The sequence below is a fragment of the Phalacrocorax carbo genome, chromosome 1 (assembly GCF_963921805.1).
Source record: "Phalacrocorax carbo chromosome 1, bPhaCar2.1, whole genome shotgun sequence".
In the NCBI taxonomy this organism is placed as follows: Eukaryota; Metazoa; Chordata; class Aves; order Suliformes; family Phalacrocoracidae; genus Phalacrocorax; species Phalacrocorax carbo.
Genome location: NC_087513.1, coordinates 141,792,096 through 142,080,453, shown reverse-complemented (window position 1 = coordinate 142,080,453; position 288,358 = coordinate 141,792,096). Strand labels below are relative to the sequence as shown.

General features: G+C 41.8%; 2 protein-coding genes and 2 long non-coding RNA genes across 8 annotated transcripts; 2 read left to right on the top strand and 2 right to left on the bottom strand.

Annotated features, from left to right (window-relative positions):
• Positions 1–51,177: 51,177 nt before the first annotated feature.
• DHRSX (dehydrogenase/reductase X-linked) lies at positions 51,178–221,070 on the bottom strand. Its single transcript, XM_064437600.1, has 7 exons — positions 220,656–221,070; positions 183,141–183,248; positions 170,079–170,147; positions 115,299–115,400; positions 100,545–100,752; positions 83,561–83,768; positions 51,178–51,639 (listed from the first exon to the last, which is right to left on the bottom strand). Exons 1-7 carry the CDS (start codon positions 220,996–220,998, stop codon positions 51,442–51,444), a joined length of 1,236 nt encoding a protein of 411 aa, XP_064293670.1. The 5' UTR covers positions 220,999–221,070; the 3' UTR covers positions 51,178–51,441.
• On the bottom strand, positions 208,342–266,885 carry ZBED1 (zinc finger BED-type containing 1). 4 transcript variants are annotated; one of them, XR_010370436.1, is made up of 4 exons: positions 265,872–266,885; positions 263,055–263,182; positions 262,563–262,636; positions 259,429–262,461 (listed from the first exon to the last, which is right to left on the bottom strand). XR_010370436.1 is itself a non-coding variant. In XM_064437589.1 (3 exons), exon 3 carries the CDS (start codon positions 213,258–213,260, stop codon positions 211,173–211,175), a length of 2,088 nt encoding a protein of 695 aa, XP_064293659.1. In that variant the 5' UTR covers positions 213,261–213,311; positions 219,943–219,997; positions 220,656–220,739; the 3' UTR covers positions 208,342–211,172. The 4 variants fall into 4 exon arrangements, 3 of the variants coding, with proteins under 3 accessions (XP_064293659.1, XP_064293665.1, XP_064293652.1); XM_064437589.1 differs by lacking the exons at positions 259,429–262,461; positions 262,563–262,636; positions 263,055–263,182; positions 265,872–266,885 and adding exons at positions 208,342–213,311; positions 219,943–219,997; positions 220,656–220,739; XM_064437595.1 differs by lacking the exons at positions 259,429–262,461; positions 262,563–262,636; positions 263,055–263,182 and adding an exon at positions 208,342–213,311.
• LOC135310356 (uncharacterized) lies at positions 220,862–245,388 on the top strand. Of its 2 annotated transcripts, XR_010370443.1 has the most exons (6): positions 220,862–221,733; positions 223,034–223,179; positions 230,589–230,732; positions 231,483–231,754; positions 233,311–233,411; positions 245,098–245,388. It is a non-coding gene; the product is annotated as an uncharacterized LOC135310356 (long non-coding RNA). The 2 variants fall into 2 exon arrangements; XR_010370442.1 differs by lacking the exon at positions 233,311–233,411.
• On the top strand, positions 266,706–273,326 carry LOC135310367 (uncharacterized). The gene is made up of 3 exons (XR_010370445.1): positions 266,706–267,992; positions 270,639–270,745; positions 272,309–273,326. It is a non-coding gene; the product is annotated as an uncharacterized LOC135310367 (long non-coding RNA).
• Positions 273,327–288,358: the final 15,032 nt, after the last annotated feature.

Here is a 288,358-nt window from a genome sequence, read left to right as displayed (position 1 = left end):
GTCTTAATGCTGATGTACCTTTCTTTAAGTACATACAAAATCAAAGCCAAAGGACAAAATGTACAGTAAACAGGGAACTCTGTAACTCTGCTAACTGCAGAACAGAAAATTAAACAGACCGAAATTACACAAGGTGTTGACATATTTAGATTTCTGTAAGGCATCTGAAATGTTACACTGCACTAAATCATTTAGGAGAGTGAATGATATGAAAGAAATATGCCTTTCATTAGAAGGTTGATTGGTATGTCTCTACCTATAATAATAAGGAGTAAATCACTTTAAAGGGACATTTTTAAAATTAGACCCTTCTAGCCTTTGGAAGACAACATAAAACCAATTTTCTTATATTATTATACAGCTTTCTGATATTCAAAGACTGAGAAAATTGGAATCATAATGAGAACATGGTTTGGGGGTATTCTAATTTGCTCAGTAAAGTGGAAATTTCAGCACCAACTGAAGTGTACAACCAAAGCCAAGAAAAAGAACAAGACTGTAGGACAAGCAGGATAACAGCTGCTAGCCTAGGAAGAAATTACTCTAGAAAAAATGGAGATAAATATTTAGATTAATGTAATTTCTCATGCAATGTTATGATCGAGAGATTAACATGACAGAGTGGATATATGCATTACACATTTGGGGTATTGTGTCCAGTTCTGGGCCCCCCTGTTTAAGAAGGACAGGGAACTGCTTGAGCAAGTCCAGCGGAGAGCTACCGAGATGGTCAGGGGACTGGAGTATCTCCCTTAAGAGGAAAGGCTGAGAGACCTGGGTTTGTTCAGCCTGGAGAAGAGAAGGCTGAGGGGGGGTTTCATCAATACCTGTAAATATCCAAAGGGAGGGTGTCAGGATGATGGGACTGGACTCTTTTCAGTGGTGCCCAATGACAGGACCAGAGGCTGTGCTGGTTTTGGCTGAGAAGGGGTTAATTCTCCTCACTGTGGGGGTCGGCTGCCTTTTCCAGCTTCCCACGCTCTGCTGCGTGGCGGGGGGGGGGGGGAGGGGGCTGAGAGGGGCGGGGCCATGGTGGGGGCGGCTGATCCCGACTGGCCAATGGCAGGTTCATTCCAAACCATGTGACACCGTGACCAGTATGTTAAGGGTGGGGGGAAGGGGCAGGTTGCGGCTCGGGAGCGGTGCGGCGGCAGGCGGCTGCGGTGTGTGCGGTTTCTTTTGGCGGTTTGATCCCCTTCCTTCCCCCGGGGCTTTGCGCCTCTTGTTGTTCTCCTTTACATTGTATTTCTGTTGTTTCTTTTAATTTTAATTATTAAACTGTTCTTATCCCAACCCACGGGCGTTACCCTTCTGATTCTCTCCCCCATCTACCGGTGGGGGAGTGAGCGAGTGACTGTGTGGGGCGGAGCTGCCGCTAAACCACGACAAGGCAATGGGCACAAGCTGGAACACAGGAAGTTCCACTTAAACATGAGACGAAACTTCTTCCCTGTGAGGGTGCCAGCGCAGTGGCACAGGCTGCCCAAGGAGGGTGTGGAGCCTCCCTCTCTGGAGACATTCAAACCCCGCCTGGAGGCGTTCCTGTGCCCCCTGCTCTGGGTGTGCCTGCTCAAGCAGGGGGTTGGACAAGATGATCTCCAAAGGTCCCTTCCAACTCCTACCATTCTGTGATTAATAGATGAACTGTGTGTAGGGACAATGTGGGTAAAACTCAGCTGCCTGAACAGGTGTCCAGTTCCATATAAAGGGCTGTTCAGTACCCAAAACACCTGAACACATTGCACAGATATGACAAAGGACCTACCAGAGATGAAAACCCATTTGGGGTGGCAGCTGGAAACTAGGCAAGATACACTTCTGCATCTAAATTTTCACTAGACACCTAAATTTAGGCAAACAAACCCTACCTCTTTTATTACTGTATTTTAGTACCAGTGTAACTACTACGAGGACATGGTATTGTGTTCTACTTTCAACAGCTCGAGAGAGAGTATAAAGACAACTCAGAGACACTTGAGAATGATGCAATGGGTATCATGTATGCTACAGGTGTCATGCTACAGGGAACTCACCAAATTTTTAGTAGAGTTAAAGAAAAGTACCATTGACTAGGGTTTTCACATGAGAAATTCAAATCTGAGAATACACAGTTTTTCAAACTAAAAGATGATATTCTTCTAACTGCAAGTCAAAGTTAGATATATTCTTAGATGAGATGGAAGTTTTCACACAGATGTCAAGGGTTATAGCCTAGGGGGAACAAAAGGGTTTTGTTAATTTGTTTTCACTTATTACTGGAAAATGACAATTACATTTGAATACTTCCCTAAAAGTGCAACTCCAGTTCAAACAAAAATTAAGTTTTAGTCTTTGTAATGAATATGGATTGGTTTTTTAATCTCAGTTCATGAATTTGCTTCACTATATATTAAAATTACTTGAAAAGCAAATTATAAACCTGGGTTGACACTGACCTTGAGAGGCTGGAGAAATGGGTTGATCAGAATCTTATGAAATTCAAAAACATCAAACACAAAGCCCTTCACCTGGAGAGGAATAACCTTGTTTACCAGCACAGGCTGGGGACACACCAGCTGGAAAGAAGCTTTGCAGAAAAGGCCCTGAGGGTTCTGGTGGGCAATAAATCAACCTCAGCCAGGAATGTGCCTTTGTGGCAAAGGACAACGGTCTGCTGGCCTTCATTTGGAGAAGTGTTGCCAGCAGGTTGAGGGAGGTGATCCTCGCCCTCTGATCAGCACTGGCAAGACACACCTGGAGTGATGGGTCCAGTTCTGGGCTCCCCAGTACAGGAGAGACATGGAGATACTGGAGTGAGTAGAGCGAAGAGCCACAAAGGTAGGAGGGGAAGGAGGTCTTTGGAGGAAAATACAGCATTTGTCAAATACAAATGACTTAATTTAAGGTATTCACAAAATCAAGCAGTGGCTTAAAAGCTTTACTTGAAAAACCTTACACACCTCTATTCTTTTGCTAAATAACCTGCCAATAAATAAGAAATCAGGTTTTGAACATAAAGCACATGCCAGCCATTCTTTCACAGAAGAATGCACTGCCACTTGAAATTGCTTTCAATTAGCCCAAAAGTGAGACTTCGAAAGCAAAGAAATGATATCGGAAAGTAACCAAATGAGTAAGTATGTTCCTATAACTTCTTTCAGAGAAGTACATTGTTTTGAAGAGTTGTTTGAAAAAGAGAACGTATACAAATGAAGCGGCAGGGGGAAGACACAACAAAGCTTTTCTCATTATTTGGACTACTGCTAGCACTTTTGACCATTCTGTCATCATTGAACTTTCAGAAGATTAAAGGAAAGAACCGGTTCCTTGGAGAGCTCCAACCAAGTAGAAGTATTTTAGAGGTAACAAGCTATTTGTGGACAATACTTTTTATAGATAGATAGATTGAATTATTCTTAGAACAGAGCAATTTACAGAAAATAATTGCAGGGATGAACACATCAGGCTAGCAGGAAGGAGAAATGGGCTAAGAACCAGCCTCTCCATCTCAGGTATCTAGCTTGCACCACCTCGCATTTTGCAGTCTGGTGATTTCTTACCTGCCTATGAAGACGTGATTGAAGGCCTCCAGAGGGATAGCTGGGCTGACTTACTTAGGTGCCTCAACCAAGGATGTGAGGCCTTCAGAGGTGCTTCTTTCTCCCTTGCACCAAAGGAACTGAAGTACTTCAGAAGGTTACTTCCCTCTGAGCCCGAGATTTCTATCCTTATGTGCCTGAACAACATACCATGGATCCCACCATTTTTAGTATTGTCTTATCACCATGGAGTGGATCCTATATTCAAAGTCCTATCCTGGATTACTAAATAGCTTTTTAACTTTTGTTTTTTAAAAAGTTTGTCTACAATTACTGATCCAGGAAATCAATGACTCTTGCATCCCAAAAGGCTTTTTATCCAGCATGAAAGTAAAGCACACACTCAGATACTCCACAGCTCTCAAGATCTCCCCTCTGCTATAAAGTCCAAAAAAAATTCACAGCTCCTTTACACAGTGGTCAGTATCACCATCCTTGCATAATGAGAACTGGACTCAAACTGCCAAACCTTTTTACATTATCACTAGCAGTATCGGTCTCATACTACTCATTTATGACAAATATTAATTAACAGTTTTGGAGGTCAAAAACCTAAATGTTGGTAATTCCAGTTACAAGTCATTTGCTATGCAAGAGAGATACCTGGAAACAGCTGTAAAATTTAAAATTAACTCTCTGCTCAGTCAGGAAGAAGATCATTTCATCGGTACTTTTGGAGTAAAGCAGGGAGAGCATATAATCACTGAGATGTTTCGCATGTTGGGAGGGGAAGAAAATTGTATTATGAATGAAGCAATGTAATCAACCCAGCTGTCCTTTTCCCACCATCTTCATCCTCTGTGGAATAAATTAGGGATGCTCAACTGGTTTGGATAAAATAAAAATAAATATGCACAAATTTTTCATTATATTTCAGATCAACCAATTCAGAAATTAAAAAATATGAAGAGTTTTTGATTTAGAATTCCTTTTTAGTTCTGTGAATTTTCTTCAGGCTGTATAATTCTGTGGGAGGTATATTTTTAGACCTTTATACTGTAGGGAGCCCTCATTCAGATGAGACTGAATCCACAAATACATAAGTACTTATCAAATTATTCTGAGGTTTGCCCTTATTATTGTGAAAGCTGTGGAGGAGGAGAAGTTGAAGTTAAGAGAGGAAAATCTGAAAAACAGCACAGATTTTGGAGTCAGGTTTGTATATTTGGTGGCTGGTTTTCACCCCTGTGATAATTTTTCCAACCCCTGGAATAACAGGAAGAAATGTACTCTGAAATAGGGTTTGTTGCTGTCCTCGCTGTCTGCCTCTGGCAGAAAATCTTGGGTTCATCAACATGTGATTGTCAACTTTGTGAAGTTTCAGGGAAAGGTTCTCTATTAAAAGATTTTCTACTAGAAAAATGTCAAGGGAGTAAAAGGTGTCAAAGGTGTTAAATTGAGTGCATGGGGTTCATTATTTCGGTAATATACTATACGGAATATAAGCTGAACTTGTGGGTAAAGTTGATGCATACACATGGCCTTCACAGACTGCACTTACTCATAAAATGCCATTTTTAATATATGGTAATACTGGTTGCCACTACAGTTATATAGTTGTACCATTTTGGTTTAGGAGAAGACTGAAACCCCTTTATCTTTCAATGTATTTGACTTTTACGCTCAGCCATTAAGGTGACAAATGATTCCGCAACAGACATGCTGCCTCTAACAATTAAAAATATTGGATTTATAATTAGGCTGCTGTATGTTATTTTTTTACTTCTCTAAAACAAGGAACTAACATGCTGTAGAGGGTTAACGTTAACCCTGGCCAGCAACTAAGCACCAACCAGCCACTTGCTCACTCTCCCCTAGAGGGACTGGGAAGAGAATCAGAAAAGCAAAAGCAAAAAAAATCCTTGAGGTTTGAGATAAAGACAGTTTAATAACTGAAGCAAAGAGGGAAAAGAAAAAAAAACAACCAACCACAAACAAGTGATGCAAAGACCATAATTCAACACCTCCTACTAGCAGACCAATGCCCAGCTGGAGTCTGAGCATCAGCTACCTTAGAAAAGCTACACCCCCTTCCCAGCTTTCACTGCTGAGCACAATGCCATATGGTGTAGGATATCCCTTTGGTCAGTTGTCCCATCTGTGTTCCTTCCCAGCCTCTTGCCCACCCTCAGCCTACTCGCTGTGGGAGCAGAGTGAGAAAAGAGAAAGTGCTGACACTGTGCAAGCACTGCTCAGCCATAGCTAAAACATTTGTGTGTTATCAACGCTGGTTTGGCCACAAATCCAAAACAGCACTCTATGGGTTGCCAAGAAGAAAATTAACTCCATCCCAGCCAGACGTAGTCACTTGTATGAATTACTACCTGAGTCACATCCTGCTTTGTTTAGGTTTTCAGCCACTGCTGCCCTTTCACATGTTAAAATACACAAACCAAGTACAAAGTCAGACTGCAGTGTAGAGTAAAACCATTTTCAGAGTTATTGATTGCCCCCACTTGCATTAGTCAGTTAAGCTCTTATGCTGCTTGCTGTTTACCAAGACTTGACTTTCTTGTCCACTCTATAGTCTAGTGGTGCTGTGCATATTTGCCTAACAATGGAAAATTACATTTCATGTTCTATCTTCCATTCCAGTTGTCAGGCACATCACTCAAGTCACAACTACATCATCTAGAAACTGAACCTCTTCCGTAAAGAGGCTAAGGATTGGGTAGGCACAGACAACCCTCTTATTTTTAAGGTTGTGGCCATGCCAGAACTTAAAAGGTAAATTGCATCTCATGAGGGCTGTTAAACTTGCCAACTTAAATTCTTATCTGAGGTGTACAGATAATCAAGGTTTGGGGAGTTGTATCTAGGAAAAATGCTGGAGAATCCATGAGCACAGAGGATCTAAGAAGATACTTTTGAGATGTTGTACTTGATGGATGTCTCCAAAGCCTTGAAACCAAGCAGAACAGGAATGGTGGGACATGCAAATGTTTAACAGAACATTCTCACAATAAAGCCTGTTGTGAAATCCAATATCAAATATCTGGAGAACCCAATTAACTTTCCAGTCTTTTAATTAATTATTTCTGAGAATTCCCACAAACAGAAAGGACACTGCATTATCTAATTGCATTGAGAATCCTTGCATTTTATTGGGTTCACTTAATGACTGGTGCTTGATCTGTTGACATTTCATCCAGAACACATACACTACAGGAGCTATCAGTGGCATGGGAAACCCACGTGCACGTCACACATTGTATTCTAAGGGTGCACGTTTGGTACCCACTACATACTACTGCTAATACAAATTTGGCTTGTAAGGAGAGCTTTTCTGGTAAAGGCATATTTTGGGGTAAGGGGTCCTATTAATGTCAGATACGTTATATTTCACTTAATTACACTTTTCACAAAAAAACAGAGCTGCTGAGCTTTGGAGAAAGGATACCTCAGCATTTGCAGTCACCAAAATGTCAGACTGGACTGTTAGGCCTCCAGTAACTGCTGAAACTTGTTGTACCTAATGGAGAAACACAGCTGATAGGTACTAGGCAGATGCTGAGACAGGAGAACAGAACTAGAGCTCGGTTCCTGCCTTCAAAAATGGGCTAACACCAAAGATAAATGACTACCAGCAGATCCTCTCATTGATACTTCCGCTTACTATCTTGAAGTTTCTTTCACAGAAGATGGAAATACAAAATCCATTGATTTCAAGGGTGGAAAAGACTCCTGAAATGTCTGGTATCATGAGGGGATCACGTCTGGAGTTGCTTACTCTACACGATGTTTGGGTTTGTCCTGCCCTCCAAACCACTAGGGAGGGACTGCCATGACACCTGTAAAGATCCACACCTAGATGACCTCTGTGTATTATCCTGCAGTTGAAGAAAAGTTATTCAGGCAAATAAGTGTATATTTCCTTCTTCTATGCACTAAGAGCCATGTCTTGCAAAAAGAAATTGAGTGGCAATTTATTGGGTGGACAAGGGCAATACACCAAAACTTCTCCCTTGCTATTCATATCTCAGCTCACTGACTGTCCTTTTGTACCTCCATGCCAATTGTCCTAGGACTATTTTTATTTCCACCAGCCTATGTTGCTGAAAAAGTTGGACATCTCCTCTAGAAGTTTCGATCAGGCTCCTTCTGTTATCAGCTGACACAGTAGGCATCCCCTGATCTGGTACCTACCTTCAGTTATATCCAATACACTTAATGAGGAGTTAGACTACATGCAATAGACGAGATGTCTTCACTGTGTGTCGCATAGCAACATTACAAGTCATGTCAAAGACATTGTTCCTCCCAGTCCCAACACAGCACATCAGTGACACAAAAAAAAAAAAAAATGCATTTCACTGACTTGAGTCTTGGCTAGCAGGAGTCGAGGGTCAGACAGTATAAAGGATCTTAGATGTTTCTGAGGGAGAAATGGGCTTTGGATACCTGAAACAAAACACTGAGTCTTCACTGTTAAAAGTAAAAAAAGAAAAATCCTCTTGCTTTCTTGTGTTCTGTTTTTCTTCTGCTGCTTAAGGAGACTTTTTCCAGTTCTGGTTACAAGAAATGTTCTAATGAAGATATCTTTAAAATCTATTTTGCTACTTGTCAGCTCCCTTTGGAACTAACTGTAATGTCTCTAATTATGGCATGCCTCACTTCCAAATTTGAAAACATACTTTGATTTGTAGTGAATGAGGGAAATAGTTCAAAACACTGCAAGTTTCACAGTCCTTTATTTTAACTAAGGAGATATTTTTGCTTGAAAGGAAGATCAGCTCTAATTCGCTGAGTATTCAAAGGATACTGTTGCACAAATAGTGAAAAAAAACCCCTCCATTATGATCAGGCTCTTTAGTTTTGCTTCATGCTCTACAGAAAATAATCTGAACACTCCTTTAAATGTTGACACACAGTTTCTTTGGAGACACAAGAAGCAATCTGTATATACACAATGTTAAATATTTGCTGTATATGGATCTCTTAATGAGGGCTGTTTAAGATTTGTAAAGCTTAAAGGCCAACCAAAACAAACCTTAGTATGGCATTTGTGTAGCTTTCCTAGCCATCGTTGCTAAAATTGTTATGAAACTCAGGGGAGTAAATTAGAGCAGGTATGAACCTGCAGTCTTCCCTGGCACTCTGCCTTTCCTCTGCTTGTCTCCAGGTCCATCCAAGTCAGCGCAGGGATACCAGCTGCCAGAGCCTGTTGTTTACTGATTGTGCAGACAGAGCCAATGGAAAAAAATCCGCTGCTTTCCACTGGAGCAAGAAAATGTGTGCGTGTGTCTTTGGTTGGCAGGGTGACTTCTTTAAGCTGCCTGTTTTGTCATTCGTCTGTGAACCAACTAAGGGTAAGGACATAAAAAGCTTAGGTTGCCAGGCTGCCTTGGAAAAACTCCCATTTGGAGCAGCAGCAGCAGGAGGTCTCTGAGGACGAGGTTTTGCAGCTCACATGCTAGGAAAGTAGATGTGGACCACTGACTACTCTCATTAATTTCTTTTTAGTTTTGGTAGGATGCAATGTCAACAATACGAAAATGTACCCCTTAGATACTGTCCTTGAGTCCTTGAGACTTTGCATGTAGAATCACTAAAATCAGGACAGATTTAATAAAGTATACACTGACAACAACTTACATATCGTACTGTGAATATCCAGTGTCAGGATAGTTTTCTCCCTCTAGCCAATGAGAAAAAGAGGCTCCTTCAAAACCTTCTAGCAACCGTTGTAGTTTGTGTGGTGGGCTGACCCTGGCTGGACACCAGGTGCCCACCAAAGCCACTCTATCACTCCCCTCCTCAGCTGGACAGGGGAGAGAAAATATAATGAAAAGCTCATGGGTTGAGATAAGGACAGGGAGAGATCACTCAGCAGTTATCATCACAGGCAAAACAGACTTGACTCGGGGAAGTTAGTTTAATTTATTACCAACCAAATCAGAATAAGGTAATGAGAAAATAAAAACTAAATCTTAAAGCACCTTCTCCCCACCCTCCCTTCTTCCCAGGATTAACTTCAGTCCTGATTTCTCTACCACCTCTCCTGCAGCAGTGCAGGGGGATGGGGAATGGTGATTGTGGTAAGTTCATCACATGTTGTGTCTGCTGCTCCTTCCTCCTCATGGGGAGGACTCCTCACACTCTTCCCCTGCTCCAGAGTGGGGTCCCTCCCATAGGAGACAGTCCTCCACCAACTTCTCCAATGTGGGTCCTTCCCACAGGCTGCAGTTCTTCACAAACTGCTCCAGCGTGGGTCCCTTCCCCAGGGTGCAGCCCTTCAGGAACAGACTGCTCCAGCATGGGTCCCTCACAGGGTCACAGGTCCTGCCAGCAAACCTGCTCCAGCGTGGGCTCGTCTCTCCATGGGTCCACAGGTCCTGCCAAGAGCCTGCTCCAACATGGGCTTCCATGCTGGATCACAGGATCACAGCCTCCTTCACACATCTACCTGCTCTGGCGTGGGGTCCTCCACGGGCTGCAGGTGGATATCTGCTTCATCACTAACCTCCATGGGCTGCAGGGGAACAGCCTGACTCGCCATGGTCTTCACCACAGGCTGCAGGGGAATCTCTGCTCTGGTGCCTCCTGCCCCTCCTTCTTCACTGACCTTGGTGTCTACAGGGTTGTTTCTGTCACATATTCTCACTCCTCTCTCCGGCTGCAGTTGCACAGGGTTTTCTCCCCTTTCTTAAGTTCCTTATCCCAGAGGTGCTACCACTGTTACTGATGGGCTTGGCCTTGGCCAGCAGTGGGTCCATCTTGGAGCTGGCTGGCACTGGATCTGTCAGACATAGGGGAAGCTTCTAGCAGCTTCTGACAGAAGCCACCCCTGTAGCCCCTGCACTACCAAAACCTTGCCACTCAAAGTCAGTACAGTTTGATGGCCTGAATTTCCATACAACTGCTCTCTGTAGCTAAGAAGGGAGGGTGGCTTAGATGCCTAAAATAGGGATCTAAGTACCCTCTTTCTAGCTACAAAAAAAAAAAAAAAAAAAAAAAAACCAAACAAGAGGAAAGATCTACGTGGCTGCCGTGGCTATTCTGTAAAAAGTCATTCAGTTTTTTGCAGCCATTTCCCAGCAGTGACCCTGGAACTCAACATTCAAGAAATTTTCTGTAAGTGTTTAGCACTAAAACAAAACTGCCAAGAAAATCCGTATTTCACATTTGTGCAACATGCAGCACAAGACATGTTTTCCTGGCACTCATTAGCTTAATGTGCAATTAAAAAAAACCCCAAACTACTCTTTATTGGATATATAAAATAGAGCAGAGAAAATGAAGACACATTCTAAAAATTCTGGAATAAAGCATCTGTCTCAGAGCTCATCTACTTCTTTAATATATCATCAAAATCCACTGGTCTTAGTGGATTCCTCTAGAATTAAAATTCACTAGTCTTTGCTCAGATCATTTCACATGAACAGCTTCAAACCTTTCTTTAATCCCAGCCATCTTCAGCAGCTTGCTATATTGCTCTTGCATTGTCCTAGTGAAATCCATTTGACACACACACAAAAAAGGGGGTTTGCCCTGTAGAATTCTTTTAATTTTTACTGAACCAATTTAAATTTCATTTTTTGTCATTTGAATTCAGGAAACATTCACCGCCCACAAAATCAGACACATTCCATCTTTTGGAAACTGCAGAAGGCTGCACATGAGCACTTTCAGTGGGGACTATCAGCAAGGCATCAGGATGTGATGAAACGGGATTAACCTTTTTGAGATTAGGACACAGTTGCTAGAGCTACCAGCACAACAGACCCTTTCTTATTGTTGCACTCTTATCAGAGTATAAATATCAAAGAAATATTGTTAATTCTGCAATATGTTGTTGTGGGATTCAAAATATTCTAGAAGGATTTAAAACCAACATGAATGCGACCACTCTAGAGGTAACAGGGACTTCGTACTGAAGTACGTTAATCTCTCCAGCATGATGAAATATTTTGTATACAATTATCTGAGGTGATAAAAAAATAGAAAGGCATGTGTGATTCTAAGTCAAAGTGAAGTACTATAAAATTGTAATGAGTTTATTTTTTAGTTTTATATTTTACTATCACTCTCTTCGTGTTCATACCCTCATTCCATTTTTTTATGCCTGTGTATGAACCCAGTTACAAGTATTTATGTGTTTAAGCATATAGTTATCTTTCTACACTCCTATATCATTCTCTTCGCCAGAACAAAACGAGCTCTTTGCAGAACATTAGGCATCTGCATAAATGGCTGGCGGCTGTCAGCCTAGGTGTGAAGTCCTCTGTGGAGAGTGAGCTTCTTTGTATGAAGGTGAAGCCGCTAAGTGCCAGGATGAAAGAATGGCCAAATGAGCTACAAAATGTTTCCAGTAATATCATTACGGAGCGAGCAGCTAAACATTTCCACATGATTATCATAAAATGTTTCACCAATCAATATTTGCAAGTTTAAGTGCCAAACTGTAATTGGAGGCTAAAGGCCAGGAGCCAGGTGCCGTGCGGTAGCTGCGATTAGTTCCGTGTCCAGCTGCAGCTATCAGCCGTACGCCTGAGACAGCCCTTGCCCTGCCAGTCCGTGTTTATTCAAATGGCTGGGGGAGCTCCGGGAAGAAAAGGAAAGGGTTGCTGAGTGCTTAAAATCTTACAAAATATTTGACTGATGCAGTGCAGGTCTGAATCACCAGTAATACTCGGTAACTTTATATTCACTCACAGGAGAAATGTCATACCCAGTAAAAGGAAAACAAATGTCACTAAGCCATTCTGTTTAGGTGTTGCTGGGGCTTCTTTCTGTTTGTCTTCTAGAGCTTAGGAGGAATGGGACTGGAAATGTGAACTAATATCACAAAATGAACATCCCAGAGTTCTGTGGTATAAATACAAGCACATATTCAGACACTGCTGCTGACCAAACCCTACTTTTCCAGCTCAGGATTCTAAAAACAGGGAAAGTCCCCAAATTATGTAAGTATTTATTTCCTGGAAGGAGCCTTAGATGCCTCTAGTAGCAAAGGACCTATGGGCAACTCTGAAGATGTTGGTAGGATTAAAGGACCAATTTTCTTTGAGTGGTAAAGAGCTTCTTCCTCTTTTTTGCTGTCTCTGTCAGTTAACCCATCCTCCTTGGTACACTGCACTTGCCGCTTGCCCTGCCCGGTAGGGTAGCAGGCATAAGATAATGAGCACTAATGAGTTTCTGCAGTGAATACTATGACTTGGCTAACCCATTTAAATATTACAAGCAGCCACTTGAATACGAACAATAAAGAAAATGAAGGCAGGCTGTTCTTAGCACTTTAGTGTTTGAATGTCTTAAGTTGCTTGCCATTAGTTTTGTCATTTAGCAAAGATATAGCACACAGACAGCAGAAATCACCAAACAGTAAAAATGACAAAAGTTGTTTCGATGCACAATGTATTACATACTTTGAAAACCGTCTGTTCTCCATTGGTTTTGCAGTATTTTTATCCTAACACTGTTATGTTTTGACTATTTAAGTATATAGACTTGTGGGAAGAGCACTTCAAAATGAACTTGTCAGGGCTATTTTTGTTCTGTTCCCCTTCAGGAACAGCTGTGAAATTTTTGGATGTGAAATTGAAAATAACATAAGTAACAAAAGTGAGTTGTCATAAGCAGAACTGTGTTATTTTAAAAATTGCCATGAAAGTACTGGTTAGGATGATTCAAAGCTATTTTAAAATTCTAGTCATATTTCCCAAATAGTTTTGAATAAATGAAATGAAATGAAATATCAGAAATTTTGAAAGAAACCTTCCAGATTGTTTTCAGAATATACCTCAAAAAAAAAAATTCAGTGCTAGTTAGATAAACTTGGAGGCAAAATGGAGGAAGAAATAGTAAATATTTATTGGCCAAAGAACAAACTGAAATGTTTTCTAAAATGTTGAAGTGCTTGCCTGGGAAGTAAGAGGTTTGTGTTTCAGTTCATTCTCCCTTTGCTATTAAATTTTTAATGAAAACTGAAAAAAGCTCCAGCAGAAAAGAATGAGAAAGCCTTAACACATAATATCATATAGTGCAACAAAGAGGTTGTTCGGTGATATACAATATAAGAGACCCAGTTCTTTGTTTTTATTGAAATAGTTCTTAGTTAAATATTTTGCTTATCCACATTGGTTTGATTTGATAACTGTATTGACAAAATTGTTTGAGGTCAGTTTGGGAAAAAACCCAAACCTTTTTATCTAAGTACCAACCAAAAGCCAACCACAGTCATATCCATAGCTATAAGTATAAAGTATTCTTAATAAGGAAGGAACTCTTTATACTTCCATCAAGAAAGAAGCAAAGCAAACTGTTAGATGGAACAGGCTTTTTACATCCAAGTGTCTACCATCTAAATATCCTGCTGCTTACCAGAACTCATGAAAACTTGATTTCTTTGGTTTGCTATGAGTTCAGAAGCATAGAAACTATAACCAAGGGACATTGCTTTCATGGGCAGCACTAGAAAGGTTTATCTCTTTTAATACACTCTTTTTTAGTTTAGGGTTGGTGGGAGTGGTTGTTTGGGTTTTTTAATATTGGATTTTGTTATGCTGGGTTTTTTCCTCATAACATTTCAAAATTATTAATGGACTTTTATCTATCAGAATCATATCATAGAATCATAGAATCATAGAATCATTAAGGTTGGAAAAGACCCTTAAGATCATCGAGTCCATCCGCTAACCTATCACTGCCAAGTCCACCAATAAACCATATCCTCAAGCACCACATATGAATTTGAAAAGGAAAAATGTTTCTATAAATACATTAGCAACAAAAGGAGGGCTAAGGAGAATCTCCATCCATTGGATGGAAGGGCAAGCATAGTGACAAAGGATGAGAAAAAGGCTGAGGTACTTAATTCCTTCTTTGCCTCAGACTTTAATAGTAAGACCAGTTGTTCTCCAGGTACCCAGGTCCCTGAGCTGGAAGACATGGATGGGAAGCAGCAGGAAGTCCCCATAATCAAAGGAGAAATGGTTGGTGACCTGCTACACCACCTAGACACAACTCTGTGGGGCCGGATGGGACCCATGCAAGTGTACTGGGGGAGCTGGCGGAAGTGCTCACCAAGCCACTTTCAGCCATTATCAGCAGTCCTGGCTAACCAGGGAGGCCCCAGTTGACTGGAGGTTAGCAAATGTGACACCCACCTACAAGAAGGGCCAGAAAAAGGATTTGGGGAGCTACAAGCCTGTCAGTCTGACCTCAGTGCTAGGGAATATTATGGAGTGGTTCATCTTGAGTGCCATCATGTGGCACATACAGGATAACCAAGTCATCAGGTCCAGTCAGCATGGGTTTATGTAAGGCAGGTCCTGCTTGACTAACCTGATCTTCTATGACAAGGTGACCCACTTAGTGGATGAGGGAAAGGCTTTGGATTTTGTCTACCTAGACTTTAGTAAAGCCTTTGACACCATTTCCCACAGCATTCTTGTGGAGAAACTGGCTGCTCATGGCTTGGATGGGTGTACTCTTTGCTGGGTGAAAAACTGGCTGGATGGACGGGCGCAGAGTGGTGGTGAACTGAGCTAAATCCAGTTGGCAGCCAGTCCCAAGTGGTGTTCCCCAGGACTCAGTTTTGGGGCCAGTCTTCTTTAATATCTTTATCAATGATCTGGATGAGGGTATTGAGGGCACCCTCAGTAGGTTTGCATATTACACCAAATTGGGCAGGATCGTTGGTCTGCTTGAGGGTGGGAAGGCTCTACAGAGGGATCTGGACATAATTGTATGAGATTCAACAAGACCAAGTGCCAGGTCCTGCACTTTGGTCACAACAACCCAATGCAACACTACAGGCTTGGGGAGGAGTGGCTGGAGAGCTGCCTGGCAGAGAAGGACCTGGGGGTGTTGGTTGACAGCCGGCTGAACATGAGCCAGCAGTGTGCCCAGGTGGCCAAGAAGGCCAGCAGCATCCTGGCTTGTATCAGGACTAGTGTGGCCAGCAGGAGTAGGGAAGGGATCGTGCCCCTGTACTCGACACTGGTGAGGCCACACCTCAAATATTGTGTTCAGTTTTGGGGCCCTCAGTACAAGAAGGACATTGAGGTGCTGGAGTGTGTCCAGAGAAGGGCAACGAAGCTGGTGAAGGGTCTGGAGAGCAGGTCTTATGAGGAGGGGCTGAGGGAACTGGGGTTGTTTAGCCTGGAGAAGAGGAGGCTGAGGGGAGACCTTATCGCTCTCTACAACTACCTGAAAGGAGGTTGTAGTGAAGTGGGTGTTGGTGTCTTCTCCCAAGTAATGAGTGGTAGGAGAAGAGGAAGTGGCCTCAAGTTGTGTCAGGGGAGGTTTACTTCACTGAAATGGTTATCAATCACTGGAAGAGGCTGCCCAGGGAAGTGGTTGAGTCACCATGCCTGGAGGTATTTAAAAGACACGTCAATGTGGTGCTTGAGGACATGGTTTAGTGGTGGACTTGGCAGTGTTAGGTTAATGGTTGGATTTGATGATCTTAAAGATCTTTTCCAATCTAAGCAGTTCTATGGTTCTATGATTTTGTTTAGGCATTTTTAGACAAAAATATTTCCAATGTACTTTGCTTTTATTGGGTGTTGTATTTTTGGAGAGGAGTGGTTATTTGGTTATAATTTCTTCAGGTGGAAATATTGGTTCTATTAGCTGGGGGGGGGGGTGGTAGGGGACATTAAATTTACTTTTTTGACTATTCATGTTTCTCATACAAGTCTGATTGATATCCATGCCTTCCTGCTGTGTTTTCTGCCTGCCTTCTCAATGTTTGTCTGTGGTAGTATGGACTATTTTCTTTCTCTGCATCTCACTCCCATGCCAACACTGAAGGAAGCATTTCTGTATGGCTTGGTCTCTGTCTTCTCTTTAGATATAAAGCCCCTAAAGCTTGTTATTATCCATAAACGAAATGTTTCTTACCCATATCCTGAATGTAGGGTGGTATTTATACTCTCTCTGCTTCTGACTTATCAATACATTAGAATTAACTCCACACTTTTGTTATTTATCTCTTTGTTGTGCACACTAGTGTTAAAGAGTTACCTTGAAGTGTTTCCATAATATAACTATTTAAGTTTCCTTAATTATTACTTAATACATGTACTACTATCATTATATAATATTATTAATAATATTTATTTCTGGGCAGGGAATTATTGTTATTACTGCAATATTTAGTACAATATTTGCACATTGGCTTGTAGTGGAAAGAAGTAATAATAATAATAATGCTGGAAAGGGCCAAAATGCTTGGTTCTTAGAGGTACGCCAAGGAAAATAAATGCATGGTTACCTTTCTCTGCCAGGTAATCTCGCTGGTGCTGATTGGGACATAGAAGAAATTATTCCAATCAAGTTCCTTTCAGTTCAGATGTTTGTGCTGGCAAAGAAACAGTCTCAAATGCATATTTATCCCCAGAACTAGTATCATGAAGTTTTGCTCTTCTGTTTATTTTTAGTGTGCTTTACATGCGAGAGACACAGAAGAAATAGAATTCAACTTGCCTTACATAGCCTCTGATGTTCATATACAGTCTTAGACACACGTTTGCAAAGCTGGCTTGTTACCTGTCTGCCCAAGCTTCTTCTGATGCGGAGATAACAGCTCTTGGAAGTGGTTTAGCTTAACACTGAAAGTTGTATTGCTAAGTAACTTTGTCATCAATTTATTATTTTTCCAGCTAACAAAGATCTTCTGTGAGAAACATGAAAGAAATCAGGTTTCAGACATGCTCCCTGGACAAGACAAGGAAATGCACTTAGCAGTTTACTTGCTTTCTTTAAAATATTCCTATCCACTCTTCTGGGTTGAAACAAATCACGCTAATTTCCTTCTTCTTCCTTGCTTCTTATGGATGAAGAACTTATTCTACTTGTATGAGTATCTTTCATGATGTGTAATTCAGCTCAGCTTTCAGCAGTTCTCACCTCTCATTAAGGGCATAACTTTTAGTATTTATTCATGTCTACAGTCTCATTACAGAGAACCTTGATCCATATATACATTTAACCCTCAAGGTTTATCACTGATTCATCAAATTGTCTCAGGAGAATTTTTTTAACATTCTTTCCTATGGACCCTCTAACATCTAATCTTCTTCTAAATCTTTGTTCACCTTATCCCTCTTTTAACACTATGGGGATTCAGAAGTGTCTCCAGATCACTTCACTTCTGCTCTCTTCCATTTCTCACTTTTAAGTCATCCACATCATGCCTCAGTATCCCAGACATCTGCATGGTGTCAATCCTTCAAGAAAAACTGTTTCTACTCAATTGCATATCTGTGACTGGAAGTCAAATCTTTCTTTTTATAACCTATCCCCGTTGGGGCTTTTTTTTTTTTTTCTTGCTATGCACTTACATTCCTCTCTTGGCAACATGATGAATTCCAGAGAGATAACTTAAACCTTCTCTTCTTTGATCATTCTAGCCTAGTGGAGACAACCTTGACCCACTCCAGTGTAAGTTCTTGTCCTGATGCCAAGAACAGTCGGTAGGGTCCTCCCTCCTATTTTCAAGATCCTTTTAGTTACAGTCAGTTTCTCAGTTCTTGTTTTTTCTACCTCAGCTCCTCTGATGGGATTTTAATTTTCTTTTTCCTAATCAGGTCTTCTTCCTGGTACCAGTTCTAGTTCTCTCTATACCAGCTACCAAGGGCTCCTTGCTTGTGAATTCCTTTTGTTAGACTAAATGTGCTGTCTTCTCACCAACTTATTTTGTGCTCCCATTAATTCTTTTTCTTCTTCTCTGAAGCAAACCAGTTCTTCAGCTCTGAGTTCTCTCTCTGAGTCCCCACACAGGCTGCACAAGCATGTGTTTCCAGGTTCACTTTCTTGTACTGGAGTTTGCTCTGTAGTTCTGCTATGCAGTACACTTGCTGAACATCACTATGCCCAAATGTCAAGAGATCTGTAACTCAAGCATATTGCCAAGTGTAACATCTTCCCTCTTGCACATCCTCAGATCCTGAAGTAATGTCTACCACCAACTCTGGTTACACCACTTGTTTATTTGCCTCCTTTTTAATGAGTTCCCACCTGATGACTCTTCAACCAAAAACAGTTTCCAGCTTGTGTACTGCTGGCAGGGGAAGGGAAGAAGGTATACCGCTGGAGGTTTTAGTAAAGGAAGAGTAATTCAGCTGACTTGGGCTTTTCTTATAGGCTTTTCTTTTTTTCTTGATGAAGGCTTTGTCAAGCTCACAAATTCACGTGGTCTGGAGTACTGAAGCAACTTGAATCATTATAGCACAAATGCATAAAGTTTTATCTATAGCTTTAATTTTCATTCATCTAATTTTCATTTTAATTTTCATTAATTTTCATTTCAGTACACTAATTTATATTTTTTGGGGGGTGGTGGTGTTAAAAATAACTCTGGGATTTCTTTTTTTCTTGCTTAATTTTCTTTCCTTTTTTTCTGCTGCAGAAAAACTAGTATCAGGTTAAGATCTATGAGCAATAAACCTTTGCCACTGGCAGGAATCTAGCAGTCACAAACAATTAGTTCTTTCTATGAACGGTCCAAGGTTAATTTTAGCCTCCTAAACTGTCTCCTGCCAGATCTGATAAGCTTTCTTCTTTAGCTCCAGCTGTCTGGTCCCTGATGGGATTTGGCTACAAGGAGGATGGCATTATCAGCCCATTATCCATCACTAGCAGGAGAACTGTGATGCTGATGAATATTGATCATCTGTTCCACTGGGTTATCAGATGATGGTGAGTGAACCTGATGCTTGGTTGTTTCTATGGGCAGCTTTTATTTTTCACTGGCTGATGGCACTTCTCTCCCTGGCTCTGCCCGTGGAGGAGAGGGCAGTGCAGCAGGGTATCTCTGCTTTTGCCATCAACAGGTTATGTTTGACTGCAGGAAGGGATTGGAGCAAACGCTTTGCCCTGTCTGGGTCACAGTCCGGATACGACCCGTGCAGCTGCCTGTCTCCCTTATCACACAGCTTTGCAAAATGTTTTCTTTGTGAAGCAGGGGAAGCCCCAGCAGGTTAGAAAGGGTTGGGAATGGACTTCCGGGCACTGGAGGGATCTGCGTAGCACGGTCTGAACTGTGGATGGCTTGCACCGGAGCTGTGACTTAGCAGCGTCTGTGAGGGGTAGGTATAAAAGACATGGAAGGTCTATCCCAATAGGACAGAAGTGTGCAACCCGGCTCCCTGCAGACACCTGAAATCAGAGGGTGCACTTGGTTGTTTTGTTTTTCAGTGCAGACAATTGTGAAAGAAATCTATATAACGCCAGTGTTTTCTACCTAGTTAAAGTAGTACTACTCAGGGCTCTGGAGGCTAAACAATACTTGTTTGGTTGGTTTGGTTTTTTTTCTAAAACAAACAGTCGGGAAAAAATAAATATTATGTTTCCTTTCATGATGTAGCAACAGAAATTCTGGGACTAAAACCAGGACTAGCACAGTATTTATTAATACATAAAATATGTAGTGAATTAATCAAGGTAAAATTTGATAAATCCTTTATTTTGGATATTATTTACCCATTTATTTCATTACTTCATATATATATATATTTATTTCATTTGGCAGTTGCAATTCATTCAAGTAACCTTTTGGGAGGGGAAAACCAAAACATGATCATCACATTAAGGCAGATATTGAACAGATATTTCCTAGGAGTAAGTGGTACCTTGGAATAAAGATGAAAGATGAAAGTGTGGTTTAATATTACCTTATGGAAAAAAGGAAAAAAGAAAAGGTGGTTTAAAATATTCCACTGGTTTTTTTGTTTGTTTGTTTCATCTTGCCCTCATCAGAGAACAGGAGTAGATTTTCTGTTTAAGATAACTGTTTCCCTTTTTAATTCTAAAGTAAATGCCCAATGGATTTTTAAAATTTTAGTAAGATCTGTTGTCATTTAATGCTATGGTTTAGGGGGATTAGAATAAAGTTCTCTTTTATTCTTTTTTCCTTATGCTTTTTCACACAAGCATTTAAAAGTTATTGTCTCAGTGTATAAATATAATTTCTAATCACAAAAAACCATGACATCAATCAGCATTTCTTCAACTCTTTTTTTTCCAGCTTGATTAGTGAAGTGGGCATCAGATCTACCACAGGAACATACAGGCATAAATGGTAGAGGAAAAGGAGAGTGCAGTGTCTGAAATGGAGGTGATTTAAGTGTTGAATTCTTACTATGGATAAAAAAATGAAAAAATCTGAAAAAAAAAAAGTTTTTCTAATTTAGAAAGAAAAGTTAAATTTTTGGACCTTTCAGCAGAAGAAAGATTTGGAAAGCATACGAGCTCCTGCTGCAGCGACTTGTACGAAAGGCTTCCCCTGTGTCATGGGGGAAGCCTGGCCTCCCCACAATGCAGAGAATCAAGGAGCAAAGCCTGCCCATCAAACTTATACCCCCTGCTCCACTCAGAGCTCATCACAGCCAACAAGTTTCTGCAAGTGCATTTGTTTTGACACATTAGCTACTTTCGTAAACACTTGGTTTTCTTTGAGAAAACGTCTTGTCAAGTGTCTCAGGTACTTCAGTGTTTAACCTCAGTAACATTAGAAGAATGCAGAATGGTAGATGAGAAATGGGATAGGAAGAGAAACAAACAAAAGGAAAGAAAAGAGAAGAAATAAGCGTTGGTTTGGTTTTTTTAAAGTTAGAGATCAATATCACTGTGATGGTCTTGGTTATTCAGTGGAGATACTTTGAAGAAAGCATAGAAGTGTAAATTGAAATGTTCAGCCACCATTCACGAATGTGTTTCTCTTGACTGCAGATTATTTTCATACCTATAAATTTGCAAACACTGAGACTTTATACCTCCCTGATTTTGTCTTTTAGCTAGCAAAACAAAAAGAATACAGAATCAACGGCACAAAAATGCTAAAACTATTAAATAATTCAAAACTAATTTTTCTGACTTCCATCTGAAACTCTGTTCCCTGCCATCTACAGAGTGATTTTTCCCAGTTTGTAGAGTCTGCAATTTATTATAAGATCTAGTCATGAAGCCTAAAAGCCAGAAAACCACAAAAAACCTGTTTTGATCAGGTAACACCCATCATAACAGAAGGAATTAGGAAGAAAACAGGAAAATATATTTTTGACAGAAATGTAATGGGTGAAAGGTAATCTTCCTTGCACTTCTTGATTTTTGACAGCTGATTCCTGAAGGTATATTGTAGTAAATCTGGTAGGATCTTGTCACTCTCCATGCAACGTTTGTGGAACTTACATACCTGTGTCCCCGTGTAAGTTTCAAAAAAGCCATACAATCTTTCCAGGATTGCCTAATGTTAGAAAAACGTAATTCAATTAATACTTCCTTTTTTATGCTAGAATTTTCTTGGATGTTGACTTTAATCACCAAATTTTGATGCCTGCTCTGGTGGTGTGTCCATTTGTTTCATGTCAGATTTTTCTGGTAATCTACATTTAGACCAAAGAGTACCTGGACTTCACATAAAACCCATGAGAAAAAGCTGAAATGCTAAATGCTGTTGTTAGTGTCAGTAATTTTGGTAGCCAGCAGCAGTGCATCTCCTTGACTAATGGGATGTTCTAGGTTTTACTCTACTCAAAGAGTAGTAGAGGCCCACTTCTCCAATATATCCAGCCAGTGGGCCACAGGCACACTGTTCAGACCTTCATCAGAAGCCAATCCACCATGCAGATGGAGATTGAAGAGTCCCAGAGGAAGAAAAACAAAAACAAAACCAAAAAAATTTGAGGTCCTGGCTGAGTGGTTAAGGCTGGACATAGGCTGTGCTTCCAGACCCAACATTTTTGAGGGTGCATGTATTTGACCATCAGGGATTAAGAAGTATCAGTTCTTGGAGGCAGGACTAGGGCACCAGATATGCCTGTGTCCTAACACTATAGTTGTGGCCTACTGTTCAGGATCATCTCAGAGGATGGGATGTAACACGCATGGGCTGTTCAAAAAAAAAAAAAAAAAAGAGAAAAAAACCAAACCAACCCCAAACCAAAGAAGCAAGGAAGCAAACAAAACCAAAAATACCTTACTCTCATTCTTGTTATGCATTACTTTTCCCCCTCCATCTCAGAACAGGACTAGGCAGAACAAATGCTGGGTATATGGGCACACTCAGTGTTACCTACTGGTTCTTGTAAACTTTTTGCGGATGCCACTGGAGTCCAATAGACTAGATCACCCTCTGACTGCATCTCTTTATGCAGTCCAGAGGAACACTAAGTGACGCAGACTGGAGCGCTCTCTCTGGAGAACACAAAGGTGCCTTCCTCGTCTTGTTAATTGTGAGACTGTGGCCAGTAAGGGACCTCAGGGACCTAAACTATGGAGAGAGAATTCCCAGCCCTCAACTGTTTTTCCATAGCATAGCTAAAAGAGAGACAAAGGTGTCATAGTTTTGTTGGTTTCTGAAACAAACAGAATGCAACTTTCCTTTGCCTGACTGCACACATTCAAGCCTGTTCCTATACAAAAAAATGGAAGCTGTGGCTATACTCATAAAAACATTCATATCTTCTGGAGTGCTTTACTCTATCTGGGCTCAGTTCAGCTTCCAACTGAGCAGGATCAATCCAGTCACTCTGGAACAGCAGCATCCACCTATGGCTGATTCAGATTTAGTAACTGTGCTTTGAATGCATAACTGTTTGAATGCGATTTTGCTTTCAAGCGCAAAGAAGCACTAAGGTACATGAAGTCACAGGAAAAAAAGACAAATTCCAGAGAAATGTGGTGAAGGGTTATTGTGCTGATTTTGCTCTTTTGTGGATATTGCCCTGCTTCAGAAGATTCAGCAGAAGTGCTTGATCAGAAGTTTGTTTTCAGGAAAAACCTTTCTTGAGCCTTTTGAATTTTGTGTTTGGAAGCTTTGAAGTTGTCTCACAGTCTCATGCTAGGCCTATTAGGGGATGGATGTGCATACTGGCTTTCTTGCCTGTGAATCTTCTTATATCTTACATATGTTTAATGTTTTTGAAAAGCCACCAGAAAGCTTATTAAACACAATAGTTCAAGGCATAGCTATAGAATATATACTTCAATGATGCATTACACATCAGAGGGCTCTGATAAAGTAGGTCTTTGAAAACATTGATGCTGGGCCAAGTAAAATACAGTTATAAAGTAGGACTGTGGTTCTCTGTGACCTCAAAAGTCCTTGTTCAACAGGAAAAAGGAATGTGCAGTGAAGTGATGTTTGTAAATTAAAGGCTGGGGCATCCATCAGCATCAATGCACTTTTTAACCTCTTGAAATGTTTTCTGGAGTTTGCAGCATTGGCTCCCATTTTTGTTTCTGATAAAATCATTCATTCTGGCTATGCCAGTGGTGGACATCTTGGAAGAAAGGCCACGCCTTTCAAACATACATATTGATACGCTAGTGCAGAAAAAGGCAGCTGCACGCAACTTCTTTAGATTTTAATTCTGCTACCTGTCATGATCCATTTCCCTTTGATGGTGGTTAAACTCAGCACAATCAATTTTGCACATAAATCAGGGATCAAAGTCACAAGTGAAGCGGGCAAAGGGCCATGGGCATGTCTCTCATTAATTTCTATTCATTGATGCTAGCATAGTGAAGTGACATTGATTTCAGAGTTGGATATTTTGCCTGTTTAATGCAGCCAATGTTTCCTAGCCCTCTCTCCCCACTGCCTGTTACTGCTTCCTTCCCCTTCACCATGAATGTTTGCAGCACAATGTTTAAATTTGGACACAGCAGCCAACCCTCCAGTGGGGAAGAAGCTGCTTAAGAGTTAGCTGTTCAGTATCATCCTCTGCCTTTTGATTTGGTGGGGATTAGTGGGCATAAGTTATGAAGAAGGTATTGGGAACCACAGGAATGATTTTGCACTGACCACTTAGTGAAGAACATTTCTGAACAGCTGAAATAAAAGCTACCCTGCCCAATGTGTGATTAAAAAAGGCTCTTTTGAGAAATTAGGAAAGAGCGAAGACAAAAGAACTCCTAATAGTATCAAAAACATTGACAAACTGCCACAGAAAGATATAGCTCTAAATAACAATTCATGCCTTAGACATTTGAGAGAAATCACTGACAAATTACAGTACTCTTTGAAGTGCTGGGAGATTTGGACAGAGAGTGATTCTGCTGCATATAGTGCCATCAGCTCATACAGATCCACTCTGAGATTTTTTCAAGCTTTGAAGGTGGAGAAAGCTTCACCTTCCTCCAGGTTATACAACAGGAGAAAGCTTTAGTGCACATGCACCCACCAGATCAGACCAGGTCCTTGCCTGGCAGGCAGAAATTTTGAGTTCTGCCCCATGCATAAAGCAGTGTGGGGCCTTGGACCCTCAGTTTCCCTACCTCAAGTAAGTACCCTAACCATTTGTCACAGTCTTTTAGCAGAAGTCTATGCTGCCCTAAGGAATCCTTGTGAAAACCTTTAATTGAACCACGTGTTCCCATTGGAAGCTTGAACAAGTCAGCATTTCCTTTGATTGTCGTGAAAACTTTATCACCCAGCTCTAACTCCCAAATCTATCAGAAGTGTTTGTAGAGACAGCTAAAGATGTGCATTGCTCATCCCCAGTTAAACCTTTGCCTCAGCACCAGTTGCAGGCACTGATAATCTGACCAAAGTAGCTGCGAGTCCTTCCTACTCAAAGCAACCTCAACAGCAGGCAACATTTGTAGGTTCCTTAGAAAAGCTGAATTAATCAGATACGTAATGAAGTGTTTGCTGACAAATGACTACAATGCCAGAGTTGTAGCTGACTGTTCAAGGAGAGCTCCTGATAAGAGACGACAGAGCTGGAAGACATCTTGGGGGGTGGCAGCCTTAGACAAGGCTAAGGGGAATGACAGCTGAAGGCTAGGAAACTTAAGATGCAAATAAACCTTTGTTACCTATTACGAATTTCTGCTTCTTCTCAGAACATCGGCTCCAAATGGTGGGATTATTCTGCTCATCAACTCCTACTACCATTGTTTCTTTACCCAAATTTACTTAATTTCTATGAAAAGCAGATGAATGTGTTTTTCCCTTGTTCATTAGATTTGTCCTGTGTGATCTAATATTGGATTTACAGTAGCTGAAATAATAAATACTTATTGATTCTTTGGCCTCATTTCTGACCATTAATGGTAGCTGCTTTTCATATCCATGAATATATGTAAGAGTTACCCTAACAAAGGCCCCCGGCTATAGTTGTGCTTTCAGGGTGTAATTCCATCTGCTTTATTCATTTTGCAGACTTCAAAATTGTCACACCTTAGTAATCTACCAACCCCATAAAAGCTGTCCATTACCTGTGTCTGCAGCCATAGAAGTGCAGCTCTTCCTTCTGCATTAATGATGACCTGCTTGCTTCGCTTTAAGCACCAATAAGCGACAACCTTGTTAAATGGTACTCCACTAATGAAATGTGTGATGCTTACAAAATGAGAACAAAAAGGAACTACAGTATCTGACATAATGAAAACATTGGAATATGGACATTTTAGTAGTATATAACATCCTTTTTCTTTCAGATGACCTTTGATTTATTAATACCAGGACTTCAGAGAAAGAACAATGCCTTGGCAGGGGGTTGAATGTCACCTACTTCAACGAGGGCTTCTAGGCACCACAGCTATCAGCTTAACAGATATTCATAAAAGCGGATCATGAGTACATCACTTCACATACAGTTTTATAAGAAGCAATGTACCTGTTTTAAGGGCTGCATGCATTTCTGTTATCCTGTTGCAGATTGCTTTGAAGTTAATTCAGATATTTCTACCTGTACAAGATACTGCTAGGCACTGACATAGGAACCAGAGCTCTACTGTGAATTTTATGTGTAAATAGGCAGCAACTGTCCCATGATCAATTACAAGAAAACCAAAGGTAGTTACAAGCAACAGATGGAGAAAACGCATAAGAGGCAGTCTGGCAGGTAATGAAAAGCACCGGTTGCAGCTGTCTGACTGTCAGACTTTTGGCATTGCAATTGAGACAAGTTTTGAGGGGAAACTTGCATATGGACAATGAAGTCCCTTTGCAGGTAGTTTTCTGTCATGCATAGGGAGCAACGTGGAAAAAACTTCAGGGGAAATACGAATTGGTAAATCACAAGTATCATGGAAGGCCTACACTTGCTCCTTTTAAACTTGAACTTTTCCACAGAGAAAAGGAAAGTGCACGACTGAGGATTCCTGCTGACTTCATCTAAGCTGATGGTATAGACTAAAATAATTAAACCATAAATAGTGTTTTTCATATCTTCATACCTCCCTTTCCCACCTGAATAACAAAAGAGCTGGATTTTTGGTATGGTTACTAATAAGAAAGTAGAAATGTTAACTAAGGAAATGGCGAATAAGATGAATTAATCTTTGTCTCCTTGTAGGGGAAACAAAGAATAGATAGAATTATCTGTTATTTGACTTACAAGTCTAGAATAGTACATAGGTTTCATTTATATCTTATGTTTCCATGAGCAGTAATTTGTCACAGAAGAATGTCCCCGTGGGAATCAAAAGGAAGGGCAAATGCTTAAGAAGGAGCTACTTTGCACCAGGGAGTCTGAAAAAAATGACCTTCAGTAAACACACGGATTTAACACTATGCACAGGAGAGCATAGGCACTAACCCAACCAACTATGAACTCTCTGAACCTTTCTCAGATGCTGCCTATCTCTAGGTTTTTCATTCCCCAGGAACACAAGGGCATGTCTACACTTAGGTACAGACATCTTGGCTGGCTCCACTGCACTCCCCTGAACAGAGGAATGCGGAGATGCACAGTGCCATCCAAACTTGTGATCTTGAAAAACACCAGTTAACCCTGGAGGCACCTTGTGTTTTTCAGAGTTATGCCTTGTTACATGTCCAGAAATGCCCCAGTTTTGATGGGACTGGGCATCTCAACACCATATTCATGCCTAAACTTAATTGCAATACAGAAAGCAGGCATTCCTCCATCCCATAATCCTGGAGGGATTGGTCCCATAAGTGTTCCCAAAACATGTCCCCACAGTAGGTCTGCATCCAGTGCAGATACAAGTATGCCTTTTGATGCAAAGGGAAAGAGAATGACTCATGCCCCACCTGTTCTCTGCCATAACACAATGGTTGGAGCAGTTCTCATCCCATCCAGGGTGGTTTCCAGGCAATACTGACCTCCTCCCAGGAGAACATCCATGTCAGAAGGCTGTGCACTCTTCTGGGTTGCTTCATCCTGCCGAGAAGGATCCAAGGTTCCTCCAATCAAACAAGACAGCAATGGCTCCCAGCCTACCTGTTTGGGCACTTGCTTACTCTCTACTCCAAGCCCTCCAGCAGATTTTTTTTTTCTTGTGACTGTTCATTGTAAAACAGAGAAGCAATGCTGGAAGTGGGAAGTGGGGTATCTGCATGTCCTTGTTCTACCTCTCCGAGTCTGGGCAGTGTAAAACATTTCCAAGATCTGCATCTCTCATCTCATCTGCTCATGGATACCTGGCTCCTGCATCTTTCTCTCTGTTTGGTTCTGTAGAATAAATATCTCCAAGCATTTTAAAAGAACTCCATCTTTATAGATAGATACTGCAAAGACAGCTGTGGGTCAGGGTGACTTTACTTCAAATTGTTCCTGTCGTTGTCAAGTATGCAATCAGGTACTTGAATGATGATGCTTCAGATGAATTGGTGATGACTTGCTATCAGTCAAATTATGGTCTATGCTATTTGATTGCAAAATTAAAAAATGCAATCTTCAAGACATATTACAATGGCTTTCAATTTTTTTTTTTACATTACTGCAGCAGTGCAGTTAAAACTAAAGCAGGAGCATACATCAGGTTTTATTTCTCAGAAGTAATTTTTTTGTGAGATCTCCCATTATGCCCTCTAGGATTCTTGCTTTGCAGATCAACAGCAGTGAGAAGACAGGATACGACTTGTTAGCTGCATAATTTCCATTTAAAATTAAAATAGTGTCGGTACTGACTAAGTTGTTCCTGGAATTTATATACATTTCCCAACCCATCTGACAACAAACTTCAGGTCTGTTATGCTTCTATGATCTTTCCCTCATTAAAATGTGTAAATAAATGATGTGGTAAATTATCTCATGTCTAACTCTTGTCTTGTTATTAATCTAGAGGGAGATGAAGTTCTTAGAAGAAGGCAGGAAAGACAGAGAATACAAGTTGATTAACTTATCTTCAATTCCACTCACAACAGGATTTTTTTAAATATATGTTTACTCCTTAAAATATGTTTTTCTAATTGCAGAGGAGAGATCCCTATATGACAATAATCTTTTTTTTCTCTTGAAGTGGTAAAGAAAAACACCCTTTATTAGAGGTTTCCACAAATAGAAATTAATCCTGAAGGAACTCTCCAGAGGCATTACAGGAAGCACAGGAGGTTTATTTTACCTGATTGTTTGTATTCTGAAGAAAAAGAAAAAAAACTTCATTGTTCACTCTTAAATTAAACAAAAAGTAATTATTATTTATTCATTCCTCATGCAGAAGATTGCTGTTGCCAATAAGCAAATACAATGAAGCACTCTTTGTCCCAAAGAGTTTATAATTCAACTTTACATATGATGGATGGAAGAGGGATAAGGAAAATGGAAGAATAATAGCTACAGAAAAAGGTTCCTGAGGGCCCTTTGGTTTATTTTGCATATGTCAAAGTAATATGACAAATAAACTTACATCTGTGTGTATGTTGCATTAAATATGTGTAATATAAGATCTTAGCTATGGTCTGACTAAAGCTAGGTGTAGATGCTACGACTGTCAGTTATGTTTGTGGGCAAAGGACTCAGAGTAAGAGGGGAGAAGCCATGAAAGGGGGGCAATGAAAAAACAATGGAAAAGAAGCAAAGATTGATGGGGAGGAGGAGGAGTGGGTGGGAACAGGACCACGTCCCAGGAGCTGGGCTCACAGGGCAGGAGGTTCCATCCCATGTGGCTGGAGGAAGATCTGTAGGCTGCACTAGCACACACGACTTCCCAGACGATGGTCCCCCTTCCCGCTGTTGTGGGGAAGAGGACCATATTCCTCACACTCCCCAAGAGCCCAGAGCCATTAAATGCTGCCTGCGCAGTGGGGAAACAAACTGGGGAAGCTGAGCTCAGACATGCTGAGGTACTTTACAGAAAAGGATCTCATGGAGCAATTTTTAAAAGTTCTTTCAGACAGAAAGAATAAATATGTGCTACAACTATCAATCAGACTCCAATTAAATAATACAGTAATAGTTGAGTCACATAGAGAGCACTCAGTACAAGCTTCTTTGGTGACAGGAGAATGGACAAAAATATTCACACTGATAGACCAAATGACAAATCGAAAATGAAATCCCAGCATCTCTATTCTATAGTTACACAGGCTTGGAACCTTTCATAAGGAATCTCTTTGCTGTCTTATGAAAAGAAGCCCATGAGTGCTGGGAAGCCAACCTTCGTTTCAGAAAAATATTCCTGTATCAGTGAAAAAGTATGGTTATGCACATACACACACAAAAAAAAACCAACCCTTCCTGGCCACGTTGCCTACAAGAGCAGACATCTGCCTTTGCACTTGAAAATGACCACATAGTGCCAGTTGGCATTTTAGTTTGCAAAATGTGCACAAGTAGGGCACAGACTCAGAATGGTTATTAGCCCATTGAAAATGTAATGAAAATCTGTGCGCACGGGTGGCTTAAAGATATTTAAACATGGTGATTAAATATCAAATGCCTGTAGTTTAAGAGACTGTCTCAGTGGACATATTTAACCTTGTAAAAATTCCAGAGCTGCTGGGCTGCTTCACAGCTGTAAAAGAGAGAACAGGCAGATGATTGTACAGGCAACCAAGGATCGTACAGGCAACTGAAGATCAGCCTGGTGTTACTGGAGAGAAGGTGCAGATAAAGAAAGTACTTTAACATTTTGGTGTCCAGCATGGAAATAAGCAACAAACGCTACTCATGCTAGGCCAAGGAGGAGACCTTGATGCCCCTACCCTCCTACAATAAAGTCACAGCCTCCAACAGGAGCTTAAGATGGGGATTTGTAAACAAAGTCACCCGGAGCAGAGGAAGGGGGAGGACCTGTTTTCTGGACGTTGGTGCTTCCCTTCCAACCTGAGACGGGCATCTGCGAGAAACTGCAAATTTGTGGCCTCTCCCATCAAGCAATCTCTCTGAGTACCGGGGTTTTGCTGGTGAGGTCAGGAGGGCAGAAAGCTGAATTGGTGACACCTGGCTGACTCTGTGAAAGGCTGGTTGTGGACAATAACAATGGTTGCATTTCATGCAGTAGTGTAGAGACAACAACATTTGACCAGGACATGCTATTCCCTGGGTTCCCAACCCCTGGGGCAGAGGGTGCCCTGGAGGCCCAAGGCAGGTCCTTTCCTATACCTCTGGACGGCCATGTCTCTGTACAGCTCAAAGAGACAGGAGAAAGGTGCAGCAGTAAAATATCCCCTTGCCTTCAGTCTTCACTACCCGCTTTGCTGCCCACTTTCCCCCCGGTGTTCCTGCTAGATATTTCAGGTTCAGGGAGAGTGCCCAGCGACACCATCCCCATCAGAGAGCAGCCGCTGCCCAGCGCCCTCTCGGCTTTGCTGAAAGCACGGGGCCGGCCCAGGGAGGGACGTCCAGCAGCAAAACCACAACCGCTGCTCTACCGGGCGGGGGTCATGCCACTCTCCTGGCGGCATGACACAACTGTCGAGCACTTCATAGAGCATGGACACGTCTCTGTCCCACAGACTAGATCCCAGAAGTTAATGGGCTCTCGTAGCCAGCGCTGCTGCAGTTTGCAGCCACCCAGAACGCTGCAGTCTCTTGCCGGTAAGCCAGAGACTTCTGCATCACATGAAATACTGTAGCAACATCTTTCTAAGGTACGGGAGCAAATGACTTCATTCTCTTGCTTATTCTCTTGACATAGATTTTAACAACATGAAATGGTACAATGCTAAATTAATTTAGTTTAATGATTCTGATGGTAACAAATAGGGAAAATGGTACAAGCACAGTCCTTTGTAATTAGACTGCAATCTTGTGCTTTTCTCCAAACGCTGCAGCCTGTTTCTGAGATGCAGAATAATTTCTGCTTCCAGAGGCCTGAAATTATTTTTCAAGACACAAATCAAAATAATTTTCTCTTTCAGCCTTTCTTGTGCTTACTGTTTTTCAAATCTATGCTGCATTCCTATAGAGTTATTTATAAAGCTTCTTAGCTTCAACCAGACCTGCAAAAGCATTTTCAATATTGTTCAAAACATGTTAAAACATAAAACATTATTAGAAATGCCCATCAAAGAACTGCAGTAGATGCTTAGCTGTTGTGGACAGTATTGATTTCACTGAAAACTGTGAAGCTGGTGATTTACACAAAATCAGTACGAGCAATTAAAATGGAAAACTGAAATGAGAAAGAAAAGTCATAATTAAGGGATTAAGTGATTTCTGTAAGCACCTGAAGAAGAGCAAAAGAACATTCCTGGATTGTTTCAGGTATAGCAAATGTTAATGCATAGAGCTTGCCAAAGGATAGTTCACTCCTCTCAGTGCATTTGCAAAGGAGGTGTTATTTTAAATAGAGCTGCTTTTTAAATTATTTTTGTTAAATACACAGTTTCTTTTTGTGTTTGTTTTTAAAAACTCAAATTTTAAAACATATTTGTCTTCTAGTTTTTCCCTCTTTCTACATTCACTCTTTACTCCCTTCAGGAAAGCAAAATTAAGGCAGAAGCATGAAAAAGTATAAGAAGGGTAATTTTAAAAAACTGTAAAATAAGACTCTCCCACACCAAATCCCTGCTTTATTTCCCAGTGCTTGAATTAAGAACATGCAGACCAAAAATACAAAACAGGTTTTAGATGGAAAAAATGAAATGGCTTAAAAAATAATAAGGGAGTAAAAAATGTTCACTTGATGGAATTGTTTCTACAGTATTTGAGAAGACCATTTTTTGCTGATTTTTTTTATACTATTCAAATGATGTAAGAAGCAGATTTTTAAAACTTTCTTCTTTTCTTTGTGCTGTATTGGTGAGCCCTGACACAGCCAGCTAATCAGAGCCCTATTCAGCCAGGCACTGCATGCATTGTGGCAAAGTTGTTTAATTTGTAAATTTGACAGTAAAATAAGGGGTTGTTTTTCAGATTGGACAGAAAGGACATAAGAAGGGCAAAACACAAGTCTCTAGAAAGACTCCCAGCAGGCAATTCAAGGACAACCCTTTCACTGGCAAATTTAATCATTTAACATCAATCCAATTTAGGTTCTGTTGAATATTAGGAGGGGACAGTCACTTCTATTACCTGGAGAAAAAGAACTTCTTTCAAATTAAACACTTTTACACTTGAAAACAAGAAGTAAATTATTGTGTCCATCCTGTCTGTTTCTAAAAATTCATTCACATGATTTAGCACCAGTTTATTTGAAATGGGAGATTCTGCTTTTAGGTGATATTGTGACACTTGTAAACAGGTGATGGTTCTGCCACCATTACTAACTTTATCTGAAAAAATAAACCAACCCTTCTATTAAATGAATTTGCAGCTTATTTTCCAAAAGTTTTAGGGAATCTAATGGCAATGAGGGATCTGTGGGTCTTTGACAAGTCTGTCTGTCTGAATAGACCGTCAGCGTCAGGTTTTCTGGGCAATCTCTCTACTGGCTTGAATTGATTTAGAGTTCTAATCATTATTCAGTTAATGAGGGAGGTGGGTGGTTGTTTGGATCTTTTTCCCCTTCTAAGACTTCTGTAGAAATTAAATCTGCTGTTGTGCAGACAGCCAGCATAAGGTATATTCTTTACTTTGTATTCTTGACTTCCATCTTGCTACTGATCTGCTCCAAGGATTAGCATGCAATTTTGTTGCTGCATTAGCTTTCTGCTGACCTTTTCCTTAGGGACAACCTTCCTGGGAAAAACTTTTGAAAATACAAGCAGGAATGGTCTCATTTAAAGGATCAATGATAATTCTAGAAAGACCAGTAACAAATTCTCCTGGCTGCTTGACTGCAGATACCAGAGAGTATCTGAACCACTGACTCACTTCAGGGTACTACTTTTTGCTGAATAATTTTACATGCAAGTTATTTTGAATGTGACCTACAGCCTCCCAAAGCACCACAGGCTCATCTGCTTTTATATTATAAACATCTTGTTTCTCAAAGACAACACAGTTATGCAATTTTTGAACTAGGATGAAAAAAAAGGTTGACAGAAAAAAACCTGCAAATGCACCTACTGTATCACTGGAGGGAATCTTACAAAATAGGCGGACCTTTTCATGTCAAATGCAAGGCAGTTGTTTACACATGGGGCTTAAGGACCAAAATTTGGTGGGGGTAGAAACTGGAAGTGCTGTCTTCTCTTTCCAAATATGCCTTTAAAGGGCAGCCTGTGTTTCCCTATATAGACGACATTAGCATGTTTCTAGCCTCAAGAAAATGATATAGGGGGACTCGGACATTCACTGCAAATTATTTCCTGACACTACAAAGGTCTGGGATTTTTTTGGCACCAAAGTACTGCAATGCTACCCTGTGATTTGCCTTTTCCCCTCAGTAATTCACAGTGACAGATTTTTAAACAGAATTACATCCCCCTGAGCAGTTTCCTGTGCTCTGGAGATGGGCAGGATGGCACAGGCAATAAGGAAACATGAGTGGAATACAGACGTGGTGTCCTTGTTGTTTGGCATCCACACAGAGATAGGTGTTCAGCCTTTGTTCCAACAATGAAAGAACATTCTGTGCTTTCTGTGCATTTTATTTCTGAGGCAAAAACAGTAAGTTTGTGAACATGTATAAAAGGTTTAGAAAAGTCTTGGAAAAGAAAACAGGTTTAGAAAAGAAGCCCTGAATAGACTACTGTTTCTAAAAGGCTGATGAAGGTTGCTATTCTCATGAGATCAGACCTTTAAGGCATTTCAGCTCTTTCACAAGCCTATTGTTGCTATGCAAGAATGCTTCCATTGTGGGCACATATTTCACCCAGTCTCATCCCTTACGCCTGTGTTATGAATTTATAAATGAGAAGCAATATAGCAATATGCCTTTTTAAAGAGCTTTAGAATAGAAAGTCCTGCTGTGACACATGGCTTTAATAGAACAAAAAACTGCTTTTGAGAATCAAACCTGCTGGAGAGTGAGAAGGACCTGTTGTCTTTTAGGCACAGAATGGTTAACATATAACCTGGAACATGCCATAGATGATACCTTCCTGCAAAATCAGTATGTCTATAGGGAAGATAACTGTGTATTATTGTGACAGTTATTTATACAAACACTTTCCATGGCTGTGAAAATTAAGGAAAGCGTAAGCTGCAGATGTCCAGAAGCCCATGTATGGCACTCGTAGACATTCATTAGTAAAGAACTATTACATATCATTTGGGATGTATGTTCCATGGCTTGTACATACTATAGAAGCAAAAAATAATATTGCAGTAACAGATTATGCACTGGCATAGTTCCATCCACTTCCATGGCAGGATTTACCATTTATAAATTGATAAGGCTCTACCCTTCAGTCTTTTCCTTCCTTGCTTCCTGGTCTAGGATGCTACAGTCTTTCCATGATGCTGGCCAACTATCTGAAAGAGCAGCAAGAAGTGCAACAGAGAATTCATAATTAGCCCCTGTGGCTTTATTGCCAACAATCCTTTAATCATCAAAAATTCTTTCTGAAGAAATTTGGATTTTGTCCTTGTTGCAAAAGAGGAAGGATCTGATTCTGCTCATAAAATTTACAAGACTCTGTGTTATTAATTTATTTTCCTTTTTCTTACAATTTTTCCATGCTGCAGCATAAGATTTAAAGGTGAACTTGCTTATGGCCAGACACACTATGGATTTTATTGCAATAGCATGGAAAGGTCACACATGGGAAAAAGGAGCAGGACTGGTGCTATCAGCACTGAAGCACCTTCCAGGAGGAGAGGATTAACAGAAACCTCTGAGGTAGATCTCTCGTTTTGTATGGAGGATATGAAGTCAGGCTTGCAGGTCCGGGTCTGATCAAAGACCCTGGTGCCTCATTGTAAATTTTGAGGATATTGGTCCTCCAGAGATGAATCCAGGACTCTGAGTAAGCCTCTGTCATGGAGAAAATTTGGTACCTTACAAAGGGAACCTAAAAGGCCAGTTTGTTTGAGCCAGGAGCTATCTATAAGTTTGCATGAAGGAAATGTTGACCCTCATCTCCCAGGTACCTTATTCAGCTCTGCATTGAGATACCTCTATTCCAGATATGCAGCCCAGAAGACTGTCCTGAAGGCTAAATGCTGTTACCCTTTACTTCAAAAGGCCAAGAAAGGCATACTGCTAGATTTCTTTAATGTGGTAGATGCAGTACAAGGCTAATCTTTTTATAATGTTGGAATCCTTAGAGCCTTGACACTGGACTGTCTCACCTAGACTAAAGGTTAGGCAGGACAGATGTCCTATTGTATAATTAACAAAAAGTTCAGGAACCATGTGCTAGTTTTTGACTATTCATAGCATACTTTTCCCCTCCTTGGTCCATAATTAATAACCAACTGAAGATAAGGTACAAAAAGAATTGTAGCAAGCTAGAATCTAGGATTTCTCGTCTTGAATCAGTGGACCCCAAGCCATGCTTTCCCTGACCCATAGAAGTTTGATTTCAGTTCCATGTCTTCAGCTGCACGCTCCTCTCCTCTCCAAAGGACAAACTTTCCCATCAGTGTACCCTGCAGGGACAAGTGGACTTCAGAGTTTCAGTGGACAGTCCCTTCAGACTGGAAAGGACCTCTGGAGGTCATCTGGTCCAACCCTCTGCTCAAAGCAGGGTGAAATTTTGATCAAGATACGGTTGCTCAGGCTTTGCCCAGTCCAGTAGCTCCAATCCTCCCTGGGCAGCCTGGTCCCTCTCAGAAAGTCACATGCTTCTTGGTCCTGTCAAGATACACTAGGTCTGCTCCGAGACTGCCTGCCTGCCTTTCTGGCAGGAACACCTAGAGTAAGATTCATCCTGCCTAAAAGCTGGATGTCTGCTCTTGACCTCAGAGGCCTTCAGTCTGTGACAAAGAAATAAGTGATCTTAAAAGTGAATTGTGAGCCACTTTCTGTTCCCTGATTGTAGAGTTAGTAGCCAGCAGAGTTGTTATTTAACTCTTGGAGGAAAGCTCCTTTCTCAGGTTCAGGGGTTTCAACCTAGGCCAAATGAGAGGAAGACACCAAGCGCTTTGTCTTGCTTGAAAGAAGTATGTAGGCAAAGACATAATTCAAGGTAGCTGAGGAACTTCTAAGTTATTTCAGTGGAGTAATGTGGCAGCAAATTGGAGGAGAGGATCACAGGATCATAGTTTTGAACTAAAACGGAAATTTGAAATTTGAAAAGACCCAACTGACCCAGCATTGAGCTGTAGTTTGCTTCACCGTGTTTAATTAAATAACTCTTAGTCACTGAAGCTTCATTTTTTCTCTCAGCCTCAGAGCACAGGTCCAGAGAGAATATGTTTGCTTCAGTTCTCTCTTTCAAAGATGATGCTAAGAAGATCAGGACAGTCATCTAGAAATGCATCAAGCAAACAGAACATGTGAGGAATTTACTTCCAAGACAAACAGGAGGTCAGGAATAATGGGAACCTTGCATTAAAATAGTGATAAGCAAAAGGTGTTGCTCTCCAGGCAGCAATGTCTGAAGAAGTTTTTCAAAACAAACAGAATGTTTTCACTTGTTTACCTCATTTTCATCAAGATGCTTAGCTGGCATTATATTCTGTTTTCTTCTGCAGCTGCCTTCTCCACAGTTGGTCTTCTCCCTCAAGATTTCCTTTCTCCTTCATATCTTGCATCATTTATATTTCATTATCCCACTTTCTGTTAGAAATTGCTTTGTCCTATCTCTTGTTATGTTCCTTAGATGGCTTATTTCTTTTCTAGTTTTGTTTTCTGCTCTGCCTTTTCCCACTTTCCAATTGCAGTATTGCCCTTGGTGAGCTCCTGTCTACCTAACTGCTGTACCTAAACGTGGTCAGACAAGATCTCCCTCTGGGAAACTGCAGACTTCTCCTGCTTTCCACTGACTCTATGGTAAGCAATGGGGTTATCAAAGGTCAGAGCAAAGTTCCACTACCACTAGGAGCCTAAAATTTAGAAGCCAGCTGGCTGAGTGGGACTAATTTTTTTTCTCTTACAGACTTTTTTGAAGTTTAATCCCTTCTTCCTACTCTTTTTCAGTTGTGTCCTCTGGCTTTCTCCAGATCTTTTTCTCTAACAGTTCCTCCATCCTTTTTATGTCTGTGGCTGCACAGAAAGAAAAGCCCCTCTCAAACTTGGATTGAACACCTCACATCTGAACATAACATCTTTCTTTGAAGCATTTCTGTTTCAGAGCTTCATCACTGGCCCTGCAGCACCAGTGGGACACTGCAGGAGAGCAGAGTCTCTGCACTCTGTGCTACACTTCCTGCACTGGAAAGGTAACCTGGATGCAGTAAGAGCATCTCCTAGTCTTCCTCGGTTCATGTAAAAGTCAGGTACAGAAGTGAAGCCTTTATGTAAAAAAAAGCTGCCTCATCATTTTTTCCCTCTCCCAAATGCCATCTATTTTGCCCAGGGTTATGAATGACCCAAACTCCCATGTCCACTACCAAGGCAACATTTGAGCTGATAGTCTCTACCTTTATGGCAACAGACATGATTTTTTTCCTACATCCACTCACAGCAAAAGTTAAAAAGGCAAAGGCTGTCTCCAGAAAATATCCTCTCATCTGAACTCATATGGCCTGTGCTGACAAACAGCAGCTCATCACTCACTGTCCTCATCCTTGAGCACAAACCTGATGAAGGCGAGCAGGGTCACCAGGAGCTCCCTGCCAGCCCAAGCTTCCCAGAGGCCCTGCTGGCAGCACAACTTGCTCACTGCTATCTGCGCCTCATCAGTAATTTCTGAGAACAAAATATCAAGAAAATAATCTACCACATATCAGGAAGTGTGGGAGGGGAAGAAGTGTTTTTATATAAAATTAGCAAAAAAAATAAAATCCTCAGAACTGCTTGACTGAATTCTGTAGGAAAGCTGAAGTAGTTTAACAGTGAGAGGTTTTCCCAGCTCTTGGAAGAGAGAGCCCCAGGCCTGCACACCACCACAGCAGTACGGCTCTGGGGAGCCGCTAGCCCCAAAAGAATTACCTGCAATAGGATCAGGACAAGTGTGTCAAAACCTGCGTTGTGTGGACATGGATTTAAAGCACTCAAAACCAGGATGTGAACTCAAGAGCTGCTAAACTCCATTCCTCTTACCAGACTCCATTCCTCCCCCCGCCCTTTTTTTTTTTTTTTTTTTTTTTGGAGGGGGTGGGTGGGGGTTGCACTAAGTCCATGCTGCTAGCAACACTGCAAGGGTGGTTACTCCAGACACTACCATTTAACTGTTTACAGGCTGTGTACAGGTACAAGGAATGAGAAATCACTGCAGACAGAGAAGGGCTCAATGGTCTGTTCAAGAGCACACTTTTAACATGCCAGAGACCAAGTTCCCTTGGAAAGAGAGGGATCCCCAAAGCAGCGGTAGGGGATTCCTCTGTTCCTTTGTTATACTTGGACTCTGAGCTACAGCACAAGCCTCTACTGTGGTTTAAAGCTCAAGTGTCTTAATTGCTTCCTGAATTACACTTATTATAGGAGCCTTGATTAATTTTTCCTTTCTGTTGCAGTTCTACTCAGTGCAAGTTTTTGTTATTGGTGGGCTTGCCTAGGGCTGTCATTCCTAAAAACCCTTCAACAGCTTTCATAAGTAACCGGCATTCACCAGAAAGCAACTGCACTCTCTAGAAATGCATGATGTTAAATGTGCCAGGAATTTAGGTTTGCAAGAAGCCACATAGGTCATCAAGCTCAGGTCTGCTGTTGTGTACATACCTGTCCCTGCTCTAATGGGACTCCAGTTTTAAAAATACTTCAACTTTTTTAATCCCCCTAATCCTGTTAAAATGTTGCTGAGCCACAACCCCAGAAGGTAAGAAAATTTCTATTGCTGTTCAGCCTAATTCATTCATCACTGAATTATTCCTCTTTGTGCTGCCATCACTGTCTTTTGGCTTAAACAGGCCTTTTCCCCACAGCATTTATAGATAAGAGCCAGAGTCTCTCTAGAGAGAAACAGACACTGTTTTAAAGAGAGACTTCTCTACCCACTGCGTCTGGGATGTATTTGCAGGCCTAGCATCTGGATCTCACCTAACACAGGTGCTGTTTGTAATTATAGCTGTCTCACGCTCTGTAGGAGCAAAGATGGGAGAGCACAATGGCCATCCCCTGCAACAGTTTGGCTTTCATACTAGTTGCATCTTTCTGCCAGGGATGTTTCTGTCTCTTTTGAGGAGCTCAGTTTGGTCCTTATGATCCTTTCCATGCTCTGAGAAAGGAGAATTTCAGATGCCCAGGGCAGGCAGGTGCCCTTCAGCCCTCCACCAGCCCCTGCCCTGCACTGTTTTCCCAACAGGTAAGCAAAGTATCTCAGACCTGTCTACTCCAGCACTGTGCTCCAGTAGGGCATTCCTCATTTTTCTCCCCAATGAATGTGAATTAGCAAGGTTCAGCTTTGAAAACAAACCAAACAAACAAAATCTCTAAAATAGGACAGGGATTAGCACTGTAATGTCTTAATACCCACAAAAAACTCCTGCTCTGGACTTTCCTAACCTTACAAGTACTGGTAGCCTCCCTGTCTCATCTGGAATACCCTCAGATGCACAGAAATCTGCTGCTGCAGACGACTGGGACCTTCTGCATCTTAATGCTTTGCTACTATGTCATTTCTCTTACCCACCAGCTAGGCAGAGCCACACTTAAATCTTCTCACGATCTGAACTATATTCTGTACTCTGAGTTCTTGTAAGACCTTGTAGGCCTGGGACCCCCATGACAGGCACTGGGACTGTTTTATTCATAAATTACCAAGCTCACTGCCTCTTCAGTGCTCGGGGAGTGAGTCAGGTTCCCCCCCCTCTATCCTCCCTCCCCCAATTAATCTCCCCCTTCCCAGGACTGGCAAAAGCAGTGAGGGATTAGCTGCTCTGGGTGCACAGTCTCCTTATCTGCAGCCAGGCTGCAGAGAGACACAAACCCAGGAGAAAAGCAAAGCAGTAAGCAAGAGCCTCCACAGCCTCCTGAACACGTGCTCACCTACAGCAGGGATGTTCCAGCCCTGCTGCCTCCCCCAGTCTGGTGCATCATCTCAGCCCATGTTTAATTTAGGCCTGTGCTTACTTTCATTGTTACTAAGAGCACTTGCACGCTACATTACCTACATCTTGCCCCATCAGCCTCACTGTGTTTTTAGAACACCTACAAAGCAGCCTTTTAAAATCTTTGCTTCATCTCGAGCAACATCCAGGCCACCTAAATCCTATGAAAACACCCCACCCCTCAGTTCTAGCTCCATCCACTGGGATTTAAAGCTCTTGCCTTTTTTGGCCAAGAAGACTCCCTCTGGCCCACAGCTGTCAGTCAACCTTTCTCTCAAGCTACCTAATTGGTTAGCATAAGGAACTGAGAGCAATTGCTCTCAAGATCAGGGCTTGTATGTTTTTAGACCCGCAGAAAGGCTTATGAGCAGCAAGCCTGGCTGTTTCTTCCCATAGCCATAGCAGCTGGTCTGGAGAATGATGTGGACTTCTTCTCACTCCTGTTTGTGAGCTCCTGACAGCTACTGTACAGGTTCATCTCCAACACACAAGTAATTGTCAACTGTGTTTCATAACTTAGGACGCATTTTGAGGAAGGTAGATGGAAGAGATGGCGGGGGAAGCTATCGTTTTGCCTAGCAGAGGGGAGGTGAAAGGCAGGCCAGCTGTAGGTAATCAGGGTGGAAAGCTGCTGCTGTGCCATTTTAGAATTGGCAATTTGCAATCGGGAGAAACTTTCTATCCTGCCAGCTGGAGGCTCTTGGCAAAGTGGTTATGTTTTTAGAAGCTAAACAAATTCATCTTTCTTATTTTTCCGCACAGTTTTGGATTTTACCTCAAGAGGTTTGATCTAAAGCTTTTTATCACATCTGACTAACAAAAGACTTATTAAAAATGAAAGAAGACACAAGAAAAACAGGAAGAAGTACAAGCGTTTATCTGTATTCAGCAAATCAACTGCTTTTTGAACATATGAAATCTAAGTGGTTCTGAAGTTATTTATTTTCCATTCATGAAAATAAACAATTTTACACTGACATACAGTTACCACTCCAGTTTATGTTCCTGTAAAGAAGTGCAGAGCTTTGAGTTGTCTTGTAATACTGTACATAATCAAGTACTTCCAAATAATAGTTATCATATTTATAATACTTTGACAAGGGGATCGTTCTCTTATGTCTTCTCCCCAAACTCTACACCTTTTATCCTTAGTGAGCTTTGATATACGGTTTGAACTTGTGTTATATGACTATTTTTTCAGCAATATAGGGTTAGTTTTGGTTTTCTATTTTTAAAATATATTTTAATGTCTCTATTATTTTCCTCTGGAGATTATGCAGACACAATGACTTTCTGATGTGTCGAACTGAAAGGCTTAATGTTTAAAAATATCTTTGGCTTAGTGTTGGTGCTCACCACAAATTTTCAAACATGGAGACCATTTGGCTTAGTCTTTATTACAGGAAGAAATTAGCCCTTCAGCTAGTGCTGTGTGTTATACCTACCTGGGTTTGATTTCAAAACTTTGTCACCTGTCCCACATCTGCAGGACAATGCACTGTAGCCCCAAGTAAAGCACATGCTGAAATTTGAGGACGTGCTTAAAAGCAATTTACCTATTAGAATATGCTCAAGCACACGCTTTTATACTAATGTGTTTTGCTGAACTGATGTGATGAATAGCCTAACTGAAATGTCCCAAAACATCTGCTCTGAGGAGAATTAGGTCATGTTGATTGACAGAACTTCAGGGAAAGGAAAAAACTTAGAAATTCAGTCCAACCTATTACCCAGACCTTTCTATTTGCTTTATAAGAACATGGGATAGGAAGGTATTTGCAGGATCAAAACATTAATAAAACTATTTTGCAGATATTCAGTTTTGAAGGTTGTTGTCCAAATGACCACGGTTCTTCTTCCTGACATTGGAGCCTTTAAAATAAAATCAAAATTATTTTGCATGAATTTTCAGTTAATTGAGAGGATGAAATTTTAAGAAGAGCAACACCCAGAATTTGACCTTTTCAGCTGTACTGAAAACAGCAGCCACTTTTTGTTACCAGCTATTGTGAAATTAAGGTTGAACAAGCACAGAAAGAGTCTTTCATTTTACAAGGAGGTAAGTCACAGCACCTAAGAGCTGGGACCAAATTTCCCAAGTCCCGTGACCTGAGAACTACTCTTCCTCTTCAACAGCCTATTCAAAACTGAGATATGAGCACATCAGGGATATGAAATGCTTGGTCTGATTAAGATTTGGATAACTGCTTTTTCATTTTTGCACTTTTCCAATGGAAGCGCTTTGCTGCTCGTTTCCATCTGTTTTCTTGCCACGCAGCCTTTGTAGCTGAAACAAGTGGAGGGACAGGAGATAAGAAATCAGTCATACATGCTGTATCTTCCCTTACAGGTCTTCATGGGCCCCAGCAGTGTGATGTGGAAGGAAGGTTTCTGTGCCACGAATCCTCTTCTACATTTCAAGTCGTCATCTTCATCAAAAGAAAAATCTCTTCAAAGCACAATTGCTAAAGACATAGAATTTTATTTTCAGAACAGAATGAAAAACATGTCTTTCGCTAAAGAGTTCTTCCTTGAGCTTGTTTCAAAAAAACTACTGCACTGCAAAATGCTGCACTGTCTAAAGTGAAACAGTATGAGGGACACAGCCATATGGATCCAGATAACTTCAAACTTGAATATAATTTTTTCGGTTCACAAGGTATTTAAAAAAATTAGCCTGCTGCTATATTTCATGTTCTGGAAAATTATTGTAAATTTTGAGTGTCAACAGTTCCATTGTCTTTTTAACATTATCTAAATTAAACCTTTTGATTAGGCCGGTTTGATTTTCCAAAAGAAATACTTCAGAACCGGTGTTCTGCAGTAAATACCCACATCTGGGGATTTTGTTCAGATGCAGGATGACAGCTGTACTTTTCAGTATTTCCTGGAGAATGAGCTGGTGGTAAAATGCTTTCTGCTCTACAAGAAGACCGGTGATAAATGCTGTAACAGTTATTGTGTATTAAGTAAATGTGGTATGAAATGTGGTTTAGAGTCCCATAAAACAGATGGTAATGATTCTCCCCCTAACAAGCAGAGAAGCTGTGAATTTGCAGCTTGAATTCAGTGTCCAGGATAAGACCCAGCAGGGCAAGAGGGAGTTACGATATTGCAGTCACAACTGTCACACCAAGCGGGTGCGCAGAACAAAACTCATTTCCATCAGCTTTGGGAGAAGTTTCCCACCTGCACAGAGGGTTGTATCGAGAAGCTGCTGTACGAGAGGGAAAGAGAGGTAGAAAATGAAGAGGAAGAATTAGTATAAGATTTAAAAAAACCAAAGATGCCTGAGAGTCTAATCTGCGTTTCTAAATCACTGCTAGATCCAAGGTTTGGAGCCAGGACGATGAAGCTTCAGAACAGTGCTGAAGTGCTGTGTAATTGCCGGAGATCTCTTCACCTCACAGGTGCAGAAAAATACGCATTTATACAGCTAATCCTGGCTGGGATGGGAAAGAAATATCTTCTGGGAGATTCTGTCAGAGTGATAAATAACAGAAATAATTTTTGAAATGAATGAAATTACTGATTTGGTGTAATTAGTTATGTTCCAGAGAAGGCAGGTCACTGCTTACTATTTTATCTATGGCTTTAATTGCTGAACTATGGCACATTTTCATGATGTCAGTGCTTCAACTTTTGGTCCCTGTTGCACCTCCTGACTCAACAGCTCCAAAATCATCTCAAGCACGCTTTAGTGCAGATTTAGGGCTTTAATGGTAGAAATAAATCATAATAAAAGAAACGTTCAGTGTTCTATTAGATCATACATCTTGTAAAAAATGAAGCGGGCTGTATTTATGGGATAAGACTTCGTGGGTCTGAAAAAAGTTTAGAGAGTCTCTGAATCTGAGCTCCTCTATGATGCTTCAGGGAAGAAGGTCCATATGTCCTTAGGGTGCAGGAACTGAGGAAAAATTAACAGATTAGTGGGGTTATATTACCTATGTATATCAAAATCAGCTGTTGAGATCCTGAAAGCAGGAAGGACATTGAAAAATTGGATGAGATTCATAAAGAGACAAGAAAACAATTACCAGATGTAAATCACAACTTCTAATGAAAGACTTAAAGGGCTTAATCAAGCCAGGTTATCAAAAATATGCCAAGGGATGACTTCTTCCCTGCCTGGCCATCACCACAGATCAGAACATGGGTTCTTCAGCCCAGCAGATGGAAGTGTCCTAGATCAAATAGCTGAGAGCTGAAAAGCTACCCTGATTCGGATGTGAAACAAAATTCAGGTTTTTAAGCTGAAGGCAATTTATGGCTGGAAAGAACATATCCAAGTTGCTCTATGTTTCACTGGAAAATTTTAAACAAGGATTAATGACTATCTGGAAGAGACAATCCAGTTAAAATCAGAATTAGTTGATTCTTGTTGGGCAAAAGATCAAACTGTAAGATTGCTATGGTGCCTTTTGAGCTAAGAAACTATGAAAAAAACCCCAGAAAAGAGAAGCTTTGTTCTTAGGCAGTTTGGTTGCATGCAGAGCTGTCTGAGCTGACTACAGCTCGATAATCTACGGGTCCTGGACATTTACTTTAGACTACTTATCTATTTTACCTCTCTGGCCAGTCAGAGAGATGGCATCATGACTCATTTCACACTCAGATGGGTCAGAGGAATTGTCCCATAGAAGTATTGCACTCACTGACCACAGATGGAGCCTAACTGACTGGCTTAAACTACCTGTCCTGCTTTTAGATGATTTATTTTGAGATGAATGCTACTCTCTTCTCTCAATATACCACATCCATGGAAATTTTAGATTGCACATTTTTTTAGATTTATCTCTTTGAGACAAAGAGAGGGCTTTAATATACCAATAGAAGCATGAAGGTGCTTTCACTCCAGAGATAATGTTCTGAGACATTATCAAATTTAAATGATACAAGGTTTTTATAGCTGCTTCTGCTATTAAGTTACGTGTCTTTCTACAGTGATTCTGGGATGTCTCATTAACTCCAACAGAGCTGTACAATGCAGTTACGGGAAAAGTTCTATGCATATATTTTACATTAACTTTCTTGAGCAGTCTTGCTTTTCTTGTAGAGAACCTAGATTTTCTTCAATGGACATTTTTGCTGAGAAAAGAATGCAGGATTTAGCCCTTAGCTATGCTGTAGTTCTTGAAAGGAATTTGGGATATTTTTCCTTCGGTATTTTAAAAAAAGCTTTAGATACATCGCAGATCTTGAACGTATGCAGATCAGTGTGGACTGAATAATGAATTCAATAAATGTGGGCAAGCTGGAACAAAACCTGTTACTAGTTTCAGAACAGGGAAGATAAATAATAGATGAAATGTGTTTGCTTTGTTGAGAACTTTAACAGTGATGTTACTTGAGCTCATGTTGAGAGTTCAAGCAATGCAAAGATAGAGGGGAAAGATATGCTTGTTGGTCTATGTCTTCTGGAAAGGACATAAGCCTGCTTACCATTTCAATGTGTCTTGCATTCTGTCTGTGAAGAGGTGATCAGGTCTAATAGGATTCAAAAAGTGTCACAGGTTTTGCCCGCCCCCCTCCCCCTTTTTCTTTTTTTCTCGGATTAGGAAGTCTTTCACTTTAAGGGTGTTGGTTTCAATCTAGACAGTGATTGTCTAAATAAATGATGGTCATTACTACTTTTTGACTCTTCTTGATTGCCTGTGTGAAAGAATTCTTGGCTTGAGTCTATCTCCAAAGGGGAGATGTTAACAGGGTTGATGGGTACAGTATGGAAGCCAATAACTACATGCATCTGAAAACAGCACTCTTGGCCGCTGGTCTGTTTTCTTCCTGACAATGCTCATAGAGCTGAGCTATGACATAGCATTGTCAATGTTACCACAGTGGATTGTTGAAACACAGTAGGTTTGTTTTAAAAAGGAATAAAATTACCCTAAAAAATTGTTCATGATAACAGCTTATCAGTCTCACCTGGTCTGATGTTGTACAATACACTTCACATTTTGCACTACTTCTTCAACTATTGTAGATTGGTCAGTGTCCTCAGCCTTTGCTCTCTTAAAATCATGTGTTTTTATCTTATCTGTGACAGATTTCATGTTAACTTCACTGGAATCTGATTCTGTCTGTCCATGGAGACAGCCGGAGCATAAACGATGTCATATAATAAGCAAGGACAGTCTAAGGCCAGAACTGTACAAAAGCCAAAGCTTGCATAGCTTATTTCGGATCAGGATTTAAATATCTGACACAAATTCTTATATTTAGGACTAATACTAACGTGCATTTGGAAGAGGCAGTAGCAAGCCCGATGTCAAATAATGAAGCCCTTTGTTTCTACGTTATATCACTTCTCACTGTGTACTAAAATAATTGATAGTTGTGCAAAAATTAAACTATGAAATTTAAATATCTATAAAATTTCACTGTAGAAGTGTGGCTAGAGGTTCCTCATTTAGGGTTTAAAATAAATTTTCAACTGGAAGTAAGGATACAACTACGTTACTATGTGCGAGTAACAGTGTATTCACACAGGAATTATGGCACTTATTCTTTCAGTACATGACTGATTTCCCCACAGTTTATAAATAAACTAGTTAACAAATAAAAAAGTTAATATTTTTCCTAAGAAACTTAGGGCTCTTTGTCAGCACAGTATTTATTTCCTGTGCAAGTTCATTGTTTAAAATACATCATCTTATCAAATTCCTAGATAACTACATTCATTGCAGTGAGAGCTATAATAATTATTTGAACTATCATTCAAACCAGTATTCAACTTTTTAGTCCTTTTTTAAGATTACTTTTTTATTTTTCATGGGAGCTGAAAAAGAAAAGTAATCCTTTTTAAGAAAATAATAAAATATTACTTTGAAATGGCTCCACTGCCTCACTGAGGGCAATAGAACCATGCCATGGTGGCCCTTGTAGATGCTTCTGTTGATCATGGTGGGCCTCAGCAGATGCTCCTGTTGATTCCAGACTTGAACTGGACCATAGATGATGTGTGCCCTTTTAAGACTAGGTAAAGGCACCTAGGGTTTTGAATTAAACATCAGCCTGGGTGGAGTACTGGCATGGAAATACCCATTTTAGAAGTTGTGAGCAATGGGTCACACTTACACTAATCAAAATACGTGCTGTCACTTTGGACGTGAGGGAAAAGCTGAGTATGGCTTCACTGTGACTGACCTTCTTTGCTTAGAAGCCTACCTGGCCTCATTGCCAGGTATCTTTTCAGAAGCATCTTTTCATTACCTTCAGATATCAGAGCTGCGTGTTCCAATATATAATTACTCTCACAGAGGGAGGATCTGTTTTCATGTTGGAAGGTTAATTTGAATAACTTCAGATTACAATTCTTGGAGCTTATTTGCCCTTCTTTGCAAGGTTAAAAAGCTCTCAGTATTTTTTCTACATGTATGCACCTACTGCGAAGACTCAAGCCATCTCTCAGCTGTGTCTTCAGTGAAGTGAAAGAGCAGGCTTCTCAGATCTCCAGAAATTCCATGTCCCTGAAATGTGAGAAGTAAATCAGCTCTTACCATTTCTGTGTTCAGAAGGAAAATCATTGTCCTCTTTCTACACGCTTCATATTTTTTTTTCTTTTATAGATATGCTAAGGATTATTTTGGATTTTTGCAACAGTATCACAAGTGAGTGCTCCCAGTCACACATGGCACTTTATGACAACACTGGACTTTGCTCAAGACAAGCTCACATGCTTATGTGACATTGCAGAGCTGACAGTCTTCTGCTTTTAGTTCCTGAGATAACTCTTTTGCAGCCAGCTCAACTATACCTTCATGGCATTGCACTGTTTTAGCAATCCCTGGCTTCAGGACACACGGGGGTTTTTTTCCCCTCATGCAGGCACAATCTGTGTTCTTGGTTCTCACAAACCATGTTTTGAGTGTTGTAAAAACAGATTTCATTGGACTGAGGTCCTTAACAAAGGGGTTCACAATACACTGAAAGAGTAACTAGCTCTCTCTACTGTTTGCTCTTTTACCAATCCCTATGCCATTTGATACTGGTTGTGCAAATATTGTGGAGCTTTGAGAGAGTAAAATTTGGTAGGGTAATTTGGTCCCATCTCATTTGAGTAATCCTGGACATACTTCTACCAGCAATGATGTTCCATGGGAATGCTATGGCAACATCAAAACATTGGCTGTCTAGCAGGCTTACTGCATCCTGTGCATGATCCGTGAATAAACAGAGGAATTTTGTTCCCAGAATGTCAGTCTGGCACATTTCACAAGCACTACATTAATTTACCAAAAAAAAAAATATCAGCCAGTCATACAGAGAAAGTGCTATGGTGACTGAGTGATAAATTTCCTGCTGCTAACCCTTGTATATACTAACTCTAAGAAGGTAGGAATAAACCATGCATGGCTAAATTCACAGGGCAAATATGCTCTCCTTCAGCTTTTTTATTATTTTTGTATTTGTCTGCTTTTCTTTGTTCATACTTTTTTTTTTTTTTTTTGTCTTTACATCTCCTTGCTGGTCTCTGGATATATTAGTAAGCTTCTTTCAGTTAGATGTGCTCTCTCCCGGAACCAGAGGCTGGAGATATGGGCAGTGAAGCACCAGGTTTGAGCTAAAAAGCCCAAAAGGGGTATTAGTCCGGAGTTCAGTGCATAGGAACATGTTCATATTGTTTCTAGTCTGCTGCAAATGAGAGCACATCACTGTGTTTACACTCCGTTCTGTCATGCAGTGATTTCCAGTGCCCCAATGTGTATGTAAGATTGATGTTTGCCTATCGGTTTCTTTTGCTATGTGTGTCTTAAAAAAGGAAATGCAAGGACATTTATAGGATTATGCTGCTTTTTCAGATTACACCTAAAATGAATGAGATGGGAGTAGGGTACAGCTTGCTCCATTAACAGCAAGAGGTCAGGCTCCCTAGTCACAGGGTCCACACCTGGAAAGTTTCTCTCACTAAGGACAGATCATAGAATCACAGAAGGGTTTGGATTGGAAGGGACCTTTAAAGATCATCTAGTTCCAAGCCCCCTGCCATCTGCAGGGACACCTTCCACTAGACCAGGTTGCTCAAAGCCCCGTCCAACCTGTCCCTGAACACTTTCAGTGATGGGGCATCCACAACTTCTCTGGGCAACCTGTCCCAGTGCCTCACCACCCGCATAGTAAAGAATTTCTTCCTAATATCTAAATCTACCCTCCTTCAGTTTAAAACCATTACCCCTTGTCCTATCACTACACTCCCTGATAAAGGGTCCCTCCCCATCTTTCCTGTAGGCCCCCTTTAAGTACTGGAAGGCTTCTATAAGGTCTCCCTGGAGCTTTCTAGATGTTTTGGGAGACATCTAATCTTGACTGAAACTGTCAGGGGAAGTTTCTCTGTAAACTGCTCTGATGGTTTATCTCCTTCCCCATTAAAATGTTGTGTCTATCTTCAATACAGTTTTTTCTTTTAGTTATTTGAGCTTGTAGAAACTCAGAATATCTTTATATTGCCACATACCTGTTTTGTTCTTTACTCCATGGATTTGAGCATCATTCCTGAAGCCTCACTTTGGCAGACATGAGTTCCCTGAACTGTACACGCTGGAGTGTGTTCAAAACTGATGGCATCTGAACTGATGACTGACCCATTCAGAAGAGAAACCTTAGGGTTTACCAAAAATATTTTAATAAAAAATATCAGCTCCACACTCAGAGACAGTCAAATAAAATTAAAAATAAAACAGCTGTTAGGAATTTTTAGGAGAGAAATACATAACAAAAGGGAAAATATCCTGTTGTTGCTGTGTAAGTCGGGTGAGTAGGCAGGGAGTACTCTACAGCATGGCAAAGAGACAGTTTAAGGAGGACATGCTGGAGGTCTCCAAAACCCTTAGCAACATCAAAAAAGTGGACTGGCATTAATTGGCTGCTGTCTTTTCAAAACCGTGAATGCTAGTTTTGAAACTCATATGAACTAGGTTCAAAACCAGCCAAAGGAGGTGATTCTTCATGCAACGGGCACTAGATGAGTGAATCTCCATGCCAAAGAAAATGCAAGAAGTTGCAGACGCAAGTTTACACAGATTCAGGAGAAAAAGGGACAAGCAATCTTAGCCCACTCCCGAGTCAACAGGCCAACTGCACCCTCTGCCAAATCCAGTATCTCCATCATTACATTTGATCCATTCTTCATTCTTATGGCTCACCTTTAAAGGAGATCTGAACTCGAACAGAAAACAACTGAATTCAATATCCTGTCTGAAGACCTTATTTATTTACATTTTTTTTTGGTTCTGACCTTCACTTAAAACCTCTGGATAAAAGTTGACATATAAAACTAATGTTATGATAGAAACAACATAATGATCATGAATGCCAAATGTCTGCATAAAAACAAGCTGACATCCATTGTAAAGCGACTTAAAGATCAGTGAAGCTTACAGAAAAAATCTGCAACTTTTAAAACTGATTGAAAAATACTAAGTTATATGTACAAAGGTGGCTTAAGTTCAACATGCCGCAGACAGAACGTGCTCACCAGGAAGTCTTTTTTTTTATTGAAGAAAAAATGAAAACTCAACTCTGCACAAGGTTAAAGATTGTATTTTAATCACAGACTGAAACATCATGATTTACAAAACTGATGGTTAGATTTAAAACCAACCACTACATCTCTCTGTGGGAATACTCCCCCCACACCCTAGCAGACTAGGGGTTCAAGCGAAGAACAGAGCTGTTCATGTTTGCCTTTGGGACTGAACAGTGATTTCCAGGACGATGACTGATGCTGCAAGAATTCACCTAAGATGCTTGTCAATACATTTCATTTACCCAGCTGGAAGTGGCTTCTCCTAGGGAACTCTGCTGGATTCATCAGAAATCCCAACCATCTTGCAGCTTTCTGTCCAGAGCCTTCTCTGCAGCTCCTCATCATATGCTACATCAGCTGATTTTGTCCTTTCCTCATTGTAAAGGTAGCAGCCGCCAGCTCCTTCCATCTCGGGTGATACTGCTGCATAGATGCTTGTAGAGGCTCCTTCCTCTGGAGTCTACAGAAACAAAAAAAACCACCCCAAATTCAGGCAAGGTGGGCACAATGGAAGAATTACATTAAATCGTAGGACCTTACCAGTGACAATCAGCTTCCCTAGTTTTGCATCACATTTGTGGTCTTTATGCAAACCTCAAGCTGGCAATGATAAAAATGCCACCTATCCAACTGGCAGCGTACAGTCCGTTTCTACAATGGTGCTATTTTGACATAAATTAAAGCCACTGCACGGATATATGGAAAACTCGGGTCCATTTGTTCAAGATCCAGTCAGACAGAACATATAAAATAATTGATTTAGTTTTCAAAGTTAGAGCTAATAAACCCAGAAGCAAACACAAATAATAAAATCCTAGTTTAATCATCCATTTTGCAAGGATGAAAGGGTCCGTACTCTGCCTTAAGAAGATGAAGGCTACGCTATATGCGCAATGTGCTCATTGTAACAACAATATGGCACAGGCAAAGGATCACGGAAACCACAACAGCAAATTAAGATTCCACAGTTCAATCCAAGCAGGCAGGTGAACCAGGGACTTACTTACATTTTACACAGGGCATAGTTATCAGAGTTCTGCAGTATCATAAAGCAAAATGGTGAAAGATCTATAATGTCTGATATACCATGAGTATTAAATGAAAATTAATAAATGAATAGCTTAGAGTGATAACTCCTTTCCTCCCAAGGATATGCAACACATTTCCATTTTCCGTTCAGCTGGATCACACAGTTGTCACTGAAATTATTTCAGTGGCATTTTTTTTCTTTTATTGAAGGGCATATTTAAAACACAACATTGGATATGTTTTGTCTTTATCAGTGATATAATTATGATCGATGGCTGCTAGAAAATAATGTGTCATTTTACAATCTCTGCAGCCATTCTCTGAGTCATTAACAGTACCAATGCTGCTCACAGCTTTGTCTGCTGCACCTGACAGGGTGTCTTTTTCTGAAGAACTCACTTGATGAATGAGGCGGTATTGAATAGGTTACTCAGTGCCTAATTAAAAAAATAAACGCATCTAAGTAATTTGAAGCTTTTTGTGACACGGTGCAGGTATTTTAAAGAGAAACAACTCCTCTGTTTTCTCACTGTACAATAAATACAACACAACTTATTAGAAAGAATTCATCCGATGCCTCTGGCATTTGGTCTCATTTATAAGTAAGTGAGAGCCATGTCACACAATAAGACAAGGTTACCCAAACTGCAATGTCTCCGGCTGCTGCCCGGGTAGAGCACACTCAGCATCTGCAAGGGAAACATTCCCTGCGTGACCACAGGCACGTTCCCCAAAAAGTGAATGGCTGAAGAAGAAATGCGCCCTGCTGAGGTACTTCCATGCACAGAGCTCCACTGGTTCTATGCCCAGCCCTTGGTCAAAGGTTTTTAAGCTGAAGGAAAACTACTAACGCCAACAGGCTGGAAAGAGAAGTAATACCACCATACTTTCCTTCAATGGTCACAAAATAGCTAGCTTTTACTATCAGTTACCACACAAAGAAAGCATGTCCTGTTCCAAATGCCACCTAATGAAATAAGATGGTAACTCTGCTCTCCAACAGGATATGCTCTCAGCAAAATATCAGTCAGTATGTTAAAAAAAATTCAGGTCCAGGTAACTGCTGGCATATTTTTTACTTTTTAAGATGACTGTACTGTGAGACACTATCTAGAAACACTTAAAAAGTGCTATTTACCTTAATTTAATACTCTGCTGCTACTTCTTCATTCTTCTTCATCTTATGGAAAATAGTGCTATTCACATCCAGTTGATTATTTAAACATAAAGCTATGTGAATATGTAATTCTTTGCAGGATCAGGATGACCCCCAAAAATTGGAGCCCACATGCTCACATAGTGGCTGCTATCTTGATCAGCTATGATGCAATATAAAATATCTTAATATTGTAAAGCAGCAGAACAATGCTGAATACAAGCATTCGTATTTTATGCAATTTATTCTGGATGACAGAGACAAACCAGAAGTTTTTAAGGTACTCCTGTGCTGCACTTAAAAATCCAGTGGCACAGATAAACCATTTCTTCATGTAATGGTTCACTGGATGTTATGTTCTTGTGTTCAACAGCTCTCCAGTACAAGCAAATAAAAATGTCAATGTCGATGACTCCCAAAACTTAATGACAACAGCTCAAAACTAAAATGCTTTAAAAAAATTGTCTGTGGGTGGAATTTGTGTGATTATGTTCTTATAAGAAGGGGTCTTTACAGCCTCAGAGGCTGATCTGTATGGGTCTTCCTGCAGCATCAGAAATACCATGTGCCTTTGCTCATTCAATGGGAAGGTTCTCCCAGGATATGCAGGATTTATCAAGATTTTTATTTTTTCATTACATGGCAAGTAAGTTGCCCACCAGAGGGGATCTATTCAAAATAATATCAACTACAGTAAATAAAGGCTATGACAAGTTGAAAGACAGTTATTGGTTTTACTCATGCAGCCTAGTAGGCCTTTACCAAACCATTTTATACAGTAAAATGATTCCTATTCTTCAATATAAAGAAAATATCAAGCAGGCTCAGACAATAACAAATGTGCTTACATGGCCATTCTGTGACCAGTCTAGAAGCACAGTGACATCGTCACCGTCCATTAAGGTCAGCTTGTGTAACTTTTCACAAGATTTAATTTGGTCCACCATATCTAACATGCTGAGTAGAAGGTTCTATGCAAAATTCCTATTTAGTTTCCATCACCTATTGCTAAAAACATTTATCTAAACACATAAGGAAAAAAAATACTATAATACATTAAGCAATTACTGTATAATAATTTAAGTTAAAGGAAAACAATTTTTCCAGTGCAACAGGGAGAAAAGTTGCATATGTATGATTAATTAACTGTCTTATCCCATCTTCTGAGTGCTTAATTAATGCTGAAAGCATTAATGCTCCCTCACTTGAGGATCTATTTATTGTTTTGGCATGTTTTTTGTTTTAATGAAAGTAAAAAGGAAACCCTACACCAGAAGTCCCCTGGCCTTCCAGCTGGTTGAACGTCCTACCTGTTTTGAGAGGCTGGAAGAAAAGCATATGCTGTGATTCTATCTCTGGATCATGCCCGTACCTACCGTGAAAGCACTGTACATCCACCTGCCCACACACAGTCAAAACTCTTTCCCAAAATGTTGGATCTACTACATGCTCATAGATAACTGCAACACACACAGGTGCGCACACACACGTCCTGCCTGTGTACCAGCACATGAGGAGCTCTTGGGAAGGAAGAAGCTGGCAGCAGGTTGCAATGACTGGAGCAATTCATGACTATCTGGACAAGGAGCAGGATTAATTATTCCAGCCGTGGCAGACCCACTCCTCATTGCCAACTTTCCTGGGAGACCCATAATTCGTCTTTTACCACATGACAGCCCATCAAAAGGTGAGAAGGAACCATAAAGCCCTTGGAAAAGAGAATGACCACAAGCAGGAGGCTACTGTCAAAGCAACGTATCCGACTCATCCTTTGATGCTGACAGCCTTCTAGGAAGGAGAGCACCTGATCACAGGCCAGAGAAATCACCAGCCAGTGGTTGAATACCTTGATCTATAAAACCCAAGATGTTTGTCATGATGCTCTACACAAACAAGAACAAGTTCCTGTCTTTGGGACTCTGAAGTGTTATACCAAAAGTTGCAGGTAGACAGGCAGTAATAATAAGTATCATTCAAATCACAGGGAGGATACTGTATACTTTGTCAGAATTAAAAAAAACCCAAACAAACCAAGCAGTAACAGTATAATATGCGTATATATAGGATCAGTAACATTTTGTTCATGAATTGGCTGGACTTGTGCTAAGACAAGAGGGATTCCTATAAATTGCACGATACTTCTTCACTCTTCAGTTACTGACTTATTTGTGCTGAACTTTTTCTTAAACTGGATTTTTGTTTACAAATTATTATTAGTATGCAAGCAACTGTAATTTATGCCTTTTTCACATCCAAATAAAACTGATTTCTGCTTAACTTCTTCCTAATGAAGTTCTGCATCTGCAATTCCTTTTACCTGTTAAAGTACTGATTACATCTTTTTCATTATTTTGCAATTAACTATTTGTTTGCAGTATCCCTTCAACAGTAAATAAAGGTCTGACTGAAATTACATATCTTTGTATTGTTCATTACATGGGTAGGCTGTGGAAGAAGGAGGGAAAAGATAGCATGTGATCAGCTTATTTAAGCAAAATGCAGTCTATATACACAAAATAACATTATTTTGGCACTATCTATTCCCAAAGAAAAAGACATTTTTTTACACAACTGTTGATATTTCTTTTTAAAAATATTCATCAGTAGTAAGTCATCAACATAGAATAATTTTCCCTCAGCATCAAATGGAATATTCAGTTCTATGGAAACTGGGACATATACTGAGAGGGTTTGTGCTTTAGTTTTATTTTTTTAAGACTTGCTGATTATTGCATTTTGAGTAATGAATTTTTAAGTGCCATATAATCTTGTCAATACTAGGTGCTAATGCTAACAAAATGTGTTAGCTGATGACAGTCAGTCCCTACAGGCATGTCACCATGAAATGTCCAATCCTTTTCATTTGTCTACAACAGGCGCAACAGCTTAACTCTTTGTAAATCATGTGCCTGCATCAGTTATACATGATGGCTTGGTGGTGCTTCCCTTGTTAATCCATGTACTCATCCAGTTCCACCTCCACCTGAATTCATAGCTCAGAGTCCTGGGCAGACAGTATGGTATGGCCATCAGAAACCACAGAAAACTGGACAGGAAATAAAACTAATAAGCTCCTATAATTCCTTTTCTGCAGTCCATTCATTTTTCCAGTACCATTTTCAGTAACTACCAGCAAACAGTGAGAACCTCGCTACGTGTCTTAAACACTATGATGAACAGTTTGAATGGATGGCATGCATATACTTCAAAATGTGTTGGCTGACAGAGTTGGCCATATGATTGAAAAAGCAGTAGTGACACAACCCATGGTATCAGAGAAGTACTTACTGTGGCATAGCTTCTCTTTGCCCCAGTCAATCAGCTGATTGTACTTGGTTTGTATTTTATGACTTCAGGATGCTGCCATCTTGAGAGATGGTAGAAGCGAAGGTTGGGCAATGAGGGCAGAGAGCAGGAAGCAGCTGGCAAACCCAATGACCAACATCACAGTTGTATTTTGAGGGACACAATGAGGGGCCAAACAGGCAGATGTGCACCCAGGACTGCCTGGTATGCTGGCAAATGGCCTAATGTTGAGGAAGAAAATGTCAAAACACCTTTATCCATACAATTTGTGATGCAGAATACATTAAGTATCGGTGGAATGCCCCTCATCATCAATATTAAGTAGACTGCTGTTGAAACATTCATCGACACTGGTTTCATAACGGTGTTATTACCTCATGTACTCACATTCATTGTGTCATGCACTTTTCAGTTCATATGGGAAATCTACTCATGGGCTGATGAGTTAAAGGAGGCCTCACTTTTTTAAACAGGTGAGTTTCCATTAGGCCATCCTTGGCTTGGACAACAAGAAGACATGTCTGTGGCTAGTGACACGTTTCCCAGGTCCCAGCTAGGAAGACACAGCAAGCACTGAACAGGCCATCATCTCCTGGGCCTGGGAACTCAGGCACTTTTGCCAGAGTTCCTTTACTTTTCTCAACATTAATTATTCTGGTAATATTTTGCAAATGTTAGTATTTTACTAACTCGCTTCTGGACTGAAAAACTCTGTATAGACAGACTTTTATGCCTTTTCTGTCTGTCTTCAGGAAAGACAACAATCACCTGGGATACCTGAACAGTACTATGCATATGCACAATGGGGCTTAACAACAGGAATGAGAACATGAAATTACTGTTACTTGGTACAGCAAAGTCTTTCATCTACTTGCTGGCAGCTAATGGAGGGGTGACACTCAGTCACCTTCAATGCGCTGCTTGACTCTCAAGAACAAACACAAACACAAAGCCACCACAACACAGAACAGTTTGAAAACTGTCAGAAATGGAGTAGCTGGAGTTGCATTCCCGTGAATATCAAAGCAAACTTAGGAGAAACAAATTCCCTGTGTTCCAGGGAGCACTGATTGCTATGATCTGTGAACTACCGAATCATTTCAAAACCAGGTTACTTATGGGTGCAAGACCCCAAGGTGAAATAACAACAGCTGCTCCAGTGTCAGAGCCTCCTGGTGAAGACACAGGCTACGTGCGCTCAATGCTTGCTGTGTAACTTCTGCAGTGTCTAGACCTCCTAACGTGCTTTGAAAATTTCAGCCAAAAAGTAATCAGTTGAAACACTGAGTACGGAAACAAAGGCTAGAACGGAAACCACGGCGCAGATGTAAGGACGTGTTCAGCAACCTTTGATCAATAAGGCTGTAACAGATGACTGTAAGTCCTGGTGAGACCAGTGGCCAGAACCAACTGTCAGATCCCCAGGAAGCCAAAGGCGCCAGAGATGTCTGGCAGCACAGCTTTTCAGACATCTCTGCCTTCACTCAGAAGCCATGGTTTCCATCTGCATTCTCTTTCTCCTCCTATTCTTTCCTATGTAGCTCACTATTATTCTCTTTCTATCCAATTTCTGCCTTGATTACAGACCAGAAAGAGATAGAGATGTTTTATTGAATATACAGTTCTCCCTAGAGACCTAGTCAGCACCATCAAATTAATTTCTCTTCAATCCCCATCTCACAGCAAAGAGAATTCTTTAATAAATTCACTCCATAATAAAATTCTTTAGATTTCATCTTTTAAAAAGACAGCAGCTACAAACAGAAATGGCTGAGTTAAAATGTGAAGCCTTTCTCCTGACAATGTTGTGGCTACAGAGAAATAATTTCTGAATCAAAGATATGAATATATAATAAAAGATGAAACATTGATGAATAAGAACACAAGGCAATTTTCAAACTAAAAAAAAACCAACCAAAATGTTGAAGGAAAGGAGCTTTTATAATATGAATAATTCATGCCTGTTCTGGGAAAAAGAGAAGCTTTTCCCTGAGCATCCTAGCACAAGACACTGCAAAGAACAGAAGCCGAGATAGCTGGCAAACAGGCACAAAGGGTATCAAATCCTGAATCTCTCCCTCCCTTTCTAGTAAAACAAAATTTTCTGGAGAGAGCTTTCAAAAAAACGCAGGTACACAGAGAACCTCAAAAGCCCCACCTCGCCTTCGCATCCACCCCCACGTAGGTGGCTGGGAAGCCTGTAGACAAAGTAGACCACACAAGAAAGGAAGTGTCCCCAAAAGACTGCAATGGTCAGCCTGTTGCTCAGGGAGCCCAAGGTGCAGGCAGGCACACAGGCTTGAATGCCTGATTTCCCATTAATCTTTTGATGGAGTCAATGATGGAAAGTTTCACTTTGTTTTGTGTCAGAGCAATGCCTTCTGAGAAATCAGTTTTGCTGGAAAATTGACAAGCAGCTCTACTCTGAAGCCCTGTGATGGCTCTTCTGCCAGACTCAAGAAACAAGGAAATGTTTAATGAGGAAGACAATGTCCACGGCTCTGAATCCTCCTCTTCCAAAGCAGCTGCTTCAGACTAAGCAGGAAATCACAGGTCATCTCAAATGGCATCAGATGTCTATGTTATCAGGCAGAGGAATGAAACCCCTGTTGGCTAGTCAGCTTTCTGGGCCACACTGAAGAGATCTCCATTGACTTCAAAGAGCAGTTTCAACAGTGAACTCACCTGTAGATGCCTAAATGCACAAAAATAATTATGCGTCTTAATTTCAGACTGAATCTCTCCCACTTAGAAGTACAACATAACCTCAGTGATTTGGCTGAAGTGTTTCTGGATGTATACTTTGCATTTTCTAGGGCACTGAAATGAAGGATGAGAAGAATGATGTTTTGTTTTAAGCAATTTTCAAAATGGAAACAAGAAGCCAACTTTACATGACTGAATTTGAGCAGAGACTTGAAACTTTGGGTCAAAGTCATTAATCATAACTAAGCCCTTTGTTCCTTTTGTCAAGTGCATTGAGGAAGATTACTTTGCCTGAAGGTTGATCCCTATGCTCACTTTGCAGCAGACAGCGATGTCTTCAAAGCCAGAACCAAGATATCGCTGCAGCCACTCAAATTACATTACACTTTTTACCTTGCTCAGCTCAGTAACAGTATGCAAAATTTGACAGATAGAAGCCTGCTGCCCCAGACATTGCATAAGCATCCAGCCAGAGACAGTCACTTGCTGGAAGAACATCCAGTGTCTAGGAAATAAGGCAGGCAATAACAGGAGAAGAGAGCCGAAAGAGTACACATACTTCACAAAATGCTGGAGCCTCTTCTGGGAGCATGGCGCACTGGTTAATCCGCCCTCTGGAAAACAGGTGATGTCCCGCAGCTACCTATTGCTGAGGATGCCTGACTTAAATCACTCAGAATTGTCCTGGGTAACTTCACATTTCACAAAATGTAAATTCACAACAAGGGATTTTCTGCAACACCTCTATTCACAGACAGGCAAAGTGATTTACTGTAGCAATTGTGCAAATCAGGAGAAGATATGAGGAAAGAATGAGCTTCCTAAATCCTAATCCTGATGCCTTGTGCACTAGACTGTTACTTCTTTTCTGTATTTGTAAAGGAAAATACAGAATTTATTTGTTTACTACCAATTCTATGGCCATAATTACAGTATCATGTATGCAATTCAATATAATCTTCATTCCGAGATGTAGGCTGATCTATCATTTAGTAAAACTACTTAATTACAGCTTAGCATTCATGCTAGATAAATGCTAAGGAATCATCCTGTTATTTTTAATAACTATGCAAGGCCTTAATTCTACTAAGTTTTGAACTATTACTATCTGAGAAATATGAATAAGAGCATAAGGCTGCTCCTCCCACCAACAAAGCTCTTAGAGAAGCAATGTCTTTGATAGGTAGTGGCTGGAACATCTGCATTATTTAATAATATATACCCAATTTTTCAGTTGAAAACAAAATTTAAATATGATTCAAAATATGAATGGATCAAAATTAAAGAGGACTTAAAACAACAAACAACCATGAAAGCTTTAGAAGTTTCATTCTCTAATGCATTATCTTAACCAGTATGTCGGTAATCTTTAGTTTGCCGAATTCTTTCAAATGATGCCAGATTTTGGCAACCAAAATGAACCAACTCAGAAAAACACATAGGAATGTTTATATTTGAAATGGTAGCTGCATTTTTACCAGGCCCAGAGAGTAGGAGACACAGCAAGGCTCCAAGTGCCGAAGAGGATGCTCCTGAGTGCATATATCCCTGAACAACTTATTTTATTACCTTCCCGCTCACATGAAGGAAAAATGTCTTTGCCAGCTTTTGCTGAAAACACAAGACTTCAGGCAGAAGATATATGGCCACTTCTGACTTGTAGCACCCTACCATCATCTCTACTCTTTTACTTACTGTTTAACACTTAGCAAGTCACTTTGCCCATATATCTTGTTTTCCTTTCTCAGAAAATGGATATTGACACTTATATCTCCATCTTCACAACTTCCTTATGAAGACTGTTAATTTTTTTAATGCTTATAAGCACTCAGGACAGGCATAGAACTCCTGAATATTTAAAAGTTAACCACAATATAGAAAACCTTTATGAACTATGATGAGATCAAAAAGCATAATACTGCACAGAACATAGACAAAATGAAATAACCCAAAATTATATAGGCCAGCAGCTATTTTGCAGCCTCTTCTGTTTTAAATTGCTACAACCCCCGTTTTGCACCCCAAATAGTAGTGGGGCTATTTGCACCCATGGGCTCAGCCGGCTGGGAGAGACTGGCTGCCAGCCCAGGTTTCTCACCTGCCCGCTGGAGACACTTACTGAAAGCAGATGGCTCAGGTGAGAAGGTGCAAATCTTTTCCTGGATCACCATGTAAGGTTAGGGAAAGACACTTCTCTCCAGGACTCAGGCAGGCCACATGCCTGTGCTAGCAAAGATTGGGACCAGAAATAGTAAAACACGCAAACTGGCCCAAAATGACTACAGGGTGCTACTTCTCTGCATTAATAACATGCAAGATGAAAATACGCCTGGGAAGATGGGAGAGATGAAAGCAAAAACACACTTTCCCTCAAATTTCTCACGTCTACATTGCAGTGGCATGCTAGCTGGGGTGCAACACGTCCTGCTGATGGGTCTGCTCCACACAAAGCTGCTGCATGGAAAAGAGACATCACCTTGCAGTGCTTATCCTCACCCTGGGTCTCAGCCTTCATCTCCTTTTCCCTTTTGCTGACTCCGAGCCCTTCTGCAGGACTGGAATGTGATAGTCCTACAAAGGCTGCGCTGGCTGGGAAGAAGAAATTTCAAGCAGATCGCCAAATACCACTTAGCACTGTCCAGTCCCCAACTGGTCTGGGTTTCTGTTTTGTATATAGTTATTGTGTCTAAATTATAGTTTTGCAATATTCGCCAAGCTGAGAGGAGAAAGCCCAAACTGAAAGACAGAAAAACATGGTGGGGAGTGAAGGAATCCTATTCTGCAAATTTATGTTTCCTATAATGCCAGTTGCTGGCAATTTCAGCATTTAATCTTGAACAATAAACCAAAAAGATATAAACAAGGGGGTTAATTTAGGTCTGTCCTTAGTGACATGCTCCAAAGATAGAAAACAAGAAAAGTGGACTAATTTTCTATAGTTATTTTAGTGAAAGAATAGACATAGGTGAGAGTGGCTCGGATTTTCTAATCTTTTCTTTCTGACAGATACAATAAGCAGAATTAGTCCGTTCAAGTCAGTAATTACAGATTATACATTCTTGGGTTTGATGTGAAAAATGCGTCAAATAACTTCAAGATATTTCTGTTTAAGTAATAAAACCCTTTAAAAATGACAGTTCTCTTTATTTTAATTAAAGCTATATTTCATTTGAAAGCAGCTTGTAAAAAAAGTAAAGAAAAAAATTAGGTGTCTTGTAAACAAAACTACTGTTTCCCATTTTCTATCACAACAGAATGCTAAAGTCATAAAATCACAGATAGATTCTGAAGCCATACAATTATGGAGCTGTCTGCATAGTTTATCCTTTCAGTTACCCAAGAGAAGTACTAAATTTAAAGGCAAAGGCTACATTCAGTTGCAAACTGACACATCTGAATGCTTGCTAACCCACCAGTATCAACCTGTTTTTAACAAAATAACTAAAAATGCAAATGCAAAGGAGGACTGAATCTTATTATTCAAATCAAGCTTTTTATTGGGTAAACAGAAAATGAGTTTACTGTTTACTGTAACTTAAATCCCTTTGTTTAAATCAATCAACCCCAGGACTCTTTACTGTCCACCAAGGAACATATAAATGGCTTCCATTCAGAAGAGCCCCAAAGAACATGTGTAACTTTAGACAGGCAAGTAGTGCCATTGATTTCAATGAGATTAGTCACGTTTCTAAAATCATGTCAGACAAGATCTGAGGCATCATATCTTTTACCACGGAGCTCGTTACAGAGAGAGCAAACATGTGAAATCTCAGCCACACAAATGCATCCCAAGGTCTGAAACAGAAGCAAAAAACTTCCATCTTGAAAACAGTTACTCAGGGGTTTAAACTCATCACATTTAATCAGGTCTGAAAGAAGGGCAGGTTGTTATCCTGGGGAAGGGTGATAGCGTCGTTAATTTGCAAGGGGGCAGAGAGAGAAAAACAAAGGTGGCAGTTCTTGCCAGTGGAACAGATAAAGGAAAGCAGGGACGTGTGATGCACTGAAAATCTGTAAGTACCAGAAAGTAGCAAGACCTAGATTTACCATCCGCTGAGGTTGTTCATTTTAATATCCAGGCTTATTTCTAAGGTGTTTTGTAAACCTTCATTAAGGTAGCTAATGGAGTCATTAACTTGTGAAAAATGTCTCCCCTGCAAAGGCCAGGACAGGATTTGGTGACAGATGTGGTCCTTCCCATGTTCCCGTTTCCTTTGCTGGATGACAGAAGTCACAGCAGAACTGTCATGTTGCTGTACAGGTGATATGGTATACCCCAGACATGTGTGAACGACTAAACCAACTGTCCTGGCCTGTGTTACAGGAAGAATTGGTTCCAGTTCCAAAAATGAGATCCATAGTGAGTGGGCAAATCTCATTACCTGAAGGAGGGCAATGAAACACTAGAAGGGAGAAAAACATTTAATTCCTTCCACACTCTAAGTCTTTCCCCAATCTGCTACAATCTGTTATTTAAAAAAAAAAAAAAAAAAAAAGAAGAAGAAAAAAAAAGAAGTGTGGGGAAAGAATGTTAAAAATCCTAGCAATATTCCTGAAAATCTTCATGTTCCTTTTATTTCATTCTCATATAGCTCCTGTCTCTGCACAGAGCTTCTGACTGGGATTTTGATACTGGACTGGTTAAGGACATAGGTAGCTATGACCCAGAGACTTACACTTGCAGAACTATCAATAGCCAAAATAACGCAGTGAGAATTAACCTTTTCTTTTTATTAAGTGCTGCAGGAGACTCTCTGTTGCACTTGCATTCACAGGGCTTTCTGACTAAAAGGTTAGAGCAGTTGTTTAGAATGGGAAACAAATACTGTGAGGTTTTGTGGTTCGATAAATACATGTTATGGACTCATCTGGTGCTGAAATAATTCGCTTTGTTTAGGGAACCCATATTGAACTGCAGTCTTTGGTAATGCCATTTTGCTACACATGTCCGTTTGCCTTGAAAGTCCAATCAATGAGCCCTCCCCACGCACTAGCTCACGGTGATACACTGCAAACAGCGATGCTCCAGATGATTAAACTTCTGCTTCCTGGGAAAAATTCCAGTTGAATTAATGCAGAGCTGTGCTGCGGTTTAGTAACTGCTTTTAACTCGTAAAAATACAGGCTGAGGTCTGAGCAGAAGCTTGAACGCCAGCGCAGACTGTCTGTCCCAGCCCTCCCCACTGCTTCTCCTGCGCGCCCGGCAGCTTGCTTAAAATTCTGCTCTTCACCTGCAAGTCTGCACAGCTCTGCAGCCGCCTATTGTTATTTAATATGTACTTCACAGGGGAATTGAATTGTTCCAATCAAGATTAGGACTCCACTTCTCTAGGTGGTATGCAAAGCACATCTGCAGTCTAAACTTTCACCCATTTCTCCACCTGCCCTTTCATTGTGCCCCACGACAGTCTCGCAGATAGTCCCAGCTGTTATTCATTCCCTTTTCCTCCTCCTTAATTCCTAAATGCCTCTTGCCAGTCCCTCACCGCAACCTCACTGGGCGTGGCTCCTACGTCAGCATGCCAGGCACTTGTCCCTGTTGGGTCACATCCCTTTTTGCAGCCCATGTGCCATGTAGAGGAGGGCCTCCTCAGGGGCTCCCAGCGTAGCACTGACATTTGCCCTCCTTGGGTCACCCATCCATGTCACCAACCCCCTTCAGAAACCCAGAAGAGGTGGAGGGCAGCCTTCAAAGCATGAGCTCTTGGGGCAGATGGCTCTTATCATCTCTGGAGCAAAGGGCTAACCAAGCCTTTTGACAGTAGAGAAAGAAGAAGGAAATACTAGGTGAAACCTCATCAATACACTGACCCAGCCAAATCTGAGAAGACAGGAGAAGTGGTGGGTACACAAGCAGTGCCAAGCTCTCAGAGGAGGGCAGAAAACTAGGCTCCTCTTGCAGCAAAATCGCAAGGGGCACTGAAATGCTGATGTGACAGCATGTTGCATTGCTGGATGCATGGGGCTGCAGGGAAGGAGCATGCGAGTGGGTCTGGTCTCAAGGCACGGAGGTCACCGGCATCAGCCACAATCCCTGCTGCTGCTCAGCCCTTCCTGGGCATGAGCTGCTCCTGCCGCTGGAGGGACGAGCTGCAAGGCCACATTGCTCTGCAAACATCTGCTGAGCTGATGTGGCTAGTTTTTAATCCCTGAGCTCTACAAGGGAGCTACAGTCAAGAAGCAAGAGTTTCCCAAGCAGCACACTTTTTATATAAAAATAATCTAAATGTTTGGTTTTTACCAACTATATAAACTCCTCAGTGACCAAAACATAACTGACCTTTATTTTTAAATCTGTGCTCAATAAAAGAGGATTACAATTGTTTGTGAACTTTGTAAAGTCTGTAACATGGCTGGGGGGAAAAAAAACCCCTTGATTTATATTTGTCTAATCCCTAATAGCAGCTGACAGTCAGTGAAACAAATAGTTTTAATTATTTTCTCCTTGCTGAATCTCAGGTCTCATCATTTAATCAAAAAATAGCATGTTACCGACACTTGGGATTAAAAGGAGAGTCATATAGTAGGAAAAACAGTAAATTACATTAGCACCAAACAGTGACAAATACACCCTTCTTATTGCAGCCCTGTCCTGAGACAGCAGAATATTGAAAACACCCCATCAAAAAGAAAAACAAAAAACTAAACAAACAAAAAAAAGCCCTTAAGACTTTTTCCATTTATCCTGAGACATATGGCTATGAAAATGTCAATGCGGTCTCTGCAATTAAAACATATTCTAAAGACTCCTTTCAGTTATTAATGAACAATGTATGGATCTTACACATTTATGTAAAATAAGTACTATGTATTTTTTATTGGAACTACTGATGCATGAAAATGACTATAGAGCTAATCAATAGGTAATGACTATATTTCAGGAGTAACGCTCTGTTCAGAGGAAAAAAATGGCTGCAATTCACAAGCAGTTATTGACACCATGGAGCACAGAGTCAATGCCCACAAGAGATCTGCACATTATTTAAAATTTCTTCAGCAGTATTTGTCATTGTTCCTTCGTCCCAGTCTAATTTTTTCCTGCAATACTGTGAATATATTAAAGGTTAGTGTGACTGTATTAAAGACACCAGAATGAAATGCAAAAGCTAGACTTCTGACAGATGAGTCTAACAGCCAGCAGTGGCATGACTATTACTGGAGTGCTGCAGCCATGGGACTGTGCAGAGCTCTTTCTTGCATAAGACACTGTCAGTCACAAAATGATCAAAACCTCACCTCTCATGGGCCCAGTATAACCCTGCAGGACTTCAGATTTTTAAAGTCTTCCCAGTTTCTTTTTCGGTGTGTAATCGTTTACTGCTCAGAATAACTGAGAGTACGTGAGGTGGCCGGAGCTGGAGGTGATGTGCCTCAATGCTAGCTGAAGTCTCCCAGGGAGACAGATCTATTGCTGGCTCCTAAAATGAACTGTTGAGTTCCTATTGGCCTAATTCTCTAAATATAACCCCTTGCCTTGTTTTTATCTCCATCTCTGTGTAGAGCAAGGGAAAATCATGAACTAGTCCAAGGTACAAAACTGAATTCTCCTCTGGTACCGCAGGAGAGAGAATAACTCATCCATTCTTCACCTGCATAAGCGAATACCCCAGATTTACATGGCAGTGAAGAAACCGATTATCTCCGGCTCTCACATTTTTCTTTTTGAGTCATGGGAGGTTTGAGATGTGGCTAGTTTACAGCCCGAAATGATGTATCTTTACTTTAGGTTTTAACTGCAAATCAGTCTGCCTACCCCAGAACAAACATCTGGTCTTTGCTTAGAAAATTAATAGACAACTTCACACGTGCCATCAGAGCACAGCTACTCAAACAACTGACAACAGTTACCAGCAGCATCTGATAGGAGGGACATATTTATAAAAGAATAAATTCCCAGCTGTGACTAGAAATAACCAGATTGGGGTGTCTTACTACAGGTCTACAGAAGAGAACATCAGTATTTTTTAATCACTAATATAATAAAATGGAGAAAAGCAGTTTGGTTCTTGAAAAATCAGCAGATTCCTCTTCTAGTCTAAATTAATCCTATGAAGAATTTACAAATACCTGTAGATGACCACAGCAGAAAAAGCCCCATAACCACAAAGAAATTTGAAGAGAAAATAGCACCGAGGTACACGTTCTTACAGAAAATGTTTCCCTAAGCAAAAATAGATGCCGAAGCCAAGTATGCTCTTTAACTCCTTCTCTGAAAATGTAAACTCATTTCAAAAAAGCTCACGCAGGGTTTTTTCCTTTTATTTAGGCAATTACGAGAAATTACTCAGCAAACGCCTCATCTGCAAGTAGTAGAGTTGCTCACACTCGTAGAGTTTGCTTTTGTGTAGAAAAGGAAGTAAAATCTAGACCGTCATCTGTCCTGCGGTAACAGCTGCTACATTAAATAAGCGCAAATATAACTTTTTCAAAACTATAAAGGGTGAAGGATGCTCAACAAAATGGAGATGAGAATATGGCCTAGAATATAGTGACTGGTTTTCCAGTTTAATTTAGAGAAAAGGTTACTATCATCTATCATGTTCCATGGGGTGTCAGAAAAGCCAGCCCTAAGTATTTTATCATTAAGAAGCCCCACTGAAGAGGTGTTTTAAAAGCTCACAATGGAGGTCAGCTGAATGCTTGCCAGCTGCACCGTAGCTCTGCCCTTTCTTCCAATTCAGAAGTATATTAACCGAAGGATAACTGCAGGTGTTCGCATCCATAATCTACAGTGACAATAACAAACAGCAGATCAAATGAAAAGGATCTTGCAGTCTTCAAAAATATTCAGGGGTTTGTGTTTTGTTACAGCAACTTTTAATCCTTCCTAAAAATTTTTAGGTATTGCAGGTAACTGAAATTAAGAGTGAAAGAATATTATTGAAAACTACATAATAGTATATGTTTAACTTGCAAAGCTACAGGAGGTTACATTTTTTTAGTATATGATTAAAAGGGAAATTATGTTTTATTAATGTCATTTTGTATATGAAAAAGTTCTATATTTGAAGGTAAGTTATACTTTCACATGAAAATTATCTAGCCTCTGCAGATTTTAGCAAAGGAACTCCAAAACATGAAAGGTAAAACAGGCTCCTCCATTTTAGATACATCTACTTTTCTATGATAAAGGCACTATATAATTGTAACAAGATAATACTTGCAAAAGCCTGTTAATAAATACCTACTGTCAAGAAAAGTTTTTCAGAAATCCATGCCGACAGTGAAAATATGGAAAAACAAGAAATAAAGTTACATGCCCTTACTTAACAAAAGTCCCTTCCACATACTATACATGAAAATAAGGAAAATTTTATGCAAGAAAGCTGTTTGCATGAAGAAATACCTATTCGTACAATTGGTACAAAGAGAAACTATGCACTGTTTACTAATTCCATGAAGTGGCAAAAACACATACATCTCAGTGACATGACTCATAGACACACTTCCATCATAAATATAAAAGAAACCCTACAGGCTGCTGACAGCAGTGAAAGGTGAATGAGAAATTACTGAAATGCAGCTAAATTGAAGGCAGCTTAAGAGACCTGTGTTTCAGTTCACCACACCATTTATTTCTTGACAGTTCAAATTTTCAGTATAATCTACAGGATTTATTTGTAAAACTAGGCATCCATTCATATCAGACAGCAACACTTCAACTCAGTAATTTGGAGCATCGACACATCTTAGCTATCATAATGGGTCCATGATCAGTAGTTTGCAGCAGGTCTATTGCTCTGGTTTCATAGAATCATAGAATGTCCTGAGTTGGAAGGGACCCACAGGGATCACTGAATCCAGCTCCTGCCCCTCCACAGCACAACCCCATATTCACACCATGTGTCTGAGGATGTTGTCCAGGTGCTTCTTGAATATTGTCAGGCTTGGTGCCATGACTGCCTCCCCGGGGAGCCAGTTCCAGTGCTCCACCACCCTCTGGGTGAAGAACCTTTTCCTGATAGCCAACCTAAACCTCCCCTGGCACATCTTCCTGCCATTCCCTCGGGTCCTGTCACTGGTCACCAGAGAGAAGAGATCAGTGCCTGCCCCTCCTCCTCCCCTTGTGAGGAAGCTGCAGACCACAGTTAGGTCTGCCCTCAGTCTCCTCTTCTCCAGGCTGAACAAACCAAGTTACTTTAGCTGCTCCTCATACAGTTTCTCCTCTAAACCCTTCACCAACTTTGTGGCCCTCCTCGGGACACTCTCTAGTAGCTTTATATCCTTAATGTACTGTGGAGCCCAAAACTGCACACAGCACTCAAGATGAGGCCACACCAGTGCAGAGTAGAGCGGGACAATCACCTCCCTCAACTAGCTGCAATGCAGTCCTCGACGCACCCCAGGACACGGCTGGCCCTCTTGGCTGCCAGGGCACACTGTTGGCTCACGGTCAACTTCCCATCGACCTGAACCCCCAGGTCCCTCTCTGCAGAGCTGCTCTCCAGCCCCTCATTCCCCAGGCTGTATGTACATCCAGGGTTGCCGTGCTCCAGGTGTAAAACCTGGCACTTGGCCTTGTTAAACTTCATACAGTTGGTGATTGCCCAGCTCTCCTGTCTGTCCAGATCTCTCTGCAGGGCCTCTCTGCCCTTGAGAGTGTCAACAGCTCCTCCCAATTTTGTGTCATCAGCAAAATTAATTAGTATTCCTTCCAGTCCTGCATCCAAGACATTTATGAAGACACTAAAGAGCACTGGCCCTAAGATGGATCCATGCAGAACCCCGTTAGTGACTGGCTGCCAGCCCGATGTAACCCCATTTACTATGACCCTTTGAGCCCGACCCATCAGCCAATTGCTCACCCACCGCATTACGTGTTTATCCAGCTGTGTGCTGGGCATTTTGTCCGAGAGGATACTGTGAGAGACAGTATCAAAAGCTTTACTGAAATGCAAAAAGGTCACATGGACTGGTTTCCCTTGGTCAACTACATGGGTAACCTTGTCATGGAAGGAAATCAAATTTGTTAGGCAGGACTTTCCCCTCATGAACCCGTGCTGGCTGGGACCAATGACTGTGTTGTCTTTCAGGTGTTTGTCAATAACTCCCAGAATAATCTTCTCCATAATTTTACCAGGCACAGAAGTGAGACTGAGGGTTACTGGGGTCATCCCTGTTGCCCTTCTTGAAGACAATGAAAAATCATTGAGAGAGGTCTCGCTATGACATCAGCCAGCTCTTTAAGTACCCTTGGATGAATCCCATCAGGCCCCATTGACTTACAGGTATCCAGCTGGAGCAGCAAGTCCTGCACAAGTTCAGGGTTTATTAGGGGTTTATCATTCCCACAGTCATGGTGCTCTAGCCCAGGGCTCTTGGGGTCCCTGAGCCCACCATCGGTGTTGAAGATCAAGGCAAATAAAGCATTAAACAACTGTGCCTTGTCTTGTCCCTGTTTGTGAGGTGACCATTCTCATCAAGCAATGGGCAAATGTTATTTCTGGCCTGCCTTTTGCCATTAATGTATTTGAAAAAGCCCTTCTTATTGTCCCTCACAGTACTGGCCAGCTTCAACTGTAATTGAGCTTTGGCCACATGTATTTCCTCCCTGTAGTGGTGAACAGCATCTCTGTAGTCTTCCCATGTCACCTGACCTTGCTTCCACTGGCCATATACTTTCTTTTTTCTCCTTATTTCTAGAAGAATATCCCTGGTCAGCCAAGCCAGCCTTTTGCCTCACCTGCTTGACTTCCTACACTTTGGGACTGCCTGCTCCTGTGCTCTTAGGGGGTGGTACTTCAAAAGCAACCAGTTCTGATGGACCCCAGCACCTTCAAAAGCTTTTCCCCAGGGGACCTTACTTAGTGGCTCCCTGAGCAACCTGAAGTCTGCTCTCCTCATTTCCACAGTTGAGGTCTTGCTGGCAGCTTTCCTCCTGTCACCATAGATTTTAAACTTGACTGTTTCATGGTTCACTGTGGCTAAGGTGGCGCCCGATCTCCACTTCACCCATGAGGCCCTCTCTATTAATAAGCAACAAGTCAAGGAAGGGCCCACCCAAGAAAGCCCAAGAACCCAGCTTTGCCCCCGTTAAAATATCACATCATGGTTTGAATGAAAAAGTAAAAAAACCCCACCAACCAAACCACACACACACACAAAAAAAGGAAGATCTCTTTTTTTCCCAAATATTAAAATGTGCAGTATAACTTCTTCATAAGAAAAAAATATGAAAATATGTTAAGTAGAATTGCAAACACCAATTCAGGTGAGCTGACTTACCAACACAAAAAAGGAACAGAATACCTCTTTCTCTCAGGCAAAATCCTGAACCAACTCTCTGTTAAGGATGTTCTAGGAACATGCAAACCCCCACTAGTCTACTGTGGACACTGTCAGCTGGAGCACCTCAGCTGAGTTTCAGCAGGGTTACAAGCCACCCCAAAGTCAGTCATCTCAAAGGTACTTTAGTTGCAAACCAGTCAGGAAGACACAAGGTGGTGGCCATGAACTGCTTGTGGACACAAAGGGCAAGACATGGCCTCTTGTACAAGTGTCATGCCCTACCTGCTGCTGTCCCTGCTGCCTGGCGTTTTTGCTGGAAGGGGTCTCTTGAGCACTGACAAACTTCTAGAAGAACACTGCTGTAACCCAGACTGGAAATTAACAGGGTAGCTACACCAACTGTCTCTCCAGATCCATTTTCAATCTACCTTGGCTAATTTATTTTTTTAAATCATGCACAGATTTCTTGACCAGTACAATAAAAGATCTTATTTTCATTGAAGGCTCTTCAGTCTGACCTATAGACCCACCTTCACTTTTCTTCTGTAAATGAGAGTCAGCACTGTTGGAAGCACAGTTCAACAGAGCTCATCAGCAAACAACTGGAAGAACTATTGTCTGGAAAGGCAAGGATGGAGGTGAGTGCAAGAAATGACACATCTTCACCAAAGGTTTCCCTAAAGCAGGATTTGCTGGGTACTCAACACATTCAAAATCAAAATGAATGTTTATTGGGAAATCTTCAGTTTTGGACCCTTATACTGGATTCATTTTTTCTTGTCAGCATGGGAGGAAAACAGATAAACCTGAGAGTACTGGCTTCTAAACGCAAAATGAATTCAGAAGGAACAGGGGACCACAGCGACCTCTTGGGACATCTCTGATCTCCTGTTGCAGATATCCTGTCAGCTGATCTTCTCCATAAACCTATTTAAACTCCATCTTAAAAGCAACAGTTTTCTTATAACTATCACTCTGTGGAATAGTTTTCCAGAGTCTGATTCCAATTATTAGAAACAAGTTTCTTACTCCTTTCTTCTTATTTCTTTCTCAGTTCCTCAAAGTAAATAAATTTCCAGTCAGCTTTCTTCAATTCATTCTTGTCTTGACAAAATTGTTTCCTTAAAAGCAACCTCACTCGGGTATATTTTGATTAAAGGCTATTGCTAGATGTCATGATATAACTTGACAATAAAGAGAAAAAAAAAGGTTGCTGTCTAGAGCTTCTACAGAGTCAAACTGAAATTAACACACAGAAGATGTGTTGTTTTTATGGTAACAGTGACAGCACCAGTGCCATCCTTGAGCAGGATGGTACCTGCTCACATCTAAAAGCCTGAAGACGCTAATGCTGCAGATACTTTCTTTTCAACCAGGAGAGCATAGGACAGGTTGTACATCACATCTACAAGTGCTGCTTCTGAGCACTGAAGGTGCTTTATAATACCCTTGACTTCTCGGAGTACACTGTTTTGTAGTGACCTGCAGATGACAAATCCAGGTACCTCAGCATAAACATATTTTATATTTTCACACTTTTTCAAAAAGCTGGAAATAGATGACTCATCAGCAATCTGCCTTTGACCCAGGGCTGTGATGAGTGGGTTGGAACTCTCATAGCAGAAGTTATACAGCCAAGGTGATGGATATATTTTGCAGTGAAAACAGTGCTTCATATGAAAGAGGCTTGCCCCAATATAAGGGGAAAAAACACCACCATACCATCAAAACCAAAAGTGAGCACTGAATGTATATAAAGTAGCATTAACAGAGCAATTATATTTAGAGAAGAAAAAAAGACTATGTAAAACTCCCTGCCTTCTGCCTTCCAAATCTGCTTCCTGAATGGATTTCAAGCAATTTCAGCTGAATCTAGCATTACAAATATTTGAAGTTCTGACTACCTCTAGAGACCTGCAGGCCCTCTAAAGCGATTAGGGTTCAGTGTATCTGTGCCAGCCTTAATCCACTTCCCCAGACAACAGGCATATGAAATAGGACACAGGTGCCACAAACCTAAACCAGGCAAGAAATATAAAAGGCCAGCCCCAGATCAAGAAGAACCTTTAAGGAGCAGGATCAGACATGTAAACTGCTTTATATAAATCAGTACTCTACATAGAGGATGAGAAGTCAAATCAGATAATCCTTGCTACAGGAATATCACAGCAAGATTGGGACCTGGAAGCTTTTAGGTTTGGGTCTTATTTACTTGTTTAGCAGGTTCTGATCAGCTACACTTCTGCAAAGCCACTGAAGTACCAAAACTTCATGATAACGGAAGTCATCATTTTATATGCAAAGGAAGATGGGGCCCTAAGTTGTCATCACCGGTCATGATGTATGAGAGTGGTCGTAACTGAACTCCTCTCTGAGAAATGACCAAGCTGCATTCACAGCTTGGGCATTCGTAAAAACAACCTTTGTAACTGGACAATGTACAACCCTGACAGAAAAAAAAAAAAAGGCATGCTGCCCCATAGTGCCTTTTCTACATTCACTTTTAGAACAGAAGCACCTGTCAAAATATACCCATAATGTGTAATTTTATTTTCAATGCTCTGAGCTCAGCAAAAGCACTTCAGTGTGCAAGAACAATGGGACAGCTTTTCTCTTTCTACATTTTTAATAATCTTAGGATAGTATAAGACAAGGGGCAGACGCTGTGGAAGACTGCATTTTGCATCTCAAGAGCTTGGCAGGCAAAAATATTGAATAAGTCAATCAATACCACTCTTCCTGAGACGCATTCAGCCTCAGCATACTGTTGCCTGCTGCAGGGACACAAGGCAGCTGGAGAGCCATTGCACAATGCCGCTCACAGCAAAGCCGTGGAAACACAGGGCTGCCAGGCACAGGGCACCAACTCTGGCCCTTGCTGTTCATTCAAAAAGTAACATATATACTAAACTGGATTAACTGTTAATGAGGTGGTAAATTAAGCTTGTAAGCTTGTGGTGGCTAGCCCCAAGACTTCAATGAGCAATTGAAGACATTGGGAGCAACTCATTTTTTCAGACCGTGCCTGAGCCTAGGACCAGCAGCAGCACCGCCTTCTGGTGACAGAAAAGTAGGTCAGCATGATGGGGCCAAATAAATACCACCACAAACCCCATTCCTGATAAGCTGCCCAAGTTCCTTCTTGTTTTATTGCACATTGCTCAGGTTTCATCCAAATCCTCTTCTGCATATGTTCTGTGTTCCCCACGGAGCGCATGGTGCATGGTAACAGAACTCCTGTGGTTACTTCCCCTTTCCAGCACTGACATGGCAACAACCAAATGTAGTCATTTGCCCTGAAGAGACTCACAGACGCAATTTAAAGAGAATGTTTAAATATGTAACACCGTATAGAAACCACTAACTCTGGACAGATTGTATTAATGACTTCTGTTTGTGCCACATCTAGGATCGAGTTCCTTCTAGAAAAATGGAGGCTAGAGCCACTGCACCAAGATCCCTTCTCATGTTTACCTATCAAAATCCACCAAATCCCATGTGTTTAGCTGAGAACATAATGAGAACAAAACAAACCATGTGAACTACGTCTTGCAGTATCTCAGGACCCTTTCTAAAATGCAAACACGAATCTCTGGGGATGGAAATTATAATTGTTACAGTCATTACAAAAGCCAGAGTTATTCAGGTGACTTCTGAGTTGAAACTTCAAAACTCACAAATTGGCTGCTGGATAATCCTGTTATTTTAAAAAATGTATTTGCTGTTTCCAGTTCTTCCTCAAATAGTTGATGTTGCTTGCTTTCTGTGGTTCTCTCTTGTTACATACATTACACTATTATAAATACATACAGGGAGTACACGGTTACCCATTTAAATGCATGGCAATATCTACGTGATAAATAGTGGAGGCACACGATGGATTGTAAACATATATAAGAAATACGTTTCATAAGTAACTGGGATTTCCTCACCTTTGGCCGCCCACGAGCACACTTCCCACTTATACGGGAAATGGTCTGATACTCCAAACACCTCAGAGCTTCCATTTGACAAACCAGCCTGATTACAGATTACTTGTGCCCCAGGTATGTGAACACACCCTTACAGTTCCTGCTCTTTCCTGTGCATATCCAAACCCATACTATCTTCAGTGCTTTACTAGCATCGCTGGTTTTTAAAATAACACAGATTTAATGCCCTGTACCTTGGGATGGGATCCATCTCTAACTAACTTTATATCTTTACAGAGCACAGACACCTACAGCTGAGCTAGTCACCAGAGGACCCCTTCATTGTTCACAGGATAAACTGGCACTTCATTCATCTGGCCAACTGTAGATATTTATCTTAGGATAAGAGAGATCCAGTACTAGCAGTGACCATGAGGAGATCACTGGATGAACAGCTCTGATGCAGGCATCCATACTGCAGACATTTATGAACTATGAGACCTGTCAGAGGTGGCTTCCGGGCATAGATGCCTTAGACCATTGGAAAAGGGGATGTTTTCAGCTTCTTGGCAGAACTTGGTATTTTCTGTCAACCTTTGCAAGCTGAGGATAACCATTAAAAATTGTGTCTGTGTTGTTCATGGAGGAGTTTCACTACTTCACATTAAAAGATTTTTCAGTCTCCTTGGACTACTGGTACATTAAGGACTACCACATTCAGAGAGGGGGAAAGAAATGCCTGTAAACCTCCAAAACCTCCTAAAATTATTTTTTTCTGTAGTGAGTAGGGGCTTTAGGTGATGGGACTCTACAATATAAATTTTATCAGCGTTGTTTTCTTACAAATGCATTACTCACAGGTAGCAAAACAACAAGGAATTGAGGTAGGTCATCACCAAAGAAATATTAATTGTTCTATAAAACACCACAGCTGGTGGAAAACTGTCCATGTGTGTACATATATACACACATATATATATGAATATGCACTCCCACAACCTCCTTCTCTGCATCTCTTTATTGTAGTGATCTAATGCCAAACTGCTGCTCACCAGCAAGCTTGGTAGCAGGATTTTCCAAGGCAAGCTGGTCGTCTTTCTCCTTAACTCAGTGTTATGGCTCTTTCACATGGAAGAGAGAAACTGCCTATAACTCCTGTTCCTACCCTTGCTGAATGGGTCGTTTCAATGGGACTGGGATGGTCCCTTGGTTCTCTTGCTCTTTGGCTTTCTCAAAGAGGTATCAGAGAGGTATGCTGATGAGAAAGATTAATGGCTGCCCTGTATTCTGCTGCAAGTGGGTTTAGGTTTCCAACAGCGTTGTATTAACTGACTGAAAGAAAATGGAATTTTAATTACATAGTGATGGAGGTAGAACTTCCCAGGCACGTGAGGGAGAATTACAGTAGTGTGATGCTATAACCCCTAACTATAAAGACTATGGATTGAAAGTGAAAGGCTAATGGTGTAGTTGAAATGTCAAGATTTTCTGTAATTCCCCAACGTTTCAACCTCTTTTTTTGAGACCTTTCTATCAGAGGCTATTTTCTTTTAAACTGACAGGAATCAGTACCAAGTCCCTGGCATGTATTTGGTCCACAGCAAATTACCTTCCTCTTTTGTGTTTGTTCCATTTTCAAAAAGTCTTGGAATAGATTACCATGGTATCTTGGAATAGATTACCTTGGAATAGATTACCAAAGGTATTACCCAAATACAGGGGAAAGTACTGCCGAGAAATATTAGCAAGGAATAAATTTATGGAAAATGTCTTTCCTAACTAACTCTGTGGGTTCTTAATGTGCAAATAGTTACAGATTACAAGATGATATGTCCTGATGTGCTAACACCGGTTAGGCGCATATATTTTCACAATTTCTTAACCGTTTATTTACTCTTTCCCCATCACAGCAATAGAGATACTATTATTTTACTCTTTTGGAGTTAAATTTAATTCCTTTCAGATAGAATGAATGAATCTGCCTGAGCTGTCAAGTCAAATCAATAATCCTCTACAACACAGGAACTAGGGATAAACCCTTGCTTGCACAGTACCAATGCCCACTTTCAGTATGCTTCTGCCCTGCTGGTAAAGCGATATCACAACATTTCAGTCACTTGCCACTCCAGAAGTTTCACTCCAAAACAATTTCACACAGGGCAAGCGTAGGTTTTTACATAATGCATAGTGTAGGTTTAACCTGTGTTTCTTTCGACCATTTTCTAGGCTAAAAAGGGTTAATCCTGCAGGCAGAGTTAGACATGGAGACAGTTTTCTTGCCCTGCGAACACTTTTCAAAGATGGAAGATAGTCTTCCATTTCCCACAGTCAGGAAAAAAAGGGATGCTTTTCTCTTTTTAACCAAACACCTAAAATTGTGGGACAGAGCACAAAATGGATCTCTCTGACCGTGCACAGTGTTTCATTTTTCACTTGCTACACGGCTGTGTTTTGGCCTGTTCCAACTAGCATCCTCCAAGAGGAAGCCTGGGTGTGGTTTGGGGATAGATCACACCAGCAGCTGCTAAGAATGAGAGTTATAAACAAGAACTTCAACAGCCTTGACTCCTTCTGATGCACTCCAACACCCATTTTGTGTTGTCCTGTACAGCATCCTTAACCCTTTGCATGCCATACACTAAGGTACGCAACACAAATCCTTCACTTTCGCACCATCAAAACACTCTCCTGGAACCCTCAACACATCTATTATAATAAACATTTTGGCTATATAGACCTGAGAAAACACACACAAAAATAATGATATCTTGGGACCTCGGGGGAATGCCAAGTTCAGTGGAGACCAAGGTCCAATGCTATGTAGCTGTGCACTTTGAGTCAGCCTCCTTTAGAGGGGTCTAATCCTAATTAGGACAGACACAAAACACGCCCTGCTTCAAAGCCTTCTTATTTAGGAGTTAGAATAAATAAAGCATCCAAGCTGCATCCACATACCCCATAACAGGCAGGACGTGGGTGCCTACCCAAGTCCAGGGATTCACATCCCAGAAAAATACCCAGATCACCAGGGTTTCCTAGCTCAGAGGTGGATTGCTCATTATCCTTCTCAGGCAGGTCCTTCCACCTTTCCCCCTAGAATCATCCTACGGCCGTATGAATAAGCAAATATTTATTAGATGGAAAAAAAGAAGGCCTATGGCTCTGAAGCTTAAATCCCTGTACCAATGTGTAAAAAAATGGGACCTGTTTAATGATAAGAGTTACTAGGACAAAGTAGACTGTTTCATTCTCCTCTGATTTTGACCAGAATCCCATTTTTGATCTGAAAAGCCTTTTGTAAAAGTTAACTGCAAATGACATGTTTCTGCAAGGAGTTTTCATTTTGTGAGAAAATTCCAGAACAGCTTTACATGAGGACCACACGTTCACATGGACTGAAGATGTTGATGAATTGCTGCTTTCAGCTGTAGAATTTAATTATTCTCGTTCTGTACAGCTGGCGTTATTGTGTGGTGATGTGTTTGTCTTCTGACACCTCGAGGGGGAGGGATGAAATGAATTTTCTACATTCACAGTGCCAAAGGGACAGTTTGAATAAGAAATGCTGCAGTAAGACCTGCATGACTATGTCCTCTGGCATGAATGATGAATCCAGGTTCTATAGACCTTGTTTTCTAGCAGCTAATACAGACTGAAAGCATTTCTTTAAAAATGTTAGAGGAGAATTATGCTAAAGTTAAGCCTATGGTGACAGACAAAAGAACTAGTTTATATTGGCTGATTTCTAGCCTGTATTCCTGAAGCCTTTCCCTTCACTTTTAGAGGCCGGCAGGGTCACTAATCCTACTCATTTTCAGTTTGTCAGTCAATAATCACTTACATGGCACTACGTCTTTGGAAATGACAGCTGAGACAAGATCTGATGCACAGTCTTCCTTCCACAATGCCTTCCTAAATACCAATCTAAGGCAGCTGAAAGGACTGAATACTCTATATCTGATAATGACACATTCACCCAGCTTGTCATAAAGAAGGTTTGGGGGAAGTTTACAGTGCTGCTATGCGGGAAATGTCTCTACTTTGATGGCATAATGCAGTCGCACAAAGCGGAACGGTCCCTGCCATTGGACATTAATGAGAGTCAACATTTTTTTTTGCTCTAAGGCGTTTTAATTGTATCACAAGCAGAGGCCATCTGGCTTAAGAATGAATATTCAGTATCTGTAGCAGAAGCAGAAATACTTGATAGGGAAATGGTACCTTCCCAGCTTCCAGCTTGGACAGCACCCATCACTAAAACTGGTGTGTTGCACAGTTGGCTAAATTTCAATTTGATGCCCAACCAATGTCTTTTTGGACTATTATTATCTTATTAATTAGTTATTGTTTACTAATTTGGACTTGTTGTCTTCAAAAAGAGGATCACTTTATGTTAAAAACTCCTAAGGGATAACATATTTCACTGCACTCTGCAGAGAACTGTGACAGCTCATCAGCTTTTATTTGCTGAGAAGTCATAGGGGTAGAAATCAATTTTTTTTCTTTGAGGAATAAACATAATTTCTCCTTTGCGTGTGACGGGTACGATCCCTGTTTATTAAAAATGTAGATAAAACATTTGTAAAACGGAAATTTAGAGAACAAGTATCACAGCAGACAATAACTTTTCTGAGAAAGAATCAAGCTGAGAAAAAATGAAACCATCACTCCTAAAAGGCAGGAATTAATTTCACAATTTTTATGACTGTCACTGGTTCCTTTAGTTTGGCCTATCTCATTTCTACAGGGGTGCCTCTCACCGCAGCTTGTTGGGGGAAAAAAAAACCCAAACTGATTTGGCAGAGATTTTTAATGAGCCACATATGAAGACCAGAAGACAATGTTCTACAGTTCTGAGAAAATCAAGCTGTTAAGGCTTTGAGTAAATTATATGTACATATCATGGCCTATTTATGAGACTGTAGGTTTATTTGCTTAAGTACCTAAACATCTTGAGGCAGCTCAGGCGGATGTTGAGCCGACAGCCTTGTCTGCCACACTGAGCCACCTCAAATACAAGCAGCCCAGCAAGAGTGGGGCCAGGCTGCAGTCCCTAGGAAATATTTGACTTGAATGCAACTGGGACCAGTGCTAGCGGGAACACATTTAAAGGTAGTGGAGGCTCTGCCACAATATATTGGAATTAAATCAAACAATCTGTTGACTCTTTCCCGAGTGAATGTGATGTGATAAATCTGTGATGCGTTTCCTCACCGGAGCTATCTGGGCTGTGTTGGCTCCACGAGCGCCAGGTTGCAGTGGGTGAGGCAATTTCCTGCATGCATTTAGAAACCTCTCTGGAATACTTCAGGGTGATAAAAGTTAGTTGAGCTAATATGATTAGAGAGCTGTCACCTCATTTTTACTGCATTACTGCCATAATCCTAGAAGGAAGCTTCATATATGTGCACTAGGGAATGAAATTCCAGGGGAGAAGAAATCCATAATACCATCTATCAGTTAACAGTATCAGACAACTGAATTTTCTTGTACTTGCTTTCTTATTTTTCTCAGGGGAAATTTACCCTAGTGCACAAGACCAACACAAGAGACACCCAGCCTTGAATGCTGGATGCTACAGCACTCAGTGCAGTGCTACTGAAATCGCCGGGCAGGCTTTCAACATGAGTTTGCCATGGATCTAAACATCGCCTTGTGATGCAGTTCTGCCGCAGCTGAACAGGGCGTACCTATGTGAAGTGCTCCTGAATGTGAGAAAGGAAGGCAAAGTCAATCCCAAATACATAAACATACCTTAAGCAATAAGCAATATGCAAAGAGCAGAAGTCAGAGCTGCCACTCAGAAGTCTAAGTGAGGACGGGAAGCGTGATAGTAAGCTTCCCTCTCCTTTGGCTTATAGGAAAAACACATCGAGTAAAAATGTGAAAATCTCAACCTTGGTAACTGAAGCATTCAGTTATCCAAACCTGAACTTATTCTGACTCAAAAAGTAATTGATGCATTTGCTTTTCAGGCAGTACACACACCACACTTCCATGCAAGCCAGTATGTCTATCCATTATGTGTCACAAGCCAAAATTCCTTTGGAGCGGTATCTCAGCCAAAGACCAGGAAGTGATCAGGAACTATCGGGAGCAGTACTATTAGAGCTGAAAGTATGAGACTCCCTTTTGTGATAAATCCAAACTCATTTTATGTGTCTTCAGTGACATCCCATTCAGTGTCTAAACACGGTCAGCAGAAGTGTCTCCTTTGGCACACTAATAAAACTCTATGGGACTGAGTGCTGTAAAGAGCAAATGACTCAATTCTCAGTCTCAGACACAGAAATTCTGTCAGAATTTTGTGGCTCTAGAGAAAATGCTGAGCACAACCTAAACATCTACATGAAAATGTTATGTTAGCAAGATGAATTAAGTCCAATGGAAAAACACCACCATCTGAGACTGATATTTAGAATAGCAATCACAAGAGGCAAAACAAGTTTAATATACACAGTCTGGCAAAGCTGCATTCTGCTTCTTTAAGAATGTACTACATATTATGAGCATTCCTATTACAATTTTATTGCAATATTCAAGGTGTACTCAGAAGATACTATTAAATTTTTTAAATACGGGTTTATTTGTTTGCATCTTATTTTACAGCCACTCTTCCAGCCTGCAGTTTTGTTTCTAAAATTAAAGCCAGTGATATTTCCATATCAAAGTTTAAAATTAATTTGCTTTGTGGGACATGCCCCTTCATCTAAAAGACTTCATTTTAATTAGGACATTTCATTTTCCCTAATGGAATCAGGTTCCTTCCACTTAATCCAAAACTACTTTCTGAAAGAGTTATAAGCAGTACATTTCCTCAGCAAAAGTTCTCCTAAGGCTTGTCCGCACGAGGAGATTGGACCTGTGCAGCTAAACTGATTTCAGATTGATCTACTTACATCGCTACAAAATGTTACTGAAGTTAATCATAACTGGGTCTGCCCCACTTCTGCACTGGTTTTATCAAACAGCTTTAAGTTTGCTAATGCAGACCAGGAACAGATAATGGAAAATCAGGCACCATTACAAGTATGTGTTAGACGAAAAAGCTAAATGAAAATTGTCCCACCTCCCAGCACGAGAGTCTGGACCAGCACAGCCTGGAGTATGGCCACTTCCCACCACCATTTTCATACTGTTTCCCTCTTCCCTTTTGTCTCTTCTCTATAATGTGTTGCGTACATGTAGACCATGCCAGATCATGTCTGCTTCTCATCAAGAGGACATACAAGACATTTCCAAGGAACACTTTTGTGAGAAACCATAAACTAGGGTATTGTTTATTAAGACTTATGTTGAGATTGTGAGAAACTATAAATTAGGATACTGCTTATTAAGACTCAGGTCGAGATTGTGAGAAACTATAAATTAGGGTACTGCTTATTAAGACTTAGGTTGAGGTCAAGGTAGAGGTCATGCAAAGAATACCTCCCAAACCACCAGATGTCCAGACTAACCAACAGAGATAAGGAACTGAAGCTTGCGAAGACAGAGATAAGAAACTGAAGCATGAGAAGAATACCTCCCACTATTCCTTTGAACATGGAAGTAAAGATGTATAAAAAGAGACTGTTTGAACTGCTCAGTACGGCAGTTGGCGGAGCGCAGACTCCCCTGCCGTCCAGCGCTGTATTTGCTCATATTCTACTTGCTATAATTAATAAAATTCTAATTGGATTCTGATCCATTGTGGTCTCAATTTATGACACTTTGCATATTCTGGCTCCGTGTTAGGATGACGTTCTGCCCCCATGCACACACAAAGGCTCACAGATAGATCAGGGCAGAGATAATCAGTGCATGGGCACAGACAGTGAAAGACATTCCCTTCCTTTACCGTGAGAGCTCGCTCCCTCCATTTAAAATAAGTGTTTTTTCCAGGGAAGGCCTGTCTTTGTACACCAATTTTGTACATCTCATCAGCACAGAGAAATGCAATAAATGCCATACATTATGATAAACTCTGAAACATCTGCAACTCCATGCTGACTACAACTCTCACAATGTAGGGGGACGGCAACAAAATGCTTTACAAAACTGCATACCTTGAAAAGTAGCCAGGCTGTCATCCATTTGACCACTTTTACAACCCAAAAGACATGCTTGTAGAGCTCAGTATTCACTACTCCAGGGTCTACTACATTAGCAGTCACATGGCTTCCATTTGCAGTCAGAAGATGCTGTAGTCGATAGGTAAATAACACAAGGGCAAGTTTGCTTTGGGCATAGGCTCCATGGGGTGAATACGAACATCTGTACACAGGAGAGAAAGAGAGAGGAAGACGCACATAAAATAATCAGAAGGAAAACAGAATTGCACAGGCATCAAATGTACTGCATTTTGTAATATCCAGCACACAAAGCTATACTTTGAGAAGTCAGAAGAAACAGCTTATCACTGGCAGGTATGTTGTTTGCTGGAATTCTGGTGATTGTTCCATCAGACACCAAGTCTGATTTATGGCAGGGTACCTGCTGGAACCTCTATGTCAAACTATTTAAACTAGAAATGCTGAGGCACCAATCTCCAGGATATCATCACCTAGAGGCCCTCAAACTACTCCCTCCTTCCTCATTGCCCTCTCACCACACATACATACCCTGTTCCCACCCAGTAGATCTGTGCCTGCTCATACTACTCCTGGTTATTATTATTTGTATTGCAGCAGGACCTACTAGTTTCTGACGAAGGCTCCTGTGCTGGGCACAGTACAGATGAGTAAGGCAATCGTTGCACCTGCCCCAGTGACACATCAGATTACGCACAGTTAAGACATGGATAAAAAGATGGGGCAAGGAGAACAGCTCCAAGCATAACCACAGTTATGCCATATACAGCGTTTAGAGCAAAGACGCCTGGCTGGGTCTGTGTCGAAGAGGAGGTGTGACGAAGGCACACAAATACTGGGAGTTACAGCAAAACATTACCTGTTGAGACTCCTGTGCACCTCTCTCATCTGGATGCTGAATCTGCCTTTCTTTCAGGTCAAACATTCCAGGAACTGCTGATTAGTGGGGTTTCACTCCATGCAGGCAGCAGTGGTTTCTTTTTAAATAAGCAGGCTAGCAGGTATGTCGCTTAAAATGCGCCTCCCGACTAGAACTTCAGCATCACTTCCACAAATTCCTATGCCATGACAATTCACTCTTGTAATTACTACAGCCTCTCATCTAACCTTTTTGTGCTTAGCAGAACCAAAGGGAATTCCTGGCATTACAGCCAGCTCACAGGCAAAGCAGGCAGGAGCCTGAAGCAACGTGCTCCTGGGGGCAGCAAAGCAGCTTTGGTCCCAATCCCCTTTGCCTCTGCCAGAGCGTGGGGAAGCAGCGCTGCTTGCTGCTGCCGCCAACGTGGAGCCAGGGGTTAGGGTCTGCGGGGCAGCAGCTAGTGCTGGTGGAGGGAGATAGAGGGGCACCCCCCCAGGAGCAGATCTCTCTTTCCCAGCTCTCTCCTTCCCCCTAGTTGTTGTCCTGCCTCTGTGACAGCTGCAGTTACAGCTCTATCCTCTACACCTTCACCCTTAGTGAAGAAAACACCCAGGCTGCGGATGTTCCTACTCTGCTGAAAAGCCTGCCTTCAGTTTTCTGTGGTTGCTACTATGGGCAAGGTTTTTATTTTGAATGAATAGGGAATATGACTCAGAGTTCTTTTTGTTATCTCATTCTCATTGAATACCTTCTTTATATATCCTATACAGTTCACCACAGAAAGCCCTGGATGATAGCAAACAGGCTCTCTGCAGAGGTATAAGGCTATTGAAGCAGTTTAACTGTTCATGTTATCTGAAGGGACCCAGAAACTTGGAGACACAATGGTAAATTGTGCAGCTCAGCTACAGGAAGTAAAATACAACAGATGATTGACTCTCCACTTCAACTTTTTTTTCTCCCTTGCTTTTTTCCCCTGCTCCATTCGTGTTCAAGCAAATCACAAACAAACAAGCTACAAAAACATTATATAAATTGAGAGATAATAAAAAAGGACAGCTGATCATAAACAGCCCTTGCACCAAGCAACGGCCTGAGCTGTAATGTGCTGGATAACGTAGCTCCATCATCATAAAGATATCACCTGCGCCTCAGGGTAAATGGGCTATTTTAAGAATAAAGAACAATCACTGCATGAATATAAAAGTGACTTGGCATTAGTCAGGAAATTGCAGTTATGTTTTAAATTCAGTAACGTCCATGCTCTGATCTGAGACACTCAAAATGTCACCTTATGCTTCATGCATATTTCAACCCTTTTAACTTGAAGGACCAGATCCTCAGCCGCTACGAGCTTCAATTGAGCAGCCGTGCAGGGCAGAGCTCACACCACCCATGGGAAGAAGCATTCATCCAAAGCTGCCTCCGGCAGCCAGCTGGCAGCCAACCCTGGCACTCCTCCACTGGTGCCACCATTCCTCCACCGGTGGAGAATGCAAGCTGGGGCACGGGACGAGCTTCCAGAGTTGAGTTAGAGTGATCTTGTCTGGCAAGCAGCTCACAGGGAAGCAGGGCTGGGGACTACTCTGACTTGTTTTGCCTGGGTCTAGTCTGGCCTTCCGTAACCTTCAGATGCCAGGCAGGAGGATGGTGAATGCTCCCCATGACTTCCCATTCCCACATTTTGTGCGAGTGCTGTTTTGACTTACCTTGTGGCAATGAAGCATGACTACAAGGGCCGGATCCTCAAAAGCCTTGTACTTTGCATAGATATCTATGTCAGAGAAACACGAGTGCTGAGAAGATATAAAAAGCTATCCAATCAGCAAGGATGCCTTTTATATCACAGTGCAGAGATGCAAATGATTTGCAAGGCAGCAGGGAATCAGATTTCAATAACATGCTATAGATATGAAGGATATAAAACTGGATACGCAGAGCAGACACTTTTGGCAGAACCCCTGCAATGATCACCTGCTCTCTTCCCATTTTCTGTGTGTGTGCTTTTTGCTTTCCAGGAATCTGACATCAATGGACTACGTAAGACAGAGGAATAACCTGTGACACAGAACTGACAAGGATTTTCACTGAACAACTGCTTTTTTTTGTGAGACCCTGTCTTATTAGGTTCATGTTGTTTAAATGCAATGTTGGGAAAAAAATCAGCACTGGTTACTTCACTTCATTGCATCCAGTCTTAATGTTATGCAGCAGAAAAATAAGAGCACATAGGTTCCTGTACCACAATTGCATCTCCCATGAACATACATGTAGAATCACAAATGGTTTGGATTGGAAGGGACCGTTAAAGATCATTTAGTCCTACTCCACTGCCATGAGCAGGGACATCTTTCACTAGACCAGGTTGCTCAAAGCCCCATCCGACATGGCCTTGAACACTTTCAGTGATGAGTATCCACAGCTTCTCTGGGCAACCTGTTCCAGTCTCTTACCACCCTCATCATAAAAGACCTCTTTCTTATGTCCAATCTAAGTCTATCCTCTTTCAGTTTAAAACCACAAAATGTATTCCTCTTACACATGGAATTATCTGGCTTTAAATACCATGCACCTAAATCTAACCTTTCTTGGTGCTTTATGCTCTGAATGTACATTTCCTACACTGAATGAAACTCTAATTGTATACTAAATACAATAATAATATTGACATTATGCAGTTCCACGTTGCTTTCATTTTCTGGAGGCTCTACAAGCATTCTAAGATGGAAGTACACACAAAAGGCCAACTGAAGCACAGCCCAAAGCATAGCACAGCTTACCAAGAAACTGTGCTGGAGCACGAGAGCACATGGGGTGTCTGTGTCGTTTGGACCCCAGAGGGCATATGGTATTGATGCTCCGCAGCAATGGAGACAGACCTACAAGCAGAGAAACTCTGGCTCCTAACTGGGAGGCCAGCAGGCAAAAGACTGGTAGCTCCCAGCTCCCAGTGGTACATACGCACACTGGGCAGTCAGCCAGAGAGCTAGGAGGTATGAGTGTTCGACTGCCCAGGGATCCGTCCTAATAAATGCTGCCCACCAGGCTTCAGCTATGTCAGACAGCACATGCTGTGGGTATGGCAAGCATGTGCACGGTCAGCAGCTGGGAAAAGCAGAGTGAGGAAAGGCACCGAGCATGGACTTGGTGGGAAGAAGTCTAGTGGGAAGGAGCAGCATGCCTGGCATTGGTTGCTTGGAGAAGTTCATGCCCACCCACTTTTTTGAGTTGGGCTCTCTGTGGACCACTCTTCCTGCCACAGAAAACAGTCTCCCCTGGTGGATGCCCCCCCTGGAGCATTTTGCCAAGTTGGTGCTGATAAAATAGGGCAATGCACAATTCACTAACTGGGAACTACAGGAGGAGTTAAGGCAGACGACATTTAATTAGTTGCTTTGAAATCTGGCCAAGAGAACAGCAATATACAAGACCTTCTTCCTTTTAAAATAATGCTTTACTGATTCTATACTGATGAATAAAAGATCAGCATAAAGCAGGCTATGCATTTTCTGTTCAGTTAATTTTTAGCAGAAATTCTTATTTTTTTGGCTTAAGAGTTTTTGCAACATAGACTGACAAGTTTGAATTGTCATTACAAAAATTAAGGAGGAGAAGAGAAAGGGATTGTTTTCTATTCTTCCCAAAACAAAATAAGCAAGTATTCAATTCTGGAATGAGTGAGCGCCTTGTGGATTGCTGATTTTTTTTTTAATTATTATTTATTTATTTTTATTTTTCACCAGAACCTGATTTGACCACTCAGCTCCATGGTGCTGTCTCCGGCAGTAGTCTCCCTAGCACGCTGGGGCAATGTATTTGTAAAAAGTAATGAGAAGTCCAATTTCAAACCGGACCCTGCAGTGGCTAATTAGGTTTTTAAATATGGACTCATCTGCTACTCAAGTTTGAAAACAGGATCCATGTTTGGCACTTCCCTTGGCAGCCAGCCTTACTCGGGTTTCTTTTCTGTCTGGCTTTAGTCTGTGTTCAGTACAGGTCTCCCATTTACATCCAGTGATACCACATTTAGTGAAATACATCAGGTCAGCTCAAGGTATCCACTGAGTAATAGGGGAAACAAAATTTCTGCTCAGCATAGACCACTTCCTCCCCACCCCCTGTGCACAGGCTCTCACACTGCTCTCAACTTTTTCTCTTTCATTAACGGTTGCTCTTGCATTATGCACACATGGGGAGGAAGCCGACACAGACCGACTGGAAGAAGGGTGCAGTGACAGCACCCTTTCCCTTCCCCACCACACCTTCCTTCAGCAAAAGGCTCGGAGGACCTGTGACCATACTGGATGACACACAGCTACATTTAACCTGGCCGGTGCTAGCAGGGAAGTTTTCCTGATGTGGACCTCTTTCACGGGCGCTTGTCTTGCACATGTCATCCTCCCCTCACCCACCACCACGCTCCCCAATTTCCAGCGCGTTAAGTTGCCTGGAGGGCAGAGCGCACCAAGATCAAACTGCAGAACAACCTAATTGCTGTGTGCTCCATTTGAAAACAAGGGATGTAAAACGTGGGTGACATGCGGGGTTTTTAATGAAAGGCCACACAAAATTTCAATATATGCCTTAGGATGAATCAGTGAATTAAGCAAAACACAGACTTGCTGTATTAAAATTACTGAAGTTTCCTAATGATTTATGTATTAATCTTGCAATACACCAACACCATTGCTTAGTCAAGAACATAAAAGACTATTATTAAACGCTCAGGAAGCTTTCACAGTCTTAAATTTTCTTTCTCCAGGGAATGCAGCACAAGATTTTTCAAGATCTTTGATAGATTTTGCAGTTTATTTTGAAGCAGCTACAGAAATATATTGCAGAATATAGATATGTCTTTTCTGGTTATCATAAGCAGTTTCTTTCTCTCTTTCTATGATAAACCAAAGCCTGAGTCCAAAATATTGCTTATTAGATTTAAGCAGACTTCCTGACAGTACTACATATATTTATCCCATGAACACATTTGCTGAGTCTCAAGTGTGATTTTCCCTCAATACAAAAAAAAAAAACAACCAAAAACCAAACCCAAACCCAGAAAATACAGAGATGGAGAAAAGACAGAGTTGCAGAAACAAGAATATGTGTTTTACCACTGAAAGATGCCAATTAAAAGAAATAAGCATATGCATTACTAAAACTGAACTAAAATTTAAAGTGTTAAAGTATCTAGTTACTCAGATTTTGTTACCGTTTTGTACAGCAGCTGTCCTGTTACCAACTACTAGAGGCTACCATATAGTCACCTATTTCATACACATGCCTCTGGGTGTTCACTGAGTAACTACACTTCTTCAAGTACATTTCTTTCATATACTTAATATGTAGTCTTAAAAAAAATGCCCAAGCATACAACAGTCAAGGTGGCCTTAGCACACCCCCATGTATCTGAACTTGAATGCACTGGAAGCTGTAATCTGAGTGAATAAGGACTCAAGCACTAGGGACTCCTGAAGCGACCTGTGACCCCGTGACGGACATGTTGGAAAGGGAGGCTACAAGGCTGATAAATAAAATTAGTGGTTCTACACAAGCTGAAAAGCAAATGTTGACGTGCTAGCTGGTCGCACCAGGGTTACTTAAGCAGCCAGAGGCAGGTGGCACTTTCAGAGCAGCTCACCTTGCCTTTTAGTTCTGACCCACAGACAAAGAGCGACCATGTCTAAAGCATCCCCCTGCAGTGAGCCCCTTGGTGCCCCACGCTGCTCACACACAGCTCTGGCCAAAACTGGGCTTTCTCTGAAATCTTTCAACAGTGGTAAAGTAGCATTTTTCTTCTTAAAATTAGAGGATTAGCATAAAGGTAGAGGCTCAGAGCTGGGATATTCTCTCTTTCTAAACTTCTGGTGGTGGTTTCACTAGCAGTAGCTGACTTCTCTACAAGTCAGTGACTGCAGCTTTGTGCTTAACCCACAGCTCAGTAGGAGCCATAAGCTGGAAGCTGGGTTGTGGGGGTTTTTTAAAGCCATGCTTCTCAACTTTCAGCACGTCACTGTATAAATACATAGCATTCAGTGACTAGCCCCTTGTTGGAGCTTGTAGGAAGTGCAGACTTAACAAAAATTAACTTACTGTCTTTGGAGGACTACATTTAGTGAAGGAACCTGGAAGGTCTTTAGTATAAAAATAATTATGCAAGGCAAAATAAGCAGGGGCTTGTCAGCCTGGGAATTACTGTCATTGGAATGGAATCAATGCACCATTTTTCATTTGGCTGATCCCTCCTCCTAATGGCAAAAGGTGAGAGGTCAAGAGCCCTCCTGCTCTACTGATTGCCTTGCTGTGCGCAGCTGCGTTGCTCTGTGCTCAGCACAGTTCTCAAATGTAGGAAGCATCAACTCAAAGGCTGGTCTTCTCAAAGTCTCACCAGAATCAGCATCTTTTAAAAAGTCTAATTTTTCTGTTTGTGTACAATTGGTGTTAATTTCAAATGGTTTTGATGATTTTAAACATTGATGGCAAGTTCAAGTTGTAATTACTGTAATTCCATTCTCCCAGAAAATATATCTCTTTATAAAGAATGATATAAATTGCCTCTTCTGAAGCATCATTTTTCTACAGTCGGTTCATATGATGCAATGTTAAGTACTTGCTAATATTTGAAGTGCTATTTGAGCATAATGGTATCCCTTCATTCAATTAAAAATCTCCATCAAACAAATGAATGAGTAAATAAATAGAAGCAAGCAAGGTTTTGCATTGCTGCAGCCAAGAAACAGACCAAGGCTCCACAACCTCCATTCTGTAATCTCGTGACCCTTTTGAGGGATGGGAAACATCACTGCCATATATCTTTTAATACTATCTCTTCGATAACCTGGATCTCAGGTTACTGAAGATTGTCACACATCTTTTAAGATTATCTCTGGATTATATCAAGCATAGCTCTGAGGCACTCTCCACCCACTTGTGGAAAGCTTCCTAGCTCTCCTGCAATAGACCTTTTAAGTTGAAGGAAGCAATGGGTCTTCTTATGGTTTCTTCCACAAGAATGCATGTAGGGCCATAGAGTGGCCCAGTGACAACTTGAACAGTCCCAAATCTTACTTCTGTTTTGATAAAATAGTTTTAAAACTAGTGTAGACTTTTCCAGACCATCTGCAGATTCAGGCCTTTTCATTCTGGGACTGAGAGGGAACTGTAGGGTCTGGTCATGCATAATAAAGTGCTGCCTTTTCAAATCCAGCACAGTTCACCTAACATGGTTAGCAGATTTTCAGTAGATTATGTGAATGTATTGGTGTATATGTGAAGATAACGTAAGGTTTCATTTTGTGATGGGCCGAACCCACTGCACTGCCTTGGAGTTGAGGAGGTGCTGAATGTGTTCTGCAAGTGCAGATGTTCAACACTGAACTGAAGGATTGGTTGGTCTTACCAGGAGAAACATGGTTTGAATGTACACACAGACTGCAAAATCCTTTTTCCTCCAAGGTGTCTATAAATACTGTGCAGAAAGTCCTATGCCATCACTCTCTGTCCACAGAAGCAACGCAAGACCATCATGTCTGGCACAACAAAATTACTTTGAAAATCAGTTTTTGTTTGCTGAAACAATCTAACAACTTCTGCTTTTTCAAAGGTTTCTTACATAGTGAGGATGAGAGTATCTCAGCTTCAAACTGAGAGGTAAAACTAATACCCAGAACAGGAATTAAGACAAGGAACAAAATCATAAAGAAAGTCAACTATTTGTTAAAAACAGTCATAGGAAGTCTCCCCCTCTGTTGCAGTCACGAGAAGTCTTCCCCCCTGTTGGAAGTTAAAGAAGAAATACGGCTGAAATGGCAACAGGTATGGGAGAGATTAAAATGTGAAGGTTTTCTGCACCCATGCAATGACTGATAGCCCAGACATGGCAGGAAAGGCTTTTGTTCCTGTGAGACTGTGTGTTACCAGTGGCCACTGGCCACTCTCAGAAAAGATGAGGGATTTAAATAAGTGTATGAATGGGGCCTGTGAAGAGGTGGGTCTTACTTAAGGAACATAAACAAGTCAACTTCAGCAAACAAAAAAAACCTGCTAGAAATGAATAACATACAGTGTCTTAAAGTGGTCCATAGCCAGCATTGCAAAGTGGTTATTTCAAAGTACCGCAAGGGATGGTGACAGCAATCACTTTCTCTACTGTTTAGCCTTGGAGTTGTTTTTTGGTTTTGTTTTATAAATTTCCCAATACTGTGTCACTCTGGAACACTGTAAATGCACATCCATAATGAAAAACCAAGTATTTCCTAAGAAGGGGCATGGCATGGCCTGAGGCCAGAATGCATGAGATCTCTTCCACTTGCAAACATACCAGAAGCAAGTGAAGTCAGGTTTGGCTTTCCAGCAAATGAAGAGAAGTTTCATGTCCAAACCCTGAAAAACCAACAGTCACAGAGCTGCCCCGCCCCAGCCCTCACTGAAAAAAAGAATTAAAAGATACTGCTGCTTTGGTAGGCTGATTGATATCTGGTGGTAATTCAGATACTGTATACCCACCCACCCCCCACCCCCCTTTGAGCTGAGAACCAAAAGATTTCATGCAAAACTCATAAAATTTTAACTTGCACATTTCTGCAGTGCTGTATTGTAGCTAGCATCACTGTTAGAAGCTCTTGAGTTCTCAGAAAGCTACTGTGAGCCACGGTGCTCCTCGGTTATTGTGCTTCTTGGGATGCTGAGACGGTGCTGTGTACAGCCAGCCTCCACTTCCCATGACAAGAAATGCAGGAGAACCACAGCACCAGACACATAACAAGAACAGAAGAAATGGATCAACGAAGCTGCAACTATGTAAGGCATTCTGGCAGTATTAAAACTCCTAGAGCTAAAATATTTCACTTTTACAGTGACTTATTTTAGTTAGTATATTTTTCATAAACCCCGCATTTTTCATAATTTGATTTAATGAAAAGACCAATTTTTCTTCACAGGTTTATGTACTTAAATGCCTGGTCTGCTTTTGAACAGACGAAGTTCTCCTTCACTGAAAGAAGAGGTTTAGGACAGGGAGCAAAGGAAAGGTTAAGACTTATCATTTGTAATTGCAGGGGCAGAAGTCTGCCTTTGCCTCCCTCCACTAGAGCCTGTAATCCTTAATGCATGTGGCAAGACCAGGGATATATGGTTGTGAAGAACCAGGAGCAACACCAGGGCTGAACCCAGAGGGGATCTGTGGAAGGCAAGCTGATAATTTTGAACATGTATTCCAGGGATTTACAGGCACGTGTGCATCCTTCCCCAGCTACGCTAGGCAGCTGGAAGGACGACAACACTGCAAAGGTACTGTGTGGATGGTGGTAGTTAGAGCTATTGAAAGGAATGCTAAAACTGTTTGAATATTCACCCAGGACCTGAATTCCAAAGCTTTTAAGGTTCACTCAGCCTTAATGAGTCTTTTTGCTCACAGAGAGGTGTTAAACTAACCCTCCCCTCTCAAGGGTGACAAACTATCTCCACTCCCTATTCTCTGGAAGTCCCTTTTGCCTTCTCTGTCACACGAGTGCAGTACATTAACTGTCAAATTACCAATGAACCAGCTTGCTGTTTTGGAAAGCAGAGTATCTGCAATATCCACTGTCCTGTGTGTCACAGAGAGTTGACTTCACCCACCCAACCTGCTGTGCAGGGAGAGGCTTAGCAGCAGAAACACCCATATATCACATACCTCTCAATGCATTGCAATTTTTAACTTTTCCAGAAACACCGTGTCCTATTAAATCAGTAGCCATTATTAATAATCCTTTGTTAAGACCATTAATCTCTTTTAGACAAGAAGGAATTTAACATTGTGACACACAAATTAGCTACATTTAACTTCCCTGAAAACATCGAAGTCTGGCATTACCTTGGTGAGAGTAGTGTTACACTGCGCTATTGTTCTTCAGAAACCAGTGAACTCTGAAAGTATTTTGATTAGACAGAAAGAAAATACATTGATAAATGTAAAATCAGAGCTTTGCGAAGTTGGCATCCTGACTTAAATATTTCCTCATTATTGGTTGCAGGAGTGGCTAGGGATCACCTGTGGCCTGCAACAGGGATAAAACACATGCTGCCTTTGAACTAAAACTCTGTCTTTTGGATTGATGAATTGGTCTGCTGAAATAATAGCCCATTTTTTTTAATTAATTTACAGAATTTGAGATCTGTGCCTTCACCAATATGCTCATTTTCCAGGCCAGCAAATCAATTTTTGCAATTAATGCTGATTGCTGCAAAAGCAAGAGATCATTTTGCAAAGCAGCCAATCCTTTTGCATTTACACAGAAAAAAATTTGCAGAGAAGGACTGAAATACCCTTACGTAGGTGCATTAAGCATTTGAATACTTATCATCTGACCATAGACAGGAAAACTTGGTAGCATGCTGCAGGAAGACATTTAACTGAATACATCAGCATGCTGCAGTTGGTATTTGGTCCTGTCAAGGGAATATGATTTATCTTGTAAATAGGACCAGAATAATGCAATAAAAGTCACTGTTGGGGAAGCTGTTTAAACAACACAACTCAAACAAAAACATGTATATTCCTTGAGTAAAATAAAATCTATAATAACATGTATCTAACTTGTCTAGAACGATCTGTTATGGTTACAAATTCTGCAGTTTTCACAGCATTTTATTAAGCAGCAGTCCAGTGACACAGGTCTTTATATGCAACTGTGAGAGACTTCTGTACTGAATGAAACAGTAATAAATAAAATAAATAAAACAAATAAAAGGGTAATATTTAAAATCTCTCCTACTTCCTCTTACAAATTTTTCTTTATCATTTACAAACTTGGAAATAAATCAGTAGTACTATGCTACTCCTATGCTACATCAGCTTCACGTTTGCTTTTGCTTGAATGGAAGATTTTGTTCATCACATAAGTTCTTCCAGCCAGAGAGAATTAAGAAACTACAAGTGAGAGATCAGTTGTGAAAAGGCACTGGAGAAACCAACTGGGAATTAAAAGAAAATAATAAAAACTTTGAAAAAAAAGTTGAGTCATCAAACCATTCTTAAGGAAAAAACTGTTTTAAACAAATGTTCACCTTAAAAAAAATTCTGAAACTTATGGAGATACCTTACTTCAACAGGATGACTTGGAAATTGGAGGTTTGGAGTTTCAGTTTGATCAACATTATACTTCAATTTACAAACCAATTCAAAATAAAATATTCTGAAATCACTGAAATTAATAGTTTTGATCTGAAAAATGGATTCATACTTCCCAAAAGTAATCTGACATTTTAACTTTTAATTGCACTTTGTGGACAATATTTTCAAAATCTCAGCAATGCTGATGTGACGAATTCCTCAACTTTCTGCCCAAACTTAAGACAACTTCATTTACCAACAAACATCACACGCACAGAGGAAGTGAAGAAGAAGGACACCACCCATCCAAAAACAGGTGGTCTCCAGGGACTTTGCTGGGCAGAATTTCCCAGCAGTATGTGACACCTCCTGATACAGCCCTTATGAACTATCTGGCAGAGGAGAAGAATTGGAGCTGCCGCCTCTCCCCAGCACCCTCCCAGGTCCTGGGTAGAGCTGTTTACCCTGTTTTACACCAGCTAGGAAGCACATATGGCAGCTGGGATTTTTTAAATTCCTTTCATCCAATTTCTATTTTCTCTGACATGATTCATGCACTAGGGCTACAGGGAAAAAACACATAAATTATCTGGGGAATGTACCAGCATACATGAGTTACAAAAAACATCAGCTCCTTCTTCAGTGAGAGAGCAGAGGAAAGAAAGCAGAAAAAGTGTGACTAACTGTCCCTGAATATATACAGGAGATGTGAACCAGAAAAGGAACTGTGTTACTGTGGCTGGGGAGTTCATAGGTCTGTGATTCACACGTTACAGGGTCCATTTGGTATGCAAAAAGAGAGGATGATGAAAGGCATAGTTAGTCATAGAGACAAAGCTAGACAGAACACACAAAGATGTTACCCCTGGGAAAGGGAATATATTCAGGTGTGACCCACAGCCTGGAAAAGGGAATAAGGTCATCTTTATTTTCCTAAAATTCCTTCCTACTTTGGTAGGTAGGTATTGAAGGAGTGCCATCCATCCCAGCCTTATAAGAGCCCATGAACTCCAGTGCACTGTTCAGTCCTATCTCAGCCCAGAGGACAGCACAATGTTCTTCAAACTTTTGCTAAAACCAGACAGTCATATTCTCTCACGACCGTATTTTTGAATCTCTCACTTTAGAAAATAATATTTAAGGCAGGCAAAAGAGTTTAAAAGGACAACCCAGTTATGCTGTTAGAGCGCACGGTGAACTACCCTCAGCATGTAACTGTTGAAACGCTTGCAGATAGCGTTTCTGTTAAACTTTCACCTCCTTGAAAACAGTCGTTTTCGAAGTAGGGATGAAGGAGAATGATTTGCCTTAGGGATCCCCTTGTCGACTCATGTGATTGCTGTTGAAAATGGTCTGGATCTAAAAGACCACAAAGGTGTTTGATGTTCTTCATATATCCTTCAGCAAAAGAACTGGGAGAACAGTCATTGCTCTTGTGCGTTTGCATTTTCAATAACTCACATGAAACAAGCTATGCCCTGCCAGTTTGGAACAAGCTCTGTCCTGCCTTGATGTACCCATGTTGTGTCTCTTTTACTGATCTGTGTGAAGAGGATGGGCAGGAAGCGGGAGAAATGACATTCTTAGGGGAGAAATAGGACTGGGGCTAGGGGGACAAGATAGCAGGAAGACAAATGGAGAGGAAGAAATGAACTGGTGTGCGGAAATAAGACAATCCCCCCCCTCCAAAAAAAAAAAAAAAAGGGGAAAAAAGGAAAAAAAAGAGGGAAACCATGATGAGATAGGGAGGGAAAAGGCAATGGAGACAAAAAAGCTCAGAAGACACAGGTGAAGATGAAACTGTGAATGTAGAAATCAAGTAGGCAGACATGAAGAAAGAGATAACAAAGGAAGAAAAAGAATGTAAAATGCAAGGAAAGTGAGAAAAAACTAAATTAAGCCTCCTGCCAAAAAGGACCTGAAAAGAGAAACATGGGGTAAATCAGATTGGTAAAATGGCAGACAACAAACCAAAGAGGAAATGTGGAAGAAGGTAGCACAAGCTACCTTTAATACTGTTTATGGGACAGACCTTACAACAATTATTTGTTATGCCCTGTGGTCACTGTGATATGGTTGACTTCTGGCTTCAGAGCAGAACTCTGAGCAGCAAGTACAAGCAATGGGAGCAACAGCCACAACTGTGACTGCCAGCCCAGAGCAATGGGAGAGAATGATCCCATAGGAAAATCTGTGGGAAAGCAGAGAACTGAGCCTCGATTTACTGTCTCCTGCATGGCAAGACAGTCTTCTGCCTTTCCTTCTCTGGCATGCTTGATGGACGGATCCCTCCTCTGCCACCACAACTCACCTCCAGTTTGGACACTAGCCCAAGCAAAATCCAGGAAACAATGGGACAAGAGCATGGTAAACAATTCAGTCTTCTGCCACTGGTAATTTTTCCAGCAGGGAGTACAGACCCTTTCCCCCTTGTGAATAAATTACTTCAGATTGTTTTTCTGCCTCCCTGCAAGGCTAGGACTACTAGCCAATCTGGCAACATGCACCCAAGTTGTGAAATGAATTCTGCCAGCTAGTGCAACTCAAAATAAGGAAAAAGCCAGCACAAAAATTTTAGAAGGGTTTCCCATTCATACAAACAGCAAAAATGAGGGATGGCATCACTGGGAAACGGGCAACTCATGGAACGGTATCATATCACAGTGTTCACCGTGGGTGTCTTTACCACATCCATTAAAGCTGTTAAATGCTGCTCTGAATCACAAGGCATCTCCAAGGCCCCATGGTGTAGGCAATGCCTGTGTATGGTACCCTGCAACAGTCATCCAGGGTTGCTAAACCACCCACTCATGGTGTAGGCACACACTCAAACACACAAGCAATCTCACTCTTTTTAGCAGCACCATTTATGCGATAACTATTTGTCCAAGTCGGGGCTTATCGGTAGTCAGGCTAAAAAAAAAAAAGCCATGAGTATCTTCTCCCACCTGAATCAAGAAAAGGTTTGGAACTGAATCCACAGCCCCCTCTGGGTCCCACTGGTGTGCCTGTGTGCTCAGAAAGTAGGCACCGCTGCTGCCCCCAAGCAATTCAGAGCATCCGTGTAGGAAAGAGCAGGCAGTCAGCCTGCAGTCTGTCATCCTTTATGGCTCCTTTTATACCAATAACATTGAAATGTAAAAAGCACGCTGTGGTGCAAAAGCTGAAGGTAAATATCACTGGTATATATTATTTTTTACATCAGATCAGTCATGTTCATGCTCAGCCGTAAGTTTCCTAATCAAAACATTTCTGGTTCCTTTAAAATATGAGTTAATAATGATGAATCACCGGTAAGGATGATCCTAAATTAAAGAGGCACAGTACAAGGCTTTGCTATAATCAAGGAAACTACTCTTATCTAGAGACAAAGAACAGCCACATTTAATTTTGCATTCTGCACTTTAGCCCAAAGAAATACTAATTACACTCCTCTTAGCCCCCTTGCATGGTGCCATCCAGCACATGCCCATCAGAAACAATGAATACGTACATCAAGTGAAGAGTAAGGGTAATTTCCTGTGGTTGTTTTACAAGCAAGGGATTAAACTGTGACTACCCTGCAGAGTTTAAACAATGTGCTTGTAATAAAACTGATGCCATAGTATGTAATCAGAAGTCAAACAGAAAGTTTGACATCCTTAATGCAGCATTCATATGTAAAATGTCTGCAGTGGAAACAGCCCAGCCTTCTAATTTCAGTCTTTGTTCCAAAATGAAACCTTGGGCCAGGTGCCTCTGAACATGTGTTGGAGTCCCCGTCAAAGGACGGAGACAGAATTTCTCCATGGAAATGACGCAGAACTCAGACTGGCTCTGTGCAGGCAGAAACGCTCTGGAGCCCATCAGAAGACAGGCTCTGTTTGAGCCTGTTAGTAAGCACATAATTGCCACACATGACTGCACAGGGAAATTTTGAACTGTATCTCAGTTACCCTGCCCATTCCTCAATTAACGAAACAACCCTACACGGTTCCTATGTGACACCAGAGACCTTTCCCACATCATTTGATGTCTTCCTAATGTTAGAAATATCCCGTAGACATTCACCCACAGCTTTCCTAAATGAAAGTAGTTGGACAGAACACAGCCATGCATTTTAACCCATCTTACTAGGTTAAAAACCCAGGACAGCCACGCACCTGGCTCTCAGTAAGCTCTCAGGGAAGTGCAGGGGGTGACCCAGACAAGAGCCAAGGCTTCAGCAGTTGCAGTGAATCACTGGGCTGATGTGTGAGAGCACAAGCACCATGGGGACTGGAGGGATGACACAGCCTGGGCCTGGAAGGCAGGTGGGGAAGCTGGAGAAGGGCTGTGAGGGAGGCAGAGGTGGGGGACCAGAACATCAGGAGAGGTGCAGGACAAGGCAGTGGCCAGAGGCGGAGGGAGGGGAGGATGGGGAGTCAGGAGCTACAGGCCAGTGGGCAGAGCTGCCAGGGAGGAATGAGCAGCAGACAGCTTGTGGTCTGGGCAAACCTGCGAGGCAGCTGGGCAGGTGAGGCTAGCTGCCCCCCCCGAGCCAAGTCAGCAGCCCTGCGCTCACAGGCAGGGAGCTAGCAGCCATAGGCATGTGCACGCATCTGAGGGCAGGATCAGGGCCTCTACATATGCATTCACCTGAGGACAAAGATTATTAGCATTCACCCAAGCCATTTTAAAACATCCCAGTTATTGAGAGTCTCCCTGATTAGGCAGTGAGGAGTCTGGATTCTACACTGCAACGTCACCGCAGTGTAAATATCAGAAAGGAAGCACGGCTTTCAAGGGTCAGAATAAAAGACTCAGTTTGCAAGTTTATAAACTATTTGTATCTTTGACTGAAGGCCACAATCTTTGCTCAAGTCTGACAGATATTTAGCAAATTCTTGAGAATCCCTGTTCATTAAAACAAAACAAAACAAAACAATAAAGGCAACAACCCCCCCCACATTCAGTATTCAGTAACAATTTTCTTGGAGTTTAAGGTGCACACCCTTACTGCAGATCAGTGAATACCAAAAATGGATTGGTACCTGCTTTGTAAGTCGTTCAGGTGCAATTTGCCTACATAATGGGTGGCTGATGAGACAGTGATGATCCTAGCGTTGTGACTGTGCGTTCCTGATTGCTTCAGCGTATCCAAGAGGAGGTTAGTCAACAGGAAGTGTCCCAAGTAGTTCAAGCCGAAGTGCTCCTCAAACCCATCCTCCGTCTTTCTTTCAGGGACCAGCATCACCCCAGCTAGAGGAGAAAGTAGAGGCAAAACCTGTTGATTTATTTCAGAGAAGGACCAAGCCTGAAGGAGCGTGGATCTCCTGCTGCAGAGCGTAAACACAGCACTTAGAGCAATGAGTGATTTGTGATGGCATGTGAAGTGTAAAGCCGACACCGATTGATTCCTGCCAAGAAAAATGTCAAAACCCCCACTTCAGTTCCTTTATCCTGAAAACAGGTAGACTGGCTCTCCCCCTTCCTCCCTCCCTCCCTCCCTGCAGAATTGTGAGGATAAATGAGTTTGTGAGATGGGTTTTGAAGACATTAAAAGTTGGGTCAACCCAATGTTTCATGCCAGAATTCTATGCTGCAGACCCACAAGAATAATTAATCCATGTACATTAGGTGGGAGCTGAATGATCCCAACAGCATTCCCTCCATCAAAGAGCTCAGAAGGGTAGAGACAAGACCAGGCTAAGCAGCAGACCTGCTCTCCCAGATGGCTTTCTGCTGAGTCCTGTCTGGGGTTTAAAGGTCTGTTGAGTCCTCATCTGAAATCTGCAACTTCTACCTCACTGGTGCGTGTGAGAAAAGATGTAGTAAATTTACCCAATATGTCTTAATTACTGTGCGTACAAGCAGCTGCATATTGAAATGAGTTTTTGAATCCTTATTTTGGCAATATTTTTGCATATATTTCTACAAACCACAGTTTTCAAAGTCAGTGCCTAAAATAAGTATCCACATCCCTAACACACAACATTGATTTCAGCATCTTGCAGACAATCCTGAGCTCATGCATAAACTATATCGTGTATTGAGGCTGTGGAGGGGATAGCTATCCCACTAAATTATAATGTGGACTTGAATGTTATAAATTATTCTTATTTTATTAAAATTTAATTAATTATCATGCAAGTGGACCTGACCCTTGTAATGTACATGTAGATGGACGTGGCTTGTGGAGAATAATGTTGCAGGCCATTTGTTTTCTCTCCAATACACATGGATATGATACAGCAGAAAGGCCACCTCTGCTCACAGACATGAGAGGGTGTCAGCTTCATCCTTGTGCTATTTCATGTGTCCTTTAAAAAGCCTTTAACATCCCATTTCTTGAGATCAGCCCAATGATGGCATATTAAATTACTATTTTAAATTGCACATGGTTTGCATCTGCATCATTCCTTCTTTGGGGGGGTCCCACCACCTGACAGTCCTGCTTCATTACTGCTGCTCAGACTGAGGAGGAGATATTTTCAGGATCTTTTAGCACAGCCAGTACCCATAGCAATTCACCTATGGCTGCCTACTGCTTAATGGAGCAACTGGAGAAGCAGCGTGAGTGGAAGAGGAGATGACAGAGCAAACAAAAGGTTTGGGTGTAAGACAGCATACCTGCATACAGAGACCTTGAGACTGAACATAAGCAATGCTGGCTAATGGTGTGATGGAAGAAGCACAACACAAATTACATGACCGGGCTCTACAAAAGCTCTGACTGGCATCTCTCTCTGTCATTACAGCCACTCTCCCAGATTCCTCAGAACGACGGGAAAACCCAGCTGCTGGGTGTGGTTTCTCTGCGTGTCAGATCTCAACTTTAACAATGGAAAGACACAAATTAGAGGGTGTCTGGTTGGATGTCCCGTTGTATTCTCCTTCAGCAGCAGCACTTACTCTGATGCACGGTACAACTGCTCACAGAGTTGGAAACAGATTTCCCTTTCCTCCATAACCTGCATATGTGGCATACAATGATATCCAGAACAGTGGCTGGGACTGAACACTGGCATGACAGTTACAGACAGACAGAAAGGTGAAACAAGTCCTGCTGTGACTTATTCTTTTTTTCCTGGGAAGATGGAAAGGGTGGGAAGGGCAACAAACCCCGAGCTCCCAGACCAAGCCTCAGCCTGCTACAGTGCAAGTTTTAGCAGAGACAGGGTTTAGCACAAGCTGTTGGAGGGCAGATGGGAACAGCACCACATCTCTGAGCACCTAGCCTGGTACAAGGAAACAATTTGCATCTCTCTGAGGCCCATCCTGCCTTCCAAAGCTCTGATACTTGGAAAAAGCAGGAGGAAGCAGTTTGCCAGCAGTCTATTTGCAGCATACTGGTAAAATGCAAGCCCAAGAAAAGGCAGCCAACATAAAACAACCCTGGCACAACAAAGCTGATGTGAACCCCAAACGCTGCTTCTGCATCTCCCAGGGCTGCTACAAGGCTTGCTGTAGGCACCTCCATGCGCACACACATTTCTGCCAGCTGAGTCAGATGGAGAGATGGAGGTATTTGTCTGGAGAGCAGTGCAGTAGATGACTGCTACATCACAATCAGCAGACAAACCTGGGGAGGCTGTCACCGCTCACATCAGCCCCGAGGATGCCTGTGCTAGAACAACTGCCCCCTTGACCTCTGGAGGCACATGGGATTTCAAGAGCACATAGAGCCTCTGCCCTCCACCCCAATTAGTCTCCACCATCTGTGCTGCACATCCTGGATGCAGAAAACAGATCTGAGCTCAGGTCAGGAGATGGAAAAAATTTACACTCATGCAATGCACAACGGTTAAGATACACATTCCCCAAAATTATTTTGCTCATCCTTCAGGAGCTTCCTCTGAACAGAAATTGTGGTCAAGTCCTTGAGCAGGGACAATCACCTCTGCCTGCATTTGTTGCTACTAAAATTCCCTTTTTGTCTTCAAGAGCTTGTCAATATTACTCCAAAACAGCTTTGAAAGATTTTTTTTTTTTAAAAAAAGGCTCTCATCTTTGAGGTTGTTCGTGTCAAGGCTATAAAAAAATCTTGCCCTGCAATTTGAGGGCAGTTTCTCATATTTGAGGAGAAGCCATTTTAATTCACTGAGAGCAAGTGTACAAAGGAATACCCAACAGGCAACTGAACCTGGCTGCTTCTCTGACAAAAGGGAAAACCTTATAAGTATAGCAGCAAGCTCTGTTTTTTAAATTATTAACTACCTAACATTCAGTAGATACTGAAAGTGGCATGCTATTGATTTTCATTTGTGCAGAAACACCATCAGCTTTAATAAAGAGTCCCAAATGGTAACTCAAAGAATGAAAGCTGTTTCTATTTTTAATTCTTTCACTTAATCCAATAGTATTTGAAACATTAAAAAGGCCCCTTTTTTTTTTTTTTAACCTTACCTCTTCATTGTAAAATAAGAATGATTTTCCTTATTCTTTTGGTATGGAATCCATACAACCCTGTATCTTTCTGATTTTAATTATCAAGAGTCTCCTCAGTTTTTTGGAGCACATGTGAAATTTGAAGTGGCAGCACAGAGACCATTAATGCCAAACACCTCAGTTCTGATACAACTTTCGTATACCTTTTTCCCTCTGATTTTGCCTCATTGCTTCCAGAAGATTTATTTTTAAAAATGTCACTGATATCAGCATGGCATTAGACAATGAATTAATAAGTAAACTGAATGTGAGATTTACTTTGTAATTCATTAGCTGATTTTGAAATATTCAGGCAAAAGACTAACAGTATGTATGCAGAAAACTGGTTAAATGACACATCGATGTGTGATTTTGCAAGAGTAGAAATAAATTAGAATAAGGAAAATATTTTGCTGCATAACTATGCTGAACAACTATTCTTCTTACAGATGTAGTAAAGAATTCCACTGTGTTGCAGTTATGAATTTATTGTGATATATTCAAATTATACACATTTTAATTAGCTATAATGATTAAAAAGTTCTATCCTTTTTTACTTTTATAAGTAGGCAATAGTAATTTTTTCCTCTCAAAGAAGGAATACACCTCAAAAGAACTGTCTTTGTAAACAGTCATTCATCATGATTTTCTACATAAGTTTCTAATGAAACTTGTGGTTTAGGATCCATCAATGAATTAGTCCTATGTGATTTTAAGAGCATAATGGATCTGATAGTGCACACAGCATAACCAAAAAGTTTATGAGAGTTGTAAATATTAGAGGCCAGGCATACCGTGTTTTTATTGGATTATACAGGAGAATTTGTACCATGCCTGCCTGTATGGCAGGTGATGGTAAACATTGCTGTAATTCCTGTACCTCCCACTGCAAAGTCATCCTTCAGCTCCATTATAAAATATGTTTTAAGAGCTTTAAAAATACAAGATTTTCATTCATCTAGATTTATTTACAGTGAGCTACTTGGAGGGTTTAAAGTTAGTTCTCTCAAACTTACTGCAAAAAAAAAAAGATTTAGAATCTTTTTTTCACATATAGAAAAAGATGTCTTCCTTCCCAGACAGTCTCATGGAGGAGGGTTTGGAGGCAGTGCCCCCACATGCAACTCCTTTTAACCCCAGCAACCCAAAGGCTGGGAAGCCAACACAAGACATCAGCTTACATGTAACAGCTTCACAGCAGGCACATGTGCAGGCACATGAGGCAACCCAGCTCACCTAATGGAGTGTCAAAATCATTCTGCACTGCACACCCATCCAGCAAAAGACCTATGCGTGGACCTATCTAGCTACAGAATAGTATAGCCCACTTCTCTCCTGAATAGAGACAGCTATAGTGGAGTAAACATCTCAATAATCATATAACAGCATCCCCTGGTTAGGCTGCCTACACTAGATTGCTCATTCCACCTCGTTCAGTTGGGCTATGCTATCCCAGAATATGTCTGTCCTGTGGATCTCATTGAGCTCTAGTGAGCAACGAGAAGGTGCAATGCCTTATTAGAATTGCCCCCAGAAGCACCCACTGGAGGCACAACAGTACTCACATAACTGCTTTTTACAGGTGTGACTCGTCTGGACTGCAGAAAAGTGAATTTACAGCACTGCTGCAGCACACTGCTTGCTAAGCTAGGTCCACAACCCAGATCCCAGTGCTGGTGTGCTGCACACCTATTGGTATTCCAGAAAAGCGTTATGAGTCTGTACAGAACCACACACCAGCTTAACAGTATATGAAAGCTGAAGAGGCAAAAATCCAAACAGTTAAGAAGAAAAACACAAAAATACAAATTAAGCTTGGTACAGCTCTCCAGTGCATGGTCCTATTTCCTTTCTGCCCAGAGGGACTGGTGGATGTAGTTCAGACTCTTGCACTTCCTAATACCTTCTGGACCCCTGTATAAATGAATATGCAGTTTTCTAAAGCAAACTGGGAGGAAACTGAAGCAAGCAAGGAATTTTATCCCATGGTGTAACAATGACAGCTAGATGACATCTGGTGTGGACTCTAGGTTCTCTTACATCTCCCCTCAGGGCAATAAAGGACATCTGCAGCCAGCCTGTCTGGCATCAGTGGCAGGACAGTGTCCCATGCATGGACCTTCCCTGGAGGGGACTGGACACTGTTGAAAACTGGTTTGATGAACAACTGCCAAAAGCAGGGCAGCACAGGGACAAAGCCTTGGGCTGCAGAGGAGAGCTGTCTCCAGTGGTTTCAGTCTCTCCTGCCTCTTTCCAGAACAAGGTCCACCACCAGAATCTGCTTGAGCCTCTGCTCCAGCACTGAGCAAGTTCCCACTAGCTCTCATCCGCTCCCTTGCAAGGGGCTCTGCACTACTCATTGCCATTTTGGCATGCTGGCTTCCTACCAACTCCCCCAGCCCCCCGTGCCAGCCAAAATGCACATCCCTGCTGAAGCCAAGAACAGTGTGCAACTTCCCAGCCAAAGCTCTGGGCTGTGCTACCCTCCCTCCCCTACCTAAAAAATCTGGTGACCCAACACTGATCTTATCAAGCAACAGCACGTGTGCAGGTAGGAGGGGAGAGGCTCAGCCCCAGACATGCATATCAACTTCATCTGCCTCTCTGCTCCCTAATTTTCTTACCCTGCCACTCTAGCTGCTTTGAGTCTGAATCTCATGAGATCTCACTCTGCATCCTGCAGGCATCTGCCAGTCACATGCCTGGCTCACCCTTCCCTTACTCCTGAGGCCAGTTTCCTTATGGGGCCATGATCCATGGCTCTAAGGCTCCCACCAGCTTCCCCATTCTCTCTTCAATATCAATCAGATGTGACACAGGGGTAGATGAGAATTAATTTGTACAAGTTATGTCAAAGTGGGTGGCCGGACAGAAGACAGAGGTTCCAATCACGTCCTCACCGGCTGGGGGGAATAACTCTTATCTCTGTTAACAGTAAACTCTCAAAAAAGACATTAGTGAAGAATTCCCTCACTGCAAGAAAAGGTTCAATCAGTTTGTGCACAACAGAGACTCTAGTCCTCAAGTAAGGACTCAATCCTCATGAATTGTGTGGTGTCTAAGCACTTGCAAACTCTGACTGACATGTCTCCTTATAGTACAAACACACCTAATGCCTCTCTTGGTCCTCACTACCCACCCTAGCTCCCTCCCCTCATATTTGTTCTCCTATGAATTTCCCAATATTGATCAAGAATATATGCTACACTCAAATTATGTTAAAAGTTCTTTCAATCAGCAAACACAAATGTATTGCCATCAGGTTTTCCCCCCATCCTAATGGTTCCCATCTGTCAGTCCTGTTTCCCCACATCAGCTCTTCACTCCATCTTCTGCTGTCTCTCCCTCATAACCTGCCAGCCTCAACCACCTGTCTTTTATTTCAGTTCTCCACACCAAAGCTTCTCATATAAATCTGCCCCTCTTGGAAGTTACAGTCTTGTCCCACCTGCATACAAACTGGACTCCTTCCTCTTCCATGCTACAGGTTTTGTAACTATGCCTAAAAATGGAAGAACCAGCTCTTCAAGAGAGATGTGGTCACCAGCTAGTTGAGTTCAACAGCTACATCAGCTCACCAGCCATGGCTGGTGAGACCTTTAGGTCCTGAGAGTGCTGAAATCACGTCCCAGCTCCACAGCCACATTCCAACTGAATATCAGGGTAAAACCCAGACACCCATCACCTCCCATCCACTTCTTCCCACCCCACAGTCTGCTTTTTATGGGACATAAACTTGTCACAGAGATCATGGAGGACCCAGGCCCCCAGTCTGGACAGTGGAGAGAGCAGGAGCCTGAAGTGCCCATCTACAGTGCCGATCTCCACCCCAGCTCAGAGGCAGGCACAGGGAGCAGAGGGGACGCAGGCGCCCAGCCTCCCTGCCGATGCCCTTGCCTGCACGCAGTACTTCCCACCACGGCTCAGGGTTGTGACTCCAGCAGAAAGACCTCCTCAGTCTCAACGCAGGAGATGCTTGGTACAGGCAAAATCTCTAGCACTTAAAATCTAAAAGATGGTTTTCAAACTGCAGTGCTTAGCAGGCTACTGATTCAACCCAGCATGGGAATATTCCATGGTTGGCAAAAGGTGCATCGGCCTTTGACACAAAGGCAGCATCTTGCCTGCATTCAAGTCCCCGTTCCAAACTGTGATAACACCAGAGACCTTCTAAAGAAACTTGACATAATTTTTGACATTTAAAAAAATAAAGCCACCCCAAGATGTTTTTATTATCATTCCTGGAAACAGATGAACTCTTTTATCTGGCGTTACAAAAAATTAAATAAAATAAATTAGCCTTAGGCAAATGCTTGGCATGGAAATTCTTAGCCCAAACATTAAAAGTTTGGCTAACTAGTAAAGAACTGAAAATTGAGTAACGTCTACTGCTAGTGCTCCCAGACCCACCTATAACGCTCACAAGGGAGAACTGGACTGTATTAGCTGTGCCAAAGAAGATAAAGCAATGCATCTTTCCACTGAAGGCAAGCTCTTAGTTTATGAGTAGGTTAAAGAAAAAACAAAGATAAAAATGTAGATGATCCACATTCAAAGACTATGAGAACAACAACAAAATCTTGGTAGGTTCAGCACAAAACTGAACAGGCTGCAATACCTCCTTAAGAACAGAGGCACTTTCTGATTCAATGTCACGCTGCTACACAGGGAACACACATAGCGCAGGCTAGCTCCCTGGAAAATGTGTCAGTTAAAAAAAGAAAATATGATCCACAACTGAAGTTTTGTTTTCACACTAAAATAAATCAGAGCATTCATAATTGGGTCTGGCTGGGAAAAAAAAAAAACCACCCACAAAAAAACCCAAAACAAACAAAAAAACCCCCACCAAAACCACAAAAACTTTGTTTCCTAAAAATATGCTCAGTAAGTATTTGGTTGGCACAATGGTGAGTTATCCCACTCACAATCAGAAAGTAGGAAAGTCAGTGACAGCTTTCTAATTCAATAGGAAGTTCTCTTAAAAGTAATATATCTTGTTTTGCAATGTGTAAAAAAAACCATTTCTACCTAAAAGCTATGAAAGGATTAGGTAAGAATAAAACATGGCTCGCTCACACTTCTCAGAAAAGCCAGTGGCAAATGTTCCACACACTTAAGAAGAATCAGTTGGGTTTCCTAATCCATCAATAGCTGAATTTTGTATCTGTCTTCCACTGATAAAACATTCACATTCAGGACATAAAAGCAAATGGGTCAAGAACCTGCAGCATGTGGAGCCTGAGATATCTTCCTTTTCACAGAGTGTCTGATATCACAGACGCAGGAAAAGCTTTGGAAATAATTAAGAAGACAAAGATAATATCAAACAGAAGTCAGGATTTTCATGAATGAAATCCTTACTGTTTGAAAGTCAGAAGTAGCCTAAAGTTATTCTTCTAACTTATTAGTTCTCCTAATAAAAAATAAAAAGAAATCTGATATCTTTATATAGGATACATATCATCCTGGCAGACAACAATGCTACTTAAGTATAATAAAAGCTCCAGCTGATGGCTGATGCTAAAAATCTGGGTGCTAGGTAAATGCTGGCATTGCACAATCCTTGGTTGCTCTGAACAAGCTGGGCTGGATACCATCAGCAAAATCATAGTGCTCTGACACAGGTGCCCAGACCAGTTACTTTCAGTACCCAAGGCATCTACTACCTGTAAAGAGCAGTGTGTGATCAGCCAGCCTCCCCATGCTTTCCAGTCATGTCTCTTCTAAAGATTATCTCTTCTGAAAAATCTGAGTAAATGCCATGCAATGAACTTCAAAAAATATGGCTCTGAGAATATCTTCTCATTTTAGAACACATTAAAGCTGCATGTTAGTGTCCTTACGCATCATCTAGTTTTGCCCATCATCCATGCAATATCAGTTTTAAGCCAATCCCCCCATCCCCTCAGACTACCTTTTCCAGCTCTAAACATCTCCCAAGGGCCCAGCTCTTCCGTGATGTCTAGTATCTATCATCCATTACATATAGGTAAAGGGCCACTTGCCCTTCTGCTTGTCGTCCTCTCTTGTTCTTCTTGTCCCTCTACTCCTTTTCCATCTCAGCTTTGCTTACATATTGCCCTAACTTCTCTTTGAGGAATGATAAAGATGAAGGTTGATGCTGTAATGAAGACACTGGAATGAGATTCATGAGATATCAGATCTTGAGTTCACCACAGCCTTCCTGTGTGGCTGGAGGAGAAGCGTTATTTTTGATGAAATCCAAGTTCCACTGGAGTCAACAGCAACCCTCCTCACTAACTTTCCCTCAAGGACTTCTCTAGTGAACTTCCACTTCTCTGGGGTGTCTCTCCTTTAGTCTGTAGCTGCTATAGAGAGGGGAGCTGGCCCTTATCTAATCCAGTGGGACAGGATCTTTTCATAGATCCCACTGTGATAATGCAGTGTAACTATAGTGAAACCTAATTAATCAATAATACCTGTAAATAGGTAGGTACCTATAAAATTGCTTTTATTTGATATATCCTTTTCTTCCCACCCCTCAAATCTCACACTTCTTCTGAAGATCTGATCCTGCAAATACTCAAACACAAGAATAATTTAATATGTGATCAACCATGACAGCATCCATGGGACTACTCAAATGGCTCCCTACAAAGGATTATGGCTGAACTGCACATGGCTGAACTGTGTGTAGGTAACAAAAAAAATATATATATATATTTCACATACTTACCTACTGACACAGCTTTTACTGTGCCCTAGGAACTAAAGAGGGAAGCTTACAGAGACTTATTTCTTAGATGATCCACAAAGTATGAAATATGAACATCTGAATTAGCCAGCAGTTCAGAAATATTGATTTTAAATTGGCTTAGACAGGCTTCAACCTGAAATATATTAACTGTAATCTGTCTACAACAGGCTAATAATGTCCTGAAATCTCTAAGTTCTCTTTTTGTGTTTGTGTGCATGCCAAGGAATATACTAAATGTCCTCACCATTTTCCCCCTCTCCTTTCCTAACCTGTAGCCAATATCACAAACCATTCAATGAACTGCAGCAGAGACGGTAGCTGGTATTTCATTGTTAATGAGTTAGACCGTGCATGTTTGGTATCCATAAGTATCCTGTTATCACTGAAGATGTGATTTTGATGTTAGTCCTCTTGGTTTAAAGATAATTAAGTACTGTAAACAATGTATAAGTAAAAATATTAACCACAAGGTGCTGAGAACCGTTTCTAGCGTGCAGAGAAAATGACTGACTTCAGTTTAGAAAAAACCTTTCTGGCATGAAACAGTGACTACTTCTTATGGAATTTTATGAAGTGTTTTACTATCTGTCCCTTTTGCAACCACAGGAAGATAGCAGACTTTCTAATGCATCTCAACAGCAATACCATTTTAATGAAAGTATTAAGTAATTACACTAGTCTACATGCTGTAATTTGCTAAATGCTTTTCAACTGTACACAGTTCTTTTCAAAAACAAAAAAAATGGCACCAATTGCTAATTAGCAGACTAGAAGACATATTCTTCCGACCTTCTGTCAGATTAAGTTTTCTAAACTGCTTGTACTCCATCCATCTTTCTGTGGCTCATAGTTCAGCCATTTAGCTTACTTTCTTTTTTCACAGAAAATGAATCTGTTTTCTGTTTCATAGCGTTTTTTTTCTTTTTAGCACTAGCACTAGCACATCCTTTTTTAAAAAAATGTTTATGTAATACTCTATTTGCATATTTAATATGTTTTGCTTATTTTAAAAACCAAGAGCTGAGCATGCACATTACCAATGCAGAAAGCATAGGAATGGAACAACAGGCCTTTATTTGTCAGCTGAAATAATGCGTGCATTCAACCAAATTTTTCCTTTTAAATTAGAAATTAGAAAGTTAAATGTATATGCTAAAATCAGCTATAACAAAAAGAAAGGTGACTCTAGTGCACTAATCACCATTTTGAACACCCTGAATGTTCACATAAGACTTCTTGAAGTGCCTGAATCAGTTGGATACCTAAACCTGATTGAAATTTTTGTGGGACCTGGGCCTCTAGCTCTAGGAGAATGCCTTGAACCTCAGGATTTTAGTATTAATTTAATTTCCAACCAGATCCTTGAGCTAGGCGAGTGATTTTTCTTAAAAATCACCAGTGACCTGGAAAACTGCTGAATTTCATAATGATCTTCGGTCAGACATGTAGTATTGATTATTTACCTAGCACAGTAATTCACGCCAAATCACCTGTCTTTAAAAATATTTTGATGTTAATTTCATAGTTTGCATTATTGTATAATGTTAGAACTTTTTTCAATTAATCTCAAAATGTTTGGGTTTTTGACAAGTTCACACAAGCCTGCAACAAATATCATATACCTTCACATACATACAGGATACATATTCATGGAGGTAAGATGTGGAAAGATCGTTAATGTATAGACATGTTTATATTAATTTAACAGATTTCAATTTAAAGCAATTGCATAATACTAATATGGTGTGCAAAAAAAAAAGCAATTTAGCAGTTCTTGGCATTTTTACATTAAATGTAACAAAATTGTACAGTCCTTGATAGTAAAATGCTAGATCCTATGAAGATAGAGAGAAAAAATCTTATTAGGTTGCCAATGGTCTGATTCAGAAGTCATGAGACTCACACAAAATATGATTTTCAAAACCTAATGGAGACTTTCCATTAGCCCCAACAGTCTTTGGGTCAGACTCTTAAAAGTATGTGATTGCCTACAAAACGCATTGTGCAGATACCTGTCCCACAGGCTCTTCCCTATACGCTAAAAAATAAAAACACCTCTTCATACTAAGAATGCTAGAGCTTAAAGATCTACAAGAAATAAGAAAGTAATAGGTAATACTAAGAAACCTACTATTCTAGATGCATACGCTCAGACATAAGAAAATCAGCCATGTCATTATGAGATGTCCTGCAAGACATCTTATGGTCATGCAAAATGTCCTCCTGTTGACAACAGAGTTTTCTGACAGAAAGCGTACACGCTCACTGACAACACGCCCAACAACTCATTCCCATCAGACATTTAAACATTGCAAGCATTGTCCTCTTCCAGGCACCCAAGCTTGTGTCCCAGAGATCAAGCAGTGAAGGCAGTGGAGCTGGCAACTGTGATGAGGCTTTTGAGTGAGTAGTGCCTCCAGCTCTGCAGTCCGTGATGGACTGAAAGTCTCTCCTTTGTGCATGGCATTACAGTGAAAAAAAAATTATTAAAAAAGTAAAGACGAAGGCAAAGGGAACAAGAAAAGCCTACCAGTTAGCCCAAACGTCAGCATTTATCTTGGAGGTACTCAACACTGATTGAAAGCCAAGAGAAGCTGTTCAAAGGTTTTTGCATCAGGCCATTTCTCCTCCATTAGGTATGTTCACTTTCCTCTTGTGTACCAAGAAATCACTTGGGCTTTCACTATGAAACTAGTAACAAAACTAAATGCTACAGATTATTTACAAGAGCAAACAAAAAGGACTAAAAAAAAAACATGGGAAAGACCTTTCAGAAATGGAGGCCGGTGACTTGCCAGGTAACGGTGGGAGATTAACCTAATCATATGGAAGTCTTTGCAGCAGCTTTGGATGTGATCACTTCAGTGATTCTGTTAAAGATTCAGCAAAAAGCAGAGTTGGACCCTTCATTTCATTGTAGTTTCTAACAGAATTTTCTCAAAAACAGATTTCTCTTGCCAACTGTATTTGGTAACCAAGCGTAAGTGAAATCAAATGCCCTTCTTGCAGGACACAGAAATATAGACTGATTCAAGCAAATATTAGCCTGAAGCTTCTTTCTTAAAAGAAGCTTTGGGCCTACACTCTTTGGTCTCATAACATATTAGGCACATTAGAAGTTCTATTTTCATATAACTTCGTTTCTTGATTAAGAAAACATATTTAACTGCAGTTTTCATTCATCCTGCTTCAGCAGCAGCTAGGGCAGAACAAAATCCTTTATTCAAGAGGGCTTTCCAGCTGTGCTGTTGTTTCAGACCCATCACTTCTCCCACAAGGTGCCCCCAAGCGCCTGCTGCACAGTCCTGGCTTTGCTCATGCGGGCAACAGGGGATGCCTGACATGTGCATAGATCTCAAAACCTTTTTTTCCACAAGATGCTGTTTCTTCATATAGTGTTGTTCCTGTCTGTGTAACAGTTTGTACTCTCCATCTTTAAAAGTAGGCATGTAAAACTGGAAAGATTTTGTAACCAGGATTAAATATACACTACCTTTAATTATGGCACAATTAAAATACTAATGGTAGGCTTTTTTGACTAATCAAATAAAAATGAACATTTAATTGAACATTTAATGAATGTTTCATATCAATCAGGAAATAAAATACTCTTGAATTTTTATTGCAATATTTGCTTGCGTTGCTAAGAGCTCTTTCAAGCATCAATGAATGTAACAAACTCCTTTATTTACAGCACGTTTGCCCTCATAGGACGGAAGGGTGCACAGAAAACAGAAAATGTTTCTTGGGATGTCTTAATAAAAATACATGCAAATAATTGGGAAAACAAGAACAGCGGCATATAACAGGAGAAAACTTCTAAAAGAAGCCTAAATTGTTGCTGGCGGGTTTTTCCCCTAGTTAAATAGGCAGGTGAAAATTCCCCTTTAGGAAAGTGTATGCGGAGTATGCAGCGTTTTTGGAGGAAAATTATTGTATGGGCTGGTTTCCAAAAATACTGTGGCTATAAAAAGTAATTAGATGGCAAGTATGTGAATAACAAAAGTTAAGATCCCTAAGAGTAATGAGATTCATTTGATAATTGTATGAATGCAAGATAAATGCTGTCCTTTTAATTTGTTCTCTGACCACTGAGACACAGCAATATGGACAACTTCCCAGCAGCACCTTGACCTAAACAGTGACTGCTCTGAGGTCGCTGGATAATTTGCTAGATTATATTTCAGATAGATTAATCCCTCAACCTAGCTCACCAGGCAGCCACAGTAAATGCATGTGTTCACACAGAGAAAAGTATAAGGGGAGAGAAAGTAAATGAAGGTGAAAGGACAGGCTTTCTACAGACTTAAAGTACAACTTTACTTTACTTTCCTTTTTTTTTTTTTTTTTTTATTAGGGATGCTCAGATTCTTGTGCAGTTGCATGATTTTTAGTGCTGGAGAGCTACAAAACACAGCAAAGGAACAAGACTTGCAACAACATCACGAGCAGGGGTGGCACTGAAGTGTTCAGTCTGCTCAGCTGAAAATCTCTCCAAAAATGCAATTTAACTCCTAGAAAGACATCCCTGCTACTGCAGCCATATTGTGACCTGCTGTATGGTTCAGATAATCAGTTTGAAATGTGGAGTGATAGACAAGAGCCCCATTTGTCACATCTTCCCCTGCAGATATGTGAAGAAAAAAACAGAACTCACCATTATTCACCAGGACATGGAGTGGACAATTCTTTGCTCTAAACCGCTGCACAAATTGCCGTATAGACTTCATGGAAGCCAAATCACAGTATAAAAACTCCACTGGGAGAGAAGAAGAGATGAACAAAACCAGAGTTAAGTCAGTTACAATGATATAAAACCACACTCATAGACATCAACAAGGACTCCTGTGGTAATGTCACCAGAAAAGTAAAGACTCTAAAAGTAAACCCGGCTTTTGAGGATTATGGGTGAAGCTGGTCCCAGAAGGTTCCTTCTTTCTCCTTCCTTCATTTCTATTTTGAAATGATTGATTCTTCATGGAGCAAATATGAGGAATGCTGCTGCCAGGAGGTGAAGAAGGGTAATAAACAGAGCAAATATGTCCCAGTCCTACTGTTTTTACTACTGTTACCATTTGGGAAGAGGGGCTACAGCTCTTCGGCGCTGAGATGAACAAGACGTGGGAGCTGGAAATCAAATGGGGAGAGGAGAAGCCACATTGGGCACCACAATGTCTCCCTGTGTTTCTGATGCCAAATACGCTGGCCTATGTTTTTTTCCAGATCATCTGCTGAGTGTCTGTGGCCCAAAGAGTGATGGAGTCTGACAACACGTTATCAACCAAAGCTTTTTTGAGGCAGTAGGAAAGATGAGCAACAGAATGCCCATATGACAACTCATCTGATCACTGATAGCAAACATGACATCATAAGTGATGCTGTGGCTTTACTGGACATCCAAGGACACCTGGTGTCTGGGTCACCTGGCAGCAACAACCAGTCACGTAAATGCCTTTTGAATGCGGGTAAGAGTCACGCCGCCCCTTGGCTCCAGCGGTGGCAGTGTGATTTGAGAGGATTGTACTTCACATGGATACCCTAGGCAGCATCCTGACGACGCTGCTGATGTTGGTCAAGGGGCAGGGTGGCAGGGGACAGTGGGTGGGCAGTCCGCCTACACCAGTGATGTTGGTCAAGGGGCAGGGTGTCACTGTCTCAAAATATATTTAATGCTGGTATGTTTTTGTTTCCAAGAAAACGTGCTTCTAACAACAGCATCCTTTGTTCAAAGCATTAGTCAGCCATCGACCTTCACTACATCACTACAAAATTAATTAATTAAAATAAAAAAGATTACTTAAAACCCCAAATATAAACCCACCAGGTCTGAAAATTATCCTTCTATCACAGTTCTTCAGCTTTCACCCCCTGACTCTTACAGCACTGCTTCATTGGTTGCCTTGCCTTGCATGAGGGCCATGACCAGGGTTATGAAATGAAAACAAGCGGTGTCTCCCACAACATCAGTAGCTATCCCCACACAAAAAATCCAAATTCTTTTGCAATTCTGCAAAGGGGAAAAAGAAAGAAAATTGTGACCTCCTCCACCTGTTCTAGCCTTTTAGAAAGTATACATATTGCATGCCAGGCTTTTGGTTTGTTTCTGCATTAGCTATGTTTTAAGCAAGAAAATGTGAGTCCTTACTGTCCAGTTTAATTACAACAAAATGCCAGATTTCCTGAGCTGTGGCAGCCTCTGCACAGGAGCCCAGTCCCCAGGCTGATTTCAGCCATGACAACTGAGGACTGGGGGTCTGGGCCCTCACTGAATTTTCCTTGCTCCACTCCGCCCTCCCACCTCGCGGGCTGAGGGCTGCTCCCCTGTGCTCCGTGGGAAGGAACAGCCACCCACTTCCTTTCACATGGCTTCCCCAACCTCCTCCTATGAAAGAAACAACCTTTAAAAGAAAGGAAAATTTAAAATATACAGTTCTTCGCACATGCTAAGGAAAGCCTTTCTGACAAGAACTTTAAACTATTGGGTAAACAGGCTCCTGCACAGGTTGCAGTAAAAGATCTTTCCCATTACTCTTTGCCCTGGTCCATCAGTGATGTTCACCAAACCATTTCATCCTGTCACAACTGAGGCTGTAAGCTATAATGCTTCTTTACAGTGTACAGTAAGAGTTTAGGAAGACCTGCAGGCACAACAACAAGCTAAATAACAAAAGATAATCACGGCTTTTATTAAAATCCTTTCCAGAAGAACAGTTCCTTAAGTTCCCTTCAGTTTTACACAATACAGGGCTTTAATAATCCTTATATATTTTGAACTTAGACAGGATTAATCCTCTGAAATTGTCTTAGTGAATTTATATGAACTACACAGTGGCCTTTTCCATTAAAAAAAAAAAAAAGCAAGGTTAGGTTCCAGTTTTAAGATAATGTAAATACATTTTTTTGCAAAGGCTGAAAAGTCATACTATTTAAACGACACTGGCCCATGAATAACACTGGACAATTTCTTGAGCTCCCTATATATCTTTAGGGCGTCTGCAATTTTGTTTAATTTCACTTATGTCATGCATCTGGAGGTAGTAAGGAAATGCAAAAGTTATTAAGTACTGTAAAAGAAGAGAGCTGTTCAGGTCATACCTCTTGTGGCTTAGCAGCTATATAAAGCCGCATGAACGGCACTGTAATTGCTCAGATGAACAAAACCTCGTTGAACTATCTTATTAGTAACTAGTGCAACAACAAATGGAGTAAAGACCTAGGCGAAGCTTTATGCTGACTCTGCTGTTGCTCTACTTCTCCAGGCAGCTTATCAAGAAAAGAGATTAGGGAAAGCATAATCAGCTTCTTAGGAGGCAGTTACTCATGATGCCAGTGGAGAAGTCCCTTTCAATACAACATATTCATCTTGGTAGAGAAGGCATTGGTCTTTCCTTAGCTGCAGTATTTTGTGGCGCAGTGCAAAGTCCAACCACCTCTTCACCACCCGTAAGGACGGTGGCAACATTATTGACTATCCTGGATTTTGCTAATGACACTATATGTGCAAGGAAAGCAGGCCCCTGAGGACATTCACTGAGCTAAATTTTAATCTCTCCCCTCATCTGACCTCGGAATTGTCCTTTTCTGCATTGCCAGCTACAATGGCAGCTAGATAACCAGTGTGCCAAGGTGAGTGGTTTTCAGGCTGACCGGTACAATCCCATCCTTTCTGGGAATTAACTTTTTCCTACCTCTGTCTGATCTCCCCTCCCTTAATTTTGTAGTTTTGCAGAGCAACTGCTGTCCTTCATTATGACTTGCACAGTGCCCAGAGTAATGGCATACTAGGCCAAGGCTATCATTACTAAGCTTATTTATTTGCTTACTCGGGAAGCGTGTCATCATATTCAGTATTTGTAAAGCACTTGCCATCAAAAGATCAGAACATGCTTTGGAAAGGAAAACAAACAAACATATCAAACCCCAAACTTCTTTTTGCTCACGGGGCAGAAACATTAATGGCCAAAGTCCTTGTTCATGCTTATTCGTGCGTGGCGGCTCTTTGCCAGGGAGGCGGTCTCATTGGCGCAAGCATTGTGCCAAATGAGGTGCTGTTCCACTTGAGAAAGAGTGCCAAAACATGGCTCCAAGTCATGTGCTGAGTCAGTGGCAGGGCTGTGAACAGAAACCCAGTTTGTTCTTTGTCCCATGGTCCAAGTATTTGATTTTTTTACAGCAGCGTACTGAAGAATTACACATCTAGAAGTTAAGGACAATGGTTAGCTTTTAGAATATTTCAAAGCATGCAAAAATATACTAATCAAGCCATTTTTAAAAAATGTCTTAATGAAGACCAGTGTTTAATAATGTGAGCAAATGACCAAACCTGAACTTGAACTAGCAATGTGACTTGAATCTCTTTTCAGAAACAACGATGGCAAAAGGTTTTCTCTATGGGATAGGTATAAACAAAAAGAATAAATACGTGCAATAACAACAAACAAACTGAGACGTATGCCAAAATTAATATTTAGATATGTTGCTTCTTACCTTTTTGGTTTGTCTGCCACTAGATTTCAAATTATTCAAGTACCTAATAACTGACAATAGTGATCATTATGCTTTTGAGTTTACTAGTGTGTTTTCAAAACTAACTGGTTCCTTTGATTTGCTGTATGCCGTTAAGAACAAAAAATGGTGAATAGAATCTACATATAGAATATCTGCAGCTAATGCTACTGAAGTACTCTGTTTTCTAACTCTATCCCATTTTATTTCTCCTTCTCCTATACTTCCCCTTGGTTTCATGTACTTCTAGAATGACAGGCATGGCATGGCTGTATTTCTTTCTTCTAGTGGATATGTTCTTTGTTCTTAGCTAAGTAATCTTTCTAATGAAAGCAAGTGAGTACATAATTGTCAGACACTGGCTAAAATATTCACTGTTAAAAATATTTTACTATTATTTTATTGTAATTTGATGACTCAGTTGTCAGAAAGTTATTAGCTAATAAAATACAAAAGGAGCATAATTTTCCAAAAGACAGCTAGAGTCACTTATGCTATTATTCACATATGAATAGATTTGTATATGATGGTGCTACAATTGCTGCTTTGCCTAATTGCTTTCTTTCAAACATGTTTCTGCCTGGTGCAGCATCTTTTCAGTAACAGAGACGTCGGTGTGATGTTTTTCAGGCTGCTCCTCAATAAGGCCGTACGAATCCCAGAAAGCTACACCGGCTGACCACACACATCACCACTGAGCACCTGTACAGTTCAGTGCCTGTTCCTGCACTGTGAACCCTCTGCTCACTTGGCTGTGGCAACTGCAGTCAGAGGACCTGAAGGACAGGCACCCGGTGTCTGTTGGAGAGCTTTCTGACACTGTGAGCCTCACAGGAGCCCAGAGGAGCCCCAGCATTAGGAGGGCCTGATACAGCCCCTGAGTGTTCACACTTCCCCAGGTTTTCCCCTTTGAGGTCAAATTCCCCATTTCTGTCCATCTGTTTCTTCACACCTTTCTTTTTAACATCTAGAGTTCCCCTCCTTTGCTTTCCACGCCAGCCCACTTGACTGTGGTTGCACATTTCTTCTGCGTCTGTATCACAGAGGCATAAAAAGCATGAAAAAGGAATTTTCAACTACTATGGAAGGAAAATTCAGAAGCAAAAAGAATAGAAAGGTATTGCAGAGAATGATCAGGGGCTGTAACTTCTGAGATATTCCCTGATCAGCTGAACACAGGAAAATTCACCGTTTGGGCTCCTGCAAAGACTATGTCACTTAGGTTTGATTTAGATCAGATTAAGATGAGATGGAGGCCACCTACCAACTACCACTTTTTCTGCATTCAACACTAACTTGTCACCCTGAAATTATTATGAACAGCTACAGCTCCATTTCAGCAGAAATCATAAGTCAGAGTCAACCTTTTTTTATTACTTATGCCAAAGCAGTTTTCCATCATGTTTTCACTTTCTTTTTTTGTGTGTTAGAAACACAAGCAGGGGATCCATTCCAGGAGAAGCTGCAACTCTGCCCAGTGTAGCAGGGAGCTGAGAAGTCATAGTTCATGGTGGAAAGAGGACTACAGAAAGGATTGCTTTGCCTGTTCCCATTTCCCATCTATCCAATCTCTGAAGATACCAGCAGGAAGAGTTACTTTTCCAGCAAGGCACAAAGAATGGTTCCTAGAGAAGATAATAAAAAATGGTGCTCAGTAGTCACATATTCGTGCTCAAAAACATGTTGCAAAAGCTCCACACAGGTGCACTGCTCTCTGGCTGCCGCATCTCCACACAGGGCAGTGAGGAATTTGGCCTATCATCTGCTGTTCTGCCTCACAGAGTTATACTCTGGCATCTGCACAGCAGCAAGGAGAAATGTTGTCCTGCTCATGCAAGAACGGAACATGCTTCTGACCACCTGGACAATGTAACAGAGATGTTTTTTTATCAGAAAGTGCTCTTCATGAGGCAATTATCTACCGATAGATGCTGCATTGCAGAGCTGGAGAAGCTCTGTCAGGAAGGAGGCAGGTGGAAATGAAGTGGAGCAAACCCCAGGAGGGAAAAACCATGAACTGTGAGGAGGAGAAGACATAAAGCAGTACTGACTGGAGCTTCCTTCCCTTTTGTCACTGTGCTGTCCTTGCTGACACTAATAAACAGTAGCTTTGACTGGTGCAGTCCTCAGAGACAAGCTTGGTATCTCCCTTCTCCTGTGGTCCTCTCCCCAAAGAAAGGTGTCCCAGAATCAACTAATCTTTCTCAGCAGTCTCTGCTTATCTGCTTACACATCTTCCAGCCAAAACAAAAGTTGTTCTCAATCAAAACAGGACTACCAAGGGAGGGGAATGAACTTTGGGAAATTCTGACCAGATGAGCTCAAAACTGTGGGCACCACATGACAACACTGTGAGTGGAAAATGCAAAAGTGATTCTAGGCTGTTAACACAAACCCGGGGTTTATCAGTCTACAAACTGGGTATGTGTGGAAGCACACAAGGCCCCGTTGACAGAACGTGACTCCTGTTAAGAGAATTTTCCTACATTGCCTGGGACTAAAGCAAGGGTTGGGATGCAAGTTTTGCTCAGACATGCATGATGACAGAACATTGCATGGTATTCAGGACTGTAACATGCTTACTCTGAAAGGACTTCTAGGAAAACAAAAACAAACAAAAACCCACAGGTAAATAAGGCGTGTACCAGCCAACTGCATATGGAGCTCTACAATGAGACAGTCATCATAAATGCAGCAAGCACAGCGTCTCCTATTTATGCCGTGCACTCGATGACCTCTCTGGCTTCTATGCCACAGGCACTCCAGAATCTCCCCCATTCTGCATTAACAGCCAAGATTCACAGGAATTAAATATTAAATTGATTAATGCACAGAAAATCCTAATATGTGCAATCGTACCTGCGGCACTGGTTGACCCTTAATTTCAGCTGTGAATATGGTGACAGTTTGCAGAACTTTGGCTCCTAATCCCTCAAGCTATTTTACGTATGTGATTGTGAACCAAAATTTTGGCCTCTTACAAGTCCCCCCCCGAGTCTTCTCCTCTGTCCTTCATTAGTCTGAATAATTTTGTGGCACTTTTTCAGATCACTGATCTTTCATAGACTATTAATAGAAATAATAAACCATGGCTAAATCTAGCACAGATTTACTGTTCAAGCTGATGCTTGTGATATGCCATTGAAGAAAAAGACAGATGGAACACATCCATCTGGCAAAGTATGTGAGTGCACTGCCATGGATCAAAATAGTGAGCATATTTAAAGACATATGGTTTAGGTACGGTCATTAAAAGATACACTCACAACTTTAGTTAGACTAGTTTGTCTACAGCCTTCCAGCAGGCTAGTGAGAGCACCTAAATTCAGCTGCTCCTTTTCCGAGTCATCCATTCTAGTGCCATTAGCTTTAAAGCCAGTCTAAAGAGATTAGCTTCCTGTGCCTAATGTTAGCCTTTGTGAACAGCCTCTGTGTGTCATCGTCCAGGCTATTCAGTGAGGAAAGAGCTCTCCATTGGTGTTCATGACATAAACAGAAGTTCACACTGGGTAATTTTTTTCTCTTCCCCAGGATGGTTTGAGCATTGTCTGCTCAAAGATCTGTTGTAAAAAAAGGCATTTCATGGTGCCATTTCTTAACCATGTAGCCTTAACCTATTGTACTAAGAGAAATGGGGAAAAAAGACTTCAGCTTTCTGAGAGATGATTTCTCTCTCAGAGGTGGAAGAGTAAAATAAAAAATTAATTTGCTTTCAGAAACTGAGCAGTCTGGCTTAGCTGCTTTCAACTTCTACAACACAAGCGTGTAGCATAGTCCAGTGATACTTTAACTTGTTAAATTCAACAAACACTCCAGTAGCTCTTGTGTACTGGTTAATCAAAATAAACAAATTCCAGGGTAAGAACAGTTCCATCACTACCAGCAGTTCCCATTACTGCCAAAATATCAGCTAATCGCAGGACAGCCCCCTGAATGGCTTCACAGATCAACCTGCCAGAGCACTTGGACATAACAGCAATACAAAAAGGATTAGACATGTAAAAAATATATGTAAAGTAACAGAAATGCCCATGCATGACTCTGCTAATTGCACCACCAGGTAGGATATTATTTAAATATGCTATCATTTTAGTATAGTTCATACAGACTTATAGCATGCTCTGGATTTTCCAGATATGAAAGTAGTGCTTTGCTGTATAATATTTGATGCTTTCTGTTCATTAGGCACAGGGCTTGAAAAGAACTAAGCTGCTGTCAACTTGTCAGAGTAACCTTAGGGGGAGGGTGGCAGCAGCACAAGAGCAGTGAGATCCATATCCAGCTCTCAGGGTGAGAAAGGTTATCTCAGTTTCCCATGGGTAAAATTTCCTCCAGATTATTGGCGGGGGGAGGCTTTATTTTTTTAGAATAGCAAATACAATAATAGATACACACAGAACTTCCTCATATGTTTGCTGGAAATTAGATGCCACCTCCCTCCTCCTCCTCATGAGTTTAGGTGCTCATCACCCAGGTTTCTGACTGCAGAGAGACAAAGTCCTATGGGAAGATGTTGGTTTAGCCCACTAAACAACTGCTTTGGGAAACCCTTCTGTCATAATTTCTAGCCTCTACTGGTGTGCCTTCACACAGGTTGAAAGGAACTATGATTTTGGCAGCTTCATAGGCCCATTTAAAGCCCTGTGGAGAAATGGTGGGAAAATGATATGCCTGCACCAGTTTCACTCTGGGGCTGATATTTGGCAAAAAACATATGTTGCAATGGAAAAGCTTCTCATACCTCTTTTTGAGGATTGAGGAAGGCAGCCTTGATCCCGTTCACAGCTAAGTATGTTTTCGTCCCTCCACAGGGACCAGAAACAAGAGGACAGGCCCAGGTAAAATTCCTCTGCCTCACAGGGACAGAAGAACTCATAGTGAGCATCTGAAGATTCATCATTTATGGACGTAAGAGGAGATGGTTTAGAATACCCGCATTCCTATTATATACACTGTCAGATGTATTTCCCTCTTGTTCCCTGGTGAACAGATTTTTATATTAAATTTCATCTCTATATTTTGTGAATTGCAGATATGTTTCTTTTTCTTCTTGGGTGACATTTACTCCTTACAGTGGCTTATCTCTACACTATGACTTATATTTCATTTAAAACCCCAAAATATACAGCACATATGTGACACACACATAACAGTGTCCTCATATTGACACTTTCCATCAGGAATGGAACTCAAGTAAAGAGCTTTTTGGAAGTAATACAGAGTAAAGCTAGTAAGAAGATAAAAGCAAGGCTTTACAAGATGACAAAATGAAAATGTACTTCAGAGCAAGCTAGGAGCATGAGTCTTCCTAGAAAAGATGCTGAGTCCTCAACTGATTTAAACTGGTGTAGTTCTGCAAAGTATATGGAGCTATCATTTGTTTCCAGTTCCTCAGCTCTGGGCTTGCACATTCCCAATGCATCTAGGGTTGCGCATCTTAGAAGTTAAGATATCGAATCACTTGCATAATTTGATGATCAAGGACACATACAGGCATATGAAAGAGTACCAGTGAGGACAAAAGAATGCCCAGTTATCTTTCGCTGGCAGCCTTCTCCTTCAGAATATTTTATTAGACCTGTACCCTGACTAAAGCATGCAACAGCACTCCTCTTGAGCTGTTCCCCTCTTGACTTGCAGAATTTATTTTCTATATAAACAGCTTACTGTTCACAAGCAAGTTTAATTTATTTATTCAAAACATTTTTCTCCAAGCTAGCCAAACCCTGTCAAACTCAGTTTAATTTCAAATTAGCTACCTTGCTCACATCTTTACACCCCTAAATCTTGCTTCCCTCAGCCTCACTAATTTATTTATTTTTTAATTTGAAAGTCCACTTTCTTCACCTTATAAAACAAAAAAAGGAAGCCCTCACATTCCCAATAAATTCATTTTGGAGAGAGAATCAACATGAGCTTCAGTGAAGAAGAGGCTGTTCAGAAAGTCAGGGTTTTGCTAAAACAAGGCTACCTTAACTACAGGCACTCTTAGAGCCAGAATATCAGTAGAACACACTTTTTGGTTTAGTTGCTACAGTAATGAACCTCCAAATCCAATTAGCCTGCTTTTGGACTGAAATAGCTCACAGCTGATGATACCCTAGTTCCCACAGTAGCCCAGAACTGAGCTGGGCCACTTGGTCGACATCGGTGCGGGTCTGGCTTCTCCTGTCCTCTCATGGGTGTAATTATCAAGAGATGCGAAGTGGCTTGTGACCTTCAGTCTGTTAAATTTTGCCTGCTATTAACAATTTTTAAAAATAGATTGGGCCTTCTGTGCTATTTTATGGCGAGTATCAAAAGTTTCAGTCAAAACTCAGAATGCAACCAGCATGTCCTAGTCTGCTGTGCAGGAGTTTCTTTCCATAAACCAATATCAAATACATGGAGATCTGAAAAAAAATCCCTTCCAGTAGGAATGTTTGTCAGTACAGTGTCTAGGTATCTCACATGTGACATCAACTTTCGATTCCTGGCCAGACTTTAAAACCAGAGAATCATTATGTGATGGCAAAACAACTCTCCCATTGGCTACATTTCCTGAAAAGGACATGTATTTTCTGAGTACTGCTGCTTACCATTTCAAAAGCACCAAAATAAAAACCTCCAGAGTGAAGAAGTATGTTTGTAGTAAGCTTTGGTATTACCACAAAAACACCTCAGCAAATATTCTGCTCCACGCCCTCTGAAGTAACACAGAAAGGCTGATAGTGTCTCTGCTTTGTAGTACTCCAGGGACAAAAACCTTGCAGACTCAAAGGAAATAAATATAAGAAGCAGTGAATAATATTCCCAAGTTCCAGGCAAGAATCACCCTGAGTTGCCCAGAATACATCTTTTGCTCTAGACATGAGACCTACCCGTAACACTGGGTAGTTCTGCAAACACTACCTTCCTTTTCCCCAGAAATTTTATGCTTTTGTCCCCATGTCAGTCCTAGCACCCATGCAGCAAGCTTGAGCATCTCTCAGATCCAGCTTCAGACACCTTTTTTTTTTTTTTTTCTCATTTTTCTCTTTCTTTGGGGATAGTCTTCGCATGGATCAGCAGGTCACTCGTCCCTTCTGGCAGCAGAGCTGGCAGAGGGGAGGCAGCAGGAGCAGGGAGCTGGGGTGGAGGAAACGTGAGAGGGACGTGCTGCCCCTTCCATCAGTCGTGCAGCTTTAGGGCCAGGTTAGTCACATCTAAGCTGGCTTCTGACCACCTGGTGGGAAGGCTGCTCTCCCCCCATACCCCTGCCCCTCTTCGCTCCTTCCACAAAGGTCTCCTGGTGTAATTGCTTGCCCTGGCTCATGGCAACCTATACCAGCGATGTTATCTGGGTTATGGTAAAGGAACATAAATAACCTTGGGTAGCAATGCTGTCATTCTTTCCCACTCCTCCAAGAATCAGGATGTATAGGCTTACTTTTTCCTTTTCTTCAGATCTGACGCTAGGCTGTTTCTCTTTCATGCTTAAGCAAGCTTAGGTCTGTAGAGGGCTCCTAAGATATGATTCATCTGACCTGTTTCACAAATCTAGTTTAAGATGAGATGAATCATGTCCTACAATTGTTTATTCCTCTCCACAGACTGCAAAGGGAGCTTAGGGACACTGACTCAGATTTAAACCTCTGCATTATAAACCTCAAAAATTAGGTGATTTGAATCCCAGCATTCAGTTTCAACTATTAACGAACAAACAGAGAACGAGAGAAAAATCAGAGAACTGGGCATGCGCACAGATGACTCAGTGTTATTCATCATACTCAAGATTAGGAGAAAAAAAAGAATGAGAACTTCCAGGAGGATCTTGCCAAAGGCTCACAGATAGCTGGGTAACACAAAGAAAATTCATGCTGGAAAAAGATAAGGAGTCTTGCAGGGAGTGTTTAAATTCTTTTCATATCGTGAATGCCTCTGAAATAGCTGTGACTTCTCAACACAAAAATTGCACACTGTAATTGACAAACACATCCTGAGAGTCAAAGAAGGAAAAGATAATTGTGGCGGTTGGGTTTGGTGTCGCTGTGTACGTACATGCAGAAAACTGACACCAAGCTTCAGCAAACTGCAAGACATTATAATTTCTAAAATAATGACTGTATAGCTATGCATCCCAGGTGAGAACTGGCAGTTTTGCTGTTGCTCTATAAATCACACAGCTCTCGCAGCTACTAATCTGCTGCAGATATCTTACTAGCTTGCAAAGTGATAGGAGAAAGAAGTGCAGAAGAATAAAATGCCAAGAATAGAACCAGAGTCTCTTGATTGCTGCTTCAGAGGCTGCCCTGTATGCTGGACTCCACCTCCTTTCTCTTTTTACTTCTATACAGATAGGTATTTCTTATTATTTTCAGGGTTGTATTCCTATAAGAAAGGCTTTTTTTTTTTTCTTTTGAGATCAATTCATCTTTAGATCTCCCCTCCACCCCCAATCCTCTTTTGTTACTTTCCTATTCTTCTTCTCATCTCACCTGTCTTGCTGGTCCTCCAGAACTTTCAACATGATCACTCTAATGCAGTGCCCTTATTTAGCAAGGGGCTTTAAAGCAATTATCTTTCATAACAGTTCCCTGCTAATGCTGACCTGGAATTTCAGGCAATGTAAACCAGAGCCACTGAGCAAGATGCCACGGGGTTCTTCTCCTCCATCTCAGTATTTAGTGCTTCTGGTATTTTTGTTCTTGAAGGCAGACTGACTTTTGGACATCTGAGTAATTCTTACTCCTAGGAATGTGCATCCTGTGTATTGTCCAGTCTCAGCTCATGCTGATAACTGTTTTCATTAGACAGTTTGTGGAAGTTCTTCCTTTCATCAGAAAAAATATCCCTGGGAAGGCTAGGTCCAACTAGAAAGGGTACACTCCCATTTGGGGACTATTTAGGACAGAAACAGATACTTTCAACTTCATAAAACCCCCTTTTCAGGAAAAGCGAAACAAAAAAAAATTTCTAAACATACAGCTCAGGGAAGGTACCAGGTGAACAAAAAATGGATACTTAAGCCTTTCTCCTGTTCAAAAGTCCGCTTGTGCATGACAGTCCTTGCCACTGCCCTTTACGCCAGCTCTAGAGAAAGGACTACTTGTACAGATCAGTGGTTGCATCCCCATTCAGTCTTTGGACTTTCTAGAGATACTTTCATCAGGTAAACTCATTTTAAAAAAGTGTTGGTGAGATACTCCTCCAGGTCTGAATTTCTCAGGGGCAGAAGAGGTGCAAAGTACAGAGCAATGAGTTAGTCGTGCTACAGTGATGCAGATGAGCATGTTGGATTGGTCAACAGAGATGTATAGCTAAGGTAAAAGCATAACAAGTGTATGAATCTATTTCTGTATGCATCTGCTCTCTAGGTTGCAGGGAGGAAACCAGCCGTGGGTAGACAGGTCTGCCTTTTTTGAGGCAATAGCCACAGTACTGTTTTTTCCTTTGGTGCATACCCTTCAGGGACAAGCTTTTAAGAGGGGGGAGGGAAAAAATAGATTCTCGTTAGTCTTCTTATACACAAGTATGACTCAAATATAGGTAAAAGGGATTTTTTTCCATTCTTTCACCAAAGAAAAATAAACCCAGAAAGACAAACCTCTTCTTAATTTTGCATCCTCTGCAGGGAATTAATAATGTATGGAATTATTCTTCCTACATTTCCTGACGTATTATCGGCATTTGGTTAATGAAGAAGCTAGGAATTCTTGTCACTGTAGATCACTATTTCTAATATGGTGATAGCTGTGATCCTGACACTCTGAAGAAGGGGAGCAGAGAACTGCAACTGGCAGGATACTGGACCTGAGGACTTATGAAGGTTTTTGATTTCTGCTTAATGCCAAACTAGCATTTTTGGGGAAGATAACCCCCACACACACATATTGGCAAGGAAATCAGATAATAATTTTTATGCAATTGAGCATGCTTTTCTAGCAGACTACCTTTAACAGCAGGTCTGGATCTGAATGCTACCTTCTGAATACATTTTGAATCGCTGCAGAGTCCCAGATTAGCAGCGCTGCAAGATCAAAAGGCTCTGATGCAAAATTTTGGTGCAGCATGCCGCAACATATAAAAACCACACTGCCTGTTTTTAGCAGATTCTCACCCACCATAGTGCCTCCTTAAGACTATGTTTAGGGCTCAGCTCAGCTTGCACCTGTAGAGGGCTGAATCCAGCCTCCGACACCACCACATTGGTTGGGGTGGTGGGTCCCCTTCCCACCTCCCCTCCCTCGTCCGGGAAAGGGCAGCGCAGCTGGTCCAGTACCTATCTGGGAAAGTGTGTCAGCTCTGCCTGGGGGAAAGCAGGGAGCAGGACCGCAGCAAGACTTGGAGCAACCGCCTAGCCCCAGCTTCCCACATGGGCATAGGGGCCACGCTATTCCTCCAGTTACTTCATAAGTGACACAGATCTCCTCGACCACTCTTTTTGGGGCCAAAGTAAATTTGGTTAGCTGTGTATAAAGCTCTGGAACAACACATTTTTAATGGGCAGGTAGAGCACTAATTTAAAGGTAAATTATATGTTTGGGTTAGCAGCTTGGCTGCTTTGTTATTTGGTTCTTTCAGACTACTTGGATGGCAGCCATCAATGCTCTGTGATTTATCTCTATTTAATTTTTCCACTTTTTCAGACCCTTGGCTGTTGATAATTCAATTTCTGGCAACTGCAGACCTTCACTCTCTATTATAAGTTATACCCCCAAGGCAGACATACTGCCATCTGCACTGTAATGGTGGTGGTAGCTAGTGCATGTGAAGAGGCAAATGCCCAGATGCCACCTGAGCTCTGAAACAGTTTTAATATACAAATGATGCTTGGATTAGAAATACCCACTGAATCCAAATATTAGCCTCAGAAACATTAGGGTACTCTCCCGAGGGACCCCTCCAACCTGTATTCGACTTCGGCATATTGCTTGTCCCGACAGCTTTAATGGATGCAGAAAACTAAGGACTTTCCTTTGCCCCGTCTCCAAAATCATCAAAGGAGGAACTAATCCCCAGCCAATCATCCTTCATACACACTCACTTCACTTCTCTCATCTTCCCTTACCTTCTCCCCCCAATCTCCACGCTCTCCAGAAGAAATCTTATTTCAGGAGGTTTGTGCTTACAAAAACCCACCATCTTCTGCTTTCCTGAGAAATATATCCCATTCCCAGCTGCTGGCAGCAGCTCTCCACTGGCTGCAGGCACAGTGCAGCAGCACAAAGCGCTGCTGCATGTAAGAGCTGGGAGGCATCATCCCCTCTCCAGCTAGCCTGGAAATGATGCAAGCCTTGACCTGAATTATAGAGGGACAATTATATTTTAGGCAGAAATTACCTCAAAATCTTTCTAAAAAGCTCAACAAGGATGTAGCCTACAGAGAGCAAGGTGAAAAAAACCCACGAGAATGGCTGAAGTATGCCCACACTTATCGCCTAGGGCTCCTGGCAAAAAGAGGGAGCCTTGCCCCATGCTGTGTTACACAGATCAGCACTAGTATAGCCCATCTTTCTGACCTCCTACGTGACACCGGGCCTGACCCTACAGTTCCTCATTCACGACTCAAACCTATAATTTCTTGATGAGCTACCTCACAGCTTGATGAGCTATTAGCTGAGAGAAGCTAGCAAGAAACAAAAGGATACTACTTCTTCTCCATGTGGTTATTTATCTTAAGATGTGGAAAACCCGTGTGGCCACAGCTGTATCTTCCTGTCCTCTGATGAGAATGGAGGAGGGACAACAGTTGCTATCTTGTGTGATAAACAAGGGGGTGGAGAGTTGTTCATTACATCACTGAAGAATTTCTCTGCTCCCTGTCTCCTTGGATAAATATTTAGATTTATAAACTGCAAGTTTATTGGTATTTCCTAAGCAGAGATGCATCTGACATTATCCAGGCAAAGTTTCATCTGTCCCTACTCAAACGGTTCAGTATCTGCCTAATAACATATCTTCAAAGTTTCTGAACTTCACAGTGAGCAAGTTGTAATTTGCTCCTTTTTAATAGGCTCAGCTATCTACAATACACATCCAAACAGTCTGCATAGATGACTTCCCAAAGTATTCAGACTGCATTTCTGTTTTAACATTACCTTCTCAAAAAAAGAGTGAGGTGACACAGAAAGACTTCAGGCTCATTAACACCCATCCTCTACTAAACTGTTCTGAAAGTCATGAAGAAAAAGCTAAATTGATCACTAATATTTCCTATTTTGGAAACCACTGCATTTGTGTTCTCTGAAGACATCTCTTTGGTGTTGCCTTGGCTAAGTCAATGAGGAAGAAAGGGAAGCCCGAGCCAGAGAGAACAGAGAATGGTTTAAGACATTTGGGCAACTTGGAATGTAATTTTGCTGGAGGGCAATATTCACTTTCCACATCATTTTGTTTTTGTGGAATAAAGGACTTGTTACAGCTTGGTAATGCTTTTTAGGAGATTTAAAATTCTAACAGAAAACAAACGCTTTAAGGTGCTTGACTTGCATTGTTCCAAATTACTACATTCTTTAGCTCTAATCGACCTGGTTTTGATCATTACCCTTTTGAGTTATATTTTCTTAACATAAGCAGAAGTTATATTGTCTCTGCACAAGCTGTGACTCACAGCTATGATTTTATATTACTTTAATGTAGGACCATTTTCAAAACCCTCACAAAAAACCTGTGTATGCAACTAGTACCTCAGCAAAGATTTTTAAAAAATTAATTTTTTTTGTTTTCAGAATTACTAATGCTGACACCTATTTTATCACTGGCAACTGTGGCTACAATATCCAGCGAGTAATTTCTTTACCTCAGTTGGAGTAAGCAGCAACCATTAAAAGGCAAAAAGGGTGCGATCAAGGTATGTGAGTGACTGCTGATGACATTTCAAAAGTTACAGGTTATGTTTCACCCATGAAGTTGAGCAAAAGGCATTTGTACTCCATGCTTGGAGCATCCTTCCACATTCCTCGAGATTGACAGGGTTAGTTTGCCCACAACAAGAGCAGTTTCTTATTCCCCTGCGCCCTTGGCTTCCTGACTACTGTGCTCTGCAGCGAAAGTGAATCCACTCTTAGGAAGGGCCAGTGTGTGCTGTTCCTTCTTATTGTGGGAGTAGGGTCGTGATGTATTTTGTGCAATACCTGGTAGGACAGCTTGGCTTGAAGCAGAAATCCAGCACAACATCCCCTGTGCCACTTCTCTATTGCAGTTTCATACTTGTATTCTTTCAGTTCTTCTTTAAAATTTGGTTTTGCTTATGGGAAGGGAGGGCGTAAATTGCACATCCCTCCTTCCAACTGAATCCTGTCTTCTGGAGCTTTTCAGTGAAAAGAGAGGGAAGGAGATACATCTGGTACTTACGAAACAGTGGGAGGAATCCTTCTAGTGTCTGAAATACCATCTCAAGAAGAATGTGTGTCGTGCATCAATTCCTGGCAGAACCATCTAAGCTGTCACTTTAAATTACAAGATTTTGTTTTAACTACAAGAGGAGAAATAAGACCACATTATTAGTGGGGAACTGACAAAACTGATGACCAACACAAGAGAGAAACTTACAGCTGGTACTTATACAATTTAAAGAACATATCCGTGCTCTCTCAGAGGTTATCTGGGTACTTCTGTTATACTGTGGTCAGCTTGTGATAAAGTCACCTATTAATAACAGTCAGACTTGGAATCCAAGAATGTTTATAGAAATACTCTTTGTGGGAAAAAAAAATACAAGTGGTATTAATTCTGCAACGCACCTTGGGTAAAAAATCTTGAAAGCTGAAGTGCTCGGCAAAGCACAAGCAAGATGGAAGAAGGAAACTTTATTTTGGAATGAAAATCCAATGGCTTAATACAGATTTGTACCAATGTAGCTCCAAAATCAAATGCCTGTCAAACACTGTGCCTGGTTTAGTGGAACCTTAAAAGTACACTGGATCATACATAGATATTCCCACTTCATTTTCTTAGCATACAAATCAATAGGAAAAGAGTTTTTAAAATATGCTTTTCTCAACATCACTCAACAACTTCTAGAACAGCAGGAAAAGCTCTAATATTGTCCATGTGACCAAAACTTATCACTTTCACATTTTGAGCAGATCTCACTCCTTTCAAACACTTGGAAAGAAAAACGCAGACTGCAGAGCCTTATAAGAGACAATTCTAGAAAAGCCACCAGTCATGAGAAACCCTGACCGAAGTATGCAGGTGAGTCAGGAAAGATTATCATGAAACATGGATTATATATTTAAAACATCACACAACTAGAAGAGCCATAGAAAAGGCGTGCTTTTTCCTACCAAGAGAGAGATTCAGAGATTCCCACTGCAGGTACAGTTTAGTGGAATCCCTTTGAAGCAAAGGAAGAGCTATCATGTGTGAGAACATCAAAGAAGGCAAGTAACAACACATTAGTGTGGCAAATGCTAGGACTTTCAGTTATCTGTTCACAGCTCTGCATTTCTGCAAGGCAATGTGGGAAGCATACCAATGTGTACAAGGATGGCTGGCATACTTGTTCCCTGATGATAACAAATGCTAAGACTATCAGATTCACAACAAAGCGAGGAACTGAAAAATTTCTAATTCAAAGTTCATATTACATTACCCAATCTACCTGAAAAGAATGTAGTGGGAAAAACTGTTATGAATTCTGAAAAAGCATTAAGAAATCCTCAGACCATGCAGAATACATATCTGTAACCTATGAGCTATTGCCTGGACACTTATCACATTTATTCCAGCAGTGTCTGTCCTTGACCCATTAAAATGCGGCATTAGCTGGAGAAAGGATTCAGTACTAATCGAGGGTTTGAGAGCTGCTTGAACCCAAGGTTTCAGACAGTTTTGTAAGCAAAATTGCCAGAGTTTATCAAGAAGGGTAAAATACAGCAAAATAATTATCTACATTTATAATTAATTCTTTCTCTATTGAAATGCTAAAATTGATCTGAGACAAATAATTATCAAGAACTTTTATGACTGAAAATACAATAGCAATTTTCTAAATTAATTTAATGGCTGACTTAGTGGTAAATTATTTATTACAAGTTCTTTAATCACCTTCTATTTACACAAGGGAGCCCCAATCTTGGTTGAGCTATAGAAATCACTGCAATAATAAACAATAAAAGATGTTATCTGATGCTTATGGTATTGTCTGGGTTTGTGGAGAGAAAGTAAAAGAGCTGGAAGACTCTGATTTTTATTTTACCATGTAAGATTATGTACAAACAACCCATCTGCAGTTACAGTTAGGAAGCATGGAGTGAGCACACCTTCACATGTATATCCACATGCACTATGGCATATCCCTTCATAAACTCATCAGATTCTGCTTTAGAAATAGGTCTTTTCTCCAGTAGTTACAGGAATCCTGATCCATAATCTCACTTCTCCAGCTGATGGGAAACTAACTTTTGGCATAAACCTACTCAGGGATAGTTTATGCCTCATTGTTCTTGTAAATTGTCTTTTATTGTAAATTTATTTGTACTGTTTTTATTATTTGCCCAATTGACATATCCATGGGCGACATGAGTATCCTCTCTCACATTTAATTATTTTTGGACAAAACCAGCCAAGTTCATTTAGTCTGTTTTTGTTAGAGCAGCCTCCCTGTTTACCTCAGAAAGCCTTCTCTATTTTAGTTTGTGTTCACTTCATTGAACATGCAGAGCAGGACTACTGAAATACAGTACTCTATATTTCAGATAGAATTCAACCTAGGTTGGTACTGATATTTCCTAATTTCCTTTGGGTATACACCACCATAGGTCTTAAGATCATTTATCTTTTTCACAGATATATGAAAGCCTAAGCCACTACAGCAGTGGCTTATCTTTGTCACCTTTAGTCATCCTAATAACACTGAATCCACTGATGTCCTCCTTTTCCTCAGTTATTTTTAACAGATGAGCTTTGAGTTTGTAGCTGAAAACTTATTTCATGTTATGGCTCATGGAAGCCTTTTTGATACCAGACAGACAAAAAGCACCTCGGTATTAGCACTTCGCTGTTTATTAGCACAACATACTTCTGCTGAATTTCATCGCACCACACAGAGCTTCGAGATGATTAAAATTTAATATCAAGACATTCAACTAAGCCATGCTGGAAAATCTGCCAGTAAAATTCTTTTAAGTCTCATCATACCAATCCATGATAAAAATCCACTATGACAGGCTTGGAAAAGTTCACATTTAAATAATGCTCTTTGTACTCTGTACAGGACATATAGAAAAATATCACAGCAATTTTTTAACACACAACCCCTTCTTCTTTGTTAGGTCTTTGGGGAAAAATAGGAAGCAAAATGGGAGGACAGAAGAATGGGCAGTATTTTGAGGCAAAGGTTGCCGATCTCACCAAATGGAAAAAAACAGATAAAATATGTCAAGAATGGAAAAGAAAATTAAGACAGGTTTCACAATATATGATAAGCTATAGTAATGCAAAGAATATAACAGTGACAGTTAATTGGACTTGAATTAGTTGGAAGAAGGTAAATTAGGCAGCAAAGTTTTGAACAACTATTTCTCAAAAATGCTTCAGTGACCATGAGGAACTATTAGAAAAAATGAGCATGAAGAGGGTTGGGTTTGGGGGGGCAGGGGGGAGTGGTGTGGTTTTGTGGGCAATAGAGGTTTCTTTGGTTTCTTTGCCTTTTTAAAATGGTAATTAATCATTTTTAAACTTCTAACAAGTTTCATCGTACTACAACATGTGAACAATACCTAGCTCTTGGAGGGCTCCACCTCTGTTTTTGTCTTGCATTCTAATCAGAGGAATCAAAGTGCTCCTGATGCACCGTCCCAGACACAAGCAGCACACCATGGATCTGTAGCTGCTCTGTTCTGGCTGATCTCCTGGCAGCAAACTCCAGACCTGGAACTACGTATCCATGAGAATAAACCTTACTGTCCTGACGGCAAATGTCTTTAACGTTTAATATTTTTCCTGACTTCCTGTTTGATAAACCATATTAATACAAGCCTGTGTTAAATTTCTACATGTTTTTGTACTTCCTTTGTTGTCATTATCAAACATTGTCCTACCAATGTGTATGTCCTACCATAATTTCCAGTGATCCATTGCATCTCTTTTGACTTGTGATTTCTCTTTCTAGTCTCCTATCACAGCCTCCTCTACCACACTCTCTGTTACAATGGGAGCGTGAATCAGGAGTTCAATGCTTCTTTGCTTAACCCTTCATATCTTGCACCTACCACTGAAAGCAAAACTTTTTTTCCAGTGTTCAGGTAGTTCCTACAGTGGTGCTCTGTGCAAGCTTGCGGGACTTTACCCACAGCGGGTAACTGAAATCCCTCTGCTCATTACTGATAGCTACACCTGCACCAACCACTTGCTAGCTTGCGTCCTACTTCCTCCAGCTACCTGTGAAGTCAGATAGCCCTCTTTTGGCCCTAACCTCTGTCCTATTGTTTGAACATACATCTTGCTATACATGTCTGTTCCACAATCTGCCAGGCCTGGGGGGATCTCAGAGCAATCAGTGGAACATTAAGCAGGTCATCACCATCCCATTGGACCTGTGACCAGTGGTCTGGATAGAAAAGCTTGCTCTGACCACCCCACCCCACCCCGCCTCAAAGTTCATGTGTCCACTCCTGACATCTTACATGATTCACCAGACATCAGTGCTGTCACTCGTGAACATGTTCTTACTCTGGCATAATGCTTATGGATTTGAAAATGCAGGGCATGGTTAAATGGATGAACAGCAAGTAGGTTGTGCGTGCTTTTTGTTTTCTGTTTTTCCCTTAATGAAATCCTGTTATGTCGGAAAGCACTTTAACTAAATGCATACAGGAAACAAGCAAAGTTGCTTGAAAATTAGGGTTAATTATACATTAACTGCAAGTTTTGTATGCAATGGTCTGAACACAGTACTTAACACATTTATCATCAGAATTGTAATGATAAAAACAAAACAAAATGGTTTTGGTCCTTACAGTTGTATAAAAGTGTTAACTAATTGGCTTATTAATAGGTAGAACGTCAGTGGGGTACTAGCATTTGGGTATTTTTTCTGCCTCCCACTTTAACTCATTTGGAGCACTCTCCCAATACACACAGTGCCGGCAGACCTCTGTTCCTACTGGAATGAGCAGATATTTTATACAATAGAAAGAACAGATATGGCCAGGACAAGAAAAATAACCAGGAAATCTAAAAAAAAAAAGAAAGAAACAAACAAAAACACCAAACCAAACAAACCCCAAACCACTTTGCTCCCTAAAGAGAAGTCCTGCCCAAACCCTACACATCCAAATCCAGTGCTTCAGAGAGGCACTTTGGTTTCCTGGTGGTCAGAAGAAGATGGTGGGCTTTTTCCAAGGAAGCTCTGGAAGGTGACTTTCCTTCATTGACTGTATCAGAAATATAGGAATCTGAATATTTGCCTAGATTATTAGAACAAAGAAGTATGACAAGAACAATAAAAACAATTCTATTTACCACATTTTTCAATCATTTCTAGCAGTTATGTGGAATTTATTAGTACTAAGAAAGTAAATGAGTTACCCAGTTTTACATGTCAGAGATATTTTGAAGAGTAGTAGCTAGCAATGTTACTCTCCGCTGTAAAAGCAGGTGTCCAGATACAATGAAAATTACCCAAAAGAGACTGCATTCTTTGTGCCTGTCATTCTACTTCTGCTGTGATGCTGAAAGATAAAACTGATTTACCTGCTTACCTATCCCATCTTTTGTTCTTTTCCTAAGAACCCATTGACCCATCTCGGTCTATATCTTTTCTTATTTGTATCATTACAGTTTTCTCAAAGACTCCGTGAACTCATTAATTTATATTTCAGAACTAAAAACATCTCTTTCAGAAAGGTAGTCTGTTATGATTTAAGCCTAGACAAGATGAAAAATCCATCTCTTCTGGAAATTTTTATTTATTTTATCGTATGTTTTATCACCCTTGTTATTAATGCTGATTTCTCATTTGACCTCATCTGCCTTTAACTGAGGGACACAGGTCAGATAATACCTGCCACCTGAGTTTTCAGATCTAGTTCCAGTCTTCACAGGAGACCACACATCATACAATCACCTTTATAACCATTAGAAACGCTGTATTACAACTAGTTAGTTTTCATCTCTCCTAGCATGTTCTTAATTGCTTTTGTTATGTTTTTTTTTCTCCCCACTGCTCCTAAGAGCCCTTTAGCTTTAGTACCTTTTGCATTTTTTTCTCTTAAAATTTATGACAATGGACTGTGCTATTCCAGGAAAAATCTACAGGGTCAGACAGAAACTGAACACAGATTTTTCGCCTGAGGACTAAACTGGCAGGATGCATGCTGGCTCTGGCCTGGAATTTGATGTAGAGCTGTGCATAAGCAAATACACTTGGCAAATACTTGGGTAACACCTAAGTTTCCCTCTAAGGCACTTTCTCCAGTTGTTCAGTCATTTCCTTGATCCACCCTTACACTTTTAACAGTTTTTCCAATACCTTATATGTGTGTATACATACATGAATTTACACATGTATATTTTGTTGCATCAGTTCTGACTTTCAGAGGATCATTAAAAAAGGTATGTATATTCACAGTTAAGGGTTTTAATGTGCTGCTCATTTTTTTTATTTTGCACAGCACTTCACAAAGTATGCATTCTTGATTTCCTTAATCTTAGGGTCATTTTTTCTTGATCCAGTTTTGGTTTAGAGTTGGCGTTTTTGAAGACAAAAGTGATTAATGCATACGATTAACAGGAGAACATAGAAAAAGAGTAAAGGCAAGTCCTTGACTTGCCTACTTACTTTTGCGCAGCCTATGGGCTATCCCAATTTATTAAGGTTAACAGTGAAATTATTCTAATGCGAAGCAAGCAATTTAACAGGTATGTAATTTGGAGAAGTGAGATTTTTTTTTCTTTCTTTTCCAGGCCAAACCGTAACTCTGCCAACTGGAGCCACCTCCCTCCACCCCTCCAGAAGTCAACCAATTCCAGTGAAACATCAGGAGAGACCATTTTCTAGCCAGCAATTTCCATCAACACTGTTCACGCAGCTCAGAAGCAGTTGATCAGATTTTTATTGAGCCTTCTCAAATAATGTACCTTGGCATGGCATCAAGCATGAAGAAGATATCAATCAACTGAAAAGGAGAGGAGGTGACAGGGATTAAAATGGCAAACAAACCATTATTAGCTGCCTCTCAGAGAGCTGCAGCAAATTTCAGTTTGGAGTGCCTGGATGATACCTCCTTCCACACCTGGCCTAGTGAGGTTACAGATACTACTTATTGAATGTTTTCTTCCCGGGGCAGTTTCTGCGCCCATGATGAAGATGCCTGCTGCCTGCTCGAGCACGTGTGCCTGCTGTGCTTCCCTGCACGGCTGCACCCCACGCTGCCTGCCAGGCGCTGTGCGGGCCAAGCACCCTGCTTCTGCTGCGAAGGACCCTTTGCTCCTTGTGTCAGCAGGTATCAAACATCAACAGCCTCCTTTGCCCTTAAGACACCCAAACTGTGGAAGACCAAGGGAGGCTGTAGTGCAATTCAAACCAGTGCTTTTCAGAAACACTGTGCTGTTACGAAACAGAGCAAGAAACTCATTTTCTAGGAAATGAATCCTCGTTAGATGAACACTACAAGGAAATAGCTACGAAAAATATGTCAGAGCTGTACTGAAGGGTTTTAGTGGCATTTTCCTCATACTCATTACTGAAATTAATTCACAAGACTTGCCACAATATGCTGATAGGATATAGCTGTAATACGTTAAGCTGTTGATAAGAATTCAAAACATGACAATCAAAACGGTTCTCTTTATACACGATTAGAACATTTATTTGCTTGTTCGATGCAAAATTAAGTAGTAAAAGCAACCAGGAGCTAGGAAGGCAGCCAAGCAATAAAATTGATTGATTGCCCAAATACATAAAAATCATATCCACAGCTTTCAAACATTCTCTCAAAAGCAGAAAATCATCTCTTCAAGGTTACCAAACAACCTGGTTAGACAGGATGGTGAGCCTGCTGTTAAACAGAAGACAAAGTTGGTCTGTGAGGTGTAGCTAATACAATTACTGGTTGCTCAAAATAGCATGCATCTCCATAAATCAGTCTCTGTTTAAGCTAATTACCAGAAATTATTAGGCAATGTAATTTTTCTTGATTCTTCGATTACATCAGATATACAGTTGTGTGTTGAGGAAAAACATACCAGTCATACAACCCATGTTTTTTTCAGAAAAGATGCATTCGCAGACTTCATTTTGCTTTTCAGCTGCTTCTTTCACAAGACTACAGATCACTTCACCACAGCACATCAATATTCTTTTGTTCATACATTACAATCAACCACAAAAAGATCCAGCTTTCAAATTATATCCAATTTTCCTGCACTGACATCATTCTCTCAAAATCAACGTTGTCCAAACCAGGTATTAAACAAGTATTTAGAGAAAGAGCAGAGTATAAACTGCAGAAATGGAATCGAGTTTGGTACACTCACAGGCAGACTTTCCAGTACAAGGCTGGTATTTTCAACCTCTAATTGTCACCAGAGGAATAAGACCTATTTAGAATGTGGGCAAATAACATCTTACAAATAAAAATATTGGAATTAAGCAAAATGACTGCTTTTCCATTGAAAGAAATCCCAACTAAGAAATCTGAATTCAGCCTCAGAGAAGGTGCTGAATATAACGCACTGCATTCCAGTCAGAACTGGATCAAAAACTGTTTCTTATCCCCACTGACTGGATCAAGGCCACAGTTGTGTATGCCAAATTCACATTGCTCTTTGTTATTATTGTGTGTGACAGCTTTAGTCGATGTGAAGGATCAGAATTCAGGGCACATGGCATTCAGGGGGATTCGGTGCCTCGCTTTGGCAGGAGCTGCTGAAAATCGAAGCTATAAATCTGCCTTTGCAGGCTCTGATCAAGAAAAAAATACTGCTGACAGGTCCAAAAAGTTGTTGAAATACTTTTCACAAGAGAAGTTGCTTATGAGACAAAAGGATGTTGTTCCTCAAGCCGTATGAATAAAATCTAACAAATATATGGCAATAAATACCTTCAAAGGCTTTTTTAAAGTATTAACTAGCCAAAATTAATTTCACTAAAACTTCTACTTGACTCTTAAGTGGTTGGTTAAACAAAACAGCCAAATAAACCTCCTACCTGCATGCTTAAACTAGAGAATGGCTTCTGAAATAGATTTGATCCACATTAATTATTTAAAATAATAAAGCATCATTAATCTTACCTACATATATTGAATGGACATTACTCAGCAATCTCTGAACTGTAAGAGTTGCAATAGTCCTTTTGGTTTTCACATTGTGGTTCAGTTTTCCATATCATTGTAATTACTGCAGCTGCAATGCTGCCAACAAAATCCTAGGCTCAAAGCTCTTGGCTATGACAGCACAACTAAGTAATCACCATGGGATACTGGGCTAAACTCAAACAGGTTTCTTTTTTATGAGCTATATACATGAGCAAAAGCTAGAGCATGTTTAAACAAAGCAAATCAATTCAAGTCAAGCCTCCCTACTTAATAGATTCACACAGCTTATTAAGATGAGCAAACATGCCTTAATGAAGAACACCCATCTTCTAGAGAAATAAGGCCTTGGTTGTACTATTTAGGCAGGGCAGGGCATAGCCCCAGTTTCAGGCTGTCTCAGTGCACAGAGAAGCAAATCCACTACAAAATGAGTTCACTGTGGACTCTTCACGCCTCCGCCCATTACATTTAGTCCTAGTTTGCTACCTAGTAGAGCTGTTGTGGTTATCTGACGACTCCCCAGTGGGCACGTCACCCTTTGCAGGACAGCAGGAGTCATAGCTACAGTGACTTCATGTTCAGCTGGGCTTTTCAAATGACAGGACGGCTTCTTTCACTTCCCCTACTGCAGCATCTAGAAAATCACCAAGTGCTTCAGAAGCTCCTAAGATGTAAACAAACACTGGCTCTAAAGGAAGATTTAAAGTAATATTGTTAGTCAGTGGAAACTACCACGATCATTTCCTATAATGAAAACTCTTCCCTTCGTGTATTTTCTTCCCACCCCAGTACAACCTGAAGAAGTTGTCAATGTAAGTTGACCAACAAATGTGTCATCCCCAGACTGTGCCATCATCTCAGACGCTACAAGCTTTTTCCACTGACTTGTCAGTTGTAGGAAACAACCACTGCCACACTATGGCCTGTGAGTGGTGAATGCCTGTAAACATTTTTTTAAAAAAGTGAACTCAGATGCATAGATCTGGAGGCAACAGATCCCAGTTAAGAAATTACATTATACCAGACTTGAGTATGAATGTAGTTGGGGTATTCTTCTGCACTACATCTCTGACAAGACATGGTTGGTCTGGTTTACCTTGTGTTTTTGATCCGGCAGTAGTGACTATGGACAGCACATGTAACAGAAATGTAAAAATGCTACCATTTTAATTTGTAGCACTTAGCAACCTCTTAACCATGGTAAATTTGTTGAGATGATTGACTAGATCTATTTGGAAGGCTCAAAGGCTCCAGATCAGGAACTGATTAGCTGAGAATTTCTTACCATGGGCACTGGGCATGGGTCTGTCACTAATATACACAGACATGCATCACATTCATAAATGAACTACTTAATTCATTATGTAAATTTTTACAGCTAATTACAAAATACATGCTAAGGAGTGCTTCATATTCCAAGGGATTTTGATCTCTGTGAAAATGTTTAAATAAGGAATTGGCAACTAGATTCATCATTTACTGAAAAATTAAAAAGGGAAATACAGGAAAAGGAAACCAATTACTATACAATACTGCGGCTTCATGCAGAATCAACTCAGAATTTCAAATAGAAGATTCAGTTTGCCTAGAGGTTTTCCTGTTTATCATCTTTAAAAAAAATGGCTATCTGACATCATCATTCACTGTGCACAGTACATCTTGCAGTAATTCATGTTCCCCCTCTGGTTGTGTCACCTCTCTGACCAAACAACCTGAAAATATATAATTATGTATGAAAAGAATTCAAATGAAGAAAATGCTAATATAAAGTGGTATTGAATGACATTAGAAAGCTCACCAACATTACTGAACAGATTAAATTAGCATTTTTTCCACAACATTGAGACTCTGTCACGGAATGCAGCTCACAGAACATGCCTTTCTCTATCTTTTATTCAAATTAACTACGGGCTTTTCCTTGCTTTGTGGCTTTATCCTAATGGAGAATTATGATGGAGCAGTCAGTTGCCCAGGTAATATCACTCACAGGAGTCTTGAACCCCACCAGGCAATCAAAATATGCATTGAATAAATAATGTGGTATCTGCCACATGAATGACTGGTTCTGTCATGCACAGAAATATTCTAATACTGTCTTTATTTTCTTCTCTCCTCATCATTCAAGAGATACTCTCTTGAGCTGCAAATACTTGTGGTTTTGTGGTTAGAGCAGTATTTCATCATGATCTACTACATATAATACCTCCATAGGCCATGAAAAGAGAACTTTTCAGGTACACACGGGTTGAGTTCTGCAACAAGCTGCAGATGTGCTATGTATTATCTAAGACAGAAACCCAGGTTCAGTCTATTTTATTGAAACAGACATGTGTCGCACCATGGCACTGCAGTATCTTCCAATTCAAGCATTTTAATGCAGTGTTTAAACACAGTTGTTATCACCTGAATAGAAGTACCATGGTTTTACTTGACATATATTTTCCCTTAGCCTGTATCACTAAGCTCGATGCCATCTCTTACTGACATGTTTCTTCTTGGCTGGCTTTCTTTTTTGCCTATTGTGACTTACATTTCATCTTCAGACAGGAAATGCTATGCAATTTCCTTTATGATTTTGTGCAATATTAGCACTATTAAAGAAACGCAGGTTCACTGGCAGAAGAACCCACTTATCTGTTTCCAGACATTTAATGCAAAACACCTTCTTCCTTCCCATGAAAACACGAAAGCTGGAGTATCACAGTTTGTCTTAACATGTTCCCCAGGACGGATCTCCTCCACATTTCTTCTCCATCTGTACTGGTAGGGGTTTCCTTCAGAAGGATTATTTTAATACAGTACAGTTAATGTATCATATCTGAACCACAAATCTTACATCTCTGGCATACTGGAATTTCTTTCATAACACAGTTCAAGCTCTCATTAACATTTCATGACACTATGATGATGCTTTATGGTGAAAAAAAGACTAAACAAAAGCTCTATATTATAAATTTTATAAATTTTCATTGCCATCAGGTGATCTACCCTCTTGGTACTGAGTTTCTGTGAGTAAGCTCAGGTGAGAAGTAGCCTGCATGATGAGAAGCATTTACAAAGTAAAGCACAAACTAGTTCTGTATGATGTATGTAACAGTCCTGCAGTGACACATGTAGAGCCTGATACTCTTTGTGCTGAAGTCAATAATTAGAAGTATGTTTACTTCAGTGGGAGGCTTTAGAGAAACACAATTTAAAAAAAAGGAAGGATAACGATCAAGACTGTTGAAATCAGAGGGGAAGTTGTGCAGTAACATAACATGATGTAAGAAACTAGGGTTTAAGGAGAGTGAGTTGGATAGGAGAAGATCAAGCAGGCAGATGGAAAAAAGGCTCTTTGAAGTGAATTAACAGAAGAATTTATATTATAATAGAATAAAGTAGAGGCAAATATGATCAGAAGCTTGGGAAAAAAGATGACAATAATGGTCAGCAATTTAGACAAGCTGAAAGGAAGACAAAGCAAAAGTTTGGACATGAAATGATTGATATCTGAAGCAGGTGGAAAAAATGAGAGGAAAAAACCCCAAGATACATTTCCTGTGTTACCCAATTTCTAAGTGGAATACTTCTGACTCTCTTGGGTGTCACAAAGCATGAATGAAGCTTCTGGATTATCTGTAGTCTTTTTTGGATAGAACTGCATCTCCTGAATATAGCCAAATCAGAAAGAAACTGGTGAAAAAAATCCAAAAATAAGATAGAAAAAAAAGATAATTTGGAGAGCTTTTGGAACAAAGCCTCCTGCTGGAAGACATGAAACAGAGCATGGAGAAACATTTAGGAAATATAATGTTTCTGCAGGTTTCCAATAGTTTGTTTCAAAGCAGTCAAGATGCTTTGCCACTCTATCTCGTCAGTCAGTTGTGTGAGACTGAGCATGAGGAATTCGACCAACTGGAAGCACAACAAAGGACCAGCAGGAACTTTAGTGACAACAACAAAAAAAGCAAGATTAAAGGAGCTGAACAATTGCATTGAGTGCCTCCTTCAGAACTGTAACAGGGGAAGAAGAGCTGCTGGGGAGACAAGAGAAAAACATATGGTTTCTGTTCTGGACTAGCAAGGACAGAGAAATCAAGCATGCACTCAGACTAGTCTCCTATTAGGAAGTGCCACAACAGGTCTACTGCGCATGGTTTCATCAAGAAGAAGCATCAACATTGATCAATACATAGCATTTCCTTTAGGAAGGGAGAAAAAATGTATATTTGCGCTAGGGAGAGAAGCATTTGTAACTTCAGTGAGAATGGCATATATTGACATCTGCCTTCCAATGTCCTTTGGAGACTTGAAAGGATGAAGCATCTCTAAGAGGCTGAAAGCTGGGATTAAGAAGTAGAAAGATGAACTAAGGGTTACACAGAGCAGCTAGAGGAAGCCACACAAGGGAAGGCTATATGACTGCTGCACTCAGAGTCAATGTGCAGGACATAATTCAGGGACCATAAAGCTGAACCACTTACACTGCTTTACATTTAAAATAAATGACAGCAGAGTTGCCTTTGTTGGTGCTGAAAATGCTATGGGCTTATAGTTACTCTTGCCTAGCATTTCTGCATCTTCCTGGAGCTCTGAGCTGGATTCTGCACTGTCTGCAAGCACAATCAATAATTCTTGAAAGGTGAATAGGAATGTGACTCAAATACCTACAACAATCAGCTCCATTTTAGCTGCAGGTAATATTTTGAGAAAACAAAAGTGAGATAAAGTAGACTGCAGGAGCGATTAGATCATTTAGAGAAAGTGCATTTGCCTCACTAGGTGAAACGCATTTTCTTGATGGTGCCTAAAAGGGAAATAAGGGGCCTGAGTCAACGAGCAATTCCATTTCTAGAACAAACTATTTCAAATTGGTTAATATCCTTGACAGTACTGGAGAGCTACTATTATTAGTAAATGATTGAAATATTACCTTGAAGCTTTAAGCATATGTTCCAATAATCTGAGATTAAGTCATTCAGCTATCAAGGTGTTATTGATCCTGAGCAAGGATACTAAAGTTTAATCAGAATACCTAAATTATGCTTTACTTTCATACATACTCCTTTTACAAAACATATGTTGTAGTTAAAAGCAAAACCATATCTTTGTTATGATTTCATCAGTGGTAATTTTGGCACACACCACGTTACCAAAAGGGTTTGGTTAAATTTAATGTACAGTGCAACTAGTAAGACAATTCATCAGCACAAGTGCTCCTAAAAATATATCCAATGAGGCAAATAAGAAATTTTAAAGTGCTGTTAATGCTCCTTTGTAGATAATACAGTATATTGTGCATGCATTCATCTACCGAAACTTACTCTTATTTCAGCTTGGCTCTTTTGTTGGAATGTGAAGCTCTGTTCTGTCATTCACATTCAATCAGCCTACTCACACTGACTTTATGAAGAGAAAAGTACCATTCAAGCAATTTGGACACTGGGTACATAATTTTAAAGACAGAGATCAGATTCCTGCATTAATGTTTCTCCTTTCATCTTCATACAAGACTGCTATTGTCATCGATACAGGGTATTCAAGGACAGAGTCATCCCTAATCTAATACTGTACTGGGAATATTTGGTATCATTTATTAATTGAATCATTTAGTTATGTAAAAAGAATAACGCACACATAGGCCATCCTTTTGATCCACAGACCTTGTACCTAATATATGAAAGATTCTCCAAGGCTGAATTTTCAGGCTCCATCTATTACCAGAATAAGAGAAGGAAAGAAAGAAGCTAGAGGCATTTGAAGAGCATGACAGCTCAGAGAAATAATCTGCAGACCATCTATATGACACAGCTAGAATAAGTCCAGGAGTGCTCACCCAGCTGCAGCCTAGGGGATCTGCCATGCAGCCAGCTGCTGCTGCTGTTTGACATCTGGGATCTGTAACTGGCATTGAAAAGGAAAAAAAAAAAAAAAGGAAAAAAAAAAAAGAGGGGGAAAGAACTGAAGAGTTATGTGAGGTTAAAACAACAACAAAAATAATCTCTCCCCCAACACTAGAGGTATTTCTAAAGAAAGACATTTTGTTGCAGGCAAAAATGAAGATGGAGCCTCGGACACAGTGCACAAATGAAAGGTGAAATAAGCCCTGGCAAATGAGTGTAACACAATGAAACTATTCGAGAAACACACTAATATTGCTAAAAGCAGCACCATATGCCTGTATCTGACCAGCAGCTTTGTTACTTACTGCTCCACTTGCAAAGATTACCATGGCTAATTCATGCCGTGGGGATGAGAGCGCCTGGTTTATAAGGCTGAGTCAGTGGTCTCAAGCATTAAGCTAAGGGAATGCAATTCTCCACTCGCAGAAAACCTCAGCCTGATTTCCCCTGCCTGCTCACCAGTGTTTACTGGGCATGGAGAGAAGTGCAAGCAGGGAAGTGACTTGCCTGTGAATACACAGTGTGCTACCTGCAGAGGTAGGGAAGATCAAACCAGCCAACCAAGGAAATGCCCTTTGCACAAAAGCCTGGATCCTCCTACCACACCAGGGAGCAGGTGTTTGGCATCTATGCAGTAATGCAAACTCATGTTTTCTGGGTATCAGTATTTTGCAAATCTCTATGAAATACAATAAAACTGGCAGTCAGTACTTCCAGATTCCTGCGCAGAGCTGCTGACAGGTTCCCCTTCTATGGCTTGTGCACTTCATCAAAGGTTACTCTATATGTCTAGATAGATTCTCATCCTCATATGACCCCTCTTCCTCTCATGACTGAGAGCTTTTGAGACACGAGTGATTCAGATATGCCTGACACAAACTCCCAAAAGCTTTACTAAGTGTAATTTTATAGAAGCAAATTGCCTGCTTCCCTGAGCTGGATCAGCAATGTTTCCCCTTGTCAACCCACAATGCTAGTGAAGCTTTGAACTGCCGTAGTCACTCTCTGAGAAAGAGACCTCGCTGGGAAAGATCATGGGTGGAAAAAAGACTTCTGTGCCCCTGCACATGTTTCTGTGGCAGTTTCTATATTTACGTTTTTGGGGAACTAACTCTGGGCCAGATTTTGTCGCTCCTATTCACATTGAAGAGTATCTAACTGCACAAATAGTCTCCAAGGGGCCAAACTGAGGCAATCTGGATCATGCTGAAGAGCTCTTTCCACGGTGAGCTATTTATTTTTCTGTGTGACTTAAAGATGGCTTCAGCTGAACTATTCATAGATGAAGGCAGTGTTCATGGTGGTGGCAGACTGCAACCTCTACATAGGAATTAACATTTCTGCAAAGGGTCCTCTGCTCATGGAAGGGGCAGACGGCGCTGCTGTAAGCTTGGAGCACCTGCATGAAAGAGGGAGTGGGAAAGGTGAGGCACATCTGCAATACACTGAGGCTGCTCATAGGTACCTCTCCAGCAAGTACAGGCACACACAGCACTGTGCAAACCTCGGTAGAACATTCAAAACTTACATGTCAGGCAACGAAGACTTGGCCTTTGCTCTTGGCATCAGACAACTTACGGTGTTGCACTAGCCTAGAAATTACATTTCTGGAAGTTACAGAGCTGACAGCTGTATCTATCATATATAGATGTTGATACTGAGTGCACGTACTAGAAATGTGTTTCTGAATGCGGCTTTGATGCTGGAGCCGTGGTCATTACACCAGCAGTCTTTCGCGTAGGTCAGACCTTCTTCCTGCGTAGTAAGGAAAACCCAACTGCATGAAGCAAACACAAAATATATGGATACATACGGTATGACTAGGCATATTCATAGATAACAGGTAGACAAACAGATCAACCACAAAAGTAACTCCTGAAATTTTTGCCTTTCCTCTTCAGTTTACCTACAAGCATTTCTCCAAAGTCCTATATAGAAAAGTACTTCACTGATACATAGCTACTATTTGGCACAACTAGAAGGCAGTTTGGGAGCCCAAAGATTTTACTGTGTATGTAGCTTGAACAACAAATAAGCACTCAGAGGAACTGAAAAGCGGAAAATTATCAGTTGTTCATGCTTGGCCTTTTGACGCATGGCATGTAACACACAGGAACTGTAGAATAGGAAAACTCTTTGGGTTTGGGGGGCGGGAAAAAGTTTACCTGACTTGTTTGGGGTTGGGGCAGGGTGGCTGGTAAACATAACCTTGAACCAGGTTATGGCCTTTGCCTTGTGGGTCCTCAAATATTCCAGCCCAATGGGCTAAATGGATCAACAGAGAGGATCAGTGCCTTAAAAAGTATGAGGAGAGGGAGCTAAGCAGTTTTCTTCTTGTTAGAGTTACCCATGGCTAATGGCTTTGCTGGACTGAGGCCAGCTACTGTAACTTCTCTTGAGTTTTTCTAGAAGTGGTAGGTGTATTATTTGTTACATTATTCTCTCCCTTATCTCATGTGAAAAAAAAATGTTCTTTTACTACAAACAGACACAAATTGTTTTGCAGCAGGTTGAAATGCTTCAATATATATCTTCCTGGGAGCCTTTAAACTGTTGTTGCACTAATTCCAACAAACACTTGTCTTCATTGTAAAGGAATGAATTATGCATGGCAGCAAAGGAACAAAAAAAAGGGAGGTGATCTCAGTTAACTGCAGCTGCCTTGATGTTAGCTGCCTCGCTCCAGCTAGTCATTTATGCTGCCCTCCTGCAAACAGGTGTCTGAGGTGGAAAACATTGTCTTTTAGATGTGCTAGTCTTTCTCCTGTCATCACTAGTGAAGGTGTTTGGGTGAAGAGCGTGGAGGACTCAACCAACTCTCAAATGTGGCTGAGGTTGGCTAGGTGCGTCACGCAGTGCCAGGGTGCATCGGACAGGAGCAGAAGAGCCTGAGTTCAAGCCCCTAACCTCATCCTTGCCGGCAGCACCAATTGGCGGTTTCCTTAGTTCTTTGTGGCCTGCCAAAGGGCACTCCAGTTCTCCAGGACCAGGTCTGGTGAGTCTTGCCTAACAGTCAGCTGCATTAAATGGATGTGAGACCCAGTAACATGGAGGAGCTGCTTTCAGCACAGTGGGTCGCTGACCACACCAAGCAAGAGGAGGGGTCATCTGGCCCATCAACTGTTACTGCTTCCCAGAGCATTTCCCATCAGCTCCCAGACACCAGTGGTTGAGAGATGCTAACTATCCAAGCTATGCCTCAGAGACATTTCAGCAAGTGAGAAGACCACAAGTTACTCAACAGAGTCCACAAAGGCTTTCTCAGTCACTGAGTTTAAGCAATAGTTATATGAGGTTAGATGGACTGAACCACAGCGTGCCCAGCATTAGCTATCCCAAAGGGCTGTTTCTCATAAAGGAGATATCATGCTGAGTAATGAAAGGCCTCACTTCTTTCAGAGAATAAAAATTGCATGAAGTATGCTTGAGTTCCTTTCTCACAAAAGGATCCGTAGCTAAGTGAATGGCGTAGAGTCTGGGGAGGAGATCCATGCTCTCTCCTGATATCTTGGGAACAAAAATACCTAAAAGCTGTATCTGGAAGATCTTGTTTATAATCTTTATACCAGATGAGACTGAGGTTTTTATGCGGACGGGTGGATGAGATGCCTTGTACAAACCTTTAGAATATGTATCTCCCTCTAGAACCACCTTGCTAGCTCTAGAAATCTCCAACTCTCATTAACACTGAAATATGATTTTCCCCCTTAAGCACCAACTTAGAATTTCAGAAAATCAAGGATCTCAATAATATTTCATGCAACATATATGAACCCTATTTTATCCCACCCTTTTTGTGTGGAATAATTAAAAAACACCAATGTTCCTAATGGGTTGGACTTGATGACCCCTTCCAGTTCAAGTAATTTGGTGAGCATGCTGTAGATTTCCCTAATTGCCCAGAACTTAGTAGAACTTAGCCTTCCAGAGTACCCATATTTCTCACCTGCAAAAACAAAGGTGATGGTGACCATTGATGTGTGCCTCTGTCTCACCTTGGTACAGGGTGAGGATGCCACCAGTCAAAAGCACCTCTGAGGTCAATTAGTTTACATATAGCTCTCAAAAAAAAAACAAACCAAAAACAATTGGGACAGATTATATTTCTCAGGCTCAAAAAGACCATGTGGATATATCGCCCAAAGTCATGACATGGGCTGGTACTGTAACAGGCAATTTAACTGAGTCTAATATAGTCTAAATATTTCTAAATAGGTCCAAGGCTTTTTGATCTGAGAGGTAAAAGAACAATATTATTCAAAAATGGAAGTTAGACGCTTCAAAAAGCTGAGAGTTAGGCCTGGCAACAGTGGGCAAATTTTTAATAGTGGTAATAAATAACCACTTAATAATGCACATGATAAATCCCCCCTAAGTTGAATCAGACGTAGTTTTGGGGCTTCTTTTTCTCTTCCCATAAAAATCTGCTGAAAGGTCTGCTGACCACCTTATCTTACATCTCATTGGGTTCAACTTTTTCAGTACGTTGGATTTCTTTTTTTCTTAAATAACCTTAAAATTTATTAGTTTGCTTATCATGTACACCAAAGTTGAAGGAAACAGCTCACTTAATGCATTTATTATGAAACTATTCCACTGACACAACGGCTTTTTTTCCCCCACTCTTCGCTGGTGCCCATTGTTTCCCTCCTACACAGCTGTACCATTGATCTCTTATGCCACTTGTCTCTACATTGCTCAATATGCTGTCACAATTTGTCCTTACTCATTATGTACTGATGAGTGGGAAAGCAGCAAAAACATAGCTAATTCACCACTTCTGTCATTATATATTTTAACGTCTCACAGCTTACGGCTGAGCTATTACTACTGCACAGTTTGAAAGGCTCTACTTAGAAACTAAATTTGAGTTAAAAATCAAACCATTACTTAGGTAAGCATCCGTACTTCTCCCTCTGTGTATGGCACTGGAGGGAGCATACATAAGGACATAGAAGCTCTAAAGCATGTTAAAGCCTCTTATTTCCCATTTTCTCCAGAACCCTGCCCTTCAAAGTCTTTCTGCAAATCTGAAGGAAACAAGGCAGGGAAGAATATGTTTTCTGGGGCACGGAGTTTGTGCAGAAACATTGCGCCTTTGTTCTGGCGATACATTATGAAGAAGTGGGCATTGTTCAAGCACGGCAAAGACTATTAATATGCTGCAACATCTTAGGCAGGAGAGCTTATCCTACAGGTGGATCAAGGAGTCCAGGTGTTTGGAAAGATGTCACCTGCCTCCTCCAAGGATTCCAAAACCAAATAATATTTTTGGAGCTTTTTCAAACCACTGTGTTAAAACACCTGGGCACTCTCAGCTCCTTCTGCTAGATATTGCCATGGGGGAGTATTACATATTCCTTACATGTGCCTTGATATAATTCACAAAAATAAGTGATCAATGACAATGTGAGAGCCAGGCATTCTCAATTAAGATCATATCAGCTCAGAAACCAGCTTTTTTTTTTTTCTTTTATTCCTGCCAATTCTTAATTAAAACAGGGAAGTAAATACATACAACTGCTGAAATTGAATTTGGAATGGATTGAATTCCCGAAGACAAGTTGTTATTGACACGTTACAGAAGAAACAAAATATTATTCACTTTATGAATCTTTACTTTTGGCTTACAAAAGAAAAGATTAATTTCTAGCCAAAATAAATCTTGATTTATAGTTCTCCCTGAGTCACTTAGTGAAATAAAGCTTTTAGATCTTCACTGTAACAATAAATAGCACATTTAAAAAAAAATTCAAAGCACAGACCATATTCAGGAATTCAGAGGCTGAACTGACTGTAATTAAAAAGTCCAACCTTTGCTCATTTTTAGAAACTGTTCCTGTATCTCATCCACCCTTCTTCTCTGCTTTCTGAGAGTTTCACAAAATGCACCAGGACACTGAAGTGACCTTTTAGTCAACAATTTAAATCACTCTTGAGACTGAATATGGAGATTCAGTTCAAACTATTGTTTATTTATCATACTAAAAAAGGTGAAGTATCTGTGTTCATACAGGTAATGTGTCCAATACAGCCAGCAGCACTCCAGCTGCAGTTGGCATCCCAATCATCCTTCAGCTATTGCTAGCTCTTTCACCATTACTGCTTCTCAAAGCCTGGATCTGTTTCTCAAAATTCTCCCTTGTGAGATAAAAGTCACATGTCCCATGAAAAAGCAACTCAGAAATCTTGCATTTATCTAGCATTGTATGTTCATGCTAGTATCCGCATCCCTGTCTGTTCAGTATATCCAGGTTCAAGACACATGTCTCAGTATTCACAAATGCCTTTACAAAGCCTTTCAGATGTTCTTGCTGGCAACTCCTGTTTCCCTGTGTCATGGTTTTAGCTGGGGTAGAGTTAATTCTCTTCACTGCAGCTGGCATAGTGCTGTGCTTTGGGGTTAGTATGAAAACGCTGTTGAGATAACACACCGGTGTTTTGGTTGCTGCTGGGCAGTGCTTGTACTAGTCAAGGACTTTTCCGGCTTCCCACGCTCTGCCGCGTGCACAAGAAGCCAGGAGGGGAGGGGGCACAGCCATGAGAGCAGCCAAAGGGATATTCCATATCATGTAACGTCATGCCCAGTAGGTTAACTGGGAGGAGCTGGCCAGGGGAGGGAGGCAGCAAGCGCGGCTCAGGGACAATGTCGGTTGGCAGGTGGTGAGCGGTAGTACCGTTTGTGTTTTCTGGGTTTTTTCCTTTTTTTTCCTTTTCCACCCTGACTCCTTTTCTTACTCCAACAAAAAGGAAAAACAAATTTATCCATCTTTTCCCTACATATTTCCTTACTGCATTTGCTTAGAATTAGCTTCACTTTTCCAGACAGGGTTTCTGACCAGTCAACACAGCATTCCCATTGCTCTGTGTCTAACCACTTGCTCTACCATCTTCTCAGTGGACTTGACACCCACACACTGCAGTAGGTAATACACAGGAGAGCTCCTGAATAAAATACCCTCTGTCCAAAGATGCTACACAGCAGGAGCTTGCATCCTGGTGCCTTCAGTGCCTTGCTTTTGCAACCCACAAACTTCATTGTACAGTTCCACAAAGTTCAGTACAACTGTTATTACAAAGTGGGTTTTATTTGAGGCAAAGGCACTAGCCATTTCCAAGTCATGCTTGTTTGTTTTATTTGAGCATTTGCTGTTCTGCAAACACACCACTGGGGGCAAAAAAAAGAAAACAAACCAAAAACAAAAACCCAAACCCAAAACAGCCCAGGTTTTCAGTGTCAGGTTTGTTTGGGCCCCAAGGAGAACCCTTCCTTATGCACCTGAGTCTAAGGGCTGACTAATGGCCCTGTTCATCAGGAGCAGAGCCATTGCCTCTGTCTGCTGCCAGTTCTGAGCACTCTCAAGAGAAATGTAGTGGTTCATTTGCTTCAAACCCAAACAAGTGGTAGGTGCCAGGTGCTACAAATTTTCTGTAAAGCAGGCTGAATAGACAGGTGGTGAAAGATGCTGACAACACAGAAACATTTAGCTTAACCAAGGCTTGGGAGGATCATTAGGAATTTCCTGAAAGACCAAGGCAAAATACGCAATTAGGCAACACTTAACAGAGGAATGATTGCAGGTAAGTGCAAGGTCTCGCACGAAAGCAGAGGAAAATAAACAATGTTCTGGATGAGTGTGACCTCTTCAAAGTAAGAAGCTCATTAAAGGAGGGACTGCAAAATTCCCGTAACTGGGTGTGAAGAGGTATAGCATAAAGCAGCTAAGATCTTTGACTTGTTGTGTGTAAATATCGTGCATAAAGATAACCGCAGTTAGACTATTTTTGGCTTGAATTCACCCTTAATACACAAAGCCCAGTTCAGACACATTGCACTGGGAATGCAAGATACAGAGATTCCAGCTCTTTGTCAGGCAACGAACAGACGAAAGGGAACTGCATTCAACTAATGACCAACCTTTGCATGCTTCTCTTGCTGCAAATTTGAGCCCATTGCTACGCAGTGTTTTCTAAGCAGACTGATTAGCATATATGAACTCTAGCATATACAGAAATCACACCACTATTCAGTGCTATACAGGCTAAATAAGGGTTTAGAAGCCTTCCAAAAATCCTTGCAATTAACTGTAAATTCACTGAAAACAAAAATATTACAAGGTCCGCATTTTAAAATGGGTAGCTTAATTACAGTTCTTATTGACTGAAGAAATAGAGAAATTTAGTTTGTGGGTTTTTTTTAGTAGTAAGTGCATACATATATGGATGGGAACAGCACGTGCATGCACACCTATTATGATTCAGATTTGAAGGCCCATGAGACTCGATGCCTCCCAGCACAAATTGATGGCCAACTGGGATCAAAATTCTGACCTTCGTGGGCTACCTCTAAGTAATTGTCCAGGTCAGTTGTTGGAATTGTCACTTCACTGCTAAATCTGGGGCAAGCCTCTAATTAAGGCAGTACACTGAAAGAATCAGAAATATATTGTACTGTTCAAAATTATGAGGTAGAATCCCTGATTGCGTTCAAGTCAATCGTAAGTTTACCATTGCTTTCAAGAGGAGATGGAATTACAGCCCCAAACCCCATTATTTAGAAGGCTATAACACTCCCAAAAAAAAGGGTTAGCAATATTTAGATGCAATAATCAAGTAGCTTTGTGATTCATATTTACTGAATGTAATCACGCAAACTGTTAAGCGCAGAGTCCTTGATATTTCTTCTCAATCCTGCTTAAATACCAAGTTCTGTTCTGGCCATAATATTATATTTATCTTCATTTAATGCTCACTTTTTAAGGAGGTGCTTTTGAGTTGCTTGGCCTCTAGCACAGAGGGATACAGGCTGACTAAAATAAAAATGTCAGGAAACTATAACATTAAGGAATTTTTTTCGTTCTGCCTTCCTAACCCTCCAGTGTGGTTTCACAGGTTTCTACCTGCTTGTTGTTCATGTTCAGCATGAACACAAAACCACCAAAAGAACTTCCCAGATTTTAATAATGCTTGAGAACTGGGTCAATATTTGCTGATAGAATAACTTCAAATGCATATACCACACCTGCCACAGAAGAGGAGGGGGAAGAATGAACAGGGCTTCAAAACTCCAGTAGTGGTGATCTGTAATGCCCTTTCCACTTCTCGTTTTACAAGACACATTGAGTGGTGTGAGCCTCCAGTCCCTGGCTAGCAGGGGGTACCTCTGTCTGTGCAATGGCACAGAGCCACAAAGGCCTTTGGAGATCCTCCACTCTTGAGCAATGCTTGTGCCCTCTCTTGACAGCTCTTTTAAGATGTTCAGCCTTTCTAAGAGCTGCAAGACCCACTACCTAAACTGACGGCGTTTATAATCAGCTGTAAATGTAGCTACCCGGCTGCACTTGGAGTAGGCACTGATGCCCATCAGCATTTCCTCAGCAGCTGCGGACTGCAGGTGCACACTCTCACACAGCAATTCATGCAGAGGGCTGCTCCTCCAAGCACAGCCAGCACACGCAGGGCTCAGGGGCTGCAAAACATGAGGCCCTCCAGCCAAGCCAGCCTTCCCGCTGCTGCTTTCTTGCAGCATTACTCAAGGGCTCTCCTTGCTAACCTAGAGAAGGAGGCAATGCCTGGAGATAACAGGAGACAACCAGTGCTGGTCCAGACATACAGCAACGGATGAGCACAGAACTCCTGTATCAAAGGCAGAGAGCCACGTTGCCAAGGAACTAGTTGGGGTCAGTGATGAAAAGATGTAGATGGATAACTTCAGGTTAAGTTCATACCTTTCAATTGCTATGTCTACCCACTGATACCTATTTCTGCTTTGCCTTCAGCAGTGAAACTCCGAAACTGCAGTTCTGAGATATGAAAAAAGAAGCCAGAAACAGAAACACATACAACTGGGACTTGAGAAGAAAGGTTAGGAGAAAGGAAGGAGGAACGGTTCAGTGGGAATGGAGAAGCCAGGGAGACACCAGGACAAAGCGGGCAGGAGGAGGAGCAAAGGAAGAGAGAAAAACCCATCAGGAGTTATTTCAGCCCATTCAGAGAAAACAAGTTTAATGATTCAGTCATTCTTTTTCTGATTTTCAGCTGAATAATAATCAAAGTTAGCTTTTAGGCTTTTCCCAAGGCTAGCATCATACCTCTTCCTAGGACACAAACACCCACTGGACACAACATGTCACTCTTATTTTGTGTTTTCTAATTTGACAGCTTTGAAAGTAATTTAACAGAATAGTTGCCAGAGAAAAGATATCATGCAACACAGATTATCCAAGTGTACTCTTCCAATCCTATATAAAATTAATGAAGGAGCTTTTTTTTCCAGTTGGGCAGAAGGCTTATGTCTCCATCTTAGAAGCCAGCAAAAGAGAAACTAAATAAAACTTAGCATACTGGATGAAATGTGCAGAATAGCAAATTACACTGTTCCTTTAAAAAATGTCCGATTTTTCTGACCGTGCAAGTGCCATTAACCTAGGGTCATTTTTAAAATGGAAAATGAAAAGGCACAATAAAAGAACAGGCTGTTCCCACTGATACTTACTGCTTGCTTGCAGTATGCAAACCAGAGAACATAAAGCAACTCTTACGGGACACGAATACCATCTCAAACAGGATATGAAACAGCAAGGTGTGTATTACAAAGCTATATTTCCCATTCCTTAAAAAATGAGAGAGAGATGGGGTTGGAGAAGGGGAGAGAGAAAGTATGGAAAGGAGGGAAAGGGGAAGAGGGAAAGAGAAAGGGAAATGAGGGAGAGAGACAGAGATGGAAATACAATGATGCCAGGAATGCTGAAGGCTTTGGAAGACCTTCGGACAAGATGAGGAAAGTTAAGTACACAGAATTTGAAAGAAAATATGCAATTTTCCTTAATGGAAAGGTAGGGGAAAATGTGTAAGCTGAGGGCTAGAACAAAGTCAATACCTTCTTACATACTGCCTGGGGGATATAAACAAGACTGAAAGCAAAGCATCAGCCTCACGTGCACTGCGCTAGCCCAGCTTGTGCCTTGTAAGCAGGCATGGCTGTGAAAGCTGTGTCACTGTTATCTGGGACGTGACTCTCTGAGAGTTTCTCTACCATGTCAGTGCAATGAACACAACTACCAACAACAAAATCCTGAAATATGGAGTGACTCCAGTTCTCTCCTCAGGGACTCATCTATTCAAACTCTGTTTAGCATATACAGTAAACAACCAGCCAGCCCCTATGCACTGTATTTTCTGGATACAATCTTACGCTCCTGCAAACTTAGGTGGCTGTAATCTCTTTCCAGGTTCTTCCTTCTCTTGTCTTCATATGCTTCTTCATCCTTTCTACTCCTTATGTTGTTTTTCTCTTTAATTTCCCTTTTCCTCTCACTCTTTAGTATCTCTCAGCTTTGTTGGCCTTATTAACTTGCATGTTAGTGTCTTAACTGTCTATTCTGGATTAAATTTAAACTAAATTAAAAAAATATGTCCATTCGAAAAGAAAATGGGACATGGAATGTGGTATTTATGTTGTGATATTTTCTCCCATCATTCTGTCCTCTCTTTGTTTTCCTTTTTTTCCCCATTTTCTCCTATTTTACCCATCCAATTAAGCTGCTCTTTGAACACAGCGCATATATTCTTTTTTACAGCATCCATTGCAGGAGGAGGCTGATTTTTAACTGAAAGATTAAACTATACAGAAAAATAATTATCTGAAATTAATCTGCAAAATCTTAATCTGCAAAACAATATGTTATATTCTTTTAAAAATAAAAAGGATCAATAAAAAATAATTTTTTCAAGTCAAAAATAATTTACTGCTGGTAATGTAAATTTATACAACCCCTCTGAGACTGAATTCTCCCTGTATCATCAGTTACATATAATCTTACCTGCTGCTAAAAAGAAATTGAAGGAAAAACATCTTCTGTGACTACCAGAAGATGGTGTGTTTTAAAAGGTCTCTCTGGGCGGTTACAATGGCACCTTGTGGAAAGGGGCCAAGAAGCCAGGCAGCAGGGCAAGCACCCTCCGGTCCATCCCCTGCCACACTGCACAGGGCAGACAGCAGGCAGGGACAGACCCACAACTAGTGTCTTTCCTTTCAGTTCCAACCCACTCCTTACACAACTGTCCCCCATGCACCACCATGCTGCACTTAACCCAAACTCCCCACAGCACATGCTTCTTACTGTGGGCTGAAGGAAATGAATTAAATTCCCCATCCTGGCCTCACTCTGCTGTCTTACAAATCCCTAAACTTGGGGCTGGTAAGCAGCACTCTGCCAGCTGAAGTGAGGGATTAGCCCTTTTGCATACAGCGTCTGAAAATAACCCCCATGCAAACACTTTGGAAGCACAAAAGTATGGCTTTATTTAAAAATATTATCTGCAGAAAAGAAGTTGCATTAAAGAGACTAAGGATATAGGTGCTAGATTTTCACACAACCGAAGAATGGTATTTCTGGACTACCCTCGTGAAGTTAACTTTGGTGCCAGCAATTCACATCACCTGATGAGTTCTTCAACTAAACAGAAAAATGACTAGGTAAGATCTCTAAAGCAGACACCCACTAAAGGCTGTGTGCCCACAGCACAAGGCTGAGACCTCAGGCTCCGACCCAGGCTGCTGCCTGGACAGCCTGCCCATGAGGAGGCAGGAGGCAGACCTGAGAGCTCAGAGGGGATGAAGGACCTCTTAATTCAGCTCCAGCCGGCTCCCCAAAGCTGCTGTGGCTACATTGTCCTGCCTGTCTCCATACGTTTACACTACCAGGATAGCCAGTGGGACCCAGCAGAGTTACTGGGTCCCTAACACACCTTGGGGCCCAAATTCCCACTAATAAATGTAAACATGGGCCTCAATTCACAGAATACATGGAATCATATAGCTTGGAAAAGACCTTTAAGATCATCAAGTCCAACCATTAACCTAACACTACCAGTTCACCACTAAACCATGTCCCTAAGCACCACATCTATGTGTCTTTTAAATACCTCCAGGCATGGTGACTCAACCACTTCCCTGGGCAGCCTCTTCCAGTGATTGATAACCATTTCAGTGAAGTAAACCTCCCCTGACACAACTTGAGGCCATTTCCTCTTCTCCTATCACTCATTACTTGGGAGAAGAGACCAACACCCACCTCACTACAACCTCCTTTCAGGTAGCTGTAGAGAGCGATGAGGTCTCCCCTCAGCATCCTCTTCTCCAGGCTAAACAACCCCAGTTCCCTCAGCCCCTCCTCATAAGACCTGTTCTCCAGACCCTTCACCAGCTTCGTTGCCCTTCTCTGGACACACTCCAGCACCTCAATGTTCTTCTTGTACTGAGGGGCCCAAAACTGAACACAGTATTCAAGGTGTGGCCTCACCAGTGCCGAGTACAGGGGCACGATCCCTTCCCTACTCCTGCTGGCCACACTAGTCCTGATACAAGCCAGGAGGCTGTTGGCCTTCTTGGCCACCTGGGCACACTGCTGGCTCACGTTCAGCCAGCTGTCAACCAACACCCCCAGGTCCTTCTCTGCCGGGCAGCTCTCCAGCCACTCTTTCCAATGCCAGTAGCGTTGCATGGGCTTGTTGTGGCCCAAGTGCAGGACCTAATACTTAGCCTTGTTGAACCCCATACAACTGGCCTCAGCCCTTCGATCCAGCCTGTCCAGGTCCCTCTACAAAAGCCTTCCTACACTCAAGCATGTCAATGTTCCCACCCAATTTGGTGTCATCTGCAAACCTACTGAGGGTGCACTCAATCCCCTCATCCAGATCATTGATAAAGATATTAAACAATACTGGCCCCAAAACTGAGCCGTGGGGAACACTGCTTGTGACCAGCTGCCAACCAGATTTAACGCCATTCACCACCACTCTGTGGGCCCAGCCATCCAGCCAGTTTTTTACCCAGCAAAGAGTGTACCCATCCAAGCCATGAGCCAGCAGCTTCTCCACGAGAATGCTGTGGGAAACAGTGCCAAAGGTTTTATTAAAGTCCAGGTAGACAATATCCACAGCTTTCCCCTCATCCACTAAGTGGGTCACCTTGTCATAGAAGGAGATCAGGTTAGTTAAGCAGGACCTGCCTTTCATAAACCCATGCTGACTGGACCTGATCACTTGGTTATCCTGTGCGTGCCACATGATGGCACCCAAGATAATCTGCTCCATAACCTTCCCTGGCACTGATGTCAGGCTGACTGGCCTGTAGTTCCCCGGATCCTCCTTCCAGTCTTTCTTGTGTCACATTTGCTAGTCCCTACCTTTGACTGCATTGAGATGAAGCAAAAGTCCATGCAGCTCTGCTCTGCCCCACACAGCAAATGCAAGTTGCTATTTTCTGATATCTTTCCTCCAGCACCATGCAATCTACACTTTATGCTCTGCTCACCCATGCCACTGGAGAGGGGCTGCCCTCGGTGACATCATTTTCGCTACTTGAAACTCCAGATTTATTCAGACTTAATCTCTACATATATACCCAGGTTGGGTAAGGGGAATGCACCAATTTGAATTTCAGATTTATACAAAAAGTCCCTTTATGGCAGTTGGATAATATGTGAACACTGCCACAAACTTCTCTTTTGCAAGCCAAGGCAAATATATCATTTTATCCTGCTGGGAAGACACACAGAAAAGGATGCTGCTTTCTGAATAGCATGTTTCCAGAGATATGATTCAAGCAAATAAAAAATGAAATCTATATTCTGTCTGTAGGACATCTGGAGACAGAAACACAATGTAGTTATATATCACTGGTAGTTGTCGAGGTAACTACAGGATTATGATTCCAGACTAAAAAATTATTTCATATATGTTCTAGGATAGCGGTCTTCAGCCAGTCATTTGAGACCCTCTAAACTGGAGGAAGAGCATGAGTAAGATTCTCAGGGGAACTGCTCGCTATTTCAGCCTTGTAAGGCATGCACCAGTTCTATACCAAATAAGCACATTTTTTGACATCTCTATTATCTACGGCCTATGGTTTCAAAGCATAAGACCTTCATGGCACTGGAGATGTGTTTGCCTTCCGCATTCAGAAACAAAGTCTTGAAGGAAATCACATTTGAAGACTTCACTTAGCCTAGGATTGAACAATTAATTTTTATTCATCTCAAAGCAAAAAATAAATACCAGATTGATGGAAAGTAGGCTCAGACTCTCATGAAAGAAGTATTTTCCATAAGAAACTTCCATTTTGTGGCAACTTTTAAAGAAAATAGTGTTTTAAACAAAACCTTTGCAAAATTCTTTTTTTTAAAAAAAAAAACAAAAAACAGAAATTCCTTTATAGCATGCATTTCCAAATCAACACAATGCATTGATAAGCAGCAGTTTATTAATTCAAGAACATTTTAAGGTCTAGATTCTAAAATAAAGTTTGTCTTTGATAGTACAGTAGTCTGGGACATAAGAAGCCCAGAATGAGTTGGGATGAAAAGCCTTTGATCTGGATTAACCTGAACACAAGCTACCACATTTTGAGTTAATCCCTTCTACAGGCAGGGGCACTTTCCCTGCTTTATTTTGCAGATACGAGTGCAAAAATGTTTCTCTCTCCCAGTAAACATTCCCATCAAAACAGACCCATCTCTAGGAAATATTCAGTATTCATGAAAAATTGTTCCAATTAGGGCCACGGGATTTTTGCCACGGGACTGACTTCCAAGAGTAAAATATAAGCTAGGAGAAAGCCTGCAAGATTTCAGGTTGGAAGATGAACTTTTCACAAACCTCCAGTTCAGAACCCCCAACTACCATGACAAAGTTCTGAACAGGAGAAAATCCTTTTTTCCTTATACTATTCTTTCCTTTTTTCCCCTCCAATACATACATCTCTTTTTTTCCCCAATATGCCATCAAATTTCTAAAGAGAAAGAATTACGGACACCCTAACATTTAAATTAGATCCATGTTCCAGGAAGTTTAGTAGCTGTAAATTATTTAAAAAAAAAAAAAAAAGCACAAATGTGTGAGCATAAATGAAATTGGAATAGAATGACAGGAAAGACAGAACAACAGAAAATCTTGCCCAGAGCCATGGAGATCTCTCTCCCACCATAGGCCCACACATTTTCCATGCTTGGGAGGCAAAACACTGGCAAGGATTATTTTTCAACTAGGTCAAACTAAATGTTGGAAAGCTGATTTGATTTATTTTGTCTCTTCAAGTACATCAGTTGTGAAGAGCTACTCCTTCCAAGCAGCCTGAAGTCAACAGTAATCTTGGTAAGAGAACACAGTGGCAGACATAATGTTAAGACTAAATAAGGACTAAAACACAGCTGACCACTATCTTGGGGAAATTAATCAGGTGCTGGTAACAGTTCACATCACCTAGTCCAGAAACACTGACTCAATATAAGAGGAAAAATCTGAATCCAGACATGATTATTAGACATCTAATGATTCTCATGTTAGAAGTTTTGCTTAATTCAAGAGTTTATCGGTCTCCTTAGGAGTATTTATTTTTCTTCTTACAAGCAAGGTTTTCTAGCACTAAGTACCAGAAAAGACTACAAAAAATACAGCCCGTAAGTGCTTCAAATACAGCCTCTGCTTTTCCCGTGTTTACTTCAGGCAACAAATTCCCATGCTCCTGGCAGCTGGAGCCCTAGCGCAGAGGCTGATGACATTTGTACACAAAGTATTCTGTTTTTTATAAGCAAATTAACTTCTAAAGCCCTACATGTAACCCACGGAAGCTAGGGCTATATAAAGTAGATCTTGGAAGAGAGATATGAAAGCATTCCAGAGAGAAAACAAATTGCCTTTTTCTTGGCTTTGTCTTTCAGTATTCGCTGGCAATTTTCTTGAGAACACACAAGGTCTGGAAATGGCTCGTGCAACCTGCCTGCAAATACTGCTTGAGCCGGAAAAAATAATGGCATGCTATGGGAGGTGTCAAACCCAGGAGCACCTCTATCACGCCACTGCTTGACATCATGGCTCTACAGGTACATAAAAGAGACTCAAAATCCTGTAAAAGGATGAAATAGGAGCTTTTTCAGACCTTGCAGAGGCAATTTCGTTTTGAAATTCCCTTTCTCCGGTTTGCCTTCAGTAGGGCAGGACAATCAGCAAAATCCTAACCTTGGAGCTCCCGTCCCATTAGTCACACAAAGCTTTGGTGATTTACAGTCAGAAAATCATTTCAAGACATCTGAAAGGACTTTGTTATTCTGCCTACAGCTACACCTGTGTACTTCTTTGTCTCTAAGTTTCTATTAGAAATAATTTAAATAAGAGAAAATCATGTTTCCTAGTGGCAGAGCCTATTAATGAAATATGTTTCACATTTCCAATGGAAATGGGTATTTAGGAAACTAACAGGCAGAGCTTGTGTCTGCTTTATGAATACATTTTATATCTGAAAGACTTCATCTCCACGTCTCTATCCAGATCTGCAGCTCATCTTTAGCTCTGTGAACCATATTCGTATTGCTCTTAATGTCTGAATTGCTGCCCCGTTAACATGACAACTCAATTTCTAAGGTGTCTTAAGAAACCCAAAAAATAGGGGATTCTCTATTTTTTTAAATGTCTGTAAGCACTGAAGGGAAAAAAAAAAAATCTTGTAACATGTTATGCTGAAAGCCAAAAGGAGAACAAAAATGACACGAGCAAGTAGGCTTAATGAATTTAACTATGTTTTTGAATTAAAGTATTATGTAAAACAAACAGAAAAGCAGGACAACTGACTTGCAAACTATTCACCTAAATGATTTTATCAGAGGGCAATGGAGATACCTTCTGTGGATTAAAATCTCTCCTGCTTAATACAGAGCAAAAAGTCAATAACTTTACTGGCTAAGGGACATAAGTGCTATGATCACAGAGAAACTACATTAGCCCCTGCATTACTTTCCTAGAGTCTAGAAAGGGGTCGCCCATCCCTTGGGCATGTGGAGGATCCAGTCTTTACAGACTTAGATTAAGTTTAACATATCCAGTATTTTTCAGGATTCAAATATTTTCATATGGCTTGAATATATTTGATATAACCATAGATGAGGCTATGTAGAAAAGAAATCTTAATGTTTAGGCAAGGTTCAAGTGACAAAGCAGAAGAGCTCTGCAGTTCCACGCAGAGTCCTGCAAAGTGGCGTACTGTCAGGTTCTTCTTTACTTCTTTACTTCTCGCTCATATCACCACCCTTTCAAGATGTCTTCATGAGCCTGGCATTCAGCTGTACAACTCTAACTGAGGGCAGTCCTTGCCTGCCAAAGCTAATTACTGGAGATAATACACCACCATGAAAAAAACAACCACACAGATGGAAACTGCACTGTTATTGCTAGGAAACTCTTTAAACCAATCCTACAGGTCTTTCAGCATCAGCAGCAGTTGAGAAAGGATATGCCAATGGCAGGATGTGGCAGAAGAGACAAAGTAACCATGTCAGGTCTTGCCACAAGCTCAGGATGTTACGCTTTTACACCTCAAAACTACACCATGAAAAGCAAATCTGACACAAGCAAGCGTAAAGTCACACATGCTTATGTACCCTTATAGAAAATACACCTCAACCACAAGTATTTTCTACTGTTTTTAACTGATGGGATGATCGCTTCCATAACCATATCTTTGACACACCATGTCAAAGAAGAAGTCCCAGGTGGCAGCTTTGCACGTTTTAACATGGCATCAGTCTTTGCTGAACTGGCTTACACAACTCTGGCCCATGTGCTGGGAATACTGCCATTGGGTTTTGGTCAAAAACAAATCTGAAAGTTTGGGAATTTGAGAACTCTCAGCAGCCGGCTTTCCCTAGCCCACAGGGAAAGCCAACAACAAACAGTCTGGTACAGAGTGGAAAAGCATGGACTGTTTTGTTAAAACCGGTGCCTGACATACAGCAAGCATCAGTGGAGTAACCACGCTGTCTTGATGTGGGTCAGACTGTAAATGACACGATTTGGTTGCCACTGTGCTAACCTCTGCATTCCTCTGACTCCGAGGGAGAAAGTCTCTTCTTCCTTTCTCACCTGGCTTCAAATGGAAGTCTCATGAATGCTGTGGATTTAGTGTGTAGTTTTACAGTTGTGGTTTTATTTGAATTGCCGCAAAAATGTTGGGTGAGATTAAACACAGGCTTCTGCTTTTGAAGAGGTCTGTGCTTAATATGACTTTTACACCCTGTTTTCTCACTAACTTTTAATTTTTTTCTCCTTTGAGTCTCGTTGCAACTCCAGCTCCTACACTGCAGTTGTGAGAGCCTTTCCTTGGTACTGTGCTAAGTGATATTTATGCATAAACTTTTACTAATTGCTGATTCCATTGGTATTCATGAACCTATGCTGGAATGAATGAAGCTTTCATTCATGTTTATATATTAGTTTCCAACATTTGTATGTTTGTAATCACAGGCTAAAACCAGCTTTCATTTGCAGAGATGTAAACTGAGGGTAACTGAGTCAGGAGATATACTCTATTATGTACACAGAAAGATATTTTCTAGTAACATTGAAGGTTGAATTTATCACAGAAACTTCCCAACTCCTTAACTCAATGTAGTTTGTTCAGGACTGGTAACTACAGTTACGGCTACATTAACAGGCAGTTTGGATCAGTAGAAGTCAATCTCTAGAGCTCATTTTGTGCTGGAGACCTGACAGAGGCACTTCTACGGGTCGCTGGGACTCTTAGTTCAGATGCTAACCTCTAAGTTTGCTCCCGTGTGCTAATGGTCTGTTACTGCTGCAGCTGACCTCCCAGGCTAGTCCTATCCACAGCAAATCCAGGGCAGGACCTGCGGCGCCCTTCCTGATGCGAACCTGTGCTCAGCAAGCGGGCAACAGTTGAGCGTTACCTGAAATGCGCTCTCCTGATCTAATGAACGAACGCACTGACACAGACACACCCTATGCGTAAATTACAGACACTTACACAATTAGAATATCTCTGTGGCAATCCCTAGCCATCAACAATTTTCCCAGCCATATAATTGCTACTATTAAGAACACAAGTTCCCAATTTAACAAATGGCAGCAAGATAAATGCCCACATCATTCTGGCTTCTCCCAGCTTTATGATTCAGAGCACAGTAATCTGTTGCCCTTGGTCTTTTGGAAATAGTGCCCATGTGGTAATTTTAATGACAATGCAGCGCTTCTTCTGGTCTGTTCTGGACATCTGAGGGCTTTGATTGCTTTATCATGGAGGGGGTTCTGACGGTCAAGTGAATTGGGTCTATCATGCCCCAAGGACCTTTACCTTATTCTCTCCCACTCAGCTGCCCACCTCGTTCCTCACTGTTTACACTTAGCAATAGGTAACTCAGCACAGAGACCCGAAACCGAGGAGGGCATTTAGACACCCTGGAATTGACTGGGGAGAAATCAAGGAGGTTTCTGGTGTAGCGCCATGGGAGAGGAGGGGTGGTAGGAAGAGGTGATGTGTTACATTGCTTAGATTTTCTGTGTCCTTTAGAATTGCTGCCTTGTAGGGTGTCATGGCTTTAGCGTAGGGGAACCGCTGCAACTGCCTACCTCTCCAATACCCCACCATCTTTCGCATTGGCTCTGGTTTGAATGCATCCAGCATGGGAAAAGAGGCCCCCTGTCTCCCTGTATTTGGAAATTTTAACAGTCCTTTCTTCATGTCTTGCCGTGCTGCTGCTGCTGCAAAAAAAACATCATCCATGTGCATAGCCTTTTTATTATTATCTTTTATTCTCTTTTGAAACTGTTAACATGTTATTGCTCATCAGCTACTTCACAGGAACCATTTATGTACATGCTTTGGATCTCACTTGTCCCTGAAGTAAATGTAAATTATGTCAAGTAAAACTTACCCTTAGACAGCAGACAGACCCCCAGACAGACAGTGGGCCAAGGCATAGAAGGATAATATCGCCTTAAAAACACCCTAATTACATGCACTCAACAAGCCTGGCCTTTTCCCAGAGCTGTCTCTGGGGATGTTTGTACTATGTATGGCTCAGCCAGGCAACAAGGAGAGGACAAGGTCTCTTGATCCCTTTTGCTGTCTAACCTGCTAATGAGCAAAGAGATTTTCCTTGTTATTAGAGACCTGAGATCCGGATAGCAAACCGATGCACTCACTCATACAGTTTGGCCATGGTAAAATAAGGACAGCTATATTGCCCCAGTCCTTGATAACACTGGCTGCCCAGCAATAATGCTTTGAGTAGCTCTTCTTCAGGAGTCCAATATTCCAGACAGGAACAGTCTCTGTAAGCATGTCTTTTTCTTATGGGCCACAGAAAATGCTCCTCCAAAAGGTCAAAATAACTGATAATGTTTTTACCCAGTAACTAAACAGATGTTGAACTGTAGCTTTTGAAAAGGCGATACATTCACACAGCTTAGCCCTGTTCACAGTATGTGCACACCCATCCCATTACAAATTGATATGCAAATTAATCGATAGGCAGTAACACCTGACTGCTGCGCAGACTTGCACAGTCCTTTGTACAGGAAAATGTACTTGCAAATACAAATATCCTGCAATCAGTGAGAAATTCTGAGACGGTGATAGTTTGTTCTTGCAGTTTGTTCTTAGGCAAAATCTATCAGGATGTGAGATTACTAAAGCCTCAGTTATTATAATTAAAATGAGAAACAGCTTTAGTCAAGTTCAGATACAATTTCAGCTTCCTCAGACTGCCAGATGTATCTTGACAAAGTTTATAACTGAAGGTTAAAGCTTATTTTGTTCAGAAAAATCAAGAAATACTGGGGTGCTAGAAAAGTCTGTGATCACACACGTGAGAAAATAAGGCAGAACCTGGTTTATTCAGCTTCACGCAGGTCACGTGATGTAATTAATTCCAAATGGATTTGGTCTCTGTACAGAAACTTCCAGCAAAAGATTTAAATGATGTGATAATTACCTTTTTCCTTTCATGATCCTTCTGACTATGCCTTAATTTATGATGCTTTTAACTAGCATACATGTATCTTGAGGCTATGATGGGTGCACATTTATTTAAGTCAAAAGATAAATCTTAATGAAAGGGTTTTTTTAACACAATAATTAACGTATTTTGATCGTCATAACAGTAATTATTAGAGGCACAAAAACAGAATCAGATCTCAGCAGAAGCCATGAAGATCCTAAATAGGGTGGAGTACCAGCACTGCCCTATTATTTTGCCAAGAAATGATACATCAAAGTGGCAGCAGTGAATCATCATACACTACCAGGAACTACACCCAGTGAATCCAAGAGATGGAAATATTAGATGCACTAACCTCCATCATAAATTGCAAATTATAATCGCAGTGCAGATAGTGCGCAATATGCCTTTTCTCATAGTTATCAAGCTATGCGCTCCTTGTGCCTCCCCCAACATGGCTGCTCATCAGATTAAACAATGAAACCAGAAGAACCACAAAAACACAGGAATTTTGCCTTGATATTAAAAGTCCGTCTATTTTTAAGGACACAGTTTTATTCTCTGAAGGATTTTAAGCTCTTGTCTCATGTCAAACAACACAACTGGGCAGCCCTGTTCTCTTAGAAACCTCTTTAAAAAAAAATCACCTTTTTAATAGGATTATATACTCCATGAGAGGCAAGGCCAGCACACTCACTCTTACCTGCTGCCATCCTCCCCTTCCCAGAAATGACTAGTATTCTGATTTTCTGCCCAGCTATTGAATCAGTGTGCCCATACACAGGCACAGGCAGACTGTAACTTGCAGCCAGCCCTTTTGCAATGACACACGTTAAAGAAGTGAAACAAAACTGAAAGCATTTAAAATTCCCACCCTACTCATTTTTCCCCTGTGTCAGATGTACTTTAAGAATTAGTTTCCCCAAACTAAAAAAGTTTAACAATATACAAGGAGATCTTATCTAAAAGGAGATGCCAGCAAAAAGACAGGAATAGTTCATTAAAGAAAAGAATATAGTACGTACGGTACCTTTTCCAGTCAAAGTTTCTTCTTGTATTTTCCTCACTGCTGCTTGGCCCTCACTCTCACTGTTTCCAGCTGTTACAATATAGAAAATGGAAAATTAGCGCTGCAATTGACTTAAGGACAGTAAATACAAGCATGCCACTATGAAGGGCTAGCCACTGTGTAAAAACCAGTATGAAGTTTTAGGTGAAAAGGCATGATTTGCTACTGTCAGGTAGCAGAGGTTTTCGAAGAGGGCTGTACAAATGCACTGCTCTTCGTACAAGTTCTGCCTGTTTATCTCATTTATTCATACAAGAAAGGACCATCTGCTGGCTGGAACAGCAGAATTGAGATGTGATTCTGTGAGCCAAGTGAATTATATCACATCCAGATTCTGCAAAAGCTTTACTATAAGTTAGAGTGGACCTTCCCTCGCTCTTTTTCCAAAATGAAGACTTCCACAGTTGGGGAAAAGGCTCCACTACCCTGACCCAAATGCTCAGGAAATGTTTTACTAGCACTAACATAAAATGTGATTAAGCACCAAATAAATGTCTTTTGTACCATTCAGCTTAGGTGGACAGTTAAGAATTGTCTGACATTTGTTTGATAATTTTTTTATAATAACTTATATGAAAGGAAAATATACAGACACAAAATATGGCACCTGGTAGCACAAATTAATTCTTTTAAATTAAGTTTAACATTCCATTTATCCATCCATAAATATTTTCCATAGCATAGCACATCAAAATACCTATCGTTTATTATCTAGATTGGATATAAATACTGATATCTCTTATGAACTTCATGAAGTTGCCACCTTCTTTTCCTGGTTATATAAACCGCTTCCCTGGTTTCTTTACAGGCTTTATCTTGTTCCCCTCTACAGGTTTCCTGTCCTCCCATTCACTTCGTAACCGTGCAGCAGAAATTTCAGGTTTTCCACTTTTTTCCCTCACTTTTTTTAAGTAACAGTAAATCAGCTCTATCAAAGACAAGGAGAGAATCACAGTGTCACAGAATAAGTTGAAGATGGAAGAGACCTCAGGAGGTCATCTGGCTCAATCTCCTGCTCACATTAGTTGGTAACGTGCTCACGTTTACTTTAAGATGTTAGAACATGATTTATAGTGCTATTAAACTTCATTCATTTGATCTCACAGAGAAAGTGTTCAAAAAAGTGGGAGTAATCCCTCTGACACAGTTCATGTGTCATCCATCGGTTGCACTAGCTGAAGGCTCAGAGCACTGAATGGAGATTTTTGGGACATGACCACACTGAGGAGGGAGGCCAACGCATTCTTTTGAGGATGGAGTTTTTGCTGTGCTTCTGCAGTCAAAAACAATTATTTGCAAGACATCTTTGTTTTCATGACATGCAAGAAGACCCAGTATTTACATAAATGTAGACAAAATACAGACATTTAGCACTCAGATACTTGAGAGAAAATACTTCTCATATAAAACTTAGGCTCATACTGGTCTATAACTGTTCTCTAAAAAATCCATTAACTATGGAATTACATTGCTTAGACTTCCCAATACAGGAAAAAAAAAAAAAAACAACACACATTTGCAATATTTTCTTCTTGCTGCAGGTTTTTTCCCCCCTTTAAAACCTTGTACAGAACAGCAACATTCAGCTTGATGCTAGTTTCCAGCTGTAGACGCAGCATCAACAAACAAATCCTCCAAGGAAACTTCCATTTCTGGGGAGATCTGTGCAGATGGCTTATGGGCAAGGGATCAATTTCCTCACTGTTTCACCTTAAGTGATGTACTAGAGTAAAACTTCAAACTCAGTGTGTTATTATTCCGAATAGGGTTAGGCTAGAAACAAAACTACCAATTGGCACCCAGTGCCAATTCTGTGAAGGTCTTACTTGATTCCTCTTTCATTCAGTACTCCTCATGCAGAGAACAGGCTTATTAAAGCCTCCAGTGTCTTGATTTAACTCTCAGTATGTTCACTTCATTTGTTCTTTTAAAAGAGTTTGTGTTCACAACAAATTTTATTTTGCTTTATTTTGCTGTTATATAAATGGTTATTCATTAAAGCTCAGTGCCTTCCAAATGAGCTAATTTTTTCATATTTGAATATTTTTCACTCTAGACCACTGGGAAAAAATAATTATTTTGCTAAACAGTCACTTCAAATGTCTGTTTCCAGCCTGATTCAACAGAGCGTTTGAAAACCAGATTCTGGAGGCCGGAGTATCACAAAATTGAGTTAGCCCCAGTAAAAGCCGCTGCCGTAATAGAGACTTTTGAAATAATTCTTTCAAAGAAAATTCTGCAAGAAAGAATAAAGACACTGCACAAATGACCAAAATCCTTACAAAAAGTTCAATGACACATCTATCAGGAAGATACCGTAAGACTGGGAGAGTAATCTACACTTTTGAGTTACCTTAAGGAGATCAGCATCCCCTTGCTGAGGATGGGTGGGGTGAGGAAAGGGGCATTGCACTGTTGTACTGTTTCCCTCCTAGTACATCCTTCTGGGATCCTCTAAGCAAAGTGAGTGGTAGGCATGAAAAAGAACAACCTCCTTTTAAGTCCTACATTAATTATTTGAAAATCACAAAATGCTTTGTAAGTCATCAAGCTAACATCATCAGCTTTAGGTTGGGAAAGATAAAAAGTAATTTGTTTCTTCTTCACGAAGATGGGTCACTAAAGGGCACAACCTTCAAGCACACTGAACAGGAGTACAGCACTCTGAACTAAGGAGGGGGACAGTTTACTATACGAGGGTCAAATTCTTACCACCATCAGCTGATTTAGATCCTCAGTAGCATATTTGTAGTAATTCTTTTAAAAACATTGTGAAGCACAGGAGACTCCTCTGGCTGGACTTTTTGCCAATGATCCACCATAATTTTCATGTGCTCGACGTGCCAGAATTTATCAATATTAAGAGCTATAGCATCTGTAGCATAAGATCTGCCTAGTCTGGATTCAAGTGGTTTGGATGGAAGGATAAGAAACGGAAGACAGACCATGGTTTTTAGGCAATGAGGGAATGTGAACAAAAGCTCTGAGAAAAAGGGATTCAATGTCTTGAGAGCTTAGCTCATCAAAGAACCCAAACATGTAATAATCTCCTTTTCATGCTAATTTGAAGTGTCTATTGGGAACTCAAAATAGACATAGTTGTCTCAAGAACTGCTTATGCAAGCTGTTCTGTTCCCTATCTGATGTTTTTCTTCTACTTAGTCCCCACAGAATAGTGAAAAATTCAGGTGAGACTGATTCAATAACAACACTTACTTCAATCGTTTCTGAATAACATAAAAATAAATTCAAGTCTGAATGGATGCAGCTGTATAAAATAAAATACCATTTTAAAGGCATGAAAGATTCTAATTCTTAGAAAAATACTTAAACTCATGTTGCAAAAAAAAAAAGATTGAAAATAAATTTAAATACAACTTTGAGTCAAGAAAATTGATTCATCTACACAGATGCCCCAAGTCAAAGCACATTGATCTAAAGCCACCACAGACGTACATAGAAAAATTCTTAGCAGCAACAACAGGCTTTGGATCTTACCCTAAAGGTCAGGTTCTGTCATCTTAATCACTTAAGTAGATCTTAACTCTGAAAGATACTTCAGGGATTTCCATAGAATTATCACAGCCGATTGCTCAGCCTGAGTAAGGATGGCAAAAACACAGTCCGTAGAAACCCATCACAGGTGGGAAACATTTACACTATTGCTAGTTAAGGGGTCCTGACATATCTATATGTATACTTTATACAATATTTTTATTTTCTTTGAATGTGAAAATCTCTCCAAAAGAATAATTGCTACTCATGCTTATTATTTATGTACAAAGTTGATCCTGATCTTTTCCAATTGGTGTTTTGCAAAAATAAGAATTTGCAATCTTGGCATTTCAAGGGAACGTACTGCAGGGCATTATAAAGAAATTTAAAATAGTCTATGAACAACGATACAGCCTGTAAAGCTTAAGGTTGCCTGGAGAGAACAAACTCACAAATTTGGAAAGCCCTCGCTTACCAGAGTTCGCAGGGCGTGAATTTCCCGACTTTCAGCAACATAACACAAAAATGAAACACAAAAACTCTTTGAGATGAACAACCGAGAAGGTGCAAGAAGACCACCCATGATGCAGTGGTCCAATAAAACACCTGACCCATCCAGCCCAGAGCCCGAGAGCCACCTTGTGCTCCAAGGCAGCCCTCAGCCTGTGACAAACCCCAGGAGGAGAGGCAGGGGCGAGCTGCCCAGCCGCAGGGCAGCCGTGCCGGCACATCACCTCCCAGCCCTCCCCACACACTCCAGCCTCTGGCAAGTGCGACCCCCTCATTCACCAGTGCCTGCGGAACCTGTCTACCTGAGATAACACTCATCCCTTGTCTTATTTAGCCATAATTACATATCAGTTAATCCCTGAAATGATGAATAACTTTCCAGGATTCACAGCCTGCCCCATGGCCCTCCTCACTCCCCCAAACACTTCATGTAATCCCAAATTTAGAAGCGCTGCCCATAAACTCTAATGCATATGTGCATTACCAGGAAAAGCTTGGTGGTATGGTAATAAATTCTGTATAAATTAATACCATCTGATTAAGGAGTTGCAGAGGGTGATGGTTAGGCGTCTTTGTGCAACAGAATATAAAAAATATTCCAACTGGAAATTTGAACTAAGGTGCCCCCTCGTAGTAGCATAATCCTCATTATGGATGAAGGGGAACTGATTTCACTGGAGCACCAGCCTTAAGACAGAGCTTGCAAGGGCACCCAAAGCCTCAAGAGAAAAACGAAGTCGTATCAGCTGGTGTTGTGAGGATCACAATTTTGTGAGTGTGCATGGCACTGCACAACAAATAGCATGTGCCTAAGAGAGAGGAATGACTGCCCCCCAAATGCTCTGAGTATGAGAATCTGAACTCAGTAAATATGAGTGGTTTTTAAAGAAATTGATAATGTCTTCAATTAAACAAAAAAAAATCTTGTTTAGAAAAAAGGAATATAGAACTTGGGTCTCACTCATAAAACTTCCAAGTCATGAATTTGTTATTCAATAAAGTCAGGTATAAGGACATGACCTGGTATAAAAAAAAATATTGAGAAAGAGATGCAAAGCTTCCTTATGTCTAGAGGTGCCACATGTCTTTGTCATTCGGTTCATCATACAGCAGTCACAATGAAATACATGCCTTTTCGACATTAAAGTCAAAAATATGATTCTAACTGTTCCTTTGAGAAAAGAAGCAAAACTGAGCAAGGAGGAGGATGTTGGTTTGCAGAGAAAAAAGAAATGATCTTTCTTGCCCTAGGTGTCAGCTGTTCCAACAACAAGAATTACCCTGTTTATCAAACCAGACACACCAAGACAAGTGCTCCGTTTCCAACAATAACCCATAGCAGGTACTTAAGGAAAAGGTATAAGCGACAGCATTAAGTCTGGGAGTGATGTTTTCTGATACATCCCCCTGGTAGAAAGAAGTTTCAGAGACTTCCTTAATCAAAGGTCACACCTAGCCTCTCAATGGACCTACCTCCACTACTTCATCTAATTCCACTTCCAATTTATTCATTCACTTGGCAGCCAAAGGGTTCTGGAACAACAAGCTCTGTGATTTAGTGACACACTTAATTACATTAAAAAGTTTGTGCTTCAGTGGTGTTTTGTTTTGTTTTGTTTTTATTGGATGTTCTTTACTTCATGTACAATAACAGAATAACCACTTCTCATTCACTTTCTTTATATCATTGATAACTGCATAACATCACGGCTCATCCAGCTGTTTGCAAGTGGAAGAACGTTTGCTTAATAGCACAGAGCCATCCCTTCCTCCTCACCATCCTTCTCTCATTTTTTCCAGTTTTACCAGACTTCTTTCAAGTACTCACAACAGGGCGAACCAATGATTTCTACATAGGAAGAGGGATGCTTCCTATCCTGTTTTCACCTTCTTTCCTGCTAAGTAATAAGATTTTATTTGCCTTTTTGACTGGCACTGAATATTGAAGATGTTCTGCAGAGAGCTTATAACAGTAAATCTTTTTTTTTTTTTTTTTTTTTTGAGTGATAGCAGTTAATCTAGATACTATTCTTGTAAATATACAGGTGTGGGGTTTTTCCTCATATGCAGTATTTGCATTTACTGACACTCAGTATTTATTTGTCCCTTCATAACCCAGTCATTCAATATTGTGAGATTATTCCCTGTTCTTCATGCTAGTTAAGATTTCACAGGATCACAGGATGGCTGAGGCTGGAAGGCACCTCTGGAGACCATTCAGTCCCACCCACTGCTACAGCTGGTTGCCCATGACTACTATGTCTGGTCAGGTATGAGTATCTCCAAGGACGGAGAGCCCCCACCACCTCTCTGGACAGCCTGTTTGACTACCCTCAATGTAAAAAAAAAAAGTGTTTTCTTGCACTTAAATAGAATTTCCTCCTTTTTGGTTCATGCCCATTGCCTCCTGTCCTGTCAGTGGCACCATCTTCTTTCCTGTCCCCACACATGGAAAAGGTCCCCCTGCGCCTTCTCCTCTTTAGGCTGAACAGTCCCAGCTCTCTCAGCCTCTCCTTGTCAGATGCTCAAAGCCCTTAATTATCAATAGTCTAATAGTTTAATCTGACTATGCTAAACACATTTGTGCCAAAGGTATCATTTCACTGTTCATGCTTTTTTCTGTATCTATCTTTCATAAATATACTGAACATATGTCTATGAAATCAGGAGTCCCTCATTCCATCCCAAAGCTGACAAATAATTCCTAAATGTTGTTTCCTGTCTCCTAACAAGCCTAACAAGTTACTAATCTACAAGCCATCTTCCTCGTATCTCAAGACAAGCTAGCCACTTTGAAATCTTTTGGCAGAAACCTTGCCAAAAGCTTTTGAAAATCAAGATTGAATTAATTCACATGGTTCTTGCAATCTTCAATGCATTTAACAAATGCTTAATGAATACATTAAATAAATGTCTAGAAAAACTGCACTAACTCTTCCAAAATTTGTCATCACATACTTTGTATTTTTTACAATGCCTGACATTTTTTTCAATATAAAAATCACACTCACTGGACTATGCACAACATCCTTCCTCAGACTGCGCAACAGTCACATTTGCGCACCTTACACTTCTATACTAAGGATGATTTAGGGCCCTATGCAGAAGATACTAGTCCAGAAATACCTTTATGCTTTTAATTTTGCTTTCAGTTGCAGCAGCTTGTTTTAGACCATTTTAATTTATTTTCTGATGGGTGGTAGTGTATTTATACTGAGTGTGTAATAATCTCCATACTATTCATAAGCACTGCATCGTTTTAGCTGTTTATTCTACATACTTCTTTTAGAAGAGAGAGTGAACAGCAGTTGCCTGTCACAGACCACATTTTCAGACTAAAGGCTCCAATCCCACTTGGTTGTTCCTCATAAGGATACTTCTCCATACCTGTGATAAGCCTTTTTCCTCTAAACCATTTCCATTTCTATGTTATACTTTTTGAAATGTGCAGACCAGAACTCAACACAGCATTTAAGGTGCTGGCACGTGAACGATTTATACAATGACAAACTCACGCTGTTCTGTTTGTTCCTTTTCTAACAATTTCTAATATTTGTTTTGTTTTTTGCAAGCTATTGAGCACCAACTTTTCATAGAACAGTCTATGAAGCCCACGATCTTCCTCCAAAGTGATGATGGTCAACACAGAATCCATCATTTCTTTTTCTGGAGTTAAGATTTTTCCCCATGTCCCCCATTTTTCCCCATGGCCATCACTCCATATCATTCTCTTTGGAATTGCACATGCCTTTTAACACCCAGCTGCTTATGGTCTTCTGTAATTCTTTACACACGTCCCTGGTCTTCATTACCCCGAATAATCTAATATAATTTGAAAGGTTTGTCACTTCACTATTTGTTCCTCCTCTAAAATTATACGTTGAAGGCACGGGTTGCTGTTGAACTCCAGTGGTAACACCCTCTCTACTAAGAAAATAAACATTTATGTCTATGTTCTCTCATAACATGGAAAGTTATTGTATGAATGTAATGACATTTGTACTTCTCCTTTGGGCTGTGTAGTGTCCTTAGGAGCCTTAAGGAATTTTGCTTTAAGATTTCTAGAAATCCACACAAACCATATCAACCGAAATCTCTCTCATCCACATGACAGTTGAGCTCAGTTAATCAAAGTATTTTACTATGCAATACACCTGCACAGTTGATTGAGTTACATTTCTACTTGAGATTACTGCCCAAAAGAGAATTCTGGTGCTGTAAGTGTCTTTTCAGATGTTTTTCACTATTTTAGTAATAGTTTCAAATGTCCCAAGGAATGCTGTAATGAGATTGTTTATAAATAAGTAATTTTAAACCACTTCCAATTATCAAAAAACCCCATAAATTTTACAGGTGAAATATTCAAAATTAATAAACATAAACAAATACATATTTTAAAAAGGAAAAAAAGGCTTTTTAAAGCTAGGACAGTGAAAGTCTTCAAACAGAAATTAGGGCCTAAAGTGTTCGACAAAATTCTTACTGGTTTGGAAGGCTGTGTGTGGCTGGCTGCAGCTGGGTGCACACGCACTGTGTATAAGTAACAGACAGTGCTGTAAGCAGAGTTTTTCATAACCCTGATTACAATGTACTGATATGTTAAAAACTGAACTGAATGACAAATATAAGACAATCTGCATGCATTTTCTTATTGTTCATACCTCAAAAAGGAAACGATCTCCCACTTTAAAAAGGCTGGTAACATGTTGACACTTCCTGGCTAACTCTGCAACTCATTCAGGCCTAGCATTAAGAAGATAAATACTTCTCTAGAAAAAAATTATAACTCAAGCATCTCATACATCTATGTTTAGTGAGAAAAGACTATTAAAGTATCCCGAATAAACTTTCAGTAATTGAAATCAAATCAAACTGTCTTTGAAAATGAACAATTGCACCATCTTGATAGGGTTTAATTATCTTTCTAAAGTCACTCTGTAGTATTATACAATACAAGAATCGTCTGATTTAGAGTGCAGAGAGTGCAGCCTGAAAATTGGAAACTAATGTGAATGGAAGAGATGACAGAAATATCTCTTGCTTGGTCTCCTGCAGGGCTTACAGGGGTCACACAGAAGTGCTGAGCCTGGTGATGGAACTACATTTATTCATGCCAAAATTGCATGGCTCAAATAAGTAACTTGAAAATATATATACATATATATATATATATATATATCATGAGACTGCTTCCTTCAGAATGTGAGCCTGTCTTAGAAAATTGTGACACTGATATATTCAGACCCTAAAAATAGATTACACTGCCCTGAACCTGGTGTTTTATACCAAGCAGCAGCATAACATTGTCAAGGTGGAAATCTTTTGATTTTGGTTCACCATTATCAGCCAGGATTATCAAAGCTTCTAGATTAGATATTATCACACTTTTTCCCAGCCTTCTTTTATTAATGTAATGAGAAAAAAAGGGAAAATCAAACTGAATCTCTCTTTTTTAAAGTCAACAAATTTAACGTGCACTCACAGAATCCTCTTAAAAATTAAATCCCAGTGATGAAGAATGGAAGGAATATGAAGAGTTTACACTTCTAACCAGTCTAAATTCAGACTCACAAAACTGTGGCCAACACTGTGAATCAGAGCTGAATCTACTGGATTTTATGATGGGGGGGAGGGTGTCATAAAAATGACCAGGGTGTCTTAATTTTCAATGTCCTTTTTGTTAAGAGCATATTTATTTCTAAGTGCACACAAAACATCATCTTCAATATCAGTCACTGGTCAGTAGGCACCGAAAACAGTGTGTAATTTGCCTTCTCTCTCTGAAAATGAAATTGCAAGCTTATTTATCAAGTAGCAAATTGCATAGGAGAGAGCAGGAGGTCCTGGTGTGGCTTGGCCCTGAAGCTACTCACCACTGGCAGTAGCTTTTCCTACCAGGGGTCCACTGTCTGTCATGAGATTTTCCTGAAGTAAAGGCCCTGCTCACTGTGAGCAATGCTATTGCAGCCTGGCAAAAAGTCCCAATGAAATCTAGCAAACTAACTTGTAGAAAATTACTTTCATCATTTCGGCATTCATGAAAACATTTTTCCCAGTGAGAGGCTGAGGGCAGGGTGAGCAGCATCTGCAGAGGGAGACCATTGCTGGGAGGAAGGAGTCTTGTGCACCAGTGCTGGGACTGGAAAGGAAGAAGCTGTAAAAGCACTGTGCAAACGCGTGCTGGAAATGCTCTGAGAGAGCACACTGCCTTTTCTTATGGTGCCTATTCATGTGCCACAAGGTAACATGCCTTCTGTGCATTTGTTTTCTTCATTCCATTGGTAGATTGCATTTAAAAGTAAGTTACTTCCAATGTTTACTCCTCTAAAATACCAAATAGAGCCAAAATCACATCCATCACAAATGGTGAATCATCTTCACATCAGACATTCAGGGTTTGACTCATTTGCCTGCTGCAGGGATATCCTTTATTGCTAAATAGACCCATTAGTTAGTCCCTGTAATGGGAAAGAAGCATTCAAGGAACGGGCACGATTGACTGTGAGCTATATGAGTCCCCCTTGCAAGCCCAAATTCACCTAACAACCACACTTTTTTCACGTAACTTCACACCTATATACAAACATACGGTGAAAACATTTCTAGAGCAGAAAGCTTGAGCCCACTTGCTGTCTTATTTGAGGGCTAAATCTTTGCTTGTGTGGCCTGAAGCTGAATGTGCCAACGCATGCCAATGTGCCAGCAGGTATTTTAAGCGCACTCTGGACACTTGGGGCCAACAGTTAGCAACAAGGATGGAAGGTCATTGCATTTAATGTGTTTTTGAGACTGTTTTAATCTTGCAGCTGGAACAAAGCCTGAGACTATCCATTCTACTGACAGGGCTTCTTTGCTCTGAGGAATTTCACAGGCAAAGAAGATGGCTGTGACTCACCGAGCTCAGTGTTTAGGTCAGAGTTTGCCTGAAAGAATTGAATCAGTTGAAAATCTTACTCATCAAATGCTTCCTATATTTAATTTCATTAATTTACATTTGTAGAGATTCGTAATGCAAATATTGAGGTTGGTACAAATGAAGAGCAAAAGGAAATGTGTGTGTCTGTAAGCACCAGAAGAAAGAGCAGAGCAAAGAACTAAAACAATGTCCCTCATCAAAAATAAAGGACACACTTCCAGGACACCATTCCTGTGTTGTTTATATCAAGGCCACAACACAGAGGACTGGCCAGCAGATGACCGTGCACTGACACCAGGAGGATAACATCACGGTTGCAGCATACCACCTATATCATTATTTTTACCCAGAAAATAGGCTATAAACATAGCCTATATACCTCAGATAAGGAAAAATGTACTAAGAGCTGATGACTCCTAAAGGGTCCGTGAACCACAGAGACAGGATAAGGACTCAGTAGCTGACATATATTTTCCCACACTGCACGTAAGTGATGCTCACCAGACCACTTGAGCGCTCACATCTTGGTGCTTCTGAGAGTATGGGTGTGAGTGTGACTGAAGGAGATCTATGAGAGGGTGACTGTGAGTTGGAAAAAATCAGCTTATTTAGAGATTTTGTAATTATATATCACCTTCCCTTTCCCAAAGATTTCACACCAAATTTTGTTACACGAAATGCCCTAAACATTAATGATATAAAATACATTTGAAAAAGTGGCAATATTCAATGTTTCCACGACCCTATGCAAAGAGAAGAAAAACGGATACTTTTTTTTCCCACTGAGTACATTTTTGCCGTCTACCTCAAACGAGAAAGAAGACTTCTTTAGTGAAATATTAATGCTGGCATCATTAGCTACATCTGGCTACATCAGCTACATCTAGCATCTAGCTACATATAGCAGCATCTGTTTGCATTTTTGCAGATGCTTGGTTTTGACACATCTATTAAAACATGTACAAGTAAGTGGTGTTCTGTATTACACCCGTACAATTCCAGGGCAACTCCATTTGAGTTACTGACTGCTCTAGACCTAAAATATATCGTTACTATGCTCTCGATTATTGTTTGGTGTGTTTGGTTTTTTTAAAGATGTTATACAAAACCTTAGAGAGAGCACATTCTGTATCAAAGCTAAGTAAAAGGCATCACCAGCTTGCTAGGTGTATTATGAAATACCAAGCTTCAGTGACCTTATGGTGTAAAAGTGGCAGTGTTTTAGGTAGAAATCTAGTGAAAGAAAGATGAAGGGAGAAAAGGTAGTATTTTAAACATAAGTATTCATAATGATTTAGTAGATATAGAAGTATATATATATATGTAGTAGAGAAAGCTTCAGAAAATAGGAAAAAAGTCTCAGAAATGTCTGTAGTAGAAAGAAGAAATTCTGCACTGAGGACTTTTTTTGAGTTCCTACAGAAATTCACCTATCCTACCTTCAGATGTCTAAAAGACATCTCAGTCTAACATAGTCACCTTATAAACTCTTTATTATCTGTGGAAAGAAAAGGCACCTCCAGAAGGTGAGTTGTCTAGCCCACCTCAGACTGACACGAATGAACCTCCTAGGGTATTTATTTTCTTGTCTTGCCTAGAAAGGCCAACTACAGTGACAAACTGAGAAATAAATGTGCTATTTTTACATGGCTGAAATTATAAGGGCTTTCTCTGCCCTTCTAACATGGATCATCCCCCACTACACATTGGAAAATTCCTTCAGGGAGTTAGTTTTCCTCTTAATGAACATGTGTACCCTAAAATTGAAGTATAGCCTGTCCTCTGTAACAAGATAATAAAGTATTTTTGTAATACCTATATTTTTAAGTCTTTTTCATGAGCTTATTGTTTACTTCTTATGTAAGGTAGTCCAAGGCATCCAAGTTTTGCATAAAAAAAATCCTGTCTACTTTTCCTTAAAATCTTGCGAAGCAAAACACAAACCAAATCTTTATTTATGCTAAATGCTAGCATAACCCCTGTTCCTCCCCTCTCCTTCCTTCCCCCGCCATAAATTTACTTGTACCAGGAAGAAAATACTCCTTAAAAGAAAAAAATTACTTTCTGAAACAAAAAAGATATTAAGAACATAATTACTTTACCTATTATAACGTGCATGCCAAGTCTTGCCAAATGCTTCACAGTTTGGTAACCAATTCCTTTAGCACCTCCAGTCACTATAGCAACCTTTCCATTTTGTGTAGGGAAAACTATACGAAGAAAAAGAAATAATGCAAGGTTAGTTCCTGATAGTAACACAATTAAGAAGTTAAGGTGTATTTTAAAGAGGCATACACTTGACAGACGACTCAAGCTGTGAGACAAACCACACAATCTCAAAAGCAAACTTTGTACAGAAATAAAAACTACAGATCATCCGCCATTATTTACTGCACTATAATTTTCCAGTATTAACAGCTCGCAAAAGACTGAAGTTGATGACACGGAAGACAAACACCCAGTTCAGAAAGTTTCTCATTTCTATTTGCATGCGTTTTGCAATCCTGCAGTGATCTGCCCTTTAAAATTTTCACCTTAACTCTGTTACAGAGCAAGGTGACAGCTTTTGTAAGTTGGCTGAAGGATGATTTACTTCATGCGTACAGGGAAAAAAATTAAATCGGCAGCATGATATCCTGCAAACTTCTTGAATGACGAAGGACAGGCCTCTGCCAGTAACACAGGAGAAACAGCAAACAGCTCAGTCAAAGATGATGCATCCCAAGGGCAGGAGCCGGTCAGCCTAATTTACCTGCTTAACTGAGCACTCCCTTGTTGAAAATCACAGCGTCCTGGCCCCCAAAGGAAGGAGGGGACAATTTTTTGCATGAAAAACCCCACCTGCTTTCCCCACCCACCCCAGACCTCTCCCGCAGAAGCCGGCGACTCTGATGCCCACGGCTGGCCCCACACCACCTCTGCCCCAACAAGCGCCTCTTAACCCAAGGCAAGGCACAGGCCATTGGGTAGGGCACGCTCCCCAAAACCCCTCTGCTAGGGGCTGCTTAGACCTAAGGCCCATACCGCCTGCCTCCGCAGGCAGCCCTTTGACTGTGAGTGAGCTGAAAAGTGCCTGGGAAGGCCCTGGCGCGGCACCCACCATCTCGCCCGCAAGCTCTCACACTGCCCACAGGTTGCCCAACGCACCCCTTCAAAATGGAGGGAGCCCTCCCGCCAAAGGACAGCAAAGGCATTTTAACTGCTTGCGGGAGGCATGAATCAGTTCAAATATCAAATAAGATTTTTGGAAAAGGTAGAAAATCTTTCATGTGAAGCACAGTGTGGTCTTCAGACAACCGAGCTGAATTTCTGTTTGCTTTTTAGAAGCTGTACATGAAAAATGGCGTTGAATATTTCACTTTGCTGTGGTGCAGTGTCCGCAGGCAATGTTATAGATAACAAATGTTAAAAAGATGCTGACTTTCATCTATCAAAGGACTTTCTATTTTGATTTCTAGGTTTTTAGGGGATTGCTTTGTTGTACAACACAAGCTCATGTTTTATATGGTTATGAAACACTGATCTAGTGCTGATATTTGCTTTCTTCACAGCAACTTCAAGAAGGACCCAGATTTCACCTTTTCTGAAATACATAGTTCTTTCCAGCACGATTCACATGAATTTCTGTTCTCTTCAGGTAATGACATGATTCTTCCCATCCATGCGGAGTGAGAATTGTTTGAAAGTTAATTCCTATTAGTGATATCCATGCATGTATGTGTTCTAATATATATAAACTGAGCAAAATAAAATTTCAGTAAGGACTCTGGTTAGTTATGAAAGCAGTCCTGCAATTTCCACCAAAAAGCTTCATCATAACAAACTCTAAATAAAATCCACATATTTTATTCTATAGTTAAGACTAGAAATTAAAGCTAGACCTGATATTAAATGCTTGGGATAATTTCTCACTCCAGGTAGTCTTTTGTAATTGTTTATTATGTTACCAGACTTGGCCTTTTTAGATGCTGTTTTCATGGTCTGTTATCTGTCAATGAAGAAAAAAAAACAAAAGAAAAATGTTTTTGCAGTTTTTGAAACTGCAGACAGGGGATAAATATTTTAAAGAGGAAGAAAAATAAATGTTCTTAGTGTGGTACAAGTTGTTGTCACCTCTATGTGAAAAGCCCTTGTGTCTCAGCGTGACCAGATACGTCTGAAATTTGTCAAGGACGTATAATCTCAAGTCCTTTCAGCCACGGAGTGAAAACCACTATCTGAATGATGTGTCCTTAAAAAAGGGGAGCAGTATGTGCCCAGTGTTCAACTTGGGTGGCATTTTAGACCACATGAAAACATGAACATGTTGCCTTGTACTGAAGGCGAGCTGAGAGGAGACACGTCTCTCAATCAGGAACAGGGCAAAACGCTTTGCAGGATGGCAGACAACTCTGAAACAAATGGCAAAGGCATAAATGAAACAAAGAAACAAAAACAGCCTTAGAACTGATGGGGTTCTGAGGAAGGAAAGAGCACATATGTTTACAAAAAGGACCTTCTCAAAGCCATCTCTGGCAGAGGTTCACAGGTCTGCGTTCTCCAGGACGCTTCTTTAGTTTCACCAACAAGTAACTCTAGCAATTCAGTGAGAAAAAAAGGCTACGTACAACCTTACCACACCAAGACCTGACTTTCTTACATCCTGGGTCAGGTTTATTAGCTCAAAAAGTTCAAGACTCTGGAAAAGGAGCTCTTGCAAAGCAAATACTCCTTCAATCAGCCAAGCCCCCACTGTGAAACCCATTCTGAGGCCTCTCCTGAGGAGTCAAACTGCTTTAAATCCACACAAGGAGCACTGGCATTGCCTTGGTGTTAAAGCAGGAAAGGCCATTTCTGGCCACAGTAGTTACATGTGTGAATTCTGCATGTGGCAAGTGCACATGTAGTTGTAAACAAAACGCCATCTGGAAGGCAAAATTGTGAGCTGAAGTCCACTAATTCCCTTTTAAACTACCCAAGAGGACTGAAGAAGAGGACAATTTTTGGTGCCAACAGCGACTCAAGTCAGGTACCTTACCAACCTGTGATGAAGAGCATGACAGACACACAGACTCCACTGCAGAAATTCATTCAGATAGATCCTCTATTACAGAGAGCTTTAAAACAGGCCTGTTTGTAGCAGCCAGCTCCAAAGACCTAAGAAAGCACCCAGGGAGGGAGAAATGAGCGCTGTAGACACATGGATAAATGGCCAGTATCTGTTTTATTTACAACAGCTACAGTATACAACTTCCACAGAGCATGGTTTTGAATAGACACAACACTGCATGTCACATCTCAGTATATCAGCTCACTTCATCCAAAATGGGAAACACAAAGAGAAAAACTGAAACATATCATTGGGGTCGGGAGGGGTGGGGGTGGGGGTTGGGGATGTGGCGGCACGACCCATACACACCCTAAGCAACCCTCTCAACTGATAATTTTAATTTTATTAATTTTAAACTGCAGAAAAGGTGTAGTTTCCATGAAGACAGATGTCTCAACGTAAAATGAGTCTCCATGAAAATGAGATGCTGCTAGTTCTTACATCAGTAAAAGCAGTCAAGATCAAAGCCAGGCTGTGTGTGCAAGCCATTGGCAACTATAGAGCAAAACAGTCTATCAGTCCCCTGTTCCCACTAGAACTCCACTGTCAGGCAGAGTTTGCAAAACACCCACCTTTTCAGTGTGCAAACACCTCTTCCATGACGAAACCCAGTATCAGACTTCCAAAGCAGACCCGGGCTCAGCCTGGTTTTCCAGCAGATACTGGTTTATTTGGTGTGAGAGGCCGAGCTGAGCATGGCTGGAGGCTGGGACCCACCCTGGGCAGGAGGCAGTGGAGACCCACCGGCTCTGCCACACAGAGGAAGTTCCCTTTGGCGCTTCTTGCACCTCATTTAAAACACCCCAGCTCTCTCTCTGCCTCTGCTCTGGGTAAGTAGGTAGATACTGATCTCAATTACAGAGGCATAATGCCAGTGATCTCACCGTGGGACACGAGAACTGTACAGCCCTGGTGCTAATGAAATCCCCTGACCAAGCACTAGCTGTTAATTTCCCTTTGTGTTGGAAGAAACCAGCCCGCCGTCCTTAAGTGCTGCTTTAGCACGCCAAAGTCTGAGAGAGGCTTCTCTGAGGCTGACGGTTATGCCTGCATCCCAAAAGTATTTGGAAGAAATAAGCCTGTCTTACTTTGCAAGTTGATTAAGCTAAAGCAGAAAAGACAGATTTGTTCCATAATAAATATGTCCAAATATGAAGCTATTTTAAAATAATTATTATCCTTTTAAATATACTTTTCTGTCATCTAAAGTAACTTCCATGTACACGTATCCTCACACACAGTCGACACTATGGTGAATTTAAGGCAATTCTGTAATTTTAAAAAATACTAATTTTCAAGGGACTCTTAAAGAGAGCTTTCAAGATGTCTCTGCAACAGCTCAGACGACAGAGAAAAAAAAACACACTGCAGAACTGTATCAATGACCACTTCCATATCAATGACCCGCCAGCAAAATCTCAGCTCTGGGGTAGGGATGGGGGTAACTGAAGTAATCAAACCAAAACAGAGGCATTAAACGTTCTTCTTTGCAGAAATACACTATGTGAACACAGACAATGCAAACCCCAGTAGAAGAGCTCCCCTTAAAAGTTGCTTGCTTCAGTATTCTGTAATCCTTAAAACATAGCTTGTTTGAGGCAATAAAAAAAGATGAAAAAAGTATTAGAAGTTTATTAAAAGCAAATCGCATCAAATTTTTACTAAATTCCATCTCCTACCCTATTAATCCAGCATCTGCGCTGTGGAACATTATGAGTCATGTGGACATTAAAATATAATATCTTTATATTAATCTCTTCATTAAACCCTTGTTTTAAGACATTGAAGGCCAAAGGCAGAATTTAGATTGACTGAATCAGTCTCCAGTCCTTATCAGGCAAGAAAGAAGAGAACTTCTAAAGGCATCTGAAGAGGGGCCACCTGAGAGGTGCCACACTGGCACCTGCCTGCACCTCCGAAACTGGGCACGCGGCACAGGGACTTCAAAGGCATTTGTGCTGAAGAGACCCCCATAAACAAATCCTAACAGTTGTTTTTTTTTCTTCCTCCTATAACTGAATAATTTATATGCAAATATTATGCCTGAAGGTAACTGGCAGAACCACAGATGAAAAAAGACAAAGGAAAAAAAGACAAGAAGTTACAATGAATATTTAGTTTGATGACAGAATAACAAGTGCCACGTTTGGAGCTGTTCCTGTATAGCGACACCGAGTGAGAAAAAGAGGACAAACTGTAATTGTCAGTGTCCATCTAATGCCACAGGACAAGGCACAACTGAGTTTTTCTAGTTGGCTAAGGAATTCCTATGGTTCAGTCTACCACCAAATTACTGAGTAGTTTTTCCTGTCCCAAAAATCCTCCAACTCTTTTTCCCTGATTTACACTGTGGCAGTGCGGAGATTATAGCCATTGAGATCTCTTTCAAATAATTCCTTTGCTACTCCAAGAGGCAATCAATAGACTGCTGAGGAATCCACACAGCTTTCAGTGATAGCTTTTTGTTTGAGTCTTGCAGTAAGGCCTCCATAAACTTCTGTCTTGGCAGAAACCAAGTAAATGGGGTCCATACCCAATAAGTCATTCTAGGACTATCCTAAGAGAGGACAATTTCAGGTACTCAAGTCCTGAGGAATAAACCAGACCATCTGTTTTGTTTTGTTTTGTTTTCTTGTATGACACCAGCTTTCACCAGCAGAAAGGATGCATGTCCTAAGCCTGTCCTAAGCCTGGGCAGATGATCTTTCAAATGCAAATGGTCTTCCCAAATTTGCACACCAAAATCTTTTCTGCCTCTGCTGCTTCCTATCACTTTCCTAAGGAACATCAATATGCAATCAAGATTGAAGTCTTTTAAGGTATGAAACCAGCTAGGTGGCAACCAGCCTGACTAGTCCTTCTGTGAAAACGTATCCTGCTGGTTTCAGCAGTTGCAAGCCACCAGACCTTCCGCTCGTGAACAACTGTCATGCATACATGCAGATCCACTGGCACAGGACCAACAGGTCCAGTATACCTTGAATCGATGGGTGCATTGTGTAAGGGTGATTGATATGCCCAGAGAGAGCATCTGTTTCTAAGCACAACTGGAATTTTGCACCAGCTAGGCGACAAGCCTCCTAGCTTTTGTCTTTCTTTACTTCTGCATAAGAAGTGAAAGTCAGGTATCACGAGGAAACGGAGGTACTGGAGACAGGCTGGCCCTGGAGTTACTCACGGGAAGGGAAAGGTGTTGAAGAACCAGAACAGCAGGAGAAACGAACCATGGAAATGTGTCCCTTACCCTACAAACGTACAGTATCTCAAGGTGCTATTAATGGAACAGCAGCAGCCAGACGGCTGTAAGAATTTGAGCAGCCAGTGGAAGCCCTAATTTATGAAGGCTCACACAGAGCCACCGATAGGGAAGACAGATTGTTAACAACCGCTCACAAAACCACAGCGAAACCCCTGGCATCCGTAAAACCAGGTTTCTTGTTTAACCACTGCACAAGGCATGCACGGGTCTTAAAATAATGAGTGCCAATGAACTGACAAACAATAACTCACACTTACTATTGCTGGAAATCCATAAAAGCTCTATGACCTGTATTTCAGGCTGGGATGTCCTACACGGGAACATGCATGCAGCCCATGCCCTGTGAAGCGGACATTTCCACAACTGGGCAGAGCTCCTGTACCCACTCAGCACAGGCAGGACCAGCAGCAGCAATTCGTCTGGGCTGCCTGGATGCCTGGGAACACAACCGGTGCCATAACTCAAGCCAAGGCACCAGGTATCCAGCAAGCCTGGACAAATGGCCAAAGCATAACAAGGAAACAAATGACACAAAAGCAGGAGAGTCAGCAGCTATGCCAACTAGAAAAGCAGCGTGTTTACCCAGCTAAGGAGCTAATGTGTATCCTCATCCCTTCCCGACCTCATCAACGTGGGAACAAGTGATGTCTTTTCAGAGTTAGCAGCAAACATCTGCTGAGCCGACTAATGACATTTTTTTAATTGCCAATGTAAACAACAACAACAAAAAAACCCTGAATTTAATCCTGCTGTAAGGTTATAGCATTTATTTAGCTTTTTGACAAGCATGCCAGCTTACTTATAGGGACAAAGTGATAACATTTGCAGGCACATTGACAAGCCAGAGATAGAATTTCCCAAAATCAACTCCAGGACTCGTCCCCAGACATCTTTTAACACATGGGAAAGCAGTAATACAAAGGATTAATAAGCAGAATAGCTCCTCCTCCCTCTTATTTTTAATCCTACGAACACATTGGGGAGCCTTTTGGGGTATTAGATAGCAACAAGTATTATTACAGTTCAGTATCATAAGACTGGAGTACCAGCATCCACAGCATGACCTAACTATAGTAAAAGAAAGGCACATATTAAAAAAAGATGCAAGATCAACTGGCACAGTAGTAAGAAGAGAGTTATGATACCAGCATTACAGGATTGAATGAAATAATTTCTTTTTTTGCTAAAGAAAAATAATTCTATCCTAAATAAGGCAGCTTTTCAGAGCAACAACTTTTGGCACTCAAAAACCCAAATCCTGTGATAAGAGATCTCTCTAGCAACAATGGGAAGGGGGGTGGAAAGCTGCTCTAAATATTTCATTTGCATGACACACCTATCAGCATTTCTTCTAGTGATTCTTGGAAAGATGGGATAAATGTAGATAAAGGGAGAAGTGCATGTGGAAGGCAGGGTGTGGAAGAGGAAGGAGAAGGGAGTATTAGGCTCTCAAAAACACAGGAAAAAGCATCCTTTTTTGTCAAGAAGAGGTCATTTTTGAGTGCTTCAACACCCTTTTCCCTCTCTTTACCTTCCCTCCTACTACCAAGTATTTAGCTGACAGAGACGTATCTCTAAGCAATGTACTACACCTCCGACATAAATCTCTGCATGGTGGTATTGTCCTCAAGGCAAAAGAACGTCCAGTGAGGAGACCTGCCTAGACAGCTTGGCCTCCTGCTATTACAGATGCAAATCAGCCATGGTTTGGTGTGGGGAAGATGGTCTAAGTCAAGGCACTGTAACCACAGACTGGTAGAAAGGTAAGCTGTGGCTATCGCCAAAGTCATCTGAAAAATATTTCCCCTGCACTTGCATGTGCATTTTCAGTGCCCCGTTTTCTAGAGTGTATGACCGGAGGGTTTGCAAGTGAAGAAGTCCTGCCTGATTATGAGAGCGAAGGGAAGCTGCATTTTCACACATCGTTCGACTACAGCCTAAGTGCTTTGGGTTTATTTGTCAAATAGGATCCGCAGTAACATTGATCCTGGACTTTGTGATGCTGCTAGGCTTGTCAGAAGGGCCACACAGAGAAAAAAATAATTGTAGCTCTCAAAAACAGTATAGATGGTAATTGTCCAAACTGATTTATGCTGTCTTTGCTCTGACGGTGAAGAATATTTTCCTCCAATAAACCCTACACAGACCTTCTGTATCAGGCTCATTGATCACATGAAAAAAAGCTGGATGTTGCCTCCCCAAGAAGGAAGACGCTGGGAATGGAGAAAACTAAAGAGGATGGTTAATCTGGGAAGTTTTCTTGCCATTTCTGAATTGGGTTTCTCTAAGACAATGGGAAACAAGGCTGCATTGAAAAATGGTTTGATGAAGCATACATCTGATCTTTTTACAATACAAGTTCAGGCTGATTTTGACAGAGAGATATTAGGAAATTTGATCTTTACAAATATGGAGCTGCCCTAAGGTAAAAGAAATCCAAAGAAGAAGGGAGGGTGCAGTTCCCGAGTCCTAAATCTCACTTCTGGCCATGTTTGCCATTCTTGGGTACTTTGTTCCTTTAGCCAAAACTCATCTACAGATAAGAGATTTGAATCTAATTTTTATGAGTGCCAAATAGATTGAACACACCATTATACAAATCAGACAGTTGGGAAATACCACAGTGCACTATTAAAATCTGCTAAAAATTCATCAGGAATCGAGGTTTGCCCATATCCACTCTGGGAGCAAAGTTCCCAGCCGAATGAGTACGAATAGGAGAGCACTTGATCCCTGGGAGGGGATGGAGGGGGAGAGAGAGAAAGAAAGAAAGAAAGAGATAGAAAAGTTGTCTTAGATCTACAAGTATAAAATATATTAGTGAAATTACGACTTGCAAGTTCCAGGTGGGCATCGAGCAACTTCTGCTGTCACACGCTAGTCCTTATCTTAAACATCCTTGCTATTCCTGCTTCGAGCCAGTTTTGGGGTTTTTTTGCTGGAGAAACACTAGTCTCAAGGAACAGGGATATTTCAGATAAAGGCTGATACTACATATCGACAAACTTGTGCAAGAATAATTGGCACATGACTACCCACTCGCATTACACCACACATGGCATATTTTGCTCGACTGGGCAATCATTTTGTCTCAGGGACAGACGCCAACTAGGGACCCGGCCGAGGCCGTGAACCACCACCTTCGCTTTGAAGAGAAGAGACAGCTTTGCTGCCATACAGGTACAAGAGGCATGTGGGACACCACCGCGCTCTAGCAGGAGCGGTGGCTGAAGGGCACAGAGCTAATTCGGCAAAGCTGAGGCGATCAATGCGTGAGCAGCCCTGGCTTCGCTCATAAAAGGCACTTCACAAAAAATCTATGGCTAGGTTTTGTGAAATCAGGGCAAGATGGTTGTTGCAATAATATGAAGAAATTCGATAATTCCTCACAGTATACTGGACAGCCACAGCCTGCATGTGAAATATCACTGGATTTGTTAAAAATACCAGGAGAAGAAACTCGACACCAGTTCCAAGAATAAAGTAACCGTTCCCTACATATGCATATATTTAAAGGACCCATTTACCCATATAATTTCTTACATGGGAAAATTCTATCACAAGAATAGAGAAGGACATATTTCCATTTGCCATGTATTTTCTGCCCTGCTTATCTTTCATTCCTTTTATATATTTACCTATTAAATTTTACTCTTTGGCTTTCTTCTCTTGCACTCCAGTGACAGTAAAGATAGGGAAGTTATATACAGGTGTATCTTTAAATCAAGAAGAAGCATCTGGTTATCTTTTGAACAGATTTACTGATACTTACTCCCATACTCCCTCCCTCTGGGCAAATGTAACTGTGCAATACCTCGGGCAATGTCATTTTATGTAAAACTTCCCAATGCTCTTGAAGTCGTGTCATCTTGTAATTATACTTTTTTTCCTGTTGTGAAATAAGAGATGAAAAAGAGGAGCTCATCCCAGGAGATTTAAATAGGGGTAATGGAAATAGCTCTGCATAGTCTAGTACCTGCAGAATGAATTTTCCCATCCTGCAAAAGTTAGAGACATTAGAATTTTTTTTTTTTTTTTCCATTCTGTATCGGGAACCAAAGATTGCCCAGGCTCCAACCTCTTACAAACAGCTAACAAGTAGATGCAGCTCCATCTCATGATGGTTTACATCTCAAGGGATGTAAGAAACCACTTCAAGTCCTTGCTCTCAGTCATTCCCCGAGCATACAAAAGCCTTCCCAGTGGAACTCCCAATCTAACAGCAGAAAGTTCCAGTTTCACCAAACATTTGCCATGTAAAGACACTTTTCCCTCCCACAAAAGTCTCCAATAAATGTAATATTTCTCCATACCGTGCTCAGAAATCCAGTGATCAATTTGTAAGACGCCACAAATATAAAATAAAGCAAAATCTACGTAATGTCAGAAAATGTCTTATCTCAGAAAGACCATGTCGCAGCTATCTCAAAAAACTTGACTGTTATTTGCATGAAATGTGGCACAGAATTCCTAAGGTTTTAAAAATTCATGTCCAACTGTGAAAAATTAGCATTTAGCTTGTAGTTTTGACCTAAAACCCAGGGTCATGACAGTGAGTTTGAAAATCTAAAAGGAAAAAAGAATTGGCAAAGACTGACATGTCTGTTGCTCCATTACGAACTGAGTAAATGTCACAACTGGCTGCAATGCAGAAACCTCATTTCAGAAGACTGCAAATGCTGGGCTGGTTGTTTCACAACAGAGAGACCTCAGGGGGAAAAAAAAAAGCTCCTACTCTTAATTTAATCCCAAATAACGTAGAGATAACCCAAGCAGGCAAGATCTCACACCTTGCGTGGAAGAAAGGTTCTGTCCTAAACCTTCAAGTCTGGAGAATATTTACAGTACCCCAAAGCTCAGAAAATGCTGAAACTCAGATATTCATCAGCACTTTCGACATGCAGAAACTGAAGCAAAGAGTGATCTCCTTGCTTACGGTCAAACTGGAAAGATTGATTTACTTACTTATGGTCAAGCTGGAAAACCAAACCAAAAGCAAAATATTGCTACCTGCTTTTTAGCATCTCACTACAGGAATTAAAAAGCCAACAGAAAACAATTTCTGCTTTGCACTATGATCTATACTTTTCCGAAGATGCAATATTTTATTTTTAATTTTCAAGGCAGTATAGACAGCATTATCATATTCCTAGACAGTACAGGATATCATATCACAACCCCCAATATCGTCTTTACAGCTTCTACTTCTACTGCTTGTAAATTCCAACGCCTCTTATTCTGACCACATGCTATTAAAAGATTGAATTAATCATTCCATCAATTCCTGCTCAGAGCACAGAAGGAGGGATACAGCTGGGCAACCAATACATCAGAAAAGTCGATTCTTTAAATATTGCTGTACTATATTAGATTTTGGGGGGGGGGGGGGGGGGGGGCGGGGTGAGGGGAGGAAAAAAAGTTGACAAGATCATTAAGAGTAGTCTAAACTGCATCTCCTCGCTTTGCAGAGACAGAGAATGTAATTTCCATATCCCAATCAAGCTTAAGAGCATCCAGCTGAAGGTCACATTCAGATCTGCCTCTTCCAGCCAACAAAACGCTCTGCTGCCACTTAAACGGTCCCCTTTGCTTCCTGTGGCTTCAGCGTGACAGCATTTCCATCAAACGTAAATAAGTAAGCAGAAGTCACAAGTTGGTATACAGAACTTATAAGGTAATTGAAAGTTTCTGGAGTACTTCACTTCAGAAAACTGTGCAATCACTCATGAATTGAAGTGCTTGTTATCATATACAAAGCTCCAGTAATTAGAATCAGGAAGAGAGGTACAAGGTGATTAGAGATTATTGGGAAAAATCTAGTTAACAGGAAGCATAGCACATAAACCAATTGGTACTTAAAGCTACCCTGAGATACCTGCAATTAATTAAAATACAAAATGTTAAAAAGCACATCTCCATATTATTAAAATCTTCAGAAGCGACTAATGATCAGAAGCCATTACAGCATCGACATTATTGTGAGATAACCCTCGGGTGCTACTGGCTTAATAAAAAAAGATGGTAAGTGGCCTCAACATCCCTTCCTCTCCGTCTCTGCCCTACTTCCACATCCTTCAGACCAGCCCCTGGCCAATACATTTACGTCTTCAGCTATCCAGTGCCTGCTGAGGAGTCCGGACAGTGGCAAATGCTGCCTGCAGATCGTCACTCACACGGGTGCCCGTTTGCCCCTCAGTGCATGTGCCCAAAGCAGTGGCTCCAAGGAAAGCAAGGCTCACCTTGCTTATGTAGGACAAGAGTGTGCCGAGGGAGGCAGACGCTCGTGGGGCTGCACAGCCCTGGAGGGAGCTGCCCGGCACAGGGCGATGCCTGAGCTTGACGCCTCGGCTGCCCGGGGCTCTGAGCTGCTCAGCCCTCTGCTGCCACTTGCCACCTCCCAGGGCCACCACCCGGCTTCCAGAAGCACAAATTGATGATGGAAGATAGCTTTGTGGGGTTTTTAAATTTTGTTTTTAATGAGGGGAGTTTCACTGACGGTCCCTGAGCCTCTGGACAGAGCTGTTTTCTGTAAGCAAAACTGCTTAAAAATCAGTTTTAACTTGGAATGAGGAAGTACAAAGGGCATCCACATGTTTTGTCTTCAGGACAGCTACAACATCTGTTTTTCAAAGATGGAATTTTATTCATTTTCCTCCTCTTTGATAGCATGAGCAGGTCAGGGGTTTCAAATGGACTATGAAAGTGCAAGTACAGAAAGGTTTTGACCGCACTATATATAATTTCCCAATTCTCTAGTGACAGCCCTTTTCTAGAAAAAGATTTATTTCTTTTTAGACTCCTCTTTCTTAACTCATGCTGAAGTGATTTCGTACTCAAATATTTTCATCTTTCTTGTTCCTCAAAAAATATGCACGGAAGTTTTCACAAGGAAGGTAGCTGCTTTGCAATACAGACAGCTAATTGTTTTGAAAGACTTTTTTAAAAACTCAGATGTTTTTATTCCTCAGTGAAAAACCTATTTTTAAATGAAATTTTACAGGCCATTAATCTAATGCAGATTCACGGGACTCAGGGAATTAGTTAACTTAAAAGAGCAGCTACTGTGCATGCTCTATAAAAATTGCTCTTCATCAAAACTGTCAAAGATTTTTAATATGCAGAGTTACCACACAGATTAAAAGCTCTCCAAGTATGTCTCCATATAAGAGGCCATCATTCCACAGTGTCATTATCTGCTATTAATATTTCAATTAGTATCACACCCTCCTCTGAAGAAACGCAACTGCTCACAAAACAAGTCCCATTATTGATAATGTTCCAGGAGCACGACACAAACATCCCATTTTTGTTCCTACACTGAATTACCTCCTATAAATATCTTCCCAAATCTTTAGGGAAAAAGCTCATTTCCTACCGAAACACACGTCTCTGTTGACCAAGACCTCCCAACCGTTCTGCTTCTAAGACAGGAGGCAAAGGCTGTAGGGACCACACTGGCCCTTCTGCACGGCCTTGCTATGTCCTCACCCTGCAACTGTCTGATCTTGCCAGCAGTTCAAACAGGATGATACTTCACAGTGCTCCCTGTCAGTCCCTTCTAGGGACATCAGACAGAAACACCAACACTTTTCAGGCATCAGTGCCAGCACAAACAGGCTTCACGCCTGCTTTCTCTTCCACCCGACCAGAGCATCTAGCTCAAATCCCACGGCCCCACAACAGCCCATTTGGTGTGAAATATTCTTTCAAGGCATGATTCCTTTTTTGAGGAAAAGACACCTTGTTTATGACGACAGGTCTTATAGTCCCATTTTCATCATGCCAAACTGATAATCAACTTCCAGTGCAGCTGATACACCTGGAGCCTCCTCTCAAAGGACAGACCTTGCCAAGCTGATGGACGGCAGTTACCCATCTACAGCCCTCACATTACATTAAACAGGAAAAAGTTACACCTATGTTTAACTTGTTTGATGCTGAATAATTAAAATAATTTGAATGAAGTGTTTTTTGTTTGGTTGTTTGTTTTTTTTGAGAAGCATAAAGAAATTTAGCAATTTAAACATATCAAGGGGGGTAGAAAAAAGAGTTTGAGAAATAAAAGCCTAAGAGCTTGCACTGGCTTGTTCAGCAGCTCTCTACTGTTTCCAATATTTCTCTCTCTAGGGCTTTTTCCATGAACACGCAAGGCCTGTTTCAAACACACACCTTACGCTCCGTCGTGACTTCCTGGTGATTTGAAGGATGTGACCCTAAAATGCAGCTGCCATTCCAGACTCCAGCCTTACATCTCCATCAGCCCCCTGTAACATACAGTCTGAACAGGCAGCCCTCTCACGCTCAGTCCCCAACGGGGTTTCACCACGAGTTAGGACCTCTCAGAAGACAATACTGATGATATAGAAGGCAAAAGGCGTGTAACTCTTTGCAGTGAGAGCAGAGCCCTCCCATCTCTGCAAAGTGTACCAGCAGCTAGTAGAGTCCTCATATCAACATTTATTTTATTTTATTGCATTTGAAGCTTTGCAAATTTCCATACAGAAAATCCAGCACTGCTGAGGGTTATAACCACCTTCGTTTTGGCCACAGTACCACCTCCCTCCCAAGGTATGCTACAGCATGTGGCTAACATGTCTGTGCCCTGGTGCAGCTTGTGACCAGCACTGCTGTACCAGCAAAAGCCCGTGCTCTACTCCAGACATGGTTACTGGTATTTCCTATTTCACTTGGAGAAACAGAAGGACATCGTTTTATTGAATAAACTGTTATTCTGCAAGTGTTACTCTGCTAATATGTGTGGTACCTTTATAAGGGAGTGCTTTTCCCAGCACGGCAGTACACCAATATCTATCCACGCTGGCAAAGCCAACCCCGTGCAGGTTTAGCCTGGGGAAGACAATAGTTCACGTGAAAAAAGCAATAGTTACAGTCAAGCCTGAGGTAGACAGAAGCGACGTCAACATGAAGCGGGACACCCAGAACAACTCACCAGGGGGTCACACCTGCCTATGCCTCTGTGGCGGCGGTGTCGTTTCTCCAGGGAGCGTGGGCATTTTGCCAGCCTGGCTTTTCCCCAGCCCTTTTGCTATTGCACGCACCAGGGACCAGCAGGAAGACGAGGTCTCAGCATCTCCCCCTCCAAACCGCCACTGGCCAAGCCAGAGGGGATCACGCTACAAACCCATCCTGACACAGCTCCCGATGCATTTGCAAGCAGCAGATCACGCCTGCAGAGTCGCTGCTGGCAGAAGGGCCGTGCCAGCCAGGTGCTGCCTGCTGAGCCACCGCGGTGCCTCCCGCGGCTCCCAGCCTCGGTCCCCGTCGCCACAGCCCTCAGTGAAACCACGCACCGGCTGTCAGCCGGATCGCGCTTGTAAAGATGACTTTGTCCTTTACAGCAAAGGGTAGCATCCTGGAAAAATTTGAAGTGAATAAACTAGACCTCAATCGCTGAATTGCAGTCATGTTCTGTGTATGTATGTTGGTACGTATATGCTTTTCTCTGAGAGAGAAAAAAAATTCTTTGAAAATTGGATTAGAAGACTGGAAAAAAAATCATGGTTTTCACCTGTGCCTCACTAGAACACTTTATGACTGGTTTTACTGAGTAAATTTTGAGAAAATAAGAATTTTTTTAATCACTTTACAAATGGAGGTCGAAGAGATGGGTAGAAGATATGCCATACTTCATAGAAAAAAATCCCAATAGAGGTCATTAAATTAGCACATAAACAAGTAAGACCATATGCCACTGTAGTAGAACCCTATTACCTGTGCTCAAGCTGAAACCCAGGCTACATCACTGCCCACCTATTCTGTTGCTTTACACTCACTTCCCTGTATTTTCAAATATCCCTTTCCTCCCTGCAGCGCTGGATGATTACACATAATGACTCTAAAAGATCAACTGCAAAAATGAACCCATGAGAAACTACTGGACGAATAAAGTTACATGTCTACAATCAAGCACCAAGAACTCTGCTAGCCCCTACCAGGCACTACTGACGGCAGTGTCTGCAGCTCGAGAAACTTGCTCCTGACTCGAGTTAGTTGCTCTTTAAATATCTGTACCATATAATTAGGAAGTACAGCATCATCTAGAGAACATGGATTTTGCATTTCTCGACCTTTTCCCTACTAATTTTCAGCAGACTATTTAATGCTAAAAATCACACAGCATGCAGTGCAGCGACTCCAGTTACGCATATGCAAGTAAGACTGGCATTAATTAGCACTAAAGCACTCAAATAGGCAGATTAGATGATATCTGTATTCACACTGGATGGCTTTATTCATTAGCAAGATGTTATTTTGGAAAGATACATCCAAGAAGCCCCTGTATATCTGCTGTAAGAAGAATTTCATAGCACAAACGTTTCATTTCCAGCTATCCAGGTTATATCCAATTGCCAAAAAGCCAGCACTTACTGCTCTGCAGGCACTCTGTTCACTGGGATACATTCAGTAAAAAAATTACACATTCATCTCTTCACTATGTCAGTCCTGGCTTGCAAAAACATAGCACCAGCAATGTTTTATTTATAGTTAGAAAGTCGCTTTAATTCTGTGTAACATGTGGACTGTCGCATCCTTTATAAGCCATTTGCAATGGTACCACTGAACTTTTTTTTAAAGAGCAACATCTGACACCAACTCATCTGTAATTTCCTTAGCCAGGACAGGCTGACATGTTTGATAAGATACTGTTATACAGAGCTATCTGTTTCAGTTTTAACAATAACCTGCCTAGAGCAGAGAGCATCTTCTGGATTGACTTTGTAAAGCACTTGGCATATGGGCCCTAATATCAGTTGTTTTGGTACAAATTGCTAACATGGAGCATCACCCGCCTCCCGCTGCGGCACGCTGCGCCCAGGCAGCCGGAGGTGGCAATCAAACCCTTGCCCACAGCGTTCGACTTAGACACACTGTGGCAGACTAAAAACTTAATCCTAAATTCATTGAACACTCATAAAGCTCATTAACTTCAATCCCTGGTTTGTGTGTGTGAGAAACATCAGCGTGAGATCCGAGGTCAGGAGGTGACCGAGCTTTGCTTTCATCTGGCATGACTTCATTTTCTCACACCGGGGAAGCTAACGTCACAGATGATAACTCAGCACAGTTTATAGGAGATGAGTGTTTCCTCATAGAGTTGGAGAGTGTTTAGTTATATCACCATGTTGCCAAAGTGTCAACAAGAAAAGAGAAAAAAAAGCTTTTAACTGTTCCCTCAAGGTCCTCCTTCAGAAACAAGTTCAGTGCTTTTTTTTAGGTCCAAGTTTCTCATTGGATTTTTTTTTTTCTCCAGGCTCATGTAAAATATTGAGCAATGTTAGCAACCGTGATTAGACATCCCGTCAGAAGACGAAACATCCATATCTCAGAAAGCACACTCTGGCAGAAAACAGTCACACTACAAAAAGCAGAAGCGTATCAGAGCCAAGCGCTCTTCCTCACCCTTACACAACTCGGAGGGTGTTTTGGATACAATGGGGGACGTTGTTTTCTTCATGCTGAATTTTCCATGAAGCATCAAACCTCTCCTAGCAGAGCACAAATATGGTGAAAAGAAAGCAAATGTTGTCATTTTATTTCAAAACTTTCTTTTTTATTAAAAGCAATCCTGACACGAAGCAAAGTATCACCGCTTTTCTGATTATTGGCTCTAGGAATAGTAGCTGTCAAATATTTTCTTTCCTTACTGGCAATAACCCCTTTTAAACCTTGCTGTATTCCACCACATCCACAGCATTAATGCAGTAATTTATACACTATGATAAAGCTGCAAACCCCAAATCACTGTGTCTGTAATCACATCTGTAATTTAGAAACTGCAAGGATGGGAAGCTTGAAACTGGCAGGTGACAGTGTCTGAAAACACCAAGAGGGAGCTGCACGTGTGTGTATATAATTATGACATTTCTACTCCATAACTTCCCAAATCTTGAATCTTGCCCTGTCTGCAAGGCAAGGCAAAACCACATAATCTTAATGACACATATATCAAAATATTTCATACGACTATTGGTTCAACACGCTAAAAGCTTTACCATAACTGGGTTGAATCAAGAATTAGACATCAGTGCCCATGTAACCTCAATACTACTCCAGCACTGACTGAGGGAGCCCCAGGCAAAGCATTTGTGGTGGGACAGCATCTGTATGGTCTAAGCAAACTGACATATTACGACTCTACTACAAAAATATCTCTAAAAATAACATCATGGGGTTCGTGGCTACTTCCTCCTGCCTTCCGGTCTTGCAAAACTTTACAAGGCTGCTTCAGCGCTCACATCTAAGCCAAATAAGATTTCTGGTTGCACAACTTGTCCCATGCAGGCAGCCTCATCGTGGAGTCGCACAAGGTCCTGCATGACTAGAGACCGCCACCCACCCAACTGCCTGGGCAGTAAAGCTTTACATTCCTCAGCTGCATTTCTACAACCTCCGGTGCCTTCAACTGAAGCATGACTGAGTGGAATTTTTTTAAACAACTCTTTATGATATAAAAGAACAATCACATTTTATAGATCATCTTCTTGACTTGCAGCATCTCTAATGCTAACAGAATTTGCTCAATCACCTAAATGAGCAGATCCTACTTCAAACAGTCCCAAAAAAGCAGAGACCCTGAGTGGTTTCAGAAGTTCCTAATTGCACAACTAGCTAAATCTCAGGGTGAAGTATCACATTTATTGGCATAGCGCTGACCTGAAAGCAAAAGCCATGTATTCTTTGCAAGATACCATCTGCCCGTCTTTAGACCCAAATGCCCTATTGGCACAAACACAATCCATCACCCCGCTCTGAAATCCATTGGTGCTTCGGCTGCATGAGCACTAAGCAAACACCCAAGCTTCAACCTGTAACATCAGACACCCATTTGCCCTCTTTCCTTTGTTTTACATTAACAAGGAGCAAAAGTTCCTGTTTCTCAAGGAAGGAAGGACCAAGAAATAGAAATGCTCTTTCGCATCTGCTGAAACTGTTGATCTTATGCTTGTTAAGACTCAGTAATCTAAACTGAAGCATCCTAGCAAGCAGAGTAATGACTAGATAAAAGAAGGTTGTTTTTTCCACTTGTACTTTCACTGAAATACCACAGGTCCTGTTCCATATTGCTAGCATGTAGGCAACAGGGCAGAAAAGGAGGTGCTTGAACTTAAGCTTTTTACTCTAAGAATTTTACCTAAAAAAAAAAATTGCGCGTGTTTACATTTCACATTCTCCCATGTTTTGGTAAAACACAGTTGCAGTTGCCTCCCTCAACAATAGAATAATTAAGACTTCCAGCTTAGAAGTCATGGGGGGAAATAATCCTCTTACTTCTGAAGTCTACCTAAACCTAGAACCTCAAGTGTTTGAGCAACTCACTTTAGACAGAATGATCCTGTGGATACAAACATTTTGAAGCATACCTGAAGACAAAATGGACACATGGAAATGAAAACTTGTGGTTTGTATCTAAAAAAACAGCCCACACCCAAATACCATTATTTAAAATATATTGAAAAAGATACACTTATGATGCTAGCACTTCTAGTGGTTCTGAAGGCAGAGCATGCAAGATGGATTGCTTGTAGGGATTAAATCCCTAAATCTATATTTGGACACCTGACTCAAGGAGTTAGTGCAGAGGGTCTGAAGGCTCCTTTTTAGGCCACATCTTGTATCATTTTAATCTTAACCTAAAAATAAATATCAAATGAATTAATAATTTTGTAGTCTTGGTGTTTGCAAACTTAGCAGCAGTGTCACCATCTGCACAATCCTCTTCCCAGGGCAGTCAACCAGCCCAGGGAAGGAGCCGGATGAGGGGAAAAGCCCTGGCCCATTCCCTTCCTTCAGGCATGCACAGACCAGAAAGCAGCCCCAGCAACACAAAAACACAGGGAAAACACTCCAGAGGAATCTGTTTTCCCTCTGCAGAGCACAGCAACTTTCCTAAACAGCCTAGAGCCAGGCCAGAAGCGCAGCCAACAGACCTACACTGCAGACCGAGCTGAACCCCGTCACTGCAGGAAGAGTTTACCAGTCTCTGCGCACAACAACCTAGTTTAGACGTTCCTGGATCCCATCTCAGTATAAAAAAAGAATTTTATCTTCCATCAGCTCTAACATGCATTGCCAAAAAAGGCACAAAAAGTATATGCAATGCTTTTAATAACTGACAAATAGTTTCTTATATTATCTGTGAATTTATCTCTCCAAGAAGAACTGTGAAATCTTTGCGAACATCAGCCAAAGTAGCGAAGGGGAGGTGGGGTGGAGCGGGCCGGGCACGAACAAGATGGTTAGTCTGTTTGCAAGACTACAACAGGACTAGTTCTTGCGAGCGCTTTAAGTTCACCTGGGGATTGCATCATACTTTCAGATACAACACGCACAAGGCTGCTCTTTTCTCATCTCATTTCTCTGACCAGGTCTGGAGAGATCTCCTAGCAGCAATGCCAGTCTCGCATTCACAGGACTATGGGGTAAACTAAATATCACCCTCAACCTACTCTTCATGCAAACCACACACGGCACAGGTGAACTTCTGCCTATTCCACCACGTCTTGAAAGCCTGCAGATAACATTCTCCTGTTCTTATAGCCTGAAAGCAAGAGCTGCGCAGCAAATAACACAGCAAAGACCAGCACTAACGTACACATTACCTGCATAGGAAATAAAACGGGTTACATTAGAGGCAAGAAGAGATACATACCACACACAGAAGGCTCCACTCATCCACGAGACTGGCTCTTTCCCACCACAGCACTCACTCCCTTGGGATCTGCCAGAATTATGATCAGTGGCAAGTTCTTGGATTGCATGTGAACATGTGCCCATGGTAAATGAGAGATGCTGTCTCAAAACATCGTTCGGGAACAGCCATTTCAGCCTGGGCTTCCCATGCTACAGACAGGATACGGTAAGAGCTTGTTCTTCCCTTCTTCTCTGCTATCTTATTACTGAAAACTCTTCCCTGGCCGTTCAGGAGCACAGGGTGTTGAAATTAACAGATCTCACTGCTGGCAGCATGGGAACACCAAGAAGTGTGTAAAACACTTGTTTCACACAGTTCCAGAATGTCAGATTAGGGGAAGGATAGTAGTTTAGTATTTTTAAATGCTGTCAGGATTTCAGACAGGACTTGCAGGCTCCTGTTACAATTTCAGTATTTTTCCTAGATGGACCCACTTCCTATCTATTCTCGTCAATGAAGCAATTGAGCTTTTCAGATTTAATTGTTATTAAATTCCTTCTGTTCATGTAAGTTTTCCTGTGTGCTCAAGAAACCTAAATTTGGAGCCAAACCCCACACGGCATCCCAGCACTCAAACTCCCAGCAAACTGGACTATCAACCACAAAGCAGAACCGTGCGTCGTTTGCAAAAGGACTTTATTTTTTCTCTCACACACACCCACCAGAAAACCACGTTTGAGAAGGTGAAGGTTTCCCCTGGAACTCAGCGTTCATGGGATGGGATGGGGTATTTCTGGCATGAGCTTTCCTGTTGCTGACTTGACATCTTTCTTGTTATGACTCTATAATTCCCATCACTGTAAACCTCACTGACGACTCATGAGAAAACACGTTAAAAAAGAAAGAGAATGAAACCCTTTCAAATTGCAGTGCTTATAAAGACAGGGTGATACACAGAGACACAAAACATCTAAGATTTAAAAGCAAAGCGGCATCTGTCAGAGAAATAAAAGATGAATTTCTCATTCCTGACTGCAAGTGTCTGGGGACAATGGCACATTCAGAAAGTCATATGTAATTAAATAAATTGCCTTTTTAAAAACAACCTTATTCTGCGCTGCTTGGGGAATCGCTGTTGACTGTGACATCACGTACACACAGCTATGGACAACTGCAGTCAGACTTTCAGTATACTAAATAAACCAAAGGGATTAACTCTCTACAGCTAGATCTAACTAAATTATTATACTACCATAAACATTTACGGATGCATTTGAATTAGTCTTCTACCTAAAAGCGCTAAAATAAAGACCACAGTTCTTACTTGATTTGTTTAAAATACAAGTATCCGCCTCTATCTCTGGTACGCTTAAAACCAGGAGTGCCCGACTGCTTCCCACAGCTGAACGTACGGGTACCTCTGGCCACGCTAACAGTAAAACCACTATAAATGTTATCCCCAAAATATCTAGCAAATAGGAACTGTAGTTTTAGCCTCTATATAAAAGTATTTATTTGAATGCCACAGAACAGACTTTTCTATATCAGCGTTAAACAGAGAAGTATTTGAATAATCACAGCATTTCCCAGGCACAGCTTCAGCCTAGAGCACAAACTAGTACCATGTTAAGGTATTTACCTTAAAAACCCAAACGACCGGAGCAACACAGACCCTGTTTCTACCCCAACACACAATAAGGACTACTATTGCTTATTATGCCTTTGACTCTGAGCATATTTTCCTAGCTGCGCTGAGCCCGATTCCCCAGGATCTTCCCACTTATGTATCCAGTTTTGATCCAGCTGAGCGAGACATCCGAGCGCACATCGCTGTGGGAGGAGGAATCGCTGGCTCTGCCTTTCTGCAGCACGGCACAGGTGCTGTTGCCCCAGTGGACTGGAATAAGGACCTAGTTTATACTCATTTTAAGGCGAGTTAACCTGCCCTCAATGAGCAGTCTCTCTCTAAAAGAAAAACGCACCGCACCGGGGAGCAGGGCTTCTCCTCCCTGCTGCTCCTACCAGTCACTCTGACCAGGCAGGGCCAGGGAGAAGAGACAGGACAGAGCGTAAGACCGATAAAGGAGGATTTTCCAAATTAAAGTAATGGGAAATAAGTACTAATTGTAATGCATGGAAACCAGCAAACATGTGCAGCAGGTAATAGTCTTTTCAACATCTCTGAAAAAAAGATGCAGCTGATCACCACTTCAAAGCACTGCAGATGGCAGCATCACTTTTGTGAACACTGACCTTTTCTTCTGGCAGCAAGGGAAATCAATACCACGCTGCGTGGAAATGTCAATATAAATGCTCAAAAATCATAATATTAACATTGCAGAGTCCGAGGGACTGTCATTTGAAAACAGTTTCTGCAACAGCCTTTACATTTTAAAAAAGATATAGATCAAATTTTATCACTAAAAAGTTTTTGAAAGACAAGGTAAGTCAAAAGACAGTATTTTAGCGTTTGTTTTTTTTTGTAGCAAACTGAATTCCCTTGTGGCATTTTAACCCAATGGCAGGGGCACTGAAAATGACCGTAGAAGCAGTAAAAATCTATTTAACTGATTTTTATTGTTCAACCTAAAGGAAATGCTTTTATATGTAAAAATGACAGCATTATACACCAACTGTAGGTCTGTTCCCAGTTTAAATAATATCAGGTTATTAGACATGCTTTACTGATGTGCATTTAAGGCAGATGTACAATTATACTGCATCTTTACGTTCTCTCTACAGCACCAAATAATGATATTAAAAAAGAAAAACTGATTTCTGTAATTCCCCTACATCCCTTAAAAATAAAACACATCTTGAATTTAGCAGAAGACTAGTAATTTGGAGGAATAAGGTGAGACAGACCATATAGTCTTGGCCTGGGGCAGCGGAAGGAAACAGAAAAAAAGCCACAAAACAGCAGACCAAGAGCCAAAGCAAGAGTCTTCTCAGCATAGCCAAAAAGACAGCCTAGACTAGGCAGCACTCTACCACCAGAACCGGGATCACCAGACCTTCAGAAAGACATCATCCTCTGAGAAGGACACTCAAGAAATGGAGACCACCAAAAGGAGTATGGTGTGCAGAGACTAAAACGCAATTCTTCCAGCAAAAAGTTTCCTTTACCCAGTTGTCATGGAACATGTAAAATACACTACTTCTGTGTTCAAATCCGTACGCTTCCCCTCCTTCAGAAGTGACGTCCTCAGGCAGCCCCTGCTTTTTAAGCTGTCACACGGAAAGAATAAAATAATGAACTACATGTCGCTTTTAAGATTTCAGAAGTCCTATAAAATATTACAAATAACCAATTAGTGTTTCTTTTGCTTTCTAATATTCCTGCCTGCATACAAATGCTCCTGTAAAGGGAATTGGACCACCATGACGTTAACTAAAGAAAACCCTTCAAACTAATCTAATACACTGCTGTGATAGAAACCTAAAATAATACGCCCTTTCCACAAATAATCCAGAAATTTATTCCCTTCGTTTAAACCAAGGCATCTCAGACACGGTTTGCTGGAAAAATTCACCTTTTCAACTTCACTTTGGTTCAGGGTTTTCCTTTTGTCTTCGCAGTAATCCCCGATGGCAGAGAGAAGTGAAATGCGTGCAGAGGTCGGTCTGTCACACAAAACTCCTTTTAGTTACATTGTTAACCCTAAGAAACCTTGCCTAGCCTGCTGAATTTTAATCTGAATAGGAAACACTTAGCTGGTGGCAAAAGGCAATTCTTCTTCCTTTGACATAAAGTACATACTTTGAGAGCCTGTTTAAAAATTCACTTTTCCAGCATGAAAGCACTCAAAAGCTGAAGTTCCTCTATTGCCCCTCCAAAAAGATGTCTCAGCTGTACCAAAGAGAAAGGGAAACATTAGGCTGTGGATTCAAATTAGCTGTCAAGAAACACAAACATAAATCTGACTTAATAGCGTAATTTGGAAACGTATGCTGGGCCCACCCTTGGCAATAACACCACAGTTTAATTCACGTTGTAGCAATATTTAAAACAGCTCTGCAACTTTGGTTCTCCACCCAACTAAACAACAGAAAATCATGTTGTTCAATGAAAAACACCACACGTATTTAAGTGAGAGAAACTGTCTAAACTTCTGACATTTTTCATCTTCATTTTTTTTTTTTAATCCAAAAGATTTGTACAGCATTTTTTTTTTAATAACTTACAGGATCAAAAGGAAAATAAATGCATAGTGTCAAAACCTTAGAATACAACCTCCCCTTGTTGCAGAAGAGTTCAAAGTCATAAAGTGCTGCAGATATGAACACACATCAGACAAATAATCTAGTAACTAACTTACTTTTCTGGTTTATTTAACAATATTCCAGGCTTAGAACATTAAATAAAAATCTCACAGACAATGGGTAGGACTAACAATGGCTTTGTGGTTTGTTTTTTTTTTCTTTTCCTTTTTTTAAAAGAACGCTGAGATACATCAATTGAACCAACTACAGTTTTATTTTGGATACCAAAAAATAAAGAGAAGCTGGAAGGGAGTAGTGTATTGCACCTATCTCAGTAAAACTGCTTTTGTAAGCGTCACTGCGTACGTTTAGCCCCCAAAAGATGAAGACGGAAACACGAGATGGATGCTGCCAAGAGGGGTAGGCTGAACGCCGGCCAGGGGAGCGGCGCTCTGGGCTCTGCCTTGGTTGCGATGGCGTGGCTTTGAATTACGCTCGTGTCAGAGACGATCTGCACGCCTTGGACTAGCATTTGAGCAGCTCCTCAAGGGCAAATGGTGGTGGTAGCAGGTGGAGGAGGTGCAAGCGGATACAACCAACACCAGCTGGCACTCAGTGGACTTAAAACCCAAGAGGTCTTCCTGACAGGGGTGTCACAGGAGCTTAGGTTACATCAGAAAGGGACCTGCTGTATCTCGCTCCCTTCCATAATTTGATTTTACTACCCTCACGGATAGCCTACATACCTGCGGGAGTTTAGGCCAAGCCTGTGTTTTGCATCTTGGGCAATCACAGGCACCTCTTCGGTGGACATGGAGACTAGCAACATTCAACGGGATGCACTGTGTGTGTACTTTGTACAAGTGCACATTAATTTTCAGGGAGCTGCAAAGTGAAAAGCGAGGCTTATTGACAGCCAAATACAGGCCACACCACCTGTTCAATGCATTTTTCCTGGGCTTACACGTGCCAGGTAGTTCACTACTACCTACTCCACTGCTCCTTCACTCTAGCCTCTGTCCTTCCCACCCAGCCACCCCTTCCCGCCACCTACAAAGAACAGAGAGGCTTCAAACTTGCAAAAACTATTAATCCAAAACATAAACAAGCAGTCTGTCAATAGACTCAATTCCATCACAATTCTCATTTTTGTATGTTCCTCCTGGATGGGCCCCTTCTACAACCAAACACCCATGGGTACCACCGTGATTAAAAAACCCAACTTTCTTCCTCCAGAACGGTAACAGCCAGTCTTCAACAAACCTCTCTCCGGAAAGGTCGTGCTCGACATAGTCATAGGCTAAAGTTGGGGTGGGGGTGGTAAGATACCAGTAACAAAAATAAAACCCCAAGCAAACCTTGACTATAACCGGACAATGCCCAGAGTTCTCTTCCGCACCTCAGGCAAAAATGCTGGCTGCCATCCCACTCCGTGCCAGGCATGAACTCTAATCTTCATGACCCACAGTATTTCATAAGAGATGGGGGTGTTTGGGTTGGTTTTAATTCTTTGTTTCTTGTTTGCCAAGTTCTCAAAAGGGCTTAAAACACTTAGGCGTAGAGACACAAAGGGAGAAATTACAATACACAACAACTAATTGGAAACAGTACTCAAAACATTAGACTGGACCCAACTAAAATCCACTCTACAAACTGAATCAGAAAGAGACAGGAGGGAAAAAAAAAAAAAAAAGGGGGTTGTAAGTGCTAAAGTAATAAGAAGCAATCTTAAAGACTCACTAAATACATGTGGGGAAATGGAGGGGTCCCCTTCTTTTAAATATATTTACATAATATTAAAGCTTTTTATTTTGCTTTTCTCACCAACAAAATTTTCTAGCTACCCTGGGCAAAGTCCCCACTTAAATTAAGAGGTTAAGGATTTTATAACATAGACAGACTGTTAGACCCGTGGCCCGTACACATCTCCCAGCCCTCTCCTTCCCTCCCTCCCTCCCTGCAATGCCGCCGAGGGGCCTGATGCCTTGCCTGCTTCGCACCACGTGGCATCAGCCATAACACTGGCATGCAGCGAAGGTAACACAAAGCCACCCCGACCCTGCGAACCTCATTACCACTTCGTAAAAGCACAAGAGAATACAATCAGGGCTTGCCTAGACACACCAAAAAAAAAAAAAAAAAAGATTTTGCCATTTAGCTGCTGCAGTTAAATGGTAAAACCAGACTAACGTGGACACAGCAATACCAGTTTAGAAGTGTTTATGCCATTTACACCGCACTGGAAAGGAAAATAACTTATCCCAGTGTAAGTGCATCCACACTACGGCCTACGCCAGCACAGCATCAGTTAAAATAATAATACATCAGTCCCTTAACTGACAGAATTATACCAGCTGGACTTATCTAGCACAGACCAGGCCTAAGACATGAGGTAGTGAAAAAGAAAATCAGGCTCAAGATCTTTTTTCATTCCATAGCATCGATATACTCTAAAAATATTCACTGCTCAGATTTATGGATTTTAAAAATAGTGTTTTAAAATCCAAAATTTAAAGCTAACATCCTGAGTCACACAGGATTTACAAACGGAGGCATAAATCTTAAAAACACCCTTGCTTAGGGTCCTAATTCAGGAAAATATTTTTATGATAGAAAGCACATAAGCATGTGTTTGTCTCCCACTGAAGGAAGTAGAAAGGAAGCACATGGATAAGTGCTTTCTGAAATCTGGGCCACAGTCAGAAATCATGGTCTTTGTAGAATTTATTTCCTCATTCATTTCAGTGCTGTTTAATCACAAGTCATTCATGTTTTAAGACAGTGGGAAAAATATAGACAATGGAAGCTGAATCAAGTTTGTTACAACTGTTCAAATATTTACAGCATTCATAGCATAAAACAGAAGTATTTTTGGTAACTTAAGACAAATACCTTTTTTCTTTGTTATTAAATGTACCGCAGCAGTCCTTTTAAACAAACCCACTGTCTCGGATATTAAAGAAATTGTTGTTTACATTTACCGAGTCATTTAAATTAAAAATCTGTTCCTGTTCCAAACCCCACTCTCCTTCGTCTTCATCCTCCGGTTCTGCCTCAGACCCATTCCGACTGTTTTCGTACAAAAAGATCTGCTCATCCACGTGAGCTGGGGCTAACCGGTTTCTCTTTGCACTTACAACATTAGCAGAAGAACCGAAAAGGCGTTCAGGGAAGACCCTTGTGGCCAAAATACACCAGTATTTTTGAAGAACCTTTGGTAAAACTGGAAACAGCGCTAGTCTGTCAGACCACCACTTCAGAGGGTCTTCGTTCAAACCGAGGACCTTTTGTGACTTGAAGTTGCTCAACTCCTCAACGATCTGAGCATGCCATTCCTCCTGGTCTTCCACGCCTCCCGTCTGGCAAAAGATCTCCGCGAGCATGTTGTTGATGACACTGGTAGGAGGAGGAGTAGAGGAGATGATGATTTTTTTCACAGGGGGCTCTTCTGAAACAGTGAAGAATTTCTCTTCAGTCCTAAAGGTATTTTCTTTTACTTTCTCTAGCAGGCTTTTTGCTTCTTCCACCACTCTGTTTTCAACCTGCTGCCGCTCAAAGGCTGAAAGAAAAGGCAGTTTTTTGTAGCGGGGATCCAAGAAAGTTGCAACGTTGAGAAACATGTCTATCTCGGGTGTGTGCTGGTAGGTGGTTGATAACTCTTTAGCGATCACCTCCTTTGCCATGCTGATTTCTTTCAAATCATTCTCTTTGATGTTCAGGGTAGTATTTAGAAGCATGTGGAGAAGCGGCTTCACCATACTGATCGTGGGGTACTTTGAAGCAGACATCATCTCTGCAACCTGCTTGAAAGGCTGCAGCAGCTCCACCAGCCCTTCGATTGTATTCCACTCACTGGCTTCCAGCATGAGGTGGTGGTTGTTGCTGTCCTCCACGAGAACCGCTGCAATGACAAACTGCTGCTCCTTGAGGCGCTGCAGCATAGCGAGCGTGCTTCCCCACCAGGAAACACGGTCGCTTACCAGCATGCAGTGGAGAATATTCTGCTGCTTCTGCTTCTCGCTCAGCATGTACATCGCGACCGTAGACTGCTGAAAATACTCCACCAGTTTTCGGCACCTGGCAAGGAGGCTGCAGAGTTTGGGGAGCTGAAAAGCTTGTTGTATTCCTGCGTTAAAAGTGTGCCCCAAACAAGGCATCTGTACGGGAATATCTAGGAGAGAGCAAGCTTTCACAATGTCTTTACTGTAATCTGTTGTAGCACCAAAGACTTTTGTATTGATCCCCCACTCAATGAACGTTTCATAAAGGACTCGTGTAATAGTCTCTGCAGTATTATCCTCTGGTACTTCGAACGTTTTTAAACACCGCGAGTTCACCGCCAGGCAGTTGGCAGGACTGCTGCTGAGAAAGTGAACTGCCACGGTTACGTACGACCTGTTCTGGTTTTCACTCCTCCACATGTCCGTGGATATGCCACACCACAGAACCTCGGTGAGCTCTTTCAGCACAATTTCTCTAATGGCATTGTACTTTTCAGGAATAGCTTTTGTACAGAAGTATTTCCGGCTCGGAAGCTCATACCTGGGGTCCGCTGTTCTCAAGAGGGCCTTGAAAGTGGGCTCATCAACAATAGAGGCCGGATACATGCCCTCGCAAATTAAGCTGATGACGGCAGATGTCAGTTCCTGATGCTTTTTGTTTTCGTAGTTCTGGTAGGTCTTCATGATGAGGCTATCTTGAACAACCTGCTGTGACGACTCCGGCTTGATTTTTGAAAAGGCAGTGGCAAAGGCTTCCCTCATTTGCTCAGTGTTACTTTTCACAAATTCGCAGAATTCGTCGGGGTGATTTTTCTCAAGGTGGTAGGAAAGGTTGGACGTGTTTCCTGAATAGGCAATCTGTGCCATGCAAATACGGCAGTAGATCTTCTTCCACTGTAATATGCATCCTTCTGCATTGGTATCAAACCCAAAGTACTTCCACACTTTACTCTTTGCTCTCGGGTGAGCCACTAACTTTAGGTCTGATGGGGAACCTTCTAAACTTTTATTCTCCATTGCTTCTTGGCCACCGTCCCACCTTTTGATCCTTCACTCATTAATGAGTACCTGATAAAGGCAGTAAGATAAAGATACAATGAGAAAGCACAAGTTTGACCACGCTTAACTATGTGAAATCAGCGTTTCTGCGAACGTATCAAGAAACCTGCCTTACTAATTACATTTGCAAATTTAAAGATGAGATTTGCCAGGAAGTGAGACCTACAAGAATCACATCATTTGTGATTCTGAATTGACATCAGAATATCAAAAATTAAAAAGGGTTTTAGTGTATCACAGTCCGCTGTGAAACTGAGCTAGAAGACCTGAGTAAATCTTGTTTCTGGAATTACATAATTCTGGGTAGAGAAAGTGTAATCACCACCACAGAGCTGACACTTTACTGCCACACAAACCGATCATCTGCTATAGCATTTTCCTGATTCGTAAGTTATAGTTAGGGCTAGACCAACATCCTCTTCCCTAAGAGCTACTGAACTTCACTGTTAACATCTATTTCACTCGAAACCTGATACTGAAGGAGCAAAGGTTTTATTGTTTATTTTGAAAGAAGTTTTGTTAGCTGGATCTAACTGTTCCAGCATTTGCTTTAAAAAAAACATAATAAAAAAATTCTGTCATGCAACTTATGGCATTAATCCACTCCTCTGAAATGTAAAGATGTTTTCTGACTGGAATAAAAGGAAAAGGAGTCTGAAGCTACATGCAGATCAACAATACGCGTCTGACACCTTTCCTGTCCTCTCTGAAATCAAAGCCATCTCCTGAGCTACTAGTTCACAATCGTGGTACGGTATAATTACAGGAAAAGCAGACAGGGAAGCACTAATAAATGTTATTATCCACATCAGCTGGAAAATAATTTTGCTGTATTTTCTTCAAAAGGCTGCAGAAGTCGGAAGGGGGTGACACTCCAGAGATGAGCGTGGCTATAAGGCAAGACTTGGCAATCTGAACCTAAATATCCGCACAGGAAAATGCTTCTTGTGCAAACGGTCACATGCAAGTACAACTTGATGCCTGCAGCGCCTCTGTGCCCAGTGCCAGCAGTCGGCGCCTGCCGGAGCTCATTTCGCTACACCAAAAAGCCAAGCCTAAGCACAGCACAACTGCACGCTGACACTTCTCCATTTCTTCCCCACCACCAGCTGAGCCACCGTGACAGCAACAAGCCCTTTGCTAGGAGCCTGGCCAGGATCGGGAAAGAGAAGGAAGCCATCAGTTAAACACAGATGCAACCTCCTCCACAAAAATCCAGGGGAAGAGAGCAGGAGAGAAGCATCAGGAGCATCCCTTCAGCCAGCGTGAAAGCAATGCTCCTTCTCTGCTCGTCAGGAGCTGCACCTGCGCCCAAGCCCAGAAATCCCCGGGTGCTAAGACTGGCTGGTTGGGGGAGGAAGAAGCAATCTGATGTTTTCATATTGCTGCAAGGGTGTGAGCTTCTCCAGCGTGCCTCCTGCTGTTCATGAACATTCCTAAGAAAAGATGTTTTCCCTCTGAACTATAGCTGGTATTTTGCAGCATTTTCTGAATGTCTTGAAGGAAAAACCAAAGACAGGTTTACCAAGACTAAACATATTTATTTAAACACAGCTGTTGGTTTAGAAGCAGAATGAGAGATGCACTGCAAGCATTTTACTGGATTTGTTCTGAAGATTTACTTCTGGGTGTAGATTTTTTTTTTTCCCCCCTGAGGGGGGCAATGTTCTGACTACTAGCATGCCCTCTACTGTGATTCATTCAGTGCCTTTTAAGTTGCCAGGATAAACTATTGATTCAACATGGTAATGCTGCCTAATTCCAAAGATGTGCGTATCAACAGCACCAAGGTATGCAATCCCACAAAAACTGATGATTTTGAAAGACAAAGTGGTGTAATCTATAATGATGTAACCCTGCCATAGCATCAGACTGTCCATTGACAAGATATGTCATTACAGTATATATTATTATTGCTTTTAGATGCCTCCATTTCAATCCATAACACGGTATCTTGGGGTAGTATAGAGACTTCCAGTATTTATTAAATCTTAGTTTCCTTTGCAGTTACGTGGCAGTTCCTGAAAGCAAGGAGGAAGGCACTGTAACAAAAGAATTGATGCGTCTGTAATATTTAAAATTAGTATGACACACCTTGGATCATAAAAAGTTCATCACAGACTGACAAAATGTTAAGTTATTTTAGAGTAAGCGAGTGTTGCAGACTCACCCCACCCTTCGCTCTCATGTATGTTGCAGCTTTGCCATCGTTTTGAGATGAATCTGGCACTTGGCGATAGTGGCACAGAGTAGCATTGCCAAAGTTAAGATTATGCCAGCATAACGCAGCCTTTATTATAATGCTGTAAACCACACTTCAGCTGTCATAACAGCTCGAATATAAACTGCTAATCATCCCTGCCTCTCTTCAAGTGTTATACAGCGTAAGTAGCACTATGGAAGGAAAAGAAAAAAAAAAAAGGAAAAAAAAAACCACAACACCCCTCTCATTTTTCTATAAGAGGAGGTAAATTGTTCCTCTTTCAGTGAACAGTGATCGTAGACTAGGCTTGGCCAAAACCAGAGCAGCTTTAATTCTGAGCCAAACTGAAGACACCAGCACCTTGCAGAATGAAATCCATTGGGCATGAAGCACCTCACGGCCTTTGAGAAGCACCGCCGCTTATTGCAAGGGCAGCCAATGGAAATTCTCTCAGCTTGCTGAACTTTCCACGATAAAAAACTAGTGCCACTTCAGTTTGTTGAAACCCTTCCGCACACAGAAGCCTTCAGGCTACAAACATGCCTTTTCCTTTCTCCCTTGAACTCCCACCCACACTGAAACAGAGCGCACCTTTGGAGAAGCTGCCGCTTTCTTTGCCTCTTCGGTGCAGCTGCCCAACACCACCCGCCAGTACTGGGGCCGAGGCTTTCAGGAGTCTGTAGACAGACTCCTCTGCTGTCCTTGCAGTGGACTCAGCTGGCATAGGAGGAGGAAGCGCCCACCTTTCTGGCCCTAGCACCTCATCCCCACTCTCCCTGGGGCAGGCTGTTCTGCTCCCTCACACCTCTCAGACACCCCTCTCTCTCTCCCCTAACACAAACCCATGACTCCCATCTCCAGGGCAGGGCTTGGGCCAAAATACTGAAACACCGGTAGCGACGTGCGCTGCAGAGGGCAGCGGTGCCACCCTTGCACAAGGCAGGGCTCAGTTTCCCCAGTGGCAAAGAAAATAGGTTCAAAAACCCATACAAGAGTCCCTCAGATTGTGAAACCAAGCACAGGGATGTGAGGAAATGTGGGGTGAGCAGCCACCCTGCAACCTTAGCTCTGCCCCCTTGTGCACACACAGCAATGGCGCCCTCTCCAATTACGTGGTAGGTATCGTCGCACAACCCTTGCCTCATTCAGCACAGGCACAACCATAAAATGAGCAGTTTCCTCGCTTCTGAAACTACCTAAATAATTCTCTCAGGTGCATGTGTGGAAGAGAGGGATTAATTGTTAGGTGCAACTTTATTTTTGCCTGCCGTCAATCCTTCCTACCTGGTCACTTCTCTGCAGCCCACCTCTGGATGTTTTACAACCTAGAGCTCGTATGGCTTTGAGCAGGAAGTGCTCGGTCTATCATTATGTTTTACTCATATAAAGCAAAAGCCCTCAATACATGAATCAAAATTAAAAGATGCACGTTTCCAAATTAATATTTCATGATTAACTGTAAAGAAAATCGGTACAAATGATGATACCGAATAACTACAAATTGGGGCAAATTAAAACCATGTATGAAATTTCAATCACTTTTAAGACAAGGAGGTGTCATCTTTAAGGTCTTCTGACCTTCAGCCACATTACCACCTTCTTCAGAGCCAGTTTGCTACATGTCACAGGTACCGAATTAAACTACAAAGACTTCAGGACTACACAACATGCAGCATTTAGTCTTCCCCTACCAAATTTCAAAGAAACACATACAGTAGAAGAGAAAATGCAGGAGGAAGATGGCAAATAAATTCTTTGAGAAGTTTTTAAAATACCAAAAGAGATTATTATTATATGAATCATTTTTATTATCATTAGGATGACTTTCAGGGACCATATTTCCAGTGTTCATATCCTGGTTTCATAATTTATATTAGTTTGTCTTTTAATCAATCCACTGATTAGATTTTTGTTTTTAAAAAGCTCTTTATATCAAGATCTTTAGTCACGCAGGACTTTATTTTCTCCAATTAATTAAGATTAACTATTTAAAAAAATCTAAGCAGTAATTTCTAATGAAACTATTAATTGTTTAGACTACTGAACGCTAACACAGTTTACAGTACGTATCGGCAGTTACACCATTTATGCAATTAGTACTTGGGAAAGTGTTTTAACACAAGTTAAACATGCGTTCCCCTTTACTTCTGCGCACAGATTTTAGTTAGTGAAGCAATCAGTGACTACCCCGTTTATCCTCCCAGCTCTTTATTTCCCTTCCCTGAGCTTCAAGATCAGAATTTCAGACCAACTTTCCTACCCTCTACTGCGGGGTGGGGAGAGGCTCGCTTCTTCAGTTTGCAACTCAAAACAATTACCAAGTTTTTGCACTGAATCTAGACTTCAGAGTTCAAACTGCCCTCCTTCCCCAAAAAAGCTGTCTCGAATCCCATCTACAAAAATTAGATGAATCCCAGGAGGATGTGACAGAACAGATGGTCACTTTTAAAAGCCATGCGAAAGGCCATGCCAAGAGCATGCAACTTTGACTAAGTTAGAGTAAAGAAAAATGAAACTAATTTGCTTTCCTTTGGACTGAAATCCTGAACACTTTTTCCCAGCAAGTGCAAGAAAGTAAGCTTTTCTCAGAAAATCTGAAGGTAGAAGTGCTGCACTGACATCAGACCCCCTTGCTCACCCACAGAGCTCGAGGATGAGCTACCGGGCATCCCTCTGTTTTAAACCTTCCACAGGAGAGCTGCACCACTGCCGCACGAAGAGTAGGAACTCTGATGAGGGAACTGGGGCCAGGGAGTCAGGATTGTAGGCATGGCTGACTCCACCACCTTGCCCTGCCCTTCCCAGCCCCGCTTCCCCCCTCCAGGCTCTCCAAGGGAAGGCACCCTAACAATAAAATGCCTGTACCTGTAAGAGTTACAGACATCCCCCTTGAAAAGATGTAGAGCATTTTAAACATACACACGCTTCTAGATTACTGTCTGGAAAAGTTACTTGGGTGTTTTCTTTTCTGATCCAAGCTTTAATTAAGCACGTTCTAACTGACACTTTCACTTTTTGTTGCACTGCAGTCGCTATTTTGAAGTTATTATGGAAACGAGGTTAATCTGGTCAGAAAAGTTCCCGTTGACAAGCTGATTCACTTTTTCAAGCCACCGCTGGACACAGCGAGCCGAAGCAAGGCAGCAGGTAACTGCCAAGAGGCAACTGCGTGCAAACAACTATCTGAGGAGGAAACTACTTGTCCTTGGAAGAAACCACCCCAAGTTAGGGCTGAAAGGAAACTTTCCACATCTGTCAGATCTGCCCTGGTCCTACTCAGGCAGCTGACATTTCCCAGGTTGAATCTTCACTGCCTTCCTCCGGCATTTCCAAACTCAACACTTTTTTTTTTTTTTTTTTAAATAGCAGCTAAGAACAGACTGCAACAAAACACTCGGGTCACATTTTCGTCATGCTGTTTCTCTGTGGTTCGAAAAAAGATTTGGAAAGTGTTACACACCCTAGGCACAATACTCAGCTTTGCTCTGCTGAGAAAACTAACGCTAGAAAAATGCTCAGATGACTTCAAACTGTAGACACATCTGCTCTTTTTGTCACTAGGGTTCTCTCATTTGTTTGGGGGTTTTATCTGTCTTTTGAGAACGAGAAAGGAGAACCCTAGGCTATCGCAGAAGGATCGGGAATGAATAAGAAGTAGACAAAATGCTACCCAAGGATGCCACGTGTGATGAAACGCACAAATACACTCTTACTGTGTGGTGTACTTGTCCCATCTCCTTCCCAGTACTTCAGAAATTCTCTAAAACAATTTCCTCATCTGTCTCATCTTCTGACCGAAACACTATGCCCTCTCGAGTTTTTTTATTTTGGGTTGGGTTTTTTTTTTTTCTCCTTTTTCTCTGGTTAAAACTATCGGCAGAGCCAGAAAGGCTGACTTGCTGCTAAGCAGAGAAAGGTAAAGGCACTGACTTGCATGCAGCTGTACGCTCTGCTCTGACAATACCCTGCACCTCCGTCTGGACCCGTAGCTTGCAATAAGTTTATAAACCCCGAAGCACTTTAAAGCCTTCGAGAGTAACGTGAGGAAAGAGGAAATTCAGATCTCTGTTTTCTGGCAAACTCAAAGTTTCCTCTCATCGGTTTTAAACGTGCCGTTGACCCAAATCGAAAAAGTGCAAAAACATAACTTCAGCAACTAACTAATCTGAAGCCCCTTGGAGAGAACGACCAGCCTCACTCGCTTGTCAGCGTAAAAGCTGTCAGCGAGTGACCGCCGGTATGGAAGGCGAAGCTTTCTGGGCGCGATGTGCTCCCCTCCCGGGGAGGCCGGGGCACGGCGGCCGCGGCCTGCGTTCCCAGCCGCCCCGCCGGGCGGTGGCGGGGCCGCTGCAGGGCGGGGGCACGGCGGGCGGCGGCGGCAGGAGCGGCGGGGCCAGCGGGAGGCTGCCCGTCGCGACCCGCCCGCCGAGCACCTACCTGGGCGGAGGGAGGCTGCGCCCGCGCGGCTCTGAGCCGAGGTCTGAGGCGAAACCTTCAGGAAGCAAAGAAGAGGAAGAGGAGAAGCGGGGACCCCCGGCCCGCGGAGCCCCCGCGCCGCCTCCCGAGGCCGCACTCAGCCCGGCGTGCAGCCAGGCGCCCGGCCCGGGCCCGGCCCGGCCCCCCGCCCCGCCCCGCCCCGCGTCCGGGGCGGCCGCGGCCCGGGGGCCGGAGGGGGCGGTAGGGGCCGGGGCCCGCCGCCCGCCGGCGGCGGCGAGGGCGGGGCCCGGAGCGGCGGGGGCGGGGAGGGCGCCCCGCCAGCCTCAGCCCCTCAGGGCCGCTGCCCCCGGGCGGCGCGGTGGGCCCGGCCCGGCGCGCGGAGAGGAACGGGGAGCAGTCCGCCGGCGGCCGGGCAGGGGCAACCGCCGTGCCTCGGCCCCTTCCCCGCTGCGGGGAAAGCGGCGCGGCCCGGCGACCCGCCGCTGCGGCCAAGGTCGCGGCTGTCCTGTCCTACCCTGTCCTGACCGGCCACCCCCCGGCTGGGCCGTGGGGTCTCAGCCCCGCAGCTCCCCCGGGCGCCGGCGCTGCCGCCCCCGCCGGGGGGAAGCGCGGCAAACTTTCCCCCCGCCGGCGGCGGGGGCTGCTTATGCCGGCCCCCGCTCATGCCGGCCCCCGCCGCCGCCCCGCCCCGCGGCGCCGGCTGCGGTGCTCACCTGGGGCCGGGACGCAGCGCGGGCGGAGGCGGCGGCGCAGCTGGTGCAGGATGACGAGGAGGCCGACGCGGTACACCCGGAGCAAGGGCACCAGCGCAGACAATAGCGACATGGCCGCCTCCCGCCCCGCGGCGGCTGGCTCGGGGCGAGGCGAGGCGGGGATGGAGAGAACGAGCGAGGCGGGCGGCCTGTGCCTGGCACGGAGGCTCTCGGCCGCCGGCGGGCCGGGCCGGGCCGGGGCGGGCCGGAGGGGCGCGGCGCGGGCCCCACCCAGCGGAAGGGAAAGCGCCGCCGCTGTCACAGCAGCGCCCCGGCGTGCTGCGGCTCCCGCCCTTCTGGGCATGTGCGGCGGGGGAAGGGCCGCGCCGCGGTCGCCGCGGGGAGGGAAGGGGTGGCGGCGGGCGGACCGACAGGCAGGCAGGCAGGCAGACAGACCGACCGACCGGCAGCGGCGAGGAGGCGGTGGCTCGGCCCCCGCTGGGGAGGAGGCGGTGGGATGGGGGGCGGGGGTTTGAGGGGAACGGCGCGGCGCTCCGCGGCGGCGTGACTCAGCAGCGGGAAGCGGCGGCGGCGGCGGCGGCGGCGTGACAGGCCGCCCGCCCGCTGAGGCCGTCGGCTTCTGAGTGCAGCAGGTCCCGCCGCCAGGGCTGTGACAGCCACAGGCGCCCGGGCGAGGGTGAGCGGGCGGCTCGGCCTCAGAATCCCGCGACTGGAAGCGCTCCTGGAGCTACCCCGCCATTTCCTCGCCTCCGGCCCGGGACGGGGGGGGGGGCCGCTGCCGCACGGCCGGGGCATCGCTCCGGGCCCCCCTCGCCTCGGGCGTCCCTCGGGCCCGGTGCCCTTGGCGGGGCCGCGGCCCTGGCAGGCCCCGACCCCTCCGAATGCAGCTCCAGGGGCAAAGCCTTCCTCCACCAGGCGCTGAAGTGTTGCAGCAGCCTCACGACCGCGTTCCTGACAGCGGTACATCGTGTATCGCTGTTTAAAAGTTTCTCGTCGTCAGTTTTAAGCCCTCGGCCTTATTTTTAAGGCGCCGAGCGAGCACTTGGGACAGAAGAGCACGTCCTACCTACCAGTTCTGGTAGGTGGCTGGTTTCGGCTACAGGAAACAGGGCGTTTAGCACCGAGGTCGTGGTTTTCATTCACAGAAGCGGCAGTGTTTCATAAGTACAGATGAGCCTCAATATCGATACAAAACAAAAAACATGAACGGTCCTTTTACAAGAGTAGATGCTGACCTATATACGCAGTTTAAAGTCCTTAGGTAACATTTTGTCTTTGAGGGTGATGGGGAGCCATACAAAGTTCTGGAAGTACATTTGAAATGCCATCTCCTCCCCGTACAATAAATAACCATACTTTCTAGAAGAAGATGCAATTAACAATATACTTTTTCAATGTCAGATCAGATCGCTCAGCAGAACTAACTTCCCATCTACTCTCAGAAATATGCGTGAAGTAAAAGCATAGTGCGTAGTGGCTCCAGGACAAAACCAACCACTTGATTTTCTGTATCTCTGGTGAATTTTTTTTTATTAACATGGAATTAACACAAACATAAATAATAAACAGAACATCATGAAGTCACCTTAGTGAAGGGTTCATTCTTAATGTATGTTGTTCTCAATGACTCACCAAGTGGTAGAAAGAGCATCACGTAACAAGAAAGAAGAAACACTGACATTTAGTAAAGGTGAAATGTTCTTTCAATCTATCTCAGTAAAAATAAAATCTCGACTCCCCTGTGTTGCTTTACATCCTTGTCTCAGAACTACGGCATTAGTGAAAGCCCTTTGCAACGTTAAATGGTGAAACTTGACTACAGTGTATTTGCACAATCTGTAGATAAATACACCATGCTTTCTCAGGTTTTCTAGTATAGTAAAACCAATTGATGTGTATTAAAGCTACGGAAATAAAAACTCTTGTCTTTCGCTACCCAAAGGATTGGACTAAGTGGGGAACAACCAACGGGTTAACATGATGGCCTTGTTGGTCCCACTACTTTTTCCTCAAGGTGCTAAAATTATTTTCAACCCTCCATGAGTCATGAGTACGGCTTCACAGAAAGGATGAGAAAAGTTTGTTTCAACACCATATTAAATTATTTTTCTAAAGGCTGATGGGACATGAACTGAAGGAGAAATGAAAATATTAACAAAAGGCTGTAGGTCTTTGATTCTTTTCAAATAGTGTCTTATAATACCTCCTAATTTTAATTGATACTTCCTTTTCCTTGGTTTTCAATAGTCACCTTCTTATTGATATTTTGTTTTTTTTCTTGCCATTATTAACTGCAAAGCCTTGAGTGTTCAGGCTGGAATCTTGTCCATCTGCTTTAGATACCTCACTGAGATGTTATTACTTCAATGAAATTTTAGGTGTCTGAGACCTGGAAGGGATGAAAGGAGCAACCTAATTGCCTCAGAATTGCTGAACGGGCAGTGGACAGAGAGAGGCCCTTCTGAAGGTCTGCAGCAGATGACTGCTTCCTTTGAGGACCTTAGAGGGCTTCCTTCCACCGACGGTAAGTGAACTTAACAGCACCAGTGGGCAAAGCCAGCCTGCGGTTACAGCACAGATATCCTCTTGGAAAGTCGTCGGAAACACTAGTAACGCTCCATCCACACACGCTCCAGCCTATCCGTCCCTCCTGCGGGACTGGCACTAATGAAGCAGTATGTGATCACAGTGCTTCCACCCACGTTTTGCATAAAGATGCATAAAGCCGTAAGAAAGGAAGTGGGTGATGTTTCTAGACTAATTAAGCCCTGAGCTCAAACTTCCCAGCAGAACGGCATCAGCAGCAACCACCGGGTAGCCTGGATGGTAGGTGTTGCAGCTGAGAGCCTGTGTAGCCAGGAACACGCGAGGCACGGGGCCACATGAGAGCAGACAAAAGCGAACCCAAGGTTAGCCTAGCAGTTCAGACACTTTCTGGCACGGGGTGGAGGGTTATGAGGTTAGGCCTATTTTTCTTGTTCGTTCCATGACAAGCTCCCATACAACACATCTCTCCCACGTATGTGAATTTGCTCCCCTTGAGATGAGAACTGGAGCCAACAACTCCTTGTATCCACAATGAGGTGGCTCAAGTTCAGTAGGAGAGGTCGATGCTTTCTGCCCAAGCATGGCATAATAGGGCACTCTCGTAAGATGTCGATGGTGTCTGCATCGATCCCTCTCAAATGGTAAAATGTACACTTCGACTCCCATGCTTAGCTAGAGATGTGGTCTCTGCATTTTGCATGTATGTCAAAGCTTATAGTCCATGCCGGAAGAAATGAGACATAATTCTGACTGCTGGTAATTTTTCAGGCTTCTAAAAGGGATTTAAATGCTTGTCTTCCTAAGGTGGATTGCACTGGGACTTGAGGCAAGAGATAAGTGCCTATCTTCCCAAAACAGGATCTTCTTAACATGTGTGGGTGAATAAAGTTAAATGCCCGAGGAGCTTTCAGGCTCAGCAGGGAGGTGCTCACAAGATTAGGCAGTGCTGGGAAACAGTCGGTTGGGATTGCATCTGGAATTCATGTGGGGTTTTGAGCACCTGCAGACAATTTTGACAGGCTGGATATGCTTTTTTTCCCCCTTCTATGCAAAAAAGAGTCATTTTAGGCACCCCCAAAACAGGCATCATCTTAACTAGTACTGGGCACTTGAGCACAGCGGGACCATACCAAGCAGTAAGGTCTTAGCACTCTCCGTAGTAGCCTGGGGATGGTCAGTTACCTGGAAGGGGAAGGAAACTTTGCCAAGGGGAGAGGTGTCTGCAAGCTCTGCAGTAGGAAGTCCCAGGGATCGAGAGCAGGCTCCTCTGCTGTGGGCAGTCATCTGATGGGACACATTTATTTGTCTTTAGTAATGCTGGGGGAGATATTAAATGGGTGTAAGGCTGACCTTCTGTGTTACAGAAACAGTGCTACAGCATTTGCCCATGAAGGGTGACAGTTTTTGATCCCTCTCAGTCTTTTTCAGATATTTTACTTTTCAAGAAATAGTCTCATTGTGAAAAACTGACCCTTGCTGGTGTGGCTATAGTTATTAGGATGTGAAGCCCAGGAACACAGTAAAGAAAAGAAATCTGAGTTTTTCTAGCATAGCATTTGAGTTCGTGGGAACAAGGGGACAGAGTTACAGGCCATATTCCCTGAAGAGCTTAAGCTTTTTAGACTAAAGAAGAACAGGACAAAATATGGTGCAATTAGAGTCCTGGAATGGGGACAACTTCCCCTCTCCAACCAAATGCTCAAACCAATCAGCCATTACACAAGACGCACAGTATGCTTGTTACTGCTGCTCAGGTTTTGTAAAGTGACTGCCCCTGCAGTGACTATTGTATTTGTGCATCTTGAGTATTTAGCGCATGTCGCGCTTTCAGTAGGTATCTGGTCTGGAAAGCCTGGAGATTGAGTAGTTGGGGCTGGGTTTGCATCCCTCCCAGCACCCCTACTCTGTATCAGGTAAGACCTGGGCATCCCGCCTGAACTGCAGTACACAGAAAAAAGCAATAACAAAAAAACAAATCATCCCCAAATACATGTGTTTACATACAAAACTTCTGCAGGAACATAAGTATAAAGCAGGTGAGCTGCTAACAAAAATATACAAGCCTTTGTCAAAAACAACTGCTGTCATAAAACACTTCAAAACAGTAAATCTATTTAGAATTGAGTAGGGATATTAGCAGCCTGCAAACTGTACCCGGCAACTTGACTTGGTGAATTGGCTGAAAGGGTAACAAAACATCTGGAAGTTCTAGATTTAGCAAGGACTAACCAGCATTACTTCAGCAGTGGAAAATCAGTTCTCACATAGTTCCGGGACTTTATTTGAAAATGTCCTTAAGTAGGTAAACTGATTGATTAACATACAAGTTACAAAAGCCCTTTGACAAGATCCTGCGCAGAAAGTATGCTAAGCAAACAGGGGATAAGATCCAGCGTATTTACAAAACAGAACAAAAGAAGCAAAAACGTACACTAAAACGAGAGTGAAACAAAGTGATTGACTTTCATCGGGAAGTCAGAGCAAAATAACACAGGGTGTTAGGTTCCCATGCCACATCCAGCCCTGGCTAATACACTCCTTAATGTCTTGGATGGGGTAAGGGAAAAGCTGTTGCAGCAAAATGGCGCGGTGTTATTTCTATTAGTCAAGGTGGGAGAGGGGCGGCGGAATTTCAGACAGATTTAAACAGGTGAGGTGGACTGGCAATATTCCAACACTGATAAAAGAATGCTATTGAAAAAAAAAAGATTAATTATGCCCTCTGTAGAAATGGATTTGTTGACAGTTAGTTCATTTGTATTAAAAAATGTCTAGGGTCAATAATTGCCATATGGTTATTTCAATGTTTGCATAGTGATGTCTGCAAACACCTGTGGCATGCCCTGTGCAACGCTGCCCAACCCATAGCTAAGAGGATTTAGTCAGGGTTCAGCAAACAGCCAAGATGATGGTTATAGTCCAAAGCAAGAGTTTTCCATGACACCAGGTCCTCCAAGTGTCTTTGATCTCCTCTTTAGCAATACTGTAAGGTAAACACATCTTTCATCAGAAACTTGGTTAGCACCATTCTAATGTGAAGGAAATAAAGAAGCAGAATCACCCCTCACAAACTGGATATCACGAGTTGATCTACACCTGTATTTTCATTGTATCTGCTTGCAAGAATACTTGAGTACCACGTACAACAATATTACGCAAGGCAAGGTTTGTGGGGAGAACATAGCAGACAAGCTTTCAGGCACACGTAACCCTGCCCATCCCCTTAGCCAAATGGGGCTATGACAACCCCGCTACTGTTGATATTCAAGGTTCAGTAGCAGAGTTCACTGGTCTCATCCATGCTGTCGGCAAGCACTTCCCTGAAGACTGCACTCTCCACTGTCACAGCCGGCCAGCCGACCTCAGGAAGAGGCAGGACCAAATCCCACGAAGATGTGGGAGCCTTGGTTTTGGGCATGCCAGCTGCCTTAGGTCCCACCCATTAGAGACAAGCAGGAGACTCCACTCCATAAGCAGGGCGTCCTCACTCTGATGACGAATGGGTGGCCAGGTCAACAAAGCTGGGAGATGGAGTTTGGATGTCAAGACCTTCAGAGCGCTCCAGAAATGGCCAAAGCGGCAAGGACTGTGCCACAGAAGTATGTGTGTGGTCGGGGCTGTGGCTGATGTTTTAGACAGTCAGGGGAGGCATTTTCTGCCGCCTAAAAAGAGCAATTCTTACCTGTTGTGAAATTTTCATACAGCTTGAAGTGACCTGGATTTGTGCCCCAGTCTGGCTGTGTGTGGCTCACACCGGTGTGAAGATACTTTTCCTCATGTATTCCTGTTTCACCAATTGACTTCTTAGATTAAAGTTAATATGTGTTGAATTTAGGACCCATGCTGCTTTTGTACTTAACTGCACAGATTTCCTGGGCTTCTTGGGGACTTGTGCTGCCCACAGTGCTCTGCGACTTCGGCATGGGAAGAACATATCTTATTTTTGTTGTTGTTGTTAAAGACTGGCTGGGGTGTTTCCAACTCCCTGTCTCTAGGCTGTGGCATATGAGAGAGGAAATGCAGTGATGGGGAAAGAGATGCGTAGAACAAGCTGGAGGGAAGATGATCAGGCCAAAACACAATGCAAATGCTGAGCAAAGGAGGACATGCAGACAACAGAAAATAGGAGTTGTGAGAAAGGCTAGAGATGGGTTGGCTTTGGTTTAGCTTTCCTGAAAAATGGTCCACCATTTTCGGGTCTGTAGGGTCAGGACGTCTGAAGGCAAGTGGAGCTCAATGGCCCCAGTGCAGTAAAGCCATCCTTCGTGCGACAGGGCTGGGGCTGGGGCCAGCCGCCCCACACTGACTGCAGGCGGAGGTGTGCTGGTGGGGTGTGTGGGGAGCTGAACCACAGACCAGAGGGATGTGCACAGTGGCCTGAGCTGGGAGGTGCCTGAAGCCCGGTGATACCTCTCTCTATATCAAATACACTGGAGGACTACTGAGAACCGAGAGGGTCTGGCAGTCCTTTAAGATCGCTCTGCACTTCTTTTTATCACTTTTCTGGCACAGCTGCTTTGTGCTCCTCTTTGTCAACGGGTCCTGGCTCCTGAATTTCCCTAGACGCTTATTACTGCTGCAGCCGGTTCCTCTGAACCCCGCAGCGGTCTCTGCACTGTTACTTCTCCTCATCCTGGGACAGCCAACGCTCCCGTTTTTCCCAATTCCATCTCGCTTTACTTTCTAATCACCCAGACAAACCTGTCTCTCTATCTGCCTACAATCACTGGATTCCCCATTCTCTTGATCACACCTGCCTGTCAGTTGTCCAAAAAGATTACGTATGCCTTGAATTTTCCACTTACTTTAGTAGAGGAATGATTGCAGCGTTATATAACTTGTTTATGTTTGGCTTATGCAGTAATGGTTTTGGCTATTCTATAGCATTACATTAATTTACAAAGCACAAAGCAACTCTGTAAAAAGCTAGGAAGGCCAAGAAATAAACAGACCGAACATTTTAAATTTAAAGGGAAAAGTTAAACAAAAGAATAAAGAGGTCCTGCTATTCTTGAGGACAAATTCACATGTGACATAGATGTGGTAAGGAGAAATCTGAAAACCCATTTCTCATTCCTTGTCCTTGGGGTGATCCAAGTCTCTGTAAACACAGCTTTATTTTTCATTCTTCATCTCATTTTTGTCAGTATAAAAGTAAATCATAGTGTGATCAGTGCCGAATTGCCTTAAGAACAACTGCAGAGAAGATTCAGCCTGGCTCAGACTTTACACTTTCTCCTCTAACACTTCTCTCTGAGGAAGCATAAAATGTTCCAGAATTATAGTTTGACCCCCTAGAATATATGCACTAGAAATTATCAAAGACAATTTATTCTGCTGATAAAAATAATTTAAAGGCTGGACAAAGCCAAGGGCTCATCGTGACAGTTGTTAAGAATACACTTTCAGAATTATCTAAAGATGTCTGATTCTGATTTTACATATAATACTAGCCTTCATATTTTCAGAGGTAAAGCTATTTCGATTATACATAATACGTTAGTTACAATAATTTAATTTCCAAGTCTATTAATACAGCTGTTTAATTCAACATCATCATCACATCCCCCTCCGCCGAGGCAGTGCAGAATGAAAGATCAGCCATTTTTAAAAATCTTTCACTAGAGACTCACAAAGCGGGTATTTCTCAGTCCTCTGGCTGCCCCAAGAGCCAAGATCGCTTGACCCTGATAGATAATGTTTGGATTCGCACGAGGTGCACGTCAGATTCTGGATTAGTCCTGGTTTTGTATTGTTTTCTAATCTGCCGCTGCTATTTCAGTAATATCAGCCATTTGCATCCATTATTAAATGATGATAAGCCTAACATAAAGGACTCTGCTATCACTACTTGTATATATGTTACATATATTTTTAGTTTCTGGGTTTGTTGTTTTGGGGGGTTTTTTTGTGTGTGTGTGTAAGAATATGCTTTTAAGTACCAGCGTGACATTATAAAATGACATAGGTAGTTCACATGCATAAGAAGCTTTAAAAACTAAGATTTAAGACTGTTTTATAACAAGTATTTTTCATCTAGTAAAAGGCCTTAATCCAAACCAACCAATAATTCAAGCGAAGAGTTACAATCTTTAAAGCTACTTCTTAAAACTAGGCTGTTTTTTTTCCAGAAACTTGCAAAAGACTATCACCCCGTGATCCACTACATGTCACTCTGACTGTTAATTAGTAAGTTTAGGATAAGCTGCTTTAGCATTGCAGAATATTTTATTCCACAGTCCCAGCTAGAAGGTGTTTTCCTACACCCTGACTTCACTTCAAAGCAGATTTAGCTAAGGTCTAGATTACTAACGTGAGTTTAGACAACTTCTTGTAATAAAAACCAGAATATATGTATATATTGTAAACATATATGCACGTTGATGTGTACAGACAGATAAAATAACATTTTGAAATTTCACTAAGCACGTGGAAGGGGAATGGCATTTCCTGCACCCAGGACTTAACAGCAAAGTTTTAAAAGGGTTGGTTTACGCTGTTACTTCTTTCCTCAGAAGAGTAAGGATCTTTTTCTATATAAATCGCATTACAGCATTGTTACTATTTTGAATAAAAAAGCTATATTGGCTATAACGTGCACTTGTTAAACAAAAATTATAGGTGGAAGGCAAATTCTCCTTGTAAGCACATATTCAAGTTGCAAGCCTTAGCAAACAGGTTTTTATCTATCTGAAGTATAAACCCAGGAGCCTTTACAACTGTTCCAGATTAAAGAAAAACAAACAACCAAAACCATACCTTACATACAGGATGAGTGGCTTTACGCTCATGATTTCGCTGGCTGGGTTTCTAATTGAAAAACAAGGGGGTTTCCTGCAACTTGCATGTTGGGCCTTGCACCCATCTCGCTCATGGCCAGCCTGTCTTTTATTGGGGTTTTGCTTCCTGATAAGGGTAATAATAATAAAAATTATTATATTATTAACAACCAATTCACCGTGTTTAATATTTTTTTTCAAGGAGGAATCAAGGGAAAAACTACGTTTTGCATCAGGCTTTCCTTGCTTTTTGTTTGTCACATGCCCTTGTTTTGCGTTGTCTTGCAACCAAGTGTTTACAAAAAGCCATCAATAGCAATCAAGGATCTGATTCTATCGCTCTTGCTCTTGTTGATTAAATAGGGAGAGTATGAACCGAAAGAGAACTTGACTGCTTAATCAAAATACAGTTTATTTACAGAAAAGGGCATAAATTTGCCCATAGTCAGGCCCAAAGAAATGGTTTCTTCCACCTGCAGGTTTTTTCCCTCTACTTGATAATTAACTGTTCCTGCTCTAATAAAAAGCTTAATTTAAATCATGAAGTCATGAAAGAAAATGTTACTCCTCTTCAGAAATGCATATGGATGATATGCATGATCTGTAGTTCAGGGATTGGATCAAGCACTGAACAGCCACATTGGATGAGACAGAAGATCAGCACAGATTTGTATATAACTGTTAAAACAACCGGGACCAGATATCTCAGAGGGAAGTTTAAAAATCTTCTCAGCAGACAATCTCCTACAAGGTAATCTTCCCTTTCGTTCTCATCTCCACCTATTATACTGATACTTAGTAATGGTTGTTAGACTAAAATTTCGAAGATTTCATATCCAGTGTTTTGTCTTGCTACCATTAATTGGCTTTTTAGATATATTTGATATGTGAATGATTCTCCAAGTTAGTTTTGAATTTTATTAAATCTCTTCTAGTTGTGTTGCATTTCACATATACGATTATATATGTTCATCACAAAATATTTCAACATTTTATAATTTACCACCTTCTAATTTCATTGCATAGTCATTTATTTCTGTACTATGAGGCAGGAAAGCAAAATTCCCAGTCTATCTTTGAACCACTTATTTTTTTATATAGTGCTTTTTTGTCTTACTCATTTCCTGTTTACTGTAAAAGATCTTTTATGTCTCTTCAGAGGGAGTTCACGATACAACACAATCTGTTAACTTTTATTTAGACACCTCCTGTTCAAAGTGTATTATGGAGTGTCTATTAATGTAACTGAGACTCATATATGGAAAGAGGTGTCGGTATAAAGAGTATTTCAGATATTTACAGTGCAAAACTGCAAGTGTAAACAAGGCAGAGGTTAAAGTACGAGTATGAAGTGAACCACAGACAAGAGATGTTCTTGTTAAGGCCTGCACAGAATTGGCTAGTCATACCGTGCTGCCGTCTTCCTTATTTTTAACTGTGGGATCATATGAATATACAGATGACAACTGCAGTAGGCATTTTTCTAAAATTCTGCTCCCAGGCTCTCTTGGCTGTCTCCAGGACTGGCGCACCTCCTTACAGCCACCCAGCCCTGGCTTTAGAAGGTGAAATCTCTTCACGTGCTGAGAGTAACGAGATCGGTACTGCCAGTGGAGGCGAGCCAGAACCTTATCTAATGCCACAAAATGCCTTTGATTGCATCTGCTCCCTCATCAGCACAGAGCAGTTCTCCATCTGTGCCACTCTCCAGCCATATTCTGGGACCGCATCACCCCTTCACCAGTTAGGCCACTAGGCTGCTAAGGACAATTTGTAAGTAATATTTTTTCTGCGCTTTCTTTTTCCGATTACTATTGTTTGCCACTAGAGAGAGGGAGTGAGAGAGGAAAACAGAAAGAAAAAAAAGGTATTTGCAATGAGTGCTTGAAACATTTTAAATATGAGGCTTGGTCTCAGCTTTTCCTCTTTAATTATCTGCTGCTGCTACTTGGAATTTTCAGGGCTGTTTGAGCCCTGTAATAACTTGTTTGATTTATAGTTACAATGATTTATTCCTGGGGGGGGGGGGGAACCATGCTGATTACTTCGCTCTTGTCTTTGCTGTGTCATTCTCTGTGCTCGTAGTATGTATTTCAATGGTTTTTCTAAAAGGATTAAAAGAATCAATCAATATAATTTTCTAAAAGCAAACACTTGAGGTACACATGGGTGCACAAGCTGCAAACTGCATCGTGTGTGAAAATGAATGCACCTGTTGAGTGTACAGGTGCTTCAGGTTTTTTTCCCAGAAAAAATATATTGTTCCATATACCAAGAATCAGATGTGCTCTCTGTTATTTTCTTGCTTACACAGAGCGATCTATTGCAGTCTATTACCTTGTTTGCTTTTTTGCTATGCATTAGGCTGATAGTTTCAATGATTTTCCCTTAATAACCTCAAGCCATTTTTCTGATCATTGCACTGGATGATGGTCCTACTTAATACATATACGTTAGCTTGGGTTTATTTTTTTTGCTCCCAGGCCAACCAATTTCCATTTATACGTACCACAGTGATTCCAGCAGAAAAACCAACCAACTGGATGTTTTCAGATGTGGTTGGTTTGTGTCCTTTGAATGAAATTCATTCACCCCTTTAGAGAGGGCCAAGAAATACATCATTTTGAGTGCTCAGGAGGTGATTTTTTTTTGCTGCATTCAGGCCTCCTGCACAAAGGGGAAGTTTGCTCTTCTTTCAGTATTAGCATTGTGCCTGCAAATAGAAATCATTTTATGTTCAGTTAAGCGTGGTACGCATCAGTGGCACACTACTGACTTCAAGTTTATTCCACATTTACAAAAGAGAGGAGAATAGGTTTCACTACCCTGAAAATATATTTCTTGATAACTTGCAACCACTAATCAAAAACTAATCCAGATTATTAGTTACTAAAAACCACATGCATCTGAAGCATGGAGTGATTTAATCACCTCTGTCCAGCACCTCCAGAAATTATCATTAATGGCAATAGGAAATATTTGTTTCAGGGGAAAACGAGTGAGCAGGTAGTGATGGCGCACGCTGCCTCCTTCCATCGGCTCCACTCTCTGCTGTGCATTAACTCATTTTCTCATCTAGGCATCGCTCCACAGATTGACTGCTCTTATTTACCAGCCTTCCTAGGCAGAGCTTGGAAATGAGAAAAAAGCATGGCACCTCGTCTACCTAGTCATTTATTTATTATATTGTTTCCTTGCTTCAATCCGCTCTCTGCAAAGCTTTTTTTAATCTTTCTTCTTTGCCTTTTACCCGCACTTCAAGCGTAAGGCTGCTGCCTTTGACATCTCTACAGAGAAACCTGAACCCCTGCTCTCACATCTCTGTGCAGGGACTCTTCCAAGGAGCTGGCTGGGGAGAGAGGAGGGTCACTGCCAGAATACACGGTACTCCTCACTGCCAGCCAGCACCAGCAGTTTCACTGGCAGCCTGGTAAGAAGAATTCCTCCCATAATAATTTTGTGATACTTAGTGGATTTACAAAATTTTAGGCTTTGTCTATTTGTCAGTGTCCTTTTTTATTTGCTTGTAGAATAAACTCATTGCAAATATTGAAATCTAAGAAAATAAGCATCTAGAAGGAAAAAAAATCTATTCAGATCAGTGACAATCACATGAAAAAAGCCCTGTGGACTAATTAGTAGAGTCAGCAAACCAACATTGGTTTCCTACCAGAGATGGTTTTTTTCCTGGTTTTTTTCCCCTCTGATAATCTCCCAGTTCCTTCAAGCATATTTCTTCACCTCCTAATATTCCAAAAGGCACCATTACTGTCTCCTACATCTTTAGCACCCACCTATTCCAATCAAAATAGCAGCAATGAAGATGGATGCCCCCTGTCAGGCATTGCTCCGTCTCCTAGCTGAGCAAGGAGGGCAAAGCCACTATCATAAATCACTTCCCTTAGAGGGTATAGTCAAGCGATATGAGAAGTTAAAGGTTTAAAATGAGGTTTTGACTCCACCTGTCATTTTCTGTGTCACAGAGTGGCAAAACCCCAGCAGTGGATACAGTCCAGCTCAAGGAAAGAGAGAGGGGCTGCATGGTCTCATGGCCCATACTGCCAACTGTTTCCATGAAAGTCCTGGTGCTATGGCCAGGCTACAGACCCTCTGTCAAAAGCTAACTTGTTCACATCTTTACAAGAAGTACATAAAATGCTCAGGCTGAGAATTTTCTCCGGTAACTGATTAAGGGCAAGACTCGAAGCCCAGCAAGTCCGTGTAGGCTTTGGTTCTCTTTGGACAAGATGCCCAACTGCAGAACTAAAAGAAAGGGCAGAGCTGGGCAGAATATTCAAGAATATTGAAGAAGGGATGCTGGGGAGGGAGGGTTGGCTGGAAATACCCAGCACTATTTCAGGTCTGTAACAATAGATGACAAACAGAAAACAAAACAGCAGCCGAAATCACCTTCCAACACAAAAAACATTTCTTTACACGGATCGTAACGAAAAGGCCTTGTTTCTCTCCAGCAGCCTCTTTGAGCAACCTGGGAGACGATCCTCCATATTCTAAATCTTTGGGGACCTTTTCAGCCCTCAGATTGACCAGCCTGCTTTTGGGGCAAGTTTTGCAAGAATGAAAAAAAGGAGTGATAGCTAAAATCTAAATGCTGTAGAGGATCTCTCCTCCAAACTGGGATTGTTCTGCTTTATCGCTAATCTCTGCAACAAGGCCTTTGAGTATCAGATTTATTTACTGACCACAACACCCCTGTAATTAAGCTGTGGTTTTGCTCCAGAAAGTGACCCTAGGAAAAAAAAAATGAAATAAAAGCCTCCTGTGCTTCCACATAACTGCGGGCCAAATGATATCCTCCATTACCCTCGTACAACGCCATTAACTGTCGGTGGGGTTGAAGAGGTGTAACTGGAGGGTGTATCTGGCCTGCAGGACCATAAATCCCCCGGGACAGAAGCTAGAAAAATGCCAGTTGACTTGCATAGCCTGAGCCAAGCTGCAGAGCTGGTGGGTATGGCTAAATCACGTTGCAAATGTATAAACTGTTCCAGATGGTGTGTTCTTCCCCTTAAATCCTCTCAGCTCTCACCTGGGGATGTGAATGTCTCTAGACATAGTCATACGAAGAGAGGCAATACTGGAAAAAAGAAGTCTTATATACAAAAATAGATCTGAGCTTGTACTTGTATGGTTTACTGGAAAAATCTTAAACTTTCCATATATATTTTTGTTAGAATATCAATAGTCTATTTTTGTCTACTCTCATAACCTAACCAAGAAGGGAACAGGTCAAACAAACAGTTCATAAAATTAGAGACATTTTATGCTTTGCTAAGTTCCCAGTGCTGAGATGTCTGATGTTAGAAACGATGGAGCAAAAGATTTAGATGACTGAAAGATGTTTTAGAATAAAAGTGTCTTGCATAAGTCGCATACACAAGAAGAAAATAAAAATTAAGGAAAATTGCTCAAAGGAAAAGCATAAGCTGTGAATATCAATAGACTATAATATGTAGGCTTGCATATTCTAGCTGCCATTGCTCTATTTGGCTTCAGAAAGAAAATTATTTGGGATAATTATAATTACCACTGGTAAGAATTTCCATGCTCAGGTAAACACTAACATTTCAGCATTTGTTTTCATGACGAATCAGAATTTAAAAAATTCAAATTCCTCTCAGAGAAAAATTCTGAAAAATTATGATTCTTAGGTATTAAATATAGATACTGTCAGAACACTGCCCTACATATACTCATATCTGCAGCATCTAGTAGGGACATATTGTAATATTTAATTTGGTATTCCAATATGATTAGAAAGTCAACATGAAAGGAATAGGAAAATTAAACACTTCCAATTCACAAAGCCGAATATTTTGATGTTGAACAAGGATGTTAGGGCAAGATTTTCAGCACTCTGGAAATATTTGCATTTTGAAAAAAAAAAAAATTATTTGCTGACAGTAAACTTTTTCATCCACTATTGTTTTACTAGCTAAGTTTTGACACCTTTTAACACTTCTTCTCTTTGACAATATCCTGATTGTGCAGTTTGTCTTTCCTTCTCGCTTCCTTCCTTTTTTTCTTCCTTTACATTAGTATGATGACAGAGCAGCTTTATTACTGTATTTGGATTTTCTTTTTTTTTTTTTGCAGTGCCTAGTTGTATGGAAACCTTCACATCTGTGGACTAACGTGCCACATGCAATCCTCATAAAATCCAAACAAGGCAGTTAAGCAGATATAATGACAGACAGAGAGAGGTGTGCATTTAAGGGGAGAGCTAGGATTAGAAGCAACGTGGCCCTGGGTCTTACACTGTGCTTCAGACTGTCATACCTCTTGAAAAACGGCTCAGTGCATCTGCTCGCAGAAAAGACATTGGCCAGCTGAAGCACATGTATAAAACCGTATTTTCTGTGTATTTCTGACAATACAGTTGATGCACGTGGGAGCACCTTCACAAGTCTCTTAGTTCAGATCAAGGAGAGCTCTTCTTGAGGCAAAGCTCCTGCCTGTCCCAGCAGCCTGCCTGGCTCGTGCCCTGGAGCCATCTGGGCTACAGCAGAAGAGGTCCTCCCCGAGATACTTCTAGGTGTGCAGGTATTCAGGCCATGTCATCAAACTGGACCTGGTCCAAAGTAAAACTCCCTGGAGTACAAGCTGCTTCTTCCTCCAGTCTGCTTCTGCTGAGCTAGTGCAGATGTAGCCATAAAAATCCACGTGCCATCCACCATACTTGGAATCTTCCTGCAACTGTTAGTTAAGACTGGACCTTTCTGAAAGTATTTGTGAGGCATAATCTTTAAGAAATGTAGTTAAGACACTATGGAAACATACAAGCCCTATGGCACAGCACTGTGTAGGGTAACATAGGTGCCCCTGTGTTATCACAGAATCACAGAACGGTAGGGGTTGGAAGGGACCTCTGGAGATCATCTTCCAACCCCCTGCTTGAGCAGGCACACCCAGAGCAGGGGGCACAGGAACGCCTCCAGGCAGGGTTTGAATGTGTCCAGAGAGGGAGACTCCACAGCCTCCCTGGGCAGCCTGTGCCACTGCGCTGGCACCCTCACAGGGAAGAAGTTTTTTTCTCATGTTTAAGTGGAACTTCCTGTGTTCCAGCTTGTGCCCATTGCCCCATGTCCTGTCATTGGGCACCACTGAAAAGAGTCCAGTCCCATCCTCTTGACACCCACCCTTCAGATATTTATAAGCATTGATAAGAGATAATCCCCCCTCAGTCTTCTCCAGGATGAACAAACCCAGGTCTCTCAGCCTTTCCTCATGAGGAAGATGCTCCAGGCCCCTGATCATCTTGGTAGCTTTCCGCTGGACTTTCTCAAGCAGTTCCCTGTCCTTCTTGAACTGGGGAGCCCAGAACTGGATGCAGGACTCCAAATGTGGTCTCACCAGGGCGGATTAGAGGGGGAGGATAACCTCCCTTGACCTCCTGGCCACACTCCTTTTTATGCACCCCAGGATGCAGCAACACTTACACTGGGAGGTAGAGGACTGTTCCTACACTCCATGACCCATCTCTGTAACCCCTTCATCTGCTTCTCCATGGCTGGAAACTGGGTACTCGGGCAGGATGTCATCTGTGATGCCCGCACGGGAGATGCCTCAGCTGGACGAGGAGGCAACCAGCTCTCCTGAACACACTCACAAATGCCTAGTTCATTGAAAACTCAAGCTGCAGCACAGAATATCCTGCTGTTTTTCTGACAGGGAACTGCATCAAAAGCTTTGCCAGAAGGAGGGAGAAAAGATGTTTGGCAATGGCACATCTCTTACCCAACAGTGACAGCCACGGTTCCACAGCCCGGTGCGCGCCCCGTTCCCCATGTGAATGGGCTGGGCTCCCCAGCCCTGACCCACACGGTCCCTAGAGGGAAAGCTCTTGAGTGGACTGCCTGCATGTTGGCCAAGCAGAGGATTTCAACAGAGCAGCCTCCACCAGGCACCTGCGTTCGGTGCTGAAAGATGGGCACTGCAGGAATTTGCTCTTTTTTCTTTTCAATAAACTGTCTCAAATAATTGCCTTGGCTTTAGAGTCGAAGGCCTCTGGAGTAATGAACAACTGTTATTTCTAGTACAATGGGATCGCTGTCTATAATGGTATCCCTTAATTGCTACTGCAGTGCAAATTATGAAAAGCAAGAATATCCGAATATAGAGACACTTGGCCCTTGTGACAGGAAATTAAGGTCTGTTCTCTAACACTGCTGCACGCCCTGAACTCCTGCTCAAGTCAAAATGAATTACATACATTCAGTACTTCAGAAAGCAAGCTCTTAACCTTTACAAACAAGAGCTTATATGTTGTGGTTATCCCTATAAATGTCCAATGCTTTTTCAGACCCTACTAATCTCCTGAGCATCCTTGTCCCATCAGAGTTAATGGCAGAATCCGGCTAAAAAGGTTGAAGTGCATTTTTAAAAAATAATGAATAAATCTGTGGGTGTATTATCTTTTGAAGTTTTAGTGGGTTTAATTGCTTAATTGGTTGCTATTTTTTACTGTAAGAAAAAGCAAGTGAATGTTGCTATGTCACCCACAATATAAAATCTTTCATCTTCCTTCCTGTTTTTCATGCCTTGAGAGTCCATCGTTTTCAGCCTCTTGGACAAAATCTTTTTCATACCTGTTCTTGCCTTGCTTTGGTGTAGTACTCCTTGGAAGCAATAATGTCCAGAACAAATTCAGGCTTCTGAGAAAGAGTGTGTTATCTCTACAGTGCCATTTCACTAGTCCAAGAATTAAGAGTCTAAATAATTAATCTCCGCTGTGAACTGTCTGAAAAGCGTGGTGTTGTCAAACAATAGTGGTAAATGCTGAGGAAAGGTCCAATCCTTCTCTTACTGATGTCAGTGGGAATTTTGCCAGGAAGCTCAGCATGAGCAGGGTATAGCCCAAAGTAATCATCTCTACAGATGATTACATGAAAAGCCCTTAATTATACCATGATGATTGAGTATTATTACAGTCATGAGACAGAGGCATCTTCTGGAACCAAAACCAAGAAAAAGAAGGTATTGAGGCTATTCCTCCTCCGAGTTGTGCCTCTTTGGCAGCAGCCTTTTATCAGATGACTTTTCACATGTTAGCACAGCTACTCTGGTTTTGGCCGCAGCCTGACACGCACAGTGAAACGAGCCCAGATTTCCTGTTCCACAGTTCCTCTCTGCTAAAGGTCCCTCAGCCCGACAAGGCTACACCATTTAGTAAGTAAAATGTTTTTGGCAAAGCCAGAAGCTCTCTGCACTTTGTTTTCCATCTTCTCACTTTGGTTCAAAGGCACGTCTTGCTCAATAGGTGCCTTTTCCAGGCTGGGGAAGGGCAAGTAGCTAATGACCTTGCGTGGTGGCTGCTGTCTTGACAAAGGCAGGGGAGAGTGGGTGCAGACCCCCAGGGCCAGACGCTTGCTTCTGCAGCCTCCACCAACCCGCACAGCACTTGAGCTGAGAGCGGGAGGAAGCAGGTTATGGCTCTGAATTGGGCGCTGAGGGCACAGAGGAGGTGTGCAAGCTAACAGGACGCTCGTGCAAACAGTCAGGATTTCATAGTTCTTCAGGGAGCATTTGCTGTTAGGCAGATACGTAGAAGCAGTTTTGCACAGTTCATCTGAGAATGTGAAGCTTGCACAGTACCCTGCAACAGCAAAGTCTGTACGAAGATGGGAATCTGATTAGATGTTTTATGAATGAACTTCGGATTAAAACGTTTTATTATTATTTATATGTAAGGAAGTTCATTTTCTCCCTGATACTTGGGGGTCAAACAGAAGCCTGCTCTCCCCCCTGAAATCAATGATTTTGGCAGCTTAACAAGATCTGTCTTAATAAAGACAAAAGGCAAATATTTATAAAACATGCATAGTCACTTCACTCAGTGTTACTGAATCATTAATAGAGTTTGGTTCTGGGTTTTATTGTCAAAGTCACGGGAAGCTGCAGTGATGACAGTGGGAAAACACACGTCCACAGCAAGTTTTAGGTACATTTTGTGGGGGATTTTCTTTACTACCTTGCTTAGGAGAGAAGTTTTTACATTGCGTTTTAATTTATTTTCCACATTTGTACATCGCTTACGTTTCTTATCTGAAGGGAACTGTGAAACTCTCCCACTGCTTCCTGCCTGAAATTGCTCTCTCTGGATGCAGCTCTGATTTCCCTGTCATGATACGTGTTGACAGGCTTTGTCTCCTCTCAAAATTATCATTAAAATGGTACACTGGCAAGCAGTCCCATTTGTAACGGTGGGAGATTCTGAAATATTTTCAGCTATTTTCACAGTGGCAGTTGGTAATTTCCTGACGCTATGCATTCTGATTAAATATCTTCTTTTCTGCAGTCCTCTGAAGCAGTGGCAAAAAAATCACCACTACTTCATTTTAACCTCTCAAGAGATGAGCAAAAATCAGTTGCCTAGCAAGCAGAAGTACTACTGCCTGTGTTAAAAGGTCAGGACAAAAACGTGCTGAAAACTTTTTGGACACTTGTGTAAAGAGATGATTTATGACTTGGGAGTTGTTTATTGCACAAAGGGGTCTGTATTTGACCCTGTGCATCCTGCTCGCAAATACTTACTGCCACTGAAAGGAGAGGAGTATCTGTATTCCTCACACAAGCATTCTGACATTTCAGAAAGATAACAGCTACCTCTCAGTTTAAATAAACTCAGAAATGTGCCTGGAAAATCATTTGTCATCGGCTATAGAAATGTCAAAGTTCCAGATTAAGCGATAGAGGTATTAAATTCTTTTCACTCTTTCACCACGTGCTAAAATAAGCAGCAAATAAAAAGCTATTGTGCTTATTCTCTAAGGACAGCTACTACATTGGTAATACCTTCCATGGAAATCCATCGCACACATATACATATTACAGTTCTGAATATTCCACCTACTCTAGCCTATACTATGCTTCAGTTCCCGAGATCTTTGTATAGAGCAGCTCATGTGTCACACAGAGCAAACCGGCTGCACCTCTCAGTTGGGTGGATGTATTTCTCAGGTGCTACAAGCTCAACTTATTAGAGTGCCACATTAATTCCATACAGAAACCTTTGGAAATGAAAGCTCAGTCTGGGTTTAGGTTTTGTGCAGACCTAAGTAGGAGGGAGTACAGGGAATTTATGTGTTTTACACAAAGAAGCCTGGCACAATTACAGACCCTACCCTCCGGAAACACAGTAACTGCTTGGCTATCAGTGTTTTTAAGAGACGGGGAGGAGATGGAACCACGCCTACCCTTCTTGTAATCTGTAAGAGACAGGAAAAATCTCCAGGAAAAGCAAGAGAGAGCACCTCTGTCATGTACAGTGGAAAGATGTCCTGCCAGCCACACAGTACACCAGGAGGCATCATTGCATCCAGCGTCTTCTACAGTATAACCAGAAAGTCTCATAGACAAAGCTTTCACTTTACTGCTCACATCCAGTAAGAGATCTGTCTGGGCTAGGCAACCAGGGTGAAGCAAAATGCCTCCCCTTTCCTAATCTGCTGCTATGGAGGCGTGAAAAGTGGATCATAAATCAAAACGGGAGGAGGGAGAGTGAAGCTTCTTATCTCCATCAAACTCTCAACCTCTGCCACCAAGTTTCCAAATTCAAAATACTCCCTTTCCGTCGCAATGTGTTGGTACAAGAGCTCCCCGCTGACCTGAGCCAGTGAGCGTGTGAGCTTTTTCTGTCTCATCCGTGTCAACCCAGACCACTAGCTATTTCAGGCCTGGGTCCTGCAGGGAGCTCAGGTGGGCTGTCACAGCCTCTGACAGCAGCTGGACTCCAGGCAGGTTCAGCATCCCACCCGCAGGGACTCTGTGGCAGGGTCAGGACTCTAGCAACTGATCCAGAAATCAAAGTGGCTACGGAAACTTTCACGGTAGGGTTAAAATAACATTCCCTTTCTGTTATGTATTATTCTTTCCCTCCAAAATTTTCAATTACATCAACCTTTTCTTAAATTAGTGTCTGGAAGCAAATGCACTTGCATTCTCACAGACTCTTCTTTGAACTGATGATCTGTTTCAAAATGCTTTTCAACTTGTTAAAAAAGAAAAAGAAAAAAGGAAGAGAGGGTTATGAGTTAATATATTTCCTAATAACCACAGAAACCAGAATCTTCTGGAGCAAATTAGCATTAATCTCTTCCCTGGCGTAAATCACTCTAACCAACTTTCCCAGTTTGCCTGATGGTGAGGGATTGCTAGGCAACACCACACTTGCAGGTCAGCTGCCACTTCATGACTATGCCGATGTCCATTTTTTTGAGGCCCGTACTGACTTTTTTTCAAATATTATGTTGCCATTTAAGATTAAGAGCATTTAAAAACACTTAGCTGATCTTCCTACTGTAATAATAGCTCTTGCTTAGTCTAAAGCTGCATTGCCACGGCTGAATACTGCTTGGGGTGTCTAAATATTTGGAAGTAAAACCTGCCATTTTCTTCAGTAGTATAATGAAGTAAGGTATAAGATCAAGCCTGATTTTAATTATAAGGTGTCCTTTCTCTTACTCTGCCTGCCTTCCCTGTTCTTCATGCCAACAGCAACTGTTTGATTTCACTTGAAGGAAAACTGAACAGCTAGCCTGAAGTAGCAGATGAATCATTCTAATATCTGATAGCTTTCCAAATAAAGGCAGCTCTCTCCAGGGGCGAACGTCAGTCCCCATCACTTAACAAGCTTATCTGAGGCAGTGTAGTTAGCAGGGACACGCTTCCACTGAAGAGCTGATTGCCGATGGTGGGATTTTCAGTGTGTTGCCAAACTGCGAGTAGGAAGTGATATCCCTGACTTCCAGCTGAACTTCAGCAGACAGCCTGTGCCTGAGCAAGCGCTGAAGAGTAACCAGATATATGACCTATGGCAAAAGCTCCTAACCTTGCGGTCCTGAGAAGTACAAGGTGCTCCTCAGCAGCCCACCGCTAGTGCTGGGGCATCCCCTGCTCTTGTTCTGCTCAGGTGCTGCAGCGGTCCCCTTCCTGCGGGCAGCCCAGGCGTTACCCTAAGAGTCTTGTCCAGACACTCAGCTACTTCAAAGAAGTACCAATTAAAGATGGATTGTCATAAAAGTAAGCACTTGAACAGAGTGCAGAAACCTTTTTAATGCCAAATACCTCATTAAATTGTCAACTTCCTTGCAAATGGCGCTCAGTGCAGCAAGAACGCAAGCGCAGGGGATAAAATTCACCAGCGACGTGTGCCGGTAAACGGGGACTGCCGAGGCCAAGCGCTCAGGGCTGCTGCGAGTGTAAGTGGCACTTGGCTTGCACCTGAACCCCATGAGCCCGGTGAAGCCCAGGGGAGAGCCTGGGGCTGAGGGGCCTCCAAGGAGCTAGGCAGCATCCAAACTGCATCAAGTCCGCTGGGCAGCATCTCCCTCTGGAGGCTCTCCCAGATCCTGCCTCTTGCCACCGGCCCTGGCTGGGCAGGAAAGTCCACCCCGAATCACCATCTGAATGTCAGGCTTGGGCGAGCCTGATTTATTTCAGTGCATTTGAGCAGGCACCTGGCTCAAAATAGCATGTTAGCCCAAAACAATAATAGCATTCTTAAAAATTAGTATTTGGGAATTCATTTTTTTAATTTGTTACCTGGTCTGTGAACCTTTCAGTACAGTAGGATGCCACTTTTTTTCTACAGCCTTGATCATTAGACACACGCTTTTCCTAAAAATATGGGGAGGCTAATGTGCTCAGATGTAATTAGAAAGTCAAAGTTGAGGGTTTTAAGAACAACAAAATCTAATCAAACATAATCATGACAGTTGTCATCACTGTCACAGAACTTACAGCAATTTCCCTTTTAAATTATCCATGTGTTTTCACCAACACAGCAGCTAGTCATTCAAGCCATTTCAATGATATTTTTATATCTCTGTCTCATTTTTATTTGTTTGTGTTTCTTCTCTTTACTAGATCTAGTTCTCTGATGAGATCCATACACGCTGAGGTTGCTCACACTGCTCCAAAGCTACAATTGGGTTACCACAGCTCTCAGAAACTTGCAGACAATCCAAAGAAAATTGAAAAGGTGGAACCGGAGTTTTCACAGAGATCCAGTGACTTCAGTAATGCTCTGTGGAGCCCCAGGGTCTCCCTCATCACAGAGGCAGCAACACGCCACCCCATTTTTTTGGTGAAAACCACGGGGCACTCACATGCATTCAGCACAACAGAAGATCCAAAGTGAAAAATTTCTAGCCGGGTTCTAAAATGTCACGTAAAATATCAGCTAGCACTGTAATAAAAAAGGAAATCCTAACATAAAACAAGAGTACTCTGATTAGCGTGTTGCTTTTTAATGAATGTTACACATTCAGCAAAACCACTGGGCTTCAGAAATAACAGAGTACTGACTGGGTGAAAAAGATCACTGCAGTTCACTGGTAACTGTCATGAAAGCTCCTTTATGAAGTGAATCTTTCTTTGGACACTTCTTTAAATGGACACATCTTAGGACCAAATTCTCTCATCAAAGGGTAGATACGAAGCTCTCACTAAAGTCAATGGGACCTTTCTATATCTCAGAAGAAAACCTGGCATTCATTGGTGTTCCTCTAGGGAGAAGGGATGAGTAAGGAAAAAAAATGTTGTTTTAACTAGTGTTGTAAAAAAAAATTACAATTTGTGAAATAAACGAATACATAAAAACATATTATTACAAGAATTGATTGCTATTTATAAGATTATTTGAAAACATACATCTCTTAGGACTTAAGCCTTTTACCAGAGAGCACATTTATTTTATTCTGGTTTATCCTCCATCATGTTCATATTGCAAACTTTTACAGAAGTTCCTCTCTAATTTATCTAATAAAATACCCTTTTTTATTTTTTCCTTTTTCAGAAAAATACCAATTTGAAATTTTTTTCCCCTAAAGATTATTAAATATAATAAAAATAGTACTGCTAGCATTACTGAAACCTTAGTTACTAGAGACAGAAATCACAAATCCTGCCAGTCACATAAAACCAATAACAAGCAAATCTTTTATTTCCATGGAAAATGTGGTCAGAAAGGCCAGCTACCCTGTGTGTTAAAGAACCATATGAATTCCAGAAAGGGAGAACTTACTCAGCTGTTGACTTGCTGAGTCTAACCTAAGTTAAAGCATAATTATCCTTTCTCTGTATTTTTATTTCAGAAATAAAGAGGTACAAAGGAAGAATCTGTCATAGACTCACAGCCAGCTCCTGACAGCCTTGTACTCGCTCTGCTCAGACTACGTGCTACGCAACTCAACACTTCTTCCGCACCCCTTCTCAGCCACTCGCCATGGCTTTCCAGTTGCTAAACGTAGTCCTCTGAAGGGGAAACAGTTTCAAATACCTTGTTTCTCTCACTGTTCTTTGTACCTTTCGAGGCAGATGACTTGTTCAGCGTATTTTTACTTTCTTGCCAATTAGCTTGACTACGCATTAAATATTTAAATATATGTTGTTGAGCCTTCTGTAGTTTTTATATTACTCCACATACAAATCTGATGGAATATACTTGGCCTAGAAACCCTGATGACAGCCAGATCCTCAGGTGTATAGCCATCATCATGGTATTGTCAGTGTTTTCAAGAAGCAGCCTTCTGCAGGCTCCAGACCCTCACGTCTGGAGGACGCCCAGGCCATGGAGGCCTTGGTCTTGTTTTTGTCCTATGCCAGACAATTACCTTATCAGCAAGTAGTGTTTACGGTTGTGACTTTTGTGGGGTTGATATTAAAGCCTTTTGAACTAAAGGGGTCTCTGGGGATCTTTTTGGTTTGCCAAGTCACACAGAGATGTTAGGTCATTACCATTTTCTGCCCCAGGTCAGTTCTGTGCTCTTCTCACTTATGATCTGTAGGGAGATGCTGTTGTTGACACATCCCAGGTGGAAGATACCAGCCTCTTGGTTAGACTGGCCTTTGCTGTTCGTTTAGCCACAGAGGAACCGCTGGCAATGCACAACTGCCATGCAGCAGTCACAGCTCAGGTGGTGTATCTTTCGTCCTTGGATTTTCCCTTGGTGGCAAAGGATGGTAACTGAACTAGGCGGTGGGAACAGCCTGGCTTTCTGACTGCTGTACCGAGTGGTTTCAGAGGAGAGTTTGCACTTCTGCTGGAGTCCAGTCTACTACACCAGCATGGGATATTGATGGGCTGGAAACATTTACTTCCACTCTCCTTGAACTTCAGGAGCTGATAAACTGTACATTTTAAGGTAGCTTAAATTTTCCTATCAGTGTTGCTAACAGAGGTAGCTGGTGTACTTACACGTTTCTCCAAACAATAATGGGCAAATGGGCCCGTTAGTTACCTCAGCAGTGCAATACTGTGACACATCTGCTCAGGCTTCACCCAGATATAATTTGAGAGGGTCTGAACTGACTCCCTCAGGACTAGGACTTGTTTATATGCCTTTGATTAGCCTAAAGAGTAAGATCTCCAAGTTTCCTGTTTAGGTGATGGAGAGTGACAGACCTTTCTAGATGGTGACCCAAAGTAATTAAATTAGGCGTTCAATGGAGACCTCTCCTGTTGCCACTCAAAATAGAAGATCGAAGGAAGACTGGTGGACATCCTAAAAATCAGCCTTTATGAATCCCACATAATATATCCAGTGGAAGAGTCCCCGAATATTATTAGGGGTGAGCCTAAACTAAACCCTGCGCAGCAAAATGTGTCTTGCAAACGGGGAAAGTGAAACTTGCAAAATACATCCTCGATTATTTAATCAATTATTATTACCACCCTGTACCCAAGGGAAGTGTACTACACACCAGGGAAACACAAGACCAAGGATGTTCCCAACCATGAGATGTTAAATAAAGTATATCCGGTAATCTCAGGTATCTCACTGAAAATGTTCCCTTCTAATTCCTTATGTCTGCCACCTTTTCTGCAGTCCTACAGTAAGCTGTTTGTCAATGTTGATACAAGTGTTCACTGTACCAAAACCCAGTTTCTCTTTTTCAACACAGTGCTTTATGACACACAGTATCGAATGTTGCATTATGCTCTAGACACACTACATCTCTAGGAACTCTTAAATTTTTTTATATTTCCTCAGAAAAATGTGACATTATCCAACATGATTTTATCTTTGGAAATTCGTATGTGTGCTGGTCATCAGTCTCTCACACCTCAGATATTCAAATACATCCTTTTCTACCATTCGTAACAGTAATTAACCACAGCTAAACATGCAGCTTACTGAATGGTACTGGTGGGATTCCTTGCTTCATTTTTTTAAAGAATTGCATCCTTTCTCCCCTACAGCTCTCTTGTCTATTTACAGTTTTATCTTCTCCCTAGCTAGCTATACAGGTGTTTGTCTTCAGCTATTTCCCAATGGGTTGCAAGTTTTCAGAATTCATTGTAGAGGATCAGACCATTATTCTGACATGTTGGCTATCTGAGCCTAAAGATCATGTGCAGGTATTTTTTACTTAGATTTTTTATAATTAGATAATCTGATACAATTGTTATGCAGTTTTGTTACTATGAGATTACCCCTCTTCTTTATTCTTTTTGATAGACCCTATAAACATCCCATTTGAATTCTCAATAAGTTGGTGTTTATTGCTGTTCTTTTACTGTCCAATATACTGGAATGCCTTAAGTATCCTGATATTTTTTGGCACCAGTTTCCTTTGAAGTTCAATGGGACATGCACAACTACTGCCCTTAACAACTTTCAACAGCTGCACCCACAAAATCTTGTGCATTTGTAATATAAAAATAATCATTTGGTGGAATAGGAGCAACCCAGAGGATACTTCTAATACTTGGCTACACTGGGTGAAAATTTTGATCACTGAAATATTATATTTGATCCCTGAAATAGAAAAATATTGTATAATGTAATGGAAGGATTCAAAGTGAAATATTGGACTAATCTGAGTTGATGGCAAATATCCAACAGCTTTGTAGATTAGAGCTACAGCCTTATAAAGAAGAGAACTGCAGAATTTTCTACATCTATAATAATACAAATTCCCAAACCATACGAACACAAAATATGAACATTTTTATATTTTTGTGATACTAGCCTGAATTAAATTAGATTTTTACAGCTACTACTATACACTTTTAGAGCTAAAAATATTATCAAGTGTAGGGCGTTGCTAGATAAAGAACAGTCATCAACTATCTCATAAAATATCCATGACGAGGGGCTTCAATTGCTGGTACGGAAGCTGCCCAAGTGTCATAATACAACAGCGTTTACAGGTGAAGTTTCTGGAGACCATCAATGATTGCTTCATACAGCCGAAAATCCTACAAAATGGGAAAAATCACTTCTGTGGATTCAGTCCTAAGCAACATTTTGGAGTCAGTTCAGAGCTAGTTAGAGCTTGAAGCACTTACAGTTCAAGCTTTTGGAAAACTCTGTAACTTGTAAAAGCTAGCCGTATTTTTCTGGCAGCTGTGTGTGACCAGTATCACTAGTAAATGATAGCTGGAGGACATCAGGAGGGCTCCCGGACTGCCTCCTGTGCCGTCCAAAGAGAAGCCCTCTCACACTCACTGGGAGAGCTCTGTGATATGAACCAAAGTCTGGGAAGTGGCACCAAACAGCAGTGTCATTTCAAAAGCATGCTCCTGATCCAAGCCAAAACACTAATGTAGATGCTTTCCACTTATCCCACGGGGTGGTAGTTAAGTGCTACTACTACAGGTTTTCAATACTGGTGCTGTGTCATGGTGCTCCAGTTCTTCACGCATTCTATCTTCATCCAATAAAATAAAACTAAGACTTAAAAAAAATATTGCTTGAAAGCAGGAAACAGATTTCTGAGTACCCTGAAAGTGTAATTTAGCTTTCTGGGCTTCTTGCTTGAAAGAAGGTTTTTCTCTAAAATAAACAAGGGGAGAAAAAAGGAACCTTTGCAACTGAACTCAGCCATTTCAGACACTTTAAGAAGGACTGCGCCAGTTAGGACTTACCATCTGTAGGTAAGTATTGCTGAGGAAGGGAAGGGAAGGGAAGGGAAGGGAAGGGAAGGGAAGGGAAGGGAAGCCAAGCCAAGCCAAGCCAAGCCAAGCCAAGCCAAGCCAAGACAAGACAAGACAAGACAAGACAAGACAAGGCCAGGGAAAGGAAAACATATCATAGATTGTTTACTGTGAATTCCATTATGTTTGTTACCTCAACACGTTTGGTATCACAAAGCTACCAAGTGTGAGATGACTTTCACCCATCTGTCAGGCAGTTGCATTACAACTGCTGCCTGTTCGTATCCAGTGCCACAGCTTCGGCTGAGCTGCCGTCAGAGCTCCTTCTTCGGTCTCCTTAGGGTCTGCTGGAGGAACGTAGGTACATTGCTATATATACACACGTACATATGGGTATATGCATGTGTGTATATATATCTCAATATATATATATGCATATGTGTTTATATATATGCTGAAAATTCACTGGAGCTGGGCCAAACGTAGATCTGAGCAGGGAGAGAAAGGGGCTAAGTAGTATTAATTTCCTTATGTCCTAATGCTCCTGTATGCCTTTATGGTCTACCCTGAACCTCCCTGACTTTGCTGCCTCCTCAAGACAGCCCTCTCAATCTGTGCAATGCTCTTTTGCCTCCCCAGCTGTCTTCTCAATTTCTTCCACCCAACTCCCCTGCTCACAGTCCCCCTGTTCCACAGCAGTGGGAATGCTACGGTAGCTACTTCTCAATGTCCGTTATTTGCTAGCTTGTGAAAATACTAATTGAAAGTAATCCAGTGGATCTTTTCAATGGCAACAAATGGGTTGTCATTGACAAGAACAGAAATAAAAGTTAAACATCCTCAAATTAATACCTCTTCACATTAAAAGCGAACCGTGGCTAGATCTTGTAAACCTAGATCTTGTAATGGGCAGTCTAATACTTTCCAGCAAAAGGGTGTAATGGGATGCATGTTACATATCAGCATAAACATTTTCTGTCATACGTTTCTGTGAGTTTCCAACTCTGTAGTTTTGTACAAATAATTAATGCACAAAAGGCTTATTTCCCCATAAAATACAAAAATGAAACCTGATAGTGCTAGCTGTAAAAATGCAGACAGCCAAGGTTACCCGGGAGCTAACTCTGCTTTAGGATGGATTAATTTGTTCATGATGCATTATGACTTTGCAGGAACCCTAACACATAAAAACTGTTCCAAGAGTTGTGTTTTCACTGTCAGTGGCACTCGTGCAAAAGCAAAAAAATATCTTGGCAAGACAATAAGACACCAACATAAGCCCAATGCAACTCTTTTTCTACAGAAATTTCAGTGTCAAAATGGTAGGAAAACCAAAATAACTTTCAAGCTGCCAGGGGGTACTGCCAACTGTGAAAAATAGAAAGATAACTATAAACATGATTATTCAAGTGTGCCCTGTTAACTAACAGGAAGATTTTGAACGGCTAGCACAGAATTTTCTAAACACTTTTTTTCCTGACAAGCAAGATAGACAGATAATAAACAATTAAGGTGATTTTTCTCCTTAGCAGAACAGCTTACAAAGGCAATACTAACCAGGCTGTATTGGTTCCCAACAGAATGCATGTGGAGGGCAGGCCCTGAGGTAGTTTTTCATTCCGTTTCTTCAGGATTGCCATTTGATGTTTTGTGTAGCGACACCTTCTGCACAAATCCACCTGGGATCAAATTCTAATTATCACTGAAGAATTCAGTGGAAAATCAGCAGAAGTGAAGAATCACTATTTGGTCCTTAGGCAGGTAAAAGAAGAGGTCATATCTGCAGTATTTTTCCCTTTGTGGCAAGAAAGAGAATATTCCCAAGACTCGTGGCCTGTCACTGGTCTGCAAGCCATTTCAAAAGGTCCATGCCTTGGAAGGGAAAGGTGCCCATTGCTGCAATGGCACGTTACTGCCACTGCTGCTCTTCCAGGTACAAGGCAAAAGAGGGCAGTGGAGCACTGTACATTTCAATAGATTAAACTAATGATACCTGCAGATCTTTTATCTAGATTTCTTTGCTGCAAAAAATTATGACAATACCTAAAAAAGCAATCATGTTGTATTAATAATATCCAGACAGTTTAAACCGAACATCTCTTAAGCCCTCATTGAAAATGGCATTTCTCTTGCAGCAACCCTTGTAATCGATTGATTGAAGCCTCCTTAAATTGCATATGTTGCCTTCCAAATCTCCTGTCGCAGGAGGTGTTGCATTTTCACTCACTAATAGGATTCTCCATGTTGGTTTTTCGTTTGCATCACCTCCTTCACAGGCACTCCAGGGAAGGTGGTGTTCCTGTTTATAATTCAACTCAAGCTTAAAAAGGCCAACAGTAGTTTAGGTGTCCTCACACAGAATGAGCTTTGTTTCCTTTCCTGTGTCATTAACAACAAACTGTGTTGGTTTTTGCCAACGTGCCATGACTGGTCATTACTTATGTTGGGTGCCTTCTTAATTTATTGGGCAGTTCTGCCTTCTGAACCCTTCCCAAGTGTTTCTAGGCTTTGCACCACATCCGCCTCTAAATGTGTTTGTTCATGCAACTTTAAACATTCAGCGACACCATCTGTTCTTCCCATATTTAAGAAAAGAGCTTTAAGGTCAAAGTTGTCTTCAAACATGTCTAATTTTACATTTTAATTAAATCAAATCTGAAGTTTGGGGTTGCTTTGGTTTTCAACTGGAGTCTGGGATGCTGTTTCCTTTCCCTGAAAGCAGCGGTTCCCACTTCTGCATAAGTTGACATGGATAATATGTCATTAAAAATAATGACATGTAATTTAAGAGGAATGGTCGCAATGAAGAACGCTGGCCTCTCTACCCAACAACCTTCTTTCATGTTGTCAACAAGAGCTTTTAGTCTTTCTTTAAAATGACAAAGGTTTCCAGTGTCAACGTGCTCCTCTGACTGTCCTCGGGATGGCAGTGCCCTAACCAGATTTATTAGTAAAGCTCTTACTTTCCCATTATAAACCAAAGTCTGGTACTCAAATGTCATTCACTTCAAAATGCTGCGTTTTATTTAATGGCTATAACATGTCAGCACTGTCTCCAGTGTTTCTCTGATGTAAAAAGACAAGGGGATGTGACAAGATACCTTTGATGTGCCACATCCAACCTGAAATTTGAATTATTTATAAATGTTTGGAAAATTACATAAAATGGTAGTGTAGCGATATGCAACCCGTTACCACTACATTCGCAGATCAAAACACAGAAATAACCAACATCTTTATCTTATTCCAGAGCAGTTTCAAGGGTTGCTCACTGGACTGGGACACACGGAGTCGGTTTATAAGCCTGGTTCTTCCACAGCCCTAGTGGTGAATTCAGGGAAGTCCTCCCCAGCCTCCTCAGCTTCAGTTTCCTCTTCTTTAAACCAGGAGGGGGCTAACATCCATCTTTTCTGTAAAGTGCCTGGACATCATGGTGCTACATATTTTTTATATTTACAGTATAAAGGCTAGATATTATTCCTGTTATTACATATTTTGTTCTATTTTTACAGTTATATTATTCCTCTTACTACAGTATTGTGCCTGTAGGGTTCCTGGTCCTGAGCAAACACAAATGCAGGCTGGTCAAAGCCCACTGCTGTTTACCTCTGAAAAATGTTTTAGAAGTGTAAGACCATCCTTTCCACACCAGTGCACTTTAACTTATGGGAAAATCAATAATTTTCTCCACAAATTGACTAGGCCTTTTCCAGTTGGCCTTGCTCTTTGTAAAAAGGCACAAACCATCCTCAAATATAAATAGAAAAACCTTGCAGTAGTGCAACGATTACCACGGATGCTATTATTTTTGTGAGATGTTTATAGAAATACTTTTATGTTTCAGTTACCTCTCTGAAACAGAGAACATCAGCTTTTTTAATGGAAGAAATATTGTTTATTCTTTACTTTTATTTACGTGTTTTGTTCTTAATTAAATAAAGCAATGTAGTATTTCAGTGATGTACCTAATAAGCAATCTAAAATTAATTAACTCTTCCTTTCTCCTTTCCTTAAATAGTTCCTCACTTTCTCATATATTTCTGTAGAGATACATATTTAGACTAATTTTTTACTATATACATATGGATTTTATCATTTACATTCTATATTAAGTTGTAAAATTAAGTTGTAAAATTTACATAAAGAGAGAGAGAGAGAGAGAGAGATCACTATCCAAAAAAAGTAAGAGCTGAGTGTGTCCACATCAGGTGAAAATCTTTCCAAATCTGAGCACTGTCAGTTATAAGACCACAGGGTCCCCACCAGGCTTCAGCATCGATAGAATGGCATTCCACCACTACATGCTAGAGCTGAGGATGCTCTTGAAACACAGAATTCCCTACCCAAAGGTGTTGAGTTGGAAAGGAGACAGGCGTGAACAGGCCGAGGCCTCTGGTCTTGACGAGAGATAAAGTCCATCCAGAAAGTTAACTCAGAAGCGCCTTTAATCTGTGATGGAGTCTATTTCCATTCTCACTCCTGTCCTCGCTGAAAGATGACATAAATGCAATGGAAAGCCATGTGAACTTCAGATTGTCAGGCATTCCAAGAGCTGCTTTTGCAAACCAAGCAGTCTCACCCTTCATTTCTTGGACACTGATCCAGCCCATGTAATAAACTGTGACCCAAAACTAGGCAAAACAAGGAAATCAAGGTCTGTTTGGTGGAAACGGACAAATGAGGAGTCATAATTTTTATTTCAAGAATCAGCAGTAATGAAAGTATGTATGTGTTGGCATATACATAACATCTCTTTGAACTCATGATAACAAATCCTTTTAGTGCAAATTATAATGTAACAGATATCAGAGAGAGTGTTTTAAAAAATTGAACCATTATGATTGGTAAGAAAACAGCAAAATGCAGGTAAAGATTAAGATTTGCTTATCCTTTTAGATCAAAAAAAAAAAAAACTCTTTATGCATGGAAAAACAAGATTTCCTCAGCAAGGACCATTATTCAAAGGACAGCGTATTCTGGGCCACAGGTACCATCTGCTACTATTACAGCAAGAGATGGAAAACTGTAGCCACTTTCTGCATCGAAAGAGCTTATTCTCCTCCCATTATGCTCAAAGGTAATGATAATTTGGCATTTTTCAGCCTGTCCCCCATAAGAACACAAAAATGTTGCCTAAGTGTGGAAGGGAAATCCAGCACAGGTTCCCAGCAGAATAGCTCTGGTGGGAGGAGGACGAGGCTGGTAGGTGGCTGTTGGGCTGTACATGAGGATAAATAAGCATGAAGGTACCATGTCAGAAATGAAATCCGGCAGTAGACAATATCCAGCTGATTGTGAATACAACATCTACACCCTTACAACATTCATATAACTGAAACATTAAGAGAAAAATAAATGGATTTCAGAGTTCAAGCTTCTGTTCTCCTCGTAAAACTGTAGCTCAAAGAAAAATTAAGTTACAGTACCAGTGCAGGCATCACAGGGATGTAGGAGGTTATTCACAGGCTTAAGTCAACCAACAGCTATATTACAAATGGCAAATTAGGAAATACATCTTACTACATAGCTGAAGATGTTATTTAATAAAATATTCATTAAACACTTTGATACATGCCCACATGGTGTCACAACATCGGGTTGTTAAGGCACGTCACTATAAATTTAGTATTGTGCATTTCAGCTTGTTTTCAAGCCTGCACCAAAGGGTGACTGCCACGATACAGCATGTCCTGAAGTCACAGCCTAGCTCTACACTTCACCTCCTTGCCAGACAGACACTGGATAGCCCCTGTCAGGGTAGACTCTTCTGTCTTCAAAGGATCTCTGCGTGAGAAAGGCATCACAAGGTCTGGCATTCCCAAACTTACCTGGGGTTTGCAAGTTCCCAAAGGATTTGCCTGCCATCCCTCCTCCCTCCCTCCCTCCCTCCCTCCCTCCCTCCCTCCCTTCCTTCCTTCCAGGCTATACTCTACACTAATTTCTTGTTCCATCTATTAGTGAGGTGTTCTGTGAAGCTCTTCTCACCCCCTGAAGTGCAGCTACCACCAGTACACTCCACCCGGGATGCCGTCTTTCAGTTAGCCCTCTCCTTGCTAAATCTCAAGAGGCTTTTAGTTATTTTCACAGTTACCACAAGAATCACTTGATTTCCTTAATCATCTAGAGGACCAAACTATGTATTGTAAGTTTAGTTTGCTTAGCTGGCATTCATAAAAATAGCACTAGCATACCCACAAGCTTATCTAGGAACATCTCCTTTTTGGTATGTATAGAGGTTCTTTGGAGTGCTGATTCTTTAACTTTTTTTCATGAAATCTGCTGAACCAAAGGCACACATTACATAGCTATATATTTCAATCATATAGCCTGAACTTTTTTTGAACTTTTTTTTTTTTGCATGGGTAGCAGTTTGCCTTTTAATTTAGCAACACTTTACAGAGAACACACATTACACATTATTAATAAATGTAATTAGTTTTAAGGTCTGTGTGTCACATCAATCACTGCCAAATCAGTTTAAAAAAAGGGTACTTGACTACATGGTCTGAAGAGGGACAAAGGAGGCTGGATGTCATCCTAGCTACATCACTTACTTGGCTGCTACTGCCTGCAGCCTGAAGAAGGACTTCAACCATTTATAGAATCATAGAATAGAAATATAGAATCATTAAGGTCAGAAAAGACCTTTAAGATCATCAAGTCCACCCTTACCTAGCACTGCCAAGTCCACCACTAAACCATGTCACTAAGCACCTCATCTCCACATCTTTTAAATACCTCCAGGGACGAGACTTGTTGTAGTTTAACCCTAGTCAGCAACTGAGCACCACCCAGCTGCTCGCTCACTCCCACCCCCCCAGTAGGATGGGGGAGAGAAGCAGAAGAGTAGAAGTGAGAAAACTTGTGGGCTGAGATAAGAACAGTTTAATAGCTGAAATAAAGTAAAAAAAATACTACTATAATAATAATAATAATAATAGTAGAATATACAAATAATAGAATATACAAAGCAAGTGATGCACTATGCAACCGCTCATCACCTACTGACTGATGCTTAACCAGCCCCTGAGCAGGGGTCACTGCCCCCCAGCCAGCTCCCCCTAGTTAATATGCTGGGCATGACGCCATACGGTGTGGGATATCCCTTTGGCCAGTTTGGGTCAGCTGTCCTGGCTGTGCCCCCTCCCAGCTTCTTGTGCACCCGGCAGAGCCTGGGGAGCTGAAAAGTCCTTGACTTAGTGTAAGCGCTGCTCAGCAACTACTAAAACCTCAGTGTGTTATCAACATTGTTCTCATCCCAAATCCAAAACACAGCACTATACCAGGTACTAGGAAGAAAACTAACTCTACCCCAGCCAAAACCAGGACATAACTCAACCACTTCCCTGGGCAGCCTCTTCCATTTATTAATACATACAAGTATCCTCAGAACCAAAGCCTTTGCTAACAGAAAATTGGCACGGCTCCACTGAAGTCAGCTGAATGTTTGTAACAAATGAACAGTTCCTCCACAGCAAGCAAGATTTTGCCTTCCTTTATGTATCATCCCACATGCCCATAGGATTTTGCCTACGTGATTAAAAGAGAATGACTCACAATAGCAGCTACAGCATCTTCCAAGCCTGTTCCCACCTCCTCTGTTGTGCTCTACCTTCCAGCTGACCTTATTAGTAAAGCCAGAAGTAAGAGATTAAACCCTTGGCTGATCAAAACAGCAATACTAGTTCATAATACTGTCCCACATTTATCCTTGGAATCCACAGCATCTCCAACACACTGACTCAAGTTAAATGAATTTGGTGTCAACGCCTTGTTCCTGGGACAGAAAGAGTCAAATGTTTAAGTCCTAAATGCAGTAGGTTCATAGAAGATCTGGAATAAATACATTAGATATACTATCTATATCCAGTTAACTCACCTGAGTACTCTGCAGAATTTTAGAAAGAGAATCATCATCTGAATTTAATACACAATACATGATCTTGCTGCTTCATACATAATTTAGTTTTAGAACTAAGAGAGTTTTCATAAACTCACCTAAAAAGCAAGTTTTCTCTTCTCTTCCACCTTTAATTTAAAAATCTCTCCAGGCTTGTAAGCCCATATGAGAGAAAAAATTAAAGTAACTTCAGAAATCTCCAAAATAGCAGTTTATGCATTCAAATATGTAACAGTCTGGGGTTTCTTCTAGGCTCAAAATGTTTTTCATCATGATTTGACACATCTTCAAGTAAAAAAATCAACTGAAGTATACAAATGTGGCTTTCCACAAATTTAATAATGGGGACGGCAGCGAATCTGTGTATTAATGTGAGAGAATCAAAGTTTGAACCCCTGACAACAGATGCATTGCAGCTCTCATTTATTTGGGATTCGGACTGAAAATAATTACTCTTGATAGCTTAGTCTTGTAATTTTGGAATTAACCTGGGTGTACACCAAAATGTCAGAATAAAGTGGGTCCACTATCAGCTATCACCTTGTGAAACTTCCCTGCTCTTACCGACGCCCGCCCATCATCCAGTACGGCAGGCAGGCGTCATGCCACCATTCCGAGCGCCGAGGAGAAGGCTTTTTCTACCTGGGGAAAAAAAAAGTACAATGGCCTTTTGCATTAAGTGCTTTTTTCTCCAGTTGCTATTCCATTCCCCACCTAAATATAAACTGTGAGTAGCCTAGGCATGAGATGGCAGGTTTGATACTGAAGCGTGCAGTTCCCATGGGATTGTTTTTCTCTTCAAAGCAGTTCACATTCAAGCCAGGCGGTACCTGAAAATCCTACTGTACCAACTACCTGTATGAACATTATAGTTAACATAACAGGCTTTGTACAGCAGAAGACAAACACAAAGTAAGTTAAAAATTGGACAAGATTATGGAAAATATTATACTGCACAAGAGTATGCCCAGCATGATTATATTAGAGTCAGAGCCATGTAACTGAATTAATTTCCAGTTCCTAGAAATGTGCTAGAGTCCCCACAGAGGTGCAGGAATTAAATACGCTATAAGTACGTTGCGATTTTTGTCTTCAAACTTCAGGCTACAATTATCTGTGATGGCGTCATTCTCTGGGCACATATCAGCACAGTGGTCATTCTGCTCTAGCGATGCACTGCCATGTACCTCTTCAGCTCCAGACCACACCGTACCCAAAAGTGCCGTGTAGGAGCCGTAGGTGTAAAATGTAAGGATGGCCGGGGCTACTGAGAACAGGTTCCCACTCTGACACAGTCCTAGTTCTGCCCCTCCATCTTTTTGGTTTACCTGGCTAGCACACATTAAAAGTTAAGGGAGAGAGTGCATTACAACAAGCAAGCCAGTGCTCATTCCCGTAGAAGACTCTCAAGAGTACATGGTTCATAAGATCATAGAGTCTTAGGATAATTCAAGTTGGAAGGGACCCCAGGAGGTCTGCGGTCCACTCTACTGCTCAAAGTAGGGCCAGCTTTGAGGTTGGACCACATTGCTCAAGGGGTCTTGAAAACATCCAAGAATGGAGGCTACACAACTCCTCTGGGCAACCTGCCTGACTGTACTCACAGGGAAAAAGGTCTTCCTTGCATTCAGTCCAAACCTCCCTTGCTTCAATTTATGACCATTGTCTGTTATCCTCTCCCGGTGCACCACTGTTAAGAGCCCAGCTTGATCTCTTTGGTGACCTCTTCTAGGCACTGCAGGCAGTGGCACTATCAGGTGCCCCCAAAGCCATCCTTCTCCAAGCTGATCCAGCCCAGCTTCCCCAGACACTCTTCACATGGCAAATGCTCCAGCACCCACTGCCCCCTCTGCTGAGCCCCCTCCAGTTTGTCCATGCCTGTCCTGTGCTGGGAGGACCAAAACCAAACATAGATGTGGTCTAACAAGTGCCATGTAGATAATAGAAGGATAACCCCTTCCCTCATTCTATGACTATGTTTCTGTTCATACAGCCCCGGAGGCTGTTGGTCGCCCTTGCCTCCAGAGCACACAGCTGGCTCACATTCAGCTCACTGCCTACCACCACCCCAGGGTTTCTTCCACAGAGCAGCTCCCCAGCCCATCCATCCCCAGCTGGTGGTGCTGCAAAGGCTCTTCCCACCATGGTGCAGGACCTGACATTTCACTTTACTGGGTTTCATGAGGTTTCTGTTGGTCCATTCTTCCAGCCTGCCTCGGTCTCTCTGAAAGGCAGCTCTGCTCTTGGGTATTGGCTGGTGCCCCTGATTTGGCATCACCCACAAACACGAGAAGAGTGCGCTCTGTCCCCTTCTGCAGGTCAAGAGACAGAGGAAAAGCAAGTGTTGGAGACTATCTTATATGTTGCCATTGAACTGCTAGGTGGCTTTAAAAAGTCACTGGATCCCCTCCTAGCTTTCTCTCTCCATACGTAAAATGTGGATGGCAGATCTAGAACACTCTGGGCAGTACCCTAAGAGCCTTGGAAGAAAATTTCTATTCAGGTCTTGGTATCATTAACCATTACTGCAATTATTGCTACTTGCTTCCTGAGGTCACATGTTTGCTCCCCAGCAGGGGTTAACAGGACTCAGAGGAATTTACAGGGAATACTCTGATATGTCCTTGTAAAGATGCCGTCGGAAGGTTTTACTTTGTCTCACTTCACAGACTGTCAGTGCTCACACTCCTGCAAATCCTATGGCTTTTGTGCCAGAATCCTCTGAGGTGAATACTCGGGCTGCAGTGGCCTGAGGGCAGAGGTTGATAGGTGCAGTAAAGTGCCATCTCTCTGCTTCATTGCATCACTGAATAAATGCATATTCCTTAGCTCTTAACTTACATTACAGTTCAATTATGCTATGTCAGTCACGAGGAACATATACTGATGAGCGTCTTTCTGCGTGCTCACAGTGTCTTCCTTTTATCTTCACCGATACCAAGACTTCATTAAACTCCCACTTAGTTATATAGTCCCTACTAAGCGTGTCAGGATGGTATTACAGCAGAAAATAAAATCAAGTCATTAGAATGAAGGTTTATTGTAAAGTTAGTTTTAAGCCCGCTAAATATACGTATCTCACAAGGGTGGTGATGATAGGATGTTCAGAAGCACATTAATTGAAAGGGCTATATAAGAAACGTCCTGCAAGTTAGCTAACGATTTCATATACATTTTGCATGAAGACCACAACAAAATGAAGACCTTGTTTAATTTTTGTGACATGATCAGTTTGTTGGTTATTCATTTAATAGGGTTCACAGCACATCCAACCCACCACTGAAGTGGATATTGAATAGCAAACAAAATTTTCCTCATGTATTCAGGTTTGCCCCGATATGCAATAAATACGGAAGAGGCTAGTCATACAAAAGGTGCTTTTCTCTCCCTGAGTGCTTGGTACTTACATTCCCCTGTTCCATGCAAACCTAAACATTCTCTCAGGAAGGCTTTATATAAAACACCGTAACACCCCAAATGCATCATAATCACGTAGCAGGTTTCACCGTGTGTAAGTTTACGCACTCATAACTTCAGGTTGGGGTTTCTTTTCTCCTTTGCACTTAAAGACATAAGTACAAAAGATGTATTACATGAAAGATTTGTACTTTTGTAAGAAGGTGTTGGCTATTACTGTTTTTAGCCAGAATATTACAGTTCTGCTATCTTATCTCTGAGATGCTCTTTTCTGCCATATATTTCTTAGTCATAATAGGTTAATTACCTAATAGACTTTTTCCCTAGTACGTGAGGAGTTTGCCTTTTTGAGGTCAGTGGAAAAAACAAGACATAAAATCTATTTGTTATTAATGTATTTCTTCTAGGCCATAAAAATGGAATTAATTTTTTTTTCAAAGTGAATAGAGTGTTAGAATTTTCTTTATGAGAATGATTCATTTATAATTTCAGTGTACAATATCACTCGTGTCTGATCACGAAGTCCTCAAGAAAGCATCTGCAACACTATCTGGTTTTAAAGTAAATGTGCATTGGCAGTACTAGAGCCAGATTCCAAGGATAACAGAATAAAATCATCCATGTAAAGATGCTCAGCTCGTTCTAGAGATGCAGATTTCTAATTCGATCACATAGATTGTACATATGTATGTGCACCTATACGCAAGCATATATGAATATGCGTGGATATATATGTATATACACTTTCTGTAAAGAAAGTGTCAATTTTTATCCTGCAAGCTTAGCGCTTTACTCCACATTAGCTGTGCTTTTTAAAATCTGAATACTGTGGAGTCCCTCTTCTTCCATCTTGATGTAACATTCTTCCTTTCTTTTCCCATTCCTTTCTCTTTCTCATTCAGTCACAGTCTTTTTCCGCACCTTTTTCTCAACCATAATCCACGTTCATAATATGTCCTACAAAGAAACTCCGAATGTCACCTTATTGGTGTCCTTTACATATGATTTAATTTAGTGGTAACTCACGAAAACACCGGCAAGAATTTTTAGTATTCCAAAGTAATATATCAAAACATTTAAAATAAGGATGTAATTCTCAACAGCAGCCAGTGTTATAAGCCCCGCCAAGCTGAAGCTCAAATTTTCCTGTTTGGGTAATATTCTGAAAGCCATCGGAGAGCCTCTAACAAGAGCAGATGCTGCTGTACAACTATATGAACCATATTAGCTATGCATATTAAAAGCAGCACCCTAAAATAAAAAAGGCTATTTTAAAGGATATTTACTTGAAAAACCTAGCTTAATGTAGAACAACAAGTAAGCAAGTGTGTGCTGCTTTCCAATACACTCATCATTTTGTCAGTCCACTTCAGGAAAATCAATTCGTGCAGTTTGTCTACAAACCGCGTTATGCACTAGTCACACATCAGGGGCTTATTGCTTAGGAGGAAAAGGAGAGAACACTCATGCATCAAAGAAAAACCGGGGAAAAAGTCATCTGTTGAGAAACGGCAGTGGAACTTTTCCATACGTTGTAATGTCCAACTCCAGCCCTGAAGCGGTGCCGGGCAGGAGGGAGGGAGCCAGGCCGGCGTCTAATGGTACGTACGCACCCGATGCGTGCGCGGAGCCCGCTCTTGAGGTGAAGGGCAAACACTCCTGTTCTTTGTACTCCATTACAACACCACCAGAGTTTGTATTAACATTACCAATGCAAGATCGTTACTCTAGCAAAGAAAGAAGAAAAATACGGCCCGCTCATGCTGCAGTTTAATACACTTGTGACAGTGACACTGTATTCCCTAACGCTGCCCCAAAATTTGTCATTTAAAGGGCCCCGCCAATTTCGAATGTTATAATCATGGCATAATTAATCCTCCAAGCTGTTCATAAACATACAAATCATACCAAATGCTTGTCATGTTACCAATAACGGAAGGGTCACAGATTTTAAAGCCACAAGGAACCACTGCGAAATCGTGGTATCCGACCTCTTGTGTAAAACAGAGAGCAGAAAATCACTCCTACATTGAGCCCTCCACTAAATGGGGCCGGGGCCGGGTAGGGCAGATCTACATGCCCTGCCTGACAGCAGCCTGAAGGTTACTCTGCTTTACACTCACCTGGAGGGGAAAAAGTAGGGCCAAGCACTCACGTGACACAAGGACATCTTGAGGATGCAGCACCAGCCATTCCTGGACCTCGGCTAACCCTTCATCTCTGCCGAGATGCTCCTACACTCCGATGCTCATTTTAAGCCTGTTTTAGGGAAATGGTATAAGGCACACAGAGGGCTTACCATGAACACGTTGACCCTTATTAATCCATTTTATGAGGAAAGAACTAGAAAATAAGCAAACCTATGATGCTCGTTGTCCAGTTACGGTTATGTGCCACTTGCAGAAGATATTTAATAAACCTTCAGGGAATTTGCCTGAATAGGGATTGAGTAAAGAAATGACTTATCCAGAAACATACTGCATGTTTAAGTCAGATGTGGCAGGGCTCCTGGGACCATGCTGTAGCACGCTGCCTTGCAGTAGGAATTAATCCATAAAATTCATTACAATTCTGCTGATGAAGCAGTGGTAACGTCTCCACAGTCTTTTTCACACAAAAAGGCGAAGCTCTGAAATATCCTTTTACACAATGCTTGAATAGACCTATTAAATTGCTTTTGGACTAATAACACACTTTCAGCCTATGACATTACCAATTTTTGCAATAGGGTAAAGATTTCTCTTGGCTCAAGCAGGAACATGGTAACAAGCTCTCTTTGCCTTGAACAAAGGTATTATTCACGTTACAACCCATCTTATGGCAAAAAATACTTACAGGTGATCTATATCTACCTGATGCTGTTGTACTCTGTATCTCAGTCGCAGATGATATTTCAGATATCACCTTTGAAACACTACCATACATTAAGGGAGCGCAAGCTGGGGAAGATTGTTGAGTTGGGGCAGGAGCACCTAATAACCTAAACAGAAATAAAATCGTCACCAAACTTCTGAGCAAGCATGTCAATAAATATGAAAATAAGGTTTGTAGGCACTCCACCGTAACCGATTTGCCCTTGTTTACTGTTTCAATAGTTCTCTCAACTTCAGTAACATCCTGCTGTTTCAAATTCACACGCAAATCTGTCGATATTTTTCTGACTCCATCTGACCAAGTGCAAAATTCCACACTGACCTCAGCAAGGCCAGGATTTCATCGTCTCACATCAGGCGTCACGGCAATAGGAAAGCTAGTTTTCATACTTTTAGGGTTTTGCGTTTGTTGCTACACAATAATGACAGTACATAGTATCGATCCAAAGCCAACAAATCTGTGACTTCAACTATAAATCAAATACAATACTGTTCATCATTGCTTCACTTATTTTCAGTTGTGCTAGGCTGGAAAATACCCATTAGTGTTTATACGAATGCATATATACGTATTTATATATAAACACAGATATATATTTACCTTATTTAGAATAAAAGCTGTTAGACAAAAAATATTTTCTGTACCTTGTCTCCTAGAAACGATATGCTTAAAATAATAATAATGAGCCAGCTGGAAACAGTAATGGTCAGACAATAACCGAATGGATTATTTCCACAGCTTCTGCAAATATTAAGCTGACTAACGTTAGTTATGATGGGTACTATAAAATATGTTTGGTCATACCAACACTTCAGGAATTTAATCACATGCACACGTATGTGTCAGCATTTAGAGTTTTGTAAAAAGCGTTTTAGTTTGCCACGTTCCATCCAGTTCTATAACTAACAGTTTGAAGTACTGGTTTGCTGTGCAATAACTCTAAATGGCAAAGCCTCTATAACCGTATCGCCCGCTAGCTCCTGCCAGCTGGGAGAGGGGCAGAAGGTGCGCACCGCTGTTAATTCAGAAGGGAACATGTGACACAACCTGACATGTGAAGAGGTTTTTGCCACTTAGGTAAAAACAAGCGCACTGGCTGGTGAAACTGCAAACAAACAAACAAACAAAAATTTAAAGAGGAGGACCTGGAGGTTATTTTAGTTCTACATAATTAAATGCATAAGGAAAACAGAGCTATGGCCATTTTTAAATGCCTTTGAGAGCTTCCCCCTCCTCCTCCCTTCTTCCCTTGCTGTTCAGAGCTGTTGAGTAACAGACATTTCAGAGTGTGCACGGGGGAAGTAAACAAATGCATTGCTACTGTAGTTGCAGGGCAAGGAAACATTGATGTCACTGCTGCTATAATCACATTAGTAGGGTGCGTTAACGGTAATGTCATGTTTGATCAACTAGTCAGGTCGAAAGCCCTTCGAAATGCGATCTGAACAGAAGGACAAACCAAAATGGCAAGAGAATCGACTTCCAAACAGTTTCCTTCCAAATACAGCCCCCTGTTGCAAGGGTGAGCTTTCGGTCACCAACACTCAATGTCAAATCATTCTGAACCACACAATCGCACTTGACCCTTGGCTAGGTCCCCGTTCCCCCACTTCAAACCCGAATTTGATTTTTCCTCTCACTCCCCTCTGCGTACGCACACCCGCACCCTGCGGCGCCCGAACACATCCCCACCAGGGGTAACGCACGCAGCTGGAGTTTGCCCCAATTCCCGGCAGCTTGTCTGTCAAGGACAGAAACATCTACAGCCCAAGCGTTTAGGACCGTTTTTCTTTTAGTAGGTCTTTTTCAACTTAAACACAATGTGTTGCTGCCTCTCTCCGCTTTAGCACACGCTATTCAGCAGAACCAAACGGTAAGAGCAGAAATAGCCAACGACAAATTCTTTCAGGTGGGGAAACGGCTGGGCAGGACACGTCCCCGGTAGTGTCCCAGTGTGGTCGGCACGTACATGTTCATCAGTTACGTACTTTTTTATCACTGTTTTCTGCCATCGCCAGGCTCGGGCATGGGTTCAGCCCTAGAGCGTTAACCCTTCTGCGGAGAGTAGCATGTAGGAAACGCAGCGCCGGTAACACCAGACAAGGACCGCTGCCATCCCGAACTTCCCATGCACGTTTTTCTGTCATGTCCCCCACCTCCTTCCACCAACCTCCTCCTGGGAAGGAGAAACTCATCCCGCTTCGCACCCCCTCCCCGAAGTCCGCCCGCTGGTGCCCGCCGGGATCCCAGACATCTTCCCCTTCCATTTTCCGTTACCTCCCCGCCACGATTTACCCCGGGACTGAACAAGCGTTGGCTTCCCCATCCCCTGGGCTCACCTTTTCGGTGTGCCTGCCGGCGCAGCCGCCGCCTGCATACCAATGTGGGGCCGCAAAGGCAGCCAGCGCGGCGGCCGCCCCTCCCGCACCCGGCCCCGCACCCGGCCCCGCACCCGGCCCCGGCGGCTCCCGCGGGCGCGCTGCCTTCGGCGCCTTGTCACCTCCACACGTTTAGAGCGGGGGACACGGGGCCAGGTCCTGCTTGTCCCCTGGGGACAGGCATGCTTGCGCGCAGCCGGCACCCAGCCACGCACATCCACCGCGCTGTGGGTGCGTGTGCGTGTCTGTGCGCGGCTTGGGGCGCCTCTGCCACGTCCGTGTGAGTGTTTCTGCGTGTGCCGGTGCCGGTGCGTGTGCGTGTGCGTGCGAGGGGAGCGGAGCGGAGCCGGGCGGGCGGGCGGGAGGCAGCCCCGCCGCACCCGCGCATCCCCCGCGCCGCCGAGAGCGGAGACTCACCGGGTCACCCTGGTCTCTGAAGGTCAAGCTCAGGTCGGTTTCTTGATTGCAGCTGTCCTCCGTCCGGGCTCTTTCGGCTCGGCTCTTCCCTCTTTTTTTTTTTTTTTTTTTTTCTTTTTTTCCTCTTTTTTCTCCTTCCCCTTCCCCTGCTCCGGCCGCGGTGGCGGCGGCTGCCGCCCGGCGGGGCTCCCGCTGCCGCTGCCGCTCCCGGCCCCGGCCCCGGCCCCGCGGGGTGAATCCCGGCTCCTAAGCCCTGGCCCCGCGGCGCCGCTCAGATCCCATGGTCGCAATCCACATCGCGGCAGATGTACCACAGAATCACGTAGAGGATCAGCAGGATGGCGAAGATGAACAAAGCCACCAGGATAGCCTTGGTCACCGGAGAGATGAGGGACTGCATGTCACCCGCGGGCCGCCGCCGAGGACAGACGACTCTCGGGAACTACACGGGGGCAGCGAGCGCGGACGGATCCCGCGGCCCCGCCGCCGCCCCCGCCGCCGCCCCCGCCGCCGCCGCCGCCAGCGACCCGGCGGGGACGGGCGGCTGGCGCGGAGCCCGCGGGGCTGTGCCGGGGGCTGCCTCCCTCAGCGCCCCCGCTGCGGCGCTCCGGGCGCGGCGGATCCCCGGCGGGCGGGACGGGGCGGCGCGCAGGGACACCTCGGCGCGGCGGGGCCACCGGCCATGGGCAGCGCGGCCCCCGCCGCGGCTTCAAGCCCGCCCTGCGGCGGCGGCGGCGGCGGCGGCGGGGGAGGGCGGGGGGCGCCGGGCGCCGGCGAACTTAGGCGCGGCGGCGGCCCATGGGGGACAGGTGTCAAGCGCCCGGCTGCCCTGCAGGTCTCCGACGAAAGCCATCCACGGGGGAGGGAAAGTTGCGGGTGGGACGCGGCGGGCGCCGCCGCCCCCGGCCCCGGGGGGCACCGTGCCGGGGCAGGAGGGGCCGCCGGCAGCGCGGCCGCGGCAGACTGGGACCGCGCCGGCCGGCGCCTTCCGCCCAGCCCAGGCTTTCCCTCTCCTCCCCGCCGCTCGCCCCCACCTCCCTCCTCCTCCTCCTCCTCCTCCTCCTCCTTCTCCTCCTCCGCCGCCGCCGCCTCCCGCGCTCCCGCGCTCCCGCCCGCCCCCCGCCGCCGCCGCGGGGGAGCTCCCGCCCGCCCGGGTGCGCGCTGGGGTTGTAACTGCAGGGTGGCGCGAAGGACCGGGGTTTCCTCCCCCCCCCGTGTCCGCCCTCTGCCGCCGCGCTCGGCATCTCCGCCATCCTCACTGCCCGCTGGAGACCGGGTGCTGGGGAGGGCGGCCGAGGCTTGTCCCTGTTTCCTAAGCAGAAAGGTCACCCCTCGCCACCCCCGGTAACATTAAAAGGCTTTTTTTTTTTCATTCTGGCAGGTCGGCACGGGTCACAACCCGCCAAGAACCTCCCGGTAGCGCTCTGGCCTTTAGTGTATGCACCAAAGGCGCCACGGGACAGATAGCACAAAAATAGGATGGGAAGATGGAAATGGCATGACAGACCGTCGCTGCATACTCACCCCCTAACAGCAGCTCCGGGGCAGCTTTCAGCTCACCCCAGATTTCTGCAGGCGTCCATGCAGCGTGTGTCACGTCACGTGCGCACCAGCCTTGGCACTCACCACCTGAAGTGTGCCCAGACATCTGCCTGCCGGCCCAGCACAGTGGGCCAGGGCCAGGCTCCCTGGCAAGGAACGAGGTGCCCCGAGACCAGCCCTGTGCTGGGAGGCAGCCAGAGGCGCGGGCGCTCTTGCCTCAGGTCGCCCATGCAGACGGCCGGCCAGAGCAGACTCGGTGGGACACGGGCTTCTTGTGCCACGTGAGCCGCTTCTCGTGCAATGCGAGGACTTGTCACCTTGGATCTCCAGTGGGGACAGAGCCAGGTGCGTCTTCACAGAAGGGGCTCGCTGGATTGCAGTTCTGGGTGCAACCGTATCAAAAACACAGAAACACTGAAGAAAGTCATGGAACTATGTAAGGTAGGGCTGAAAGAAACCTTGAGACATTACCCCCCAAGATGGACAAGTGCAACTTTATCAAGAGGGAGAAGGAAAGATTAAAGCTTCAATACATATAAACTGGATAAAGGAAGGATAATCACGTTTGGGAGGCAGAAGGTAAGATAATGCTATATAGGTACGCCAGGCATAAACACCCTAGAGGAAAAAATCTTACTGATGCTGTGTGTGGGTTCTTAAGAAAAGGCAATGGAAAGAAAATACAAAAGAGAGACACTAGGCTGTTAAATAAGGAGACTTCTGACAGAGTGAAATGTCTGAAGGGTATGAGATAATATCCCAGGAGAATGTGTTGCAGGACACATTACTTGACGTTTTGAAAGAGCTCAGCTTTTTCGTACAGGGGGAATGGTCAGCTCTTCGGGGATACCCACCGTGTCGCCTCTGTCTCTAGTGTTTTAGTTCCTCATCTGCAATATGCAGATGACCGTATTTCCTTTCTTTTCCTCTTCGTATGACCGCCTTACACTGCAAGATTTTCACTGAATGTTTTTTGTCTTTTGAAAGAATTGCACCTTGGCCGGAGCTGTAGTGCTACCGGCGGACAAGTACCCAGTTCATAAAATGCAGCTTGGACTCCAAACAGCAACTTTGCTCATTAGTTTACCCTCCCCATTTCAAAGGAGTGCTAGGTTCTGGAGGCAAGCAGTTAGGCGCTTCTGTCAGCTTCTTTGAGATGTCAAAACCACCATATTTTTTCTAATCCTTTTGCTGGACATTAGTATTTCCTTTGTAGGAAGGTGTAATTCCACATAGGCTCGCTCTTGAGCTGATTCTCACGCTCGAGCATTCGTGCATTGCCATCCATGTTCCTTGGCTTGTCAGCTCTCGAGAAAGCGGTACCAAACCTAGCGCTGTCTGACACAGCAGTAGCAATGGCATGACGCTGTGCCCAGTGATGTCTGATACCGCCGTACTTGTCAGCATGGGAAGCAAAATAGTGCACCATCATTTCTGAGCCCAAAACATGACCGATTGTGTAACGTGTGCAATCTGTTCTGAACAGGTTTTGAATTCTGCTTCTTTAATTTGCATGTACTTATGCACAAGGGCATCCCTGAGTAATTAAAAATATATAGCCTTTCTGTGTTTGATGTTCTGTCACTGGCGGAGTCTGAGCCAACGCAGAAATCACAAGTTAAAAAGCAAATATATTGCCAAAGCTGTCCTTAGTTGAGAAAGCTGATTTAAACAAGGAAGTAAACATAAAAACCATCTTAGTTTTCAGTTGTCTTATTAGTAAGCAGTGGGGAAGAAGGAAATCGATCTTTGCCAAGTGAAGAGAGATAACAGTGACAGAAAAATCATTTTAATTTCCACCTTGTAAGCTGATATTAAATTAAACAGGGATACTAATACATGTAGCTTTTAGTTTTCTCCTTCTCAGTTCCCTTTGAAAATGTACTGCAGCAAACACACATTTTCAAGGAGGAACAAGCACAAAAGGTGGGTGAAAGACCCACAATCGCACGCTGATGCAGGCAGCTTTAAATGACCAAATTAAATCCCGTGCTAATGTACCGAATGCTTGTGCGACATAGATGGCACAAGGAGAATGGGGCTGTTTCTCGTTAAGTCACAGGCAAGGCAACCTTAGCCAGTACGGAATTATCACTGCTCCCTCTGGGCTGTCCAGTCCTCCTGGCAGGGTGGTTATTCGGACCAGCTAGAACCCACTGGAAAGGCAGGGTCAGTTTTATATTCCCAGGCTTGGCCAGTTTATGTCACCACAGATTCCGCTGACGGGGACACGTCCTGCCAACACACAGCAGCACGTCCCTGCTCTGGGCGGGGATCCGAAGCCATCGAATCCCCGGGATTGGGCTGTGGTGTTTGAGAAGGGAACGACCAGTGGTCTGTGGTGGTGGGTGAGGCTTGTGCCAACAGAGCTGGCTGCTTGGAGGAGCCGTAACTATTAATCCTCTCTCACCGTAAACCTGAGAGCAGCAGCAATGCAAACCCAACCTATTTCCCTCTTGCAGTGAAGACAGAGGCAAATCACACAGAAGTCTGATGAGTTCAGGTTGAAATAAATAACATCTTTTAGTTCCCTTACCGATGAAAATATCCAGGCAGCCTAATCCCTTTCTTTTTTAGGGCAGTTGCTTTTGCATATAACTTCAGGGGTGTCAGTGAGAGGCTTGTGATTCACACTGGTGTTAGCTGGAGGCGATTCCGGTCCAGAGAATCAAACACAGACTGATCATTTCTAAACATGATCATTCATTTCATGGCATGTCCAGATTTCAATGGTTTCATGGGAATTTTAGGTGCAAAAAAAAATGTAAGGAGATATAGTCTGTTTTGTTAGAATCATTTTGAGACTCACAGGACAATTCCTTGGAGAACGAATGTCAGAACCGTGTCTAAGATGCCCAATGAGTGCACAAGGCCAACTGTTCCTGGAATGTGCCTGCACTAAAGAGGGCCACACATGTTGGAAATACTCAAGGCAACTGTCAACGAGCTAGCTTGGGTATGGCAATTTGTCTGGCATTGCTGCAAGGTGCTCAGTACGTATTAATTTAACCGAGCTCTCAGTCTATTGTCTTAAAAATAGATATATTCAGTACTTCTTGCTGTAGGAGTTTTATCACCGACTTCAACAAAACCAGAATTTTACGTAATTACAAGAAAGTACAATGAAATTAGTGAAAATTGGAGTCTAATCTGATAAAAGAGTACTTGACTATTAGACAGAGTCATAGAAAATACATTGTTTAAGGGACTGATGATGTGTTTCAGAGCCTTCCACCTCTATAACATCTCATTTCCAAGCCAGAAGTGACCACGAGTTGATGGAACGACTGCCTGGCAGCTGAGTCTGTAGCTTAGTGATTTTCTGAGTGGAGGTATGTCTATATCATAAAAACACTGATTCGAGTGGCACTAATTAGATTGGACAAATCCATAGATTACATGTCAGGCCTCAAAGACTAGGATTTTTGGCCAAAATGTGCTGCTGCTGAGACAGTATCTGTTCTGTGAATTAGAAGAGAGTTATCAGTCATCTCACATTTTCACGATGATGGGCACAGCATAAAAGCCTGGGCAGACATGAAAATGTGGCATGAAGAGCAATCACACACACAAAACCAAATCTCCCTCTCAAAAGAGGGAGCCAGAAAACAAACTCCGAGTTATCAGTGATGTTAATTAACGGACCTCCCTCTGGCCAGCTATTTAGATGACCCGAAGTCATGAGAAAATTCAAAATATGAGAGTTCATAATCCACCTGTATTATTCAGAAGACGCAGCTTAATGTAAGGCGGTGTAAAACTTCACAGTTTGGAAAAATTCCCAGCAAGGAGAGGTATCGAGTAATGGTCATTTATGGGGAAAAAAAAAGCTTATTGGCCACAGTAAAGAAAGGATTAAATGGATTCTCGGCACAGCACAGCCTTGGAAAAAAGGTGCTCTTTATAAAATACTCGAGAGTAGAAATGCAGGAAGGAGACAGGAGTTACATGTTGTCATGCTGCATCACATCAGTAATACCCTCCTGGGGTACTGGAGTTCCACTTTCCAGGTTAGTGTTTGGGAAAAAAAAGGCAAGAAAAAACAACTAAAATAGCTGTAAGAACAGACCTTATCAAATCAAAGCCTCAAATCGGGACAGAAAATCAGGTAGCTCTACTTTCCCAGACTCTCTTGAAGCTGTGGACACAAGCCCTTCTGCCTCACTGTGGGAGATGGCAAAAGAGGATGGCCAATCCTGGTTGCCTTTTGGTTTATTCAGAGGCCCCCCGGCCATCTTGCAGGGCACCTGGCTTATGGCACAAGCAATTACATTTGGGGGGGTGGTGTTTGTGCTATTCCCTCACACATTTGCTGCCAGGGCTGCCCTTGTGCTGATGCCCCGCCCCAGGAAAAGAGGGAAGATGGTACGTGTGGCGGTGCAGGAGCTAGCGTGGTCTGGCCATAGGGATCGTGTCTGCTCTTTTTTCCCTGTACCTAGCCAAGGCTGTGGTTGATGCCAGATGAATTTATTCTTTATGTCATTGTCTGCCAGAGCGGCTTATGGCATTAATAACAGACCACAAGAGCAAGTCACATGGCCCTGTGGTTATGCAGTGGGGTTGAGCCTCAGGAAAATTCATTCCCACTCCTGCCTGTAGCACTCATTTGCTATCCAAACTTGGGTGATTACTTAATTCTGCTGTCCAGGAGGAGCAGAAAGCGGATACAATTGCATTGCTGCATTGTTGTGAATGTAACTTTGCTAAATACTACACATTCCTGAATATCAGCCCTTTTCAGATTTTAGCCACCTGTTACTGGAGCTCAGGAAGAAGGTTTGACAGATATGCTTCCCTCACAAAAAAAATCAAGCTGTTTAGAGAATGAAGGTAGTCTTCAAATTGCCACTTGCGCAAACCCCAGCCGCACTTTTGTTCTTCAATTTTATCTATAGGAATTTGAAAACATGGAATAAACTCAGCAAGCGAGATAACGAAAAGGATGGGCAAAGGAGGTATCTCTGACTGAATCGTCCGTCAGCGCTTTTTCAGATCAGAGGACAGAGGAGAGCTTATGTTAGGCACATGGCCATCTGAAGAGGTAGTTAATATGGCTCAGCTGTGTTTCCATCAGATTTCAGAAGAGAATTATTTTCATGCCTTCTCCTTCCTACTTGGTACAGTGGTGGAGAAATCGACAAATAAAGATTTTTCTGTTTGACTCTTTTCAGATATACTAACCAGTCTTTCATCCTTTGTGCAGCAAGAGACAACAAAGTCAATTAGACCTCTTCCCTTCCCAGCTTAACTCATCCTACACGCTCCTACACGAATATTCTGCCAGTACCTTGGGGTATGGATTTTTACTTGAACTGAAGTATAAACTGCTCTTTTATACCACGTTTTGAATGAAAAATCTCTACCAGGAACCAAAACCAGAGGCAAAACATCTAGGAATTGCCTGATACCGTACCGAGTAGTTCAGTGGAAGATCTGGGCAGGGGGAAGATTTCTGTTCTTGCATGTGCTTTTAGAGAAGCACTTCTGAGGTAAAGATTTGGATATGGGACATCAAAGCAGAATCCATTCAACTTAAAATTGTTTTCTGCAGCCAGCGGCCACACAACAGGACTTCAGGACTAATAGCACCACTGACCCATACCACTAGATAAACAGTTTTGCTGTGATGGAGATTGGCTCCAACAACCAAGCTGTCATTTAAAGCGCAAAAAGATGTCCTGAACAATAGTGATAGCTCATGTGCAGTATGAAGGAGATTGGTATGACCAACAGAAGGCTCTGTTGTGGGTCTATTTAAAAGATGGAGAGAGATGTATTCTGCAGGGAGTGAACTAGTTTTGTCACCTATCTATCTCTTGCTAATAGTAAAGAGAAATTAGACATGGTCACTGTTAAACGCTGTTACACTTTAATTGCACTCGTATTTCCTTCTACAGAATTTGTAATTTTGCAAGAGTCACATGTTTATGTTTGACTTGTTCCTCTGTTTCTGTGCAGTAAAAAGTCAAACTGGCCAGCTAAGGGAGATGAATCCCAAGCTCGCTCAAGGAGCAGATAAGTACCTCTGATTTTGCTGGTTGCTGACGACACATCGTACTTTCTGCTCTGTGCAGAAGAGTGCTGTTGGTGTTCCCTCATCAGGGCCCCGGCTGTTTTGAGCATTTTGCTAACAGATACCAACAGGCAGCCTGTGTTTGAAGTACAGTCGGAGGAAAGCTGAAACACATGTGTAACAAATAAGGCATTGGGGAAAGTAGGTCAGGGCTGGTCATGACAGAACCGCTTGTTTAAACAAATGTGCAGGACTACCAGGTTCTGAACAGATCAGTCCTGAGTGAAGCATGTAACTCAGCTGAGAAGCTTTGTTCATCGCAGCATCTCACGGTCCTTGCAGAGCACCTATGTTTAATAGCAGATGCGCAGCCATTGTCAGGATGAGGTCTTAATGAAGCTTAATAGGAGGAGGCTATCACTAAACAGGAGACTGAATTTATTCAAAGCAAACAAAAGTTTGGTTTTAAGAAGTATAATGAATTCAGCTAATTGAATTTATTCCCATATAATTACTATTAGTGGGATAATTAGGAGATTACTAGTAGAAATTTCTCACATTCTATAACTCTTGTGAGACTGGGAGAAAATATATTTTTGATGATGTATAGAAGCCCTTCAGATTCAAGTTTGAACCAAGTATAGCACTTAGAATGCCTGATCTGTCTTTAAGGATTGTGTTATTATTCCTCTTCATTGCTATAGGCTGCACTGTGCTGCAGTAGGGGTGTGTTTTCTGAAATAGATATTCAAAAAGAAACCATATTGGGATACACTGTACAAGCACTGAGCACTTTTCCGAAAGGATAGACAAAGAAGTGAAGTGTATTTATGTTCTCTTCAAAGCACCAGGTCCGAATCAGGTGAATGAAGGAAAGAGAGTGGTGCAGCAGGATCAGTAACAGATCTGGATTTTGGCTGTGTGAATGCTATTATTTTTCTTATCAAGATCACGCTGATTTCCTTCTGAGCCCTGAGCACCTGCACTGGCTGTCGTCTCAGTCTCTCCCTTTCCAAGAGGCAGCTCAGCTCTGGGCACGTGTGTCAGATGCAAGCTGAGGAGCTACAGCCAGAAGGTTTGTGTGCCTGCAGCTGGCTGAGAAGTAGCATCCTGCCGTTCCTCGCCAGCGTTTTGTGAAACAAGCATGTTTTGCTGCACAACAGAGCTTGTCACCCACATTTCGACAAAGCTAGTCACAATAGCTTGACACTTTTAATTGAGCTTTATGGAAATCTCAGTAGTTAAGATTGATTTTCTGTCTTTTAACTACACCATACTTTAGCAAAATACTGAATCATGGATAAGAGAACATTCTCGCCTGCTCACAGGCATGGACACTGGGAAGCTGGAGGGGAATTAGGGGTGCATATAGTGAATAGCTGAGAATTTTCTGCTGGAAAAATTTCCAATGAAGAACACTCACCTCCTAAAAACAAGTTCTCAGTGGAGAAACTTCAGATTTGGAGAGAGCTTTTTGTTTTACACTGGGAAAATTGGTGTGATGCTTCTGTGATGCCTAGCTAGATGAACCTTACCAGCTGTGTTCTCTGCCTACAGGATCTTATCAGAGGCTCACCATGTGGTAGCACGTGCTTCAGCTCTCCACTGTCTTGTCCCTTCTCCTGCTTGCTTCTCTCAGGTATCTAGACAAATGAGGTAAGACTGCCATAACCTTCGTTCTCTCTTTTGAAGCTTAAATCAGACCTATGCTCATCTATTTGTGCAATGTCACCTTGAAGTATAGCTCAATGGGCAGAGGTAGGACGCACCAGAACTGGGTTCAGTCTCCTACTGTGCTGCAGGCTCCCTGGATAGCGCTAAACAAATCACTTAGCCTGAAGGCGTAAAATTGCGATGATAATAATAACCCCTCCATCAGAGTTAGGGGTCTCAGGATAAGTACAGCAGAGGCTATGAGTGGCCGTATATGACAGAGAATGGAGCATATCCGTACCATAGATATATAGTATCATCTGGAAGAGGAACAGACTCACAGAGCAGAACTTGAAAACTGCGTACTCATGCTGTAGTCATTAAAGCCACCCTGAACGCGGGTGAGGGGAAGTTAAAAATGAGATGTGCTCCTGAAGCTCTGGCTTTTTATGCCCTCTGCATCTAAAACAGGCTGTGGAAGCTACAGCTGCAGCCACCGGAACCAGCGCGTGTTGCTCAGCATGACCAGAACAATCCTGGTCAATGGAGTCAGTGTCAAGAAGAAAAGGTCAGATTCTGACCTGTGACGCCTTTGTTATGTCAGTGGCAGGTTTGGGACAGTTCCTGTGGGAAAAATTAAAAGCTTAAAAGATCATCCTGATCACAAAACATTCCTCTGGAGAAATGTGCAGAGCAGAAGAATGTGGAAGTGAGGGAGCACTGTTGGGGAGAGACGCATTTCTTACATTGCAGCAGTGCCTACTAGTAGAAGTTTCCTTTTTTTACCCTCGTGAAGCAGATCTAGAGTAGTGTGTGAAATTAAAGCCCATCAAATAATGAGGCCAACTGATTTCAACACAGAAACGAAGTTGCTAGTTCTCATGTCTCACAGGCACTGCATATTATTTATTTTAGGACAAGGTGCTAAATGGTGTTTACATTGGGCACAAAAGACTACAGGTTTTAAAAAGTCTGAAGATGAAACAGACTTTTAGACTGTTCAAGTGTCTGCAAAAGGTTTTGCTGCAAAACCTGGAACTAGACAGACGGTGTTAAAACACAAAATAAAAACCACCTTCCAGCTTGTACCTCAATGGCCATGAAAATTATCATATTTTTGTATGAAGGATAAATCTAGGAGATAGGCTAAGCTTTACTGAAATGGCCAATTACAAAAGTGTCATGTTTGCCTTCATAAAAGATTAAACTAGCAGGGTTTAATCACAGCTGAATTGATTAAATCAAGTCAATCATTTCTCTGAAATAAGGAGTAGAGTCTGACAGGAACCAGTTCAGACTCTTTCCTTCCACATATATCTGGACAATCTCTGCTAATTTCTGTTAATTCTGATAATTGGCTACGTAACATTGTTTTCCTCGTTCCCCTTTTGCCAACCACAGCCATTTATTTGGCAAAAATATTGACATTGCTGAGTTACTGCGCATAATGAACAATTGGTGTAAGAGCCAGGAGCCTTGAACACATGTACCCACCATTCTGTCCTTCGCATGTACAGTACTTTACACAGGGTTATCTTCACCCTTCCCCTTGTGTAGCAACTGGGAGAGCTACCCCAAAACTTCCTAAGAATGTATAGGGTAAGGATGAAATGAAGACAAGAGTAGAAACGAGAACAGGAAAGCGGCAGAAAATCAAGTTACAAACATTTTGCCATTTCCATTTGAATTACGCCTTTGTGTCTGCATGGCCAATTTCTCAGCTGAATCCTGCACCATTAATGTCAGTGGACTTTTATCATTAATGGAAGTGAGGTCAAGCACTTGCTGGAATTTTCTGATTTTTATGTATTGCTTTTAAATTCTTTATCTGCTCTGCTCCTCTATTTCCATAATTATTTCTCTGTTGGTCTGGTTATTTATGTTGACCTCAATGATGTAGCATTCAGCTACCTCCAAAGTTTGCAGCTTGATCTCGGCAATGTGTTAAGCTAATGAAAACTGAGTTGTACAGGCAGGTTGCTGAGTAATAGTAGTTTTGAAAGCATGTAATAAGCTTTCTAGTTGGAAACAAATGAATTCTATTAAGAGGAGAGAGCTCTTGGTCGGGAAAAATACCTGCATAGTACAGTACTAATAATTCCTAGGGTTGCCTGCTGGGTTGTTGTTTTAATTCATTTCTTCTTGTCTGAGAGCTCCACCTAATGGGAACGAAGGGAAGGTATCAACCTTTCAGATTTTCCATTAAAAGCCCTCTTTTTATTTCTATGCTAGTGTTTGTGTGTCTTCAGGAGGGAGAGTGTGGGAAGACGTGCCTCCTTTGATCTTTGGAGTAAAGGACAATTAATGAACAGGAATTCTGTATTACGTTTTCTTCTATTTTAATAACACAGAGTTTGAACATACTGCAATTTCTACAGAGGTAATATAGATAAACTGTCTCCCAATTTTTGCACTCAATTATTCAGCTGTAAGATCTATTATCTTGCACAGACAGGGTTTCTTACCTGTGTATATCACTGCTGCATATCACTGCAGTACTTTTCATGGGTGCGAAACACATCTTGCAAGATCAGGGTCCAAATCTGCAGAGAGAATAAATTAGACTGTAGGACTACTCTTATTCACATGGACTAATGGGAGAATGGTTTTATTACTGATCTGAGGACATCGGTGACAAAGCATTCCCACAGATGAAATTTCCACAGCCCGTATTGCCACCAGCAAACATTCAGAAATAATGAATGAGTGTCCCTTCCCTCCTGGCCCCACCACAGTGATGTATAATCATAAAAATCATGAACCTGCCTTTTATGTTAAATTGATTCCAGATTTTCAATTTTTTATTTTTGCCAAAATAATGTTTTCAAGCTTTTCTTTGCAACAAGGAGGGGTAGAAATTCCCCCTTTTTGCAGTGTAAGCTGACATCCTCACAGTAACCAAGATCGTTTTTAGTATCCAAGACTGAGGAACGTGCTGTAGAACACCATTAGACTTGCAACCTATAACAAGCAAGGCAATTCAGTGCAATATTTTTAATATCATATTGACCTTACTGATGAGGTATTATTTTGCCTCAGCACAGAGAGTTAAATCAAATGGAAGCTCTAACAGGGCGAGCAAGAAAAAGCAAAGCGACACAAATCCTTGAAAATGCAATGAGGATGCTGTTTGTTGGGGAATATACCCTTTCTGATACCTGGCAGACTAAGAACAATTTACTTTTCAAAGTCTAAATGTAAGCCAGAAGGCTGTGGGCACTGACAGGTATCTAAAGAAACAGAGAAAAAAATTCTATCAGTAGGCACGTAGTTTCTCCTGGTGTAGAGAGAGAGCAGCTGAGTCAGATGCTCTGTATTCAAGGTTGCAATGCATGGCTGGAGGTCAGGTAAAGGGAAATACATTTAGACACTTCTGTTGTTTTAAATACCATATAGGTATTCCGGGACACATACAGTAGTAGTATTATGGTATTGATATTGTTACAAATATTGTATTAGAAGCCCTGGTAAACTGCCTCAATTCAACAAGAAAACAAGCACTCCAATAAAATCCCTGCACGGCTCAGTAGAAAAGGCAAGGAGGCCACACTACGGAAAATTCAACTTCGGAATTAAATTGCTCGATTCTGGGGATGCATGAGAGGGAACAGACTGTGAAACATGGTAGGCTTACATACTTGCCCTAAATAACATACCCTGCTGCCACTGCTGGAGTCAGAACACTGGCTGGAGGGACCATTGGGGCGATCCAGCAGGGTGTTTCTTACATCCCTATTAAATCTTGTAGTTTTAACTCGTGGGTAAGTGGATAAATAAGGCTTTGATCTGAAGGTGTTCCTTATGTGTCTCTGTAAATTTGGACTGTTCTAGGAAACTCAAAAATTATATGTACGACCATGCTTGCACTTTTAATGTGGTGAAGAAAAAACTTGAGGGTGGGAGTCTCCCAGAACACCGTGGCTCACAATTGCTTCTTCCCTTGGGCTGGGGCTGGGAGCGGCTGCTTGGCTCAGGCTTCCCGGACCGAAAAGCTGTGAGGAAGCAAAAGGCTACAGGGACTATGAGCTTTCTGCTTGGCAAGGAGGCATAGCTGATTCCTAGGAACGAGTAAGCTGACACCTGCTTCTAGCAATAGAGAAATTTTGAACAATCCCACACCTTCTGTGCAGCAGAACCAAACAAGCTAGAAGGGGTTTTGCCTTCAGTTTATCTGGTAGGAGTCTCGGTGACTGATCCCACTGATCTTGTTTCATGCCTGTAACTTCCATCACGCAGGTACCTTGCTATTCAGCCCATAAGCGTTACTGAATAAGACAGTGGCCTCAGTGATACATATCGCAAACATAAATAAAAAGCTGATGACAAATGTTAGAGTTTAAATGAGATCTGTGTTTTAGAAGTTTAAACAAGTAAACATTTTTGAATAAAGATAAATCTTTAATCCTCTAACTTAAGTATAGCACATTGCATCTAAAAGGGATGGTTATTGGCCTAAACCGATTGAGAGTGTTTCCTGAGGAAATTGATGGTTAAACTGCGAAGCAATTATGTAAAGCCTATGTAACATCCCACGTGCCAGTTGTGGTACATCCTGATTTGTGAAGTGGACACTTTAAGACAGATGCTACAAATGCTAGGATTTCATTCAACAATATTTACTAGATTAAATGAAAACAAACACGCTATGGGAAAGACAATGCTTTATTAAATAAAACTTTGATTGTATTAATTCAGCTACAACACATCTTGGACTGTGATATTCTAATTTCTGGATTATTTTTTCCCTTATATAGAGCAACAATGACTGGGCTTCACCTCATTAACTTTAGGTGTCTTTAGTATTGCGACCATGTCTGAAGCACATCTGAACTCCCTTTGCAATTAATGGGCACTTTCTCGCGTCCCAGTCATTTCAGAGAACAACTTCAGCATGAGATGAGTCACTTGGTAGAAGTATCTGTTTCAGTAAATAATAAATGGATTCCAGACAGCTATTTCAGCTGTATATGTCGACCCTTAGACTGATGAATCACGCTCCTGATGCCTACACTAGACTGCAATATACACTTGGAAGAACAGCATGTTTGCTTCAGGTGACTTAACTTCCAGTTGGGTATCACTGAGAAGCCAAGAGATAAAGCAGTGTCTGCTTGGGAGGGGGGAAATGCCACGAGAAGTCTGGAGAGAAGGTGTGGTGAGTAAAACTTGCTGAGATTTACTTCTCAGTTGTTCCACCTCCCAGCCCCATGAATCCTACTGTCAGTGGCAGCTGGTCCATGAGGGACTGTGGTCAGGCTGAACCCTTTGTCCTGGCCGGTCCCTTTGCCCTGGCCCACAAGTTCCCCGAGACCCAGCAGAGCTCTCATCCTGACTCCTCTGTGGGGTTTCCCCTCAAGTAGAAGGTGGAGAGAAGTTTTTGTGGGAAAGGCAGTGTGGTTGTCTGTGGTAAGATCCTGATTCAGCGCTCCAGCTGGAGTCCCATAGGGCACACGATAAAAGTGGCAGATGATGCAGAACTCATTTCATATGATTCCTGTCATAGCTCATACTTCAACATAGCTGAGCTGTGCTGTGGTGTACGCCTTGCTTTTCATGCATTTTCCTGCTTCCCTCCTCTTCCCTGCCCCAACTCTGCCTTCCCTCAGTGTTCATTTTTCTCCACTGTACTGTATCGCTGCCTGGTCCGTGCATCATTTATGTGATAGCAGAGTCTTCTGGGGTTGTGCTGCAAGAGAGAGACAACAACTTAAAAATGGGAACCAGCAGCAATTCAAAGGTACAGTTTTTCATGGATCTCAGAGAAAAGATGGTTTAAGGTGCATCAATCTTTTCACCTGCTTTTGTTCTACGAAGGACCTAAGGTCAGTAAATGCTGTAATCATTCCTTAAGAAAGAGGAAATTAATACAAGCGTGACGTCAACTGAGTTGTAAAGATTAGACTCGTTCTTTCATCTTTGCACAAGTTGTTCATCCACTGCTGATTGACATGAAGGTTAGTTTAGCTGTACTGCTGCTCCTAAAGCTTCGTCTATACTATGACGTTAAATATGCAGAGGATTATTCCCTGGCAGAGGCCAGCTGGCACCGAATGCCTGTGCCCATTGAGCTTGCAGACACTGGCAGCAGGGTGGTTACATGCACCCAGCGTGTTTGGATCGATCCATGGCTGGTGCTGAACCCTGAACCATGCCTGCAAATTCTTTGGGCACCTGATTCTTAATCTTAATTACATTCTTAATCTTGGTATTCAGCTCATGAATTATCATTAATTCAAAATATATGAAGGCTGAACCTTTATAAACAAGCGGCACTTTGAAATGAAGAATAAATTGTGAACATTTCTTTTGTATTGATCAATTTTATAAAATCACCCAACCTTATAGTAAAACTTATGAGCATTTGGGAATGTCTGCAACAAACAACAGGTAGATTGTTCTGTTGATGATTTATGGAAAAGGTGGATGTTTGGAATTGTGTATCTGACCAGATGAATATTTTTTGCATAAACTTAGAATTGGAAGAACTTTGTGATTAGACTAATTAAAAGTAACATTACTGCAACACACTTCTGTTAATGAATTCCTTATTTCTTCTAAGCCAATAGCTTTGTAGGCTGATCTTCTTAATTATTTGGGGAGTATCAACTGTGCTGAAGACAAAAATTGTCTTCTGTGAGAAATTATTTCCCTGGCTTAATTCCAAACACAATGTTGTAAGTTTGAAATATGGAGAGGAGGTGGTGAGATCTATGCACCACCCCTCCTTAATTGCACATCGTGAACTACTCTAGGGAGAGCTCCAAGGGCTTTTGAACATGATAGTGGGGGAAGATAGTCTTACTGTCCCATGAGGACTGAAGAGGTGTTTCTGGAGCTATATGCTGTCTTTAACTGCCAAATCAGACTTATTTCAGAAGGTCACCTATGAGCTTTGCTTTGCACCTATGAAAGAGTTCAAAGTAGGAAAATGCAAATAAAGCACAATCAACAATGAAAGATTTTTGGATAAAACTGAGAATTCTCCTTCTTCCTGCCAAATTAAAAGTCAGGAAGAATATTGCTGCCTGGTCAAATGAAACATCTTTCAATTAGAACAAAAGTTTTCATTAGTTTCTGGGACATTTCTGGGGAAGACAAAGGGATTTTTATTAAAAATACAAGTAAAATTCAAAATCAGCAGTTTAAGGTGCTATATTGCATGCATACTGACATCAACTGGAACACTGAAGTCATTGAATGAATCAGGTGATTTGTCCTCATGGGGATTATTAAAATGCATAAGGTCTAACGTTCTTCCCATGCCACAGTGCAGGATACTTTGAAGTTTCTTAAATTTCAGGCCCACTCCTATGTACCTCTTCACCAGAAGCACATCTGTTCTTGGATGCAAACCTCCATGATTCCTGAAATCGATGGTTCTTTTCATGCCAGTGTAGCACATTATGAAACACCTCCAAAGATCTCATTTTACTACCATTACCTTCAGAAGCGTGTCTCCCACTGACTTTACCGATAGCAAGATGAGGTGTCGCTACAGAATACAAAATTCTGTTATGAAAGCAAGATCTGTGCTGACTTCAATGGAAAATTTTCCTGCTAATAGAGCATAGGATTGAGCCCAATAAGATGATTGCAAGAGTGTGCTTTTCACCTTGATGCAAATAGAAATGATGGAATAGCTTTCCTTAGCTCTTCTTTTGTAAATAATTTCCTATACTGCAATGATATTTACCTTGGGAGTATAATTTAGTAAGCCAGAAATTGTGAAATGTAAATATTAGCAGTCTGATTTACTTTGAATGGATGACCGCAATCGCCTAAGCTCCTCTGCATCATGAGTGCTGTTAATTAGACTTAGTCTTTAAAATAAAAGAAACAAGTCTGTCTAGTTTGGTAGGGATATAATTTTAGTAGCTAGATGATTATTAGATATCATCCATGTCATTCTTAGCTTGGGGATAAGAACATGGGTTCATACTCTGTAGTTGTGCTTGATAGTTACTTGCTAATGTTACTGTTACGATTATTAATAGATCAGTAACTGACGCTGCACTGTGCAGTAGTTGTACGGTGTTCTTAGAAGAGGCTTCTGAATAGAGATATGATGTAAATATTTCTCGTTCCTGCTTGAACATTAAAGGGAACAGCAGAACTTGGGGAGGGAAAAAAGACTGAGAATGGGTAGACCCTGGATGGTATAGGTTCCTCTACTACAGAAGCCTGCAAGGTGAAAATTTCCTAGATAAGTAATGGGATTTCACTAGTGGCTTTAACAGATTTAGAGAAAAGCCAGCAGCAAACGCCACTGGAAGACACAGACAGGGGAGCCCAGGCAGCTTTGGCTGAGTCTGCCGTCATGTCTCTCCTCCCAGCAGGGCACTCACCCAGTTGACTCCTGAGCCTCGTTCCCCAAACCCATTAGATGCAGCTCTCAGCAGTGGTTTCCTTCCCACTCCATGGCTTGATGCACCTGCTGGAAGTAGATCTTTTGACCTGCTGATCAGTCGTACGCAGCATCTCAAGTGACAGAGTGAAGAGGACGCGCCAGACCCCAGCTCCCCGCTTTGGGCCCCGTCCCGCGTGGCACATTCCCCAGCAGCAGCAGAGCTCCTTTCCCTCGCAGGGGGGACACGATGTGGCGGGAGCAGCTCCTGCAGCAGTGCCTCTCTTCTTGGGGAGGAGAGTCCCTCAGGCTGCAGCAGCTTCACTGCACGGCGCAGCTGCTGCAGATGTTGGTGGAAATTCAGTTCTGCGGAAGGCTTTGGTCTTAACCAAACCATTTTTGCAGTCTAGGCACTAGGTCGAAACAAAAGATGGCTGTGGCTCTGATGCAGTAGATGGCAACTGTCAAGACAGAGGAGGGCTCGTGTTTCTGGGACTGTATTTCAGGGTCACAGGTTTTCAGCTTCAGCCCAGCTGGGCATTTTAGGTTTAATGCAGGGGCACTTAGATTCAATTAGGCCAAACTATAGGAAATCATTAAGAGCTCAAAGATTTCTAAATTAGATCTAGCTGAAGGGTGAAACGAACATTTTCACATAGCAGGCACAGCGGCTGCCCGGGGACGTCTGGCGGGGCCGTTCCAGCTCTCTGCTAGTAACTCCCTTCTGACAGGAGGAAAAAAAGTTTAGCTGGCTTGAGGCTTTATATAAGATCAAAAATAGGGTTAGAATGAAATTACAATTACAAAGTGCTAATTGAAGCACAGGCGCAGTGAGCACTGGAGCTAATTAGAAAGGGGCAGGATGTCTGTGTATCAGTCTTTCACTCAGGATGGGATCTGCCCCAGTTCGGGTTCTTCGTGTCACTTGATTTCCACTCAGAGCAGCAACTGGCAGCTGGAAAGGTGTTTGGCTAATACAATTTCCCATCTTAGCGTTTTAACTTAAAATACTTCAGGGAGAGGAGGGCTTACCAACATTCAGTATTCTTCCATGATACGTTATTCAGATTAAAACACTGCTTTATTGCAGTTTTGTGCCAGGTGAATGAAAAATGTCCTGCAATTGTACATAGACATATCAGAGCTTGAATGCTTCCAAGACAAAAGAAACACAAAGCAAAAAGGTTGTTGGTCAGGCAACAATTAATGAGTATTAACGAGAAGATTAAATAATGTTTTCAGCTGTAGCCAGTATGGAAAATTAAGCTTCCCTTCTTTTTTATATACTTTTAGTAGATATTAGTTCTGTTCTATATAGTATAATGTACTTTGAACAACAAAATAAAAAGCACTGCAAAACTCGTTACCTTTCTAAAGCCTTCTATGCTTTTATTTCTCTTATAATGTAGATACTGTAAAAGATAATCATATGCTATTATGGATGATTTATTCATATTTGTACAGCTCTTTAAAAAGGTAGGAAATGGCTGTGTTATCATTGCAATTTTTGGCTATTCTTACTACTACATTTGTCAGTTCAGCATGGAGTAGAGCAGACAAAGCCACTTGCTAAATAACAACACCTCTCTCTACTAAAAGCAGGAAATGGGCGGAAGGAAAGCTTGCATTAGAGGGCTAGCTACTGAGGAAAAATAAATCACAGCACAGCTTCACCCACTATTATTTAGTTTGAAATAAAACTAAAATCCTTTACCATTTCTGGGCTTCAGTAATATGTTTGCTTACATAGTATTATGTATACTTAGGTATGCACAAAACTGAAGGATGTATTACGTGCCACTGCCTGAGAATGAGACCTATAAAAATCAATGCATATTGACACTGACTTGGAAGGAGGTGAAAATAGGAGAAATTTCTCCCACAGGCATCAACAACTCTTTGAGTTTTCCAATTCAGCAATGTGAAAAGTGTTAGAACAGAAACACACTAAATACTTGCTAGCCATTTACACAATTTCTACAAACTCATTCTCTTCCAGGTATCACTGGTCTATGTTGCTTTTTTTAGTGTGTTACCCTCAATTATAATTGATTTCCATCCCCTCTCTTATAAATCACGCTTACAAAAATAAGGAACTGACTGTTACCCTCTTGTTAAACGTACATGATTTAGAGATTGGAAATTGCTTTTAAAAGAGGCGCTAGGAATTCATGAGAGGGACGACTGAATGACAGAATGACATTGATACATTTGCCAATGCAGGATTTTTTTCCATCAGTACTTGTACATATCAAATCTTTATAAAATATTAAATCAATGTGGTAAAGAAAAACCACCGCGCAGCTCAAGGAAAAATGAGAACAGCTTCTTCTATCAGAGGCTGATTTAACATAGCACCGGTCTATTGCAATTCTCTCCAGGAAAAGAACTTAATACGATGATGTAACGATGATATCAGAGACATGAGCAGAATGAAGTTTTCTAGATATGTGCCTTTAGCAGCACCTAGGGGCCCAGGCCGTAGACCAAACTGTGACTAGGTTAGGAGCTGTACAGAGTTCGAAGGCTGTTCCTTATCCAAAAAATTAGGAAAAGTGTATGCTCGAGGAGGTACAGCAATGACATTAGACTTGAATAGGCATTCCTTTTTATGGCATGCCTTGTAAGAAAAGCATTCGTAAGATACAGCTTTTCGACTATGTTAGGCCAAGAAGAGATGACAAAGGAACAGGCAAGAGGGGGATGGTGGAAGGAACAAATGCTGCTTCTTGCAGGGGAAAGGGACCTTGCCTGCTTGTGGCTTCATGCCTAAAGACCGAGGAGATTTGGCCCTAAGGGCACAGGCCCTTCTGAGTGTTTCTTCAAACTTAAAAGAATTTTAGGAGTCTGTCTAAAAGAATTAAAAGAAAGGAATTTTTTCTTTATCAAGTTTCTTTCAGGAAATTAAATAATGGTAGAAATTCAAGCATCATCAGACTATCTCAGCACAATTAGTTGCCTCAGGACCTTCAGAATTTATTTGGTTGCCTCTCATAATTTCCAGAAAGATAGGAGAAAAACCAGGCTTCCTTTAGCCAAGTAAAGGAAATGCTAGGCAAAAGTGTAATTATGAACTCGATCGTATTACTGTAAATATACATTGATCAAAAATACGTAAAGTTAGGAGAACAAAACAGGCCAACAAAATAAAACAAAAATATAGGTAAATATGGTTGCTAATGTCCTCATATGTTTGTAAGAATTATAGTTTCCTTTTTGTCCTATCAGAAAATCAAAGAAAAACTAACTGTCTTAATCAATTTAATCACCACATTTATGAGTTAGTATTTTTTTCTCATGCTCACACCAGTAAAGAAAAGGAGCGCAAGCTGGATAATAAGTTGACTTATGAATGCCCCTCACTTGGGTAGCGCGGGATGATTTGGCTGTAAACACCAGGTAGTTTGTGGAGGTGAGTGAATGGTTTTCTGAACCTAGTTCCATTGTATTCTCTAGGAATCTCTTGCCAATCTCTTTTCCTATAGTATTAATGCTACCCTGTGTACTCCCAACAGTGTGCTCAGTATCTGTAGCAAGATCTTGGAGCATCGTACAGGGGAAGCATTTTCCGGTTTGATTTTTAACGAGAGGCGAAGCTTTCAGCCTTTGACGAGGGCTTAAAGAGTTACCCCTAGGTGGCACTCTGTGAAGATGCAACTAAAAACACCGCAGTAAATCTTCCTCCAACTCGGCTTCAGGCGTTTTGCTAACCAATTACTCCAAACTTGTAAAATTAGGACAAAATAAAAATTTCCGTCTTCGGCAGAAATAAGAGATAAAGAAAAGGGGAAAAAATAGTACTCCCAGTGCTTTGCACACCAAATTGGGTTGGAACGTTCTGCTTCCACGGTCAGTCAGGAATAATCTTTGCTCATCATCACACGATCACTGATCACTCCTTTCTTTTTTTAATCTTTGTTTATTTACCGATGATCCCACTGAATAGTGTCTTGCCGCTGGCATAACCGCAACCTTTATTTCTGAGCTGGTTTTGCTGCTGCAATCTCACAAGCTGGAGGGAAAGCAACTCACTAACAGAAGTGTCCTGCTACTACTGTGTGTCTTCTTCTCTTTGGAAAGATAATATTAGTAGAGAGGGATGCATGATTTCTTGTTTCTGACACTTCACCAGTCCCAGGAGGGGTTTTTTTTTTCCTAGTGGTGAAGGTGTTACTTTCTATGAATCCCCTCTCCTTCATTTTTCCACCATCCTCAGAATGCCTACTCCCAAGTGGCATGCCAAACCAACAACGTTCCAGCTTAGAGGATTAAAAGAGGATGCATAGTTTTCTGTTCAGCCTGAATTTTGAGCATAACCTCAAGCACTATGTGTGGGACTGCAAGTGTATCCTCATGCACGCATGGCTGCACCTCCTGGTGCCCAAGGACATACCCCAAGTACGCCGGCTGTTGGGGGACAGGCGGGCTGCAGGGGTGCGGTGCTGGCACAGCGCTCTCACTGCTGCCCCCAAAACCCTCACTCAGAAAAGCGTAGACTGCAGGATCCCTTAATAACTCATAAAGTGCAGCTCGCTCATGATTAGAGGTATGAAGCCAGATGTGGTGTGTAAACAGGAAGATGTCCAGAAATCTAGACTTTCTAAGCTTATTTTCATTAGTAGGTTCTGTAAACACAAAACAGAATGGTTATGTCCAATGGCTGCTCTCTCTTATATGCAATATAGGACACAGTGACTGAGAAGAAAAGGAAGGAAACAAAGCCTACCATTTCTAGGAAAAATCTAAACAAATAATTATTTGCAAATAACTTAATCCAATGGTATTTTGGGGGCTAGAAAGAAATACAACAGAACAGAAGCCAACAACTGTGGCAATTGTTTGCCCTAACCTTGCAAAAAAGGTTGTAGAAGGAGAATCCCATTATGAAATGGTGAAAGGTGGGCGTAAGGTTGTTGGTTTTTTTTTTGGAGTTCA

Coding starts and splice junctions, on each gene's coding strand:
- DHRSX (XM_064437600.1), bottom strand. CDS start 220,998: ATGCCCAGAAGGGCGGGAGCCGCAGCACGCCGGGGCGCTGCTGTGACA. Junction 100,753..115,298: donor CCATGTCCTGGTGAATAATG/GTGAGTTCTGTT, acceptor TTTCTCCTCTAG/CTGGGGTGATGCTGGTCCCT. Junction 51,640..83,560: donor CAGCCTGGCTACTTTTCAAG/GTATGCAGTTTT, acceptor TTGTTTCTGTAG/ACTCCAGAGGAAGGAGCCTC.
- ZBED1 (XM_064437595.1), bottom strand. CDS start 213,260: ATGGAGAATAAAAGTTTAGAAGGTTCCCCATCAGACCTAAAGTTAGTG.